The sequence below is a fragment of the Pelecanus crispus genome, chromosome 7 (assembly GCF_030463565.1).
Source record: "Pelecanus crispus isolate bPelCri1 chromosome 7, bPelCri1.pri, whole genome shotgun sequence".
In the NCBI taxonomy this organism is placed as follows: domain Eukaryota; kingdom Metazoa; phylum Chordata; class Aves; order Pelecaniformes; family Pelecanidae; genus Pelecanus; species Pelecanus crispus.
The window spans coordinates 39,961,438-40,249,128 of record NC_134649.1 but is presented as its reverse complement, the minus strand read 5'-3'; the positions used below and the strand labels follow the sequence as shown (position 1 = coordinate 40,249,128).

The following is a 287,691-nucleotide window of genomic DNA, read 5'->3' as shown; positions in this document are numbered from 1 at the left end:
TTTTCATCCATTACATCAAGTGATAATCCTCTAGCAAATTAGGTGCTGCTAGCAGCATTTCTGTCAGCCTGGCTCTGGCTGCACATCTAGGCAACCTGCCTTTGAGGAATTTGAAAATTCACCCTAGTTAGTCATGCTGCTTCCTCAGCCTCTGGAGACCACATTTCAAATGTAACACAAAGCTGAACTGTCTGTCTTGCTTGTTTAATTGTATTTATTCTGCTTTCCCCCCGCCGCCACCTGCCAAGGATGTTTGGCCATGTATAGAGATGGCTCCTGGGTTGTTTTTTTGGAATAGCCATTGTAATTGGCTTTTTGGCGTATCCTGTCCTACTTTAATATAATTCCTTCACTGTCACTGTGCTTACACAGGGGCTTGTTAGTAAGTGGGCTGGGGATCAGAAAGCACAAAATTTGCAAACCAGGCTGTGATGCTCAGTTTCTCTAGGGCTTGCTATAAGGTGAGGCTCACTGGCTGTAACATGTTCTCGCCAAGGGACAGGCTGTGCAGCAGCCGTGAACCTCCAGCTCAGAGCCAGGCTTGTTCTGTGGTGAACCCTGCACTGCTCTGGCAGCCAGCACTACCCCTGCACTTTGGGGCTGCCCCTTGCCAAGGGTCACGTACTGCCCGGGAGTAATTCAGTGACAGGCAACAATGCTGTGAATGCCATCCAGTTTCTGCCTCTGAATAATTAAGAGGGAGTGTGGCTTTTGGCCAGGGAGCACCGTCCTCTGCCACCCATCTGCTTCCCCAACTGTTGCTTGAAGCAGCTGCTCCTCTCCGGGGGCTTCCCGGCAGGGCATGGGGACACTGATTCCTGACCACCCCTCATTGCCTTGCCACTGACTTATCTAGTGAGCTTAAAGTCCTCGGGGTGCCATGTTTTTTATGCTGCTTTTCTCTCCCACAAAATCATGCCATGACGCTTAATTGCAAGCTGCAACTTTGGTGCTTGGTTTCAATGCAGCGGTGGAGAGTGTGGAGGTGGGAGTGAGGGACAGGACCTGGAGGAGTGTGGAGTGAGGGGGCTTGTTTCCCTGTTATCTCCCTCCACAGCTGTGAGTTTGTTATAGAAATCCAGCTCTTAAGCAGCTGGCTATAGGCTGGAGGTGCTGTTCGGCAGCATACGGGAGCAGTGCTGAATTACACTGCAGGGAGATAGATCCCTTGTGCTTGAGTCTTGGCAAGATGGGCGTGCTGTCAAAGCCCCTGCGTAGAAGTGGGGGATCCTTCTAGCAGGGTGCAAGGGAAAAGCACTGACAAAGCAGCCCTTGCATTACAGGGGCAGGTGGTGGTGGTCACCTCTGCAGTGTTTTAAAACAGCTGAGGAATTTCCTCTGTACCTGAACCCGCGTGTGGTGGGTTTTTTTTTTTATGTGAATCTAACTCCAGGGTGAATTGACTCCAGAGGCTTTTCATAGCCCCTAAGTAGGTGCAATACCCTTTAGCTGTGCCCCTGTGCAGTGGGGTTGTCCAGCATGTGACCTGTTGAACCTCAACACCAAGTAAGTAAAAGCCAGGAAAACACCCTAGAAATGTGACAGTGGCCCCTAGCTTTGCAAGCTCATCTCTGGACACTGTGCCCCACTGCAAACCCTGCTTCTTCCCCACACACAGCTTTCCTCATTCAGAGTTTGCTGCTGGAGCCCAGCAGGTTTCCTTGATGAACAGCTGCTCTGAGTTAGTGTGACAGTCGGTGTGCAAGTCCTGTTTCCCATTTACCTGTCGCCTCCTCAGCCTGCTGCTAACCAGCTGGGTTGGTTAGCCACTGGCAAGCTATTAAACCCTTAAACAGTTTTGACATGGTGAGTTAGTCAGGCTCACGAGTTGGAGGTGAAATAGGCCCTATCATACAACATAAATACTTTGATCTGTGCTGTGAGAGGAGAGTGTGTTGATGGTGTTTTGGGGAATGTTATGTGAGTAAAGGGGGCAGAGCTCTTTGAGGAGACAATTTTTTTGAGATATTTCCCTTTTTTTTTCTTTTTTGTCTCCATGCATAGGAACTTGAAATAGAGTGGAAAAGAGCAATTTGGGGATGGGTAGAGGGACTAGGAAAACTCATTTATGCAGCCCAGTAAGCAAGAGAATGGAGGTGGTTTGTTGGACTGTGCCATGGCTGGATGGGTTTATTAGACAGAGAGCTCTCTTCTAGTGTATGCTATTCCCATTTCACTGCAAGAAGATGACAGACAAAGATCTACCCAACATCCACAAAAACTCCTTTGGAAAAGTGTCCCCTTCCCAGGAGGTGATTGCTTCCCACCACGAGAATAAGTCCATCTTCATGGCAGACTGTGGTGACCCAGCATTGGAAGGGACCTCTGGGGTCTAATTCCCCTGTAAATGAGACGTTAAAACACCAATCATCCAGGATAATACTGTTGCAGGAGCTCATTGATTTTTTTTTTTTTTTTTAGCGGAGGGAAGTGAGTTAAAATGATGAGTCACTGACCTATTCGAAAATGAACAACCTCCTCAGTGTCATTAGGAGCTGGTAATAGATCATCCTGGACAAGAGCTGGTGAAAGGGGATTAAGGAGTCCCCTCGTGCCTGCTGTTGCTCTACATTGTGTGTGACTGCTGTTGCACTCACAATTTTTTTTTATGGGTGAAGAAGCAGCACACCTTACATATAGAAAGCCAACAATTTCTCGTGAGTGTAATTGAAATTCTAAGAGTCTAGTCCTTACTAGTCCAGCTATAATTGTTAAAGAAAAAGAAAGAATAATAATGCAGTTAAAATTGTTATACATTGATGGTACTCACCAAGGGGGATACGATGTTTGCATTGATGGTTTCTTCTTCCCCAGTTAGGATCTGCTTGGGGTAACTTTTGTTTGCTGAGACACTTTTACACCTTTACTCATTAGGCTGCAGCTCTAGGTTATGTTACAGCTTATGTATGCTGGATGCTATTTGTTCTCTTCATTATCCCTACAAGCAGTTTAGTCCACCTCCAGGTATGCATTTCTTTAACGGATCATGGGTAAGTTATTTAGAGCTGTGAGGTCTCCAGTGTCAAGTCTGTGCCCCATCTCTTGCCATCCTGAGCTGGTGTTCCCCTCTGCCACAGCCTGTATCTCTGCTCCTCAAGTGCACTATTTCTCTGCACTGTGTCTTCGTGTTGGTCATAAATATCTCATTCTTCATAGAATAACTGCTTGTTACAAATGCCCATATAAAGCTATGGTTATACCATATAGAGATGTCCAACAAGGCCATAGATACCTGGTCAATTAGAGAAATTGCTGCCGCAGCTGAACCAAATAAAACAAAGCTGTGGGCAGGTCAGGAAAAGCTCAGCCTTGTGAGCCTTGGTGCTGAGGCCTTGCAAGCTCAGTACAGAGCTCAGGCCAGTTACTGGCCATGGCAATGCCATATTACAGGGCTGCATGGTTACACTGCTGTAAGCAGAGAAGATGCACTGAAGAGTCATCGGCAATAAGGAAAGAGGGGCTGTCACTGTTTTGTGCTGGTAGGCAAAATCAGGGATGTGCGCCCTGTGTTTAGGGGTGGCTGTGGTCTCTCTGTTGACCTGCTGGTCTTGGATATTGTGCCCTTGCTGAGGAGACCTGGCAGTGATGGATAGTGGGGCTGGAGCTGGTGTAAAGCACCTCTCCCATTAGAGAGTTGTGTGGGGACGTCTGAGTTATCTTGCAGGTGAATTCCCTTCAGCTTTTCTTCTCTGCCCTCCTCATTCCTCCCTGTCTGGGCTGAGGAGCTGCTTGCTTGTTCCAGGCTTTAGGTAGCTGCAGGAGCTGTGGAGAGGATGTGGAGAAATGAGTGACTGCAGGTCTGGCCACCTTATTAATTTGTATAATATCTTGGGGATCCTTCTTTGAGAGGTGATGAACAAATGTAAAATTTTGATTTTTAAAATTGAATAGTACTGCAATGATTTTTTTTGCTTCTTGTAATGTAGATTAACATTGAGTCCATGCTTATTTTCTCTCTTGCTATTAAAATTTCAGTCCTTGCCTCTTGATCACTTCTTTCCTATCTCTGGTACCTGCACAGGGCTTTGGGATAATAAAGTCAAGTCTGCTACTGAAGTGTCTTTTATAGGTTTTATGCCAAGCCATGACTTTGGGAGTTCAGTTGGTGTTGTGTTGCAGATATGATCAATAATGCTCCTAGTTATGTACTTTGCTATTAAGTCTTAGTTCATTGATTTAAGGAGTTACCAGGAACTAGGCAAATAACATGGTTAATTAAGTTAATTGGATTGTAAGGTCTACAGGGATTGTGCCTTTCTGTCTGCTCTCTGAAGCACCTCAGACACCTCTGATCACTATAAAATAATTACTTTTTCTTTCCACACACTGGCAGTTTAAACTATTTAGTTGCTTTAAAACTATTTACATTTCAAGGCAACTAATTTCTACATGAGCCATGGAGTTACAGCTTTGTAGCCCTTGGCTTTAGAGGTCCAGGTAGAGGTGGAGAAGGGGATTCTTAATATGGCTTAGCTAAATGATCCCAAGGAATCTGGATCCTTGTATTTGTTTGCCAAGATGCCTTGCTAAGTGGTTACCTGTGCTCTTAGCAAAAAGCCTGTGGGGCAACGTTTAGTGTGTTGATGTGTTATATCTTGGCCTTGGAGTTAATTTTAACTACATTTCTCTTGCCACCTAGCAAGGCACGTGAAGAAATAATATATCAGGCTCTAGACAGATTTATCTGTGGCATCCTTTTTTTAGGGAAATAAGTAAACAGATCTCCCCGTGTCTAAAATGGAAATTTATTCTGGGCATATAAAGTGAAATCTAGCACAGAGGTATTCTTCTGAAGCTTGTATTTATTCTAATTTATAGCTCCTCTTCTTTTCCAAGTGAATTGGAGACTTAAACCTCCCGTTATGGGTCTGTAATTTATGTTTTCAAAATTTTACGATTGTTATCTTTCAGTGTTTTTATGAAGCTTTGCTGTGGAGGTGCTCGGATAAGGTTGTATATTAAGTATTGGCCAATTCACTAGGAGCAAAACTCGGATTATAAATTACCAGCAACATTCTTACTCAGTGTGAGCTCATTCTCATGTTAATTTCTTTAACCTCTTTTGAAGAACTGGGGAAGATGAGCTATGAAAAGATGGACTGGATGAAGCTATTATGCAGGGGCTGGAAAAGTGTACTTGGGCTTACCTGCACAGTGATTTGTTGTCACTGTGGACAAATGGGTTGAGTGAGATTCCCCTGGCATCTGTTGAGGTCTGGTAAAACTCAACCCTTTCATTAATGACCTATTGAAGGAAAAGAGAATATGCTCATTGCATTTTTAAGACAGCACCAAGTTGTAAGCTGTCACAAAAATATTGGTGAGGGAAGCATGGACTTGGTCTCTTGAGACACCTTCAGGAATATTTTCTAATTCCTGTGACTTTACGGGAAAAGCAAGGAGTGAATGATACTGAGGATGCTTGAGGGCTGCATTTGGTCCTTGTATGAATTAGGGCTTCTTGTTTGTTTGTGGGGTTCCCTCCCCCGCCCCCCCCAAGTGAATACTTGGGAGAAAAGGAGGTAAAGGGAGAAAGCAATTCTGTGCTGCTTGGCACCGCACCAATCAAGTGAAGAAAAATCTTGAAATTGTATCTATTTGTAATTTATCTTCAAACTATACTTTTAAAGTTTTAATTGTAGACCTGAGCTATCTGTACCTCCTGTGTCACCCTTTCTGGGTGTCCTGGGACTCTTCCCCATGTTTCCAGTCCCATAGGAACCAAGGAGTTATCCAAACCTGGAAGTTAAACAGGTGTGGTTGGGTTTTGTTTGGTTTGTTTTTTTATTTATTTATTTTTTCAGGCTAAAAGCTCAACACATTGTAATTTAGGAACCAATCTGCTGCCCCAAATCCAGATGTGGCAGCAACTTGGCGTTTTTCTTTTTAGTATGGTTGTTGTGTTTTTCCTACTGCTGTTTTTCAAAGTGAAACAAATTGTCATAGAAAGTTTTCCTATTTCCATAGTGCTATCTGTGATGGTATAAATGACCCATTCCCCCTCTTGCCCTACCAGTTGTCTTGTCAGGAAAACAATCCTAGATCTCCCTAGCCAAACTTGTGTGTACTATTCTGCTGCATGTTGATATGAAGTGGTGCTTTTGAAATTAATTTCTACATAAGGAACTTGGTTTTCAGTATTTTTTTAATTACCAAATAGAAAGCAAAGATTGTTTTTGTGTGTGGTTGGTTGGTGGTTTTTGTCTTTGTGGGTGTGTTTTGGTTGGTGTTGTGTGTCCCCTCCCCCCACCCACCCCACACTCCCCCCAAGAGGAAATACTTCTTCCTTGAAAACAGCCAACTTATTTCTTCCTGGGAGGATACAGTAACTGCTATATGTGGTTGATACAAAATCAGAGGTATTGAAGAAATGCCTACCCCAACAGTAACTGAACTCCATGAGGGCAGGTTTTCTGAGGCATCTAAGTATTGCATGGTTAGAAGCAGGAGTTGGTGTTGTGTGTGTGTGTGTGGGGGGGTTTTATTTGGTGTTGTGATTTTGGGTCCTGTCCCGCTCCTCTCCCCACCCCCTGCATGCAGATGTGTGTGTTAAAATGTTGCCTGCAGACACCTGCATTTGCAGAAGCTGGCTGTCACTTGAATGAAAGACTGTCTCCTTGTCTGCGGTGCCTGATGTATGGGTAATCTTACTGTCATCAGTGGCAAATTTATTGGCTGCACTGTGATTAGATGGAGGGCAGTGGAGCTGTGCAAGAAGTGCAGCGTACCTTGCTCTCTGTTGCGTTGCCATCCCTGTGGACAGGAGGAGCAGGAGAGGAGAGGGTACCGTGGCGGTCTGCCATCGGTTTATCATGGTTTTTGGCAGTGAGCATCTATTGCTCTTCACCAGTTCCCTGCAAAGCTGCTATGAGTGATGCGTGACCAGACATATAAAGCTTGCCCTCTCTGTTTAAAGCTTCCTAGGTGTTTCTGCAAACACCTCTCTGATTTCTTCCCCAAGTTACCCCTAAGTCCCATTATGCAAGTTTATTCCAGCTGCTGCAAGAAGCTCCTCTAGCTAGCTAGGACAGCCTGTCTGTTTTATCAGCTCTTCCCAGTGTTAGCAAACCCCTTTTTCTCTCTGATTTCCACTGCCTGAATGTTACAGGCTCTCAAATTAGTTTTGAGAGTTTGTGGTTATGTGTGAGCTGAAGCAGAGCAGGGGAAGTGATACTCCTGGAGGGCAGGGTGAGGGCTTGCCCAGGGCTCCTCTGTTTTGCCTCCTCTAGAAACCTGTGGACACCATGAGTTTCCACTTCTGTAAAGCCAGTGGAATACAAATTTCTATGGTATGGAACAAGGAGCTTTTAGCTTAGTCTTCTGGCTAAGAACCTAAATCTTTAGATCTAAAGAATTGTGTTATTCGGGCTGCAATCTTGCAAATTACATGCAGAGCTGAGCAGGTCTGTCCCTTCTTCCCAGGCTACTGAGTCATCTGGGATGCTGCTGCTTTTCTCTTTCTCAGTAACTGGTAGTGGGGTACAAACTATTTGGTCACATTAAAGCACTCATGTGAGCAGCATAGGTGTTCTGCCAGCTTTATTCTAATGGTGCAGTGCTGGTGTGGGCACTGCATTACCTGTGTGGGCACAGGCCATCCTGAAATCCTCTTTTCTGGCAACAGTTATGGCTGTCATCACAATCTTTATCCCAAAGGACACAGTAAGCATAAACCTATCTCAGTTTTAACCCCCTGTGCATATAGAAATGCCTTTGCTCTGAGATCTCTCTCTGCCTGCAACCGCTGCTCAAACTGCAGCTACATCTTGGGCTGTGAGATGTCCTGGATTTCCCCAGCCTGCAGGAGGAGGGGTCACTGGAAACCTCACAGTGGGATTCCTGACCTCACAGTGGGATTCCCGTAGGAATGACAGTGCTTGCATGGGTGTTGCAAATGTTTATGTTAGAGGGATAAACACCAGTGCTGGAGTAGGGGAAGAGGCCACAGGAAAGGAGATGAGCAGAAGAGCTGGTGCTGATCCTCTTGCCCAGGACCAGAAGCTGCACTGGGCAAAATGCTGTTGTCAGTGAGCTATGATGGAAATCTCATGACATCTGGAGGAGGAATGCCAAAGTGCTTCTGGAGGAGAAAGATTGCCGGTGAGAATTGAGAGCTCTTGCAAATGCATATGCTCTTGAGCAAAGAGGAACTCGGAAGTTACACCCAGTGAAGGGATGCGAGGTCAGGTAGGTGCATTTGTTCTGTGAGCCCCCAGCTCCCCTTCCAACCTGAACACCTACAGCAGAGAGCCTTTTGAAGTAGTCATTTTACTTTATCTATATGCGTAGGCTGTCTCAGGCAAAACACCAGAAATCCATCCAAAAAAATGAGAAGAAAGAGAATAGTAAAGCACCTCCAAACTGCTCCCAAGTGCTGCCTCTGCAGTGGATACAGCTTCCAGCAGCACAAATCACTGCATTGCAAACAAGCAAAATGAACAGAGGAGCTTGCACTTGAGTAATGAAATAAGCTGCAAAACTCAAATCCTTACAAGCAGCTCAGCAAGCTCAGCTTGTTTAGTTCTTGGGATTGTTTTTGGGGGGTGGTGGTGAAACAAGATTTAAGCAATAAAAAAACTTGAAATAGTCTTTCCCCACTGTGAGAGTTAGTTTGCAGCAAACTGCTTATGTCTGGCAGTAAGATTTGGGTGTAGAGAGAGGGAATAACAGTTTGAGGCTATTTTGAATTGGCTTGGGAGACTGAGCTGTGCAATGTGTCTCTTCCTACTTGGAGTTTCAAACAGACCTTGGGACACTTGTCCCTTTTATGTCCTGGCACCACCTTGGTCTAGCCTTCCAGTGGATGTTTCAGTACTCCCTGTCCAGAGTCTCCTTATCTAGCCCATTGCAGTAGCATTTGTCATCTCTCTGTGGTGAGCAGCAGAGATGCCATTGCTGCGCAGCAGCTCCCACTGCAGGGCTGAAGCCTCTGCCTGTTCAGGGCCACTGTGACTTGAGCAATTTGTCAGCTAGATTGTCTCACTGCTCTGCCTTGTGCACTTATGCAGAGTACTCGGCAGTCCACCATGGACTTAAAAGCTTACCTGTCTTCTCCTCTCGACACTGGCGATGCTGAAGTGTCTAATGTGACTCACCCTACATTATTCTCAAGGTTGTTACAGACCTCTTCTGGGGAATTTTCTCATTTTTATGGCTTCTTGTCTGCTGAGCCCTTATGTCATCTTTATCAGTGTCCCAAACCCCTGAAGGACACTGACCAGAAAGAAGAGGCCATCTAGCTTTCTCAAGAGCTTCCAGGCTGGGACTTGAAGAAATAAGGCAATAGAAAGCACAAAGGCTGGGAGGAATTCAAGAAGGTGCACAAGAGTTTGAATACAAGCTGCTGGCTTTATCTCATGAGGGAAAGATGGTGGGGTACCGTTTAGAAATCTTTGTTACAGCTTGATAAAGTTTAACTTTGTAAAAGTGATGATTTAGTTATTCTGGCCTCCAAAATGGACCACCCTTTCCTGCCTCCTTGCCCAAATAAGAATTGAAAAAATCTTAAGCTAGTGTTAAGAAACACAATTATAGCTCAGGTCAGAGACAAGGAGACATGGATGTGTGAGGATTGCTCACCCCCTCCCCGGTGTGCTACCCGACTGCGGCATTACCTTGCTGCTCAGGACTGCCTTGGCCTTGCTCTCGTGTACCCTTGTTGTTGTCCTTGTCTGGCTGTTGAGCATCATCAAACAGCCAGTGCGAGCTTGTCTGCTGGACACCAGTCCTCTCCCAGCCCTCTGATAACACTTTCCATCTTTCGTTTTTTTTGTGCAAGGTTTTGAGGCATCACACACACCAGTGTCCTTTCAGGTCCTCAGATGCATGTCAGCTACAGTGCTGGCAGTTTTCATTCACTGTCAGCAACATTTACCTCTCGGGTTTCCTTTTTTTATTTTTCCCCAACACTTCATTTTAAGTAGATGATTGGAGGTTCTCCCTGTTGGTAAGATCCAAATGAAGATGCTGTAGGATGGAATTTGTTTACCGAACTTAGCCTGTCTGCCTTCCCTCACTGCAGGAGGGAAATCAGTGGTTTGTCTCCTTTTACACCAATTTGGATATCCAGTGTAGCCATTTGGAGCACATCTGCAGGAGCTGCTTCCCCCTTTGGCTGTAAAGGGGAGCTGGGGTGACTGCCTGGAGTGGAGACACCTACGCCGCAGAGTCCAGCGCTCTGGCCAGGCATGGTTGGTAGTAAGCAATGGGTGCAATAAACAGGGCCCAAACCCCCTGTTAAGACTAGGGGAGTTTTAATGAGGCAGGTGAACGCATCTGGAGAGGGTGGGTGTCTCTGGCCAGGAAGCCCCTTTGCTGACTTTGAGGCAGGAGGGGATGGAACTGGAGATTCAATAAAAGTGAAATTTGAGTTGTTCTTCAGTGGAGGCTGTGATTAGTGATACAGACATGCCAGTCAGTCCATTAAATCCTAACCTCACTTACCAAGTCCGCAGAGACCTCACTTTCAAAGCAGAAGGCCTGTGAAAGTGGCTAAGAGCAGGAAGAAATTAATGAGGGAACGATTCGGTGTCCCACGTTGGAGTGGTGTCTTTGGTTGACTGGCAGATTGCCTCTTTCATCTCTGTTGGCCTACTCAAAAGACCAACTACTTGGTGTAAATCCCTGCCCTGCTGCCTCCTAAAGATCTTCATTTAGGGTAGTCCCTTCTGCCTGTGTTTCCTCCAGCATACTTGCAGGCATCCATTTAATTAGAAATAAAAATTGATTAGCATGGTCCCTAGTGGATCTTTCAGAGGTTTGGCAGCAACTGTGAATAATGTGTGTGCAGCTTTTTAGTGAGGGGGGTGAGATGGCTGTTATTCCTCTTAAAAATTGATCAGTGCTATTCCTGGGTATTGATCTGAGCCTCCTGGACAGAAGATGAGCCAGCCCTGTCCAAGGGCAGGTGGCTGGCAGCTTCTTGAGGAGACTGGGAGAACAGCCCACTATCTGGGAGAAGAAAGTTTACTCTTCTTGGTCCTGTCTTGTATTAAAACTTTTTTTTTTTCCCCCATCTAAGAACTTGCCTTACTGTCATGCTTAGAAGTTTTGGGTATGGAAGTCCCCAGTGTTTAGCACCTAGTGGAAGCTGTAAATGGTACTCTGGCTGTACAGATTTAGCATGTGTCAATGTTATATATTTGCTTGGGGAAAATATACATTGCCTCTCCCAAGCATAATTTGCTACAGTGGATGCAGGCAGGATGCCACTGCACTGAGGAGCTTTGCTCTAGCTCATTCCTGTATTGTATTTAGCTGGCTTGTGGCAGTAAATGAATTGATCTAAGTCTGTATTGGCACAGTGGGAAAAGCAGTCTGTCTGCTGGTGGCTCCAGTGCTTGTCATTCTTTCCTATTGCTCTTCATTCACAAAAGTCCATGTGTTTTGCTGGGCTCCCCCCACAGCTATGTCTGTATCTTGGCTCTGTTAAATGAGAAGGGCAGGCAAGGTGTGGCAAGGTGAGGACCTTGCCTGAGGAAGAAACATGCCCACAAACCAGAACCAGGATGTTCCTCTGCACTGCTATATGGGATTAAACGCTGCTGTACAGCTCATCTTGCCCAGCAGGAGGTCAGAAGTGATGCCTGGTAAACAACCACCTTTGTGTCATGTATTCCCCTTCCTTGTCACCTCTGTCCCATCCTGAAAGCTGAGCTTGGCTTTTCCTTTGTAATAAAAGCTGATTAGGGGAACAAGATATCAGGGAGGATTTTCAAGTCCAGATTGCTTGATATCTAGCCAGGTATCTACAGGCTACTCTTTCCTATATTGTACATCCCCTTTGCTGAGCCTGCTCTGGCTGTGGAGCCTCTTCTCTTTGCTTGGGCAGTGCTGATTTTGCAGGAGCTGTTAGCTGGATACTCATCCCAGGAAGTGCTTGGCTGAGCTGGAGCTGTGCCAGGGCCTGACCCTAAACCACTGTGTGCAGTGACAGCATGATCTCTTGATCTCTTTTTATCTTATGTTGGAAATCCATGTTCAAGCACTGGAAGCTAGCATGGTGGGGTTTGGGTTTTTTTTTTGGTGTGTGTCATTTTTTTTGTGGGGTTTTTTGTTTGTGTTGTGGGGTGTGTTTGTGTTTGGTGTGTGTGTGAGGTTTTTTTTTTAGCTTGCAACCCATAGCTTTAGTCCACCTTGAAATGAAGAATGGATACATTTGTGTTGTCTTTATGCCCCAGGAAAGCCTGTGTGTGAAAAGAGAAGGTTAGAGTTCAGGAGTTCGTTGCATGGAAGTAGCTGGGAGGCAGATGGGGACCTTTTTTATTCTATTGGCAGTGTACTGAGTCTGTAAGGGTAGTAGATTTGTCCCTGTTTGTATCTTTTCATGGAAATTTATCTGAAAATGGACCCATCCATCAGGAGAAACAAGTGCTGTCATGCACCTGGCTGCTCCTGTGTGGTCAGTAGGAACCGAGCAGGTCAGGCATGTCAGTAGCAGGAGGGCCATAATGTTTGCTTCTGCGCTGGCTCTAACAAAGCTCACAGTGTCTCTTCTGTATAGAGTTGTCACCATCAGAGTCCCAGGGTGCTGTGGGGCTAGACATGCTGCCTAATTTAGTGCTGCTCCTGAATTCCATGAAGTGGGATTGCAAATGGACTGGGCTGTAGTGTTTCTAAGCACACGGCTTGCTGGTGGAGGTATCCAGCTCTGCATATGTTCCCGTGAGTGGTGGGTGATGCTGTGGGGCAGTGCCCAGAGCATGGGTTTCAGCATGCAGAGTGCCAGCACCTGCACCCAGCCCTGGTGCTGGCTTGCCCTACTCTGTGCTTGGTGTGATGCGTTGATGCCTGGCTCTTACTATGTGCTCATCCTCCAGCCCTGTGCTCCTGAAGCCTTCCTGAAGGCATTGATGGACAATGGGGGGACATGGGGAAGGGATGCCTTTGGACTTGCTGTTGAGATTTACTGTTGCTCTGAGCCAACAGCAAAAACCTGATTGGACTTGGAGGAAGCAGGGCTGGAAGAGACTTTGTGTCCCTAGAGCATTCACTTTACAGCCAAGATTAGCAGCTGAGGAGAGGACGGTGCAAGCCAAATGTCCCAGGATAAATTTCCCAGTAACAGAGCTTGCTGGAGGGGCAGCAGCCTCACAGGGGGAGTCAGTGCTGGTGCCTCCCATCATCAGCATGGCATGAGCGCAGCGCAGGGAGCGGTTTTGCATCACTGCTTAGTACCTCCTGCAAGAGACTGCAGCAAATTTTCCTTGCCTCACTCTTGTAGGTTTCATGACTGTTAATCATTCATTTCCCTCTTCTCAGGGTTTTTTGGGTGTATGTTTTTTTGTGCAAATCTCAGTCACTCACCACCTTCACATCCTGTCTAAGATTATTTAATAACCTACAAATATCTGTGTACAGCAGGGCTTTTGGGTGATTGTATTAGCTGTGCTGCTGACAGCTCCTCACATTTTGTGCTAGAGGGTTGCTTAAACAATGAAATAAGCCCCTCTGGAAAGAGGTAGGAAGGCCACTGGTTGATATTTAACACCTGACTGCACAAGATGGGCATGGAGAAATCAAGCCCCTTGGGAAGGTGCCAGGCACGAGGCCCACGCAGAAAAGGATGTTGGAGCTGCCTGGGTCGTGGGCTGGCCACCCCCGTTGCTCCATCAGGCAGCTTTGCTGTGACAGTGAGCACAACCCCTGGGCGATGCTGTGGGAGTGAAATAGCTATTAATTGCAGCAGTCTGGTCCTCTGGTTCTGACTTGCCAGGATTTCCTGAGAGATTTGCTTTACCAGATCAGGCTTCTGGGGTGTGAAGCACAACATCCCACGGTGGGTGGTATCCAAAATGACTAATCTTGTTAAGTCATTGTGTGATCTGTTGGACATCTTATGTGGACCGTGGGTGATGGTCACTCCATACTAAAAAAAAAAAAAAAAAAAATAAATTGCGGAATTAGGGAGTATTCAGAGGATGGAAGAAGAATAATTAATGAAATGGGAAAACTTTCTTGGGAGTAGAGAAAATAAAGGCTGTGAGTCTACCCCAAAAAGGATGTGTATAAGGAAGGACATCATTAAAACGTATCCTGTAATGACCAGTATAGAGAAGGCCAAATGGGAGTGTTCAGTTTCTCTGTTTTGGCAATAGGGAACAATAAAAGGGGTGTAAAATGCTAACAGAAGGGTGATGTTTGAGGCTGGCAAAGGAAAATACATCATTAGCCACACAGTGGGGCTGTGGAGTTTACTACCCTCTAAAATTACATCAAGGGCAAGATTTTTTTTTTTAAAAGATTCAAGGAGGTCTTGACTGTTGCAGGAGTAGTCACAATTCATTCTGTTTTGACATGTTATTAGTGAGGTTTAGAAAAGAGGGGGGGAAAAACTCCAAAGAAACCCTCTGCAAGGTTTTAGTCTAGAAGATGCCTCAGTGTAGAAGCACTGAATCATCTCTCAGGGCAAGGACAAGACCTCCCAGACAGCAGGGTATCTCAAAAAGGAGTCTTTCCCCCATGGGCCTCTGAAACGCTGGATTTACCCTGGTTTTTGTGGTGATGGTATGCTAAGGAGACTGTGTCTTCTCTGATCTTCCCAAGTGATTGTCTCGCATTCTGAAGCATTAGGAGAAATGTGCCCTGAGCACCAACCACAAACACAGGATACCTACTCAGAGTACCTGAGCTGATGTGCTGCATGGCTGGCGAGCTGTGCAGAGAAATGCAGTCCCTTGGAGCCAACTGGCATGAATTTCCTAATTGCAGTGGGTCCAACGCAAGGATAATACGTATTTCTGTGCCGTGTGTTGGTATGCTTTCTGTTAATGACTGACCTGGAAGCAGAGCTGATGTGCCCTCCTGCAGCTTTATGGGTTGGCTACCAGGTACCTAAAAACCTGGATGGATGCTCCTGAATGCTGTTATCTAGGATGCCTGGTGGCCTCCTCTCCCATTTCTGCAGTTGGGTACATGGTCCCTCGTTTCAGTTCTTGGTGCCCATGAGCTGAGGTGCGACACCACGCAGAGCTGCTACGAGCCTGTTTGGTTTAGTGCATCATCCCCCACTATTTTGGGGATGGAGCTGTTTGCAGTAACAGGGATGCTGAGAAATTGTACTGCTGTATGTGGCAACAGAGCATTTCTGCGCACAGCATCTTGTTTGTTTGTTTTTCTCCTTTTAATGAAATCTGTAATAAGGAAGGAAGGATAGATCTTTTTGCTCCAAATACAGAAGAAGGCCTGGATGGATCCCTCCATCAGCAACATGAAGGCTTTCATCCTTCAGAGCCTGGTAAATCTCCCATGAAAAATCAATGAAATGGCTTCAGGTGACAGACATGCAACAGCAGGTCAAACCTGATGTGGCCGAGAGGTTCACAACAGCGTTCAATCCATTAGCTGATCCATGGCTGGGTCTATGCTTCGTAGATCCCTTATCACCCACTGGCAGAAAACAACCACTGTGCTTTTTGCTTTCCGTACTTAGCTAGTTCTGTTTCAGCATGGTGGCAAGTTGATATCTTTCTAGGAGAAGAAAAGAGCCTAGACATCAGGATAGCAAGGAGGGTGCTGTGAACCAAGCAATGCTACTGGAACTAACTTCCTAGGAGTGGCAGGTTTGTCATTACTGAGCATGTGGATTGACAAAGCAGCCAACTACTGAGCCATGCTGTGTGTGGTTAAAAAGTACAGCACTGCTGTTGACTTTCTGCATACCTGATCTTACCTAGTGTTGGGCAGAGTCAGAAATAACATTTTCAAGGTAAATGTAACTTCAAAATTTCCAGGTACTTGTTTTACTTTAATTATAAATTTAAAAACTCATAGGAAAGTAAATACGGAAGCATTTGGAACCATGACTTTTAATGTAAGTGTGTATATATATTTATACATAAAAAATAAATTTAAGCATTCATCATGTTTAAACTGAACTAAATCTAATCAGCATGCTGAGTCTAACTTCAAACATTGCTTGCTTCCCAGCATTTCTGCTGCGCCCTGTTATCAACAAATTTTACAAAGCAGTAGGATGCATCTCACGGGTAGGATGTAGAGAGCTGGAGAGATTTGTCAACATTGCAAAGCTATAACAGGACCTGGTTTCTGATGGTTTACATACTGCCTACCTTGCAGGGATGACAGAGACCCCCTCTGCAGCCAGAAGCTTTGCAGCCTCTGGGGTTTTAGTGCAAGGAGGTTTTACTACTTTTATGATCTGGGGACGGGTTTTGGCTGGAGCAGTTGGAGGTGGTGTAGAAACTCATTCTTTCCCAGGACTGCTGTTAGGCTGTGGGTTTTCTCTCCTTTCTTCCCTTCTACAGAGCTTGGACTTGGAAATGGCTCCTTACTGAAATAAAAGGTGATCTTGAAACTTTATGGCAGCCACATCATTGCTTAGAGTACTACTATAATGGTCATCGTAGCACTAAGGAAACCATGGCAGCTTTACTCTTGCTAGTCAGTGAACTGTAAACCTAGTTTATAGCAGTATAAAAAGTGGCATTAAACTGGTCATAAATCACTTGGTTTGCTGGGAAAGCTGTTAGAACCATTGTTGTCCACAGAAGCAGTGCTTGGTTTGTGAGGGCAAGTTTAAATGCAGCTATGAAAAAAAGAATAAGCCGGTTGTGTAGTGCAAGCAAGAGGTTGGTGTTGGCTGAAAGGGGTCAGTACTAGCAAACCTGGAGCCGAAATAAGCAATTTGGTCAGAGTGGATGAGTTTATAAATCCTTACTGGGCTTTGCCATTTCTGAGCATCTCTGGCTTGGAGGCTGGAATGGCTTCTGCCAGGAGCAGCGTAATCCACCTGGTGCTGCCTGCACAGAGCAGAGTGCTCCTGTGGCCATTGGATTTTCCACATACAAAACTGGAATTGTATTTCTACCTTCTTATCACTCTACTGTTGGTACGGAATAAGATGTTTCAGATGCATGCTGAAGATGTGTGCCGAGTTCACTGCATCTGCTGGAGCCGCTGCCGCATGAAGGAGCAGTGCAGTGCGACTTGCCTACAACAATTGCCTGCAAAGGGCCTGTCTTGTTATCTGCCACCTGTGTGTGTCCTCTTTTGTACTGAAAATTTCAGTGCTAAAAGCTTCCAATTAGACTAACGTGCATTCAGAGCTGGGAGTTAATTCGAGGTAGATTATTTAATGCTCACAAATCCACAGCCTTTTTTTAATTGTCCTAACAAACACCAGTGCTCTCCCCATTCACGCTGCAGCTGTATGGTGTGTGGCTTGTGACCTCCAGCTTGCATGCCTGGGCCAGGAAATGACAATTGCTTGCTGAGTGCTGTTGGGCAAACATTTCTGAAGATTAAGAATAAAATAAATTGTATGTGGATAAAAATAAAATGCCAACTCTAGGACATAGAGGAAAAGGAGGGGGCTTTTCTTGCAGCTCGAGTCTATTAGACAAGGCTGCTGCAATGCTAGACAATTTGCTTTCATCCCAAAAGTTCATCTTCCTCTGTGCCTGAGTTACCCTCCTTCATTTAAAATGGGTCTTCAAATCGGTTTTGTTAAATTGCTGCAAAATCCTGTGTGGATGCTCTTCAGTTGATTTAATCTTGGTTTATGTTGATTTAGTTACTTGCCAACTTTTGCTAAATCCATTTGAGACAGAGTTAAATCAACTTATGAGTGTCCTTGCAATTTAATTAAATCGACTGATGTAGCTAATGTAACTGATTGTAATTAAACGCAAGCAGCTTTTATATAAAGACAAGCCCTGAGGGTGTTAAGGAAATCCCATCTCATGTTCCCACTAGCCCCTAAAAGGAGTTTGCTCATGATTTACCATCTCTGCCTCTGATCCTTGTCCCAGAGCAAAGCTCTGCTGTATTGGGCCATGCTTTGCATTTACAATAAACCCCATGCCTGGTGGCTTAGCCCCACGGCTCTGCCCCACCGCCTGCCATCCCTTCCACCCCTGCGCTTGTGTGGCCACATACCAACAGTCCTGTGGGGAATGGCACTGCATTACTTGCTGCCCTAGATGAATGATAACCTGCTCAAATGGAAAATAAGCATGCCTACAGAAAAAAGGTGGTGTGGTGTTTTTGGTTTCCTCTCTGCCCCCCGGCATCCAGAGTCATCCTGTGAAAAGCCTAAGCAGTGATCTGCAGGGGTGGTGGGGGGGTGTGTAGGGGCTGGAACAAGGTACCTTATGAAGGATGCTCATATTCAGCATGAGCTTACACAGGTTCACTGAGGGAGGATTATGCTGTCATATTACTTGTTTCCAGGTGTTTAAAACCTTTTATTTCTTATGAGGTCAGTCATTTTTAATATTGGCTTTTGCTTAGAAGTGCATTGCTTTTTCTTGTTCTCGGTCTCAAACTGGAGGCAGTGGTCTGTAATGATGTAATCTTTTGTACAACAGCCAGATCCCACACCCCAAAGGCCGCTTTTTGATCTCTAGTGGGAGTCTTGCTATTCAAGGGAGCCTGTGTTAACAGGAACTTCTGTGGCTTTGAGTGATAGGAGAAGAGAGGACCAGATGGGAGAACAGCCAGAGCAGGCTGTAGCATCGTGCTCTCTTTTTTTCTGGTGTTGCATGGACTCTTTGCAGTGATAGCAGCAAAGGCAAAGTCAAGGCATATCCATCTTCTCCTGCTCCCTGCTACTAATGTCTCCAAAATTCTGGGTAGCAGGGGATGGGTAGGGGAGGAACCATCTATGTCATAGCAAGCTTTTAATTTTCTTTTCCCTGCTCTCTGTTTCCAGCTCAGTTCACACATTAAGAAAATATTAATAGCCTCTGATGATAGTTTCATGCTCTGTTTGCATCCCTCCTAATGAGACCCACTCACATCTGTGGGAGTGCTCCTTCTGTGAGTGGAGGTGCCATGCATGCATGTGCCACTAAGTGACAGCCCCATGAACAAAGAGAGAAACCCACAGGGATTTGTTGGGGCTGTTCACAGCCTGGTGCTCAGAGATGCTTCTTCTCAGCATCTCCAAAGATCGGTGTTGGGCCCTGGGGCTCCGGACTGGGCTCTTGTGCTGCCTCTGCTGCCACATGTTCAGATGGAGATTCTTTTCCAGGGGCATCAGTCCTCCATGGGGTCCACCTTTCCAAGGGCTTCTAGGGTCTCTTTTCCCTCTCATCCACCTCTTCTTCCACCCTGGGGTAACCCTGAATTTTTCTTGTGCCCTATTATCTCTCTTTGCAGCTGTGCCGTACCTGCAAGAGCAGTGGGAGAGTAGTGCTTGGGGCTTACTGAGCTGAGCAAAGTCATTAGCTCAAGAGAGAGTGCTTAAGAGGAAATGAAAAGGGCAAAGTGGCCAAGGAGAAAGCATGTGCAGGGGGTGCTAAGGTGCATCTATGGCTAAGGGATATGAGCTCCTCTAATCAGGAGGTAAGGTGGGAGCCAGCAGAGCTTGAAGAGCATCAACAGGAGGGGATTTGTGGACAGAAAGGGAAGTAAAAAAAAAAAAACTTAAAAGTTTTAAAACTTTAAAAAAAAAACCCCAAACCCACAAATGGTTTCTTTGCATGATTATTCATAGAGGGGAGTGGGGGACATGCCAGAAACAGCTTTTCTAGGATGGAGTTACTGGTGGAAACTAGGGTCCTCTTAGAACAGCTGATTGTGAGATCCAGCTGTCTGAAGGCTGGTAAGTCCTAGATCTCAGAGCAGTGTGTCAAAAGGGATAGGGCAGCCTTCAGCAGAAATATTTCAAGAAAGTGTTGGAAACAGGCCAGGCTGGATGGCTGAAGTGAAGCTGACATCTTGCAGAACAGCTGAGGGAGGCTGAGCAAGGAAGAGGTGAACCGCTGAACCAGCCGGCACAAGGAAGCTGAAAGCCTTTGCGAGGGAAGGAGGGAGGAAGGGTGCTCTGGAAGGCCCTGAACACAAAACCAAACATGATATAATTTTTCTCAATCTGTGGAAGTTGAGGGGAAAAAAAACCTTAAAGAAGGGACGGCACAGACATGGATGTTAGGCGCAGCAGATCAAACCATTTGCCCCTAAAAAGAGTTTCCAAAGAGAACATCTATCTCAAAGAATGAGTTCAAAACACTGTGTTTTGTTCACTTGTTCAAAATCCTTCTTGGCGTACTCTGCTCACCCATAAAAAATGCATTTAGATTTTTAATGAGTGAAAAAATTTGGAAAGTGATTTTGATTACTTTTTTTATGTTGTCAAAAGAGAAGTACTTGCAGAGAAGTTAATGAAGGAGAGCAAAAAGGAGGTTTATAACATTTCTCAGCCCTCTCTAGTACCAGGGAGTGGTTTTGTACAGCAGGATCACAACTGTCTTGCTAACCAACATTGAGGCAGAGATGGTGAAGCACGAGATGAGCTTGCACCCTGTGCGATCTATATTTGTGTGATGTGTACGTAGCACCTATATGACAAGTCAAGAGTGCAGTTTAATGATGAAAGCAGAACGTAAATGCTATAAACATGGGAAAAGCAGTGGGAATGCTGGTGTAGGGATGTGCCCTGAGGTATTCTGAGCATCTAGGATAAAAACCCCTATAGTAAGTTCGGCTTTGAGAAAATGTGGAGAGGGGAAGGGGACTAAAAACCTCCTGCAGTGAGTGCAGAGCCTGCTGAGTGGTAGCATGAAACATTTGGGTGTTATCTTAAACTCTTTTCATTGAAACTTCTTTTCCATTCTTCTGAAGAACTTTCTCCCTGAATGTTTTTATTTTTTTTTAGCCAAAAAAACCCTAGAAACCCAATAGCATCAGTTTACCACAAAAAAAAAAAACCCCAAACCCAAAAAACCCAAAACAAAACAAAAAAACCAAGCCAGTTTCCTTGAAGTGTTGGGCCAAGATGTTCCAATTTGGGGGGGGGAAAGAAATTTTATGCTAAGAACTATCATCTTGCATGAAAAGGAGATGGTTTGGTTTTTTGTGTGGTATGTGTTTTTTTCTTTTTTTTTTTTTTAGTTTAAAAAAAACCCACAACACCCTCTTGTCACTGTGACCGTATCTTTAATTATCTGGAAGACATGGCCCCATCCTGTGGAGCAAAAAATCGGGGAAATCAGTGATTGCATTTTAAGGAGTGTACTCAATAGACATTTTCTATTTTAGCTGTGGATATGCGGAGCCGAAGGGAGAAAAGGTTGGAGAGGAAGGACTATAGAAAAAGGGAAAAAATAAGGGAGAAAGTAACCACTGCTGGTGTGCCAGTAGATGGTATTTCATTTATTTATTTTTCTTATCCTATTGTATCTCCCAGCAGCAGTTCTCTGACGCTAGAATGGTTTTGAGGAGAGGGATAGGATGCGAGCTCTGAATACTGATATTAATGTAGCTAGCAACTCTGGATTTCATAAAGAAATGATTGAATGAAAGAAGTGGATAAAATCACTAACATTGACCTGGCTGTGTGTGAACCCCTCATCTGCTGCCTGGTAACAAATACTCAGTGCGAACCTGAACTTATTTGTAAAAATTGTCCCTTGTGATATTTTTTCAGAGATTCAATACAGTATTTGAGAACACTTTCAGCAGATGTGGTTGGTGATGATTGGTGATGGGTTTTTTTTTGTTGGTGGGTGGGGGTTTTTTGTTGCAAATGAATCTGGTTTGGGGAGGACAGAGGCGCTTGGCAGTCTGGAGGTGGGATCCTGAGCGCGATGAGGCCCCATCCTCCTGTCATCATGTGTGGGTTGCTAATGGCAGGAAGGAAGGGGAATGCCAATTGTTAATAAATATCTTATTCGGGGATCTGTAAGACAACATGAAGGAGTCCCAAAAAGGGCAGGAGATAGAACACAAATCATGTACATGTACAAAGCGAGTGTACCCCGTGCAAGAAGGGAGCATATGGTCATGCAAGAGCGACTGGGTGAGTTTTGAAATGTAGTTTTATTCCGTTAAACTTCAGTGTTTCCCAGGATACCTTCCTCAGCCACGCAGAGCCTGTGTGGCAAGTGTCTTCGTGTTTTGCTGCTTGGTAGACTATGAAATGTACTTAGTCACAGTGCTCTGTTCCTGATTGCAGAATCAGTCTGATCTCCCACTAATAATAGGTTTGGGTTTTTTTGGTGGTGTGTGTGTGGTGCTTTTTTTTTTTTTTTTTTTTTTAGCTCAACATCTTCATTCCCTGTGAAACAGGAGCAAATATATATTCCCAGCACAACTGTGATATTCCTGGGCAGTAATTCTTTTTTCTCTCTGTGCTCCCAAGACTCATAAGACTGGCTTTAAGACAAAAGGCAAGGCAGACTTGTGCAGAGTGTCTTTATGGGGAAGGTCCTGCTCCTCCCTGGAGAGCTGGCTGCAGGATGCTGTTGGACTTGGTGGGGACTAAGCACTGTAAAAACTGAGGCACAGGCACTGTGTGACTGCTGGTGGGCAGTGGCTTTGTGTGTTCTCCACTGCCAGGGCTGAACTGATGGGGTTTCTTCCCACAACATGCCTAGAATAAGGCTGTAAGCACAAGAAGGTTTGTTAGACTGTTTTTGCCCAGTCCTCCTAGAGCTGTGGAAGTCCAGTCTGTTCCACACACAGAGCCTGCCCTTTAAAGCTGTCTCTTTGCCTTCAGGTTAGACCATATTTTTATAATATTTAGCTAGTCTTTCTTCTAGATTTCCAAGCAAGGAGACCTTTCCTCACCCAGGGAACCCATATTTCCCTGATGTTACACTAGGGTATTCTGTAGAGCAGAATTAATGCAGCCCACTGATACAGCTTTATTAAGGACACGGTTTGTTTTATAAAGATGTCCAGAATTCCCTTCTCAGCTTGTGCGGTTCAAGAGGGACACAGCAACAGCACAACACAGCAATTGCAGCATGTCTGCAGCATCTCTCTGGAGAGATCTAGTTCTCTTGCAGCAGTACTGCCATAGCGATATGATTTGGCCAAATCCAGAGCCTCGTGCATGGTGTTCACCCTGGTACCCAGACCTGCATTGGGGAAATGATGGCACAGTATGAAAGCCCTACTGGGGAAAAAGGTATTCCCATGGTCTTGCAGTCATTTGATGGCATTACATTTGCAAAAACAAGAGGACTGAGAGGTTTGAACATCTTACAGACTCTGTTGGCACTGGAGCTGGGCTGCAGCCTGGCACTGGGGGTGTGTGTCTGTCATTAGGAGCTGGGGAGGGTCCCTCAGAAGGGAGCACGTGTCAGGATGCTGTGAGGATCCTGCTGCCTGCATTAACCAGGGTGTCCTGCCTCCTTGGCCCCAGGGTAGCAGGTGGGTGGCTGCAGCAGCCTTTCTCACCTCCCTGTTGAAATGAGACTCGCCAGCGGCCGCAGGAGCAGCCGTTTAACCTTCAGGCCTGAAGCTGAGCCATTCCCCCAATTAGTGCTGCTGCCAAGGAGAGTTTTTAATTTTGCATGCCGCAGGGGTTGTGGAACTGGTGAGATTGTATTGGTGGGGATGTAATTGTTTTGGGGAGAGGTGACCAGGTGGGAGAGGAGACACAGCAAAGCAGCAGGCAGAGGTGCAGAGTTGACTTTAAAGCAGAGGTGAGGGCTGCCGGGGTTGTATCCCTCCCCAGCGTATCAGTCTGTCTTGGTGATGGGCAGCCTTGCTCAGCCTTGCACCTGGGAACCAGGTAACATTGGGGAGAGGAGTTCATTAGGATCTTCCAATGGGTAGGTGCTTTATGTTGTCTGCCTTCTTATTTTGCAAAACTAATAGGTGTTTTCCATGTCAATCCCCAGCTGCTGGTGTAAAGTAAAAGCAAAGCACTGCATTTTTCTGTTTATAGTGTTACCTCTTGGAAAAGAAGAGAAAAAGTGATTCGGTAGCGCTGTAGGTTTTATACTTACATGCTGGTAACGGGAGGGAAGTGAACCCAGGGCACTGCTGTCCCCGAGCCTTTCCCTCTGTGATGGCAGGTGACTGCCCTGCTGACCCACAGAGAAAATAAAACCACTGAGTCGCTTCATGGGCTGTTGCATTTGGCTTGTGGTGTGTCGGGTGGTTTTTATGCACCTGATAGTACTTGGTTTTAGGAACTGTTTTGGGAACGTGCATCTGTCGTCTTCTCCACCCCCTCCAAACAGTGCTGTTGCTCAGGGTATTATATCAATCCACCAAGAGGTTGAAACAAAGTGAAGCTAAGCAGGAATAAGCATGGGAATTAGCTGTGAGGTAACCTGATAGCTGTTTGGTAAAGCAGGAGCTCACTTGCACCGCAAACTAGAAATGAAATTAAAACAACTTTTCAGATGTACTTTCTTTCCACTTTCCTCTGCTCCTCTGGGAGTTGAAATGAGAGAGGACATGACAAAATATTGAGCTCAAGCCTGCTTTCCTGCTGAGTCTGGCCCTGCTGTAATCCTAACTGCTTGTGACTGAGCAGTGTTTGAAGGATCACAGGCGAGGGGTTTCTGGTGTACTCTCCAAAGAGATTCACATGTGAATGAAGCCTCCCTGGCTGTATGACTCTCAGCTGGTATTTTGTGAAACTCCGATTTGGCTGTGTGGTTATCTCCTGCTGCATAAACTGTAGCTCAGCCTGCAGCTTTCAAATACGGATAACTTAATGATGCTGCCTGGATTTTCTACAACCTCTGTGTAAATTTCTTCTTGGAGCTGTTGTACACTCGTCTGTTATACCTTGCTGTGGCCAAGAATACCTAAGCCTCTAACTAGCACAGCTGTGTTTCTCTGTACAACTGCATTTGTCCTACTGCCACAAATGAGAAGGGAGCTGAGGTCAGGATATAACTGAACTAACAGCTAGGGGAGGATCTGAGTAAGCCTGTTTGATGTAAGGAGAAATGAGGAATGAGTGATGCAGACAGCTCATAGATGGATGTGCAGAGGTGAATGCTCCCTCCTGCGTCTTCACATCCTCAAGGAGCATTGATCTGTTGCCCTGGGCCCATGCAACCGTTCGGTTATCTATGCTGCTGATCCTGCTCTCCCCGTCTCTTGGCACCAGCTGTACAGTAGTGGGTTGTCTGCAGCAGGGCTGTGCAATTGCTTGGGTCTGTGTTAGGCCCTGCACTGCTAAAAGAAAGGGGAGCTGCCAGCTCTGGTAGTACACCTGTAATGTATGGGTGTATAGGATCTCATGGGTGTATGGCATCCTAAAGCTCTGCGGAGAAATAAGAGATAGCTGTAAAAGCCTCCACAGCTGCAGAGATCTTCTTGACACATTCCTGGTCAGCCAGGGAACAGTTCTGTGAGCAAGCAGACCTCTTAAGCGGCTCATCGTCTGCAGCCTTGCCCGTGCAAAGGCACAGGATCTCTCATCTCTGCTGTTCTGTATCTCAGAATGTGAGCTGCTCATCTCTCTGCTTTTCTGTCTAGTGTGTCTGGACCTGGCTGTGGCTGAGAGGTTATTGTGAGGTGTAGGAGGCACTGATACAGATGTACACCCTTCCTTTGCAAAAAGGGAGGCAAGTGGGAGCTAATGGCATTCAGTTCATGGCCCATTTCATACCTGCCAGCTTGTGCACAGACATCTGCTTGTTTGATTTAATAGCGGCCGCTCAGCTGGACATCCTCTCCTGCCATTTTTACTGGAGCTGTGTCTGTCTGGCCATGCCCATGCTATAAACCTTTGTTTCCTTAGGAAAACAGGCCAAACATTGCTTTTCGTTACCTGGTGGCCAACAACACTGAGAGCTTGCTTTGGAGCAGACCCACAGTACCTTTGCAAACACTGTGTTTTCCTGATTCCTTTCCATCATGCTCATGCAATATGGATACGCTCTCCAGAGTATGCTCCAGCAGCCTTTTTATAAAGAGTTAAAAATACTTTCAACTTTCCATCTCGCTGAAAGCATTTGAATGGTATCAATGAGCCAGGCTAGCAGTCTTGGGAGCCCATCTTTTCTGTACCGATTCATGAGCCATATCAGGGTTTGTTTTTTGTCTTTGGGCAGCACCTTCCAATAACTTTTTTTGCAGACTCAAAATGTTACTAAAGAAACTAGTATTGAGACCCAAATCATCATCAAATTTTTTCATCATCTCTGAGAACTCATTTTCAGCCAAATGCCTTAAAAAAACTTAGTACTGTGTCATACAAAGTATTATAGTTTACAAAGCTGTCTTTGCTTTAGGCAAAACATGTGTTTCCTATCTACTGTGAGGATGACTTGGGTGGCGAGGAGTTTTGTGCCTTCACAAATATTCAGTGCACCTTTTTTCCTTCTAACTCAGGAAAATATGTGTCTTGGGTCTGTACTGTAGAGGGGTTTAAAAGGCAAACAAAAAAACCCCTTAAGTAACCCCAAATATTCAGTGAAACAAGCTTTGTGAACTTTGTGAATGGATTTTTAGCAGGATTCTCAGACTCCTAGTCCATTTTTTCCTGAATTAACAGACGGACCTTTTCGGCATGGCTGGGTTCTACTGCATGAGCTGTATTTAAAGTCCTTGCCTGCAGAAGACATTTTTCCAGCATGGCTCTGACACAGGCTGGAGTCTTGGGTCTGGGTTGCATGTGGCCAGCAGAGGTGGTGACGCACCCTCCAAATACAGAGCTTGTCTGCTTATAGTTGGAAGACTTCTTCAAACCACCCTTTATTGAGGCTAATGAGCTTCAGCCCTTGTTGACCAACAAGTTGTTTCTAAGCCCCCTTGGGGATGTCTCATGCAAAGACTATCCCTCTTGAGATGTACAATGAAACAGAGGATGTTCCCAGGGAACACCATCCTCTGGAGATGGCTCACAAAGGCCAGCCTTGCTAGTTCACTGGACACTGCGTTTCTCCTAAGGTGGGCCTTGCAACATGCTCTGTCACACAGGCAGTGTCCTGAATTTAATTTTATTACTATTTTATTGCCCCCGAAGATGAGCAAACAGAACTTCTGCAGGTCATTAGGAAGAGCAGAGGTGGTTTGGCCACAAAAAGTTCTCAATGTGGTGTGGAGAAGTTACTGCACAGAACCACCTGTTTTTAATTAATCTTTTGAACCAATTTGGTTCTAGCAAACCAATTCCATTAATGGGCTAAGCAGAATAATGACAGGCACAGCTGCTATAATTCCTTGTTACACTTCTAGTTAAAACAAAATCCTCTTTGCATCAGGAAACACTAATCTAATGTTACGACTATGTTCATTATGAAATCTTTGGTAGTTGAGCACATCCAAATGCTCCACATGTGTTTTCATAATTTTTCCCCTCCCTGCTATATGACCAAAATATGTAAATTATGAGATGACTTCTCCCCAGAGAAACAGACCTAATTGGTGCATTAATGTTCCTGAGATAAATCAGACTGAAGTCCCCTGCTATGCTTAGCTATAGGGTAGACTTACATGCTAGCTCTAATGTTCTTTGGGATGATTTAAATTTGATTTCAGTCAGTCTTGTAGCTCGCTCGCCAGCCAGACATGGGTTGAAATATTCAGTTGCTGTCTTCACTTCAGAGAACTGGAGTGTGCTGCATTAAGCTTGAATTAGCAAATGGTCTCAGCTGATAAGAAAAAGATACTTGCCAGACTGGCTCAGACCATCTATCCCAGTTATCCCATCCCTGATAGTACAGGGACTGATGTCCAGAGAAGAGGGACAGCATCAGTGTCCCTGTCCGCTGCATTCCCTGTGTGCAGCCTTCCCTGTGCTCCTACCTCCCTGTGCTGGCTGGGTGTCCTACTCCTTGAGAACTGGCTGTGAGCTGGGTGATGTCCTTTTGAAACCCACCTGTGCTTTTGGCCTCCCTCCCATCTGTCAGCTGTGAGTTTCACAGTGCAGCTGTAAACCGTGCAAGAACAACATCCCCACTTTATTTGGCTTAAATGACATGTCCTTGTGTGTGCCCTAAATCACCCACGTCTCCAGCTAAAAGGTCAAACTCTTCAGGGAGGAGGGAAATATTGCAATGCTGGGGCATGAATGATGATGAGGTTGGGGAGCAGGCAAAATGTGGAACTCAAGGAGGCAAGAGGGGAACGTAGTTCAGATCTGACCCGTGATCCAACACCCAGCTTTTGAATGAATGCTTGCTGCTTGTTATACTTGCCATGTGCGATGGCAAGTATAACATCTATGCAATGCATGCGGCTGTCCTTTGGAGATTTACAGCTTACCCTCAAGATCTGACTTTGCTAATTTCTAAAGTGCTAGTTTTCCAAACTGGATTTATCACTAAGAAACAGCTGAGGTTCCATGGACTGGAGTCAAACCATCCACTCTGAGAGACAGTGCAAAAAGGGGGGTCCTGGCATGGGCTGCGTTTCCTCCCTTCCGGAGCAAGTCCTTCCTCCCTGGAGCCAGGAGGGAGCCCAGGTCCTCTCCAGTGCCAGAGGCTGGGCACTGCCTCTTATCTATGCTGCAGTGTTACCGCTCAACTCCTTGCCTTTATCACATCACTGAGGAAGCTGTACAGCTTTCTGGTCTTGTTAGCTGCTGCAGTATCTCTTGGTGCACTGACTTCAGGTCTAGCTGGTGAAACATCCTGGCCACTAGCTCTGAGGGTTTGCTGGCTGGAGTCATGCAATGGGGGTTTCATGTTCAAAAGCTGTAATTTAACTTCAGATGGGATGCTCTTAAACTGTTCCAGTTCCCTTGTGTATTTTTACAATGCATAGCCCATTAAAGCCCTGCTGTGCATTTGGCGTCGTCTACCCTACAAACATATAGTAAGAAGGGTACTGTTGAACTCCTTGGAGAGGCACTGGTTTGCTGTGCTGGGGCTACAGCTGCTCGTATGCCCTTAGGGATATGATGCAGCTCTGCATGTGTGGCTCCTATTCCTTGCTTCTGCATATGTGGGGTAGCTGTTGCAGCCAGCGACCAGGCTGATGTTCATGTTAGACCTGCACTGTGTACGAACGTGAAGAAATGGGCTCTTTATTTTTGTGCAAATAACGTTTTCAATGAAACAGCACAAGGGAAGGGAAAAGGGAAATCTAAGTCACTGAGATAATTTTGAAACTGTCTGCCCTACTGTGAGATTTTGCTGAGTGATTTGAGAAGTGACGTTCAGCACAGTTTATCAGCTTAGCTTAGTTAGGAGGAACAAGAAATTAGAAGACTGATGAAGGCCAACCTTCAGAGACCAGCTTTGCCAGAGAAGTGAGCTGCCAAGCAAAGCTTTACATGACTTGTGCATAGTGGAGCAAGACTACAGAAATCCTTATGGCTCCAACTTTAAGTAGCTTGCTGCAAATAAACAAATACACAACCCTCTGCTGACCATGTCCGTCCTATCGCATAGGTGCCTGCATGTGTCTGTAGGCACAAACACACACCCTCTCAGTAAGCACATCCATATCTCGGCTTTCCCGCCTGAAGTAGCTCTAAACCTGCTCCAGAAAGATAAAGAGGGAGGGTGGATAAACCACTGCTGTGATTGCTCCCCATCCGGGCTTCATCTCTGCTGTGTTAATTAGGGAGATGCAGGCGTCCAAGCTGAAAGCTGCTGGGCATTTGTGATGGCAGTGTCAGGAGGCGAGTGCAAGCAGCCGCAGCACCCCTACAAAGCGAATATCGTACCCAGCCTCATCAGTCCTTGAGTTACAGGGCTGCGTTGTTTCCATGGGATGTGCCTGTCACCCTTTCCCATTGCTCTTGCTCTGTCAGTGTAGCTTGTGAAATATGTGGGTGTTCAGTGGGTGTCACAGATGATAATGAATCTGTTCTTTTTATGGTTAAAAATCCAGGGCCACTCTCCTCTAGGAAAAAATCCAGGGTAGCCAATGGAGTTATGCCAGCAATATATTTGGCATGGCAGGCTGATTGTAAAATCTGTTTGCTTCTCTGTGAATAAACCCTTGACACCTCATTTCACCGAAACCTCTGGAGGGTGATGTGCAGCTTCTTCCAATAAATACTAGCTGATCAACAAAGATGCTAAAAACAGTGAGGCCATCCAGTGCTAATTATAAAGCTGTTTCAGCTAGGCCAGTAAAATGTGATGGTTTATCTACTATTTGCTATCAAAACTCACCCTATTTGCATGATTTGAAAACAGTTTATATCTTTTAGGCACTTATCGAATGTGATGGCATTTGAACTGCAGCTCCCAGAGTATCCAGCATAAGCAGTGTTCCCAAAATTAAAAAAGGAAAAAAGAAAACATACCCTGCCCCCAAAACAAAAAAACCCCACAAACCAAAAACCCCCACAGTAGCAAAGTAATAATCACTGTTAACATTTCGAGGCTTAATGCTTCTGCCATAGCACTTAATCGATAATTGAAATAGCAAGAGAAGTGTAATGCTTGAAATTCATGCAGTTAATTTTATTGCTAGCACTTGTAATTTGAAAGTAATTCTGAAATCAATATCAATGTGACTTTGCGTGGAATGGGAAAGCCTGGAGTAGGTTCAACCACAAACAGTTCAGTATTTAAGTGGGAGCCACTGTTCCATAAGATATCAGGATTAATTCTACCCAGGTTTTTTTCCTGGCTATAAACAAGATCTTCCCCACATGGTTTGGGTGCATTTAGCATTTCTAAATTGCATGAGGTTGTATTTTTCAAAGGCTTTGGATGCTTCTCTCAAGACGTCTCCGAGTCCCCACAGGCTGCTGTGAGTGCCAGTGGGGCTGTGGGAGAGGAGAGAGGCCAGGAGAAGGTTACAAAACTTTTCCCAGCCTAAAACCCGCTCTTTCACAGTGAAACATGCTCCTGCGCAACTTTCTGAGCTCTAGCTCCCCACTGCTCCAGGCTCCAAAGGAGGTGATAATCAAGACAGGAGTGTCCTGGTGTGATTTGTACCCCTGTGTCTTCCTGAGGAGCTCATTGCAATGGGCTCCTGGGCTTGCTGGGGGCTTGACAGCAGCTGCAGAGAAAGTAAAGTACAAGGGCTTACGCTGGAAAAGCATTGCAATGCCCTGGCTTTGTCTCAGGTCATTAAAGCTTCTGTAACTACTATGCAGACAAGCAGAGAGGCTGGCTGGGATGGTTCAATCCTTCAGAGATATCTGTTTGTGCTGCAGGTGTCACTGTGCCCCACAAAACTTTGCCTGAATTAATGGCTTGGGCCTCAGTGGGGTTGTGGAGGCTCTGTGGGCAGTCTTGGTGGGTGGGCTTCCTGGAGGAGATGCAGGAGACCTGGAAAGACAGCCAAGGTGTAGAGGGGGAAGGGGCTGTTGCATGTGTCTCGTAAATACATTTATCAGTGGCAAAGTGGCCTAACTCTAGCCTTAGAACTTGCCCTTTGGCAGAGTCCAGCCAATTTCATAACATCCCATCCTCTTCCCAAACTGCTGTAGCTTGGCAAAAAAACCCAACCAACCAATGAACAGCCCCCCCCCCCCCCCCCCAAAAAAAAAACCCCAACACAAAACCAACAACCAAACCAAAAAAACCCCAAAACAAACTCAAACCAAAACATTGGATCCAATGATGAGTTTTAGTGTTGCTACTGTAAATCTTGGTTTTGGTCTTGTTTGTTGCTGGAGGACCCGCATCCCTTCCTGAAGCAGGTTAGATGCGCTGTGGCTTTTGAGTCAGCCCTCCTTGGATGTCACAGTGTGAGAGATGGCAGCTTGAATACTCCCCGTGGTTTGCTTGTGCTTCTCCTGTTCCAATACAACTGCATCTATGGGCACAGCAATAAATGTCACTTAGTTTGCAAACTGTCTTTGTGGTGCTGAAGTTCAAAGGTTCTTTTTGACAGAAAAAAAAAAAATCTCAAGTGACGTGTGCCCTGATCAAGAGCTTGAACCCAATTTGTGCACCTGCAGTGTAAGCAGAGAGCAGCACGGGCCCTTTGTTTCCCATGAGCAGGGATCGGGATCGAATGCTGCCATCCAGGCTGCCTAGCTGCTTATTCAAACCAGCATCCTCTTGATCTCTGTGGGAGTGCTGACAAATTTAAGAGCGATGATTTCTTTATGTGTAAAACAACCAAGTAGGCTAACTTTAGAAATACCAATGCTCTGATTGTTTTCTAAAATAGCTTTGGTGTGTAACTTCCAATGGCTGGCAGAACTTGTAGGGGGGTTATTTAAATAAGAAAACTCTTTTTTTAGCCTCGGTCTCATCCTTTAATTTATCAAGCCAATTAACTGAACTTACCCAGGGACGCTTTGTTCCTATGCAATGCCCTCCCCCATCTGAGTCAAGAGAAGACATCTGCATGCACAGGGTGTGTTATTCCCATCCTGTAAATTGTATGCAAGTACACTGGTGCTTTCTCATTCATTTGGCTTTATTTTAATCTTTCTCTCTTCACTCTGAGCTCAGCTGAAGTACATCACAGGTTCTGCAGCTAATTAGCACGATTACAGCTGTCCGCATCAGGTTGGGAGATTGAGTTAGAAGCAGTCAGGATCCCAATATACTGGAGTCTCATTACTGAGTCTTCAGTGCAGCCACATCTAATGAAATTCAAACAGATCAGGTTAAATTAGATTAGCTAATGGAATTCTCATCTTCTCAGTTTAATATAATTCTGAACAGTGAATCTTTAGTTTACCTAGAAAATAAATGTTTCTTTGAGTTGGACTTGACCTAACCCTGTAGGCCTGAGCTCCTTGGACCTTGGAGAAGTTAATGTCCAGGATCTGAACTCTGTGGGCCTTGCTTGTTGGTGGCTTTTGGGGACCTTGTGCTAGGGGACCTGGGAGTAACTTCGTGCTGGGAGAGAAGAGGAGGCTCTGCAGTGCTCTTTCTTGGTGGCCATGGTGTGGCCCCTAGGGACTTGCATGGTGGGTCCCTCCTGCCCTAGGTGACTGCAGCTGGGACAGAAGTGCAGAGCGACTGCCTATGCCACAGCTACTGTACCCCAGTGCAGAAACAGAGTGGCCAGAAGACATAGCCTCTGTTGCAGCATGCTTTGAAATATTTGTCTTGTTGTGCTGTTAGTAACTCAGTCCTTTGTCCTGGTACTGCAGAAAGATAAAGGATAGAGCAGGCACCCAACAGGTAACTCCAGTGATTGCCCTGCTGAGTTGATGCTCTTGTTCCACAGTAGACAAATTTGTGGAAATATAATAGGATGTGTTTCTTTGTCAAGACTGGGGGCGGGGGGAAGGATATTGTAAAATCTTCCTTTTTTTTTTTATAGAGGCAGTGTCTTCTATGCTCCCTTAGCAATCCCTGGCACAGTGAGTACCAAAGTGAGTTAGAGCAGTCTTCAAAGCTTGACGGGGGCCTGCAAAGTTCTGCAGGACTCGGCAAAGCTGTTGAAGTGTCTTTTTGCTGTGGCCCCTTTTGTAATCAGCAAGGAAAAGGCAAGATGTAATGAAATGTTCCTGCCTGCCTGTCGCTGGCTTGGTGATAGCCTGTGCTGGTGGGAGATGCAGAGACCTGAGATTCCCCAGGGATGGCAGGGTACCAATGCCTGCCAGGGGCTGGCTGTGCTGAGTAAGGGTCCTGGTGCGTGGCTGCTGTTAATCCTGGAGCGACATGTGTGCTGATGGGGTGGTTACTGTATCTTCTACCTGGTAGAAACTGCAGAAGCTGCCTCTCCATTGACTTACAGAGCCAATGGTGTGAGTAGGAAAGGATTTGTGTCCTAGTATCCTCTAGCCAGTGGAGGACCAGCGAGGCATGCAACTGGCAGGGGGGTTGGATGCAGAAAAAACCCCAACCCCGATATTTGCTGTATTTCTCTGTCCTTAAGCAAGCTGCTTTGCTTTTTGAACTCTGTCAGCGTGGCACCTTTTGCAAGTGCTAAATTCACTTAATTTGTGATGGAGTTGCAAGTGTGGTTACTTGGTGTCACTGGCTGACAGCATGAGGGCTTTTGAAAGGCCATTAGGGCTGTGTGCTGTGTTTGTCTCGGATCCCCTTCATTTGCCTTTTTGAACACCAGGCACTTTTCCTGACTGCATGGTGCCTGCAGCCAGCGCACCATGCAGGCATCTGTACCACGCACTGTCGTGATCAGAGTCCTCCTGGGATCAGATGAAGCATTTGATTCTCTTTCCCATCTTCCAGCAAACTGAACAAGTTTTGGTTAGAAGACAAGTAACTTCAGGACATATAGGGACACTCTAAAGGCTTTGAACTTCTCTGGATGTTTTTTTTGTTATAGTGTTGCTTTTGGTAGCATTTGCTGGTAAAAAGGAAGGTTTCAGAGCAAAGGCAGGTGTTGTGCCAATTTTATTTTGTAAGGCTCTCCTTGCTACAACTGCTGTGCTCTGTCCTCTGAGGGGTTTGTTGTTTGGCAGATGTATTGTCCCTGTGTGTGTCCGCATACCCACCCAGGCTGAAGTGCCATGTTGCAGGTACGATATATTATTGCTGGTTTAAGGGTGCTGCTGGGACTGGAAGCAGTTATTCATAGCAGTACTCCTCGCTCCTTTCTTAATACACATTTCTTCTCAACTGCAAATCCCATTGCCAGCACGATAATTGTTTTCATTGCTTCATTGGGAGTAGCGAGGTTAACATCTTGAACAGCAGCTAAAATAGACAAGAGCAAATAGCACAATAGCTTAATCCCCTGGAAATTACTCTTTTCAGTATAGAGTTATATTTCCTTTTTATCTCTCCCCCTTTTCTTTTAAAGGGCAGAATTACTTTTCATTTGCAGCTGAGCCCAGGACCTGTAGTCTGCTGCTTCTGTAAGCAGAGTCACTGAATATTCCTCTGGACATCCTTTTCCCAAAGGGAATTCCCTGGCTAGAGGGTTGCAAGACCTCAGCAATGCAGGGAGGAGCAGTTCAACCACATGGTTTCACCTTCCCTGAACATGGCCCATTGCAAATGGCAAATGAGGTCCCTCAGTGGAGCAGCAGCTCTCTGGTCCTGCCTGCAGCGGAGCTGGGAGTGAGTTCAAGTTGTCACTGCAAAGATGAGCAGCTTCCAATGTACATAAATATCCAACCCTTCTCTGTTGACTCTATCGCTTTCCTTATAAACAGACGTGCAGTCATTTTCCAAGTGAGCCATCTGGGTTTGACAGATGTCTCTGGCTTTTTCTGGGCCCGTTGTTAAAGGGGAAAAAGGGAGGAAATATTCTGAATTGAAGGAAATAGCTTCTGATGGCAGTCGGCAATTTCATGGGCTGGGAGATGAACTGTCCCTCTTTCCCTCAATTGCCATCAGCTCCATTGATTGTAATCTGCATTTGCAGCCTGGGAAGTATCACTTCTTGTGGGAAGTGCTGGAATTGTCACTTTTGGTGAAAGAAGTACAGGTGTACTTCTACTCTAGATACAGAGCTAGGGGGCTTTTCGTCCTGATAAGAGAAATGTAACATTGGTTTCTGATGCCGTATGAGTGAGGTCTTTACAGTCCTTATCTGGGACTTAATTACTGCACTTTGCATGCCTTTTATCCATTTTCACCCTAAAGCTTTGCAGATACTGGTATGAGGTAAGGTCCCCCTCCTCGTAGTCTTAAGGAGCCATGTGTATTTGTACACTCTTAATGTCTCTTTGAATCATGTTATTTACTTCTTCCTAATGTAGAAAGATCCCTGTTTCTGATCATTGCTGAAGTTAGCAAATTGTGAAGTTGACATTATGGCTAAATACCCACATCAAATGTTGACATTATGCTATCTATATTTTTTCATTTTTTCCTTTGGGATTTTTTTTTGTTGTTGTTCTTGATGACAGCACATGGAATACATCAGCTTCCTGAAAGTGATGATATTAAAAATAGAAGGGGGGGGGGGGTGTAAAGTGCTTTCTATGCTAAAGGTCACACATCAGAAATGAATTTCAAAGAACGTATTCGGATGAGAGGTTGCTTCTCCTTTCTAATGTGTGTGGGAGCGAAGTCTCAAGCTCTCACTTTGTTGACACACACATACAGGTTTTGCTCTGCTTGAAATTTTCTGCCATCCTCGTGGTGCTGCTGTTGGTGGTTGCAAGGCAAGTAGCACAGAAGTCTGAATGTTAGGAATTGCAAGGCTGCAGGTGTGCTGTCATGTACTGAATGTGAACATGCAAATTATCATAATGCTTCAGTGAGATCAAAGTCCGAAGGGCACATTTAGGACAACTTTGCTAAAACCACAGATTTTATGTTTGCTTTTAGAATTTATGTGACTAGCTGAAGAGGGGAGGAGAGAAGCAGGGGGAGCACTGTGATTATTCAACACTGCATTTGTGGCAGCATACCAAGTGGGAAATTGTCAAAGATAGAAGTTTGGTAAAGAAATCTGTCAATACTGGAAGCCTCATTTCCTCCTCTGTGTTACCTTCCCCCGGGGAGGCAATAAAGAGTGATATTATGTAACACCTTGTGTTTATTTGTTGTAACAACTTCCCACAGACCAGTGATTACCAAATTATGATCTACAGACCATCGGTGGTCCAGAAGGTCATGGAAAATAATCCATGCTACAATACTGCTGTTGTTAAATTTTCATTTATGAGATGGACGTTGAGGTGCCTGCTCCTTGAGAAATGTGTGGTCAGACATGAGAAATGTTGAGTTACCAGCGGTTTGATGGTGCAGAAATTTTGGAAGCACCCCATTGCCATAGAGGGGGGATGTCTGCTGAGATATTCCATAGCCCTTTGCAACGGTGCAGCAGCCCATGTTTGGAGCCCCCTCTGAAAACCTTGGTTTTGGGTTGCTCTTTGAGAGCAACAAAAATGATATAGCTCATGGGGTCCAGCTGTGGGTACTCTGGATGCTTGAATGCATGTTGGAGGATGTGCTTGATGAGTCTGACATATAGATTTATCTAAGGACTACTGCTCTGTTCTTAGATCTAAGCCACCAAACCACACATTTCTGTTCTGTGCTTATGCTACATAAGTGTGTTTCCACTTTGTCAGCTTTATATGTGTTTTTAACTCAAAGGTGCCTGCCCTGGATTGTAAACATTTCTGAAAATATTTTGTCCTTACTGTGTATAGCATAGTTCAATGTGTTCTTGTAAATTGTTCTGTAATAGAACTTAGGTTCATGCTTTTATGTGACTCTAGGGAAAAATGGTAATTTCTACAGAAGGGTCTGACTGTACAATAATTGTAAGGATACATGGGCAAGAAGGAAAACAAACAGAAACTAAGTGGCCAGCATTTTGTACCAACAGAAGTTTTCTCACATTAAAAAACTGTTCAAACATCATTTGTACTTAAGTAAGGTGGGATTCAGGGCATGTGCAGAGCTTCATGTGCCTTTTCCCCATCCATCTGCCACTTCTGTGGTGTGTGGCACCAATGGGCCTTTCCATGGGAGCAGCAGGAATGTCAGCTTGCTGTGTGCCACCACCCTGATGAGCTACCACAGCTCCGTTACGTGTGGGAAAGCTATGGCTTTTTTCCCTCCTCTCCCTGCTGGACTCTGTCCTGGGGCAGTGTTGTCAGCAATGGGCTCTTCCTGTGGTTTTCTTGCTCCTCTCCTACAGCTCCTTCTCTACCCAGCCCCACTGCTGTGCTCCTTTCTTACAGCTCGCTGTGGTGCATGTTCTCCAATGGTTGATGGCATGGGAATAATCCCAAAGTCTTTTGTCCTACCAAGTGTTGGAGGAGGCACCTCATCAGCCTGGGATATTTGCAGAACTGGCAGTGTATCTCCAAGAGCTGATCCTGCAGGGGGTTTCAGGGGCATATTGACCTGCATGTGGTCTTGGATCAGGGTGAAATGGGAAAAACCACTGGGAAATACAGAATGTTGTGGAGTCAAAAGGCGCAGGTACTCTGCAGTACCCAAACTGGAAGGCATAGAGTCTGTAATGCTGAATAGTGCGAATGGTATCTTCTGCTTGATGTATTTATTTTGCTAGTCAAGATCAGCTTGCTAGTGGTGCCTGAAAGCAGGACCTTCACTGGCTGTGCTGAAGAAGTCAATGATAACACGAAGTTTGGGATTTCCAGTGGGCTCCATAGAAATTACATGCCTAAATCAGTAGTAAATGGTGGCATTTAGCCCCCTTGGGATACTTGGAAAACCCTAGCCTGTAAACGCAAATTGATTACAGCTTTGTGAAGAGAAGTGTGATAAAGGGGTTTGAAAAGCGCAGCGAGAGATGGGAGGTAGCGTGAGGCCTCTGCAGAAAGGGATCTGTGTATTTAGGAGCTGAAATGCTGTCTGAATCAGCAACTGGATGAATTAGATTTCTTTCAGGGGTCAGTGCCCAAATAAATATTTGCAGTAAGACATTCCCCAGCCTTTATTAAACCTAGACTGAGGCTAGCCTATGCTCTCTGAGGCAGTGAAAGAAAGAGACATGAGAAAAAAGGTTTCCATTAGTATTGATAGTTATGTTTCAGCAAGGATTTTTTTGTCTTTCTTAAAGGGAAGACGAGTCCAGGAGGTGTTTGTGAGATGACAAAAGAGGCACTTTGGGACATAATTTTTCCTTTTGCATGAATTTTTAAAACACTTGAAGCTAGAAAAGCTTTGCCCTCAGTAATGTCCCATGAAACTCAGAATTTGCTTTCAAGTGAAAAAACAGCTGCAAACACACACGGGAAGGCAGAGGGCAAAACGCTGCTTTGAAGGAGTTAACAAGTGTGCGGAGCAGAGTGCTCTGTTGATAAAGTCTGCTAGGATTTTTCAAAGACGTCTATCAAGGTTCCTCACAGCAGACATTTAAGGAAATGAAGCAGCTGTGGAAAAGCAGGGGAGGGGGGGAATGTGTTTTACTTAAAAAAAAAAAAAAAAAAGTTGGTTAAAAGAAGATGAACAGAGAGTAGAAGTAGAAGTAAATAATGGGGTTTTCCTGGTGGAGGGAAGTCACCAGCAGAGTACTGCAAGATCTCATTCTGAGACCTTGGACCCTTCAAATATGTGTCACGGACTTGAAAAAGGAACAAAAAAGAAAAGAAATGAGTTTTGGCAGCACAGCAAACTATTTGGTGTAGTAAAGACAGACAAAGTGTGAAGACGTGCAGAAGGATGTTCTGAAACAGAGTGACGGGATGCTAAAATGACAGATGAATTTCAGGGTAGGAAAAAGTGAAGTGATGCATGTAAAAGTAATTCCGCATGTACACAGGCGGTGAGCTGTGAGATGCCAACAGGCTCTGGGGGCTTGAAGTCCTGGGTTGTAACGTAGAGCTCTGTGGTAGTATTGGCTCAGTGCTCAGCAGTGATCAAAAAACAAATTGAACATTAGGAGTTATTAGGAAAGGCAGTGGGAAGAAAACATGATGCAGCTGTGTAAGCCTGCAGTTGCACTGCCTGCTGCTCGCTCTCTTCTGGCTCTGGAGCAAACCAGGAGAATTGGAAAGAGGCTCAGAGCAGGACTAAAATCAGTGATACGGGGTAGTTTTTGTACCAGGAGTTTTCAAGACGACCAGGATTCCGTAGACTGAGAAAGAGATGGCTAAGGTGAAATACTGCAGTGGTCTGTAAAAACAATGGGGGGCAATGAAGGTAAATAGGGAGTGATTTCTGATGATCTATCTCCATCCTGGTCCTAAGGGACATCAGATGAAGGCTGAGGCTGCAAGTTGTGCTTCCAAGGGGGAGTGTAGACCAGGATGTGTAGTTGTAGCAATGCATGTGAAATAAAGTGCTAATCATGGGTGCTGTGGCCTTTTTGTAAATGTCTAGGAAGCCTTTAATGAAAGGTTAATTGGGTGGTGGATCAGCAGAGAGGTGTCCAGGGAGAATGGGATGTTGCTGAAAGAAAAGGGCGAGTGCATGAGTGGAGACAAATTGATTTTATTTCTGTGTACCACGGTAGGATGGTAATTCATAAGCCCTAGCTGATGTTTACTGAAATTGCAATGCCACCGTTCAGCTCATGGCTGTCCTACCGTCGTGGCATAGGTGCAAATTGGTCTTTTGGCAACATGTGCCATTCCCTTGGTTTGGTTCAAGGCTGATGGGACTTCAGCCCAATAGAGCATGTCTCTCAGACCTGTCTTATTGTAGGAGTTGAGTTCTGTCCCTGTTAACCTTGTTGAGAGCTGTTCAGAGCAGGGCTGGGAAGCAGTGGACTCCACTGGCTTTGCTTCTCATCATGGCATGCTGGCACTGAAGAAGCAAAGCTGATGAGATCCTGTTCTTGGAAGTGTATCTGGGTTTTATCTCTGTTAATGAAAAGATAAAGGTTAAAGGAAGCTCTGGAAGGGGGAACAATCTTCAAATTAATTTCATTTTCTCACTGGACAGATATCTTCAAGATCTTAGCAGTCGAATCAAGCTGGGATCTTTCCCCTTGCTCAGGGCAAGTGTGGCTTTATCAGAATGAAATCTTTCTGGGATCTGAGTGCATGCCAGCAATAGGGCTGCAGACCATGTCAGTCTTTTTCTGAAGTCTCTTTTATTTCTAATATAATTGGCTGCATTTCATAAATTAACCCTGAGGTTGCTACTGTAGTTTTGTGTTACTAGGCTACACCCCGTGCACACTGCTATTTTGTCTTCTGCTCAGTCTCTGACCTCCTAACTCCACGTGATTACTATAGAAATCTTCCTTTCACGTCGCTGTGTAATGATTAATGTAAGCCTATGCTGTTCTGTCTCTTGGTGCCACCTAATATCTGTGTGGGTAGGTTGAGGGCCCTCTTACTGGAGGGGTTGGCTTTGGCAGGAGGGGCACACAATGTGGGGCCATGGCCAACATGATGCTCTTCATTAGGTGCCCCAGGAGCAGATCTGTTGTCTCTACCATGGATTGGGGTCTCGACAGTGAGGATAAGTAGAGTTGTGTTGGGTCAAAACTGGCCAGGTAGATGCCAGGTCTTACATAAGAAAATCCTGCCTGGTGTTTTGTTGGCATTTGGGCATGGTAGAGACATCTGATTCTTGTATACCCTAAGAACATAGGGCTGCCCTGAGAATAAATTAGTATTTCGATGAGCAGAGTTTATTGTCTGCTGACCTAAACGTTAGACCGAACGGGTGTTCGGTGCATCTGGCTTTGTACAAGGCTGAGACGGCTCTCCTATGAGCCTTAAGCTCTTTGGATTTACCCCTTTTCTTGTTGCTGTTAACTTTCTTTCCCCCCAGAATTACTTTGGTGATGTGGAAGTGTGGAAGTGGAGGGCAAGAGGACTTGAACTGTGCTTTTGTGACAGGCTTTTTTTTTTTTTTTTTTTAGAACATCAGCCCTTTGTTTAGATCCTAAATAGCTTTTAAATGTATGACCCTTATTCAGACTTGGATCTACCACTTTTGTTTGGCTGATTGTTTGCCTCCATTTTTCTGGCCTTGAAATTTTGGATAATCTCAAATATTGGTGCCCATTAGAAACACAAATCGCTCTCCCTGTTCTTTTTTTTTCCTCATTTATTAACTCCCGTGAGGTCCTGCTGTTTGCTGCAAGCCTAAAACTGCCCTTTTAGGCTTGGCCAGTTAGAAGAGCTTTCCCAAGGAGTAGCTGGGGTAGCAGGTGGGAGCATTGTGGTTGCAATACTCCCAAGGAAAGTTGACTTCTGCTGAGAAAACCACAGTGTAAGTTTCTTTATCAGACCAAATTTGTAAACCAGAAAAATTTTCCTTTTAATCGTTCAAAGGCTTGTCTTCTATTGGCTTTTTCTGAATTGTTCTAATAAAAAAAATTGTAATGGAAAAAAAAAAAAAGCTGATAGTTACTGGTCAATCAAATTCTCTCTAAATCTGAGAATGAATGAATCCAGGATAAAAGAGTTCAGGCACATAAGGTTTGCAATATTGTATAACTACCCACTGGCCTGGTGATGTGTATGGAATACTGCAGAAGAAGGTATTTAACAATATGCTCTTGCATGCTTGATAGGGCATCTGTGCACAAGCAAAGTCATGTTCTCTCTTCTGTGCTGCTTGTGGACCAGCAGTATTTCCTAAATCGAAACCTACACGCCTTAGGAAAAGTCCTGGAAAATTGCATGACATCTGAAATTGTGCCCTTTTTTCAGGATGCTCCACTAATGCCCTGATGAGCAACTAAGCTCAAGTCCCTCCTGGTGCAGGCAAGTGGAAGTGACTGTGATGAACCCTGATGAATGTTAATGAGGAGGTTTGAGCCACCTTGTTCCTGCGGAGGTCCCTATGTTCTGTGTCCTCCCATGGCTCCTGGAATGCAGACTGGAGGGGCTCCTGTGCCTCTCCTGCAGTTCCAGGCACGTGGGTGGGACTGAGTGCTGTCATACAGACTGCACTGGGCCCCTCTGTGTTCTTAAAAGCATGTTTTTTCTTGCTGTCAACACCAGCACAGTCTCATGAGCTGGCACTATTAGCATGTGTGTTTTCCCCTCATGCTGCGCAAGAATAATTACCCTCTCTCAGCAGCGCGAGTGTTTCTGTTCCCTCAGATTTATGGAGGCAAAGAACTCGTTTGGGAGGATGAGTCAGAAGTAATTGAGCTCCAGGGGGGCTGTATTTCATGGCTTTTCCTCTCTTTATTTTTGCCCTGTACTGTACCTCACAGTTACCAGTGCTTTGGCCTTCCAGGGAACATCCATTAAAGCTTAAAAGTGAGCTCAGGCTGTATACTGTCTTGATTCACATTTAAAACCCAACCTGATTCTGTAACTCAAGAATGTGACACAGAGATAATCTTTTGAGCTTTGTAATATTATCATAAATATAATATGATTCATTGTTGGCTATTCCCAAACACTTGGCACCTTGTACAGAATGCAGGATGGGTGTGAGAGCTGCTCTGCAGGAGCATTCACATGCAGCTGCTGCTGGAGGGGTGATTTGGCAGCTGTTGAGTTGCAGGGAGTGATGCTGGCTTTAGGTGCAGAGCATGAAATAACGAGGATTGCTAGGTATAACTGAAGCTCCCGGAAAGACACAGAGTCATTTAGAGGCCAGGGAAGGCTTTAAGGAAGGGCTGGTACTTCTGCAGAGAGGAAGCCAAAGGCGTGCGTGTCTGAGGAGGGGGAGATATCCAGCAGTTTGTGTGTGAGTATGATGCTCTTTCACGCTTCTGTTGCTCGAGTGAGTCATGAAGACAGACCCCAAGCGAGCAAAGAATCGATGGCGTGGGCTAGGGCAAAGGTGGGATACAGAGCCAGCAGTTGCTGAACTGACATAAGCGATAGATGGGCAGCAGATATATTTTGCAGCTTGCTGGCTAAACTCTGTGGGGTTGATCTCCCCATGATGTTTTGGGAAGACATTTGAGTCCCACAGTGGCTGGGTGTGAGCATCAGGGCAATGTGGAAGACCTGCGGTGGGGTGAGCTGCTGGCTGTCTGGCTGACAGCAAGGAAAGGAATTTTTATTACCCTCTTGAAATAATTCCCGTCCTGGTGTGGTGGTGAGCCAGGCACTGGTGCTCACATGGACCTCAATCTCACAGGCAGGATTTGAGCCAAGGAGCTGAGTAATTTCCCCAACCTTTCTAGAAGGGCATGGCAGAAAGTCAGTGGCAACTAGCTAATCTTGGGAGCCTTAGGCAGTGCAATTGAAGTTGGGATGTGTGCCTTTTTGCTGGTTTGATTTCTCCTTCTTGTGCAAGTATCCCTTGTTTTAGTTCAAAACTTTTCCTCCTGAAGCTCTCTGGTGATAGGAGACAGCAAGACAGCTCATGCAGTGCCCCATTCCCCTGCTCTTTTGCACGACTCCTTTTCTTTTAGCTGAAACTGTTGCCTGATTTGGCTGCTGGCTTCTCCCAACTTGGGGCTGACTGATCAACCTCTGTATGAGCTGCAGTGACTGATGACTCTGCTCTCACATTTCCATTTCTATTTACAGTTTAATTTATCCCTCCGTCTGTCGAGTGCTTCTTGAGAACACTTCAGTGGCTTTTTCCTTTGAGTGTAGCAAAACTAAACAAAAGAGTCTGATGTTTCTTTGCTGGGCTGAATAACTCACTGTTATGATTGATAATGGTGAAACGGGTTTATAATCTGTCTGAACAGTGATGCACATCATTAAAAACCAAGCAGACAAACTCCAAGTCCTCTACAAATCTGGTTGCTTTGAACAGCAGATGATCTCTGGGGAACTTGAAGTGGGAGCTCTAGCTCCAAGGGTGCTTTGAAGCAAGAAGCTGAATGCATTGTAAGAAGTAATTGTGAAAACTAAGGTGATGGATCAACAGTTCATTGATTCATATGTGCCTTTGGGTAGAATTGTCTGTTGCAAATGGTTTTTGCTAGCTTTTAGCCAGTAATCTCTTGGGTTTTCCCCCTGCTTATTTCTGCTAAAGAGACTGCACTGTCTCAGAATTAATCCTATTAGTTAATTACAGTCTTATTTTCTCTGTGGCTTCTCTAGTCTGTGGCTCCAAGGTGGCATGGATGGCATAGTATTTTTTTTCCTGTGCTGTGGCCAGCTCATATTTGGGGTGTGGATGCTTGTGGGGATTAAACTGAAAACACCAGTGTTGTGGACTCTTAAGCTATATTTTCCCCGGGTACATCCACTTATGCTGTTTGTCCGCAAGAAGAGTTTTAGGAAACAAATAAAAACATGATGCAAATCTGGTTAGAGCAAAAACCCAAGAAACACACAAGCCAGCCCTTGTGGAAAGTGCCAGCCATCCTCAGATACATTTTGCAAACTGAATTTTCCTGGAAAGGTACCCAAGGTTTGCCATGTACCCAGGTTTCTGGCTCTGATCTGCCATTCAGGCAATGTAATGCATCCAGGTGCTTGTTGCTTAAGCCATTCTTATGGGTGAAGGTGATGCCTGGTGCTTTTTCCCCCAGAGCAATCAAATGATTGATCTATCTGTCCATCTCCCTGATGGCCTCCATCACTGTCTGGTCTGACCTTTAAAACTGTGCAATGTCCTGCCACATACAGCTTTCATGGATGGAAGGAGTTGTTTTTTGCAGATAAAGGCTGGTGGTGATTCACCTCCAATCATGTTAAATGTTGGGGTGAGATTTAAACCCAAATTCTCTGACCATTGGGCTATCCTTCATCTCTGAACTCAATTCCTTTGTGGACAGTTTTGTAAATGCATGGGTTGTTCACTCTGAAGCGCTACCTCCCCCACAGATGGAAATACATTCCCATTTCTCTCTGTCACTTTGGGAGCAGCTGGTGTGCTCGAGACACCAGGATCATCCAACAATTACTGTATTAATCAGAGCTTATTTTGTACTTTGCTACTTTGAACACAAATATCCTAAAATGGCCCAAAGATGCGTGGTTGAGTAACCATGTGAAACAACTCCAGCCTTCCAACCAATCCAAAATATGGGTGGCTGCTAAAAATGATGTTGCCTGGAAAAGTCTTGAGACCATTTGATTGATTTACCAAGGGCAGTTACTGCTATCAGACATCTCTGTAGCTTATGTCAAGAGACTTTGATGGTTACTAGTAGATTGCAAGTAAGAGATTAGTTTCTTATTACAGGGCAGTAAAGTTGTTCCCAAGCTACTACTAAATCATGCTGGTTACCAAAAGGAGTAGAGGAGCTGCAGCAGAAGGTGTGGAAGAGGTGTTTGCTGAGTCTCAGCCTGGAAGGCAGTGTTGAAATTCAGATGGCAGAGCGTAAGGTACCAGATTGCTTTAAATGTGTTGCAACCCTGTGGTGTCAAGAGTTTGATGCATCCCCAGGGGCTTAGTAATGGAACAACCCAATCTCCATGCTAGACTTTGGAAACACAAGGTATGCAGAAGCCTCTTCTCCACAAATTCCCAGAGGTGGGCTGGGTTCTTCAAGAAAATGGACTGCTTGCTGCTTTCAGGGAAAGCCTTGTCCTGGTTTTGATGGCACTGCTGGATAGAAGTGTTCTCACTGCTGTGGGCACTGCCTTGTTAATATTGTATTGCTCCCTTGCAACAGGGATTTGAGGATGATTTAAGTGTTTTTGTATTGCTTGTTGTTTGGAGGAGGTGTGAGAATTGCAAGGGAAGCAGTGTCAGACATACGGGACTGGTGCAGGAGCGGCTGGGCACCTGCTGTCCAGGGAAGGCAGGGTGCTGTGGTAGGGGGCTAACAGAGGCGGAGATGAGTAATGAGGGACAGGTAGCGTGGCCAGGGTCAATCAACTGAAAGGACTGCAGGCAGGACAGGTAGCTCCCTTGCCTCTGAGGTATGTTGCTGTGGGAGATGCTGCTGGACCTGGAGACACCCCAGTGCAAGTCATCAGCTGTTGTTGACACTGAGTGGAATTTGGCTTGTCCAAATTCAGATGTCTGCACTGGGAGCGAAGAGGTGGGGTCCTTCCACAGTACCTGGAGCGACAAGCAGCTGTAGAGCTCAGACCTCCTTGTCCCAACATAAGGATGAAAGATAAGGTAAAGAGGCCTCCCTCTAGCCCATGGAGGGGAAAGTCCATGGAAACATCCCACCTCCTGTGAGTGAGGACCACTGAGCCGTGTTGCTTTCTTAGTGATAGAGGTGTACACTTGTGCTTTCCCAAGAGCTGATGTTGGGAAAGGGCCTCCAAAAAACACAGTGCAAAAATCTCTTGTGCCTGTTGTATCGCAGTGGCTGTGAGGAAACTGAAATTTGTTAAGGAGGGGTGGGACGAGTCAGAGGTGAGCTTGATTCCTCATCCTGCTGCCAGTCTATTGCATTATGCCTGTGCCCCTGGCTTTCCATAAAATGGGGCTAATGCTGCTTGCTGCTGAAGCAGGAGAAGCAGTGAGATGCTGTCAAGGCTTATGTGCTACCAGAGCCTGTCCCTAAGTGAGACAGGTCCTAAAGAAAACAAACCCTGCTCTTAGCAACCTCATGTGAGAGTCATTTTCTCTCTGGAAAAGCTTCTGTCGCTAATGAGTGCATCAAAGAACATCAGGGGCACATGAAACAGCACAGCATTTCTTTTAATTCCCTGCACTGCTATGGTAGGGCAAGAGGTCTTTTTAATTTGATTTAAAGTCCTTTTGCTGATAAAGATATAGAATATGGATGCAAATACTTTTTCAGCTGATGACATTTGGAGATGAGAGTGTTTCTTCTAGACTTTTACCTGGAGGGTATGTTGTTGTGTGTTTTGATTTGTTATGCTAAGTAATTGCAAAATATCTCTGTGCTGGGCAAAGGTTTGGTGCGGTGCCACCACATGCATGATTACACTTATTTCTTCCTCCTTCCCTGCCATCCTACATCCCCCTTTCTCTCTTCTCACTGTTCTCCATACAAAATAAATTTAAACAGGCACGTAGGTAGCTGCTAAACTCAGGAGGCTCTGAATGCTCTCCTTCCTGGGAAGGGCCTGAAAACAACAGTTGGGGTTTTGTTTGTCCCAGAATTTTAGGTGGAAAAACAAGGTTGGAAGATATAACAAGCTTGTTATAGCTGTGACATGGAGTTATACATCCTTTGGATAAAGAATTTTCCTCTTTGTGATTTATATCTTTATATAAAATATCAGGAATGGTGGATTTTTTTTTTTTCTTCTGTGGCTTGAAAACAGAATTTCCATGGGGGAGAGGAAGAGGTTTAAGACTGTTCATTCCAGTGCAAAGTGAAATTGGGAGCCTTCAGAGCATATTAGGACTTGAACTGCTAAGACAGGAGACATACGCTCCCCTCTGGGAGGAGGGCACTCGTGGGGGGCATGGGAGCCAGGTTGGAATGTCCCTTCTGCTGGTTCCCTCCTGCCAGCTCCAGGCCAGGCGCGGAGAGGACCTGACCCTGCTTATGCCCCATCTCCAGCAAACGTCCGACCCGTTGAGTCGTAGAGGCGCTCAATTATTTCGATGAGCGATTGCCTTTTGACCTGGGAAAATGTTCTGCAAATGTATCAAACCCATCAGCTTGATGTGAATCAGCAGCTCCGCTGGAGATTGCTGGGCGGTGTTTTGCAGCCGTGCTTTGCTTTGCGAGGACGTTGATAGCAATTTTAATGAGTCTAGCCCTGAATGAGAGGAGCATTTCTTGGAGTTGACAGGGGCCCCTGGGACCGACCTTACTGGCCACCCTGCCCCAAACCCTGGCTCAGCCTGTCCCCCCACCAGCCTTGGAGTTGCCAGATCCCCCTGAGGCTGCTCATGTCCTCCAGGAGCCACTCACCCATCCTTCCCGCTCGCTTTCCTGCCGATTGTACCTGTTCGGAGTGGCTTGCAGGGGGGACTCTGTGTCTGTCCCCCGACACTCTGCCTCAAGCAGGATTGCTTTTGGTTTAGTTATTTAGCAGAGCTGGTGTTTCCTGAGAAGGGTTACCCGTGGCCTGCTTCCAGCCTGGTATCTGTGCCCTTTTTATTATTCAAACTGAAATAAATACATGAAAAATACGTTTCTTTAATTGCTATTAGAATACATTTGGTTTTCCCTTAGGAATGGAAATAAGCAGACAAAATGTCATCTGTATTTTTTTTCCATGCTAGAATAGTGCTGCAGACTAACCCCCCTTCAAGCTCAGTCCAGCTTTTTCCAACTGCATCTAATGAGATTCCTCCCCCTGTTCCTTTTTTCTCCCCTGAGGACAGTGGCTAGCCTTGTCTTTATACTCCAAACCAGCAGCTATTTTGGGGTAGAGCGTGGGGTAGATATTGCAGACCAGCACTGTACATGGACTATGGAGTGTCATTTCATAGATACGGTGGTGGGGAAACCCACGTTTCCTCTGTTTAGTTCTCTATCCCCTTCACTAATTATTTATCAGCCCTATCACAGCAGTGTCCAGAGGCCTCTGATCAGGTTTCCACTGTGTTGAGCACGGTTCAGAGAATCCCTTTGGGATGTTAAATCAGGAGTGTGAGGAAGAAGAGGGTGGCTGTGGCTCCAGGTGCACGGTACCAGAGCTGCTAAACACAGAATGTTCCTGGTGGCATCAGCTTCTTTTTTGGCATGTTTATGATAAAGATCCCTTGCTAAAAGGGCACTAAAGAGAGAGTCCCAGAGTTTAATGTGAGGCTGGCATCTCGATTACCTAGACTTGCACTTGCAGGGCTTTATTTGCAGACTAGCACGTTCACGGCAGCGCGCACCACCTCCGTGGCTGTGTGGATACCTTATCTCTGCAAGCCTGTACTGCGGACTACAGGTGGTGGGTCAGGATGGCTGTCCTGCTGTTATCTACAGGCTTGGAAGGATTGGCGCGGAGGACAAGGGAAGATGCTTTGCTTGAATACTTATCTTAGTATCTACAGCACTTAATTGACAATGCAAAAATAAAATTAAGTGGCTTTTTTGTTGTATTGCCATAACTCCCTCTGGTGGCTAACTTGACAGTTTAACCGTCTGTTTTGATTGATTTTATATCTAGAAGCAGTATAGTTGTGTCTTGGAGACTGCCTTGGATGGAAAAGGTGAGGAGTGTGTGCCCTGTTGGGGTGATGTATTTGCTGCCTGTTCTTGCTGTGCAGGTTTGCCTCTCTCTGTGGCTGAGTAAACCCATTCCCCTGATTAATTGTCCTCTGTCTTACAGCTACTAAGTGCATCTGTAGCAATTGAAATCCACATCAGAAGGGTTTGCTCAGTCCCTGCTGTGCTGTCAGACTGCAGCCAGTAGAGCAGTGGCCAGAGATGCCAGCTGAGGTCGTGCCTGCAAGTGAGTTGTTCCCTCCTCCGCAAGCACCATTGCAGAAGGAAATCCCAGGTACGATGAGAGCACCGTGCTGTGGAGATTCCCAGGAGTTATTTGACATAGCTAGCAGTTATTAATGCCATGCTGAAGCTGAGACTTGCAGCTGTGCTTTGCAGAAATCTCTCTCCCAGCTGGAAAACTTGGAGGTGGCTTGGAGTTTTGGTCTCTGCACTGCTGGGTTGCAGCTGTGCATCCTGTGCCAGGAGCATCACCTGCCTTCGTGGGCATTGCTGCTCCCTCCTCAGATGGCCACCTCTGCCTGCTGGCTCCCTGCCCCCCTTCCCCATGGGGGAAACAGTTTGTCTCTCTTCCACAACTGCTCGTGTCCCCAGCCACAGGGCATTTCACACACTGGCCCTTCTGTGTCTCTTTGACATAAAAATACATGCAAGTTGCCTTTGCCTATGCCATACAGAAACCACAGAAGAATTACTTAATGAATATCATCGGCTCAGCTACAGAATAAGTACTACATTCCTGCAAAGGCATCTGTTGTTCTTATATTTTTATAAAAATATATATATATGCATGCATGCATGCCTTTGCAGGAATTTTGGTGCAAAAAAAATAAATAACATGTCCCCCTTTCCCCAGCATAACAGAAACAAAAGACAGACAGATACTATCTCTTTGTTCTCTGGGTATTATTCTTTGCTGCTTGGTATTGAGTTTAATTAAATTCTGGATGTTTAACCCTTAAACAAAGCTGATGGATTATGTTTAAAACTACATGCTAGCTAGAAGTATTGTGGGGATAGTGCTGAAATGCTCAGGAGCCGTCAGGGCAGAGCAGTCTTCTCCCTCTCTGGTTCCTAGGGGCTCACCTTGACTTAGCACCAAGTGTTCAAGTGCCAGCTCCCTAATGTGTCTGGGAAGCTGAGAGACGTGGGTAGTTTGGATCAGATTTAAAGTCTGACCCATGTCCTGATGTATTTTGCCTGTTTATAAATAGAATTTGGGGTTTGCTCCTCTTTCCTTCTGCTTTTCTTTGTGCTGATGTAACTGCTGAACTTGGTGAACTTGTGTGTATGCCAAGCCAATCTAAGAAACTGGAAAAAAAAATCAGCCTTTTTGGTACTGGCTGAGTTACCCCAGGTTTGTTTTGGTGTGAGAAGAGGATGGAATTGGCTGTTTTCTTGTGTAAGTGGTAGGTGTACCGGCCTGGACTCTGTATTTCCTTACATGCTTTCAACATACCAGTGCAAGAAGTCTAACGTGGGATGTGTCTGTCCTCTGGGTTGGAGAGGGGTGTGGGGATCCCCTGCCATTCCCAGACCAGGAAGCAGCGTGGTCCTGTCCAGGGATGCTGAGAGCATCCTCTCTGTGGACAGCTGGGACTTGTTACCTTTTTCCTGTCTAACTTTGGGCTGTTGAGGAGGCCTTTGTAGGCAGCTTGGGGAGATGGAGATGGTGGCTGCTGCGGGAAGGAGAGGTAGCACGAGAAGGGGAGCTGAGGAGCAAAGTCAGAGCTGCGAAAAGGCAGACGGTAACTGTCTTGTCTGGTCAGGACTGAGCTGAAATCCTCCTTGAAAGATCACCTTTCCCTGGTGGGTCACGTAAGGGGTAAGTTACAGGCAAGAGGTTAGGCAGTGCAATTCCCTTTTCAGATTTGTAAGAACATTAAATCTGCTAACCAAAGATGGATCCGTAAAATTACAAGAAACACCTGAATGGCTCAGTGTGATCCATTACTTCTTGCAGGCCTGAGATGGCATAGGGGTACCACAGGGGAGAGCAGTGGTGAATCCTGCTGGGAGGGTTAATCCTCCCTGGAGGTGCTGCAGGCAGACCCAGGTTGTCAGTTCTCGGAGACCTGGGAAACCAGCACGAAGCTGGGCTAGAGGAGATAAAATGCCACAGTAGCAGCAAAACTGTGCTGCCTGTCAGCACCCTTCCTCGGAGGGTTACAACCGCAGATGTGCTGCATTGAACTCCAGCACTCGGCTCCGCTGCCCGAGCCCTTGAAGTGCTGCAGACTCAGCCAGAGTGCTCGTGTCCCTTTGTGCTCAAGTGCTTGTCAGTGTGGGTGCCAAAAGGGGGAAAATTCATCATGACCTGAGTGTCACCAGTGGTAGGAAATTGGTGGGCTCCTTACCTAGCCCTTGCCAGACATGCATTCCCATGTTCCCAGCTGTGCCTGCCTCTTGCTTGTGCTTTATCTACCAGGGAATTTGTGACTCTGGGGAAACTAGTGATGGAGGAGCTGCAGCTTCTTTGGAGAGAGCAGGAGTTTTCTTGGGTAAATGCCCCAGCACAGTGCTTGGAAACCTTTCCAAAGGGTTTTGACACATCTCAAAAGCTGGTGGTTGAGAGCTGGACCTGGGGGAGCTGCCTGCATTGCACTTGCTGACATTTGTTGTGGCTGGAAAAAAAATAAATCAAGCCTGCAGAACTGGGGAATGTATTGCAGTAATTAACTGTGGGGTGAAGAAAGTGAGGGACATCCTGGACATGGAGGAAATTAAATGGAAAGTGGTATTGAGCTTATGTGGCATGGAATTGCAAAGAGCTTTGTTTTCAGGGTGGAAATTAATTATTGGATTTTGTCTAAAGCTGAGTTTATGTAAGAGGCATGTCTCAGTCTTCCAAACTTTCCGACCTCAACTCTTTGCTTCTCTGTTCGTTAGAGGCACAGGTAATGATCTACCTGGTGACAGCTCAAGCCAGCTCAGTGGGGCTGGCTTGCTAAGACTGCTGATGTTTTCATTCAGGGATGTTTTAGTTTCAGATTAAAACTTTAGTTGACTGAGGGCAAATCAAATCTGTCTGCCTGTTGCCCAAAATACAGACCCCCACAAGCCCTCCATGTGCTGCTCGGTAGCACATTGCCTTGAACAGGGACACGGTGCATCCTGGCAGAAGCTGGGTGAGGAGGACATTGAGCTGACTCTGAGATCTCCCAGTTTCTCCAGGGATGTGGGATTGCCTGTGCCCTTCTCTGGCAGCCAAGAAAAACGGTTGTTTTGGTGAATGCTGCCCACGCTTTGGCTTCTCTGACGCTGCTGGACTGGGGCATGTTCAGGATGGGACATCCCAGTGGCAAGCACAAGGCGTTTTTTGGCAGCAGTTGACTCTTTGCACCAATGACTATTCATCCGCAAGAGAGATTCAGAAGTAAAGGATTTGGACTGTTACGGTAGGGATATTATTACTTGCTGTATACTTTTGTGGGTATCCCACAGGAGCCCACATCGTAGACCAGGACTGGTAGGCACTTGTCACACACAGAACAGTGTTTAATTCATTGATTTTTCTGCCAGAAACTTGACAGTTGTTGCACTTTTTTCCTTTTTCATTTTCCCACGTGCAGAGAGCAGCTCCAATATTTTTCTCTATATGTTGACCTTTGTTTGAAATGAAAGCAACAGAAAATTGTAGAAAGCCCCAGTGAGAAAGCCAGGAGTTGGTCTCCTTTAATGTACCACATGGCTTGTATCTCACAGAAAGGCCATTTGTCTGGTTAAAATGTTTTAATCAAAATTCTTTTTCTAGGAGAAATAGTTTTTCAAAGGAAGCAAAACATTACTGAGAATTCTTGCTATTTCAGTTTTTCATATTTTACCAAAAGATGTATTTGTTACTCATTCATTTTTTCAGCAAATCTGTGGAAAATGTCAAACATTCAAGACTGATTTTGTCATAGAATATGTCCTTCCTAGTTTTCTAATTGTTGCTTATCAGTGCACAGTGCTCTCTGTATATGACCTAGCAGAAATAATAAAAAAAGATGGTTTTTTTCATAGGCAATTCTGATGAAAAGCAAAACAAAACAAGAAGGATGTGATGCTCCGCCTTAGTGCAGTATACAACAGTGCAGGTCCTACCTGCGAGGTCGCTCTATCCACAGAAGATGATGATAGGGAGAAGAAAACTAGAGCGGCCCTGAAGCTCTGCAAGAACAAATTTCAGTGGAAATAATAATGATGCAATTATTTTTTTCCATAAAAAAAGCATTTATTTGAAAACTTAATCCTTCCAAAAAGAAAACAACGACTAAAAAAAACCCATTAAAAAAATCTTTATTACAAAATTACCTTGGGGATAATGCAGTTAGTGGTGGGAGATTCCTTTATTGCTGCTGTTCTTATGGAAGATTATTGTGTTTTATTTTTAATGATAAGAATATTCAAAATATATCAGCAACAAAGACCATATTCTCCTAAAATTATGTCTTCCATTGGATGTGCACACGTTTGCTGCTGGGGTGGATGATGGCTGGGGTAGCTGTACAGTGCCGTGTGGTGCTGAGTCTGCGATCTCCTTTTACCAGTGTTTTGAGTTTTGGGTTTGGGTATCTATAATACTTAGGGAAATATAATTTTATATCTATCTATAGTCAAAGAGAGCACTGGGATATCCTGCCAGTGTGTTTCAATATGGGGTTTTGCAGTTTTGGTGGTCTTCCCTCCCCCCACCCCCCTTCTTCTCTCCTCTTTTTCCCTTTACTGGAAGAGCCCTGCTGTAATCTTCCTTATAGAGTCATAGAATCGTTTAGGTTGGAAAAGACCTTTAAGATCATCCAGTCCAACCATTAACCTAACACTACCAAGTCCACCACTAAACCAGTTACGGGTAGAGAAATAATTTCATGTTTCCTGGCTTGGTGGCTGGATTATTTTTTAATGAAAGTAAAAGCTAGGAATTATTAAGGTTGGAAAGGGCCTCTAAGAGGTCCTTTCCTTCTCTGTGGCTGGAGGAGTGGATCAGGGCTATGTTACGCCTGTTTGGGGGATGTTACACTCCAAGTCCCTCAGATTTATTTCCACATATAATTCAATGGGGAGCTGAAACATGACCTGCTATAACACACTTGCTCAGTGTCTCTGTCTCTGCCCCCCTGTGTTGGTTATCCCTGTACAACCTGTTGTGGCCTTTTCATGGGAAGAAGTTAAGCAAGATCTTAAGTATAGGATGTTGGTACCTAGAAAAAGGGTTGTCTTTCTGTAAGATTCCCAAGTAGTCAGATGATAAGAGGCAGGTGACTTATTTAACCTTGCACTAGGTATGGCAGAGATTCAGCAGAGCTCAGATAAACTGTTGGAACTAGTGGCCAAATCATGAACTAAAATCCAACCCTGTCATTTATGAATAAATGTGCTCTGAATACAGCCTGCTTTTAAGATGTACGTGATGGGTATTAAGATGAGCTCCTGTGGAAGTGCAGTCACAGTTTCCAGCTCAGCTTACTGCTTTCTGATCCAAGGGCTCTGTGCTCAGGCCGCTCCAAGTGTAGCATGTGAAGGAGGCAAAGCCTTGCAAGCATCACTTCAGGCTCAGCATAATGAATGGTAAAGTACGACCCTTTTTAACATATTTGGAGGGAGTGGAGGAGAGGCTTGTGACAGAATTTGACAATACCTTAATGAAACTTGTAACCTTTCTTAATGCGCAGCATGTGCTTGCTGAGCCAGTGAGCCCTGCCCTGCTCTGCACTGGACCGTTGCTGCCCTGCCGTGCAGCAGGGCGAGACCTGCAGAGGTGAGAGGTAGCCCAGACAGGCAGCTGGTGCCTGGCATCTCCGACGGTGCCATCCCCAAAATGCCAGGCTCTGGCATCTGGGAAACAGCTGACGGGACTCCCCTGCACTGCTTCATTTCAGATGTTTTGGTTGTTTAAAGTGAATGATGGATGAGCTTCCCGTGTGGATTTTGAAGGGTCTGAAAAATGTGACAGGATTGCTTTCATTTCTCACTTTATATCTCTGACGTGGGAAGGGAAGATGAAGAACGTGAGGCGCTATCCTTTAAATTTGCAAGACTTCTGCCTGATGTGGTTAATAATTACTATTTCTGATAGAAATGGGGTAAAGACCTGGAAGCATGGACCCAGGGAAGGTGTGCTGGATAGAGCACATGTGGGAGGGGAATTTGCAACTGGTACAGTTGTTATCCCATGATGGGAAGGTAGGAAGATTTTCATGGAATGGCAGGGTGAGGAGACCCCTTGGAGCAGAGACCCTGGTGCAGCTGAGACAAGTTATGAGCTTCCCTAAAGGTGGAACATGTGTGCAGGTGCTCTTCTTTTTTCCATTTGTTAAATCAAGAGAGAGATCTGCTAATTATTTTAAACCTTTCATTTTTCTGTATGTCTTGGTTGACCTGAGAAGTATCAAGTGGCACGTCTGACCTTCCTTGAATTTACCTGAGCACTTATTAGCTATTTCAGTCCGATCTGATGTCACCCCTTGCAACACTTGATTGAAGGTCTGGGGAGGTACAGAGTCTTTAAACAAAATTATTTTTTTTTCATCTGACTGCATGTACTGCCACTGAGATAGAGGCTAATGAATTAAAGTAAAAATAGAGGAGAGCAGAAACTCGGTTCTGCTCTCTGCTGTGTAGAAATCCTTTTGTTTTCTCAGAAACTTCTTTCCACCAGCATATCAGAGACTGCAGTCAGAACATGTGTGTTTTCTGCTTCTCTTCTATTAACAGGGATGTATTTCCTTACAGTACGATATCGTGAGCCTGGCAAGTCCTAACAATTCCCAGTAAGTCCATAGATTTTGAAATGGTGAGGCTTTATATGAGCCGTAATACAGAAATGTGGCACGTGGCCATGCTTCTTAGTTTGCCTGTTGATGATCTGCACTGAATGCTCAAGTCAGTGTCTTTTGTGTGTGTAGTTGAATATTTGATTGAAATTTGGAGCGGGGAAAGAGCAGCAGCAGCTCAAAAAGAGAAAATAAGGTTCAAAGCCAGCCTGAGTCTCCTTTTTATTTCTTTCATTGCCTTCTGCAGTCCATGGGGACTCTTTACTTCAGTTTGCATGAAGTTGCCTTTTCTGTTTGTTGTTTGCATTTCTCAGTTTCTATGTGTTTTACATTGGTTATTTTCTGACTGATGGATTTTTTTTTCTGATGTGATGTATGCTCACAGTTGGTATCTTTTATGGCTGCTTTTGTCTGTTAGTGCGGCTCCTGAAATCAAGACACCAAGACTCAATGAACTTCATTAATCACCTTAGCACCGTGTAGGTACTGTACTGCGTGCAGCAGAGGTGTGTGTGCCTCTAGCGAAGGAGGGTACTGCGTGTTCGAGAGGGAGGAGTGGGAGCTGGAAAACACTGCCAGAAGCACAGGACAGTGAGGCTGGAGGAGATGGCTGGGTGCCATGTGGCCATTGATGCAGCAACAGGAGGGCAAATGTGCCCACCTCTTCTGCACTCTGTGGCAGACATGGAGGTAAGCTTTATCTGGCCCAAAATGGAAGAGGGTTGAACATTATCTGCTTGCATTTGCCCTTGGTTACATCCCTGTGGCTGGTCCAGCTCCTGGCTGTCCCATGTGAGCAACTGCTTCTGCACTGAGGGTGTTTCAAAGCCCAAGATTTTGATTTCCAGTCTAATCATGTCAAAAGCTATTGCTTGGTTTTTCTAATTCTTTATGCAATTTATCTTATCTCTTTTCAATATCTGCATCTGAAGTCTGGTCCATTCTGTGTGCATTTTATGCATGGGACAGAGTGGGTCCTGATGGCAGCAGGGAGAAGTGAGGTGGGAGCAAATGCTTTTTTATTAGGGCTGCAGTTTAATGTAATGGAAGTAACAGACAGAGTTGGAGGAGCTGCCACATGTCCCAGAGACTGCATGAAAGGAAAATGAGAACAGGAGTTGTGAGGCCATGGAAAAGATTTTAAAATCCTTGTTTAAACTTTACAAAGTCGATTGAATTAACATCAGCAGCACTTGGATTCTCGTCTTCTTGGTTTGTGTCCCTCAGTGAAAGATGCAAAGTTTCTGGCATGAGAACATAATTAGCAGAACACCTCCACCCTTTCAGGCATAATTGCATGTCAAATTGGACCCTTTCCCGAAGAATTGTGAACATGATCAGACTCCCAGTGGGGATTCTCCTGTGACGTGTGTGAGATGGCTATGGAAGTAATTGCTTTCCTCTTCCCAGCCTGCAGATTGTTAGATGAATGTGCACCTTGGGTCAATGATTGATACCGGGGAAGGGAGAGTTGCTTTGATTCCATCAGTTATAATAATGATTTTTTTTTCTTTTGGAAGCAATTATATATAATGTTTTTTAAGATTCCTCACTATTGAAAAGTTTTCACATTTTTTCATTATATCTGCCTCTCCACACACCCCCTTCTCACCCCCACCAGCCATGTATTTTTAAATGACAGTGATTTCCTGTTATTGAGCAGCAATTTACAGTGCTCCTGTAGTGGTGGAGAGGTGCTGGTGGTGCTGTCAATGGAGGCATGTGGCTGGTCGTGCTGGAAGGAAGCAGAATTTGGCTCCATTATTCGCTCCTTCATAGGAGAGGGTGAGACTACAGGTTATTTCATGGCCTTTGAGATCTCCTTGCGTGCCCCAGACTACCCTAACCCGTGGAAGCCCAAATGATGTTTTAGCAAAGGATTTTACACCTCTGGCTGTCCCTTCTTCCCATCCTTTACAAGGATCTGCGGTCTGTCACCATTATCATGCCCCAGACGTAATGTGTCCAAAATGCTGCGCTACAGTATGTGACAGTTGGAGAGCAAAGTGACCTGAAGTAAGTTGGTGCAAAGTTGAAGTTGGGGATGTGTCAAGAGAACAGGAGACTGGAGCTGTTTGGAGTGGGAAGGACATGTGTAGGACATGGTTGGACTCAGCCCTCCCATTGCTAGCCTCAGAAACAGCTGAACTGCTTCATATGAAATCTCAAACTTCCTCCCAAATTATATCTATACACAGATATATATATGTGTGAGTGTATGTATAGCCTGAGGCAAACACCTGACATGAAAAATGTCATCCCAATCCATTCAAATTTGGTGGAGATTTAAGCAACAAAAGACAGTCTTATAATGGAAAATAGAGTGCTCCCAGCACAGCTTACAGAGTTCAGTGAATTGAGAAAAATGCCTCTTGAGCTGTATTGAACGGATCGCGTATTGAACAGATCACACATTGAGCCGTGCCGAACAGATCACTGAGGGCATCATTTCCAGGTGATAAGCATTACCAGTTGGTCCTTTCAGAGAGGCTGAGCAGAGGGATGTGTAATTGTGTGGACAGGTATGTAAGCACCCATGGCTGGATTTTACCTGGTGTAAATCATCTTAGTTCTGGAGGCTTCAGAGTGGCGTTTGTGATTACCTTGGCTTAGGCTGAAGCCTGTGCTAATGTAGTTAATGGGGAGTGCCAGGCTCCTGCCCTTCTCAGTCTCTCTGTCCATCATCATCCCCTGGGCTGCCAGCTCAAAACTCATGGCTGGAGCATTAAAAACTCAAGAGACGGGATTAAAAATGAAGGGATTTAAAGGGGAAAAAAAAAAGTTTCTCTTTTTTTTTATTTTAAAAGTAGTTTTGAAACTTTTCTATACACTTGGGTCACATTTTCAAGATTTTCTGTCATTTATTTTGCAAAGCTAGAGGCTATCTTGTATTCGCACAAATTTAGGACCACAGAAAAATATAGATATGGTGAGACTTGGGATAAAATTAGACTGACAACGTCGAGCTGCTAACTGCATACTGGGCTAAGTCGTCATTTGGATTTGCTGGAGTCCAGAAAAGGCTTAGCTCGTGTTTTGAGCAAAGCCAGCAGCCACATCCTGCTTTCTTAATTGCTGTTTGATATGAACCATGATAATTTCCATTATGAAGCCAGTTTTAATTAAGCAAACAAAATCTCTCTGCTCTTCTTTCTGGCCAGCTTTTGATGGCTCCTTCTGAGTTGTAACAGTCAGGTTTCAATGTGCTCTTCAAATGCAGCAAGATTTAGAAGCTGTAATAAAGCAGAGAACCATGTGCATGGCCTTAAGCAGTAGCTTTGTGTGGTAGAGGCCGTCAGTGCTTGCCACCTGGCTACTGAGTAGGATTTTAGCCATCAGTAGGCAGTAAGTGCTGCATTGCTTGGGGGTCTGTAAGGGGGTGTGTAGCTGAACGCAATAATTTAGGGGATCGAGGGGGCTTAAACTAGCAGGGAGATGCTTTGTCCTGGGTGTTGCAGCTTCTGCCCAAGACTGTAACTCCAACTGCATTGGAAGGAGAGCTGTATATCCCTAATTATTGTTATATTCTCCCTGATGGAGGGAGGGTCGGTCCTGGCCCTTGTTGCAGAGGAACAGTTATAAAACACCAGGCTGTGGCCAGAGTCAAGGCCAAGACTGGCAGATATTTGAGCCATTTTCTGCAGGGTGTGTACATGGGTTTCTATGTTCGGACTAGGACTCCTTGGCGTCTTCCTTGGGCTTTGAACAAAAGATGTGGGAAATGAAGGACACCATGCCTCGAGGTATCTGAGTGGGCTCGTGGTGCTGCTTGTGCCATGTATGACCTGCACCCTCCTGAGAAAGCCCCAAAAGATGACTCTAGGAAAAGCAGGAGCCCCATTTAGGTATCACTCATCAGGGCATGTAGGGAATGTGGGCTGAGAAAGTCACTGGGGGGGCTGATGAATCACAGTAGCAACATGGGAAAATCACTTGCTGTCAAAGGGCAAGGGGATGGTTTAACATAGGCAGGTAGATGTAGACAGCAGGTAATTTATTTCTCCCCAACACTACTAAATATTAATGGTACATAAATAATATATAACAGATAACCTGACACTTGAATAAATAATGGCCAAGGTAGAGTTCGAGCAGGCATGTGACTTGTTTCACTTTTTGGTTCCCTTTGGACTAGTGAGGGAGTTAATGAGGCGCTTACTTGGGACTTACTTATGCAGGTTCCTGAGCATGGCCACAGGAATCTTAAGATTTAAAAATCTTTTAGGCTTTCAGGTTGTGTAAATGTTTTGCAGGAGAGTGGAGAAGGACAGTGGTTTCATGAGTACAGCCCGGGGGACAAGGCTGGATGGATACAGATGGGGGAAAATCGGATCTGCTCGTATTCCCTCATATGGTCTCACTACCTCTGTGTGAGAAGGAGGAAGATAAACAAACATTTGCCAAATGCTAGTTCTCCTTGCACTGACAACTAAAGCAGTACTTTTATTGTTTGTTCATTTTAAGATTGTGGGACTTCTTTTCTCTCACAGTTCCCTGTGAAAAATTTGAGCTAAAGACAAACTTTTAGAGATAATCCCAATTTAACCAGTTAGGATAATTTACAACTAATTATAATACTCTGCTGCTTGAGTCCTCCTTCATCCTTTGTCTGATGATATTTAGCCACGAGTGGTCTCCTCCCAAACCACTTTTTATAATCCTTATAATATTAACTGGATCCCTTCCCACGCTGGTGGTGCTAACGGCCACTTTAAATATTAATATCCTTTTACTAATCATATTGGTAATATAGCTGGGGCTGCGTAGTTGTGATCCAACTATCCTAGTGGGATAAAATACATTAAGTACCATTCCCCAGTGAGACTGTAATTCATAAAAGCACAGTGGACAGTATGTTGTGCTTGTCTGATGTGCTTTAGAGAACATCTCTGCTGATGACTATACTTCGGAAAATTGGAAGAACATTTCCCCGGGACATATAAAGTGGCTGTCTATTACGGACATGTAGAGGATGTGTCAGGCTTTTGAGAAATGTACTAGAAAGCAAAATTAGGTTTGAAAAAGCCAATGTACTGAGGAAGGCAGGCAACCTGTTTTTTCCAAGGTGGACGAATCTGAATTCTGTTTAGGCATGCATGCAATTTTAGAGCTGCATGTACAGGCTCAGGAGGGATCAAAATAACATTTTCAAGAGGCTGGCAGGACTTGTCTGAAACAACGATACCTCATTAGCAGAAACTGATCCTATCGGGGGGGGGGGGGGGGGGGGGGAGGAGAAGTAAATGGTGTCTTTTGCTTCACTGAAGAAAATGCCACTTTAAACCCTCTCTCTCCCAGAAGGAGTCTCTAGGCAGCAGTGATTGAGGGTTCGAGCAGAGCAATCCCAAGGCAGGACCAAGGGTTCAGGCAAGCCTGGGAGACACTGCAGAACTGTTTAATCCTGTTTGATTTATTAATGGGCCACACTGCAGGAAGGGGATGTATTTGGAGTCCATGTACCCTCAGCACTCTGCTTGGGGAGTGAGCTGGAAGACATGTCTGGTACCACATGTGAAGTCTTGCTTTTAAATAGTAGTTGGGTGGCTGTGAGGGGGTTCCCGTGGAAGAGGGGTGGTGGAGTCACTGATGCAGATGGGGGGTATGAAGTGCGTTGGACACAGTATGTAAAATCACAGAGAGAAGCAGGAGGCTGCAGTTTTAAACCCTAAACCTTGCAGTGTAGAAACGAATGCTGTGACTGCAAAGTTACTTTGAATTTTAATTTTCCTTTTTGCTATACACTTAGTGCAGCTATCAGCATGGTGAGGGAGGGACAGGCAGAGGGAGGAATAAAAGGAGGACAAGTAAGGTGGAAGTCAGGGTCCCAGAGCTGGTCTTTCATTCCTCAGGTGTACTGATGAATTCAGGCCCAGGTGGCACAAGTTGGCTTTGCTAATAATTCTTCTAGTCAGTGTTGTGTGTAGGGGGGTGGGGAAGTGAATGCATCCTTAGCTGTAAGGCTTGTGACTCTGATTTGCAATGCTAAAGGGCTCAAGGGTGAAGATTCAGGATAATGAAAAATTCTCTGAGCTCCAGCTGGGCTATAGAGGAATCTTTTAGTCAATCTTCCCACCACCAGCAGCCAGCAAGTGGGGAGGGAGGAGTAATGGAAAGAGCCATTATATCTAAGTAGGTTGTATTCATGATTGCCTGTTCTGTGGTATGTACCTGTGAGGGGGTTCTGCTTGCATCTTCATTCCCTCTCATCTTAAAGTGTTCCATTAACATTTAATTGCTGGTTGTTTTCCTCATTCAGAGCATCCAGGTGCTGTACAATACTCTTAATCAAGTGTGAAAAGACCATTTGTCAAAAAAGCTCCTGCTTCTTCAGCAAGGTGCTTCTGAAAAGGTTTGGCCTTTGTCTGTGGTTATCTAGGGGAAAAGTAACTGCCAAGAGTCTTGAACTTGACGGAGATCTTGGCTTGATCCTACCAACCTTGTCTCTGCTCACACCTCATGATAGCATAGCAATGAAGGCCTCATCTGAAGGAACTGGAACTAATTTAATGGGATGATACTGATGTTGGTTTCTATCAGTGGCTTGCTGAGCAGCTCTTGGGGCAAGCAGGTCACTCAAACAGGAGGGTGAGAGGCGAGCAATGCAAGGTGTTACTCAAAGCCTAAACCCTTTGTACAGTAGGACTGGGAGACTGGCTGGGGAAATGCATAATTTTGAGCCCAGGCAGGGGGTGGTAATGAGAACAGAAGTTACATGGGTTCCCCTTGGCCTCATGCATTTTGTTTCAGTCAAAAAGGGTAAAGTGTGAGAGGTGTTTTTGAACTGTCATAGCAAGGGAATAGTTCTCGCTGACTTTGGGAGTCTTAGGTTCAGACCTTCCCTTTATCTTGCACCCTGTTGGTCCTGTTCAGCAGTACATGAGATGATCAGAGTGGTGGTGGTGGTGGACTGTTCTCCCACTGGCAACGGGCAAGGCTTGAGGACTCGGATGTGTTTGCCCACACAATAACCAGTGACGTTGGGGAGCTCAAAGGGTTAGTAAGGCTATGGGAATACTATCCTTCGTGAGAATGGACATGTGTTCTCCCCTGCCTGATTGAAACTGACTGTAGAAAACACTAGAAGCATTTTTTTTTCCCCTCCACCTTACAGAATTAACCCAGTGGAAACAATCTGGATTTAAGCTAGCACAGCTGGAATCAGAATAAATACCTTATTTTTCTGGGCTATTAGGATATTTGTTAGCTATTGGTCAAAATCTCTGCTGGTATGACTTCACTAAATTCAGTGAAGCTTGGATCAAGGTCTCCATTGGCATATTTTTCATCCAGTTCATTAAGCAGCAAGCAGTTGGATCAGATAGGAAACAGAAAGCACAAAACACTTGCTGTGAATGTAATATCCTTCATTAGTCAACTGGGCTTGCAAAAGAGCAGGGAGAGAGTTGTACCCACATTTTCGAAGTCATGTCAGCCCTCAGTGGGTGTCTCGGCATGCATCTGCAACACCTGTGTGAGAGGTACTGTGGAGGAGCTGTGCAGATGCAGCTGTATTGATCAGTGGTCTGAGGTGGTACGCAGCTTGCTGAACTGAAATAGTGTACCAAGGAAAGACTTCTGATGGAACCAAACAGCAAGGAGCAAAAAGAAAAAAAAAAAAGGAGAAAACACATCCATCCCCACAGAAACCCTGTTGATGCTATGTTGCTCCCAGGCATTGCTGATGGCAAAGGGAAGCAGCTTGGATGGCTTCTGCAGAGCAGCAGCACCAACAGTCAATTTGGGGCCATAAGGAAATAAGGAAATGGTTATGGTGCTTTTTAAAACTAAGACTTTTTTTTCTTTTTTTTTTTTTTTCTTCCCAATGCAGTTCACAAGAAGCCTCAGTTTTCTTTGGGAGAGGTTGACAATGAATTTAGCATGAGCTAAACATATCCATGGGCTGGCAAGTGGGCTAGAAAGGGTCAACATTGCATGGGCCCATCTGAGAGTGGTGTGCCAGTCTCTCCACGCCCTTCAGCACAAGCATCCATGACTGCGTGTGACTGTGGGAAGAGGGGGAAAGGCAATGGTGTGGGAGGGAGATTGCAGTTCCTTAGAAATGTGGAAAGGAGGATTACACCCACAGCATTTGGTATGGGAGAGCAAGGATTACTGCCTCTGTGTGACATTGCGTGGGAGAGATTAAAGTCACCCCAGGCAGGCAAGAATTGGGTATGAAGCAGGAAAAGAAAGAGAGATTAGTCTGGGAGGGTGTGATACAGGTGGAAGGAGGAGTGTTCCTCTGGGTGAAATGCAAATGGTGTAAGATGACAAGACTTGGATAGCGTGGGTATCCAAGCAGCTGAGGTTGCAGCAGAGGTACAGGGACTGAGGGATCTGCAGGATGGAGCTGGCGTCACTTCCAGACCTTGAACTCCTCCTGATGATTCTGGTCCTTCCAGCTTTCTGAAGCAGGCAGTATGAGGCTTACCAGAAGGCGGCTTTGATGTTCAGCTCTTAAGATTGGGGTGACGCAGGATGCTTCGGAGTTAGGGTGAATTGTAGAACATCAGGGGTCTCTTATTGTCCAGGAACTGGTTGTTGCCTTTATCTGAGACATTAGAGGCTTTCTGCTTTTGGGGTGGGTCCCTGGGTTCCCCAGGTGTCGCTTCTTATCAGCTCTACAGAGTGCGTGCTGCCACTGTGAATGAATCTCTAGCCCATTCTCTTCATAGTTGAGATACTCAGAAATTTCAAACAAATGAAGTCTCCATTGTGTCATGTGCTACACTAAAACGTAATAAGGGATAGTTTTTTCCCCAAGGAGACTTTTTCTGCTGTGCTTGGAAAAGAAAAACAAAGTATGGTATAAACCGGCCCCAAAATAGAGGGATTGTTGGGCTTGTCAGTGCATCATCTCATGGATATGAACATCAGCATGTTTGGTACAAGGGAAGACTCTGGAGGTGAGCCTGGTGGGATTTGGACCTGGCTGGAGTGGTTTACAGCTGGTGTTAAGTGTGAAAGTACAGAGCAGACCATCTGCTGAGGGTCTAAGGCTGATGCTCCCGTTGTGTTGCATGTAGGGTCTCTACATTGTTTACTTATGTTAAAAATCCAACCATAAAATTGTATTTGGAGTGGCTGTTACACATTTCCTGCTCCAGGAGCAGACTTTCAAAGCCCACAAGAAACATTCACTTACAATTATGTCTGATTTAAAGGGAAAGGATTTGTAGCTTGGTAGCCTTAATAATTTGCTCAAACAGCTGTAGATTAATGAAAGTGTTGCTCAAGGCATGTTTCCAGAAATAGCATGTAGCTCAGCCCTCTGAAGTCACATTGGGTTAGGAAATGTGTTTGTGTGTTTAGTGCTGGGAGTGCACGCAGGGGGTGATATACCAGAGCGCTGTGGACTCGGGGTCCAGCTGGTTGGGTGATGTCTGGAAGAACTTGAAAACTGTTTCTTTATGGAGTTGTAGAGGTGTTAAACACCACGTCATATTTGGTTTTATATATTGCAGAGGGAACGTCAGCCTCACCCCAGGTAGTGACCACCAAGCACTCTGCAGCAAGAGCACTGAGAGCCTGATGAGATCTTTCTATCCCAGGAAGCCAGAAAGCAGATAGAAATCTGCTATTTGAAACGCTGAGATGTTGAAAGAATCTACTAAGCTTTTCATTCTGTAGTGTTGGACAGTATTGAGTTCCACAGATTGAGTCTTTATTGTGTTCAGTGGAAAAATGCTCTTTTTGCTGTATGTTTTTTTTTTTTTCTCCAGTCCATTGTCTTTTAATTTGATTGAGAACAGAATGACTACAGACAAGAGGCTATTTGATAAGAAAACTGCAGTCATGAAGCAGAACCGGTTCTCATTCCCCTCATCATCCCTCTCATATGCAGAGCCACAGGGACCTTGCTCCATAATGAGCAGCATGCTTTCTGTAGAGCAGGCTGAAGCTGCACCTCTCTATCCCAGCCTGTGATGGAGTAACTGCAGGGATTGCTCAGGTGTGGCAGTGGCCAATGTGCTGCACTTGTTGCTCATGTCACAGTAGTCCCTGGTGGCCCTTGGTAGGTTGGAGTCATGTTATATGTATTGGATGTACATATAGGTCCCTGATCAGATGGTCTTGTGGTGTTAGGGAAGTGCTGTAGGACCACAGCCCTCCTGTGCAACGTGTTGTGCTTTTATCCCCACTTTACTGAAGGAGAGCTGGAGCAAATGTCCTCCTTGCCCTTGCTGAGATCTCTAGCCCACAACCTTGAAGGCAGGACTGTTCCTCCCCTGTGATCTCTGGAGATACCTAGGGGCTCTGGCCATACCAGGTTCAGCTGTGGATATGCTTTAGGGTGGGAAGGTAAACCTGGATTTTGTGTTGCTCATCTGCATAACTGCAGTAGATGATCTCTAGTGCCTTTTGGAGAACTTCCATTGGGACTGACCAGCTTCTCCTAGTCCAGTCAAGGGTTAATGTGAAAGCAGAGTTAGTGTCTTCCGATGCTATGTTGTTTAAGATCATGTAATGCCCTGTATCTCCACCTATACTGGAGATACCCAAAGTCAAGTATCTCTTTTGGTGTGCTGCCACCGTTATCCCTTGGAATTCTTCTGGCTCTGAAGAGAAGCATACAGTGACTGGTACAAATGCTGGGCTCTGCCAGGAGGGCAGGGGCCACACTGGTCCTTGCTCTGATCATGAGTTATGGACTCCAAGGTGTGCTGTAAGGTACAGGATTGTCCTAAGCGGTGTGAGAGCAGGGCTAAATAGGATTTGCTCCCTTGTAAAGATGTGATGATTCACTGAGATGTGCACAGTAGTGGGGCTGGCAAACTCTTCCCACAGTTGCTGCTGCTCATCATTGCCATGGTGGAGAGCTGAAGATATCTCCCCCCTGAGGCTGATAGGATGCCCCACTGCTCCCATTTCAATAAAGAAACATCCACTGCTCTGCATAAGAAGCAAGAAACCTGCTAATCTGTTCAAACGCTGCTGCCCTGCAATAACACACACTTTTCTGCTTAGACACTCACTTGATTGGGATTTTTCCATTGATGTCTGGCCTGATTTATCTGTTTCAAACATGACCGCAAATAAAAGCGGTGCTCATTGAACTGATCCAATTTGACCTGACAGGGACAAAATGACTCGAGTTGGATGGAAATTCTCTTCCAACAGAAAATGACAGTGGAAGATGGGGGGAGATATGGCTTGGTTGGTATTTTCCACAGTGGTCCACTTTTTTTTTCTTTTTTTTCCATGAGCCTTTGATTTTTTTTTTTTTTCTTTCCGATGAAAACAAGTTTTTGCTCATGGGTGGCAGATGCCTTTTGGGGGGGGGGGGGGGGGGAGGGGAAATTGCTGGAAAATTTTTGACCAGCCTTAAAAATGCTGAACTTTGTGATAGATATCTGTGCTGAGTGCATTGGCTCTTGGTTGTGTATGCCTCAGAGCAGCAGGCTTCATTCGTCCAATGTGGAGGTTTGAAAATATCAGCTGACTCTGCTGCCATAAACCACTGGGCCCAAATGCAAGTGGATCTGTATGGGGTGGGGCAGTGGAGCTCATGCATGTTGCATTATTGTTTTTGCTTTAGCAAAGTGAAGGTGGCACTTGATCCCAGAGCTGTTGAGTTGCCTCCAGATGGGGTGATGTGAGAAAACCCTTGGTGATGGGGAAAAGGGGTGGTGGGGTCAGAGAAGCAAAATGCATTCAGATTTCAGGGAGGAATTTGCTCCTGAGAAGTGGGAAGATTGTTTCATTTCTCTGCCTGCCCCTCTATTTCACTGGGATTTATTGCTGTGAAGATTGCAACCATTCTCATTAACAATCCTCTCTTCTGTGCTGCCATGGGTCACTATTAACCCCTTTGGTGGTGTGTGCACAGGGAGATGTGGCAGCAGTTCACATCATCTCAGCTATATTCAGTCTTCAGAAACACCAAAAGGAAAGTCTCCCAAACTGCACTGAATCCATTACATTTCTTGGAAAATTCCCTCTTTCCCCAAGGAGGCTGAAGATCATGGTGTGGGGCTACTGGTGCCGGAGGGAGTGTGTCTGGGCGGTGTGTGGCTGAGCAATGGGAACACAAAAGGCTGATGGCTTTGAGTCTGATTGAAATTGCTGTCCTGTACTCTGCGTTGGGCTAATGAAGTGATGAGACTTTTATGGGGTTGACCATTGTTTGGGGGGGGAAGCCAATGGACTTAATGTTGTGGGTGGTTTTTTTTTCTTTTTTAAAAAAAAATTGGAAAATCCCAACGAAATGCTAATTTTAGTCTTTCTTTGAGAAATTGTTAACAAATTCTGGAACTTTTTCAAGAAAAGAAGGTGTTTTCCTTAAAACAAGCAGTGTTTCTGTGTTATTTTCTGAATGAGGACTTGTCTTCTGGGGAAGCGGAAAGGCTTTTGCTACCCACAGTCACAGCTGCCTTTGAGGGCATCACCTTTTGTGGCAGTTACGTTTTGGTGCCAACCCTCATCTTGCAGGCCTCAGGCTCACTCTTTGCAGAGGTTGTGGTCCATGTGTTTGTCTGTCTGTCTCTCTCTTTTGCAGTTAAGGCATGTTGAGAAGAAGTGAAGTTGTTTCTTCTGGCTGAAGTCCCCTGTGCTCAGTTTCTCTGTCTAAAGTGAAGCTGATGGAAATCTGTGTCTCAGCAGGCTCGGTGCACTTGGCAGGAACAAACATTGTAAATCAGCAAGTCTTTGGGATTGTATTCATTGCATGGCAGGATCACACCTCATACACTAATGTAACTTAGGGCCTGATTCTTGGAGGTGCTGAGCCTACCTCATGTCTTGTGGATGTTCAGGTGCTTGGAGTCTTCTCCAGCAATGTTTTGTCAGTGTTGCTGTAGTCCAGGCAGTCCTGCTATAACTATGGCTCTGAATGAAACTGAAAAAGCAGGGAGAGGTTATTAAGAACCATTCACAAATCAGATAGCCTCTTTCTTTCAGACAGGTTCGTAGTTTCTTGTTTGTGTCTGCAGAAAGCTCATCAGCTCTAAGGTAGCTTGGCTGGGTTATGTGGCCATTGGGTGCCCTCGTTCCCAAATCCATCACCATCCCATGCAGGAGATCTCTGAGCACCCAGTGTTTCTTTGGTGATGACCAATTATAGAAACTAACGCTTCTCTTGAAGACTCTCCCATCCCCTCCTTCCCCTGTGCTGGCAGCAGATTTTGTAAGCCCTGTCCTGCGTGTCTGGCAAGGTGGATGAGTTGCTTCTGTGATCTCTGAGATGAAACCTCTCTACTAGGAAGGCATTGAAAGGAGCCTTTGGCAGTGTAGTGCCTTCGCACTTCTCTTTGTGGGGTCAGCTGGCATCATGCTTCAGCGGAGCTGCCTGCTCTGGCACTTGTGCTGACTTTGACCCTGGGGGGTCTGATGGTATCATTTGTCTTTGGAGTTTTTCCTGCTGCATTCTCAGGCCAGGTATCCCCCTTCTTGTCAAGGGCCAGAGTTAGGAGATCTCTGGGCTATTGGACCTGCTCCTGAGTCTCACAGATGCTCTCTGGAGCTTGTAAGTTTCCTGAAATGTGCTTCCCTCCATTCCTAGCACCTGCTGACTCCTGATGTTGTAATATAACCACTGTATGACCTGGAAGGGTAGGGGGATGATTTTGGGAGTGCTTCTAGGCATATCTGAATATATAATATAGGAGAAGACACTGAACTGTACCTTCTTATACTTGAGGCAGAGGTAATTTGCCTGTGCTAGGGACTGAAAATACTGACAAAGAGTTTCTGCTAATAAAACATCCTCTCAAAGAAGTCTTGTGGAGCGACAAGGCTGGGAGCCACTAAAGCAGCTGGTGTGGATTTGGAAGCACTGGAGCTTGCTAAGCGAGCACTGGCTGTCACACCACCAGCGAAGGTAAGTGAGGAGTTGTTACTGTGCTAAGGTGCAGCACCAGACACTGATTTAATGACTTGAGTAATGCCTGTAGGGTGAGCAGGAGTTGGAATGAGGAAAAATGTCCTATGTTTCTCCATTGAGGCTGCTTTGCAAATAATTGAGCTAGAATGCTCATGGCTGGAAGTAGCAGTTTGCCCCTCCACAGAGGGGACTGTTCAGAACAACTTAAAGCTGTGTGTGGCAACTGGTCTTTTCCTAGGAGAGACCTGCAGGACAGCATCTCTGTTTGTTCTCAGCCTAAGGAGAAATGCCTCTTGGTTTCAAGGACATTGACAACCTTGGAGATGAGTCTACATTTTCAATACCAGACAGTACTAAAAGATTAATTTTCTTTGCAGAAGTAATGCCAAAAGGAATTGCTGCCTTTCCCATGCCCAGGTCACAAGGGAGAGGAGAGGGGTGGGGATGGCAAAGAGCTTGCTGATTTTCACAGTATTGCACGTGTTTGGTTTTGCTTAATGAGATTTAATTGCAGGCTTCCTGCTTGCCACTAGATGACAGCCTTACTCTGTGCACCAGGGACTTGGTTATCACTATTAGGCAGCAGGGAAATGACACTCTTAAAGGACATGTCCTACCTGTCTTGCTTCCAAATGCTTTCTTGCGAGGCAGGGAGCTGGGCACAGAGGAGCTGATGGTGCAGATAAACCCACTGAATGGAGAACATGGTACTTGAATTTTGGCCACACTTCACATGTGGACAGATCAAAAGGTAAAAACAAGAAACTGCATTTCTTTCAAGAATGAAGGATTTATTTTTAGAAGCAGGGCCATGCTCTTTGGATTGCTTCTGCCAGCCTTGACCCAGTGTGGTCTTCAGGCTGGCAAGCTCTGAGCTCCAAATCTGGGCTCCAGGCTGGCTCCTGTTGATGTTTCATGGTGAGTTTCCCTGAGCAGGGACCTGACAGAGCCCCTTCTTTCCACTGAGCAGAGGGAATGAGACACAAGCGCTCTTCCCTTTGAGCGTGTTGCCAAGGAAAAGTCACATAATCTCCTGCTGCACTCTTTCGCTGTTTCTCCTCTGCATTTTTCCTGTCTTTGGTTTAAGCCATAAAGCTTGCCGACCCCTTTGCTCTTCTCTGTCTTGTACACATGCAGATGCAGGAATCCAGTTGCATGGTGTTATTTTTGGGCAGGGCGTCTCCTCCCTTTCCTTCTGCAGGCTTTTAGGATCTGGATGCTGCACAAATGCTGGGGAGGGGAAATGCGAATTACCCAGATAGCATGATTTTACCATCCTTTTGTTAGTGTGGTTGTAGTATATAAAGTGGTAAAGAGATCAGCAGGACGGGTTTAATGGCATGAAAACTTTCACACTGCCACTGCAATAGTATCAAATCTGAACATATGTGTGTTATGTCTGGGCTGGATTTGGGATGCTGGAGCTATGTCTGAAAGGAATGCAAAGTGGAGGAGGTAAATGTGAGAGTAATCAGGGAGATTTTAATGTTGGCGATATGCGATTCATTTCAGCCCTTGTCAAGGGGGACACTTGGAGAGAGACCTTCACAGAGATTTTGAGTCTTTGGTCAACCATTAAACCATATTTGTACCATGCTATGCCCTGCCTCAATGCATTTGTTCTCATTGTAGTCCTGAGAGCCTTGAGCCCACCTTGCTTGGTGGCAGGTGGCACTTGCACCTGACCATGGCTTTCCACCTTTGCAGGACTGAAGATGTCCTGTTGGCCTGCTCCTTCTGGCCCTGCTCAAGTAGAGTCGGATTGTGCTTTGGCCTATATTTTGTCTAATACGTTATCTGTCCCACGGGCCTTGACTTCGGCCAGGGAAGCTAAAGGGAATGTAGGTACTAGCTGGGAGGGGTGTCTCAGTGACCAGAAGCGTGTTGCTGTCAGGCTGATGTTAAAGAAGCTGAGGTGCAAGATCATTATTGATCAAGATCTTCATAAAACTTGAACGACCGAACTTATCTTATATTGAATTCTCTTTCTCTCCCTCTCCTTTAATTTAGTTTTTCCCCATTGTGCAATTTGAATATGAATTTATTGCTTGTGAAAGGTGCCAGATTACGGATATCGGAATAGCAGCTGTGATTAGAAATTTCCTTCAGGAGTGGACAGTATGCTTTGATCTCTGGGCAGGTCACAGTGTGTTTTTACCTGCTGCATGTATGTGGGAGAGAATTAAATGTGTCCAAATTTTAATCCATTCCTTAATAGCTGGAACTTTGCTGTTCATTTTTCATTATCAGGGTGTGAATATTCATGTATCTCAGTTCTTGTTAAACTACCTTGCAAACATGTCCAATACCTTTTCTAATTCTTGTGTATTTGCATTTTGCAAACATTCAGCACAACTTTTTGACCTCAGTAGTATGAGATTGGTGGCACCAAAGCCAGGGGATAATCTCATCTTCTGATGGAGATGTTTCCACATAAGTTTCATGGTTTGTGCTATTGGGAAACTGAGGGAGCAAGCATGCAAGCAGTGTGTTTGCAGAGCCAAGAACAGATCTCAGGCTTCTTGCCTTCCCATGCTGGTGACAATTTCTTGTGTGGATGCAGGATGGTTTTGTGGTTAAGGCACTGAGATGGACCTCAGGAAGCATGGGACGGTGCTATGCAGAGGTCGGGTTTGCTGCTTACTTTTGGGTAGCACTGTTCCTCATCTCTGGGAACACCTGCCTGTGAGCTGGAGCCAGTGCAGACTGCAGCATTGAATTCCTATCTGTCTCTTAGGCACCGTCTCTTTATCCAACACTCTGCTGGTTGGAAAGTATCTGTTTCTGCCTGGCGGCCCTGGATGGCTTGTGCCCGACAGCATCGCTGGCGTTACTAAATTAATACCTCTAGGCTGATCCTGAGCACTGGGACATGAGCAAGTGCTGATAAGGAGCAGAATTATGGGTGCTCAGGTTTGCTCTTGAAAACCTGGTAACAGCTCGGTGCCGTTTCGGTGCGCGTTGGCTTTGCCTGGAAGGAGGGCAGGGGTGGATGCACCAGAGCACAGGGAGGGAGGGCGGGCGGCCACTGAGCCAGCTCATTGGGGCAGGAGCATGGAGGTAACGCTGACAAGCACCAACTCACTGCTGTGCCTCGCTGCAGACTCAGATGCAGCCTCTTGCCTGCAGCACTGAGCCTGCCCCAGGCAGGATGTGCAAGGAAGAGGTGCAGAGTAATGTATAGTTCCTTTGTACAATATGTTATACATGCATAAAACAGCAGTGATCTTGTGGTTTGTAGGGCTGCTGGATAAACCCCTCTGAAATGGCCTTTTTCTGGATGTGAGCATTGCTATCATCTCTGTTTTGATTGGGCTGCTAATACATATTTATATTTTATTGCTTTCTACCTATCAGCTGAAGAAGGGATGTGCTTTGCAAGTGCTTAGTTAGCTGGTTTTAATGGGCATAACATATAAATAATAATAATGAGAGGGGAACGAGGTAATACATGGAGTGGAACTCATTAATTACTATTTATTAGTCATTAAGGAGTAAAAAAAGTGCTAATTGAAGTGTATGAGCTTGACTAGCCATGAGTGTTTTCATATGGCTGTAAGAAAGTCACAGCTTTTCAAAACACTGTTAGAGCATTTTGAATTCTATTAAATATTTTTTCCATCCTTGATCTTTGCTGAAGGTTTTCAAACTATGATGTTGCATGAACGTATCTGCTAGTAATTTTCAGCAGAGCTTCTAGCCTCTAGAAATTTGTTGGAGGCTCATCCGTGTGTTTGAAGTAGTGTTTTTTATTTTTTTCACTAGCTGGAACATGCCTGTCTCCACAAAAAGTCCTCTTTTTGTCATGGCCTTTCTGGGCCAGATGCTGGTTTTATTCCCACCTTTCTATGTTTGCAAACATACTTTATATTTACTGACACAGCTGAGGTTGCGTTCTGTCCCCAGGTGTTTGTGTGCTGCCGCCTTCATGTGTGTGCATGTGCTTGTGTGCAGACATCTGTCTCTTCATTACGAACCATCGTTGTAGATGGCATGTTTTGCTATTTATTTACGGTTTGTTACCCATCCTCATTCTGTTTGAGGGAATTGCACAGTAACGCTGGTCACTGCTCTGTGTTGTTCTTTGCAGCTGCTTTTTCCTCCCCTGTGTCTTCCCACCCCCCGCCACTTTTTCCTCTTTTCCACTATTTGGATGCTGAATTGGGATTTCTCCTTGCTTGTGAGAGTGACTTTTCAGGCAGTACATCTCCGAGCGTAGTGGACCCGCAGGCTCCCCTGCCAGGGCTGCGCTCCCTGCGCAAAGGGGCACACTGCGAGATGCCCCCGGCCTCAACGCCCTCCTGCTCTGATGCTTCTTGACAGCTGCGATCGTGTCCAGGAGGAGCTCTGAGCAGGAGCGTGTCTCAGCCCCTTGCTCTCGTTTCTGGCTCTGTTGTGAAGAATGAAGCTTTCCAGCATGTCAAGTATCCTTTTGGGAAACACGAACAGAAAGCGCCGTCTCCCAGCCGCATGTCCGGTTGCAATGACTGAGCCTAGGGCGAGCCTTTGCCTTACGCTGCTGTGGGGCAGTTGCACGTGGGTGCCCTCGAGGAAAGCATGGGTGCTGTGGGAAATGTTTTTGCTAATCACAGCAGTGGCTTTTCAGCTTTCTGTGCTGGTGATGCAGTGTCTCCACAGGCCGTTTCTCTGCTCCTGCTGAGCCAAAGGACAGTGACTGTTTGTCCTGGTTTTGGAGAGCGGTCCTGGCTTTTCAAGACCTGGTATTGTAACTTGGTATGGAGACACCCAGAGCTGTCTCTGGGGAACACAAAGGTGATGCTGGCTGCAGAGCAAGAGAAATTGATACTGGGGACTCACTCCCATTTTCCCAATGGAGAGAAATAAGGAATTGGATGAAACCCCCGACTGCACCAAAGGAGACAGCCCCAAATCCATGAGCTCTTCTCTGCACCATCCTGTTTTGGTCCGTTCCAGATACTCAGGGGAGGAGGATGAGCCCATCTGTCAGTGAAGGGCAGGGGTGCTGTATAGACTGTAACCTTACTTCCATCTTTTTTAGTCCATTTTGGATTATTTGTAGCATGCATGATCTCATCTAGGACTAGGGCTATCAAAGTTTTATGTGATTGTGTTGCACGTATGCTCCTCCCCTTTAACATAGAAGCAGGAGAGTGCAGCTAGCGTGGGCGGTGCAGGTTTCACCATGTCCAGCAGTGGTCCGAGCCCAGCTGGCTGCAGGCAATGAGCACGGTCATTCCCCTATGGCATGGATACGGCAGCTCCTGTCTTTCCTTCCAGATGAGCAGTGTCACCAGGATTTTGAGCATGGACAGCCTCTCTTGGAGGAATATCTCCATTTGTATTGAAGTTTGCAGCTGGACTTTGGTTGTTCTGTTTGTTTGTTTGTTTTAATATTAGCTTGTTAATCATCCTAAAAAGGGAATCTGTGTTTGTTCTTCTAAAAATAACAAATCCTTAAATGCTTTTGTGCCTGAATAATCTCAATTTGGCGACCCACAAACCATAGGCAGAAGCATAAAAGAAATAATTTTCTCTTAGGAACCAGATGGCTCAGTTCAATCTCTGTGACATTCTCCAAATGAAATTGTGTTGTAGAGGTTCAGTGAGAAACTTATCTCAGGAGTTTGGGAGAACTCTGGAAGGGTGGAGGGACCAAAACTACAAATTATGTATCTCAGCAGGGGACAGGAGAGAAGATGTGGGAGGGAGAAAGGAGAAAATAATTATAACACAGAATTTATTCTAAGCTTTTCCTTCCTTTTTTCTCCACAAAGAAATTGCAAAATTCACGTATTTATTCACTACCCACATTTAATAGGAAACTTCTGCCAGTCTGTAATTCTTGGCCTTAAGTTGTTAACTGAACAACTCCTTAAAGCGCTTTGCAATTCATGTTGTGGCAACTTGCTACATACATCAGCTGGTGATGCCGCGCTTTCCCCATATGTGACCATGGCAGCGTGAATTTGGAACAGCATATTTGAACTTGTTTGCAGATGAATAGCTGTATGGCTGGAAACTTGTAGCCTGCAAATATTTGAGTGGCTGAGTGTAAAATTTGCTTTTGCCTGAGTGTTCGCACCTGTAAAGCTCAAGCATTAGAGCTGGTACTGTGAGAAAGACTTAAGATTGAAGAAAGCACAGGGCGGAAGATGGTCAGATCAGTTATTCAGAATATCCAGTGCTGAGAGCATTGCTGTGGTTGAAGGCAAGAGGGGAAGAGTGAGGATTTTGTGGAGGAAATGAGGGTGTGTAGGAAGGGAGGAATGGACTTTAGCCTGGTCAGCAGTCGCTGAGGGCTGATCTAGCAGAAGGAAATGACTGAGCCCACAAGGTAGGCAGAGGATCTGGACATGATAGAGAGTTGTGGGGTTCCTGCAGCCCTCTAGCTGCCTGGGTTATCGCTCGCTACCCAAGCTAGGAGGTGGTTTTGGTGGGTGAGAAAGGTGTGCGAGATCAGCAGAACCATGGGAAATTGTGGTAACTTTAAATTGTGGTGACTCTATTGCTTTTAGTCACGCACATCGTATTTTAGCAGAGAACAAAATTGCTATCTGGAGTAGATGAGTGCGGTGGGAACAGCTTGGTTTTAGCCGCTCCAGTAGTGCAGGGCTGGAAAGCAGAAAATGGAAGGAAAAGGCTGGAAAGGCCTCAAGGACTGATACATTTTAAAATGTACAAAGCCACTGAGTTGGATCTGTGCACTTATATCCAGTCATCGGTGATGATTTCCACTCTACTTGTAAGGGTGATTTCAAGCTAACTGGGATGTCTGTGCTACTGTCTCATGAAAGTAGGGGCTGTCTCTGGTCTCTTGAGCATCCTTGGACAGGTCTGTTAGCCATCCTGTGCCTCAGTTTACCCATGATGGATATGAATGTTGATTCTCCTTTTAGGATGTGTTTTGGTATCATCTAACATAATATTACAAGGCACTTGTGAAGATGATAACTATTGCCCTGCTGCTATGGGGTCTCTGGAGGGAAGAGGGTATATGGAGTACAAGATGTCACTGCAGGAGCATGTTTGGTCAGAATAAAACACAAGCAGTAGAACAGAAAGATGGAGAAAGAGGGAAAAGAAGGTGTAGTCTTGTTTATTGTCTAAACAAGTCATGCTATTTTTTTTTTCCCTCCTGGGGCAGAATAAGGTACAATTAACGTAACAAAGTCTGACACATTAACAGAGAGGTGCAAGGGTTTGCGAAACTGTGGAAGTAATTGCTTTGACTCTTGCACTGGAGCTTTAGGATAGCTGAAGAGCTGGATGGTATTTTTTCTGCCTCTATCATTGTCTCCTTGTTCCTGTGCATCACCTAACACAAAACATTATCCCTGCAGGCTTTGGAAACTGTACCAAATTGCCATCTTGCCATTACCGACTTTTCCTTTAACAGCCAGTTTGTATTTCCATAGCCTGCAGCTGCCATCACCAACTTCCCAAAGAAAGGAAGGAGTGTTTTGTCCATTTGCTCCTCAATTTCTAGATTATTTTATCCCCTTTTCTCCTGGGGGTGTGGGGTATGTGCTGTATTTGCTTCCATGCTAGGAGAGAGAGCTTGCTAAGAGCTTTGTTGCTGTCATTTTTTTTCTGCAGGCTGGAGTCAGTGCTCTGCTTTACGAATTTCCCCCTTTCCCTCTTCCACAAAGGGCTGTCCTTCCAGCCCACTTAGTTGAGCAGCCTCTGGGGTAACCCTCAGTCCTTGACAGCACAGGGTTGAAGTCTTCCCAAGTCCATCTTCCTAAAAGTAACAAAAGCAAATTATTATTATCCCTTTTTTGCAGTGGAGGATGCTGAGGCAAGGAGGGGTTCAGTGGCATAGTGGAGGTCGAGGCAAAGAACGTATTTCAGGCTGAGGAAGGAAAATTCTGATATTGCATGTCCTTTGTCATCTGGCCTTTCTTCCCTTCTGTAATGAAAGATCATAAAACTTGACCTTCTTCAATTAAAAGTTTACCATCTTTTGAATTTTTGGATGGTAAAATGATCAAGGTCCTGGAATCCCCCTGCTCTTCAGCTCTGAAAGAGACACCGATGAAGGTGGTTTATGATTAGGTATGAAAACAGCTCTATAGTTAGGCCTGTTAAGTCTTGGCTGAAATGTGCCTAAGAACATCTGGGCTGAGGGTATAATGTTCAGACTTAGGTAGTTTTGTTAGGTGTTGTGATGAGTGACATCAAAATATTGCGCACCCCTTTTGCAAGCTCTCTGCCCAAAGCAAGAGTTTCCTAGGTTTAGCTGTCCCTGTGCAACATCCAGCACACTGAGTTGAGAAGCCCTATGAGGTGAATCTTAACCTCAAGAGAAAGGTCTCTTTGGATGGTAAATAAAGCTTGAAACCTGGGTGCTAGAGCTGACCTGGAGGTTTAAATCCAGCCCTCATCCCTTGAGTCTTGAAGTGGTTCAGATCCAAAGTTATTTTTTGTGTGGCCACTAGTCATATGTGCCAGCAGCTTCCATGACTCAGATGTGGCCTTGACAAACTGAGATATAATGTGTCCTGTTGGCCTGTGACATGCCATATCACAACCTGCTGTGACTTATGAGGAGTTATTGCTGTTTGCTCCTAGACAGTATTGGATTTTAAGAGTGGAGTAACCTGTTCCAGCAGTGAGGGACCTTGCATCTCCTTGTCCCTTTTCTAAGTGTCCTATTCTCAGAGAGGAGCAAAAGATGGCTTTGCTCTAATAGCCACTGTGTTCTTTGAAGATGGGTGAAGTATGTGAGCTATAATCTGTTGTTATTTTTAGCTCTGCCAGGAGGACTTGCTCATTTCAGTTCAATATTACTGGTGGGGTTTTGTGTGTGTGACATTCAACCTGTAGCCACGGAACATCTCTCTTTGACCTCTCCGAACAGCCCTGCAGTGCCGTGTGGCAGAGCTGTCTTTGTATGGATGATTGGTTTTGGGTCTCGGTGGCCAGGGAGGAAAAGTGGAGTGGAAAACCAATCCTGATGAGCAGTGAAGGATTAGCTAGAGAGATTGTACACAGTAAATTTGCATTTCCTTTCCTAGAAAATCCCAGGAAATGCAGAGAAAGGGGAAGCACAAACATCAACAAGAAAATCAATAGTCTTAAGCTAGTTTTAAACTTCAAAGAAATATCCAGCTAGTGTTTAAGGCAAAAATTACAGGCCTTGTTATCCAAGTTCATCAGTGCCATGGGGCTGGTGTCTTGGAGCTGTGGAAGAGTAGGTTTGCTTCTCTTTGCTGTATATATCATTAACGCTAAAGCCAGCATGGTTCTGATTTTTTTTTTTAAATGTAATGTTTGGCAACGATGCATGAAGCAGAAAAGAAGTTGTTTGATTTTTCCCTTCCCCTCTCCACCCCAGTAACCAGCCTTAGCTTTTTTTTTTTGCATACTATCAGCTTAGGAAAAAATCATGTTGAGACTTTAAATGGAACAAATAAGATGAGAGAATCATTAGGAAGGAAAGAAATAAGGAATGCTGTAGTTGTTTAAGTTTTGTTTTTAGAGTCATACAGTGGTGATGTCTTACTGGATGTGGTCAGTACTGGATGGGAGACACTGTAGGTGCTGGAGGTGGCAACTATAGTGATGCTGGTGTGGGTACCAGTCTCTTCAAGGTAGGACTGAACTGTTGGCTTCAGGAGCAAGGAGACTTTTCTCCTTGGCCTGAAAACCTGAGGAAGCCAACTGCAGGCTAAAGATCACTTGCTGGCACTGTTCTGTCTCCCAGTCCCTCCTAAACTGGTTAAAAGGGGGTAGTCATATCTCAAACTGGTCTTGAGAGCTCTGTTATTATCCAAGAGAAAAGTAGCTCCTGCGTAGCAAACACCCAAGCTCTTAAGGGTTTGAGGCTCAAGCCCACATCCTCTGACTGGGGAAACAGCTGGCGAAGCTCACTCAGAGTTGAAGCATCTAGAAACAGGGGGCCTGGAATTAGTCCTGGGGGAGCAGTTAAATGCTTGATGTAGGAGACACCATGGCTAGCAATGTTTTGCAGTCTTTTCCATAGCTTTCTTGCTGCTGCCAGCATGAGTACACAGAAACCAGCTGGTCCTCATCCAAACTGGTGGCTCTCAGGAGCACAGTGTGGTCAGCAGCATGCTAGGAGCCACCATTCCAAATAAGTCAAATTTTCATCTGTTAATAGCTCATCAATCACTGAAATAAATGTCGCTTCCATCCCAGCCCCACTTTACGCTGTGTGGCCATTAAAAACTTGTAAGAGATGTTCAGAGTTTCTTTACTTAGTTTTTCATGGGGGTCATACCTGTAACTGAATAGAACCTTCATCATTCAGTGCTCCATTGAAAGTCTATGGAAGTTGGTGGAGAAACTCCCACTGACTTTGAATTGTGGTTCATGCTCCAGTCTATTGTCTTTATTGCGTCTTCATTTGGGATGTTTCTGCCCCAGATGCTGTACTCAGTGCCACGTTCTCTGGACAGCCTCACTTGCAGGATGCAGGGTACTTGGGCTATTCATGTTGTACCAGAGAGATTATAAATTTTGATGAATTTGGTCAATTTTCTGACTCGGGAGACTTTTTTTTTTTTTTAAACTCAGAAGGTTGTAGGCAGCAGCGATATCAGTTCATTCTTTCACCAGTTCATTAACTTGGTTTAATTCACTATCACTTTACTTGGCGAAGCACGTTTTGGCAGCTGAAAGGCCTAACCTATTGGAACAGTGCTTCCTACTCCTCGCCTGCATCAATTGCCCTTTCGACATTGTCGCTGGGAATGGGGAGTAGGGTGGTAATGCCACGTGAAATGTCAAGCACACAAATGCTCTATTAGTTTGTACAAGCAAAGGGCAGATTGCACAGAGCACCTTTGCTTAAAGGCTACACTGAAAACAAAATCCACAATGAAACAACGGTGAGGCTGTGGCAGAAACCTACACCAGGCAAGAAGTTCAAAGCTGCTGCTGCGGCAGCTATCTCCTTTGCAGAGCACGTTTCATTCAGTGGCTGGATATTCAGGCTCTTGTGGTAATGCCTTTATTTCCTCCTGAGGCATCTTACTCATTATGCAATGTCCAAGAGAGGTGACATGGAGACGTGGGCAGCCAACACAGCACAGTCCATTGGGGAAATAGTCCCATTTCCCTAGGGGCCTTTGGGGAGGATGGCAGCTGGTAATGGCCCATATTTTAGTGGGAATGGAAACCATTATCCTCTTGTTTTGTAGGGATGCCTGACCCAAGGAGACCCCTGCATTTTCTGATCTTCATCTAAAAGTCAGTGATGGTCACTCTCTTGAGCTTTTGTAAGCTCTTTTGAGCTTTCATGTTCAACCCTATTTTTGTTTGTGTAACGCTAGTCTGGTTTTGTGTTTAACCAAATCTGGTCACCACAAAGGGAAAACACAAAACTTGGTAAACTTTAAAATGTGCTTAATGATGATTTAAAATAAACTGAAAAGGCTCAATATTTTGTTGAGGAGCAGCGGACCTTGCTAACTCAAGGCAGTAGTAATGAAATACAGAGTCTTTCCTTTAGAGTTTGCCATGCTGAATTTAGTCAGACTGTATGAAAAGCATGTCCCAAGTAACAGTTCATCTTCTCTCATGCCCACCTGAAGCCAAAATAAATCCTCTGTTGTTGTCCCAATTGTTCTGACAATAATCAAGATGCTACTGACAGCCAGGAAGGCTATCAAGAAGAATAAGCAGTAAGGGAAGAGCCCTTAACTGCTTCTGCAATGGAGACTGTGTTCACATAGGAACCCCTAAGGAATAATTGATAGGTGAAGCACTCAGGCTGACAGCGTGATGCACCAGGGGAATGGGCATAGCAATGTGTAGGGGCCCCTGGTGACCTTTGGAGTTCAAAACAGTGGTGTGGGAATACCGTTTCTCTGCCTGCAGACTTCTCTGGAAGTGGTAGATGAACACCTGTGTGTAGGTTTAGATCCACATTTCCTAGACCATGCTTAAGATGCATTTATTCATGGTGGTGGAACCCTGGAGGAGCTTATGCATTTAACATTAGCCAGAATCTAATCTCCACAGCCTCCACTGAAGGTCTGACCCATTTTTAACATCAGTCAGGTGGCGGTGATGCCTTCCACAAAAGTTCTTACAATTTTGCTAGAAGCTAGCAATAGTTTTTGGGAAAAAGTCACTGTAAGACGAACTCTCACCTAATTTCTTCCCTGTTTTAACATTCCAGCTATTTGGAGCTTGAGTGTGAGGACTGAGCACTTCTAAGTGTTAGGACTGGGTTCTTTTGGTTTCTGAACTTGCTGTTTTCTTGGGCATGAATGTGAAAAGAGACTCCTTAAGGAGGGTGCACTTTCTCATAACTGGAGTGCTGCACTGGATGGCTATAAGCTCTTCAGAAGGGATAGGCAGGGAAGGAGAGGCGGTGGGGTGGCTCTGTATGTTAGGGAGTATTTTGACTGTATAGAGCTCAACAGTGGTGATGATAAGGTCGAGTGCTTATGGGTAAGGATGAGGGGGAAGGCCAGCAAGGCGGATGTCCTGTTGGGAGTCTGCTATAGACCACCCAACCAGGATGTAGAGATAGATGAAGTGTTCTACAAGCAGCTGGCAGAAGTCTTGCAATCGCTAGCCCTTGTTCTCATGGGGGACTTCAGCTTGCTGGACATCTGCTGGAAATACAACACAGCAGAGAGGCAACAGTCTCGGAAGTTCCTAGAGTGTGTGGAGGATAACTTTCAGACGCAGCTGGTAAGTGAGCCTACCAGGGGAGGTGCCTTGCTTGACCTGCTGTTTACTAACAGAGAAGGGCTTGTGGGAGATGTTGTGGTCGGAGACCGTCTTGGGCTTAGCGACCACGATATGATAGAGTTCTCGATTCTGGGTGATGTAAAGAGGTGGGGCAGCAAAACTGTTACCATGGACTTCCAGAGGGCAGACTTTGGCCTGTTCAGGATGGTGGTTGGGAAAGTCCCTTGGGAGGTAGTCGTGAAAGGCAAAGGGGTCCAGGAAGGCTGGGTCTTCTTCAAAAAGGAAGTCTTAAGGGCGCAGGAGTGGGCTGTCCCCATGTGCCGTAAGATGAACCGGTGGGGAAAATGACAGGCCTGGCTGAATAGGGAGCTTTTGCGGGGACTCAGGGGAAAAAAGGAGTCTACTGTCTTTGGAAGAAGGGGCGGGCAGCTCAGAAGGAGTATAGGGATCTTGTTAGGTCATGCAGGGAGGAAATTAGAAAAGCAAAAGCCCAGCTAGAACTCAATCTGGCCATTGTTGTAAAAGATAATAAAAAATGCTTTTATAAGTACATCAGCAATAAAAGGAAAGCCAAGGAGGATCTCCATCCTTTGCTGGATGTGGAGGGGAACGTTGTCACCGAGGACAAGGAAAAGGCTGAGGTACTTAACGCCTTCTTTGCCTCTGTGTTTAACAGCCAGACCAGTCATCCCCAGGGTACTCAGGCCCCTGAGCTAGAAGACAGGGACAAGGAGCAGAATGGAGCCCTCATAGTCCCAGGAGGAAGCAGTTAACGACCTGCTATGCCACCTGGATGCTCACAAGTCTATGGGGCCAGATGGGATCCACCCGAGAGTATTGAGGGAGCTGGCAGAGGAGCTTGCCAAGCCACTTTCCATCATCTATCAGCAGCCCTGGTTAACAGGGGAGGTCCCTGATGACTGGAGGCTTGCCAATGTGATGCCCATCTACAAGAAGGGCCAGAAGGAGGACCCGGGGAACTACAGGCCTGTCAGCCTGACCTCGGTGCTGGGAAAGATTATGGAGCGGTTCATATTGAGTGAACTCAACAGGCAAGTGCAGGACAACCAGGGGATCAGGCCCAGCCAGCATGGCTTCATGAAAGGCAGGTCCTGCTTGACCAACCTGATCTCCTTTTATGACCTGGTGACCCACCTGGTGGATGATGGAAAGGCTGTGGATGTCATTTACCTGGACTTTAGCAAAGCCTTTGACACAGTCTCCCATAATATTCTCCTTGGGAAGCTGGCAGCTCATGGCTTGGATGGGTGTAGTCTTTGCTGGGTAAAAAAATGGTTGGGTGGCCGAGCCCAGAGAGTAGTGGTGAATGGAGTTAAGTCCAGTTGGCGGCTGGTCATGAGCGGTGTTCCCCAGGGCTCTGTTTTGGGGCCAGCCTTGTTTAATATCTTTATCAATGATCTGGATGAGGGGATTGAGTGCACCCTCAGTAAGTTTGCAGATGACATCAAGTTGGGCGGGAGTGTCGATCTGCTGGAGGGTAGGAGGCCCTGCAGAGGGACCTGGACAGGCTGGATCGATGGGCTGAGGCCAACTGCATGAGGTTTAACAAGGCCAAGTGCCGGGTCCTGCACTTCAGTCACAACAACCCCATGCAACGCTACAGGCTTGGGGAAGAGTGGCTGGAAAGCTGCCTGGCTGAAAAAGACCTGGGGGTGTTGGTAGACAGCTGGCTGAACATGAGCCAGCAGTGTGCCCAGGTGGCCAAGAAGGCCAACAGCATCCTGGCTTGTATCAGGAATAGTGTGGCCAGCAGGAGCAGGGAGGTGATTGTTCCCCTGTACTCGGCGCTGGTGAGGCTGCACCTGGAATACTGTGTCCAGTTTTGGGCCCCTCACTACAAGAGAGACATTGAGGTGCTGGAGCATGTTCAGAGAAGGGCAATGAAGCTGGTGAAAGGTCTGGAGCACAGGCCTTATGAGGAGTGGCTGAGGGAACTGGGATTGTTTAACCTGGAGAAGAGGAGGCTGAGGGGAGACCTTATCGCTCTCTACAACTACCTGAAAGGAGGTTGTAGTGAGGTGGGTGTTGGTCTCTTCTCCCATGTAGCTAGTGATAGGACAAGAGGAAATGGGCTCAAGCTGCACCAGGGGAGGTTTAGATTGGATATTAGGAGAAATTTCTTCACGGAAAGGGTAGCCAAGCATTGGAACAGGCTGCCCAGAGCAGTGGTGGAGTCACCATCCCTGGAAGTGTTCAAAAAATGGGTAGACATGGCACTTTGGGACATGGTTCAGTCTAGTCTACCCTTGATTGGTTTAGTGTGGACTTGGTAGTGTAGGTTAATGGTTGGACTGGATGATCTTAAAGGTCTTTTCCAACCTAAACGATTCTATGAATGATTCTATGATTCTTTGCATTGGGTAAAGATGCTGCAGGAAAATTGTCTCTGCTGGTATATTCTGGCATCTGCACCTCAGTGCCTGAAGTGAAACACTTAGGGGGGAGAAAAGCAAAACTGAAAAATGAATAAACATTTCGGAACCTTTTGGCCAGACATGCTCTGTCTTCAGCCTGAAAATGGGCAAATGTCTTATTCTCCAGCACAGATTGTAGGGCACTGGTTGAAGTTGTTATATTTGCTACAGTGAAGATGTAACAAAGTTCTTGGATTGGTTAGCTGGCTTTTTATTTTAGCTTATTAATTTGTGAAATAAACCCATGACCACTTTGCCCTTTCAATAATTAGACACTCCAGTCACTTTGTAGCCCCTTCTTACAGCACAGGTGAGATCCATCTTCAGGAAAAACAAGCATGTGTTGTTTGAGCTAAAATAGCTGGAGAGGGTATATGACAAACAAAGGAGCAATCCTGAATCACCCCACTGGAGGGGAGTGTTTGACATACGGTGTTGAAAGTATCAGTGTAATTTTTTTCCTTAAATCTAGATTTATTTTTTTCTTCAAATGCATATGATGGGAAACTGTGCAGCAAAAAAAGCAAGCACTACCCTTGTTTGCAGACTATTTCAGCAAATCCTGTGCCCCTGCTTTCAGCTCAAAATAGATGCTGTAGTTTTCCAAGACCATCTCCGAGATGCTTAAACTTCTGGGGAAGGGAAAAAAAAGTCAAAATAACAGGTTTTGGGGATCTCTTGCTGCTTTTCAGAGCTGATTGAATTACTGTCATTATCTCTTTTGACCTAGACCTTTGACATTTGACTTGAGTCTATGACATTTTCGTTCAAGAGATAGTGAAAGTGTTAGTTATGTCTTCCTAATGACAGACTAATCACTTTTAGAGACTGAAGGGACATGTTTCAGCTTTTATTGTTCTCTGCCTACCAATGAAGTACTGCTCCCAAATGTTTTCTTAAGCTGTGTTAGTTGGTACTAACATTTCTATTACTAAATAAATCAATTTCAAAGGCTTAATTTAAAGAGAAAAAAAAAAAGAAAAAAAGTAGCCCTGGAAAGTGCGCATGTGCTGGATGACAAATGGCAGAGTGTGGCTCAATGGTCATGGTGCTGCTGACTGATTTTTGGCTGAACCCTCTCAGCAATGAAACCTGTGATTTGCCAATTCAACACAGGTTTTCCTGGGTAAGTGAGGCTTGAGGTGCTCTGCTCCACATATCCTTTGCAGGACTGAGCCCTGAGCAAAATTAACATCACCTGAGATTATAAAAATGTTTCCAGGAGGTCCCAGACGCAGCACAGCTGTGTGCAGTGGTGAAACATGATGTTTCTACCAGAAGGTGTTTGATTTTTGAGTGGTAATGGAGGATCAAGCTGGGTCCAGGCTGTGTTAGTGCATCCTGTGCTGTCAAGAGACATGAGTACACTGGTGGTCACTGTTACATTAAAGAAGCACCAGCTGTATGAAATTTAATAATAAGATGAGTCTATTAGAGAGGTTGCTTCGCTAGTGATTGAGAGATGTCAGTTTAATTCTCTCCTTTTTTTCACAAGTTCCCTCTGACCTTGAATAAATCACCAAGGGAAGCCTCAGCCCCATCTGAGATTTTGCACCCAGAGGTGGTTTCTGGCTGGGTCTTTATCTTTGAGGACATACAACCCACAGGAAAGCAAGACATGGGAACTCGTAGGGCTGAATCCAGGTCTTAGCCTCTGTGTTTCAATCACCTGCTTGCAACATAAGGATGGCTAATGGCTCTCCCTTGGGAATGCTGTGAGGATAAATTAATTAAAGATTGTGAGTGGAGAGGGGTGATGCTGCAGAGAATACGGAGTTAATAGGGGTGAGCTAGAGGAGTGCCAGAAAACCAGTTTTAGAATTAAGACACAGGTTAAAATTTGGGGCACATATTAATGCAGACATTTCTTGTAGATTATCTCTTCTCTCCTCTGTGAGCAGACAGACCAGCTCCCTCTTGCTCACAGCTGCAGCACTATCTCTGCCGGTCAGTGCACACAGAGTGACTCAGTGGTAATGTCTGATTCTGAGGCAGGAAAGGTGATTATAGGAAAGTGCTGGAGATACTTCTAGCACTGGGTGAGCAATCGGCACTGTGCAGGCTGGTGTGGTGTGCAGGCCTGGGAGTGCTGGCTGCAGAAACGCTGGTCTGAAGCATCTCATCTCTTGTGTTCAAGCTCCAGCAACCTTTTCTCCCTTATGCCCTCCCTTTTGTCATTTTAAAATCCTATCAAGAGCAGGAGGACATAAATGCAACCAATCTGTTTGAATAGACCTCCCTTGCCACCTAGGCCATATCTAAATGTTTTACTTTAATAGATGTGCTTTGCATGGCTTTGTAGGGTGCTTTAAAATCACACAATCAGAGGGCACTGTGTTGGAGCATGATAGTTTTCTGCTCTCAGCAGTGTCTACTAAAGGGCTGCCAGTCCATTCTGTGCCATGGCATGAATTTATGCCTTAGTCTTCTGTCTAAAATGAGACTGACATTGCTTGTCTTTGGTGGGTGGCTGGAGGTTTAAGTAATTAAGGTGCCATAAAGTTCTTTCCTATTGTGAAAAGTACTGGGTCTGGGCAAATTCTGTTGTAATCCTTACAATATGTAAGTGCTCTTTTATTTTGTTTTGTCTTTTTTTTTTTAAGAAAGAGCAATAGTTTAGATAAATCTGGACTCTTTGCAGAGGGGAAACAGTCAAAAAGATTGGCTGAGATTGTGCTTGTCAGGGTAGGAGGTTTTTCCCTGCAAGAAGTCTGTGTTTGTCTGCAAGGCTCTGTGCTCCCCTGGGCATTGGTGAGCGTTTAAGATGGTGAAAGAAGGAAAGGTTGTAGCCTGGGCTGACTTTTTCTGGCCATCGTGGCTATATGCCACATGGGGTAGAGAGTCTGGAGGTTGTTCCGTGTGCCTTGCTATTGGTGCTGGTATTGCCTGGTGTAGGTTGTTCTGAGGTTTGGCTTTTGGTAACTGGGGAGCTCTGAGTAGTGAAAAGCCCTGGGAAAGCTTCTCTAAGGGAAACCTGATTGCCTTTGTGATGGCTACCAAGGAGTATTACCACCATATAGGAAACATGCTTGTTCAGCCAGTGAACAGTGAAACAGTGAAGGTTTCAAGGTAGAGCTGATACAAAAAAAAACCCAGGAGAAAAAACTTGCTTTGGTTTTCACCCTCCAGGTGCAGCAAGGATAAAATTTTGCTGTATGCTGACTGCTGCAAGCCGGAGTGAACCTCCCATGTGACTTTAACACCCTGATTGTCCCAGATTTTCAGGATGCTGGTAGTAACCTCAGGAGTGATGCAAGTGTGCCTGAGCAGCTCTTCAGCTCCCAGCTGGTTCACAGATGTTGCCTGTGCCCTGGGAACCAGCAGAGACATTTTGTGTGCTCTGCTCTTCACAAGGGGATGATTTTTCTTATTTTTGTCTCTCAAAGTGGAAAGGCTTTCATCTTTCCATCAGTGACTCAAACAAAGCTTGAGTCACTGGGAGAGAAGTCTTTCCCGTCTGATAGCTCCTCTATAATCTAGGAAGAATAATTTGGTGAGTGTTGGTTTAGTCCCTACTGGGACAGATGTCTGCATCACAAAAAAAAAATCAATTTGCCATTTTGAATAGAGAGGTTAAATGGACTGTGAAGACTGCTCTCTTGTCAGCTCTAGAGGCAATGATGTCTTGTGATTTCATGATATCAAATGTAAGGCACCTTGATAGGACAGAGAGGGAAAAGATTGCATTGCCAGGGCACAATCTGCAGCTGCTTTGGGGGCAAAATGCTCTTTTTTTTTTTTCTTGGCTTGGAATAAACTGTGAAGTATACCAAGAATACATGGATACATTTGTGTAAGTGTGTCCTTGGGCACACACACCCGTGCACATGCATATACACATGAAAATGTGCATAGTGCATGTAGGAAGAAGAGAAAGAGTGTGAGAGAGATCGATCCAAATGTGGACAGATGACAAGAAAATTCCCATTTAGTTGAAACATCTGAGGAACCTCCTGGAAACCGACAGCTTGACTCTCAGCCTTGAAATGTTCATTGGTGACCTGAATAAAATCATAATGCAGACCTGTCTCCCTCTTTATCCCCTTTTTACAGGCTTTTGTTTGCCTGCCTCACTTTCATGCCCACATCACAGTTCAAGTCATTTTAGCAAGATGGCTATGCTTAATCTGACTGCCTGTGCCATGTGTATCTCATTGACTACAGACCCTCTTAAGATGCTATTAAGAGTGACTCTTTGCATGCCCTCCTGTCAGCAGCTTTTCCCTTCCTTAAGCCTCTTGAATGTCTTTGCTCATGGGATTATAAGCCTTTCAATAAATACAGTGTGATTACTGAATTAATGTAAACTTTGCTCTGGGATTGCCAGTCACTTAATATTTGGAAAGCACCAGCAATCAGAGGCACCTGTAGATGGTCTGTGCCAATGTCTGATGAAAACCAGAAAAGTAGCGCAAAGATGTGTCTTTATTTCCATGCAAATCGTGTCAGGAGTTGGTGTTTAAGGAGATTTTGGTCTTGGCTGATGTCTACTTTCATGCTCCAGATAATTTGGGAATAGGTGGAGCAACGTGGCCCCTCCGGGTGCACAGGGGTCCTTCCTCCTCTCCAGTGCAAATGGGGCTGGGGTGTGATGGGAAGGGCTGGGGAAGGGGAGAGGGGGCTGGTGGACAGGAGAGGCAAATAATTCATTAAGGTCTGCTCATTTTTCAAATCTTGCAAAGCACTGTGCTTGCAGCAGCAGGTGTCAGGATATGCAGTGATGAACAAAGTTTTTTGGGGAAAAAAAAAAGCTGGTGGGAAAAATACACTTTGAACATATTAAGGTAAGTGGTGTGACTCTGCTGTCTTTCGGCAGCAACCACAGATAAGTAGATGAGATGCATCTGAGTGGGCAGTTATCCTATTCATTTTAGACCACGCTGAACAAACCTCTAATTACTCTCTGCCTCAGTTTCTTGGTTTTGGTACAGTGGTGTGAGAGGACATATTCCAAAGAGTTCGCTGTCTGATTTGCACTCTAAGATGACAGGGTTGCTTTGAAAGACTGTACCCACATTTTAAGATAAATCTTATGCTGGGATGCTTGAGCAGCTCAGAGAAGTGCAGTGGTTTTTAACTCCAAAACCCGATCTTGGTCGATCTCTCACTTTATCATGCAGGCTATTATTAGAGGACATTGCGTTAATTGCTTGTCTAACATATTAGATCTGAACATTTTGGATGACATTTGTTGCCTAACCCACTTCAGTATTTTTAAAGTCCCATTGATTCTTTATGCACCCTGTATTACTTGACTAGTTGGCTGCTTTTGAGAAATCTCCTAGGAATTCTAGGAGGAAAAGAAGAAAGAAGCAGGAAATTGCAAAGCAAACACGCAGTGTATCCAAATGAGTAGCCGCTCTCAGTTTGTGTTTGGCAGAGTACCCACAGGTAACAGCTAATGGCATGGGCTGGGGAATGCACTTGTCTCCCTGCTGGAAATCAAAAGCTGATTGCCTCCCTCTGTCACAAACTGTCTCGAAAGTGAGTTAGACTTGATTGGAGTCAACCTTCTGAAACCAATCTTGGTTTCAGGTTGCAGAGGGGGAGGTGTTCAAGGACTTGGACTAGCTCTGTGCACCCAGAAAATGGTTGTCAAGGGTCAGGCTGCCGCAGGTGTGACCCAGCTCGCCTCTGTGTGTGCATGGACTGGGGGTTGTCTGTGAGCTACAGGAGCATGTCCTGGAGGGTTATTAGGGGGCCTGAAAGACTTTGCATCTCTGTAGACCCAAATTCCTGTGGTGTCTCAAAGGACTCATGATCGCATCTGTTCTGGTCAAAGCATTTTGTGTATAAGGCAGGCTGCAGCAGATCAGGTTAAACCCTAGAGGAGAGGCCAAAGATGAATAATCCAGGAACAGTGTGGATGCAAGTGAACTTACATACAGCTATCTGAGGCGCTAAAACTGCAGATGGAAATATCGGTATGTGCTTTTCCTTTCATGTCAGTGATCCCGGTATGGACAAGTCTTCAGGCATGTTGACTTTTTGACTATTACCGTGAAGTTAGTAGTATTCTGCTTGGAGCTTGTATGCAGAAAAATGTTTGCTTGGGGATGACAGTTATTTTCATGCCTCAGGCACTGATTTGATAAAAGCAACTAGTGCAAGAAGTGCTTTATTCTGATATATATTAGTTTTTTGGGAAAGATAGTATCAGGATTTTTTAGAGTGGGAATCCTTAGTTTTTAGGAGGTCATTCTGTTTAATAACGTTCTTTTGAAAATGAGAACGGGAATTGTTTTGAAGAAATACCACCACCACCCCCATTAACTTGGCAGAAAATTGTGAAAATTTTGGGGATTATTACTGCTTTAATTCTGCAACAAAGCAAGCACAAACTCCTGAAGCTTTCATTGTAAGTGGGTAATGAGGAAAAGTGGTCATGGGTGAAGCTATCTCTTAAGTGCTCCCAGTTTGAGCAAATTTCTTACTGCTCCTTAGCCAAGTGTTGGCATCATGCCATTCCACTCTGGTAGCTTTTGGTGGTGTTAAATCATGTCTCCACCAATTATGAATTTGCCGCCCCCCCCCCCCCCCCCCCCCCCCCCATTGCTTTGCTGGTTGGCTTTTGGGATAATCTTGGGAGGTCAGGTCAGACAGTAGGACAGCTGAGCAGATGGAGGGTGTCAGGGTGGTGTTTCTTGCAGTGAGGACAAGGGAGGTCTTCCAGATCCCACAGGAGACACTAGCTTGTTTTTGGGAATGGCAATTATCAGACATTTGACTAAGATTAAATCCTTCAGCTGTGTTATGTGCCTATGTAAGTGTAATGCGAGTGCAGTTGTGTAGGCATGCTCTCTGAGTATTGTAATGATTTTGTTAATGTAGCAAATACTTTCTGTTATTTAATACTTTTAAGTGGTGTTTTTTGCTTCCTGTTCTATATCTTAAGGCATTTTGCTGTTCTGTTAAATTGCCCTTGTACCTCTCCTGGTGCATGTTAAGTGGCAGATGAATGGGTCTGACGCATAGGTTTCCAAAGCTGCAGAGAGCAACCGAGAGGAACAGAACCCTATTTGCCTGCACGTCTGCAGTGGCTACAGCTGCGTCCATATTGTGTACTTGTACAAATGTACTCTCGTTTCTAGATCAAGATATGGGGGAGGTAAAACTCCAGCCTTATGCAAACTGATTTAGTGCAATGTGTCCCTTGAAGTCCCTGCCTGCTGCAGAAACAAGAGGGGTTGAATCTCCCATGTGCTGTTGCAGGAGGTGGCTGGTGCATATTTCTGCAGAATCCCTTAGAGGGATTTTTCGCTGGTGCCACAGGTTGGGTCCTGTATCTACAGGAGGCTGGTTCAGGGTCAAACACTAGCAATCAGGTCTGTTCTTGGTTGTTTCATCCTCTCCTTCCAGTCAGAGGAGACTCCTTACAAGCTGTATGCAACCTGCATGGTCCTCCTTCCTGCATATCCCCCAGCCCCTTTGTTCTTGGTTTTCTTACAACATCTCAAGGCTTCCACCAAGCCTGGGCTGATTCTATTGATTGATGTTTCTCCTGTAGTTGAAGGGAACAGCAGCACGCCTTTGCTGAGCAAAAAGCAACCCTGCTGTGGCAGAAAGACAGGAGGTGTGAGAGAACTCCTCTCGCTAGTTCTTTTTCAAGATCATCTAATGAAACAGTGCAGTTCGAGTGTTCCCATGAAGTAGAGCTCAGTGGCATCCAACTTGGTCTGAGTACAGAGCAGGAGCAAGATTGAATGCGTGGCTGAGCCGTACTGATTTATTTTTTCAATTATTGTTTAAGGTCAATATAGCAACAAAATAAGCTGCAGCATAACTAAGCTGGATGTGGAGGAACCTGGGAGGTAGAATTTATGGTCTGGCTCTGCACTCCTACACTTTGAGCAGACTTTAATGGGAACTGTGTGTGCACAGCACCTGGGAAAAATCGAAAGCCATCTGCTAAGTGTTTGTGGGAGAGGATTTTTTTTTTTTTTTTTTTCCTTTCATCCAGGCAACCCAGAGCTGGACTTGGACCCTGGAAAATGGTGCCTGTTCAGAAGCTAACCACAAATCAACTCAAGGACAACTCTATTTCACCAACACACTTTTTTTGTTGTTGTTGTTGTTGTCTTTGGTTAAAAGAGGCCTGGTCACTCAATGGATTTGGGGAGCTGATGGGGCACCTGGCACTGCCTTTTCATTGTGTCGTTTGTTTGTTAGTTCAGTGGTAAAAGAAATAAGTTGAAAGATCTGGTGCTCCCTGCTTGGCCTGTGAGTTTCTAAAAGCTTCAGTTCAACTAACGGGCTGATGTTTTGGTAATTGTTGCTTGTGGGGAACGAGGCAGAGATTGTAGAACATGGCCTGGGAGAATTGCAAATAATACATTTCAGTACGGAAGGGAATAGGACAACATTGATTTTTGTTTTCTTATTGCCAACAAACTGATTGCAGCATTTTTGCTTTTATCCTCCCATGGCATCTGTCTCCCGGGTGTAACAGGGACACCACTTACTATCTGTGGGTATTGTACATGGCACTTGGTGGGGGAAAAGCAACTCCTGCCTTGCAAATTACAAAGAGGCACAGCCCAGCACTGGGATGCTCAAGGGGCATCGTGCAGCTTTAAATTATGGGCTGCAGCATCCTGGCATAACAGACCTGTTCGTTCACACACTCCTAAGTTGTTCCTTGAGTTCTTTGCCTACCTGTTCGTTTTCAGTGTAATTTATTCCAAAGTGTTCCCATTTCTGTGTGTGGTTTGCAAAGTCAGCGCACAGTTAATGTGATTCAATCTTTGTGGGGAATTAAAGAGGTGGAAGTAGGCTGAGTTCATGGAAGGACATGAGTAGCAGTGGATGGCCTGACTTGAAAGGCTGCTTATTTTTTCAGTGCTGCTGATTTCTGGATAATGACAGATGCTTTCTACTTCAAGGTGAGAAGGAACTAGAGAAAAGATATTATTAGCTGTGTAGGGGGCCAGTGTGCTTCTGCAAGGAGTTTGAAGCCAAGGCATTCAGGTTCAGCTGTCTGAAATGAAAGATCTGGAATAGAAAGAAGAAAATCTGAGCTGAACTGGCACCACAATTTATGCATAGTCTAGTGAGTGCTTTTGCACCGTGGTAGTTGAATCCTTTCTTTTCTTTAAAACTTGAACGTAATTGCTTTCCTAATTCTTTGCACCGTCCAACAAGCTGAAATGCTTTAAAGACAGTGTTGAAGAAACTAAGCATCACCAGCTAGAAATTGGGAGAGACTTAAGAGGAAACAGTATGTGAAGCTCAGCAGAGCAATGAGCAGTTAAGGCTGTCTCTTTTTCAGGGCTGCTAGACCTCCGCTGCCTGCTTGGGAAATGCCTTTGGGAATGAAGGATCAGAGTACTTCAAGATCCAGATTTCACGTCCATAATAAATAAGGATTAAATGAAAGGCTCCTAATGTTCTATTCTGACCTGTGTTAATAAGCAAGATCTTATTTATAAAGGTGCAGTTTTATGAGTGTTCCCCTGGTGATGTTTGTGTTTGCTGGTGTGGTCGTGGCAGGCACTCTCTCCAGCTGGGAAAGTGTGCTCATTACAGTTTGAAGGGAGCAGATAGATTATGTTTGCTTTTCTCCATGTGCTTTTTGATGCTTTTACTTAGTAATGGATAAGATGTCTGTATTCACTAGATGATGATGTCTGCCTTTGTATGCATTTTTAGAGTGGAACAGTGCTGTTATAAGCACATATAAAATGAAATTTTCCACTTCAATTTTGAAGTTGCCTCCAGTTTGTGGCTGCATAATCTTTTGGACGCATCAGGTCTGGTTTGCAGATGGCAAATGAGAGGCTCTGGCACCCCCATGTCCATAGTGAATAGGTCAAGAAAGAACAGGCTTAAAATAGAGGGGGAAGTGAAAGTTAGGAGGGAGCTTTAGGGTTATGAAAAAAGCCTAAGCTTTATCAATAGAGATAGTTGGTTTTCTTTACCCCTGTGACAGCCAGGGCAGGTTCACAAATGCCTGGGCATCCAACCTACAGCAAGACAGGCAAGGGACAGATCCTTATTTCTGGTGTTCTTGATTAAGGTGGTGTCCCCACATTGTCAGCAGACTTGCTCCTAAAACTGCACCACATGGCCTGAGGTTAGAGAGGGAGGAGAATAAACCTGTGCCAGTTTCCAATATCAATTATTCTGTGATTCAGCCTGCACAGGGCCAAGCAACTGTCCCTGCCAACTTCTGAGAGGTCCCTTTTCACCTAGAGACAGCTAAGGGCTAATTAAAATTGTGCCCTCAAAGACTTGGATTTAATGAGCTGTTTAGTGACAGGGAGGAATAAATAAATTTTAAAAAACCCCAAAACCTTCAGTAGGAGGACAATTAAAACAATTTTCCAATGGTTTTTAAAAAAGAAGCATGCAAGTAAAAGTAGCAAGAGTTAGGATCCCATCCTTCTGGGCTTGGGTGTGGAGGTATCTCTGAGGATTTTCCCCAGCTGTTCCCTTCCTGGATGGAGGAAGAGTGCTGCGATGAGGATGGGCTTTGGCCAGGTGTTATAGTTTCTGTGATAGCAATTCTAGTAAAGATGCCTTCAAAATGCTGGCAGCAGCACTGGGACCCTAAGTGCTCTCATTTCCATCCCATTTTCATAGTTACCCATGCACAGTTTAGATAGTCCAACCCCAGGTCTGTGGGTCTGGTTTACTGAGGTTTTGCTTTGCCTTCCCCAGGTTTCAGCAGTGATAACAGAAGAAAATACTGTGTGTAGCCCAAAAGCACCTGTGTTCTGCGCCTGTTCCCCTTAAAGTCAAAAATGAAGGTGTCCTCATGATACAAAAATTCGCAGATACTATTCTTCAAAGTCCGAACCTCTCCGTAAGAGGAAACGGAGTCTTCAGAAAGTTCCCGAAATAAAACTCAATAGCAACAAAGTTACTATTAAGCAGGCATTCTTTATTGCAGCGCTGGGCAGCACTGGGGATCGTTCCACCATGAGTGCTCCAACGATTTGGCAAACTTCCAGAGATTTTATACTATCAAGTTATACATATTCATACGATTTCTGAGAATTCATCTACATAAACATGAGATTTCTTGGAACTCATTAACATATGCAAATGTCTAATCCGCAGGCATAGTCATCCTCTTTGGTGGTCTTCAGGGGTCCTCTGGTGGTCTCCAATAGTCTTCTTCACTTGTCCGCTAGTTGAACTTTTGGGCTTCCTTTGTTCATTTATGGTCATTTGAATTAGCTCATCAGTCCTTTGGCCTTGGAATGCTACGAGACCAGTTCCTTCAGTGCTTATCTCAGCACGGGGGTCCTGAGTCTATGTTATCAGTGTTTTACACAGGAAGCCTAACAAGCTTGCTCAGGGTCTGTTTTAATCGTGCCAGACAAGGAGTCACATTCTTCGAAATATCTGTCTCAGCAGATAACTAAAACTATCTGAGTCAGGTATTGTCAGAGGTTTAGCCCTTTCACTCAGGCATTTCTAAGGTCAGAAGAAAGTAGAATGACACTTCTGGGGATTGTTGTTTTTGATTGAGATGCCCAAACTTTACCTTGGCAGGCAAAACTTCCTGTGACTGCTCTCCTTTCCATGCCCTTGCATCCTTTCCCTGTGTAATAACTAAAAATTCCTCTTCTGCCTCCATTCTCTGACATGTTAATGTCTCGCTGAGCCTGGGGCAAACTTGCATTGCATCTGGTTTTACATATAAACTAGAGCAGTTTCAGGGATGCGTTTTGCTGCCGAGCAAGTGAGCAATGCAGTGTATCAGTGTTGCAGTTTTGTCCATGTTCCCCTTTTCTCCTCGCACCCTGACTGCAGCCAGGCATCCTGCTTTTATCAGCAAAGGCTTTATTCTGTGAAGTGTGGAGGGCTGTCTACTCAGCAATATAAAATGACCAAGGGCAAGGTCAAAATAGTGTTTTATGCGAGACGAGGGTCTGGCCTCTCGGCTTGTGTAAAGAGGGAGGTGTGGAGCAGCACTGCATGTACGGAAGAGCTGCATGAGAACCGTGGGCACCGTGCCACCCCCTTTGGAGTAAGTCCAGGCTATTTTCCCCCAAAGAACTTCCTTTGCACTGTATGTTGCATTATGTTTATGTGCTATGATTGCTTGGAAGGATGTGAGTTAAACCTTAATGAGTTTCTGTCCAAGAGGCATTGTGAAAATAAATGTAATTCCGCCTCCTTGCTCTCCTCCCCATGCTCCAGCTCCCTCCCCCTACCTTGCATCAGAGCAATCACATAATCATATGTTGCTGAATAAACAAAATGGCCTAATGTTCCGAATGTGGTGTAAATGGAGCAGTAATGGCAAATGACACAGATTTTAACTTCTTGGATAAACAAATGTTCTCCGAGAGTTGGTTTTGCTCACCAAAGGGACACAGTAGCACTCTTGTCCCTGTTCTGCGCTGGTAGTGTTGCGGATGCTGAAGGACCAAAGCAATGGGATTGGAGGGGCTCAGCTGGCTGCACAGCTCTTGCACCAGCTGGGATTTTGTGTTGGCGTTGCTGTCCAGGTGCCTTGGGATTGTGTTTGTCATGGGCTCCTTCCCAGCTGTGCAAAGTTGCTCTCAGTTGCCTTTAATTTCCAGGATGCTTCTTTAATGTTTGTTGCCAGAAGGACGAAGAGAAGCCTGGAAAGCAGCAGCTGTCGTGTGAGAGCTGTGGTAGATCAGATAGAAGGGTATTTATTTCATCATTCTCTTTGCAATTTTTTTCACAATTTCATGGTCCTGGATAGGGCAGCTGGAAAGCTGAAGTGTATCTGTCAGTCACAGCGTTTGCTGAAGGTCAATCGGGAGTAACAGAGGAAGTGAAAAAGAAGATAAAGCAACATAATCAGCTGGGTTTCAGTGGGATTTTTCATGCCTCCCATGCTCTCTTGCCTTGTTCCTGCTGTTATTCCAGGCAGCATGGTCAGTGGCTGGCCAAGGACCATGTGAGGCTTGACCAAATTCCCACACAGGGACAACACATCTCTGGGTGAGTTTTTGCAGCTCAGGAGACAGTGGCTGTGCTCCCCACCACTGCTCTTACCCTGTTGCAGACAACCTTTTACTAATTTGTTATTCTTTATTTACTGTTGGCAACCAACTCTGTAGTATTCAGATCAGTGAGTATTGTTCCAAACTCCTGCCTGGGAAAGCTGGCCCTGGAGGTTATGGAAACTCTTGGGATTTTGAGTCCTAGGGAAATTGAAGTGCACTTTGTGTTGTAGATGTTCACGTTAGCACCTCTGGCTCCCTGTAAGCTTGCAGTGTGAAATGGGGGCTTGCAGCTAGCATTGTGCAAATTTATTATAGCTGGATCAAGTGTGGAGGGGCCTCAGGTCTGAATGAGACTTGATTCCTTGATTTTGCCCTTAACTTCTCACCTTGAAAAGTAACTAATGAAGCAGCTTTCCTTCTACTTCTCTGTTCGCTTGTGTGCATTTCAAATTCTTCAGGGGAGAAAGGAGCCTGGGAGGCCAAGCCTAACTTTTTTTGTGACCAGCAAGTGGGCCTGGGTAATGGCTAAATGTTTGTGTTGAATGAACAACAGAGAAATAGAGAATTTGCTTAACTACATAAAGATATAAACCCCTTAGCACCCCACTGTAAAATGGCTATGAATTGCACGGGTGTCTCCATGCATTGCATAGCTGTGGGGAACCCATATATTATGCTGTCAGGATGAGTGATACCCTGTTTTGGTAGGAACAACAGGAGTCATTCATTACTTCGAGAGCTCTTTTCAAGCTGACAAGGTGGCAGCCTGCGCTCGCACTAACATCTTTTAAAGCTGAAAATACCCTCCTTGTGCTATCAGGAGAGGTTGGACATTTGAAGAACTTCTTCCTGCTGATTTGGCATTGGCAGTGTTCGTGGGGCAAGTGCCTTGCTGGCTCTCCCGCAAGCTGCTGCATGAGGTGGAGAAGCAATGGATGGTTTTAAGGGTTATTGCCGTGTTTACAACCTCACCACAAATCCTGATTTAAAGGTAGTATTTGCAGAAATGCAGAAGTGATTTATGAACTTAGGTGGCATGGAGTAGCAAAGGGCTGCAGGCACCAAGCTGTTTTAGAGTTTTTGACATGTTTTATCCTCTGGCTATAAGTGAAAATGTACATGGGACACCATGACCAATAATTTTAGACGGGATAAAGACTTTTGGTTGTTTAGCTTGGCAGATGCTTTTTGAAAAGTGCTGCACTGCAGGAATCGGGTCTTTGGCCTGTTGAACTGGGATCCAGAAAATAGCAATGTCCAAAGTCAGTGGTGGCTGTTGAAACACTCCAGACCTGCAAACAAGATGGAGCCATCTGTGCAAGAAGGGGGGTGGCATGCAACAGCAATGCCAACCAAGATGTGGAACAGTGGAACTGTTTGAGAGGCACTGATTGAAGCTGCGTGCTCAAAAGTGAGAAAGCACCTCATCTTCAGTCAGTGCTAATTAGTCCCTTGCAAGAATAACAAAGTAATAAATAATGAGTTAGCTCCTATCAATATTCTGGACATGTAGTTGCTGAAACTCCCAAGTAGCTTTTTCTGGCTCTGGTAGCTCTAGCGTCAATGCACAAATGCTTTACAAACATCTTTGCATGTTCACCTTTGCCTGGAACAATAACCCCTTATGGGTTGCAGAGCCCTGAACTAGAGCAAGGCATGTGGTGTGTCTTGACATCTCCCTTCTGCCCTCACTGATGTTCTGCACTGCCTTGTGTCTCCCTAATATTTTCCTGTGTTTATTATTATCTTTAGAGCTGGGGAAATACTTTAAGTTTTTTGAGGCTGTTCACTCATATGCAACATTGAGTTGTCTTTGACTCTTCTTCCACCTTTCATTTTCTAATACTGAAATATTCTCCTGAATTAATTCTTTTCAGCCAGATTTGCTGCCCCTAACACCTCAAAATGTGAGTTTAGATGTTGAATTATTATTTTTCTTTATAAATAATACATTTGGAGTCCTTGTTGCGGATTATGATTCCTTAGCCTTTAAACCACAGTCAGTTTGTTTTCAGAGCTTTTATCATTGGTAATTGTGAAGTTTAAAAGTGTGGCTTTTTCAAAAGTGGAAACTGAGATTCTCTCATAATTACTTGCCTTCAGGAATTTCAAATTCAAAAGAAACACTGAATGTTGAGACTCCCAGTAAAATCATAAGGCTTGGCCGCTCTGGGAATACCCTCAGATTTTTAATTTGACAGGTTAGGTGCTGGCAGTCTTCTGAGTGGTGCATTTTAGCCAACAGGAATGAATTTTAAGAGGCTTGTAGGGAATTTTTTTCCAAAAGTGAGTGCTGAAGCTTGCAAATATAAACTCTCATGTGGGAAAAGCATGTCCAGTCAGCAACAGAGAGAGAAACAAAGCCAAACTGGGAAGCAACCTGTGAATTCACTCAGAGCTGGCCCGTACCATCTGAATATTGATAAGTTCCTTGCAATAATTTTTACTTCGGGGGGCAGCTGTCATTCCATCTTAGTCAATGTCAGAATCCCTTTAGGCATCACTGGAGCACAGATGTCAGCCTTGTTTGCCGCTTCTGCATTTCTTATGGAAGTGTGTTCAAGTTCCGCAGTCAGGAGCTGTTTTCCTTGGCGTTGAACAAAAATGAAAAAGACCCCTTCTTGGTGGCTTTGTAAAGTTACTTCCCCCTACCCCAATAACTAGATTCAATCACAAGGTTTCAATAGGGAGGACCTAAATACAGAGGCTGTGTTGATAGTTTCCCCTCTGCTTACTTATTTTCAGTTGCCTGATATTAGGTCATTTGTCAGCATCTGCTGCCTTCGTCGCAAGTGACATCGTGTTTCTCACACTGTCATGTACTATCAGAGGTGGCAGTGCCTGTGCTAAAAGCAGGCCAGCAGCCCTGGTGTGTTTGAACTGAACACTTAGCGTGCAACTGAACTGCTGAGGTTTAAGTGAGGATCTCTTCAACACCTCTGGGAGATCTGTGTGCTTTGGGATTTGTCCAGGACTTCTGTCCCATCCACAAAATGTCCTTTGTGCTGCAGACCATGGCCTGTGGTGGCATTGATCTCATGTCTGGGCCTTTGGACCTCCATAATGGGAGCTTCATTTTGTATGAGCCGTATGTTCATTCATTCTAGGCTTAAGAAGCTTTTACAAAACTCCTATTCTTAAAGTAGTCCTTTCTCTTCTATGAAAGATGGTATATAGAAAATAAATCTCATTGTGTTATGTTCCTGATCATTAACCCTACTGCCCGAAGTGTTGAACCATGCTGTGCACCAGCCCATTGGGTCATTTCTAAAGACACAGAAGCATAAAACTTCCCCTGAGGCTTCTTTTTTTTCTTTTTCCTCATTTCTACGAGAAATCCCTTTGCAGGTGTGCAGAGCTGGAGGTCTTTTCTAGGTTTTGGATGCAGTGAAAGAAAAGCTCATTTACTGCAGAAAAAAACACCTAGGAAGAGTTAGTTGAGGTGATAATGAACACACAAACAATATGCCATTGTGAACTGTGCTGCAAATATTATTCTATATATCTATATCTGTCTATATACACATACGCGTGTGTATCTGCACTGAGGAAGTCAGAGCTACTGCTCTTGAGATTTTTTTTATCCCATCGCTCGTATTTACAAGAGAGAAAAAGTATCAGTGTTTAATTATTTCTTCTTAGCATCAGAGTACAAGAGAGATTGCATAGGAGTAGAAAAATAGCCGATAGCTCATGGACGATAGAATAAAATTGCCATAAGTTGGGGTATGATTTTTTTTTTCTTGTCAGCTTCATGGTGTGACTTAAATTGAGCTGAATTGAAGGAGAAATACTGAAGAGCAGAGGAAGAAATAAGAAAACTGGTATTGAAATGTGAAGATGATGAGAGGATACAAAAAAAATCACTCTTACACAGTGCCTAGTGTGCATGCTACAACTAATGTTTCTTGCATGCGCAGTCTTAATGAGAGGGAGGCCTGGATTTGGGCTGGAGCTGACAGAAGATGCATACAAACCTGAGACACATGTGCAGGCCAACCCATTTTAGAGCTGCACACCTGGCTAGGCTTGGGTATCAGCAGAAGTGCCCAGAATAATTACAGAGGGGAAAAATGACCTGTAGCAAGCCAATTTTTTCTCTTTCTAATGGGGCATGTGTAACATTTATAGCAGGTTATTACAATCAGAATCAGGTTGCATTATCATCTACTTCTTCAAATTGCATCCAAATCTCCTCAAAGCCTACTGCTTCCCAGTTAGATGGAAAGAGATTTCCCCCTCACCCAATTTTGCTAAATCTGCTGTCCCAGTGTCTCACTCCATGATATTTAATATCTTTGTCAAATTCAATTTGTGCAAAATCAGCCACTTAGCAGGACTGCACTCAGCACAAGTGATTTTAGCAGCATGTGGACACCATGGTGATTGACACTGCAAGCAGCAACCCTGGGCCTCCTGGGAGAGACTTGCCGATCCCGCATTGCGCTCTGCCATGTTGGGCTTATGGAGCAGACCTTGCTGTGTGGCCAGAAAGGTTAAATTCTCAGTTGGCAGATAAGTGTATTTAACTGGCCAACTGAGGAGGCTGCAGCTATTTTTCCTATGGCCTGGGAGGCTATAGCATTTTGGTATGTATAGGTGGGAAGGGTGCATGACATCTTGGCTGAGTAATTTTTTTTGTCATATTTGGTGTTGAAGAGTGCAAGTAGCAAAGAGCAGATGTGAGCTGGAGAGGTAGGAACCTGTGGCTGGCCTGAAGTTTCATTCTCAGTTTGCAATACCGACTCTTTTGTGGATGATGCAAAGTCATCTACTCACCCAAACTGACCAAAAAGCTGACAGTCGAAATGCTCACTGGTCTGTTGTCCTCTACCAGCCATGCTCAACCTTCGTGCATGGCAGGGACACTTTGTCATGTCCCTTCCCAGATGGGATGTGGAGGTGGGTACGAACTACTTCATGTTCTTTGTCTGTGCACCTCACCATCAGCCCATCTGTAGAGAGGAACGAGCTTCTGATGCTGCAGATCCATTGCACTCTTAGCCCTTGCTGGTTAGCTGGCTGAATGTGGTGACACATGGCTGTTACTCATGGTTGGATGAATTGGGTGTGGAGATACTGTAAGGAGAGGACAGACCTGAAGTGCAACTCATTTTCAGATCTTAATATTTGCATCTGTATGTGTGCTGCTAGCTCAGATTGCTCAGAGGGCAGTTAGCTGGAGGAACTTTTACTGCTAACCTGGCTCATAGCTGAACCTGAGACGCAGGAGTTGGGCTGCTGAGGAACACAGATTTTGGCTACACCTGTTAGGAGAATGTATTCTATCTCTTAGTTACCATCATTATTTTCTACTTTGATTCCTCCAAAAAATTGCATTTTTTCCTGAATAAACTTAGAAAGTGGTAAAAGTTAGGTTTTTATCTTGTGGCATTTAAGCATGTTCTTGCAGTATCATTTGAAGTCATCTAGAGGTTTGGATAACAACTTTTTTAATAACTAAAGATATATAAGGGTTCTTGGTTGTGTGTGTGGTGGGGTTTTTTTGTTGGTGTTTTTTTTTTTTTTTTTTTAAATTTGGTCCTGCAAACACAGAAACACGTGAAAACTATTACAGGGCATAAAATGGTGCACCCATTTACAGATGTTTTGGGAATGGGGGCTTAATTTTTGGAAGTATGGCTTGAAGCCAAGTATATAAACTAGGAAAGAAACCTATACCACGTGTTTTACAAAGGTCATCGAACAAGTTTTGGCTGTGAAAAGCCCATTGACACATTCTATGCATCAAAGATCAGACTAACATTTAATACTGAAGTTCTGGTCAGTCCCTGTATTCATTATGCCTCAAATATACAGTGAATATTTTCTGTTCTGAAGGTCATGGGTCTAGTGATTCATCAAATTGTCTGAGTGCCTCTATGAGCTGCGTTGCCTTGTAAGGACAGAGACCTGGGAGAACAGTGTGTCTTGATTGCTACCGTAGCTTTTAGGCATAAGGTTGTTTTCTAAAAAAATGCATTTTTTCCGTAATGAAGTCTTTGATTTTTGTGAGATATACAGAGAGATTGATCCAGCTGTTTACCTAAATATCACAAGGCATAAAAAGCATTTATCTGATTTGTAAGATGGATGGGATCTAACACATTGAGGCAACATTCAGTTTGCATTCAAGGGTACTAGTCCTCTTGATAGGACAAGAGAATGTCACGTATGCCTCTGTGAAAGAAGAGAAGGTCACTTTGTATGGAGGATTCAGGACTATCTAACTCTTCCTTCGTATAGAGATAAATCTCTCATCTGACAATTTGTCATGAACATGTAAGAAAGAGGGATAGATTTAGAGAGTGAATTTCTGATTTAGATTTTTAGATGGGTTATATTAGCCAGTAGCTTAGCCTGCAGCAGATGTACAAGAAAAGTCCTGTCATCCCCGCCCCTGCCAATGATGGCCAAGCTTCCAACTTTTTTTTACCAAAGGCAGAAAAACATCTAGATGCTTGGGTACACCTTCAACTATTTATCTGAGTCCTTCTGGTTCGCTCATCAAAACGATTTTGCAGTGGCTTAGCGGTGTGGTTTAGCCCCAGCCAGCAACTAAGCACCACGCAGCCGCTCGCTCACTCCCCCTACCCTGATGGGATGGGGGAGAGAATCGGAGGAGTAAGAGTGAGAAACACTCCTGGGTTGAGATAAGAACAGTTTAATAATTGAAATAAAGTAAAATAGTAATGATAATAATAACAATATAATAATGATAATAACAATAATAATATACAAAGCAAGTGATGCACAATGCAATTGCTCACCACCCGCAGACCAATACCCAGACAGTTCCCAAGCAGCGATCGCTGCTCCCTGGCCAACCCCCCCCAGTTTCTATACTGAGCATGACATCATATGGTATGGAATAGCCCTTTGGTCAGCTTGGATCAACTGTTCTGGCTGTGCCCCCTCCCAGTTTCTTGTGCACCTGGCAGAGCATGGGAAGCTGAAAAGTCCTTGACTAGTGTAAGCACTACTTAGCAACAACTAAAAACATCAGCGTGTTATCAACATTCTTCTCATACTAACACAGTGCTGTGCCAGCTGCTAGGAAGAAAATTAACTCTATCCTAGCCAAAACCAGGACACTTAGTTACACGTTATAAATGAGTACTCCTACTGTGGGAAAATACTGGATATTAAAAAGCTCTTGAATCTAGCAGAGAAATACATAACAGGAACTAATAGCTGAGAGATGGAGCCAGACGAATCTACAGCAGAAGGGCGATGAATGTTTTAAAGAGTAATTTTAAATAATCATTGAGACTAAGGAGGTAAAGGATAGAGTGGAGTTACCATCTCTCGATACCTTCAGATCATGATTGAACGCCTTTCTGAAAGGTATTTTTCAGGAAATTATGTGCTGCTAAGCTTAGTATAAAGATGGGCAAAAAGTAATGGTCTGTTAGAAGGCAGTTGTCACCAGTTATCGAATGGTGCCTCCTGGCCTTAGCTGTTATGAATTGAAGCGGTTGAGGACTTGGTACATGGTGGTATGTGAGGCATTTTGTTGTAATGTTTCCAGGACTTCTGTATGGGCTGAAAGCACAGGTATAAGTTGGCTCTGAAGAGCGGATAACTCTTTCACATTTTAAAAAAAAAAAAAAAAAAAAAAAAAAGGGCGGGGTGGGAGTGGTGGATGGAATTTCCGTTCAGCTTTTTCTTCTTTTTAGCTCTAATTCCTTAGTCAGATTTTGGGGGTACAGTGTGACAGGTGAAGAGGAATACTTCAACTGTTCCTTAAGAGGTAGACATATCTTTTCTGCCAATAACACAGTAAACACCGTTGTTTAGTGTTTAAAATGAAATACTGGAGCTAGAGCTAATCTGGGTTGTGAATGAAACCTGATGAGCCTGGACTAATCACTTCTCCTGATGTCTCACTTCAAATATAAAGTATATCATAATTTATGACTACTTTGTAATTTGATGACTTTTTCTTGAGATCCTCTATTTTATAAAGATTTAATTTTACAATTTTATTTAATATTATAAAGGTTTGTTGCTTTGCTTTGAGATCCTCTGACAGAAAATCTCATATAGGCAGAAGGAGTCACAAAAGGGAAATCCTGCATGGTGAGGAAAAAAGAAAAATCTCGTCTGCCACAGCATGTAGGATCTGTTCCTGGGGATGTTTCAATGGAAAGATGCAGTGAAACTGGAAGAGTATTAGATGTACCTGAATTTTACACTTGCACATAAGTGATAGGTGGGGTTTTTTTGTTTGTTTGTTTTCTCCCATCACTATTTGAAGAAAGACTCTTATTTCACCATTGCATGGCAGACTTGCAGATACTACTCCCTGGTGCCAAGTACCCCACTGGTGGCATCACTAGGGTGGAGGTGATAGAGGGTCTCTTGCCACTTCTGCTCCAAGGATGCCACCTCCAAACTGTTTCACATGTAATTTTTAAGTGGAACGTTGAAGTCTCTCTCTCCCCTGAGAGCCATCACATTGAACGCCTGTATTCTTTTCACTGAGATGATCCCTTGAGGAGCTTCCCTGTCAAACTATCAAATCTCTGCAGAGATACTGGCTTTGCTTGTTGTAGCAATCCCTTCTGCCAATTCTTGGGACACGCGTGGATCTGAACATTGTCAAAAAGGACAGTGGTACGTATTAGTCGAAAATGCTTCTGACAGACCAGCAGGTGTTGCTCAATATAATCTTCCCCATGGAAGTGAAGAAGAGCTTGGTGCCTGCAGGCAATGATGAGATAGCAGTTGCTGGTGGAGTCCAGCTCTGTCCTTCTATCCCAGACATTTATGCAAGTACAGCTTCCTCTTACAGCCTTGCAGAGCAGATGTTAATTGAGGTGGATATATCACTATATGCTGGGGAGGAGTGACTGGGACTGAAGGCAGAGATGGAGAGGGTGAGTTTCCATATAGGTCTGTCCAGTTTTCATCTTTTTTCTCATGCAATGATGCGTGGTTGCCGTATAAGAAGGGATGATGAGCTCGGTTGACCTTTGATCTGATCTGTTGTGTATTAATCTGCTACATCAACATAATTTCTGTTGATGAATTGTTAACACAGTAGCAGTGAAACTCTTCATCCTTCAGGAGCAAGTAATCTGTCTTCTGTTCCCCATGGGTGGTGTTGGCTGGCTGTCACACCAAACCTTGTTGCTCCTAGTTAGGCCTGTGTTTTAGTGGATTTTATTTTATGAGACTTGGCATCGAGATATTGCAGTGATGGAAATAGTACAGGTCCTTTAGGCAGATATAGCAGTTCACCTGGAAAATTGATACCAAAACAAAGTGAGAAATTTTGTGTCTGGAAAATGAAATTTTGAGAAACTTGGAACTCTAAAGCCAACATGCCTGTTGTGGAGGTGCATGCACAGGGTCTGGTTTTCTGCTCTCTCTGCACTGCACATGGCTCTGCTGTAGGAGTCGTGCAATGGAGAGCCACCTTCCCACCTATTTATTTATACACACAGCAATGTATCTCAGCCTCTGAGTGAGGTATTTATACCAGTGGGATCCTAGTGCTGTATAAATAATTGCAGTATTGCAAGCATTGCTTGCTGACTGTATGGCATAACCACACTATTTATGTGAATCTGACAATATAACTATAGCCGTGGAAGACTATTTAAATACATCTGGTGAAGTAAGTATACCCTTAGGAAGGTATAACTAACTACACAGATAATAGTATCAGGTAACTATGCCCACAGGAGAACCTAATCATACAAATAATAGCTACAATGTAAGTATAATATAGAAGTCAGAGGGTCTCAATATTGATATAATAGCAGTAGGGTAACTTTACTCAGAGGAGAGGGATATAACTGTCTGAATAACAGCTGCAGCCTAACTGCAGTGATGGGAGAGGGTAGCTCGGAGAGTTATAGTTGTGATATAACTCTCCCAGTAACAGAACGTCATCTGTGTGTGGCCAGAGTAGCATTTGAATTTGAAACTTTAAGGAACTGAGACTTGAAGGATGGGTAACTTACTGCAGAGGGGGTCTGTTCCCAGGAAGCAGAGCGCTGGGGAGGGGGGAATTGTGTTTTAGCATGGGAGGGTGGTGGATGGAGGAGCACAGCGGATTGGGCATGCGAGTTGCTGCTTTCCTGGTCACTTCCCTAGGAATTCAATTGGAGAACATAGTTTTAAGGTGAAATGCAGATGTCCTCAAAGAGAAAAGGTTTCCCTACATGTGAAGTGGTGATGGACCCATACGGCTGCAGAGCAGCAGCATCATGCTGTGTGTGCTGAGTATGGGGTTAGTAACTTCTGCCAGAAAGGAGGGGATGGGAGAGCAGAGACACTCGAAAGCAGCACTTTGTGCAGCGTCAAACAGCAAACATAAAGGGAAATTGTCAAAAATAATGTCTCAATTTGATCTTTTTTCTTTCTTTTTTCCCCAAGTTGGTCTAATTGACACTCTAAATATAGATGGCTTTTTTTTTTACTCCTGTGCCTCCTAAAACTAAAAGGAGAAATAAAAATCATTGCCAATTACCCTTTATTTGTATACAGCTCTACAGTAACAAACCCATCTGAAGAGACAGCAGAAGCAATTGTCTTTCCTGCTGCTTGCCATGTTAGATTGAGAGTGGTGCTGTGTTCTTCGAGCTGTTTTCAGATAGAAATTGGATTGAGTAAAATAATATGACTGCTGTCTCCTCTAGACCTTCACATGGGCTTTATATCTTTCATAAGATGCGTGTTTGACAGTGGAAGGGGAATGACTTAGCTTTAAAACAGAATCAGTTTAAAGCTTCCATGCAGTGCTGCTCAGTGTATTGTTTGAGATAAGAAACGGAGTTTTGGAGTGGGGTTAATTTTGAGTTCATTTTTTCATTAATTGTTTGGGAGATGCTGATTATCAAACCCTGGAATTGAATACCTGAGGAGCTGTGTTGAGGATGAGCACTGAGACACCACCAAGTCCAGGGCACTGTTTCTGAGGTTGGCAAATCATCTGGCTTGTTTCTGAGAAGTTGCTCTGATCAGTTCTGATTTTTAGAAACAGGGAGCAAAATAAACTCCTTGCTATCTCTTTGGAAATGTAGTATAAATATGTAATGATTAGATTGTTTTTCCTTTGTCCTTGGTTCAATGACAGCTGTCTGAATGCTGAGACAGCTCCATAGGAATTGCTGCCTGGAACAGACCGGTGGTCATCCAAGGAAGCATTATATCTTGTGAATGGCTCATTGGAAGTCTAAGAATAACCTCCATTACAGAGGTGAGCTGAAATGTCTGGCCACTTTACCTTAATGTGCCAAGAATATCCTTTGCTCTGCAAGCAAGATGATTAGGAAACCCTTGAGGCTCAGCATTAAATTCCTACAGGGTGCGGGGATACAGGCACAAAGTGCAAAGACCAGATGAGATAAGAGGTAGATTTTCTGCTTGAAGCTTCCCACTTACAGGAGGAAGGACGTGTACTATTCCCTGAAGAAAGCTTCTTTGGGAGGGTGTCTCATTAGCAATGCATATTCCTCTTTTTAAAGTTCAACCTGGGAGCCTTTCCTGATTTGAAGTGACTGGAAAGCAATGGGGCAGTATGCTGGTGGGTTGGGCATGGGTAGCAAGAAGCCCTACAGGTAGAAGGAAAGGCCACCAAGAAGTGTGGGGGGGAGGGAAGTGATGCTGAGCGCGGAGAGATGTCAGCTACATTATTCACCGATTTCCTTCAGGCCAGCTGCAAGACTCACGTTCTGCTCTGCTGCATTCAAAAATCACCGTAGCAAGTGCTCTGCGCAATCTCCCAGCCGATTTAACAATGCCAATGGATAGATTTACCAGGTGGTGTCAGACATGAGTAGCAATGTCTGACAGGTCCTCATAATCACAGTTTATATTGGTTGAAACTAAGGTTTCTGGAATGACACAAAGTGCTTATATGTGGGTTGCATGATCTGGTTGGGTCTAGTCCTAATCAGAGTCCTGAACAGGTCAGTAGCTGCAGAAATGAGACAGACATGAGGTCACATATGTTGCAAGAGCTAACAGAGGACTTCTAGGGGTCCTCTTCCTCAACTGGTGATGTGGGCATCTTAATCTCCTTCTCAGTTTTGACCCTTCCTCCAGAAGGTAGCTATCTAGCTCTTGCATTGTTAAAAATAGTTATCGATGATGGACAAAGACTTTTTGAGAAAAAACTAATTGTTCCAAATCTCTGCGACAATAGCAAGCAAACAAACCAAAGCAAAACCAAACTACTCCTGATACATAGAGCCATAATTGCCAACCTGTTGGAAGGTCTCCCAGCACAGGCAGTGTTCACCCTACACGGTTTCTGTTGTTCATTTAAGCAACTTGGGTGCCTTGTCCCTCTGGAATTGCTGTCAGGTAATGGAGGGGAGTATGGTCCTTTGGAGGGTGATTTAAGGCATGTCAGCAAATGCTAGATTATGGTGTTTTGAACCCTCTGCCACTTCTTCTGTTGCTTCTCCCTTAGTGATTGGTGAAAGCATGGGAGGATTGGCCCATAATGAACACAGAAGAACTGAAGCTGAAGAAAGTGTGTACACAAAGGCAAACAAGTGATGGGCAGATGCTTCTTTTACCAAGTTAACTTATATAATCAAACCTTTGTAGGCCCAGGAACCTCTTTTTTGCTACAGACCAAACACATCCTATTTGCCAATGAACCCTGTGGTATCCCTGGATCACTGATGATGCACAACTGATGGCATTGGCAAGGCTATCATCACGGCTTCTGTGGGGACGTGTGTTTTCACCTGTAGCTCACAAGTTCCTGTCAAATGGTGGTGTCTTAGCAGCTTATCTGACAATCTGAACTCAGTTATAAGTAGATTAAGATGGTCACTAGTGTTCTTATCCACAGTCCTGGCAGGCTGAGCATGAGAGGGACTCTACATGGAGTTTAAACGCCCTTCTTGCACCTAGATAAGGCTCTTCCAGGGCAGGTAGAGGTACAAAGGCAAGCTGGTGCCATACTGCTGGGAAAATTATGCTGGCACTGCTGTGACCAAAAGACAGACTTGTCAGGTTTTCCTTGAGCACAGGTAGCAAATTAATAAAACAGCTGCTTGTCTTTCACAGGTTCTGGTACTAATGAGGTGAGTGCTCCTCTGTGTTTTTGCAGCATGAAAATAGTGAAGTGCATTGATACACTCTGATGGTACTTTCCATCTGGAGAGGCTGACATGCTCAACTGCCTAGCAGTCTGCTGCTGCTAAAGATGTCCATTAACCTTGTTCACTGTGGTAGGCTGTGCATGTGCTTCATATTCCTCTTCAGTGGCTGATACAGTCCAGCAAAAGGAAGGGAACAACGTAATTTCTTTTTACTGATTTGAAAAGTTACAGTTCTGAGAAACTGAGATTTCGGGGGGTGTTTCAGCCTTGGGCATGCAGCAGTGAAGTGCTTTACTGATCCTGCTAAGTTCTGTTTTCCCTTTGAATCTCAAGGTAACACAAGGGAAAGTTAAAACTTGGCTTGAATGTTCATTGGCGCAAACAGTGTACCAAGACAATCTAGGTACCTGTAAACAGGAGTAAACAGAGTGTGGTTGCTCTATCTGGAGTACTGGTTAAGATTAGGGTAGAGGTGATGTAAGGAAGTTCTGAGAATGTGCTTTTTTTTTTTTTTTTTAATAGGCTTATATATTGCCTATTAAAGTGAATGGAAATTCTTAGTGTGACCTGTGGCTCCAAGCCTTTTGCTGTTCTAATATTATTTGTTTAGCTCCCCATAGCTGCTGCCACTGCAGACTTACTGGGTTTGGTTTATTGTATTTTGTTTGGATCCAACTGACAAGATCTGTCACAATTTGTTGTCTTTATTGCACTTGTTCTTAGTGATTAAGGAGTTCAATATGCTTCCATTTAGCTAATGACCAGAAATTGTGCATTATAAGGTTTCAGTCCCAAAATTCCATCATACGATACTTTTTTCCGCAGCAGTCAGCTGCTTTGTGTCAGTCTAACTTTCAAAGAAATGTAATAACAATTTAATGGTAATGGTAAAACAATTGTACTTCATTAAATGCAGTCATCTTTTCCTTTAGAATTTCAGCATTGCAAATTTTACTTGACTCTTGACTACTGTTTCATAACCACTCTTGCTAAAGGCCATTTCAGAATATCCCACCTCAACCCATACATGCTTTATGATGGCAATAGGCCATATTCTAAAATAAAAAGAGGTGTTTCAAAGTAAACTTGGCAGAATTCTTTTCCAAAGGATGTTGTAAATGCAGGAGGTTTGTATAGACCTCCACAGACTCCTCCTCTCCATTCACCTAAGAGAAGTGCCTGGTAGAGAGATGTGTTGATCAAAATCAGGCTCAGAAGAACTGTCCTGGTTTTGGCTGGGATAGAGTTAATTTTCTTCCTAGTAGCTGGCATAGTGCTGTGTTTTGGATTTAGTATGAGAAGAATGTTGATAACACACTGATGTTTTAGTTGTTGCTAAGTAGCGCTGACACTAGTCAAGGACTTTTCAGCTTCCCATGCTCTGCCAGGTGCACAAGAAGCTGGGAGGGGGCACAGCCAGGACAGCTGACCCCAACTGGCCCAAGGGCTATTCCATACCATATGACATCATGCTTGGTATATAAGCTGCTGGGAGTTGGCCGGGGGGCAGCAATCGCCGCTTGGGTACTGTCTGGGTATCGGTCAGCGGGTGGTGAGCAATTGCATTGTGCATTGCTTGCTTTATATATTATTATTATTATATTGTTATTATTACTGCTACTATTTTACTTTATTTCAATTATTAAACTGTTCTTATCTCAACCCAGGAGTGTTTCTTACTCTTACTCTTCTGATTCTCTCCTCCATCCCACTGGGGCAGGGGGAGTGAGCAAGCGGCTGCGTGGTGCTTAGCTACTGGCTGGGTTAAACCATGACAAGAACCCAGACAGGAAGATATTTGAAGACTGGGAGACTGCTTGAGGGTGTCATATATGCCTGTCCTGATCGTGGTCTTCACTGGATGTCCTCTTGTGTCCACTGCTGAAGACAGCATGTCAAGCTAGATCGAGCCTTAGTCTGGGTCAGCGTGGCTGACTCTACATCACTTTTGTTGGCTACTGTGAAGCATGAGATTTTTTTTTTTTTAATTGGTGACTGATTTTAGGATTTCTTGAATTATTATTATTTTTTAATTTTTTTTTAAATTTTTGCCACTGAACAGCCATGACCCTCTCCACCTCAGCCAGCCTCCTAGCAGTGGTCACAGCCATGCTTCCCTCTCACTGGTGGTAAGAGGCAATAGCAAAGTTCAGTTAGTGTTGGAGATTCGCTGAATTACTCAGTAGAGGATTAAGGTTAGTGTAAAGCTGTTGTTTGGATGCTAAGTCCTTCTTAGTTGGTGGCTGTTCTTAGGAGGAACTGGGAAAAAGGAGAATTTGTGTTGGTCACTAGCAGTTTTCATCAGCACCTTAGAGAGAAAAACCTACACTAAGCCTGTCTGAAAAAAAGCAGATGCATTTTTCCCCATATGAATTCTGTTCATCTAGTATTGTCTTTTTGTTATGATGCTTTCTTTCTGTTATGTTTTCCAGCTGGCCCAAATATTGCTTAGGGTAACAGCCTCTTTTTAACTGAGGTCTTTCTAGCACTAATACCGCTGTATTCTTTTCATTGGAAATGCTGCTGTTGCTATACAATGTTGCTCTAAAGATTAACCTGTGACCCAGAGGTTGTCCTTTGTGAAGGCAAGCTGAAATGCTAAGGATATATCTACACAAGGACAGGAAATCTGCATCATAAATTGGCAATGTTCTAACACATGAATATAATTGAATACCATAATCACTGTTTCAAGCGATTTGTTGCTGAATTGATGCCTTTTCAGCCTAGGTCACTAGCTTATTTGCAGGAAAAGGTCCTTGCCAAAACATTGCTGTTGGGTTGTTTGTGTGAAATGACATGGCGGTCTCCGTTTGTTCCCTGATGGACAAATCCATATGTGATAACTGGACATACTGATAGGAGAGGCAAAGGACTGAGTGAGAGCAGGAATTTGGTCTTGCTGCTGCCTCTGCCACACATGCTGTAGTGTAAAGTTTATCTCTCCATGTTGCCAGCCCAGTAGAGTTCTTGCATGCTGAAGTTTAGTTCAGTGTTAAAAGGGGGGAAAAAAGAAAAAAAAAAAAAAAAAAAAAAAAAAGAGCAGTCAAGGGAGGGTGGTTCTTGTGTAACTTAGCATGCTATGGATGAAGGGAAAATACCACCCTCTGCACTCCGGCTTTGAGAAGAGCCAGGGGAGATTAGCACTACTTAGGAAGATGAAAACTTAGTGAAAGAAAGAGGTGGGATTTAACTCACTGGTTGGTCTCCTTTTTCAGTACTTCTGTGGCCTTTCAGATCCTTTGTCTTGAAGCTCTCTGCCATGTGAGAGACAAAGTTACCTTGAAAAGCCAGGAGAGGCGTCTTGCCTGGGCCGCTCTGGAGAAGGAGCTCACTAGCAATGAAGATGGCCCTTACTGCTTGTCACCTCAGTGGATCTCCATTAAGTCAAAGCCCTTGTCCTTCTCTCACTGGTGCTCAGTGATTTGTGTGCTGAGCTGTGTCCCTTCCTGAAGCCAAAGTGGGTTTTGCTGCATGCAATTTATATAGTATTTCTGAGCTGCTGAGAGACAGTTCTCCAACCCAGTTTTCCTTCCAATGTTCATTTCTGCATGAAGATAAAAAGTGTTTTTGAGGATTCCCTTGAGGACCAATTCAGAGTTCAGTTTTGATTGAATTAGTTGGATGTATGTAAATAGAATCACGAATTTAACAGAAACCCAGATGAAAGACACTTTCAGGAGGGCTCGGGGCAGACGTTGTCAGTTAGCCTGCAGCAAGCACCTCAGAGCAAATCCTGCACTTCTCCTTTTCATCGTGGTTTATTCCTTTCTCCTTCACATCTCAGTCACTGGTGAATACTGTTGTTGTGAGATGCATCTTTGTTTTGGGCACTTGTGCCTTAGATCTGCTTTGGGTCTGTGGCTGGTTCCTTTTATGTAGTAATGGGCCGCAGGAAAAAATGCTTTTGTGCCATTCCCGAGGCCCTGGTGTTTATGAAAAACTGGAGTCATTAATATGGATGGCACAATTTGGCGTGAGCAGGGAGGGAGGTGAAGATTAAGGAAAACTGCTTTAATTAGCTGTCTCTGTGTTTGGGGATGTGCACCCCATGTGTCAGCAGCCCGGAAAGGGGGATGTGGGATGCCTCATTACCTCCCTGCTGCAAGCATGTGGCTGATGAGGAACAGCTGCCTGCAAAGCTGGTGGCCCAGGCACTATGCAGGCAGCAGATGCAGTGAATGGAGCAGGGGCTGCGAGTACGGCTGAGGTTGTAAAGGGCTGCTTGGTCCCGCATCTCCATCACACAGATCAGGAGTGCAGAGACTGGCAGCCAATTTACCCTTAGCTCAGTAAGCCTGGAGCACCAGGCTCCACTCTGGACACATCTCCTGTGAATCGCTGAGAAAGGTGACTTCCAAGGGCTCAGCTCTTTTCCTCATGCCAAGAGCCTTAATTGCAATCTTCTTGACGCGTAGTTATTCTTCATCTGGGTACTTCATGAGGTCATGACATGACTGTATCACTGCTTTTGCACCTAAAACCACCCATTCATCTTCCTGTGGGAAGCCATGACCTCTGCAAGAAGTACCTGCTGGGCTGTAGCTGGGAGAGGTTTGGGACCACTCCAGCAAACAGGCAGTGCTTGCTGCTGATGCAGCAGGGTCAGGTCCACCTGCTGAACTGAGAACTCAGGGATGTCATGAGTTGGAGGGGGACACAACACTCATGCTTTCCTAGGTGAGTTGGAACTGATCAGCTTTCTTCCTTTCCGCCACAGGTTTGGAAGGGTCCTTAATTTGTGTTTTCTTGGGCTTGCAAAGCTCAGTGCTAAAAGCTGGAAAAGGTTGGGCTTTCCACAGTAAAGAGGACTGTTCAGTTAAATATAGATGTGTATAATCAGCTGTGGGACCAATTCTTTCATTTCAACCATCTCGTAGAAGCACAAATATCCCCAGTAACAGCAAGGCTTTTTGAGCCTTGTGTGCAGAATAATCTTGTCAGTGCTGCACTCACTTGTAGCCATGCTATTTAGGCAGGGCCTAATCCAGTTCAGATGCAGCTATACTGCTGCTCTGCTATGTCTGTATGGCACATAGTGCTATGCAACCGGACACCCTAAATCACTTTTAAAAGCAAAGTAAATAAGATGCTGCCCATCTCTTCCCTCCCACCCCTAAACCTGCCTGCCTCCCTCCCCAAATTTGAGCTCTTGTGAGTTATTTAGCTAAAGGCTAAATCACATTGTCATACATATTAATTGGAAACAAAGCAAGTCTCAGCAGATACCTGAGCAGATGCCAAATGTCAAGTTTGATGGAAAATGCTTAATTACTTCTCCCAAACTGACTTCCCCCCTGCCCCCCCATTTTTTGATAATTCCTCTCTTACAGTGTGAAAAGTCCTCTCTGTTTCAACTCTCAATTCAGCTCTCTAGGCTAGGGCTTCTTGTTCCCTGCAAGAACAATGTAGTTAGCGATAGGACGAGAGGAAATGGGCTCAAGCTGCGCCAGGGGGGGTTTAGGTTGGAAATTAGGAAAAATTTCTTTATGGAAAGGGTGGTCAAGCATTGGAACAGGCTGCCCAGAGAGGTGGTGGAGTCACCATCCCTGGAAGTGTTCAAAAAACGGGTAGATGTGGCACTTCGGGACATGGTTTAGTCTAGTCTACCCTTGATTGGCTTAGTGTGGACTTGGTAGTGTAGGTTAATGGTTGGACTGGATGATCTTAAAGGTTTTTTCCAACCTAAACGATTCTATGATTCTAAGTTGGGAAACTCAGTGAGGGAGCTTGGAAGAACGGGATCATTTCGACATAGTCTTTGCAGCTTATTTTTGTTCTCAGTTTTCTTCTATAGCATCATTTGGGGATGTTGAGGTTTTCTTTCTGCTTTCTGTCCCTCAGCTCTTCTTTCCAGTGAATATTTGCACCGTATCTCTTTGGCTGTATTTTTACCACTCACTGTATTCCATGAGATTGAATTGCGGAGTGCATGGTGGGGGTGTGGTAAAACCTGGGAGTAGAGCTGCTTGGGAGTGTGTGTCTGATCCTAGGTGGGAGTCTGAAATGCTCAAAAACTTGTCATAGGAACTGTGTATTATGTGCGTGAAATCCAGGTTCAATTCACTGTACTAAAGCTGGTTAGGGCACAGGCTTAAAACTCACTTTCCACAGCCAAAGTGAGTGCACTGTCTATGGGGCTATTCTGGGAGGAGCTCTGTGTTCTCCTTGCTATTTTTTGCTGTTGGTCTAATGATGAATTCAGATGGGTTTTGTCCCTAGGTGGGACAAATGTACGTTTATGAAATCATGGTTACTGTTGCAGGATAGAAAATCCCTCCCTACAAAGGCACAGTAGTTGGGTGTATAACCATTCAGAAGGACAGCAGTGAGGATTTGAATACACAGCCTTGATGTGAATACATGGTCTTAGGCTGGTGCTTTTTCCAGGAGCTGTATTTTAGCTATTGGAGAGCTTTATGTGCAAAGAGGTTGAGCACTGTATCACCAGCAGAAGCTTTGCATATCCCGAATGGTGGAAAGCAGGAGAAGGAGAGCTACAGAAACCAAGAGGGCTTTTAGGAACACAAGCAGTCCTGGGGATGTGGAAAATAGCTCATGCAGTCCTGTTCCCTACAAGTGGGGCAACTGCTGTGACTGCAACCACAGCTTCAGCTTTGCACCAGCAGTAGCAGAGACCCCGCAACACAGGCAACGTGGCTGTGGTTTCTCCCTCGTGCAGACAAGAAGAAAATGATGAATTCGGGCGTTTCCTGGAGGAAATGAGGTTTTCTTTCTTCCTAAGCAGCTGCCCTGTTTCCAGGTCTTTTTAACCCTTTCCTGTTTCTTGTCCCATCTGAGCACAGCAATGCAGTTGCTGGAGAGCACAGACAAGGATGTATAGTGTGGACAAGGAGCCTGTTGATGGTACAGAAGTGAGATGAATGAGTTGCATTTTTTTTTGTATTTAAAATCCTTTCTGTGATAAACGAGTTTCCTGTGCTTGGATTTCACTGCTTTCCAGGTCTGCCTGTGTGTCTTCCCCCAGTATTTTCATTTGTTGACTCTCCCCTGTCCCACTGGGCCAGCCCAGCAGCAGTAGAGCTTTTCCTTTCCTTGCACAGTATCTCCCAGCACACAAGGAGCCGTGATTTGGGAGGAAGGGAAGGGATAGTGGTGTGTGCACTTATTGTTGTTGTGTTTCCACAGAGGTGGGAAACGAGACAGTATGGTGGACATCTACAGGACCTGAGAGATATTTCACTGTATGGCAGGGCACAAGCAGCCTGTAGCGTGACATTATCATAAAGAAGTGAACCATAAAAAGAAGAGAATGAAAAGAACTTGCATTTGCTCTCTTTTTAAAGGGTAGGTCCCTTAATGTCCCCCTGCTCAGGATCCCCAAGGTGCTCATCTGCACCTGAGCAGCGTTTGACATCTTCAAGCAGTCCTTGCCCACACGGGTGTTCAGACTCGCACCAGGGCTCCGACGTCCTCTCCCACTGGGCTCTGGTGTTTGGAGCATCTTTAGTCCCATCCAGAAACAAACCCAGAGCAAATCACTTTGATGTGTAAAGTCTGAATTAATGAAATGTCTGAATTAATGTTTTGTGCCTCTTGGGGAAGAGAGCAAGGGGAACGTGTTGGCCTATATTTTATCAGAGGAAAAAACTTGTTTAGTTGCACGCACAGCGCCAAGATTTCTTAGACTGTATGGACTCTGTGTTGCTCAAGCACAGGATATCCAACCCTGCTCCATCCCCCATACGGCAGCTTTTTGCTGACTTGTAAGCTGCTGGACAGAATAAGGGCAAAATTAAACTTTCTTTTATTTCTTTCCTCGAATGTCAAAATGGGATTTTGAAAAAGAAGCATCTCCTCTGGCCGTTTGTGGTTGTGTGCAGAAACTCCCTCCTCAATTCTGAGGAGGATCGTGAAGTTCAATTCCTTAGTAGTTGCGAAGCACTTGGATGCTGCAGTGATTAATGCTATAGGGAAGGTATGGCCATGGGGAACACGGGACCCTGGATTTAGAGCAGGCTTTGATTAGGGTGAGGTGAGTTGGGTGCTGAGAGGCCCCTGGCTCTGTGGTTTCATCAGCATGTGGAAGGATAACCTGTTTGGGTTATCACCATTAAACCACTGAAGAGAAAGAAGAAGAGACTCTCAGTTAAAAATAGTACATATCCTATAATTAAAAACGTGCACCTTCATATTTATGCACTCAGAGGCTGAATTAAGGTAATAAAAACACTTAAATGTGCACTTCATAAGGCTTTCATCATGCAGTTTATAGTTTTAATATTCTGGCACTGGGTTCTGTTTTTCTATGTAGTTTTTATGTGCAATCTGTCTGGAGTGGTCAGGGGCGGGGTGCAGGCAGTGACAGTATTTGCACATGGTTTTCTGAGCACAGAGAAGTGGTAGCTGGCAGTCCCAGAGCTGCTTAGGGCCAGCCTGGCTGCCAGCAGATCAGGTTCCCTGTGTCCTGGCACAGTGGTGCCTTGCTAAATTACGATCTGAGCCCGTTCCACACAAGGCATGTTTTTCCAGCAAGTTGAGCATATCAGTTGTTCAGCTGAATCTCAGCTGGACTCTCTTTACTTCATTGGAGAGGGCAGAGCACTTTACTGTTCTAATTAATCATGAATTAGGGGTGTGAGGTCTTAACGTGTAATGCTTGGTGTGTCGCAGGAGCTGCTCAGCATCTTGCAGGATTAGCCCCCAACTTTTTGCTCAACTCTAGCACCAAGCAAACTGCAAATGGGGAGGGAATAGGAAGGTTTTTAATTTTTTTTTTTTTTTTTTTTTGAGAAGTGGGTTATCTTATGCCTTCTCCAGGCAAAATAGCTTTAAGAGAGAGAACATTTTTCTGCAATAACATAGATTATTTTTCTGTGGTCTTTTCTCACAGAAAAAAATGCGTTGCTGCGGTTCCTGCTCACTGCTTTGGCAGGGTATTTTTTTAATTATTCTTCTCTGTGCAAAATGCTCTTGGGAATTGACCCTGAATCAAAGGTAAAGGAACAGGGCAGAACTGAGAAGGACAAGCATTAAGTTGTTTTGTCCATCTGCAAAATTTCCTGGGTTCTGCCTGGTCCTTTGTATTAGCTTTATTTATTTGGGTAGAAATCCATTGAGATTACAGTCTCGTCTTCTAGGATGACTTCTCCCAGCCTCTTGGTTTTGAAAAAAAAATACTGTGGTCTCCCAACCGTCTCAGGGGTGACACTCTGGCTGTTCTCTTTTGCTACGTGCAATCTGTTACGCTGCTATAGGAACCTGTAAATGGTAATGTAAATGGTTTGTTTGTTTGCTCTTTTTCTACACGGCTCCCGTAAATCTTTCCTCCCCTGCTCAGGGTGTGACTTATGACTCGTCAGAGGGTTGGTGAAAATCACTGTGAAAGGGATGGGAAGTACCAATTTGCTGGTCAAACAGCCAGTTTATTTATTATTTATTTATAAGGGCAGGAAGGAACACTCCTGGAAATCACAGCTCGGTTCCTCTTATGAGTCGTCCCCACTGCTTGTGGCATGGCGATAGTGTTGATTGTATTGCTCTCCTCTGGCGTGGGATGGCTGATTGTGTGCCTGCAAAGACCTAGGCTAGCAAAAGGAGGAGAGGAGGGTACTTTGCCACCCCATGTGCAGGCAGACCCTTTCCCTCTAGATCCACCCTGAAAACAGACTTGGCAAAGCTTTGACATCACTACTGGCATTGGTGCCTTCCCCTTGAGTAAAACTAAGCCTCCCCTGTGGCTCAGCGTGGTGGCAGTCCTAAAAAGTGGAATATTTTCCAGTAGTCCACAGCATAGGCAAATCTGTGCATGGGTGATGTCTTCTGATGTTTTCCCATGTGCAGCCCTGGTCAGACTTTAGACCTGCAGGGTAGGACTTTGCCACACCAGGAGTTTCAAGGGAGATGTTTGCCCTAGCAACAAATTCTATTTGGGTTTTGCAGTGAGAAAGCCTTTAAAAGAGCGGGAGGCTGGGTCTGACTGTGCTGATGTCAGTCTGGATTTAGCTGTGTTGAAGGGAATGTGGTTAGTCTAGATTGACACCGGCATAAAAGGAAGGCAGAATTAGGCTTAGGGTATCCAAAAAATGTCTTAGGTCTTGATTCATCAAAGTACTTAAGCGTGGCTGAATTCCTCCGAAAGCCCATATGTTAGCATTTTGCTGACAGGGGATGTTTATTTTTATTCAAAAATATCAGAAAGGACTAAAAGGAACACTTTTGAAATGGCTTCCTTCTGACTAGAAGTTTAATTGGCTCTAAATTCAGGGGCAAACATGAGAAAATATGTTTTAGGCTGACAATTTCTTGTATGTTAAACTACAGAAAGCAGCTTCTAATGAAAATATTGTGTCAGTTGCGATGGCAACATTGCTAGTGCAGTGGTGTAATTATTATTTTTACTAATGAAGGAACATACTATTATTTTGAGCCAAGAAAGCTATGGAGTGGCCATCACATAGGGATTTTTTTTTTCTACTGGCAATAACCTATTTCTATATGATATAATCATGACATAATCACAATCTTGAAATAATACAAGCACTTGTCTGCCCTTTATGCATCAAAATACCCCAGAGATGTAATTATCTCATGGCTATGACATTTTCTGACAAGTCTTATTGCTTAAATGTTGCAAGTCCTGAACACTGATATGTACAGAAAACATTAAATATTCATTTTCTAATACACGTATTTATAAAAAAATCTCATTTCTCTATTGAGTGAGCGGTGGTTTTCAGGTCACCCAATTCAATAGCTGTGAAGATATTTGAGGACTCAGGGATTCTCACTCATTTGAATTTCTGTAGTTTTCTTTTTCTTAGGCAAAATAAATGCAGTAACTACTTTGCTAGGAAACAGGAATACATTTCTTCCACGGTTTGTTTTGCTAATAGTCCTGGTGCACTGCATGTGCAGTCACCCCAGCCTAATTCATATACATCCATATAAATGTATAGCACTTGGTGCAAGCTGTAGCTCCTCCCGTCTTTTGCAAGGCGCAGACTGACCTTCCACCCCACCTTGTGCCATATAGTACATAGCGGGGAGACAGCCAGCCTTGGTCGGGCTGCAGGAGGGGACTGAGGTTTCCGTTTCATCTTTTCTGTCTCTGTGAGCTTGGTGAACAAAACTTTGTTGTTGAATCATTACAAAATGCTTGTCTTTTCTGCAGGATGAACAAATCCACCAGTCCCGCCCCCCCTGCCAAAGTGTCCTTTTTTTGTGTTGAAGCAGCGTGTACCTCCCCAGTCATTTTTGGCCAAAGCAGCCCCTTGTGTTGAACCTGATTTTGGCCAGCTGGTGTCTGGGTGGCCTCAGATGCAGAAAGAAAAATGACCTATGCTAGTAGCAAATGTTAGAAGATGCCTCAGCTTTAAAAAAGCAAAGCAGTTTGTTCCTGGTCTGTATCAGCACAGAATCGTCTGATTCATATTTTGGAGAGTGAATGTTAGTTATGGCTATGTATAGACCCTGTTTGTGTGAACTTGTGGTGGCCATATTGTATATGTATGAATGCTATGCATGCCCCGGGGTCTCTTTGGAGTCTGTATCTGTGTTGCTCTGGCTGTGGGAATTGCCAGGTTTGCTCCTTTCAAGCTGCTCAGGATGAGGAAGAACCTGGGGATCTCTCTTGATAAGTTTTGCTCTCAAGTTTCACCAGCAAGAGCAGTGCAACTATTGTTGCCTCTGATATCAGTAAATGACCTAGGAAAATTAAACTCAGAAAGCCAGGAGCTCTTCCCAGCACTTATGCGGCAGCACAGAAATGGGCAGCGAAGCTGCAAGAGGTACGTGTACTCCTGGGTGCTCCCCTTCTGGTGTGCCCCACTGAACTGATGGGTAAACCCAGAGACTGCACATTCCTCAGTGGCAAATTAAATCTTCCCCTAGCAATTGCCTGAAACGTAACTTCTGGTGTTTTGGACAAGCTGAGCAGTTGTGCTGCTGCTTGTGCTTCTCTAAATGGCACAGGCAGTGAGGGGTGGCTTCGCTTGAGTGTACCAAATCCTGGTGAGGCAAAAGAGCCAGAGCCAACATGCCCTTTTTTTTTTAATTTTAAATTTAAATGAATTTGAAATAAGGGGTCAAAATGCCTTTTGTTGTATGCTTTTTTATGCTTTTTGCCTGTTCAGCCCTGAGGAAACCTTTCTGTTATTGCCCTCACTCAGCTACATAGCTATTTACCTGTTGTTTGGAGGAGAGTATCACTTTAAAATCAGCCATCTTCTGCTTCATATACTGGAAAGGAAGTTAAATAGCTCCTTTACTCCATTTAGTTTGTCTTGGACTCTTCACCCCTAAGAAAATGTGAAGCCAAGTGGAATCGGGGAAGGGCTATATAGCAAGCAGTTTGTCCATGAAATGTATTTGTTTTTAATTGCCTCATTAAGTCAAGTTATGATGGATTATATGACCTTACCCAATGCAATCTGACATAATGGGATGCTGTCAGAAGTTCTGGAATAACAGAGCGATACTCGCTTGACTGGGGTTTTCTTGCTTGTGTTTATAGCCGTGTCGATCACTCGCAGTGGTTATATGCATTAAGAATGCCTTGGCATGAGAAAAGGCAAGGCCACTAATGCTTTTTGTCATGATTACTTGATGGGCTTGTTGTTCCACCAGGAATTAATGCCTTGCTGGTGGCACAGGAAGGAGGCGTGGGGCCGTTGTGCCATGGTGCAATGGAATGCGTGTTGGGCTCACAGGTTTCTGATGGTGCCTTCCAGGGCCCTGTCCATCAGCTGTTAACAGGGATTGCAGCCGATAACAGCGCAGCCATTCTCTGCAACACACAGGTTTAATTTCCAAGTGAGGATAACTGAGATATTTTTAATTCTTTGGTCAGTGTTTAATAAACATGGCTTGAATAGGCACCTCCACACCACACAGGTGTTTCAGAGAGGGGTATAGCAAATAGAGATGTCGTGTCCAAGGCAAAGCAAGCTTGCTTGGCAGCTGGGGATGGTTTTGCTACTCCAGTCATGAGGGAACAGGAGCCCTCTCTTATTTCCTGGCTTCTCCTGTAATGGAGAGATACGAGAATATCCTCTTCTTTCTGTGATAGATGAGTTTTGTAGGTCTCAAACTGTTTAAATAAGACTTTTGACCACCCAGGAGCTCAAAATATCTCCTCCAAAAAAAGAGGAAGAAAAAAACCCACCTTGAGGTAAATTATTATGCTGCATTTGTTTTCCAAACCCTGTAAAAAAGAAAATAGCAATTTTGAATACAGTTCCTCTTACCTTTTCCATTTCTCCCTTAGAATCTCCCAGTTATTAAATTAATTTTTGGATTCAACCCAAACTTATGAATATTTTTTTGTCTCTCTTCACTTATGCCTCTCTCCTCCCCATCCTTTTTCAGAATAATTTCCAGTGGATAAAGTTTTTTGGAAACAGTATTTCCATGTCTGACTCACCCCACGCATCTTTCTTTAAATAAGATGATACTGGTGTTTTTTACATCATGAGTGGTTCTATTTAATTACCAAGAGCTGGACCATTGACTTGGATGAAGCCCCACTATGTGTAAATGCTCTTACAAGCATTGATTAGGGCAGCAGGTTTTGACAGCTGAGCCAGCCAGAAACCTTGAAATATGCCGTTTGGTGATAATAAGCCTCAACTGCCACAGGCTTTATTCTTTTTTTCAAAAGTTTAGAGCTTTCTCCTTCATCAGGACAAGGGCATTCTTCAGATTCTCTTGAGATGGGTGCAGCACTGTCTGTTCTGCAGCGGTCTCTGCTGTGGATATTTGTGAAGGAAGTGAGTGAGATTTAGGAAGTGTTTGGAGATAAGGTTATTTGCACTAAAGCTCACCAAGAAGTTGATTTTCATAATAATTTTTGAGGTTTGTGGGACAAAAATGAATTCTGAATTGAACACATCTAAACTTTGAAAAATTTTCTAAAGAAATGAAATTTCACAGTATTCCTCATGAAAACACATAAACATGTTTTCAGGAGAGTAGACTGCTCTCTGGTATTTCTGTGGCACTTTGGCTGAACTTGGTGTTATTCTTGTCGGCTTCATTTGAGCTCCTTAGCGGGAGGCGGTAGGAGGCTCAGAAAATTCACGTCAAGTCCAATTTGCAGCTCCATGGACCCTTGTGCTTCCAGACCAAGAATGAACTTGCAAGCGTCGGACAGGGCTGAGCAGCCTGTTTAGCCCCACAGTTAGTTTGCCCACTGTGGCATGTGCTTGTAGCGTATGAAGTGAAAACACAACTGCATGCCCTTCTCGTTCAGCCTCCAGCATCCATCTGACTCCCTGCACAGACTAATCCATGAGACAGCTGACTCCATCCCTCCTCTTCTCTCTCCTCCCTGTTGAGATTGCCCTGACAGACCCCCAAACCAGTTTGTTTCTGAGCATTGTCTATGTTGTGTGGACTTGGAAACCTTGGAGAAACATAGCAGAGCCAGGCAGTGGCAAGGCTCCTGTGGATGCCCATGAAAATGGAGCTACTTCTATCAAAAGTTTTCTTAGAACCTGCCAGTCCTTTGAAAAAGAATGTATTTCATCAGAAACCTCCTTTATTTCTGTTCCTTCTTTCTCTACTTGCCCATCTGCTCATTCCCATGCCACTCCTCTCTTTGCCTCTTCCTTTACTTCCATCCTGAAGTTCTGGTACCAAGTGCTGGTATTGGGTTGCCAGCCTCCTGCAAGCAGCCAGAGCTGGCACGTTTTGGGGAAAATGCAAGCCCGTGAAACAGCATGGAAGTGTGAATGCTTCTCTGGGGGCACAGAGGAAGCCGTGAAGCTAAAACATAGTCCTGATAAAATCCATGGAGCTTTTACTGTAATGAAGTTCTTTAGCAAGAACTGTTGTTTGGAGCTGCCATGCAGTGATTATTTTTTTAATAGGAGTTTCAACTTCACCTGGGTGTATCTGTAGTGATTACAGGACTGAACCTAAATGTCTGGGGAGAATATGCTAAACTTCACTGCTGCTGGTGACAGGCTTCAGTAATACCTACCTCTGCAAGCCTAGGGATTTAGACATCTGCTTTATTTGGGCTTCCTGCAAATTACACCCCCAAGGAGTTTAAAGGAATGAAATAATCTATACTGACAGTGCATGGTGTGGAAATGTCCTTCCTTAACCATGCGTGGCTTCAACGTGGAAGTGAAGGCAGATTGATGGCATAGAGCAAGTTGGAATCACACTGAGGTTTGGGTTTGACCTGGGGTAGACACTGGAGAAAGAAGTAGATGGAAGAGGGAAATTTGGTCCAGAAATGTCATTCCTTCCGTTTCTTAACTGTCTGAGAAGCTAGTGAGGTAATTCAGCTCCTTGTACCAGAAGTTCTGCTGTGTTTTCCTTTGCTTTGCAGTGCCATCTTTTCAGAGTATTTAGTTTCAATTCCTTTAGTACCTGACTGGGAAAGCTGAGCCTCTGAACAGCTGCAGTAAGACCATGACTTCATTTCCAGATGGTGTCTCTTGAGAACGTTAAGAAGGTGGCGGGGTTTAGGAGCCGTGAGCTGGCTGCTTCTCACTGGGGATGGCAGCTTCAGGGGTCAGGAGACCCTGTAAGTAATAGGGGGTGATGAGCTGCTGGGAAGCTCTAGCACACAAGCTCAGATCCCAGGTGGAAGCTAAGGGGAGAGGGGGAATGCAGCGAGAAACTTGGGAACAGCCTTCGTCTTGTAGTCCCCATCAGAGCTGAGCCCTGGCTGCAGGAATCCTTAATTTGAAGGAGTGAATGAAGTTGTTTTTCCTCCTAAATAAGTTTAGATCCCTGTATTGCACCCCTGATCACTGTGCCATCTGAGTACTTTGAGGTCTTGAATGTATTTGTGCTCTCAGAAGTATCTTGATGGGGGAATGTGCTCTTAACCTTTAGCTTTTAACTCTTTTTAACTCTTAACCTTTAGTTTTTAGCTGGGTGGTTGATGCAGAAGTCCTGCTGATTGCAAGGGGTTGGCTTGGCACTTTGTGGCATGGCCCATCACCTCACACAGGTCAGAAGTGGTGCCATTCACCTCTCCTTCAGTAAGCCATGGACTTCCCTGATGGCCTTCCCTGACAGGAAAAGGAAAGGTGTTTTGGGGCCAGTTGGCAGCTCTGAGGTCTCTCCATGATCTGGCCAGAGGTCCTCACAGCCTGAGCCATCTGCTGCTTGCAGGAGTCTGTCTCTGGCCTCTGTTTCTTGCTGTAAGCAAGGCAGAGAGAGCTATTTCAACTTGAAATGCTTGGGAGTAGGCTTTGAGAGGCTGATTATTCACAGTCATGCCTGACACTACTGGAGAATAGGGTAGGGTTTGCTCCTCTTCAGCTTTCTGATCTGCAAAATAATAACAACATTTGTTGGTATGAATCCCCTGCGAGGCAGTGAGCTCAGAGCTTGTGTGTGAGGTATGGTGGTGGTCTGTTTGCCTGCAGAACAGAGATGGTTTGGGAGGTGGGAGAGCAAGCCATGCCGACCTCATGCCACTGAAATATGCCACTTTGTCAATGTGTCTTTGGCCTGCTGCAGAGTAAATCTCTTCATAGTTCTCACAAAGAGCTGAACCCCCTGCCTCCATCTGAACTACTGACTAAAATGTGCACTGTTTGTGAGAAGGGCCTTGTTTTACCAGGGTTTGGGCTGAGCCAAACACCTTGTAGTAAAACTTCCCCTGCAGGTAATGCCTCTTCTGCATGGCACCCCCAGTCTGAATTCGGACTGGCAGGGCAGCTTCCAGTTTCATTCCACTGATGGTTCTCTACCCACCCTGTCTTAAAAGCCAGGCATATAACTTAACTCTCTTTGCTGTTTCGTATTTCAGTGATCTCTTGCAGTATTGTTTCTTCTTTCTAGTCCTTCACTTACAAGCTTCAGGGACTCAAGTGAAAGCAGAATTTTGGACACGTGTGTTTGTATACCTTTTGCCTCTGTGAAGGGTTAGAGATCATCCTCCACTAAGAAACCATTGATAAAGGATCAGTCCCTTTAGACTTGGGTACTACTGTGCCACTTGTGATACTTTATACTACTGAAAAACTCCAGTTTCTCTGAACTTGCTTCCTTCTGCAGCTGTCTGCCCGCCTGCATTTGACACAGGATCAGTCTTGTCACCTTTCCAGATTTTTTTTATTGAACCAGGAAAAAAAATTTCAGAGAGGCTGTAGCATGGGAGTGCTGTGAAATGGTACCTGAAAGCGTGAAGTTGTGGCATTGTGGAGCTGAAATTAAACGAGTGGTATCTTGGCATGCAATGTTCCAACTTTCACAAAAGGAGACCCAGAGTTTTGCTTTAAAAATTTTATGTTGGTCTCTCCATTTCCCCTTCCAGTAAAAAAGTGTCTACCTACATGTTCCTGGGCTTGGCTGCAGCATACATTTGGGTCTCTGCTATTCCCGGGGACGCCTAAGACATGTGCCAGTCACCACACGTCATTTTACCCTGCTTTTCCAGGGCTGCCGCTCTCTCCCTACCTAGTGAGGCTTGACAAAGACTATTTAATAGTGCTGTTATGATCGCACAGCAATCTTCAGAGGCCAGAAGGGCACTGCAGGTGCTGGAAGATCTTGTGAACTACTATCAAACAAGTGAAAGAAACGAAGGTAATTGCAGGAAGGGACCTGGGAAAGAAAATGTGCATGTCAAATAAGTTCATATTTTACCCAGACCTGTTTAATCATTTCCTATGATAAATGTTCCCTGGTCTCAGCGTTGTTATTGTTACAGTGAAAATACTGTGGCCACTGTCAGGCACTGAAATTTATTTATGTGGCTGGTACATTTTTTTTGTTGTCTCTACAGCAATTACAGCCCTTCATTAATCCACAGATATTTTTGAACAGATATGTGTTTTCTTGCCCCACAAAATGAAACAAAAAGCTGAATCTGCACCTGGTGCTTTCAAAATTGGGAAGACTTTTAAAGCTATTTGACTTTTTTTTTTTCTTTTTCCTTTGGGCAATTTTAATTCTGAGACAACATTCCCTTGAAATAAGCATGAGCTTAGCATTCTATGAGTGGTTGGAAGTAGCTGTGTGAATCCTTCATTGCTCTGCCAGGCCTGTGCTCTTCTATTGGTTGAAGATTTTGAAATCCCCAACTTTCATTTCTGTAGCTGCAGTCAAGCTGGTAAGATGCTGCGCACAGGTGGCAAACCTCCAACGTTATCCTCTTTCTCTGTTGCCTTGATTTATTGTCATGTTTATTATTTTGTAATAAAGCCAAAACACCAAACCAATTAACTTGAAATGCAGCAGTTGCAAGACACCCAGTGGTTGTCTTCACAAAAGCTTCTCATGATCTTTGAAACAGCTAGAAAATATCTAAGGGAAGGGAGTAAAATGGCAGGGAGTCAGCAGAAAGTTGCAGAGGGGGTCAGTGACATGAAGCCTTACAACAGTGCTGCATGGTGTGATTAATAACTGCAGCAAGCGAGATGGTGTTTTGTGCTGTCTGTAGCCTCACTATGCCTAGCAGAAACTTGGACTTATGCAACAAGCAAAATACATTGTGGTAGCAAAGGATCAGGCAAGGGCTTAGCAGTGAAATAGTGCCTGGAGTAGGATGCATCCCCTTGCTTTTGAGGCATTTGCTCAGTGTTGAATGAGGACATGGTGTGCCCATGGTGTGTCTCTACACTGCAGCAGGCCCACATGTTGCATGTTGATTACCGAGAACTGCGCTGCAGCAGTTGATGCATGGGTTGACCTGTTGACTTGGGGAACTTACTTCCAAGCACTACCTCTGGAGAACAATGCCTTCACTTTTCCCTGAAGGCTGCCTGCTAAAAATCAGGCTAGAGGCTTGGGTATTCTCAGATCTCTCAGCTGTGACTGGGGGCCCCCGGCATAGGCAGATAAAGATGTGTTTCTGCATCCCTTGTTCCGTAGGGTCTTCCTGCTGAAGACCTACCACCCTTTTGTGTTTGTGGCAGATGTGCTGTGCCTATGTTTTATAAAAATTCAGGCAATAGTACTGGCTGCTTGCCTGTTTGAAGTCACCTGGGATGCTCCAACACTAAGAAATACCTAATAATACTGCTGGTTAGGGAGCAGCCTCTTCCATGGGGCGTAGGATGGCTCTGCCATCAGGGGTAGGATTAAACAGGAGCATGAAGCAGAGGAGGATTCTCCAGGCTGAAGTAAAGTGGGAGGCTGTTCTCAGTCTCGTCAGGCAAGAGACAGCCGCTGCGTGCTGCTGACTCACGTAATGACCCTTGTGCTAATGCTGTTCCCTATCATTTAACACAAAAATAATACTGCTAAATTGAGACCAATTTGAAACATGCGTGGTTTGCTTTGGAAAACACTTAATAGCTGCTATACTTTAACTCTAGGACTATGAATGGAAAACGAGGCAGAAGTAAATAGTTTGGATTAACTTAGCAATATTAAAGTGTTATTACTGAACTTTCCTAAATTCTACCCAAATCTTGCCTCAAATCAAACAGCTTCAGATAATTTGTGAGAAGCGGAAGGAGAAGCTAAGTGGGAAGAAAGAGCATGTGATTACCTGAATAGAAACCAAAGTGTTTCCAGTACTCACCGTAGTTAATGAGTTGCTTTGAAGGATTTTCAACCCTTAAATCCTTAGTGCTTAGAGGCATGGATTTTGGCCTTCAAATGCATAGAGAGCAACTTGCTGCTCTGACTGCAGAATAAATTTTGAAAGCAGTGTGAGTGCAATCTACAGGATTAGCAACCAGGCTGGCCATAAAACAGAAATCTTTCCAAAACAGGTTATTAAGAGATCTCCTGATTACTTAATCATGAAAATGTAGCCTACAGGGCCTGGGTGGTTCATGGTGGCTTATTGCCTTTTGTAGTGCCCAGCCAGGCCCTGTTTCAAGAGTGGGGTCAGCAACCTCTCTGCTGCAGACAGCAGCAGCTCTACAGGTGTTCGCACACTAGGGCAGGCAGGAAAATGCAGAATGAGCTGAGTGCAAGTAGCATCTGCAGTCACGGAAGACATGCAAGTTGTAGCTTTGGTCCCTGAGAGCTCATCTTGGCAAAATGCTGAGTTGCTCCACGCTGTCTTGCTTTCCTGCTGCTCACTGTATTGCTGCAGCTCTCTAAAATATTAATTAGATGAGAAGGGGATTGCCTTCAGATGACTCTCTATAGCATTGCTTGCTGGATTGAGAGTCTGGGCTGCATTACAGCCCCAAATTCATGTGTTCTTATAGAAGTGGTAATGGTGACTCAGTATGGACAACAACTTGAATTGGTTATGTCAGCTCTAACTAATGACACTGAAGACCAATAAAGTGACTTTTAGATTGGTTTGGCATTATTAGTCTCATTATTAATTATGTAGACATGACAGCAGCATTAGTGCTAGTATTAACCATCAAAATAAAATGGAATTGTACTCATAAATCTCACTGATGAGGAATACGTGAAGGATTACAGCTGTTCTCCAAAGGAGAGGAGAAGAAATAGAGTGAGTCTGGGGTCAGAGTAAGATGGAGATGGGGGAAAAGTTTGGGGTAGGATACCAGTATGCTGAAGATTGTGCAAAGAAAGAGCCTGAGCAAAGGGGAGCAGGACTAGGGGTGAAGTCTGGCCCTGCCCTGGGTGGATAAGGTTGGGTTCTCCTGCTTGTCACCAGGAATTATGGACCTGATCACCCTTGAACCCTGCTGCCTTCATAGTGCTTCCCCCTTCCCTTTGGGACTGTGCTGCCAGTTCGATATCTAACCTGGAAACCACTGCAAAGTTTCCTCTGTTGTGTGAGGCTGGGACAAGCACCCTGCCTATCTCCCAGGGTGCTTGTGAAAGCCTTAATGCTGGTGAAGAGCACAGGGATACCACAAATGGCAGAGATCAATGCAAGCTGGGATGAGCACTTGTCAGGAGCAGGCTTTGATTTGGGTGCTGCCAGTGGACAGGAGCCTTGGGAAGCAGGCACATCTGTCCTGCTCTGGACAGGAGGCAGGGAGATCCTTGCTCAGCAGAAGAGCTGCCTTTGCTTCTGGGTAGCTGAGCCAGCTCTGACCATGGTAAACTGCTGAGATGAGGCAGTGCAAATTATCTCCCACCCTGGAGAAAGGTGGAAGAAGAATAATCCCAGAGGGATGTGTGGAAACAGCAGTTTCCTGGGGTGGTGCAATTTGCACAGTGCAGCTTGTCTGTGGCCCTAGCTCATTAAAATCTGGGCTTTAATGAGCTGAGAAGACTGCATCCGCCAAAGCTTGCTGTTGGGGTCTGCTCTGCGGCAGTGCTGATGTGGCCACGTATGGGTGTGAGAGTTCAGGCCTGAAAGGGTTAACTGAGGCTGGCGGTGGCTGTCACTGGTGGGCCATGCTCTGCTCTGTGTTGGCCTTCACATGGCAGTGGTGGGCATGGGTTGCATCTTGCTCAGCGGTGAGAGTAATGGCTCTATTTATAATGCCTTAAATGAAGTGCATGATAATTTAATTTGTACATCCATTAATACTATCTACTGCAGGGTTTGTTCTTAATTATATCACTCTAAATTGAGTTTTAGCTGTATTAATGGGCTCTCAGTCCTGCTGCCAGGCACAGCCATGTCCATCCCACACATGGTTGCTTGGAAAAGGACCTTTCCATTCCACTAACCCCACTGCCCTGGTTGGAGAGAGCTCCTCCCAAGCTGACAGTCATTGCCCCAAAATCACCTTTTCTCCCTGAAATGGCCAGGAGACAATCACAATGGATCTTTCCTTGGCATCAGTATGGGAGATAGGACAGTGTTGATGACTCCCTCTGCAGGGTCCAAGGGCAATAGGGTCCTGTGGGACCTGTAGCCCGAGGGCCAGGAGCTACCTCAGCTCCCAAAGTTTTCCAAGGGAAGATCATCCTGCAGATAGGATCCAGGCATCCAAATACCTTTGTAGGTTGGCCCAGGTTGACCTGGCTATTAGTGAACTGATAATCTGCCTCTGCCATTTGTTCCCATGGGTATGAGTGAGTTAATAAGCATCTCTTAACCAGACCATGAGACATGACTTTACAGCCTGAGAAGCCAGCAGTAAAGGTGTGTGTTTCTGTCGTGGTTTAGTCCCAGCCAGCAACTCAGTACCACGCAGCCGCTCGCTCACTCCCCCTACCCCGATGGGATGGGGGAGAGAATCGGAGGAGTAAGAGTGAGAAACACTCCTGGGTTGAGATAAGAATAGTTTAATAATTAAAATAAAATAAAGTAAAATAATAATAACAACAATATAATAATAATAACAGTAATAATAATATACAAAGCAAGTGATGCACAATGCAATTGCTCACCACCCGACAACCGATACCCAGACAGTTCCCGAGCAGCGGTCGCTGCTCCCCGGCCAACCCCCCCCAGTTTATATACTGAGCATGACGTCATATGGTATGGAATAGCCCTTTGGTCAGTTTGGATCAACTATTCTGGCTGTGCCCCCTCCCAGTTTCTTGTGCGCCTGGCAGAGCATGGGAAGCTGAAGAAGTCCTTGACTAGCATAAGCAGTACTCAGCAACAACTAAAAACATCAGCATGTTATCAACATTCTTCTCCTACTAAATCCAAAACACAGCACTATGCCTGCTGCTAGGAAGAAAATTAACTCTATCCCAGCCGAAACCAGGACAGTTTCTCAGCTGCCTGAGTCCCAGGCAGCCTTTCTCAAGCACACAGGGTTATTTTTCACTTACCCTCCTGACTCTGAAAACTGTCATTTACCAAACAAAATTATTCTTTCAAGGAGAGCACTCTTCTTAACCCCCACCCGCGCCTTGGTTTGCAATGCCAGGATGGCAATAGCAGAAAGGACTCTGAGCTCCATCTTTGGAGATTGCCGTGGATGGGAGATCATGTCAGAGCTTCCTGCATGGGGTTCTTGCATCCTTCTCAGTGGTTTGGCTGGTGTCTGACAGCAGCTGTGGCCATGGGTGGACGCTGAAGGCTGCATGTTGTTGTCCATTAAAGTCTGTTTAAAAACATTAGGGGGTCATTTAAAAACATTTAGAGGCTCTAAATTATTTGAAAAGTTTAGAGCGCCTAAACTTTTGACATAGGGAAAGAAGCTATTTGCAGTGATGTATTCAGTGTGCTAAAAATGTCTTGACTAACCACTTCACCTCACAGTGCCTCAGTGTCTGCAGGAAACTGGGGAAATTACTTGCCTCCTTCCAAAGATGTTGGTGAGAAAGCGATTGCTGAAAGGTGCTGGATAAATGTGAGTGAGTATGCAAGTCCAGGAAAGTAAAGGTTCATTCCTACATTCCTAACCGCACAGTTATTTAGCATTTCTTATAGATGCAGATATTATTTGCTGTCTGCATTAGCTATTTCTAATCTTTGAATTGAAGCCAGAATTCTTTGAGTCACTGCTTTTTCTGAGCTGATGCTGGCTCTTTTGCCTGAGGAGCATTTGAAATCTGCCAGAATGCATGTATTGTCGAAAACAGAAATTGAAAACCCTAAACAGAATCTGCTGCCCCTGTGAGTTACGAGCTTTCCCAAGTCATCAGGGAGAAGAAATGCCTGCTCTCGTTGTCTGTAAGAGCTGTGGATGGACAGAGGCAAAATAAATCCTTCTCTCTCCTTCCCCCCTCCCGCCGCCACCCAAAACTCTCTCTTTGGGTGGAAAGAAGCTTTTGACACAGGCACACGCATGCATACACACACGAGCGCTTTCGTGCCTCCCAGTGACCTGCCTGCTTCTAGCTGTCCCTCCTTCCCGGGGAGCTGGCGCTGCTGAGAGACAGGAGTCGGGGAGATCCCATCCCCTCTCTGTGACTCTGAGACCAAATGAGTAAAGTGAACAAGGTTCTGAAGATCCTTAAGAAGTCATCGAAGAGGAGGAAGAGATGGAAAGAGGAGCTGAAGGTGGAGGAGGAAGGGGAGAGCCAGGAACTCCGTGACCCAGGTGGTTTGTGCCGCCTGCATCTCTGTTGTACCAGTGGTAAGGAAACAGGAGTGCTCCTGCTCGCCTGGAGATAACGTGCCTGTTTGATATCCATTGCTTACGTGACAGGAGAGCTTCCTACAGCCAGCCACTGCTGTCGTGCTTTTCAAGGGCTGAAAAATATTGGTGGGAGAAGTGGTAAGGGCAGGGAACTGGGACTCCTGCGTCTCCTTTATAAACCTTCCCTTGATTGCGAGGGTGGCATTTTGCACGTCTGTGGATTGGGGACAGCGGGGAGTCTTCTATCCAGTGGGTTGGTGTTCCTAAAAGTGGAGGGAGAACGTGTCACTCTCAGTGGAGTTTCTTGTTTGATGTGTGTTTTTGCGTTTTGAGATATTTAAGCCTGCATGTTTATGATGTATATTTGTACAAGAGAAAAGCAATGGGAAATGGACAAATTTAGGTTGCCAGTGTTCTGAGGGATGCTTTTGTCTGCAGGAAGGTGCTATGGCCAAAGTTGGTCTGGACCCAGGTCTGTTATATCCACCCTTATCTTCCAAGCAAACTATGCTCTGTCTGTAATATCATTGAAAATGAATCTGGCTTTAGTCTGTCTGTAAAAAAGCCAGACAAGAAAAGGTGAGAACATGAAAAAAGGGCATTTACAGTATTCAGACATGTCCTGAGCATGCTTGAACTCTCTGCCAGTGGCCATGACCCAGGAGAGGAAAATGTGAAGGGCTGTGCACTTGGCCACCAGGCTCAGCTTCCTGTATTCTGCACTGCCAGTGTGCAAGGGATAGGAAGCGCTTATGAAACTACACTTAAGATGAAGCTGCGCTCATATCTAATGTAGGTCACTGTTCTTTTCACTGTCACATTTGGTCGTTTGTTTGTAATAGCATTGTTGCAGCTTTTGAACATTTTATGGGCTTGCTCTTTTTCACGCACCTAATTCTGTTGAGCTGCTTTTCTGACCCTGTCCTGGAGCGTCTGATGGCCCTGTTCTTACAGGGCCCCAGGCAGCTGGATGGCTTCATTTACAGCTGGAGACCTGGGGTACAGAGGTTTTATTGGGCTTGCACAAGGTTACACAGATTGGGGCAGGGCTGGGTGCTGGCTTCTGAGCTTGAGGCCTGACCCAGTGCCATGATAAGCAATACTGGTGACTGTCCTGCTCTCAGCTTCAACTTCTACGTGAAAAATGCTTTCTGCGAAAAATCTGTGTTGCAAAGGTGGTTCAGGTCAAATGGGTGAGTGATAGAAAGCCAGCAAATACTGAGATGGAGGTGGTATGCACAGCTCAGACTGTCCCTTTGTGCTTTCATGTGTAATGACTTCTTTAATTACATTGTGGTGACCAGGAGATCATACTCTAGCACATCTTGACGTCTTTCTCTGTGACCTGGGTCAGGCCTAAAGCCAGCCAGCCTAGAGGATGTTTAACTGGGCTGCCCATAACCCCACTGGAGGATTCTTTAGCAACCTCTTTCTTGGGTCCCTTGAGGTCTCCGTGTTTCTTTCAGTGATAAGCTACTGTGAGAACAGGACATCCTTCCTAACTGGGTGGTCTTTGCTTGTAGGGTTTAATTGGATTTCATTTACTCATCTATTCATTCATTTTGCTTCCAGTTGCCCACAGTTTCTCCTGTCTTACCTCTTCAGGTTGTTCAAGAGTCTGAGATCTGTTTTTGCCACCTTTTTTTTTTTCTAGTGAAACATACTCAAATATTTTTGCTTAAACTTTTCATTATATTCCTTACATCATCTTTAGTTAAAATTGATCAACAGATAAGAAAGGAAATTAAAAACTGAAGATGTTTAGGTATCAAAAAAACAAGGAGGCAGTGGAAAATGTTAGCTAGCCCTGAATTGACAGTTACTACTATTGTTAACCTTTTGTGTATTTTACTTTATCTTTTTAATAAGCAGTTGTTAGCTGAGAAGATTCACACCCAGCCCTGAGCTTTCCTGCTGCCTGGGAACATGGTCCCATCAGAATTGAGATTTACATTCAGTTCACATCCTTCTAACCATCTGCTAAGCTTTTGGGTGCTGACCTGAGAGACTGAGTGCTTTGATTATTTTTTATTTATTTGGTTATTCTTTTTTTATCAAAAGAATGAAACATCTTTTGAACCTGCAGTTAATGCCTACCTGTATAGACAACACACTAGGTAGGTGGCCTGGGTCTGTCTCAGCTGGACATGCAGGGTAGACCTCTTCCTCTGAGCTATGTGTCCAGGCTGCTTAGCAGGGAAAGGAGAGGAATCGATGCTTCTCAACCCAAAATAGACATCTCGAACCTGAGGGATGAATGATTTTTTGGATATCCTGTTCCTCTCCATTGACTGTACAGGAAGCATAGGTGACTAGCTAAGATGAAGATGTCTCACGTGGGCTGACTCTATGCGGCTTGTAGGGTTTTTGGGATGTGAATGTGTAACGGTCTAAGAAAGTTCTGGCTTTACTACCTGGATATGCTTCAGGTGGAGCGACCTTCTTTCACAGTCTCTGCTACTCTGGAACAGTTTGTGAGCCTGAGGCTTTGTAAAGAGCTGAACCAATGGCTTTTTTTCCTAAATGCAAGATAGACAGTGGGTTAATGCCCCTTCTGCCATCTAGACAACAGTGATAGAGATGGATTGCCAGGAAAAAAAGCATCTGTAAAGGCAAATGGGGAGAAAAATAGTGCATTCCTGCAGTTGGGTTCTCTGCTGGCAGTTATTCCAGCCAGTTATATCTCCACAATAAAATGTAAATGAATGCAATCATTTATTTTGCAGCCTGGAGGCCTAGTGGTATGAAAAGATAAGAGAGCATTTTCCATTGTTTATATGGTGGAGGTGGCTCTTCTGCATCTGCTACTGTCTCTCTGATACCTTGGCAGCATCTAAATGTTGCTTGTATTATTAAAACCACATATATGGAATTCTAATATCTTAAACAGATTAGTATGGTGTTTACAGAAGTGTCAGCCAGCCCCCACTCCCTGCAGGCTCTTGGCATTTGTGTGCCTTCTTCAGGAGCAGTGCACAGAAAGCAGCAATGCCATCAGCTGGTCCAGGACTGGTAAAAAAGCAGTTTGTGCAAAGACACGAGGCAAGGAGTAATGGGCCTGTAATCTGTGCGGTTGTTACTGGTTGGATGGATGAGCAGGAGGGATTGAGGGATGCCAGTGAGCTGCTCCTCCGGAGCCTGGGGAGGGGGAACAAAGGGAGGATGGAGAACAATAGGACACGGCAGTGGCATTGGGGTAATCTCTGATTGTATTTAGGCATGTTTAATTGGCTTGTCAGTTTTTCACATCTCATGCATTTTCATAAGAATTCCTCTTTGCCTCTCATTTTATCTTCTTGTAGCTCCTTGGATTTCCCCATGGACAGTCTCTCCAGATTTCTTTGTTTTGTTCCCCCTCCTATTTCAGAGCAGTGCTGAGTTGCCTGGCTTTTTGGTGTCTAAACAGCAGAAAGACAGATTCAGCAAAGGGGCTGTTTGGGAAAATCTCATGTTATCCTCAACAGAGGGAGAAATTTGGTATGGGAGGGGGGGATTGTCGTTGACCTAGACACATGTGCGATCTATCATAGCTCTCTTTGCAGTGGACTAGGGCTCTGAATATAAACCCACATCCCAGTCATGTGTAATGCTTTGGGGAATTAAAATTTATGCTGGAGATCTTTTAATTTTTTTTTTTTCCTCTGGTCTCTCTGAAAGCTAAGATACATTTATTCTTCTGACTTTCCACCCAGTATTGGCTACCTTAGAAATACAGAGCTACTCAACTTCTAGGTTAAATAAATATATTCAAAGGGACGTTGCTCAGCCTTTCAGATCATCTGTGTTAAACTCCTACCCTTCCATTGCTAAGTGGTGCCAGACCTAGTTGCTTCATCCTCCCACAAGAAATCCCCCAGGCACATAATTAAAACCAAGCCATCCTTGTAAAGCCACTGGCTGAGCTCCCCAGAATTGTTCCTGCATTTCTTGTGGCTTTGAAGTTCATGAGCGCTGGGGCTTGGAGGGACTTGAGGACCCACAGAGATGCAGCCCTGGCAGGCAAGGGAGATCAGGCGCTGCAGTGATCACTGACGGACTCCTCTCACAGCCAGTCTTGTCCCACCTGATCCCTGGGGTGAAGACAAACATCTGCAGATAGGTGCCTGGCCCAGAATTGGACCACATCAACAAAAGAGTCCAAAACTACATGGCCAGGCTGTCCAGAGGGTTTGGGTGCTTTAGGTACCTTTGGACCTGATGAAACTTGGTAGCCTTTCAGAAATGTCTCATCATCAGGATTTGGGTGCTGGTGCTCTGGGCATCATGGGGCAAAGCTCATGAGAAGGCAGTGGGGTGTCCCAGACCCTGGGAAGGGAAAGAGATGGGAAGAGCTGCAGGTGGTGGTGGAGGCCGGGGATGGGCATCTCCCCCTTGTCTGCTTTGGAAGAGGCACCTATGCCTTATGCCAGCAGAAGAGCAGCTGCCAAAAGGCCCTCTGTGTCCCATCAGCGGGGTTGTTTTCACATGGCTTTTATGCATTTCATGATGACAGTTTGGTTTGTGGCAATTTATTGTCCTGTAGGGTTGTCTCCTCTGTTTATATCCCATGGGTCTCGTTGTACAGCAGTAAATTGTTGTAAAGCTGATAGTTTAGTTTCCAGCTATAAATTCAGATGCTGGAAAAAGAGATTTGTGTATTCCTATGCCTCTCTTCTTCGAATGTGGCTGTTCATAGAGCTCCGTGTTCCCCCAGATGTGAATATGTCGTTTGGTAAAAGCAGTGATAACTAAAATAGTGTCTTGAGGAACCTCTAAATAAATGCTTGATGTTTTTATATGGGAATGCAGGAGGTGAATTGATTTGGACAAGGCTGTACATCAGGGAAGGGGGACAGACAGGAAAAGGAAAAAAGATCCTTTTGGCAGAGCATCGGCACAAGGCTGGGTGTACATGTGCTGCGCTATTTGGTCCTGGTCATGGTCTAGAGACTGTGCTGGAGTACTGCAAGCAGCAGTCGAGCAACTGAGGTTTAAACTGCTGCAGGTCCTGGGACAACTCTGAGACCTGGCACCAAGTGTTCTGCTAGTGGGACCAGTATTGTTGCTGGTGGAAAGGGAAAAACCTAAGAGCAGGAATTAATGTGTGGCTCTGAAGAAGTCAGGGTTAATAGCATCGAGGCAGGGATATTTGTAGATAAAGGCAAAGGATCCTGAAAAGGGCAGCAGGCTGGAGACCCTAATAATCCTCTCTACACCTGTGCCCAACGGTAGTGAGTGTACTGTAGATGAAGCAGTTATTAGCAGTTATGCTTGTATCACAAGATATAAACCAGTCTATTGAGCTAGAAAGAGTTGCCCTTTTTCAGCCTTTTGAAGTGATTTCCCTTGTGGTGACCAGCAGAAGGAGAAAGCTGTATTTCCGAAGTGGAGCCTGGTGCCCTTTCAAAGCCCCAGCATCTCCAATCTCCCTCTTTGCTAATGGGGTCATGGAGCTGCATTATTTATAGCTCCTCCTGGGCACCCCACTTGCACATCCTGCAGTGGCTGTGGAAAGGGGATTGCTGGCGTACACTGGAGATTCAAAGGTGATGAAGAGCTCACAAATGGTTATAGGATCTCTAGCTTCCAGCAAAGACAATTGTACAAAGAAAGCTTTCAATCAAACAGAATCAACCCATTGTAACAAAACATAAATTTTGTGGTGAAAATATTCTGTTTCAACATTTTCAGCAATTAAACCCTTCTTCATCCGGACTGTTTGGTACTAGAAAATGATCAGCTGATAACATCCTCTTTAGAATAAAGACAAATGTTTTTGTGTCTTTGCTGAAGGCTAATATTTACAGAAAGAAAAAGGAAAGTAGATGAGTTCCTTAAATATCTGTAATCTTGCCTCCATAAATATACTTCCTTACTGTTAAGCTTTCCATGAATTTCTGCGTGCCTCTTTCTCATCTTTCATATAACGCTAAGTACTAGAGAGTGGCTAAATCAAAGCTGTGGGTTTCAGCTTTGAGGACTGGAGTGGTCAGATTCAGGCCAGTCCTTCCGTCTTGGGGTCACCTGTAGTAAATGCCAAGGAAGTGGGTAAGAGTGAAAATGTGTAATGGGACAGAAAGTCTTTCTCTTCAAAAGCAAATATGTAAATGCTCATATGGTTAGAGATGGCATCCACACCTCACTTGCTTATCAAGCAGTTGTAGAAGCTGGGTAGTTTAGTCCTTTTAGTAGCTGGATCTTGAATTAGTCTGTGGATGAGACAAGCACAGGTGAGCCTGGAGGCCAGCTGCTTGATTTCCTAGGGAAGCAGAGACATGTGCTGAACTAACTTCTCTGTAGCATTTGCTTTGGCAGCTTTTTGCAGATGAATAATAAAAATAAGTAAGTAAAGCCAGGTAGCACAGGAGTTTTAGAAAACTCCAGGCAGCACCTTTCCTCTGATCAATCTGAAGCCCCGCCTATAGGGTGCATCAATACTGAGTTTGGAGCAAAGTATTTTCCTGCTCATTCAGCTGATGATGGGACCAATCCATTAGTAATGACATGCAAACAGAGAGTGAGAGTTTCAGTCTCCCTGACTATAAAATGCAGCTTTGATATTGTTTTTAGATGTCAACATAAAATAAGGCATTAGCTGAATTGTAGCCTTTGCAAAAGGCTGGGATGAGTTTGGCATTGCTAGTTAGGGAAATGAATGTGGCAATTCCTGGATGAGGGAAATGTACGGTATTTGGGGTAGGAAAGTAGTTCAGAAATAGGAATAATAAATGAGGTCTGAAGAGAGTAGACATGGGAGCTGGAGTTCTCAAAGCCTCCTTTCCCCTGGATGGCAAAAGTAAATATCTCCCCTAGAGGGAAGTATTAAAGTCATGGTAAGTGCTTTTCAAAATACCACCCGTCAGTGAGATTTCATCCATTTTTAATTATGCCATCATGATGATAATTACTATGATTTAGGCATTTCCAAACAACTCTCTAGTTAATTATGGGTGCAGTCAATTCTTGGAAGAGTGAGTGTTGGGTCACCTCTGTGATGACGCAGCTTTGGGTCTGATAACCATAGGGGCTGGCAAATCTGCACCTACTGTCGAACGAGGTAAGAAAATCAGGCCTCGTGTGAATGGAAAAAAATTTACTAATGAGTTTTCAGATGGAGATATGTATTTAATTAGGACTGGGCTCAGTTCCCTACTCTGCTGTTGGCTCCCAGTTCTATACTGGGCAAACCACTGATGGGCAAGTTTTCTGCCAGGGTAAACTGGTGTGGCCATTTTGCAGACAAGAAAGCATTGCCAGTTATATGCGGCAGTGGATGCGGTCATTAGGTTTGATGGTGGACGAGGATAATTTATCTTGATGTCCTGTAAAAACACAGGCCAAAACCTTCATCTGTGTATCCCTAGTAACTTGGACAAAGCCAAGGCAAACCTTCTGGTTGGTTTTCTGGAAGGCAGACATGTGGTTTTGATTTAAGGAGACCAGAACACAGACAACGTGCTCTTTCCCCGAGTAATTTGTTCTTGTGAGTTAAACACCTTTCCTGCTATTATTTTGGAAAAGGGATCTTGTCTATAACAGTTTAAAATAGAGACAATTGTACTTCTCTTGGGCCATTTGTTCTCTGTCTTCTCTACTCAAACCACACTTGGTGTGATACAGGAATATTTGTACAATGCAGGCAAAATGAGCCCCCAGATGAGGTCTCTATAAGCAACCAGAATATTGGTGCAGTGTTTAATGATAATAAATTTCAATTTCATGGGTCCTCCTTGAACACTCTGCTATCGATTAATAGTAGTTTAACTTGGAACTTTCAACCTTTTGCTTAGAAAACAAAGTAGTTTTTTACTGGGTGCTAAATATCAGTAACAGCAAGCCTGCCAGCACAAACATGCTACTTAAAATTGTATGTGTATTTCCTAGCAGAAACAGTACTGATTCTGCACGATTATTTAAAATTTCCTAATGTAACATGTCTAAAGCGAGGCTGTTTCATTTCAAAGCTAAGCTGTATGTTGCAGTGACTGCAGCTTTCCTATCATCTTTTTGGGGGCTGGGAGGACTGATGGTGCTCTGTAAGTAACTGTTAGATGTGTGTAGTATCTTTTAACTGTGCTCACAGTAAAAGACTGCAGCTGGCACTTAAACTGGGTAAGGAGAACCTGCTTAAAAGGGAAATGACTTTTGGCCTTTGGCATACTAACTTGTCTCGGGCTATTAGTAGCTAATTGCTTCATTAGCACAACAGCAACGTAAAATACAGTGAGAAGACTGTTGGGAGTAGGTACATGAAGGCGTAGCGTGACCCCCGTCTAGGCTAGCATCTGCAGTCAGCATTTGCAAGAGGCTTTCGTTCTTCTAAGTAAATTGGCAGTCAGAGCGAGTGGCAATACAGCACATGGAGATAAGACTATTTTAATTTCTTGCTTCAGGAGACTCAGCTGTCTTCTTGGAAAGACTGATGCCTTGTCCATGGATTCGCAGATTGAACAAACATACTCTACCATTTAATTATTAAAGAACGGCTTCAGCATTTCTTGGCAAAATAAACTGTGGTCTTAGGTTGAATCCTGGCAACAGTGTTCCACCTGCAAGACCACACTTCTTACCATGGGGAATAAGCAGTACCACTTTGGTCACTACTCTTTGGGATAACACAGCTCTCATAACCCTATTTCCAAATGTATACAATATTTTCTTGCAATTAAATAGCTGCTGCTATTTACTACTACTGCAGCAGCATTTCTAAGTAGGGACCTGGCTTCTCTTATGATCTGTTGTGCAGAAGCAGGAAAAAAAGATGGGGCTGAGCATCAAGCACCTGAGCTTTTGGTTTGCTGTGAATGCTGATAAGACTGCAGCATCACCAGTGAAATACTACCAGGGAAAAATATAAGAATGCTTTTACACAGGAATTGTCGAGATGTTCTTGTCAGCTGGTAAAATAATGATAGTGGGAGGAGACGTCTAAGTAATACTGATAGGGCTCAAGTTAGAAGCTCAAAAAAGGAACATAGATGTGAATGTTTAAATTAGCTGCCTTCTTAGCTTTGAGACATCATCCAAATGCCATTCACCCACTTCAATTGCAGAAAAGTGCCCATAAAATCCTACACATTCATCCTTCCTGCCAATCTGGGGTGTGAATTATGGAGAGGACAACTAGGAAGATATCATCAGCACGTAGCTTTCACCCTTAGGCTTCACTTGTCTTTAAATCATCTTCCTTGAATTCTAGTCTCAGTCTAATCTAGATACCAACCATTAGCATCTCAGTGGTTTGGATTGGAGGTGCAGTCCCCATGAGTGTTACTTTTGAAATTGTGGGAGCGTAGTGCTTACACATGGCTGCATTCGTGGTCTCAGCAAATGTGATGGTGAGATCTGGGCATTTCTCCAAAGAGCCTCTTGCTGGTTTCTTGCAGCTGATGCTACAGAGGGTTGAGGGTCTGGAGAAGTCCTAATTCAGGGAAATAATTGCATATAGCTGAAAATTAAAGATGGCCATATTGTCATAACATGGCCTTCTGTGAAGCTGGTGAGTTTGAGAAAGTTGCACAGGCTGTTCAGAGCATGTGTCAGAGAAGTCACCCGTGGATACAGAAAATAAGAAGGGCTTTCAAAACACCAAGGGTGAAGGTTAATGACTGAAGCCTGTTTGTCTACTTAACTGAACACAGTTTCATGACAGACTGTCACCTTCATGAGTTATTGTCAGGGTAATTAAAACTAATAGTGCCACATCAAACTTGCCCCCTGATGTTACTCCACTGGAGGCTGTGGCATCACACAGGGGAAGGCTGTAGCCATGCTAATTAGGACCAGGCAAGGTACTTGTAAAGCATAATTTAAATCATTCCCTTTTGGGAATTGTCTACTAATCGAGCATGGTTTCAATGAAACTGTTCATTGTTCATGCTGTCACCAGGATCATTTATTAAGGGTAATCAGTTAAAGCTGTGTCAATGGGGCAGAGCATCTTCTCCCCAACCTTTGTTACTGACAGTGTCAGTAACAAGGAGAAACGAGTTCAGCTTGACTTTAACAAAAACTAACAGCATTTGTTAGCAGCATATTTGATTTAACAGGCATTGAGAGGCAATAAACTTGGAGCCTGGGGTCTCTTCAGTTGCTTTAGGGGAGGGGTGAGCACCTTCTGGCTGCTGGCTACCCTAGTGTTGCTCTGCTTTACACAGAGTATATGGGTATTTCTGCAGGAATTCATGCATCAGGAAGGAGAACTTTGTTGCTAACGCACAGCATCCCATGAGTCTATGGGAGATCAGCTCACCCTGAGTTTGGTTCAAGGCATTACTGTATTGGATTTGTTGTTTCAGCATTGATCTGACTGGCTTATCTAAGGCAGGCTTTTTGTCTCCAGATGCTTTAATGCCACATTTGACCAATGTTATTTGCTTCTGCAGCTCTCAGAGAGCTCCCCAGCTCTTAGGGGGAGATCTGTTGTCTGCTAATTGCAATGGCTTATCTTAACATGCATTATGGGATGAATATTTTTGAGAGATACCTTCAGTCTGTCATTGGCCAGTCTATTTGACGTATTTTTACTGGACTGAGTTATCCAACAAAATCTGTTTACCAAGGGCAAGATTTTAAAAAAGTGCTGTAGTAAAAGAAGGCAGGTTGCTTGATACCTTTTGTTACTGATTCCTGAAATTATTCCGATTAGAAGTTACTCATATGCTATTTATAAAGCACAACCATCTGTAATGAACTTTGTTTATTTTGCTTTCTTTTTAAATCGAAGACGTAGACTTGTGTCGTGGTTTAGCCCCAGCCAGCAACTAAGCACCACGCAGCCGCTCGCTCACTCCCCCTACCCTGATGGGATGGGGGAGAGAATTGGAGGAGTAAGAGTGAGAAACACTCCTGGGCTGAGATAAGAACAGTTTAATAATTGAAATAAAGTAAAATAGTAATGCTAATAGTAACAGTATAATAATGATAATAATAATAATGATACACGAAGCAAGTGATGCACAATGCAATTGCTCACCACCCGACGACCGATACCCAGACAGTTCCCGAGCAGCGATCGCTGCTCCCCGGCCAACCCCCCCCAGTTTATATACTGAGCATGACGTCATATGGTATGGAATAGCCCTTTGGTCAGTTTGGATCAACTATTCTGGCTGTGCCCCCTCCCAGTTTCTTGTGCGCCTGGCAGAGCATGGGAAGCTGAAAAAGTCCTTGACTAGCATAAGCAGTACTCAGCAACAACTAAAAACATCAGCATGTTATCAACATTCTTCTCCTACTAAATCCAAAACACAGCACTATGCCTGCTACTAGGAAGAAAATTAACTCTATCCCAGCCAAAACCAGGACAGTATCCACCCCTTATTCTATACCATCTACGTCATGCACAGGCCCTCCCCTTTCCAATGTGTTCCAATTAATCACCACCGCTTTCCCTATCTTGATATACACACAGATATCATTCCCTTCGTCTATGGCCCATCCCTCTAAAATGTCCATTGAGTTCATTTAGCCCATGACTTTGGGTTCCATCTGTCATCACAGTCTTTCAGAGCAGGAGAGGTGGTGTGCAGTGTTGGACTGTTGCATGCTGAAGTCAGTTCTCATTCCAACATGGTTTCATCAAAGTTCATTTTCATTAAGCTGGGCAATTCTTACTGCAATACCATTGATGCGGCATATAGCAATCATAATATATAGTATTATATACTTAATATTAACCTACTATATTATTATATTAACATGCAGTTAAGAGATAACATATAGTTAAGAGATAACATACAGTATTATAAAGCAATTAATATTATACAATTCAGTTCATTGGCTATTTTCACCCAAAATCAAATTCCCTTGAGGTACACATTGGGCTTCCCCATCCTTTCGCATCACCCACCAAGTACACCCAGGTCCTTGAGCAAAAGCAATCCCACGAATGGGTTTGCCTTTGCCAGAGGGGGAAGTAACCCAGACTATCTTCCCCAGCATATTTTTCATGTGCACTACAGGAACTTTATCTCCTTCTACAGTACGTAAAAGTTTTGATTGGGCAGGGCCAGCTCGATTGGCAGATCCCCTGGTGTTGACTAACCAGGTGGCTTTTGCTAAATGCGTATCCCAATGTTTAAACGTCCCACCACCCATTGCTCTCAGGGTAGTCTTTAACAAACCATTGTATCGCTCAGTTTTCCCGGAGTTGTCTAGCCACTTCATCCACCGTTGGTGCCTCGTCGTCTTTCCAGGCTAGTATTGCCAACGAGTTGGAATACAATGCTGGTGCGCTCCGTACCACCTTCCGCCACATGGATTGTGTGCACCTGACTTCATCTGGGTCTTTGGTTAACTGCTCATCATTCAGGTCACTGTAAATCACCTCCAGCACGCCTAATTCCCTCAGGTACTGGATACCTTTCTCTACGGTGGTCCATTTGCTTGGGCGGTATAAAACATCCTCCTTGAAGGGATACCTTTCCTTCACGCTTGACAGAAGTCGCCTCCAGAGGCTGAGCGGTTTTGCCCCTTTTCCAATTGCTTTGTCAATGCCCCCTTCCCTGGAAAGGGATCCCAGCTGCTTGGCTTCCCTACCCTCTAAATCCAGGCTACTGGCCCCATTATCCCAGCATCGGAGCAGCCAGGTGATGATGTGCTCGCCTGGATGACGACCGAAATCTTTTCGCATATCTCGCAGCTCACTCAGGGATAGGGATCGGGTGGTCACCATCTCATTTATGGGTTCTTCCTCCTCTGGTTCTCGTGATGGCCCTGGTTCATCTTCATCCCTTACTAAACGAACTGATTTCCTCGTGTATTTCTTCTTCTGTATAGGGGCAACTGATACTGGTGCAGGTTGGTTCTCTGGTTTAGCCGCAGTGCCTGCCACTGGGGTTGGAGTGGCTGCAGTACCTGTGGTGGGTGTTGGAGTAGCCACAGTGTCTGTGGTGGGTGTTGGAGTAGCTGCAGTGCTTGTGGCTGTGGTTGGAGTAGCCACAGTGCTCATGGCTGTGGTTGGAGTAGCCACAGTGCCTGTTGTTTTGTCATCAGATCCAGAGACCCTCTCTTTCCCTTGAGGGTACTGAATAGTGTTGAACAGGGCTCTATAAGCATGGGCCAGTCCCCAGCATGTTGCAATGAGTTGTGTCTCTTTGGAGTTGCCAGGGTGAGAACATACTTCTTCCAAATATTTTACTAGTTCTTCAGGATTCTGCACTTGTTCAGGGGTGAAGTTCCAAAACACTGGAGGTCCCCACTGCCCTAGGTACTTGCGCATACGATCCCACACACCCTGCCACTCATAACTATCCAGCCTTGGGGTAGATCTCTGGATGGTATTTTTAAACTGCTTACTGACCTTTATCAAAACGGAAACAACATTCCCAAGAATTATCAATAGAAGTATCTTAACTGCCCAGGGGTGTTCAAGATACAGGAAAGTTGTTGTAATGAAGGAGGAAACATCATAGAAGAAAGCAGCAAAGGTGCCATTCTGTATTTCCTCCACAACAAGCCTCTCAGAGTAAGAAGTATAATTGCTAACTCTCTCTATGAGGTAGTACCCGAAGTACAGTAGTGACTTCTGTATGAAACCCAAATACCAAAGAATGCTCAAGGTCAGGGCTTTGATAAGGAGCCTCCCAAGCAAAAGATCATGAATCACTGCAGAGCATAGCACACTACACAAACTGACAGCAAGCTTTAACGCGTGCTGCAAAAAAAAGAACATGGTGCAGATCAGAAGAACTAATATCGTGACCGGCAACTGTTAACAGACTCCTTAATACACTCTGATTAATCTGTTGTTATCTCAAGCCCCACGTTGGGCGCCAAAATTGACTGTCGTGGTTTAGCCCCAGCCAGCAACTAAGCACCACGCAGCCGCTCGCTCACTCCCCCTACCCTGATGGGATGGGGGAGAGAATTGGAGGAGTAAGAGTGAGAAACACTCCTGGGCTGAGATAAGAACAGTTTAATAATTGAAATAAAGTAAAATAGTAATGCTAATAGTAACAGTATAATAATGATAATAATAATAATGATACACGAAGCAAGTGATGCACAATGCAATTGCTCACCACCCGACGACCGATACCCAGACAGTTCCCGAGCAGCGATCGCTGCTCCCCGGCCAACCCCCCCCAGTTTATATACTGAGCATGACGTCATATGGTATGGAATAGCCCTTTGGTCAGTTTGGATCAACTATTCTGGCTGTGCCCCCTCCCAGTTTCTTGTGCGCCTGGCAGAGCATGGGAAGCTGAAAAAGTCCTTGACTAGCATAAGCAGTACTCAGCAACAACTAAAAACATCAGCATGTTATCAACATTCTTCTCCTACTAAATCCAAAACACAGCACTATGCCTGCTGCTAGGAAGAAAATTAACTCTATCCCAGCCGAAACCAGGACAACTTGGTTAGCCAGGTTACTGTATTCTGACCTATAGTAATGATAAAAAGCCTCTTAGCCCAGTATCTGGTAATATCTATTTTTACTTTTTGCAGACAATTTGCAAATACAAAATGAAAAGACAAAAAAAAAGTTGCCTTTCCATAGAAATCTGCAGTTTTGTTCCCAGAACCCATTTTATGGGTCTACCCGCTGACTGTACCCATAGTCATACAGAATTGAAGTATATATAAAGTAAGGTTGGAACATCCTTTAAACTAGTGAGAAGAAGATGAAAATAATCTGAACAAATTCACAAAGGCAGCATTATCAGTATTTGTAACATTAATGCATTCATCCATAACTATGCTGTTTGTAAGAGAAATACTGCCTTTTAAAATACATTTTAGTACAGTGTGTAATTTTCAGGATATGTGTTAGACATGTGGGATTTTGCATTATTATTCCTGAGGAAGGAAACAAACTGTATGACAACTTCAAGTAAAAAATGAACTAATTTAATGTGAGCTCTACTTTGAATAGTTTCTGCTCCTTTAATTTTGTTCTGATACATATTTTTAAATGTTTACATGAATAAAAGACTGTTTTCCTCCTTAGCCTTGCTCCACAGTTTGCTGTTATAGAAAAACTGTAATCATTGCCAGACAGATAAAACACAGCAATGCATACGTATATTCTAAATACTGTATATTCATTAATCACACGGTGTTTTGCTTTATTTTTCTGAAACTTGGTGTAGATCTATTTTCATTATCCTCTTGCATTATTTGCAACGGATTCTGTGGCTTGGCAGAGCCATTTCAAATACCAGACATGATAAATGGTAATAGATTTCCCATTATATAAATGCTGTTTTATCCTCTTAGTTTAATTGCTGCATTTCTCACTCCTTCTATTGTGCACTCTTGATGACCAGTGTCCCCACAGTCATTTCCTTAGCTGAAATGAGGATTAGATTTATATGCAGGAGAGCTGAAAACGCAATTGTTTCAGTATCAAAGAGAAACAGTTGTGTTTTGTTTGTGACTGGAATTTCCTCTGAGGTAAACCCAATTCTCTTGGGACATCCAGGCAATTCCCCCAGCCAAAGAAGTTCTCTGAGCCTCTCGGAAGAGGGTAAACGGGATCTTAATATTCAGGTTTATGTTTGAATGTGCTTAAATCCCAGTGATGAGCCTAGAGAGAAGATGAAATGGCATGGTTCCTCTAGTCTTATGTGTAGAGTGGTACTTCAGCATTACGAAAGCAGGCAAAATCTGGTGTAAAATGATATTTTGATTGGCAAAACTGTATAAATTCCTCTGCTATAGCTCCAGCAAAATTAATTGGAGATACATGTGCTAAGTAGTGGTGAGAGAAGAAAAAGCAACCTGGACAGAGCAAGCAACTGTGCGTGAGGAGCTCAAGATCAGCTCTCGGGCTGCCTCAGAAATGGAACATGTGGGGCTCTGCGTGATTTCATCAGACCCCCTGGGCTCTTACAGCCATGGCAGAAGCAGGAGGAGAAGCCCTGTTGCCTGGCCCCATCCCTCAACCCATCGTCAGTCCCCATGTGCATGTTTCTTACGCAATGCAAACATGCTCAGGCTTTTCGTTTTCTGTATGAGGCTTTAAATACATACATTATATCTAAATTTATCTATACTTAATATACATGTATACACCTGTCAATGCTTTCAACTCTATATTTTAAAGAAGACAAGATGGAGTCAAGAAGAAAACCTCTCATGCTGTTATGTCAAGATTGATCTCTAAAGCACTGAGGATTTATTGAGTTTCGAGGGTCTGTAATTGGAATTCTTGAATTTGAAATTCAGTGTTAGCTCATCTGGGATTGCCGTTTGCTGTGCTGCTAATGCTGCCACATGTTCAAAGCAGCTTTCTTTTAGCCCTTTCCTTGCTGGAAAGCTTTCTGGGTCAGTCTGTGTTTATGTTTTCCTTTGGTTCCAAACTTGCACCTTTGAGTTTGAATTTATCAAACTGTGCATGTCTCCTTCCAGCCTGAACAGTGGGAGGGTGACCCTGGCAATTAAGTGCAGAGTCAGTGGCAGAGCACCGCTGAGGTGAGGTGTCGGAGGTGAATTATTCTGAGCCATGTCTCTTAGGGGCCTCCTAAAAAGATGCAGTGTGTTGCTGTCTGCAGCAGTTAGTCTGTGGAAACAATTTGCGACCCTCTAAGTCATCTGTGGGATCAGCAGAAATGTTGGCTAGAGAAGGTGCTCAGAGATATTGTGTTGGTAAACTCCCAAATGTCCATCTATTGTGAGCAGCCTTTAGTGCTCAGGTATTGTCTTCGTAATGGGGTTTTCTTCTACAAATCTGGAGTTTTCCCACGGGTTCCCGGAAGGCACCTTTGGGTTCCCCTGGGACCATGGTAAGAAGCAGTTGAGAACTGCTTCTGCCATCGTCTCAATTCCCTATGAGAAATAGAGAGGGAAGAATATTTTGCTGCTTCAGCTGCTAAAAAGCGCTGGGAGAGGCTCAGCTCAGTAGAAAAGGCCAACCAAAGTGCTACTCCTGGTGTGATTTGGATCTAAAAGTCAGATGAAAGGGAGTAGTAACATATTGGTCAGGCAGAGTCCTCGGCAAGTGTCCTTCCCCCAGAAGAGTGTGAGGATGAGCAGGGCTGGGCCAGGAAGGTAGCGAGACCCCATGTGCCACCATGAACCCTTTCTGAGGTCCTTCCACCCAAAGAGAGTGGGAAGAGTCCACGTTTCTCTGTGTCATCCTCCCTGACTTGGGAAGTGTGCTGTGAGGAGATGGAGAAGAGCAAGAGGGGTGTTGGGGGCAGAGTGTATGAGTGTATGATCACTAACACGTGTGGCTCAGACCTAAAAAGTGCTGTCATGGAGGGGCAAAGTACAGCCTGTTACCACTGATGCCTCTCTGGCTCAGGGATGCAAGTAGGGGGCTGTGCAGTCAGAGGATGGTTCATGGAACCGAGGGCACACAAACCACAGTCCTAATTTTTGTGGAATGGTGAGAAAATTGTACCTATGGAAGCTCTGCAGATTATTGTTCTGAGACACTATTGGGCTATTCAAGTCTGTGTTTACCCTGCCTTGAAATGACAAATGGACATGACCAAGCTTTGTAAACACTTAGTGGTAAATGTCTGCTGCTGTTCTCTCCCAGGCATTCAAAAGTCCAGAAAATTATTCCTTTGGAAATCTGATTTTCAGTGACAGCATGTGAGAAAAGTGAGATTGATATCAGAATAGCAAGCTGAATAAAAGAACAGGTAGCACTGTATCTTCTCAGCTAGTATCTCAAACAGCTGGTCTTTGGGTAGATTTATTACACTGTGTCTAATGTATTGTATATGTATTTCACCCCACTGCACAGCCCATATTTGACAGGGGGTAACTGGGGGGGACTGTGAACTGTGTCTTCTCACCGTGTAACCCACAGGCTTTTGTTTTTTCATGTCCCCTTAGTCACCAGACCTGGCTGGACAAAGGAACCTCTTTTCATTTAGGTGCACCAAATCCACCCTGTCATGCTGGCATCGAGTCCTTGTACAGGTCCCTCAAACTCCTTTTTATCCCACAAAGTAGGCCCTCTTGAACATTGCTGGTCCCTCCAGGTGGGTGCATTGGGTCTCACCAACACCCCAACCCACACAGAGCCTCTGGTAGTACAGCTGACAAGAAACCTCCACTGCCTCCTGCAGCACAGGTTCCTGGTGAGGGCTTGTATGGGGCTGGCTTCTCATGAGGACGCAGAGTAGTCTTGGCAAGAGTGAGGCATCTGTTTTGCCTTCCCCTAAATTCCCTGGTAATTCTGACCAAAATAAGCCTGGTGTTTTCTATTACGCAGTAATATTTGCTGAGAACCAACTATGTCCTGGGATGCTGCCTGGGGCTGCCTGCTGTCCTCTGCTATATGCAACAGCTTACAAAAACAAAAGCTTCCTAGCAGTTTTGAAGGTGCAGCTCTGAACCGCCCAAGGCTGCTCCATCCCCAGTACACATCTCCAGGATGATCCATCGTCCTGCTTCTGCAAGTAGGAGGTGGGACTCAGGACACATCAGGTGTGTTTTCTGGGGAGCTGATGTTCAACGGGTGACCTGTGCGTCCCTGGGGCGGGGCCTTTGCTCCTAGGTCTGCGGGACATTGTTGATGGTTTCTGCAGACACAAAAAGTTTTCTTGCAGAAAAATTTCTTTAGCAGGACTTAACGCCACCAGGGCTGTTGCCAGTATGTAGCCCCGTGGCATGTGCACTGGTGCTGGGTTTCTGGTGAGCTGGTCCCATAAAATCAAGGGCTTTTATCTCCTTTGCTTTGGTTAAGCTCTGGATTAGTTTTCTGGTGAAGTGCAACCGTGCACCTATATGTGCTAAGGAATGATGTTACTTTGCAAATTAATACGTTAACGTAGTACCAGATTCCCAGCGCTTAACAGCAGGAAACTGATGATAGGTTTATAAACATCAATGAGTGATTTTATTCATCTGGACAAGATAAGAAGACAAAACAGCCCCGCACTGAAAGTATTTTGGAAAGGGTCTGTGCCCCCTCTAGCTCTGTTTCTGCAATCCTCCACCCCAAGACCCTTCCCTCTTACTCCCTCTGCCACAACATAAAGCACGACTCTGTTTCACAGTAATCATAAATTAGTTTTGAGCCGGCAGCCCCTTGCAGAGCCAGGCGGAGGTGCGGAGGGAGAAGCGGCACAGAGCCATGTGAGCGGAGCGCTGGAGGCTGCGCTCGGGGAAGATGTTTGCTGTTTCACTCAAGTGCCGGCTTGGGGTGGTGAGACGGCGGAATAAAGGTACGGTGAGAGCGGAGCGGCTTGCTCCTGCCTGCGAGAGGGACTTGGAGGGGACTCGCTTGAACGGTTACTTTTCTTTAGCTGGGCAGGAGGAAAAAAGCTACATGGTCTGTGATTGATTTTTTTTTTTTTTTTTTTTTCACCCTCGGTGTGCATTGGCGGGGGGAAGCAGGATTATTTTACTTTCTTGCATGTAGTATATTTTTCAAAAGTTGATTTTTTTTCTTTTTTTCCTATTGACTCTTTGGATTTTTATTCTATCTATCTGCCATGGTTATTTTTGCAGTCAAGCAGATTTAGGTGTGCCTCAGAGTTTCACAAGGTTTCCCTCCTCCCATACGGGAGCTGTTACTTTGCAGGGAGAGGCACTTGGGTGTTTGCTTGACTCCACTAGACTGGGAGTCCTGTTGTCTGTCCCACCCCTGTGCTCCTTCCAGGAGGGGCGTGGGTTGAAAGGATGAGAAACCTAGGAGGATAATAGGGAGAAAATAAACTTTGAGAAGGTTTGTGAAGCAGTAACATTCTAAGTATATCTCAGAGTAAGTTAATCTGAGACAGGATAGAGTTTCTTTTCGCACAATCCTGCAGCATTGCATGTGATGAGAAGTAAAGAAGTTTTTTGTGCCAGGCTGTGATCCCTGGGTCCTTCACCCTGGTTTAGTTATGTGAGTGTTAGATGGGTCTCTGAACCTGCATGGTGGAGGTTGCTGTGGCTGCAGAGCTCCTGGCTTACAGGGAGCTCTGCAGCTGGTGCTCAGTTCCGTCACCGTTGCCTTTGATTTCTGAAAGGTTTGCATTTTAATGGGGCCTGGAGCTATAGCTAACTGCTGGGAGTTCTGCTCCTGTGTGCAAGCCCCTACTGCTGGCGGCACTCTTGCAGCAGATCAAAGTCCTTTGGCGTAAAGGAAGATGACCTGCATTTTTATAGGGACCTCTAAAGACCAACAGCTTTTATGGCCTTGGTGTAACTTGGATATAATTGATTTCAGGCTTCACTGAATGCATAAACTTAGCTGTTAGCCTCACTTAAGGGGAGAGACACTTACTTGCTGGTGCAGGGATCTGTGTGTTGATGCATGGGAACTATGTCAGGACACCGGCAGGTACGAAACTTTCGTAGCGAAGGGAAGGGCCTGAAAGCAATGCATGTTTCTGAGGCCGACTTGACCTTAACTCTGGAGTGAAATTCCTGTGTGTGACTTGCCTAGTAAGTAAAAAAAAAAAAAAAAAAGTATTTGCCTAGATCAAGGTTGCAATTCTATGGGACAGACCCGAGTATAGAGCAGGAGCCTGAGGACTGCTACACTTTACATCGGTCACTGGAGTGCTAAGAGGGCAAGGGAGTACACAGGTTATGATTGCTTCGCTGTGCTGCTTCCTCCAGTGCGCGCGCAGGCAGTGCTGGGCACGCAGAGGCACCAGCAAGACAGTCTCTGTGCTCTTGTGCTGCACACAAGGGCAGGTTCACTCGGGGGTTACTGTCCTGCTGTGGCAGCCTCGGAGCTGAGCTTGTTTCTGATGTGTGAATTTGCATTTGGCATCATTTGCCTTTGACAGTTTATGCTGATGCTTCTTTGTTCCTTCTCCTCCCTGGTTTGGAGGCTTCATGGGCTTCTCTCTGCACTCGAAGGAGTTTCACGTTCTCAATCAAACAGGGTGGCACAAGCAGGATTTCCACCTTCTAGAGTGACACCTGGAAGTGCTTGGATAAAACAAAGCCCTGGGGTCCTTTCTAGTGGGGAGATACCAGGAGAAAATTTGGTGCCTTGTTAGTTTTTCCAGTTCTTTTCCTCTGGTATGCTTTTTTGCTCAAGCATCCTAAAGGAGTAGGCAAAACGGTTGTATCATGAGGGTTTTTTTTTTCCTATGCAGCTTTCCAGGGGAGTTAAAAAGACTGTTCTAACACAAGTAGACTAAGTGCATTTGTGCCTGCAAAACACTGTGAAAATGCAGCCTGAGACTGTAATGAAGGTTAAAAAAGTGTTATACCTGTACTACCCGATAAAGTTTCAGTGGCTTTGGTTGATATATTTAGAACTGACTTAGATCACCTCCATTTCTTAGTGACAGATTTAAATGAGAGAATTACTAATCCAATGCTAAATTGTACTGCTTTGATCAAGGATTAAACTGACCTGGAATTGGCTTTTGGGACTAGGGCTTTGAAATGAACATCCAGAGAGAGATGTTGTTACTTGTCTTCTATATTTTGGGACAGCTGATGTTTAAAGTACATCCCTAAAAGATTCAGTAAAAATAAATGGTGCCTAGGCACTGTTGCTACCAGAATGAGCCCATCACGACTGGGCAGCAACCGAGGATGGGAGCTGGTATGAATTATGTTAGTAAGTAATGAACTCTGCTGCATTTCGCATCTGTGAATGCTGGAAAATGAACTAGCTATCTGTTGCATCCTAGGAGATGGTCAGGCCTGGGAAAAACATTTGTTATTTGGCACTAAAAATCCAAACCACCTTTGTTTCAAAGAGAGAAAGGAAGACATAGAGAAGGGGTCTGCAGAGGGATGTGTAAAATAGAGTGGCGGATACCCCAGCCCAGGTATCTGTCTGTCCTCTGGTCCAGGCACTTACGTGACCCTGTGTCCCAAAAACATGTTGTGCTCTGCAGCTGGATGCTTGCTAGAGGAGATACCCCTTCTACTCAAAGTTGATTGTAATTTAATTGTAAGGTAATATGTTCAGATCTCAGCTCTGGTGGCTGCTGTTAGTTTTATGTAGTTTTAAGTTTAAACATGCTCACAGAAATGAGGCTTGATCTCCCTGTACTAATTGCTATTCTCTGCTTCATAACAGACCCCTTCCCACAGGCTGGCCCTTCTTAGGCAAGCTTTCCCCCAGCTCTCTGCTTTCTGCTGTATTTCCTTTTTCTTCCCTCAAACTCTGGCTGCTCCCCCCAAGCTAATCCCCTCACTTCAGAGAGAAATTCTTGCTGTCAGTCCTCTTGGATTCCTGCTTTCCTTCTCTTGCTGAGCCCTTGAGCTTTTCCTGGCATGGGGAACATTCACATGTAATCCGGCAGGCATTCATTCAGCTGGCCGGGGGCAGGCAGTGCTTCCCTGCCTGCAGCTCAGCAGTTGCCTTTGGCCAGCACTGGCTCGTACAGCTATAGGGCTCCTCTTCAAGGTGGCTTGATCCTCGGCAGAAGGTGCTATTCAAAACCCCAAGGAACAGTCACTTGTGCAATACATTAATTAAACTTTCCTCAGCATTAGTGGGTTTTTCCATTGGAAAAACTAAATGACATCAGGAAATGCTGTGGATGCCACGTACCAAATGTCTGTTTAGGGGGTTGTTGCCTCCCACGACTATGTTACTGCCATGCATCCTGCTGCCACAATTTCTATATGGCCATAGCTGATGTTTGGCTGAGCTCAAATTGGACTATTTGGAGAGTGGTGGTTGGCTTCCCTGCTAGCCCCCAAATACTGCAGCAAATCAACTGTATTTTGTAAATAAGTAAACAGAAGTGGTGGAGATCCTAAATCATTAACCATATACATATGTTGGCCTGAAAAGCAGCAAATGAGGCAATTTAAAGGTGCCCTCACTGTTTCTGCCGCTTCCCAAAGCGTGCAGCTCAAGGGAGGGAATGCTCTGCAAGAGCTGGTTGAGACCAGGAGATGCCTGAGCCACCAGCAGTGCACACTGAGGGGCCTGAACCCCACCACTGTAGCAGAAGGAAAAACTTGGTTTGCGAAGCTCAACCTTTAAATGTGTTTTGTTTTTTGCCCACTCTAATTCCTCCTGGTGTGTGGTGTGAATGATGTTAGAGTAATAAAAGTCATTTTGCTGTTGCTTTGTCAAAAGCTGTCATTTGGAACATGCCAGACATCAAAATTTGTAAAAGAAAATATATATTCTGCTTTCCTTTTACTTACCTCTGTGTTTTTCTGCCTTTTAAGCTTCACTGAGTCATGTTTACTGCCTTTTTTTTTTCTTTTCTGTTTAGACTCAATGCTTCCTTTTACTTTTTGTTCTTCCTCTCTTGTGTTTGAATGGGAACTGAGAAAATAAGTAAGCAAAGAAAAACCACCCTGAAAACCCCAGGAACAAACTAGAAGGATGTGTTCAGAAAAACTGTCAAATAGCATGAAACTTGCAATAAAATTATCAGTTTTAGCATGGCAGCTTTTATACTGAGAGCCAGATTTTCAAAGATACCACATTTGTGCTTTTAGGCGTCCCAACTTGTCCTTTAGAGAGAAATTCCTGTGTCCTGTTTGGTATAGAAAGATGTTTGGTTTTATTTACACATTTTTGTTGTGAACAGCATCATGGAAATCAGTCCCAGGAATCCCGGGAATCGGGAACAAGCCCTCATGCTACATAGCCTTGCTTGCTGTACAGCATTATCGCACCGTAAAGCATCCTGGCTCTGTTTCATAGCAAGGGACGTTTCTGTGACAGGGCTTCTGTCACCAAAAGATTTCTGTCACCAAAACATGCACACCCCCCCCCCCCAAACAACAAAACTGTCCCCCCCAAACAGAAAACCCAAACAAACCAACAAAACCAAGGGTAAGCAGGTAATTGTTTCTATCCTGTGGTGTGGTGCCAAGACCAGGGCACTGCACAGTGAAGTCTTAGAGTGAAAAGTCCCATGGAACATCTGTTCCTAGAGGAGGCAGCAGACGTTATTACTGCATTTATCCTCCAGGCCTGGAGCAGCCAGTAAAACAAAGCAGTTTTTATTTAGCAGATGGGCAACCAGCATATAGAGAAGCCAGACTTCTCCCCGAAATGCAGCCGTGGCGTGGAGGTTGAGCCCAGGGTCTCAGAAATCTAAGGCTGAGCGCAATGCTATAGCCCTTACTTGGCCACCTTTTCTTTAGGATGATCATTGCCTCCTAGGATTTATCCTCACCCACATTTCATAGAAGACGACACCTTGGAGGCTGCTGCGATGAATATTTATGGGGGGTTGTTCCTTCTGCAGCAATGAAAGCCGGGCAGTGGTGAACACAGGAAAGCTCCCTAAGCCCAAATCACTGAGCTGGTGATGGCTGTGATTCCTCTTCTGCCAGCGTGGCTATGCTTCAGCCCTTTCCATATCTCATTAATAACTCATGATCAGGCATGTTTTATTTATGTCTCCTAATGGAGCCCATTTTTCAGCCTGATGCTGTAGCATCCCAGGTGACTGTCACCAGATCTGAGCGCTGCGCAGCTCCTTCCGCCCCAGCTCATCCCTCATCTTCCTCTGGGCTCCAGTGGCAGAGAGGATATTGGTCTCTTGGGGGGGTAATTGAATGAAAAAGGGCCCTTGCAGCCCAGAGGCAGGTGATAAATCCTTGCGAGGAAGCCAGTGTGCAGGACAGTGTGTCCAAGGTGGTATTAACCCTTCCTGCTGGAAAGGTACAGTATGTGCTGGTATCCTGAGGGTAAATCCTGCCCAGATCCCACATGTGCTTTAGTTGCAATAGGAATGAGAGCCCACTCTGCCTTGCTGTGAATGTATTAGACAAGTGCAGTCGCGCTGGCCCGTGCAACAGGCACGCCGTCCCTTTACTGCAATGCACAATGAGTCCTGGGCTGCTTCTGGAGTGGTTTGGAAAATTTGAGCTTTGTTGTCCCTAGCTGTAAACTACTGCAAAAAAGGGGTGAATCCCTTGTGCTTCTTGTGCATGCCCATGCATCCTTTCTGTTTTGTGTATAAAACCATGTGTGGGTTTTTTTTTGTGACTGTTATTAAAGCTAGAAATGGGTTGGTGACTCTTTGTCCAATACCTTCTATTTATGCTATCGCGATGAACAATTTGTGTGTGCTGGGGGTTTTAATGGGCTTTTATTTTCTTTGGAACAACTACCCTAGCTGCCCCAGTTGAGAGTCTCGGGAAAAGCCTGGGATGGCGAGAGCAGGCATGGGGGCACATCGGGGCTAATGCACACTGGCAGCGCTCGAGAGGGCCCTGGGACGGGAACAGCAAGGGGAGACTGCAGGTCAGCATTGGAGTGGTGCTGGCAGAGCCATAGCAGACTGCAAAATCAGCTTTTTAGACTGACCCGATTCCTCTTTGCATGGGGGGGATGGGGTTTTCCAGGAGGTGGCAGGTATTTAGGTGGCTAAAGGTGTAGATAGGTGCTTATTGGAAAAAACCAAAAGAAAAAAACAAAAAAAAAACCATAAGGAAAAGCCCCAAGCTTCCTAAGTATTTTCATTGCATGATCCTTTTTGATTTTACAGCCTCTTGGCAAGACAAACGGACTTGCAGCCTGAAGAGGCAGGAGGTGTCATTTCCAGCAAGGCTGTGTGAAGCTGACGGGAGGGGCTTTTGTGCCTCAGACAAGGACATTTCCCACCGTGTCCTGATGACCAGCAGTTTCAAGAATTGGGAGGGAGATTTCTAGGTAGCTAGGAATTAATGGCTCCTTAATTCTAGTAGAAGCTAGGAGCCTAGACAGACTTGGAAAGCTGTTCCTTGATGCCCAAGACACTTAAAAACATCCCACCCACATATGCCTGTTCCTTTAAACATCTCACTAAATGGGAAAACCCAATTCTTTAGCTTCTTTCCCCCCTTTATTCCAACCAAGTACTTTTTGGTTGAACTGCTTGTCTCAAAAACTTTTTTTTTTTCCAGTCAAGTATTTTCACTAGAAACAGCTTTTAAAATCAGAAGAAAGGCAGTTTTTGCTTTCCCCAGGGAATACATAGATAATGGATTTTTTTTTTTTTTTTTTTTTTGTAAATAAAACTAGTTGTTGGGTTTTTGACACTGTCTAGTGCTTGTGAGCTGGGAGAGTGATCTGCACATGTTCTTGCCATGGTGAGTAAATGGCATGAGACCACAGCTCTTGTTGGCAAGGGGTTACCTACAGTTCCTAAATGATGTGGAGAGCCCCTTGCAAAGATAACCTGGCCCTTTGCTGCTGCGCGATGAGACTGCCAGACCTGTTACGTGGCTGTAATTAGGAAGCAGAGAGCCTGCTCGGGAGTTGAGAGAAGCCTATGAACAAGGACGGGGTAAATGAAGAGCAATGAGCTAACGGCCAAGTGGAGTAGTAAGAGGTGCTGGTTGAAAGAGGATTGCTGCTATGCATGATGCACCATCTTATGGGGTAGCACTGGGAGGGCAGACGTACCTCCCAATTCCCACTCCATCACCAGCTTTTGCTGTTTAATTAAGAGCCCCATGATCTTCTCAGGGGTTTACCCACTGGGGTCGTTGGGTGAGGGGAAACAACATTTCCGTCTCTTGTGGTAGCAAGGAAGAAATTTGAAAACATGGTTTTTACAGCCCCAAAAGATAAATGGTTGCCTGTCTTATGTATGTGGGCAGACTGTGATTTAATGCTAAGCTAAAGATGGGAGGGAGAGCAGGAAGACCTGACTCCTTCTGAGCACTGATTTTGACTTTATACTTGTCTTCATCTCAGCACCTTCCAACCTTCAGGTTTCTCATAACTCACCTCCAGGCACATCCTCCCTCTGTCCTTGGGCAGTGGGTTTTTTATTGATCCTGGATTGTGCACGATTGGCAGCCTTGCAAATTAAAGGCAGAACTTTACAGGAGGACAAGGAAGGCGTAGAGCCATGCTGATACCATTGGGAGCATTTGCTGTGGCTCCAGTTGATGGGCTCCCTGCGAAGGGATGCAGTGCTGCAGCAGTGGGCAGCCTGGATGATGGAATCAAGACCTTCAAAAGCAGTCTTGAGGAGTAATTTTAATAGTACTGACTGTAGCCTGGTCATAAATTTGTTCTTATGCTTCTCTTCTGCTGACTTAGAAATATGAATGGGGCATGGCATGTGGGAAGTCATTTGCTGCTGTGTTGCCGGGATATCTTGAAAGATGTTGTAGATTCTGTTATCAAGGCTTTTATAAGCGGATGGGTTTGCCCATTGGATGCAGGGCCTTGAATGTCACCCTCTGCCCCATGTGTCCCCTGGTGCAAGGGCATGTCATGGTGACACACGGGCAGCCCCTGGGGCTAGGAAGTGCTGCTGATTTGTATCTCTGGCTTGCAAGCTCAGCCAGGTGTTTTTGGAGAATGAAGAAAAATTTCCTTGACTCAGATGACACTTAGTCTGCTGTACCATATAGATGAAAATCAAGCCTTGAATTTGGAAAGCTGTAGAAGGTCCATGAGGTCACCACTGGTTAATGTGCAGAGTGTGTGAGAGAAAGAAATGCAAATTCAGATGATAGTGGGGTTTGACAACTGCCGTTTAACTATTTCTTAAATAAACCATAGTTTGCCAAAGTTTGTAAGATGCGGTGAGCTCAGGATCAATATAAACAATATTTTTTTAATATTATTTCAGAATTAGCATTATTCTGCTTATCAACTGAGTGAAGTTTCTGTTTCCATTATGTACATGTCACCAGAGTGAGTTTGGATGTTAAAACCGTGGATCTAAAGCAAGTTGTTTTCTGTGTTTAGTAATTGAGATACTTACCTCCTGACTCCATTCCTTACATGTAGCTATGCGAAATTTTTGCCTAGTTCTTCTAAGTCAGTGATTAACACAAAGCAGCCTGGAAGCCAGCATTTAAAACAGGTGAGGAAATACCTTGATCTCCTATTCCCCTGCACCTGTGGAGCTTTTTATCTGTAGCATCTCTTCCCTCGTGTACAGGCATCTGACTTTGCATACTCTCAGGGATGCGCTAAATCACACTTCTTCATTTATTTTGGAACTGACAGGGGATCTGCAGTAAGTCAGTCTGGAGGCCAGTCTGCTTCTGTGCCCCAGGGCTATGTCAAGGAAATTGGTGGGGTTTTTAACTCTATTAGCTTCTCAGTTGCTCTGCTCTCTCAGTGTGGCAGGAAGTACTTTTGTTGCAAAAATCCACCCAAATTTGACAGAATTGAAGTCGAAAATCACCACCAGTAAATTTTATATAATGCTGTTCTCCCTTCTCGTGAAAGTGTTAAAATTCAGGGTTCCCAACAGTCTGCCCTGTGCCTCCAGTGTGACATCTGAAGCAACTAGACAAAACTATAACCCCACATCAGTAAAACCGATTTTTTTTTCCTTAACTTCTTTCTGCTATATTCACCTACAAAAATACTTTAAAAAAAAAAAATCCAAAAATCAGGTGATAGAAAGGTAGGAACTCAAGTTATCTGCAGACCGATGTTACTAGTACAGGATGGTTTATATGCTTGCTGGCAGATCTAGGCTTTCTATCCTGTGTCAGTGTAAATACCTAGTAAGGAACTAGGTTTTCATTTCATACTTTGATGGAATTACTTCGAATGGTAATGGATAAGATGAAATGGCTTTATTAACTAACAAAATATTTTAACAATGCATTGCATAGGAGTAAGACGATAAAAATAATGTGAAGTGAGGTTTCAGTGCCCTGGCTCTGGTGGAGTCCTGAGATGATAACAAGGCTACATACTAGCAAGGTATAAAGGTCTGTATTTTAATCTATATTTTTGTAATCTAGCTAAACAAATATGTGTTTATGAGTTAGACACAAACAGAAAACTAAACAATATTGGCTCTTGCTGTAGGCTAAAATTAGGGTCATTTTTCAATTAGTTCCAACAAATCTGGTGGTCACCAGCTGCTCTCCTAATGCAACAGTTAGCTAGTAACAAGAAGTGCTTCTCCAGCTTTCCGCTCCCTCCCTGTTATGTTATGCTGGCTCATTTAGCTTGGGTCAAAGGAGTGATCTGGCGCCTTGCAGAGTGTGTTGGGATGGGATCTGGACAGGATCCCTCCGTTCACTTTGGTCTCTGTTGTATGAGCTGGGTTGCATCCCACTGTACTCAGGGGAAGGAAAATAGCACCGTGTGCCTCATCCTTGGGTTGAAGTCCTGAAAAAAAACCTATTTCCATTGTTTTCTTTTAATAAGGTTTTATAAAAACTTTTCTCTAAACATGCTGTGTTGTGCATTTGAGACTCAGCGGGTCTGACGCACTGGAGTTGGGGTTGTGTCCTTGCCTGGGCTGGCAGCCTAGTGCTGAACTTTTCTTCTCTTCTTGGTTTCACTCTGATCCTGAGGGTTATTGTAACCTAGTTTTTTGTCAGCGATTTCTTTTTCTCTCTCTCCCTCTTGCTCTTTTTGCTTTACAGAGTATAGCCAGATTAATCACACAAAGCTGTGGAAGTCAACAGCAGTGTGTAATTCAGGGCTTGATAACTGATAGTGGGAGGGCGCAGGCGATGGGATGTGCTCCTTACAAAATCGCCACATGATTTATCAATCCTCAAGACATCTGTCTGCATTTCCTTTTTTACAATCTATTTCAGGAAACATAAAACCAAAAGAAAGCTAACTGCCTTTTCAAACAAATGGTCTTTCTTCACAACCAATACGCATCTGAGTGCATTGGACTGTAGAGGAGCAGTCATGAGATAATGTTTTCTCCTCATACACACTCTTTTTTCCACCGAAAAAACATGCCTGAGCAGCAAACGAGTGCTTTGGATGTTTTTCCAGAATCTTGCTGTGGTTTACTTCATACTATTGCTGTGACTGTGCTGCCTTGGCTAGATCAGCATCCATTGCACTGGGGCCAAACACAAAATAAAAGAATGAAAGTGATTAAAAACCAACACTTGCTGAGATATCTGTGTGTGAGCATACTTATCGCCAAGGTACTTCAGCCTAAACATGAAGTTACGAGAGACTCAGCTTTTCCATGAGAAGATGTAGCCTTTTCTCTGCTGACTGGCACATAACCAAGAGGAAATATCCTTTTTCAGTTGAAGGCTTTGCATATAACTCTTGACATTTTTTTTTCCCCTCTCCATTGGCTTATATATTGTTTTGCTCAAAATATGTTTGCATATCTTTAAAAGTTTTGGGAAATTAGGAATGTAACTGATACATCTGGCAGTGAGGAAGGCAGAGTCTGTCTCCCCATCTAATTTCCTTCCAGGTCTGTTGCTACCCACGTGAGTGGTCCAAGAAATGGAGGTAGTTGGGAGTTTTTTAGTTAAAAGGGAGAGTCAGAACCCAGAGATCCACTCCAAAGAGTCTTGGTATACCTGCCATTAGAATGAGAGCAATTAGTGAGTCCAGAATGAGCTTTCTAACCACAGACTAAAGAGAAAGAGACATTTCCCTGAGAAATAGGCAATGACTGGGTGGTCAGGACATTCACATGAGCAGAGAGATCCCAGCTCAGATCCCTGATGTGCCTGATTTAGATCTGGAGCTGGAATTGGCATCTCAGGTGGTTTTAGGTTATCAGCTATGATATGTACAGCCTCTGTATCATCACACACACACAAAAAAAATCAGTTTTTGCAAGACAAAAAAAAATACTTCCCCACTCAGACCTGCTGCCTGCACAAGAAGAAATGCACACAGAGATATGAATCCAATAACACAGGTCTCTCTTCCTGAAGTAATTCTTTCTCTGACTGTAAGTGAGGGCTCCAAGGCTGAGCACTGGTTTATCCAATATCTCTTCAGTGATCCCAGCTGGAAAATAAAATAGTGGCCAGTTAGTTTACTTACCGGCCGCTGTCCCCATGTATTAGCAAAACCTATGGTCTTCTATCCCAGAGATACTGGCGAGGTCTTTTTTTTTGATTGAAATCATCCCAGATTCATAAAGGAGGAAGAAATAACTCCTTTTTCTTTCTATGATACATAGCTGAACATTCATAAAAATGAGACATTTTCAGAAAGCAAGGAATTTAAATAGTAATAATACAGTCTCTGTGTTCCTCTCGTAAAGCAAGCACTGCTTCCCTGAGCAGTTCATTTCTTATGCAATTTCTTTTTTTGAATGTATTCTCATGTTTTCTGATTAACTCCCTTCCTGCCCTGGAAAGAGCTATTGCTTACAGTTTTGTCTTCAAGCAATGATCATAATAATAGATATTAAAATGACTCAAGAAATTCAGGTACCAGAGTACCCGTGTTTATACGTTCCTTTCTGGGAAGAAAACCCAAAGAAATATAGAGAGGGAATAAAACAGACTGATTTGAACAACAAAAAGCAATTCTAGCATGCCTCACAGGGTAAATTAAAATGATTGTAGTATTTATGATATTTTTTTTTTTCTTGGAAAACAGTTAAGAGCTGAGCTTTTGTTGAGTAAGTTCAGGCTTTGTCTGTGTGTCTGTCTAGCTAAGGTGGTATCATTTGGTGCAGTGGAGTAGGCTGGTTTCAGGTTGCAAGCAGCACAGGAGGTGTGCTGATGGTTAAAGTCTCCGTGGCCAGGTCCACCCTGACTTTGGGAACCTCAGGGGGTGAAGTAAACCCCGCACAGTCTGTGACCCTGCAGCATATCCATATTACTGCTGGTAAATGCAGATGGATTAGCTGCAGTCTTGGGCTTGTGCTCCCTGTACTGCATAAGGATATACCCAGTGAGAGAACAAGAGCTTGGTCCCTTTCCCACTTCTAGGCATCAGATGAAGTTCAGCCCAAGGACTGAATATCATCAGCCTTTGAAAGCTGTTGGGGTACACATGAAGAGAGCTGCAGGTGTTACTGGTGGAAAACAAAGCCCATTGCCGTGTTTGTTTTGCTGTCATGTTGCATAGTCCTGCTTCATGCAGGGTGGGTGTGTTGAGGAGCTGCTTTTTGGGCAGAGAGTACGTGGCTCACGTGTCTGTCTGTGGAGGCTGGGGCCAGGCCCCAGATGCCCTGGGGAGGAAAACTTGGATCCAAGAGGACTGAATGAACAAAACCCAGCGGGTGGATGGGGACACAAAGTCATCAGGTGGCTGGTGTGAACTTGCATCATGGTACTGAATTCAGGGACACTGTGACTGTGCTGGCCTGGGATTTGCTTCAAGACCTGTTTTGTTTAGGGGCTTCTTTGCAAACCCTGTATTGGACACCCATAATTTGGCTTAGGCCTTTTGAAGCCTTAAAGTATCAAGCTGGGTCTAAGTAGGGTTGTCTATCCAATGCTGCCTTTTTCCCAAAGGGAACTGTGAAATCCTGTCAAAGCTGAAGTTCTCCAGAGGTGGCCTTGGGTCATAGGAAGAAGTTTGTTCACGTATGTCCCACTCATGTATGGGTCGGAGCCTGGATCCTCTGTGGGCACTCCTTGGGGCCCCATTTCAGGTCCATGCTGAGTGTCTCCTGCCACCACTGCAAGGAACGTGACTTAGAGCCATGGTGCCTGGAGGGAGCCCAGCATGACCAGTCTGACCAGTAGGACAACGTCCATCACTTTAGTCATGTTCTTGGGAGATGTTGGAGTTACCAACACTGGGTTGCCAGAACCCTGCCACACCCAGAGTATTTGCCAAAAAGCCCCCTTTATCTGCCACTTCTGCTGTAGCTTGGGGTAACATGATATTTTCATTTTCCAGCGGTTGCACCACTTTTTTCCTCTGCGTGTAAGCATCAAATGCTGTTTGCTGAATATTTTACTTGTTCTTACTTGGACTGAAGGTTTCTGTTACCACTGGCCCTTAGGGGACCAATTTAGCTGCACTGAACCACTTTTGGTGTTCAATTTCTTCTTTTCAAAGAGCTGTGTTTCCACATCAGTTGAACCCTTTGTATGCTGGCATCTTCCACGCTTTCAGCTTAATGAATGTTTAAAAAAGATATTTCTCTCTCCTGTTTATCCTCACACATACATATGCCTCTGCTATCTAAATGGTGGGGGGACATGAAAGTCATGCTGAGAAGCGGGGGAGATTTTAATGTAAATGACGTACCGCAAGGGACACAACCTCATTCTGACTGAGTGAGGTTTTATGCACAGAAATGCAAAATATTCTGCCTATGTATCATTCAAATGTTGCAGCAAAGCTTCTCCTAACCAGCAAGTGCCTGAGTAAATTCTGAATTGCTGGCCATGTCTCCCGTCTTTCGTAATTGCAAACACGTCCTGCAGCATCCCATTGTTTGCAGGGTTCTTGTCCCAAGTAAATCTTCACCCTGTTGGTGTCTTGTGGCTTTCATACCTTGATGGGGAAGCCTGCAAAATTCACTTTGTTCTCTTCCAGTCTTAGTAAGAGATGCAGGCAGAGGAGGTAATTTCATATTCTGTTGTGTTTTTCTGATAAAATACACAGGATTAAAGATAAATATGGGTGTTTTGGTGCCCAAAGTATTATGAAATAATGCTTGAAGATTGGAAATGCAAGAAGTGTGAATATTGTTTTAGGTTATGACTTTCCTTAATTTAACCAAAGTTTGTGATGTTGATGTTATGGTGGAGGTGAGAGGGCTTTGTGCTTTATGACAGGGAATTTTCAGAAGCATCATTCTTATTTCAGCACATGAGTCTTTTCATGAGGCTGGTGCCCTGCAATCACACAGATGATTTAGAAAAACCCGTCTCAGTGTCTTATTTGAATCATCTTCCCACACTCAGCTGCGTAGGAATCAGCCTATTCAGACTTTACAGGATAAAGATCCTAAGCCAAAACAAACTCCTGGAGAGGATCCCTGAAGGTGGTGTGTGCATGTATCCTGCCCTGAGTGTGCAAATACCCCTAAATCCTATATATTTCTTCTAGACCATTAAACAGGATCCCTATTTCCCTTCAGACTGTAGTATCTGAGTGATGGATTGCAGAACTCTGCCTATTGCCTGCCTGTCAGTTTAACTTCTCAAAGCCCTTTTGGAAGCCATGGTGCTGTATAAGCAGAATATATAATTATTTAGAGGTTTTTTGTTTGTTTTGGTTTTTTTTTTTTCCCCTGTAGCTATTGGCACAATGGAGTCCAAATGGTCTTTTTCACGCTAGTTGGCACAACCCTTTCTCACTGTAGGATGGAAAAAGCCTGATGAAAATAGGTCAAGGGACTGTGATGTAAATGTCAGTACTTAAGATCTCAAACACAAGCTGGTGTAACACAACATCTGTGCTGGGTTGGCTGGGTCTGGTGTGTGGTGTGCTGGGGAGCTATGTGTTTTAATGCTGGTGCTGTGTAAATTGTATTATACTACTTGTGTGTTAGTAGTATATTGTAGCCCTGTAGCCTGTGTAGGGATATACCATGTGCAGGGTAATACAAAATTTGAATGATTGCAATCTCTGTCCTCGGCATGGCTGACTCGATAGAGCATCCAGGAGAGACATTAGGCATGTTCATGTACTTCCCTTCCCATCTCGTACACAGGCTGTTATCCCCGCTGGCTCCTGTTTACTGGACGCTGCTGCTCAATTCTGCATAGTCAGACTCTGCTATTTAGGGATGGCACTGAAGCAGCGTTATTTGTTTGCTTTTTCCATTCCATATGCATATCCCCCCTTCCCTTAAAGCCACAAAGCGAGTGGGGTGACACATGCAGAAGATCCTTGCCCCTGCATTTGGGCTTGCAGCGACACTCAAAGACTAGGATACCTTGGTCTCCCAGTTCTCCCCCATGCAAAACACATCTCTGAAACTGTTTCCATGCCTGGTGGCAAAGGGCACGTCAAGGTGATCCCCAGCACAAGTCATTGAGGGTTGGGATCCATTTATTTATTTGTGGTGTATTCTCTTGTATCTGGTAGTTGAATTAGTAAAATGAGGCTTGTCAGCATGCCGAAGAGGGTTGGGGGGGCCTTTGCATCTTTCATGCGGTTTGATCCTGCTCGGCTTGTTAACACTCAGTTGCTTTTGTGATCAATTATTTAATCCTCTCCCTCGGTACTGGGGTGTAATAGCGCAACCCCCGTTTTTCTGCAGAGATGCACAGTTCTTTGCTTTTCCCTGTGAGTGTTTCACGTCACCTCGAAGCGCAGAGCGAGGAGGTCTAGGCTGCAGTGCTTAAAGAGCCCGTCAGCCGCCTGCGCTGCTGCTCACCCCACGGCACCCAGGCAAGGACTGGGGCTCTGCTCATGGGTGGCCGTCAGTCCCAGTTAGTGCATGTGCCAAAGTCAGTGGGGAGCAGCGGGGAGAGCTGTCCCCGAGTGCCCTGTCCCTCCAAATACGGCCTCTCACTCCAATGGGTACTTGCGTGAAGGGGAGATATCAGACAGGGCCAGCATTGCCTCCAGATGCAGCCAGACACAAGAATTGCAAATCAGAGGTGAACTTGTCAGTAGAGAGACTTAATTTGGGGAGTCAGGCTTGGCAGCCATCTTCCCTTTCTCTTCTGGATGCCTTTTGAACAGCTTTCAGTTAAAGTCTTTGTAATCACCTGGGCGCAGCTTCTTCAGCTGTTTGGTTTTGGGGGTGTTGCTTGTTGTCTTGATTTGCTCTCTGAGGCCGTGTGTGCAAAGACTTTTGTCAGTTCTCTGCACTCAGTGCTCTGGCACCCAGCTGCACATAGCAGGGGCATGCTGCTGTGGTTAGGCGCTGGTGTGTGTTCACACACTGCGTGTGTGTGGATGGCTGTAGGGTGAATTTGTGCCCAGTGGGTGCTGTGGATGTTGTTACTGGGTTTGTGTTTCAAAAATGGGTGAGCTGAGTGCTTGCAACACCCTAACCATCACTTGCTCTCTGGGGCATCAGGGCCCATGGACCACATGCAACCAGCAGCCCAGGGAGGGCTGGCAGGTCCCCCCTGGCTCAGGAAGGCACCTTCCTTCCTCCTTGAGCATCCCCCACTGTGCTTTCTGCTTGAAGCCCCAACTGCTGGATAAGGCGAGGCCTGAAGTCTGAATAATTAGCAAGGAATTAGCTGTGTTTTCTTTATGAGACAGTCTCCCCCGTTCCTCTGATGTTTGCATCCTTCTCCTTTCATCTCGAGCCTCTGTGGCAGGCACCGTGCACAGCTGTGGGACACGTGGGAGGCTCTGCCGCGGAGCGGGCAGACGCATCCTGGTGCAGCAGGGTCGGGAGCTGGTGCTCGTGCCCCAGCCCTGCAGATGTGGCTTGGAGGGTTTGAGTCTGTCCTTCGCCCCCCTGCAAGCTCCCTGCCTGCTGCTGGACAAGCCACCCTTCCTTCCGGTCTGTAAAATAGTAAAGTGCCAACTCCCCTCCCCGCCAAAGGTGTTGGAAAAGCTGATTACTTTATGCTTAGGAAGCTGATGAAGCATTAGCCTGGATTTCTTTATGCTTTATTGGGGTCCATAAATTAAATGGAAACTCGCAATGATGAGGAAAGGAGCCAGGGAGAGCAATTATTTGCTGGGAAGACATCATGACTAATGGTTTTGCGACATGTTAATTGAAAGCGTTGGAAGTTTTAACAAAGTATCACCCGCAGGCAGCTGGTACTGAGTGTGTAGAGCAGACTACAACAGGCTGCCATCACTCACTCGCTGTTTAGGAAGCTCAGTAGTAACCAAAAGGTGTTAATCAAATAGCATCTTTAAGACTTTGAGCCAGATGACAGAAGCACAAAGCCCAAATCCTCTGAACGTCCCCATGTCTCTGTTTTTAAAGCTCAGGCCCCTGCCTGCAGACCAATTTACTGTCTCCAAATGTTGTCTGTGCCGCAGTTTCCCCATTGGTTATAATTTTTGAATGGCTCATCCCTGCTAGATCCATTCAGGATGTTTTGCTTGACCTCCCAGGTCTGTATTTTGGTGTAAATCTGTGCAAAATCTTTTTTGGGGCTCCCTGTGCAGATGTGGAGAGCAGAAGCATGCGTGCTTGTGGCCTATGCCCATGTGCCCTCAACCATAAAACTTGCAACGTGCAGATCCAAGACCTCAAATACCTCCCAGGTGAGTGGCAGTGGCCTGTGAGCCCTGGCTGCCCAGCACAGGGCGATGGGGACTGTCACCATTGTGGTGTGGAGTGCCACTGAGGCCCTCCCCGTCCCTTGGGCCAGATCCAGCTTGCGGGAATGACGTCTTATTTCTGATCAGAGAATCATAGTGTGTGCCTGCACCTCCAGTGTCCATTAATAGCACATAAATAACCTGCTTGGGTCAGAGATGCTGAGGGTAATATGTAAGCTGGAAAGAATCCAGAGCGGAGGCTGGACTTGCTGCCCTGGCAATTAGATCACAGTAAAAATAAAAGTCAAGCCCCAAATGCCCTTTTCTGTTTCAAACTCGACCAACTCTTGAAATTACATTGGGCCACACCATAAGTGTAAGTACCCCAGGTGTAGTTTTTTCCACAACAAAACGGCATTTTAAAACCCCAACATCATAACCGTTGAGCCATATTGGACATATTATTTGTTAATAGTTACCATTTCAAAGGCTGGGTCTTGATACATAAGCTTCTACTTTATACTGTTGCTTAGTCTACCTAATGCTCATAGAACTATTCATGTTAAGGGAAACTAACATACGTAATAACTTGTGGGATTCAGACTGTCTATGAGAATATGTTTACCTTCTCATTTTTCAAGAAATTAGCAAAAAAAGATAGTTCTGTAATAAAAGAGTATATGAAGTAAGGAAGCTTAAAATATACATTATATACAACATCTTGGTAAAGTCCCACTTACAAAATCTTTAAATTTCTCAAATTATTATTTAAATAAATATTTTATTGTATTTTAATGTGCTTTATTATATTCTTCAGCACCCTGAGCACCTTGACTTCATAAATAAAAGAATTATTATGTAGAGTCTTTGCAATATAAAAATTAATGCTTAAATGCTTGGAGACTTATAAAAATTTCAGCAGGTTTTCTAAGGCTAGTGATAAGGGTTCATAAGCACGCTAATTTTTCCACTCTTAAACATTTCAGGTCAATGGAGTACAAGAGGCGATGTTAACAAAACCTGTGCTCTTTTAATAAGAGACTGGAGTGTTTGCAGGGCAGCGTACCCAACTGTTATGCTGCGGCACTCTCTAATAACTCCTCCAGATACTGCAATAGCAATAAAGCATGACAAGATTGTATAATAACTCTATTAATCACTTTTTCTGGTAACATGAAGAGAGCATATGCTATAATATGCTCTAATCATCTAACCCCCCGCCCCCCTTCAGTGCCGCAGGAAATTTGGGTCAGTTATTGCAGAGGACCACCATCCATTGTTCTAGGCTCTAAACTCAATGTAAGTCATTTTTTGCGTGGTGCATGTAGTGTGTTTTGCTTCTTGGAAAGAACTGGGAGCAAGACATGCGCATGCGTCTGTACCACCACCAAGGCTGTCAGGGGATTGTAGAAGTTTTTGTTCAGTTAATGAAATATCATTCAGGAGAGGCTTGGGAAGGGAACAAAGCCAGTTTGATGCAAAGCCACATTTCTCAACTTTCCTCCTCACTTGCATTATTTATGTGTTTTTCCCCTAACTTTGCGACTGGGGGATTGGGCAGGAAGAAAGCTCTGGGGTGGAAGCACCTTTGTGCTGGGTTTATGGTAGGAGCCCATTGCAGGGTGGGCATTGGTGCCCTTTCCAGCCTGGGGTTGGGTCTCCTGAGCCCTGAGCAGGATTGGTGGCAGCATCCCTCCCGCTGATGTGGCTCTGCATTGTGCACAGGAGGATCTGCATATCACCACAGCTTGTTCCCTGGTAGGGGAACTGCTCCAGAGTCCTCAGTGGCCAAAGATTAAATGCTGCAGGCAGTCTCTGGATGGATGACCCATTGCCAATTAAGCACACAACGGGGAAAACTGTGGGTTCTTTTCCCCTTCATGTAAATTTGCACATCTAATGACTGCTTGGGTAGCAGACACATAAAATGGGTTTGGATGGAGAGGTTTCCAAAAGGAAGCTACTTGACCTCTGCCACCCACACTTTCCAAAGCTCCTCGGTAGCCAGGAGGCGTCCCAGAAGAAGATAATTAGGCTTCTGCTATTTCAACCTCCTCTGATCCCTAAGAAAGAGTTAATTACAGTCTTTTCCCTCTTGCTCAAAGGTGGCTGGGTATTATCATCAGAGCTGTAATTATTCATGCTAATTGCTTATTTGGAGAGGGAGAGAGAATGAGAGAGAGAAGCCCCAGACTCCACATCAGTGACTAGCAGAGCAGTCCAGGTGCACTTCGTTAAGGCTGGATGGAGGTAGCGCTAGTGGGTGGAAGGAGGTTGGGGATGCCGGAGTGTTTGTGAGCGAGTGGTGGAGCAGACCCTGTCCTGCTAATGCTGCCACCTCCTCTGGGACTGAGAAAAAAGGGCATGCACTTCTTGCAGACCTTCCTCCGGTGGAGGGCACTCCGAGGTAATTGTACCCCTGACTGGAGTCTTCATTTGTTTTGTGGCTTAATTAACCTTTCATCATTTTTGTTTTTCTTTTGTTTTAAATCTCCCTACGAGTGAGCAGGGTGGGTTGTGAGATGCTTGTCTGAGGTTTGTGTTTAAGCTCCTCTACAGATCTTGTGGCTGATATTTCATTAACTGAACAAAAACTTCTACGATCCCCTGACAGCCTTGGTGTTGGTGTCTTGTCTGAGTTGGGAAGGGGATAAGGAGGTGGTGTGTCTGTCATCTTCACTAGTTATATGCTTTTAATAATAGGGCCAATTTCCTTTGGAGGCTTATTCCTGTAACCAGATCTGGGGCTTGCCTGTTAAAAGCAATACATTTAAGCTTTACTTTTTGGTGGATGAGGGTACCTGAAGTGTAATAGTCCTGATTAGATGCTTTGAAGGCAGTAGCATGGTAAAATTTATCATGCTGCAGCAGTTGGGACTTGGTGGGAAAATGCTGTGGGAAGCTGTCTCCTTGGGCGTACCTGGAGTGGTCTGGGGACAGTGGTGTGCTGTGAGCACGCTGGTGCACGCTGGCTTCTTCTGAAGCGACTGAATTTTTGGTGAGGTGTGGGAGCTTGTTGTGAGCACTTGAGTCATCCCTAAGAAGTAATTATTTTATTTTACTTTATTTTTTCCTGGAATAGAAGGACTGTGTGTCCTGCTTGACTAGGGCTGCAAACTGCTTCTGGTAGCTAATCTTTGCGTGGTCAGTGTGGTGATGAGTGGTCCACCGTGGCATGGGTTGTTTTCTGTTATCTTTCTGTTTTCTCTTAAGCCTTTGATTCCTGCTGTTCTTAAGGCTGAGAAAAACAACCTTAAGAATCACACTTACAGGTGACATGAACTATGCAGGTTTTAACAAAATAACTGGAAGGAGCTGCCCCCTGCCAAATACCTTTGAATGTTCCTCTATCCTTTTTATAAAGGTCTCTCTGCTGTCATCCTTATGGACAGCATCCACATGCTGTGCTGAAAGCCAGACTAGACTGCTCTCTCTTCTGGAGATCTAAAATTATTATCCTTGTGCTTTAACTTCCTAACTGGCCATAATTATGTTTTAATGTACTGAATAATCTTTTCATCAGGATGTTTTACTACTTAGTTAAATCACACAGGCTTTCGATATTCATATCCTCTTCCTGACAGGGGAATTAGCTCAAGTACAGCAAGGCAGGGACCAAGAACTGCTGCTGCAGGGACCGCAGTTGTCCCCATCTTGTGGGGTGGGAGGCAGGGACAGGGATGGGGAGATGTCTCCTTGTAATTATCGGGGAAGTTTGGATTTACAAAGAGGTCAGGGGCTTGGATCACTATTCTAACAGGTATTGCGTTGCGAAACCTGAGCTGAAGGTTTATTTGTAGTTTTCTAAGCTTTTTGCTTGCTGATTATTTGGAACACTAGACATCTCCAAGAAGGCAAGGAATCCCAATTTACAGAGGTGGTACAATAGAAATAACCTTTAGTAAACCCACCACAGTGCATCCAAATCTGGGTCCTCTAAAGGTAGCAAATTTTTTACTTCTCTTGAACTCTGTGGGAATTAAGAGCCGATGTGCTTCCTAAGGCAACTGGCCAAAGTGTGTTGTGTTGTGGTTTTTTTTTTTTCTTTCCTTTTTTTTCCCTGTGTCTTCTGACAATTAACACCTCGTCCTTTGCTGTTCTGTTCCAGAACAGTGTAAGTGCATGTTGTCCAGCTATTACTACTTACTGCACTCTTATGGACCTTAGATTTCCCAAGCACTAATATATCTTTGCATGCTCCTATAGCAAGCTTCCTGTGTGCTGCCAGCAGCGCTTGCTTCCTCTCTGCCTCCAGTTTATTCTTTGTGGTGGGGCTGCAGGATTATAAATGAATGTTGACCTTCTTGTACCTGTGTCACTCGATAGTTCAATTCCATGTGCACATTGCCTGGGGAGGTCAGAAATCTTCGGGCTGTAGACCTGACTTTTGATTTGCAGGGGCTAAAGTAGTGGGTGCTGGTGCCATTGAGGAGAGCAATATCCAAGGGGAATGTGCTCTGGAGGCTACCAAAGCCCTGGGAAACTGTGGACTCTCTAACATAGATGCAAGGCATAAAGGAAATGCATTCCTCTGTGGAGGAACTGCATATGGCAAACAGCGTGTAGCTCTCATTGAGATCCCCTGATTGTGGGGCTCAGCAGGAGCAGAATTTACTTTGAAAGTCTCTATGTGCCATGTCCTTTTCAAGGACATAAAGGGATTCCTTGATGGATTTTTGTCTCCCGTATTTCTGCTTTGAGATCAGAGTTAGAGTATGTAGGTAGGGGATGACTCAACTATTACTGGATTTTCCCATTAAGCTATTGCTGGTGGGGAAACAATTAATACAGATGCTGTGCTCAGAATGTCTCGGTGGTATTGGGTTATCGCTGGCTCAGACTGGGGCTAAGCTATTGCACTGCCATGGTGTTCATTCCTGTCCCCCAGGAAGGGAAGTGACAAGGCTGCCAAGAGCAACTTATCCGCTCGGTACTTGATATTGGGAGCTGATGCTGTTGTGTGTGTTCAGTGACTGGAGGGTGACCAACATGCATCCTAGGGATGTTAACCACTGTTTTGGTAGTAATAATAATAAAATAAATTTAAAAAAGTAGCCTCTCTAAGTGACCTAGAGTGCCTTGTGCAACCAGCTGACCTTGTGCCCCATAAGAAAAAGGATGTATACAGCATGTCTAACATGGGGGAGTCCCAACCAGAGATGACACCATTGCCCCTGACCTGTTGACATCCAAATTTTTGGGATGTGAGTAAAGAGGCTTAGAGCAAGGCAGCTGCAAGTACAGGACTGGATAAGAAGCTGGGCAGTGAAGACTCGTAGCAGTTCGGTGTGTTTGCTAAATGCCTGTCTTTCATCTGCTGTTGACCTGCGTTGGACTCGGAGCTAATCGGGAGATATACAGACAAGACTTTTGGAAAGCCGGCGTGTCTAAGCAGACTTGGTGTGCTTTGATCTGAAAGGCTCTCCTGTAAGCATTAGCCAGCCTTTTAATTGATTGCTGTGGGAGAGAGCTTTTGATGGAGTGAGATGGCACAGTTGGGTTTACTGGATTTTTTTTAACTCCGGTAGTTGAAATCAGAAAATGTAGAGGAAAGGCTTTGTAAGAGTCTGGGAGTGGGGGGACCAGGGAAGCTCACTCTGCAGTCTACATCAGCTATTGTAGTAGTTTGGGCAGTGTTATAATTTTCCTTCCTTTTCCTGACAAAATCCATTAATTAAAAGGCTACATCAATAGGCACTCATTGAGTTTGACAGACCTGAGATTCAATGCTAATTCATGGAGCTGCTCTGTATGGTGTGTGTCTTTAGGGGCACCCAGCAAGTAATCATCTCCCAGTCTGAGTTCTTGCTCTGTCACCCCTCAGTATATCTGGGTGGGGGGAAATGGGGGAGGGGAGGAAGATTTTACCAAAGAGTCGTGAATATCCCAGAGAAAAAAAAATCTATGTTAGCTATCAGAATAACAGAGCTGAGAAAAGGTGTTTGGCCACCGACCAAACTACACTTCCCCAGAAGTATCCTTCTCCATGGCAAGCCCTAGCAGGACTCTGGGTCGGGCCTGAACAGCGTAGACTGTGCAGCTGTGAGCAGTTTTTCTAGAAATTAGCCCTGGGAAATATCCCAGCTAGAAACCCATTGTCTGCCCTAAAGTGTAACCCCTGCAGCAGGTGATGTCCCTTGCGGTTGGGTTTTTCAGACAGTTTCTGTAGCCACGTTGCGAGGGGCAAGTGCTCATTGATTCCGTGCCCTCCCACCCCCTGCCTTGTGATACCGCTATTTCCTTTCTTTGCCCTCACAACATTGATGAGGGCATCCCCCGTTATCCTCGTCCCCAGCAGAACTTTTAAACCCTTGCTCAAGTCTTTCTTTGTCATTTGGTCTAAACAGTGACATGCAGCGTCAACATAATGTGATGGAGATGTACATTACAAGCTTCTGTGGAGAGACATATGTAGATATATATGTGTGTATATGTATTTTACTAGTACTTAAATGTATTACTGGTTTCTCCCACATTACTTTGCTGGTGCAGCAACCTATGGTGGGGATTTCATGGGCTACTCCCAAGCTCAGAGACAGGCACATTGCAGCTTTCTTGATAGTCCCCTTTCTGTACTGAGCCAGAGTTACAAGGTCCTTTACAAGGTAGCGGTCATTTTTTGTTTTCCAACATATAACAACTAAATATTCTTGATAGTATTATCTTAACAACAAATAACCTGTGCTGGTTTTGCTTTGTGCTGTATTATTCTCTTACCCCATATTGCACTACACACGTGCACACATCCATACGCACAAGCCCTCTACGATATTTTCTGCTGAGGCCCCACCAGCGATAAAGCTTTGCTGCTGCCACTGCATGAGGGCCTTGGGTATATCCATCATCAGAAAATGACTGGGCAGTGATCTAGTAGGGATTTGGTTGAGCAGTCCTGGGTACAAGGCTCAGCTGGATGTAATGCTGTGTAATCTTAATCCTACCATAATGAATACCATGGTGCAGGAAGCTCTTGTGTGAACTGTCTGAACCCCCTCCCCATCTCCTTCTAGTTGGCTGCTCTGTGCCTTCAAAAATGCCTGACTTAAGGGGATGATGCATATTAATTTTTTTCTATTTTTACTCTTTGTGAGACCTAATTCAAGTTAGCACGTGAATTTTGTGTCTTGCTGAGTTTACGCGAGGGGAGCAGCAATGGCAAATGTCAGAACAGGATCTCAGTTCCTGTCAAAAGGCTGGGAAAGAAGACGACAAGGGGTGTCCAGTGCTTCAGCTGGACTCATTTGGAATATCAACAAATTATTATGATAACCAAGTCAGGCCCTCCTGGCTTCAGTACCTGACCTGTGACTCCTGAAGAGCCTGGTGCAACCTGGTGCCGGTTGAAATCAGCTCTGAGGCCTGATTCTCCCTGACACCTGGGTTTCTTGGTTTTTTGGGTTTTTGTTTGTTTGTTTTGTTTTTTACTGTCCAGAAGCTATTTGCTGTGGTAGGTCAGCTTATGTGGACACCACAGCAAGAAATAATCAGCTGTGCATTGCAGCAGCACCTTCTTTCTTGCAGGGTGATGCTGTGACATGTGTATGTGTGTGTGAGAATAAAAACATTAAACTGCATCGCTTTCTGTCTCTATTCTCCTCCCGCAGCCCTTCGTTAGCCATTTTAAAAGGAGTTTTGAAGTCCAACACTCTCAACTGAAAGTACATGCTGCTCCCTCGTGGAGCACCACGCATTGCAGGCGAGGCCAGGAGCGTAGCGCTGCTTTGCCTTGCAGCCTTAGACAGATCGCTGTGTATAAAGGAGCTGGTCTAGCAGCCTCTGAAACAAGTGATGCTCCTTTTAGGAAGGCAAAATGGGATTTTGCAGGTGACAAAATGAGGGTTTTTCCTGTCATTGTGTTCCAGCCAGCCCCTGCCTTGGGATGGAACATGTCAGAATAGCTTATGGAGCTGATTTGGCTTTGGAGGGTGGATGAGAAGGAAGGATGAGGATGTTGTGGTGGGGAGAGTTTTCTCCAGCCTTTTTCAGAGATGACTTGACCTGAAGAGCCCGAATGCCCAGGATATTAGAGGCTTGCATGCATGTCCAGCATGCTCCCTGCAGGCAGCCCTGTGTCTGTGGTGCCGCATCCTAAGGCAAGGTGCTGGGCACTGCCAAACACAGGGCTCTCTCTCACAAGAGATGGAGCAAACCTGAGGTCTGGACTGTTCCCTAAGAGGAGCAGGAATTGCCCCAAGTACCTCCTGCTCTGCCGAGGAATCTGCTAAATCCTGCCGTCATCCAGCAGCTTCCGCCTCTTAGAGAGCTCAATAAATAAATGGTCCTTATCATGTCTGCTGGAAGTAAGTACCTTTTTTGAGAAAAGCCCTCTTCCCTTCTGATGCACAGGGAGGGGGGAGAGGTTTGAAATCTGGCTGTAATCGCAAGAGGGCAGAGTTGGCTCATGGCTCCTGAGCTCCTCCGGCTCACGGACCCACCAAGGGGCAATGGGAGCTGGCCTTGCCCTTGGCGCTAGTGGCAGCTGGAGCTGCAGTGGTTGCTGGGCTGTCGGCACAAATGTGACTCCATCCCTCTGACTGTGCCCTTCAGCACCAAGATTACTGGGAGGAATATATAAATAAGACAAGAATATCTCTTGTGACCCTTTTCTAGTTGCTTTGAAAGGTCGGTTGTACCCATGCTATGCTTGTGGGTGTCTCGCTATGGCATTAATAAAAGCTTCATATTAATATTGATGTTAGAATTGAAAACATAAATTGATTGTTAATTAGCAGCTGAACAGTGGCTCAAGCGGTGCTGGTAATGATACATGAGGGTTGGCTTCCCAAGTAGTGTCTGCTCTAAACTACACAAATGGCATAAATGCAGATCACAGGTCCTGTTTGCATTTAAAATAGCAGAGGTGTCATTGCTAATGAACGCATCTTCTCAGCAGATACTCAGCAGGCTACTAGTACGGGCACACTTTGAACGTATCTTTTGTGACATTGCCTGGAAGGAGCTGGGAATGATCATGGTGGGAGACTGCCTCCCAGTCACCTGTTGGTGGTTGCTCTTAGCACTTTAAGGTAATGCATAAATGAGGAGGTTGAGGCTTTTAAACAAATTTTAGATTTAGGTGATGGGAGGAGACAGCCTTGCATCATCTCTTTCAATTCTAGGGGGAAACAATTACCTGGATTGGTTCAGCCACTGCCTCTGGGAACCTGCCTGGAGACTGAAGTGTGACGCAGTGCAGGTACTTTTTGGGAGTCCTCCTTGCTGAGAAATGAGCTTCTTGTCTGCCTCTGAGGTGTTCTGGGTCACTGCAGAGTATCCTGGGATGGGGGACACTTGTGCTCTACCTTCAGCAGATCAAGAGCAGATCTGCCAATACATGTGAGTGCCCGCATGTGAAACATGGAGGTCCCTGAGTCATGGCTACTTGGATCCTAGACTGGAGACAAAGCCAGCACTGGGTATCTGCAAACACAGCCTAGATACTGAAGCCAGTTCTTCAGAGAGATGAAATAATTTGAAATTGAAAATTTGAAATAGCCCAAGGCTATGTCACATCTCTGAGTGTGGACAGTGTTTGGCTGAAGAAAACCCACAGGTCATCTCCTCCTGCCTCTCTCGGCCCATGCATGAGGACATCTGTCCTGTGGAGTGGCATCCCAGGCTGCCAGACTCCCAAGCGCTTCCCAGGAGGAATCTGTGAAGGTAAAAGATACTGTACAAGTTGTCTGCTGGTATCAACCTCAAGATGAGGGAATCTGTAGACTGTCCCCAGGACAAACGAGGTAGTGCTGCTCGCTTCTGCTGGTTTTCACTTTGCTCATGGAAACCTGTCACAGGGAGAGGTATGGCCGGCCAGTGGTCCTGGGGCTGTGCAGGGCCGTGGTGGAAGATCGTCCCCGCCTCCCACACCGTGATCCAATGATCCAATTAGATCAAAGTTTTAAAAGACAGCTGATGCACAGCAGAAACATCTTGTACCTGGGGGCTTAGTGACTGAGTTATGCTGCCTGTGCCCCTCTCTAGCTTGGGAGCTGCTTTTCCTCAGAAGTTTGGGTTTTTTTTTTTTTTTTCTTCTTTAAACTTGGATGATTTTTGCAGCTACATGGCAGAGAAACAACTGGCAGGGCTGGATTGCTGTACTTCAGCTCTTCTCCCAGCTGCAAGTTACAATCCAAAGATCATTTGCTTGTTATCAATAGCTTTTCCTGTTGGTTGTTTTAGTCTCCGTGCTAAAGAAACACAGGTTTCTTAGTCACAGATTTAGGAAGCGGACTAGCTTACTGAGAAACAACCAGTGACAACTAGTCAGGCTTAGTCAGGGTTGGAGGCTTTCCCTCACTTTTTTTTTTTTTTTTCCCCGCCCTTCTTTTTTTCCTTCCTAACTGGAGAATGTTGAACGTAGTGAACTGTCTGGAAGTAGTGTTATCCTTCTGAAATGTAACTAAACTGTAGTGTACTCACTGAAGAGGTGTTTACTGGGTTATGGGAGGGTGTTGTGCTTGATATTCTGGATAAGGAGTTACTAGGAGGTTGTTGAGTCTGGTTTGCGTCAAAATAGAAATCCATTGCACAACTCTACTGAACAGTCTGAAATGTGGAAATCAGTGTAAGTGTGGCCTCTGTGATTTTTTGGTAAGACCGTGTGTAATCTTCACTACAGCTTCCTGGGTCTTACTGATGCTATCAAGTCCAGCAGTGAAGTTGCCTTGGATGGACAACTCCACATTCTGTGGGATTCCTCCTGGGGTGGGGGAATAGGGTGGCATTTTTGGCTCCCTCCTCCAAATTAACTTCCTGTAAAGAAAAACTGGAGTTGCAAAACTGAAGACAGAGCAATGCCACCATCCAAAGCATGCTGGCATCTCCCATCGCCCTCCCCATGCTGTGAATGGGATTGAAGAGTAGCTCTCCTGTGCAGCTTCATTAGGGTTCATAGTTAGCTCTGCCATCTGTCAATCTATCGAGCATCTCCTGTGTGAGTCTGTGCTAATCAGGTGCAATACTGGTGTCCATATTGCAGATCCTTCTCTAATGAGGTGATAGTAGATGATGCATACCATTAACCTTCCAAGCTGCTCTAATTACTCAGTTTCTGATCAGACACAGCTTGTGTATTAGTATGTGATGGCTAAACTCAGTAGAGTGTTGTCGGAGGTGCATAGGGTCTGCTGTCCAGCGGACTCCTCTCTTTCCTTCCTTTGTTCCCCCACTCCATACATGAGCAAAGTAAGACTGAAGCACAACCTCATCTTGGAAGACGAGTTGGGGGAAGGAATCTGGGCTGAAAATAACTAATAAAGTAAAAGCAAACTGTAGGAACATCCCAGGTTTTGTGTGTGTTTGCACTCAGTCATTTTCTACATCGTTTTTCTCAGCCTTCATATTTTTCCCCAAATCTTTACCTCATCAGTCTTAGGAGTTGCTTTGAAATGGGACTTCCCTAATTTATGCTCCCCCCACCCTCCCTCACTTATTTAATTCAAACACTGCTTTAATCCTCTTACAGCCCTACCTGAGTTCAGTGTTTTCACAGGAAAAAAAAAAGCTTATTTCACTGGTTGGTTGTGTTTGCTCTCTGGTTTGCTGACTGGGTGACTAACTCCTTGGTTTTGTAATCCATGAAGAGGTGGCCTCTGTTTGCACGCAAAAGTGGTGCTTAGGGTAGGGTGTGCTAGCACAGGCATGTGAACGTGTCTCAATAGCTCCTGGAGCAGAGCCAGCTCCCAGCAGCAGCCTCCGGGGCCAAAGGTGACAGGGTTTGCTTGTCTAAACAAGCAAACGCTCTCCTCCGGAGCTGATGGGTGCTTATAGCGATGCAGGAGGGACCAGTGGTGGGGCTGCCAGCCATGGACTCCAAGCTGGAGCAGCACAAGAGGGATCCCAAACCCTGGACACTGGGGTATCTCTTCAGGACACTGCAAAAGCAACAAGAAGTGATGCTAACTTCTCCTGTTGATCCAACTTTCATCGTAAAGCCCGAAGACAGATTTCCCAAGGTGCCACAGATGAGGTGACTGAGGAGTCCTTTTCCTTCTGTGTCTTCCCAATTGAAGTAGGCATAGTGGGAGGTATTGAGTTAGCAAGGGAGCTAACATTGCCCTTGTCTTGATGGGAATGTATAGGGAACATGTGTTGGCACACTTGGCTTGGCTTAACATGACTCAAGAGCCTTGTCTAAGATGTAGAGTAATGCATCTGAAGTTGCTTAGATCTGAACTTGTCCCTAGGCAATGACATTTGCCTCAGTGAAGACTCATCTTGTACTGTATGTTCATTATAGCTGAATTCTGTTTAAGGATGCTCATGGTAGAGCATCCCATAAAATAAAATCAATTATGCTTCAGCCATCTTATCTCTAGTAAGTGTAAAATGGGGATTGATTGTGCCTCTGAGAAGAAAATGCTGTGTAACACATCTCATCTATGTCTAAATGTGTTTCTGGTAGACCAAAGCAACTTAGAAACAGCTGTAGCAACAGTAAGGTGCTGGGCTGGATGGGAGCTGGTGCTGTCTTGTCCAATCCTCAAAGATGATATGGGAAGAGCCCTATATTGCCTTGATGCAGCATCCTTTTTGGAAATGTACTTGAACAACAGTCTTGGGAACAGCTCCGAATGTAATACCTGATCAAATCGTGCTCTTGGTGTGTCAGATTAGCTGCAGATGCAATGCTTAAAGCAGTCTTGTTTAATAGATTTTTATCTTCTGTACCAGTGGATTCAAAGGGATGAAAAAGATCCAGAGTGCTGGGCCACAGTGTGTGGGAGGAAAGCAGCCTCTGAGTCACTGGTGGTTATTAAATGACAGCAGAATTGAAATGCTTCGAAAGCCCCAGCCGTGCACTCATGTAGGCTACTAATTGTTGATGATCTGCAAAGGCAAAGCCCTGACTGAACTTCGAAGAGAGCCCTGTTTCCCTGAAGAAAAAGAGGATTAAAATGGCCTTTTTGCTATCTTCTCAGCTGAGCTATGAGAGCTTATATGATGCAGAAGGTATGACCTCCCCTTGGGCTGCTGGCTGAAGTAGGATGGTGTTGCTGCCCTGGACCACCAAAAAGCATCTCCTCCCGCCTCTCCTGCAGCACCAAGCGGAGCCCAGTATGCTGCCACGTGGGTGATCTGCAGCTCTTGTGGTGCATCAGTGGTGGTTCATGGTGCCTCCGTAGATGCAAGAACTAGGGTGCAAAGGCTAGTTGTCCCCCTTTTATTCTGGAGGGAGATGAGTCCCAGAGAGTGATGCTGGAGGGGTGAAGGACTGCTGGATGCAGGACTGCTCCTGTTAGTGCTGAGAGCCCTTTTTCTTTCTCAAAAGGGTGAGAGTGCTCTTCTGGGATATAAAGCTCCAGGCTCAGCTGCCTGATTGAGAGCAGTGTCCTCTGTTCCCTCATTCACCAGGTCTCTTGCTTGCACCTGGGTTGGTTTTAATTCCCTCTAGGCTGCGCTGGAAAGCTTTCTGGTCAAGGCTGAGGAACATCAAGTTTAACTGGAATGAGGTATTTCCACTAGATAACAGCTCTCTCTGGAGGATTTTGTCAGAAAAAATTCTCAACCTGTTCAATTCTCCTACAGCCCTGGTGCCATGAGTCCAGGAGGACCCAAGCACTCACAGCTCTGTGAATCGCTCCTGGGCTGGTACTGGTGGCTTCAGAGGCCCAATGGAGAGGAGCTGTGTCATGGAGGTGGCATGCAAGGGCGCTCCTTCACTGCGGTGTGGTGTCAGCAGGCTCCCCGGACAAAAACAGCTGTGCATGCCTCAGGTTGAGGCGCTGCATAGTGCAAGCTTTGTGTGATGAGAACATATGAATTAGGAGCTTACAGCTCTCTTTAAAGCCAGTAGAAGAAGGACCAACTTGATCCTCCCTGTTGACAGCCCCTGAGAGATCGTGACTCTCATATCCGTGGTTTAACATGACTTTTTGCCCCTTAAACTGGTGCTGACTAATTCTGCACAAAGACACATCGGAGCTATAGCTCGGTGCCTGGGGAGATGTTGGAGGTATTAGTAGGTCACCGACGAAAGCTATGTAAAACTCACCAGGGCTTAGTTTGAGGTCAGAGCCTTATCCCCAGACGTAAGACCCAGCTCGCTGTGTGTGGAGGGCCTAGACACAAATATGTACCTGCCCCCCAGCTCCTTTGGAGTCGCAGTAACGCTGGCTCCTTGCTTGCTGTCCTCATTGACATGTTCATCTGTAAGAAAACACAATGTTTTCCTAAATTTAGCTGTGTAAGTGCTGTGGGCGTTGTCTCTTCTCCCCCCTTCCCCTGTTTCGAAAGCCATCTTAAAAACTACATAGCGATTTAAATGGCAGCTTGATGGGAATCCATAGCAAATGACTCTGCAATTAGTAAATCTCTCCTATTGTGACAGCTCTATTATTAAACTGCCATAAATGCCAGGCTATTAATCTGCTGTCTCCTCAGTCCCCATGCTTCCCCTTCCTTGGCCATCTTTTTCACCATGTGAATTTTTTTTTTTCTCTTTTAAGTTTCAACTGCCTTCCAGCAAGTGTTTCTAGGCAGAGTGTGTGAGGTGGCACTTGCAGGGGGAGGAAGGCTTTGTGGCACTGTCCCTTAGGAGCTTTTCATCTGTCAGGCAGGTGAGAGAAAGCCCTGAACGGTTGCCTCTCACTTGCTTTGAAACTTTTGCTACTTCAAAACCAAAGAACCTGAAACACATAATTTGCAAAAGTCAAAGCCTAGCTCTTAAAGAAGCCTCTTTTTGCAGGAAGTCAAAGAAGTAGGGAGGGAAGGTGTGACAGCAAATGGGGGGCGATATCATCTTAGCAGAGAGGAGGACCTGGAAAAGTCATAGCTGTCCTGATGGCAGGGTGAACTTTGCAGCTGCCGTTTCCTCCACCCCATGATGGATGTGCGTGTATCTCATTTCATAGCCCATAAATCTGCTCTGTCACCCTAGGGCTCGGGGACAGGTGGTGCTGTAGGCAACATGGTGGGGCAGGAGCATGCAGGGCTGCAAATGGCAATGAAAGCAGAGCCTCAAATTTGACCCCAGACGGTGCCTCCATAGTGCAGGTGTGTTGTGTGTTGGCAGTGCACACTTGCACACACTCATCCCTCCTGAAACGGCAGAGGCTGCCTATCTGGGGGCAGAGGGAGCGATAGTGTGTGGAGGATCAGCTGCTGTAGCATAGGACTGGGGGTGACAGGAAGGTTTCGCCTTTAATCTGAGCATTGAGCTTGGCCTATTGAGGAGGCAGAGCTGGCACCTCTGTCCTGGGGTTTCCGCTAGGGAAGGAAATTCTATCCTCCTTGCAGTGATGCGAGGACAAGCTTATCACAGGGAGGTGTCTGCTGGCTGGCAAGAAAACACTCAGGAAGGTCCCCACCAGCCTTAAATCTGTGAAGTCTTGGCTTACAGCTGCTGCTTGGGGTGGCGCTGGTCTCGGCGGAGAGGTCTGCCATCCCTGCATGTCCCCTGGCACCACGGTGCCCTGTGGAGGAAGAGCTGGCGATGGTGCTGCCCGCTGCTGCTTGGCAGCCTTGCGGAAAATCTGGATGTGTATTTAGAGAACGTGCATGTAAAGCTGTCCTGTTCTCCGCTTCAATAAAAAGTGATACTGCCCTGTAACCACTGTATTTTCACCTGCTGCTTGGAGAAGAGTGTATCTTGCAGGTACTGTCTGGACTAGATCTTCCTAAAAACTTGGAAATTTGGGATTGTATGGCCTTTTAACAGCTGGAGTATAAAGACAGACTTCACCCTACTCCTTGGTAGAACTAACAGGGAAATGACTGAAAACCCCAAAATCCGAGACTTAAAAACTGTTGTGGGGATGAAGTAAAGAGCAGTAAAACTCCTCCGATATGGAATTGCACCTTATTTTTCAGCCTTTTTTCCTCGGCCTCAATGACTTAAACATAGCCATGATGTTGTAAATCAGCTGTGCCATGTAAACACCTGAATTCTCTTTGCATCCTGTTGCTATGGAAACTTCCCTGAAGCCTGGGTACCTGCACAGCCGCTTTGCTGCCCTGGGAACATTGGATGCCTCCGAGCCAGGGCATCTGGTCGAGGAGATCTGCTGTGGACTTGGCCTGTTCTGGGAAGGACTTTTGTCTGCCGCTGCTTTTGGGCTGCTGCGGTATTAGAGAAAATGAAGATCTGCATCCACTTAGTGCCAGCTTTAGTCCCTTGTGATGAGAGATGGTCTTCCACCGAGCACACTGCCCTCTGTTAACTGTGGGTATTTAGGAAGCTCTTAAAATACAGTATTATATTCCTAACTATGCAGAAATCCTTCAATCTGGCCTGTTTCATCTGGAATTATGCTCAACCATCAAATCCTGCCAAAAACCTTCTTCTTAGAGTGAGGAAGGCTGGTGCACTTGGATTGCCCTCTGCAGAGAGGCGAATCCCGGCCAGGAGGCCAAGCCGTCTGGCCCCAGGCGGGATGAGCAGACGCAGGGGCTGCTGGTTTGGATGTGCCCACCTCCTCCCTTCTCCTCGCAGCGGCGAGCAGCCGTGGTCGTGGGCACCCACCTTCCCAGGCCTTCGCCCTGTGGCATCCCAGTAAACACTTATGTAGTTGGATGCCTCCTGAGTAAGGGGAGTATTTTTGTGTTTGTCTGTGGGATTCCTTCATGGCAGCGCTTCCGGAGGAGGCCAGACAGAGGCTTTCACCAGAGACGATGTGAGAGGAGAGAGCGGCTTTGGAAGAGGACTGATGTGGCAGCTACAGGAATGACTTGTGAAGAGCCATTTGCATCCTCCTCCTCCAGCACGTTTTTCCCCTGGCTAAATCGCTTTACACCAGGAATGAGTCATCCTAGGGATAACTCAGGCTACATGACGCTTTGTGTATTTAGTAGCGTAATTCAGATCACAAACATCCTTTGTGATGGTGCAACTGCTGCCTAAAAAAACCCACCCTTGTGGGCTTGAGACAAATACTATTTCTAAAGGAATCCAGTCCTTAATTACCTCAGAAAATCACAGAAAATGCTAGTAATTGTTAGCCAGTTACACCTGGGTCACCATCTGCCCAGCATGTGATGCTCTCCAGGAGTGTGCAGTTACCGCAGGGGTGCACCTGAAATCTTGCAAGGAAGCTTTAATGCCCCCTATGTGATCTGTCCCTCAGGTGCTGCTTGTGGGTTCAGAGCACTTGTAAGCTTTATGTCTCTGTCTGATCATTCTGATCAAGACTTATTTTCTTGTTGTCTCCTCCCCACCCAACATACATGCATCAATTCTCAGTTATATAGAGAGCAACCCTATAATTTTCACTCAAATCTCCACGTCCTATTAAGCCTTGTGCTGCTTCATAGCAACAAATTAATAGTTGAGTGAAAGGGTTTTATAGTACAATATATTTTAGAGAATAAATATTCTTAAGTTACCATTCTGTAAGTAATTGGAGAGAATATTTCTGTTATGAAAAACTTTTTCTAGGGAGCTCTTTTAAACCTTGTAATGCTAGTTCCTGTTCTGCAGTAGGTCTGGTTATTACTGTGTGTCAGGGATGTCAGCTAATATGAAGGCAGAAGAGAGCAAAACTAGGTTTTCATAGCGCTGCTTCTAGCTTTCAGAAAACAATTTCCTCTCTGTGCTTTTTTTTTTTCTTTGAAAAAAAGGGAGCAGTCAAACCATCTTTTTTCCAAGTGTACAGCTTCTAAACTTGGTTTTCTTGGCAATAATTCATCTGGTGTTGATTCTGGCCTGGATTCTGGGTGTTCATCTTCATGGAGTAATAAGGTTTGCAACCGTGAGCCTTTCAACATTGTTCCCAGCGGTCCTTGCACAGAAATACACTCTTGGAGTAGGAGGTGTAGCTCTGGAGAGTGAACTTCTGCTGCAGTTCCTGTGCCTTTGAGTAGCACAAACAATGTCCAGGAAAGCACAGGGAAATAAGATATTGAGGGAACAGCTCTGCTCTAAACTTTATGGCAAAAATGAATACATTTCTAACTTTTAATGCCTTATTACATGTGTAACTACTGTGTTTCAGCATGCAAATGGCTGCTGAGGTAGCAGAGAGTATTATACTTCTCATGTGTAATCAAAAGGTACAAATGAGAAGGTGTCTTTCTCGTAAACTGGGTCACTGGGTTAATAGAGTTTTGAAAATATCCCCTCCTAACCCGTGCCATTAATATCTCAGCATCTATCTAGATTTTAATACTGTCATATGGCTGTGATATGTGTGTCTGTCATCTGCTTGCTCTGAAGGTTTTCCCCTTAGTTGAGGAAATACTCCGCATGATAGAGATCACTGCTGAATACAATGTGATGCTTTGACTAGCAACAATTCGTCTTCATTTGAACACTAAATATTCCATTTCTCTAGCTCTAGTGAAAGGCTTGATTTAGGATAGCAGCTCAGTGACTGTTCCAGGCAAGGGTTTGAAAAGGCAAATATTTAGCTGAGCTATACACAAATTCACTTTTTGAAAACTAGTTGAGCTTTTGATGTTTCTGTGTCTGGTACCTGTTCCCTGGACTCTTGTGTCTCCTGCTGCCGTGGGTTTGACTGGGACACTCTTGTATGGGTGGTGTTTGCACTGCTTTCTTGCTGGGTTTTAGTATGTTCCCTTTGATAGTGATTCAGCAGGAAGTTCTAGGTTTTGGGGGAGGAGGAATAAGGGAAGAAGTTAATAAGCTGTATTTGCTGTTCTGTCAAAAGAGATGAATCTTCTCTCTAGTCTACAGATTGCTAAAGTTAGGAACTTAATCCAAGGGACTTGAGATGAACTATTCTCTAGGAAAAGATGTCTTTCTCCTTGGCCATCCTAGAGGAAGCCCAAGGTAATGCTCTCCTGTTTGTTAGCTCATGTAGGCGGGGATGAATCCCTTCCCTCGCGCCTTCCTGAAAGGTGCTGCTCGTGTTCTGAACAGCACTGCTGAGCTTTTGTGATCTAAAACATTAGCTGTACTTTCCTTCTGATTCAAATGCCAAATGCTTCAGCCTTTGCTCCATCTCTTTCGGCCCCAGGTGTTCTGTTGCTTTTCTGAGCTACAGTCTGGGTGGAGTGGGTTGGTACACTGTTATTCCTAATGGTGTGGCCTTCCCTGATCTGATAAAAGGAATATGAAAAAACGCTTTGCTAACACATGTGCTACCCTTTTTGGACTGGTAGTCAGGATCTTGCAAGGAGGTGCCAGATGCCTGGTTTTCTGAGTAGCGTGGGTGCAGATTTCATGTGAAGGAGAACTTGGTACTCCTTGCTACGTAGCAGCAAGAGCTGAATGGCCATGACATGATTTTATTCATTTTCAGATGTCTTTGAACACACTTTTTCTCCCCCTCCCCTCTTTCTGAGAATTAGAGGTCACTCTGCCTTTGCTGTTAAGGACAGAGAGGAGGATTCCTATGTGCATCTCTCCCAGAGAGATCACACAATCAAGCCAATCCCTTTCTCTCATGTAATGCAAATCCCATCTACCCCAGGTCGTTAAGATTACCAAGTAACTTTGCTTGCAGCCTGTGAGAGCGATAGGTTGTAGTTGCTGTTGTGGTTAGCAAAATGAAAGCAATTTCTCTCAGCTTAAATGGAAGGCAGTTGTTCTCCCCACTAGCTCCTTTAAATCTTCTACCAGCCTAGAGCTTAGCAGCCAGGTCCTGGCCACCCTGAAGTTTGTGGGATCATGCTCTTACTTCTGCAGGATAATGACTTTTCTGCCTACACATCCAAATGACACCGGCTACCAGTTACAAAAGGAGAATGGTAATTTCATCTGTTAGCTGCTCTCTCTCCTGCAAGATTTACTTCCATCAGGGATTTTTATAGGCTAATGCTGTGTCTTTCATGATGTGGATGTGTGGTGGAGGAAATTTATTGTTCCCTTCCTAATAGATGGCTGTAATTTCATTTCAGAACAGCCACTTTATGTGCAAGAAAGTGATTCCATTATGCCACTGCACAGCATTGGGAGCATCTGTGGCAGTGGGGGCATTTGGATTAAAGAGAGTAAAGGCTGCACATCTGCTGCCCTCCACCCTATTCACAGAACACAGTGTTAATCCTAAAGAAAAGAGAGCAATTAGCTTGTAAACCCTTCCTGAACCCACTGGAAGATTAGCCATTTTCAATTAAAGCTTTTCAGCTGGAAAGATAATGGGCTAAAATTTCCAGCTTTTAAAAAATACTATTATTGACCATGTGGTTTTATTTCTGTCAATTTACATCCTTTATAATTAGCTACCCTGGGATAATTAGGACTGCCTTGCGCCATAGCCTGTTCCCCAATCTTTCCCCTTATAATGCAAATGGCAAACTGACTTTGTGGTCTGTCTTCTGGCCTGTTGCAACTAGCACAAATCCACTTGTTGTTTGGACCCATGTTGGTGATGAGCCGTAAGCAGTACTTTTGTAGGTTCCTGTAACTCATAGGTAAAAAGATAAACCTTTACATACCGCTACGAGCATGCTGTAACTCTTCCTGGGGAGTCCGGGTGGGAGGAGGGAGGCTGATCCCATCTTGCAAGCCTGCAATAACAAGCAATTTGCAGTCCCTCGGGGAGCTCCACATGCTCTAAAGCCAAAATACTTCCTTACATATCACTGGTCCCAGCATTTGGGGATTACCTGGAGCTGTGTGTGGCTCTGCTTTGTCCCAGCTTGGGAGGTGAAACTTCACAAGCCGGAGCTGGAGCCAAACTGGCAGATGGAAATGCCTCGCCCCAAAACACGCAGCTGATTGACTCTGTCTGAAGGCGTCTGCGTGTTTGAGCACTTCTGAAAGCTGCATCGCTCCTCGGGGCATCTGGGTAGAGCTGGGAGCCTTCCTGCTGCAGCAAGGCAGTCTGACCTGGTTTCACCCTGTGTTGGAAAGCTGCCCGCTGCATCGTTGCAGTGCCTTTTGGGTCATCTCTGTTTGCTGAGTGCGATCTGCTCCCCTCATGTTCCCTATGGCTAATGCATGAGTGCAGCGCTGGCATCTCTCAGTGCGGTCTGGTGCTGCAGACCCAGTGTGTGTGAAAGGCTCAGGCTGGAGCCAACAGCAGCTTGTGGCCTCATCCAGCGCTGATGACTGTGGTGTCTCCTGTCAGCTGGGTATCCCTGTTGGCACAGCACATGCAGCCTTGTGTTCCATACTACCACAAGTTAAGGTGATCAGCTGTGTTTCAGGGGACTTGTGGCTTTGGTCACTACATGTGACTCTGAAACACAGCCATGCCTGTGCTGCTGTTAGCAGCTGTGCTACACCTAAGTCAAAAAAGAGAAGAAAGGCTGATATTTCAGGGAACTCCTCAGCTATGTAGGCTGAGGTACCTGACATGGAAATTAGCCCTCTGCCCACAGCCAAGGACTTCTGAATGAGGTAAGCTCTATGAGCTATCTGAATGCAAAACCACCCAGAGCTCTGACTTCTGGGTGCAACACGGGCTGTGCTTTTTCTGAGTCACCAAAATTATTGGTATTGCTCCTAGTTCTTGGCTGTCCTCCATGCAGACCTTGGCCAGGTCCCACCTAGCTTTGCCTTGTCCCTTCCAGAAGAGTTGCACATTGTAGACACTGCATGGTCGTATGTAAGAGCAGATATAAAAGCCATTAAAGCTTTTTTGTGTAAGGAATATGGCTTGGTGCTCTTGGGATCTCACTAGCTTTATCATGCTACTGATACTAACAATGTCTTTTTGCAGTCAGCGCTTTTGCTGCTATTTCTTTGTTGAAATGCATATGAAAATATGCCTTGGAAAATATTTTACATCTGAACTAGTTAATACAGCACCTTGGAGAGAAGGTATCTGATGCAACAGAGTACAAATGAAGCCTCATTAAGCAGGAATTCCGTGATTCTGCTGAATGCCCCAGCAATTAAATTTCATCTCAATTCATATGCAGGTCAGGAGAGTTTGGAAGGAGAATAGAGGAAGCAAGCACTGTGGCTCCGTACTATGCAAATTAGTGTTAACACGGTATTTCATTTATTGTTAATGCATTGTTACACTGCTACTCATTGAAAAGAAACTGTGTGACAACCGCTAAGACTGATGACCCACTTGCTTATTTTTCCATCTGTGTTGGCAGCATTGCCTCTGAAAAGACCAGTGCCAAAGATAAATCTTTTAAGGAGAAGATGCGAAGCTTTTTCTTCCCACAGAGAGAAGTTGGATGCTGACTAAATGTTAAGGCCTCACCTTCAGGCTGCAGTAAGCTGTAGCATTGCCTCTCTCTTTCTCTCTCTCTCCTTTGGGGTGAGATGTGGCATGGCCCTACTGTTGCAAAGACCTGAACTCTTGTGGCACATAACATAGTAAGGGGTTCAGGGATGCTGGCGTGCTTTGCAGCCCCATCAACGTGTTCACACCTCTGCTCCCACGGGGCAGCTCCCTGCTGTTGCTTGGGCTGACTGAGCTGTGAGATGCTGGGGCTGCTGTCCTGTTTTTGGAGGGGTAAAGTGCCAGTTCCCCATTTTCTTTCTATATCCAAAGGTCCACAGCAGGGTGTGTTTCCTCTCTTGTTTTTGATTAACATGGTCTATGTGATGGAGTTTTTTTCATCTAAACTGCCTTCCCATAGTGGGGAAGGAGGGTGGATACTGGGTGGCTGCTAATACAGACCCATCACTATTTGCATTCTCAGCTATATTAATAAAATATGAAGAAGAAACAGCATTTCTGCTGAAGAGAAGAGATCATGAACAGGCCTTGCCAGGGCAGCACTGGTGCTGATATTGAGGTGCCAAGGGCAGCTGCCATGTAGTTACTGTAAATTGGAGTGGTTTAATGACCTTAAAACTGGGAATCAGTCCCATCACTGAAGAACTTGGACACTTATTTTCCCTCCAGTTTTTTAGCTGTGAACAACTTGCTATCATTCCGGTGTATTGATCACTAAAAGCTCAGAAGATGGGAGCTATTAGGCATTTTGGTTTCCCCCAGTTGCATGGCACTGCTCTTGCTAGCTACATTGCTATGAAAGGTTTGGGGGGAGGGGCGGGAGGAGGGGGAAGTAAAGCCAGTTAGGAGCATCCCCAAATGGCGGTGTGTGTTTTGACCAGAAAAAGTGCTTGTTCTGTACAATACAGCCACAGATGTAGAGATAAACGGGAGAAATATGCTCTCTCTAGCTCAAAGTGATGGAGACCTGCTTTCAGATGCTGTGCATACAGATTCCAGAGCTCTGCTCCTTTTGGAGCAAGTCATAAACTTCCACCTTGCCCTGGCATGGGTGGTGGTTGCTGATAGATCATTAACCTCCTGCTGTATTGCTCATTGCTGTGTCTTGTCAAGCTCATCTCCATTTGGCTTAAAAAAACATCGGAAAGCTGAGATTCAGTTTTGTTGGGATGACCTCTGCTAACAAGGTCCCTGAATGAGCTCTTTTGTATTATTAGAGCTGGCCGGGGAATAAAGGATCTTGTACTTTGCTGCAGCCTATTTGTCTTCCACTGTTTCTTTTATCAGCACTGGAGTCCCCAGCCCTGTAGTGTCCTACTCTGATTACCCATATCCAGAAATCCAGAGCTTGGGGTAAATAGTGGGATTTCTCCTAATGTTCAGCAACTAAGAAAAAAAAGGCATAGCATATATACAGTATTAAGGGAGAACGACGTGTTCCATGCTGCCCTGAGGACCAACTCTTTATAGCCTCAGCTAGGGCAGTGGGGGTGGGGTTGCTCTTTGCACAACTTGAAGTATAACTGAAGGATCTGTAAACACGATTGCTCTCCAGAGTTCAGAGCACTTTCTTCCTCCCATGCAGACTGAGCATTACAAGTCCTTTTACCAGGGTTTTGGACCCATTTTCACAACTTCACTGGCTGAGGTATTAGCTAAAAGGGTGCAGTAAGGAGGAGCTGCCTGGAGGAGGCATGTTAACCATTGAGGTTAAACCCAAGAGTGCTGGAAAAGGCTTTGAAGTGGTGTGAGACCATGCCTTGGTGGGGGCATGGCTTGCAGGCATGATTCTGGTGATGGTGCCTGTTATTTATGGCTCTTGACTCCTGCTTGAAATGCCTGTTTTACCCAGCAGTATGATGTCCTCTGGCAGCTGGTTGCAGAAAGCACAGACCTGACCCTATGGTTCACTCGGAAAAGTCCCAGTAGCAAGACAGACCATGGGGGAAGGGAGGCCAGGAGAAGGATGAGACATGTGCATAAAGTCACCATTGGGACCATGGTGATGAATGTTTTTGTGGATCTAAAAGGATGTTTTACCTGAAATTGTTAAAAGAAACCCCTGTGACTACTGACAATGGCAGCATACTCTTATTTGGGTTTTGGGTTAGAATTTTTTAATTCCCAAACCTGTGTAGTTATTTTTCTTCTGCGCTAGTCCCTCTTGTGTAGTCCAGACCCTTAAATTTGCTGCTGTTGGTAATGATGCTTGTACATCCTGTCTCATTTGTTAGCCCAGTGACTTGACCCTTGAGTTTTACTCATGGGCATGTTCTCATGCATTTATTCCTCTTGTTCCACCAAAGGGTTTTTGCCAGGAATGCACATGGAGAAACCAAATGTAAAGCATCAGTGAACATGTATTTGCAAGGTGAACATACAGACCCTTAAAGTTCAGAGGACTGCTTTGCTCTGTCATGTGGCTGAGACCAGCCAGTGAGGTTTTTCCAAGGGGGTTAAATGTAGTTCGGTGGGGTATGGTGACCGCTTTCCATATGAAGTTGAGGCAATATGTTTTCTCTCCTCCATTTAGTTAAAAATCTTCTAGGTAACTTATTTGGCTTTTAGTCGCTTGCAAAAGGAAAAGGCTGAGCCATTGCAGGTTATAATTTCTTGCCAGGGGTCCAATTGAGAAGGCTAGAGTGATTTGGAGAGAAAGGACCAGTGTTGTCCCAGAGAGAGGCTCACTGACTGGTTTGTAAATTTAGCGAGTAAAAATGCAAGTGCCTGGGCTTGCATCTGCATGGTATAGGGAAGAAAATGTCCCCTGCTGTTAGGAGGGAGGGAGATCTGAGGAGGTTGGCCAGGGGATGTTGATAATTTGGAACAGGCCAAAAGTTTCAGTTTTTAAAAGCTGGAACTTGCAGTTACTGCAGTTTTGAGCTTTGTTTCTTTCCTGAACTAAAAGTCTATTACTTTGGTGTGCATTTCAGCTCAGGTAGGGATGCTGGTGTACTGGCGAAATGCCTAAGTAGGGAACACCAAAGCACCGGTGTCACATGGAGAAAGGGTTACTGCAGCGCTTCCTTCTTCCCATTAGTCACAGCTCCGGGAGGCACCCTGCATTCCCCACTGGCGTCTTCCCTCACCGCTCCCCCGCAGTGCTGTCAGGCGATGACAGATGCGGATGTCTCTTTCTCAAATGGTTAAGCAGAAAAACGTACAGCAACCGTTTTATTGTGCTCTGGTGGTGGAGGGAATGGATGGGGGTCTTGGAAGTACCTCTAGCAGCGCTCTCCTTCTCAGTGCTCTGCATGTGTGCATGCAGCAAGGGCTCTAACTGCCTACTGGATAGGTCAATTTATCTTTCAGTGTTCATTACCTGTAATAAACTAATGATTAGGACTAGCTGGTGGAATGTGCACTTAAAGGAAAGAATAGTCAAGGACTTCTTCCTCTGGCTCCATTATTAAACTGTTTAAATATGCTTTTCTTTAAAGATTTTTTTTTTTTAAAGTCCATTCTCCCTTTCCCATAAAAATATATCAATCAAATAGTATGTTGTGTTTTGGGTGTGTTTGTGGAAAAACAGGGCATCTGCTTAGACTAAAGATGAGCCCTGCTGCAGGCCTCAGGCTGGCATGCAGTTGTCTGGGCTTTCTAAATAAGCGCAACTATGTAAAACTGGAGCAGATGAAATGGAGCAAATGTGCAGCCAGTGGGTAGCTGGGTAATCAGCTGTGAAGTCTCTTCCACCAAAAGAGTAATGGTTCTTCCTCTTGTTCCTCCTCTGCCTCCTCCCTATCTGCTGCAACCAAAAATCAGAGGGGTGTAGGCTCTCCAAACCTCTTGATTTTGTGCAGAGATGGGTTGGGGTTCCCGGTAAAAACTGGTTTTCCCAGTAAGACATCTGGAAGCACTGGGTCTTCTGTGCCAGAAACAAGTCTTGACAGGGTGGATGAGCAGGAAGAGGGGTCCCCAGCCCCAGGCAGACCCCTGATGTGCAGGCATGTATTTTTAAATGGAAGAAGTAGAATGGGGAGAAGGAGATGGCAATGTTTAAGATCAGAATTTAAAAGAAGTAGAAAGCATCTGCATCAGTCTCTTCTGAACCTTCCCTAACCCAAAGCAATTTCTGTTGCTATTAATATGATTTTCATATGCGGTTAGAACTTCAGTGTTTCTCTGTGCACTGTAAGTTCGTGTGGTTGGGTGTTTTTCCTCATCGTTTTCCTGTGGCTGCCTGTTCATTACGCTCATTCAGCTGTCTTCAGAGAGTCTCCTGAGACTTCCTAATGCGGAGTGATGCAAGATCCTCTCCGTGTTCTCCTGGGCTCAGAGCATGTTCAACGCTAAATGGTCCATTTCAGGATCTTGCTGGAGCGTTCCACAGTCCTGTGACTTCTGACGTGGATGCTTTTGGATGTGATTAAATAAGTAATGGTTTAAATCACAGGAACAAATACCCGTCAAGCAGTGGACTAAATCATCAATATTCGGAGTAGCCTGTGATCTTCCCTCTGCTGTCCTCCCTGTCTTGTTTGCATAAAAGTGTATTCTGTAAATGTCATCCTAACCAATTTAGGCCATGTAAGGTTTGCAGCTTCACTCCCACTGAGGTTCTGGGAGGAGTTGTAAGTTAGCTCTGGGGTAAGATATATGAAGTTCAAGAGCAGGACAGTATGTGTCGGATACAAGAAATTATAAACTAAGTGCTAGTATATGTGCCTGCATGCAAGGGTAGCTACTCCTTACTTACAATACATGAATTTTACTCAAGGTCAGCCTGTTCCTGAGAAGAGTAAATATCCTTTTCTCCAGACTGGTGGCCTATTGACTGCTATCACATCTTTAGTTGTATGGATGAGAGTCAAGAGTCTGTGTGGATGGATGTTTCCAGTAGGGATCACCCAGAAGCTGTTCTAGCCATGGACTATCCTCAGCCCATGTTGTGTTTCGGCTCAGCATTCTATACTGAAGGGGGCCCCAAGAAAGCATTCCCCACACCCTCTTTACTCCTAGGATGGTAACAGGAGATCAGTATATGCCAAGAAAACAGAACTGAGAGAATTTTTTTTTTCTTTTTTCCTGTGGAAAGGCTTTTTAACATCCTCCCCAGCCCCCCCCCCCCCAATTAACTTCTTTTTCCAGTAGGTTACAGTGTGTGGATAAACCCCAGACATTCTTAGGTGAGGCTTGTATGTAATTGATATTGCCAGAGCATTTTTGGATAGCTGCTAATTCTGAGCACACAAGCACAAAGTTGATGTCACGAGGTACAGGAGGGTGTACAGACTGTTCATGAAAAATCAAAGCTCTACATACTGTTTCTTGAGTTTGTCAAACCATAGTTTAGGTTGATGCCTCACGCTCTTTTATGACATCTACATACTTTGATGTCATAAACGTATCTTTTTGGGCTGCCTAATTTTGTTGGTGTGTGCGGTGTACCATTTTCCTTCCCCATTAGAAACTCAAGCTGTTCACTTCAACTAGTTTTAATATAGTGCCACCTGAAACATGAAGGAAGTGTTGTGTTTATGGGTTTTGGCCAGAAACCATAGAGCAAACATCTTTATCCTCTCCAGGCTCCTGGTGCACTGGGCTCTTGCCAAGCAGCTCAATGAATGCAACAAGCAATTTTAGGTTTGAAATGCCAAAATGCCTCTTCTTTTTCCACCAGTAACAGAGGAACGGGGCAGTTCCATCTAGTTCTTGCCCACAAAAACAAGCAGCTTCAACTATGTAGTAGACCTGCGCTCTCATATCCTTTCTCAATGCAGCAAATACTCAGGGAAGAATTTTATGGTGATGTAAACATAAACGATTGCTTTTAGCTTTTCTTTAAAACATCCTGTTGGAGATGTCCATTTCATGACATCCAAAGCAATAGGCTGTTCTCACATTAGCAGCTTCTTGTATTTGTGGTGCAACTGGAGATGTTTTTTTCCTTTAAGATGAGATTTCTCTGCAGCAAAAGCATTAATAGCTGTGTGAAAAGATTTCTAATTACAAATTTCAGCTCAATTACTAATTAAATCTATTGTCAGACTGAACAACTTCTTAAAAACAATTTATGGACCAAAATATCTCTTTTGTAAGTAGGTTTTTCTTACTTAGTAATTTTATTGCTTTTGTATAAGTTGTCTGTGCATGAAACAGCTGAGTTCGAACCAAAATGGAGATGTTGCTGCATTTCAGTCCAAGCAAGAACTCTGATGTTAGGCTGAAACCCAGTTCTTCTCCACATGGGCCACACAGAGTTAGGGTCTCTAGGTCTGCAAAATTTCCTGCTGGCATATCCAGATATGTTCAGGCCCTTTTGATATACCCTGATTTGTTTCCTATGAAACAAGACTTAACCTTGCTGCCTCTCCACGAGCATCCTTCTAAATTTGTAACCTCTTGACCACTTTCAGCCAAATCTAGTAGGAGTCTCAAACACGACTGGACCCTCCTACAAAAGTGTAAATGGCTTTTGTGCCTTTGTGCCTCAGACCACGCTTGTCTTGCTCTCTCTTCACCATTTGTGTGTATAATCTTGCTGTTATAGATGATACCAGCTCCCAAGGGAATACAGCGACTATAGAGAAAACTGCCTTTTGGATGTAAGCCATGGGCTGGTTGGTACAAACAGGATTTGTGTCTCACAGCTTGACAGGAATGGGGACCTTCATGGTGCTGCAGGCGGGATGCAGGCCCTGCGCACACCCTTGCTGCCTCCCCTGCCACGTATCCTAGCGCTGGGATGGCAGCATCACCCTTGTGCCCTGTATCTCCAACACGAGTCAGCCTACTTTGTTTTTCATTTTAATAGCAAAGGAAGCAGAGACTGGTTTATTACAACAATTTCCTTCTAGTCCAGTACCCTATCTCCACCCACAGTGGGGGACCGTCTATTTCAGGGAAGCTATGAAGCATCCTGTCCTGGAGGGCAGGACTCCCTGTGACCCAGCTGGTGACCAGCATTGCTCCTGAAGCCTCCCCTCACTGCAGTCTGTTGCTTGCCCAAATCCTAGCAATGCATTTTGCCGGTGACAGTTCCTCTGCCCTTTCTAAGAAAGGGTTAAACAGAGTTTTCAGAAAACGCTGTAGGCAGGACATAATACTGCAGCTTCATACCCCTTTACCAGCACTGTGTGTGTGCATTTGGGAGGCAGTGTAATGCTTTGACAGCAGCTTGACATTGCCTTGAAAGGTGCTGGAGGCTCTGCAAGCACTTGCCAAGAGGGGGTGGGGGAGAGGAAAGTGTGTCAGGCAATACTGCAGTCGCAGCCTCTTCTTGCGCTCAGCCCCGCTGCTGCTGCAACTTGGAGGTTAGCGCGAGGCTCCGCTGCCAGCCAACTTCTGCGGCTGGCTCTGAGCGCGGTGCGGAGGGCAGCGGTACCTCTGCCGCAGCACCAGCTGCCCACCTTTCCTTTTATTTATTCCTTTTTTCCCTCCCCGCCCCCCCTGCCTGAAATCCCCGTGAAAGCCACAGAAGGGTTCAGGCAGGAAAGGGCCAGCACATCTCAATGGGATGATGTCCGCTCTCGACCGGCGGGGCGTGAGGTGGAATACCGCTGGGAATGAAGTGCACGCTCGACATTTGCTGCATCTGCTGGAGAGTCAGGGTTCACTGGCTGCCTCCCCTTCAACCAGCTGTTCCATTTAATCACTGCGCTTCTAACTTTTGCTTTGCAATGCCTGATGGCCAGTCGAGCTGAGAGAACTATCACGGGATTTTTAGGACCAGCTAAAAAAACTATACCCTTCATTTTCCTATTTCTACATGGGACTGGCGAGTCACACATTAAACAGCCATGTAAAGGCATTTCTTTCTAAAGGATTGCTACGTTTTTGAGTCCTCGCAAACTGGAGTGCCCAGGACGATTTCTTTTTTTTTATTTTCCTGCCACGAAGTGAGGAGCAGTGTGTGCGTTGCAGCCCCCGCTCGGCTGTGGGAGGCAGCCTGAAAGTGAGCCTGAGCTGGCTGGAAAGTGATTCCAGTGCAGGCAGGGAGAGAGAAAGGAGCGGCTGTTGCAATTAGTTGAATGATTTAATAGATAACAGCAGACATGCTTTGTGGACTGAAAAAGGATTTGCAGTCAGACTTTGGTGAGTGAGCCTGTCTGTATTCCCCCCCCCCCGTAGTTTACTTTTGTTTACTCTGATTTCCTTTATTAAATATCATTGACAATTTCATGTGCTACTTTGAAGGGGGTTTTAGAAATCCAAACCATTGCATACAAACTGTGACTTAATTGCTTTGGTTTCCAAAATATATCTCTGCTTCTCTGGAAAGAATTTCTCTCTGTGACCACTGGAGACTACCCTTCAGGCTGCCTCCCTCCTTCCCCTTCTCCAGCCGGAAGATTGGCAGACACAGGAGCTGTTCTTAAGGCACCCCAGATATTGCGGAGTCTTTACAGCTGTTTTGTTTTTTTTTAAAAAAAAAAATCTAAATGTAGCGGTCTTAGTTTTCAAGATCAGTGTGTGAATGGGCTGGGCATTCAGCAATAGTGAATAGAGGGCCAGGGGGAAGATGGGGGTAAGGGACTCTGAACATGGTGGGATCACTGCCATCACCCCCACCTCCAGTGTAATTTACTACTACCTTGTCCAATAAATATTTCGGGTCCTGCTAGAAATCTGCCATTTCAATGAGCTGCTAACCCCTATTTCAGAAACCTGGGGTAAGAAATTCACTATTACCACGGAGTATTTAAAAAAAAAAAAAAAATTTGTTAAATTTCTGAAGAAGTGGGTAGATGAGTGTAGAAGGGCACCTTTACAAAGGGCACAGTCACCAAATCCTGGCCCCAGTCTTTCCAGGATGGACTGGATATTTCTAACTAACTGGGTGCAATATTCAGGTACTTTGTTGCATGCTGTAGCTCTGCTTGTTGCAGCTAAATATACTGCATGGAGCTCGCTCTACTGCTGTGATGCAAGCGTTTCACTTCTGAAAGCAAAGACATTAGAATTGGAAGTACAAAGGTAATTTATAGTTTCTGAATCATTTTACGTTGCCTGAAGTGATGTACTGGGGCTGACTTTGTCCTCTCCTTGGCTCCAAGATGCCCTAAAGCATGAACCTAACTTTAGAAAATTGTTTTCCTCCCTAAAACTGAGAGGCAAAATAAACCAGGTGTAAAGCAGCTTAGGCTGGCTATGTTGCCTAATCCCATGGATGGTGACTAGATGCAATGTCCCCTTACTGTAGCAGCACATAAAGGAGCAGTTTGGGGGCTGGGGCTTATTTTGAAGCTGCCTGAGACATGGCAATGAGTCCTGGTAGGCAGAGGGAGTCTGGGCGCGTGATTTAACAGGGCAGGAATGCAGCTGTTCCATGAAAAGATCAAAAGACAACTTGGCAAGAGCTCCCATTGCTCTCCGGGTGGAGCCATAAGCTGGGTCCCTAGCTCAGAGGTGGCTGGCATTGGCTGTGCTGGATGCCACCAGCCACAGGGGGGTTCGTTTGTTCAGTTCCTTAAACATGTCACCAGACGCATCTGGTGCTTCAGTCATGCAAGTCCCAATGATCACTATGTTGCTGCAAATGATGATGTTGTCTGGCTGTTGGGTGACCAAATGGGAAATATTCCTGGTATCAGCCCCAAACCTTTCTTGAAGAACCTTGGGTCAATGTGGTGTGTAGCTCTGTCATGTACAAGGGAATGGTGCAGTCACTGAGCTGGTAAAGAAGCCTACTTCACCCTGGTATCAGACCCTTACAGCTTGTGCTGCTGGTGCTCCTGAAAGCAAGCCCATGCTTTCATCATGCAGTAGGTACTGGTTTCCTCAGCATCCCACAGATGAGGCCATCCTTTGCACCAACCACAGAGCAAAGACAGAGAGGGGTTGGTGACCTTTTACAAGGGCAGGTAGTGATAGGACAAGGGGTAATGGCTTTAAACTGAAAGAGGATAGATTTAGATTAGATATAAGGAAGAAATTCTTCACTATGAGGGTGGTGAGGCACTGGAACAGGTTGCCCAGAGAACTTGTGGATGCCCCATCCCTGGAAGCGTTCAAGGCCAGGTTGGATGGGGCTTTGAGCAACCCGGTCTAGTGGAAGGTGTCCCTGCTTGTGGCAGGGGGCTTGGAACTAGGTGATCTTTAAGGTCCCTTCCAACCCAAACCATTCTATGATCTCATTTCATGTCTGCCATCCCTTTTCTTCTTAGTTATTTTAGTACATTGAGAAAAGCTTTGAGGGGGACTGATTGCAATGCATTGGGTTTGCTTTTGCTGGGGCTCAGCGAAGCTCTCTCTTGGTCACTCAGCTGGGTTCTTAATGGAGTTTTTCTCCTGTCCACCTGACTTTCTCCTGAGACTCATCTCCTCATCTGGAAATCATCTGAGATGGAAGCAATAAAATGAATTGCTATCATATCACTCATTTTAGCATTTAAGTGTGATGGGCAAAACCAGAAACGAGGTGGATTGTTTCAGAGGCATCCAAATGTTTCAGAAGTGCTTCCTGGACCCACTACCATTAGGGTCTTGGTGATTTCTTTCCTCTCCACCAGCCACTCTTGAAAGTTTTCTGATGGGACATTTTAATAATACAGAGCTTTTGTCTGTCCTTCAGAATGGAATGGTCAGAAAATGCAAATTAGCAGTGATGTTTTGTGGAAGTGTTTATCCTCTGGTTAGAGCAAGCTTGTGTGTGGCTTTGCTGGTACCAGTGTGATAGTGTGTTTCCACAAAAGACCTTGCAATCTTGCAACTGCAGGACTTCCCTGAAATGCTTTATGGCCTTTCTGAAGTCCAGGAAGACCTTATATGTTTTGCTCTAGCAAACTTCGTGTTCAGTTAGTCCTTACTGCAGGATCACTGCAGGAGTGGACAGAATGACAGAGCTCATTGAATCTCCTTCATGCTGCACCAAGTGACCAGTTGAGGATCCTGTTGCAAACCAGCCCAGGTTAAATGATTAATTGACTACAGCACAGGCAACTTCAGAAGGCCCTTTGTATTTCAGATGTATGTATTTGGGTGACTTCATTATTTTTTATTTTTTAAAATATGGTTTGTATAGAAGGCAAAGGAAAAATAAAGGTAGTAGATGAGGACATTCAGTGCTTTTCTGTTTGTGTGTGGGTGGTTTTTTTGGTGGTTTTTTTTTTTTTTCCATTAGAAGCTATGCTTTTAGTGTGAGATGGACCCTCTGCAGACCAAGGAGAGCAGTGTGAATTTCTTGTGCCTTCTTCCTAACCAGCAAGCTGCACCCTTTATTTGCAGGGGGGGAATGGCCAGGAAAAGAGATTTGTTAATAGATCTTTGCCCCTTCTTGCTTGTTGGTTTTCAGGGGATCAGCTCCTCTGTGCTGTGCTCTCTCTGTGATGGCCCCGGATCCTCCCCACTTGCCAAATAGGCAGGGGGAGAAATAGAGAAAAAAATATCTGGAAGGGATAGAAAACTGATGTGAGGAGCTAGAATAAGACAGGAGGAAATCTTCATAGATAAATCTCCTAGGAAGAAAGATTTTATCTTTCTTATTGAAGAATTTAACACAATAGTGCTATTTAATATAGCTCCTGTTCATCAAGCTGCTTACGTCACTTGTCAGCTTTGCCTCAGTGGCAGCAAAATGAAAGATTAAGAGAAAAAGTAACTGGGTTGTGCATACCAAGACAGACATCTCTGGGTCTTGAGCTGAACCACAGCAATCTTAATTTTCTTGAGCCAAAACTGGGCAGAGAGAGTTTAGCTGGGCCATTCCTCTTCCCTAAGCTAATATTGGCCATACCTGTGTTATTGTCCATGCACCTTGTATTTGAATACATCCATGCTGGAAATGCTATGTCAGGTCAAATTCATTCACTAGACTTAAATATTAAGGAAAAGCTTTCTGCATCTGCAATTTTGGTGCCATTGCTTCCTGTCCTAACACAGATGGCAGATTACTCCTTCCCTCTGTACATCACTCTTCCGGATGTCTGAAGATGGCAATAACCCTTTCTCTCTCCTCCCTCTCTTCTTTTTAGCATAGACAACTCATTCCTCCTCCCAGTCTCAGAAGTCATGGTCTTCTAGATGTCTGAGCAGACTGCACTGATTCAATCTGAACGAACTCTAGCTGGACCGCGTTTCTTGAACTGTGCTACCCAAACCTGGGCACTGCACTCAAGCTGACACATTTATTGGTGCTGAGTGAAACAAAAGGAGATGATTTCGCAGATCTTGCAGGCTATACCCATTTTTATATGTACTGGGTTGTTAGCTTTTCTTGCATATGATATGGCACTGTGGAATTACATTTGGTTAGGAGTCCATGGTATCTGAAGAGTCTGTCCGCAACTGTCACTTAGTGTTTCTCCATCCTTTACTCATTTGCTTATTCCTGCCCAGGTCTGGTAGCTTGTGTGCACCTCTACTGAACTGTATATATATATTTTTTTCAAACATGTATGAATCATTCTAGATTCAAAATTTACTTTCCAGCCTGGTTCCAGTCCCTCATAGCTGGTGGCTGTCAGTAAACTTAATAAGAGCAATCTGTCTGCAATCATCCAGGTCGTTTAATGAAAACCTGGAGTCTTACCAGACTGGGGATGGGCCCCCACAGAACTTTGTTTAATATATCCGTCCCTTCTGATTGTGAACAACTGATGAATTTTCTCAGTGTGTGGTTTTCCAATCAGTTTTGCATACACTTCATAATCATCTGTATCCTGCTTCCCAAACATACTTATAAAAATAGCATGTGAAACAGTGTCAGAAGCGTTTCTAAAATTGCGATAGAACGACCTGCATTTTCGGTCTATCCGGAAATGTTGTTCTGTCATAGAAAGAAATTGAGTGGGCATGACTTATTTGTGGTAGATCTAGGTTTGCGGTTAGTCTTCCTTGTTTTCTTTTAGCAGCTCACACACAGATGGTCAGTTCCAGGAACTGAAAGAGAAGGTGATGGATTTGTCATTCTCTCGCCCCCGCTCTGATATCACTTCTATTTGTTTTGTTTTGTTTTTCTCAAGTTGAACATTGCATTTTGCTATTCTGCAGTCTTGTGATGTCTTACTGTCGTGGTTTAACCCCAGCCAGCAACTAAGCACCATGCAGCTGCTCACTCACTCCCCCTGCCCCGGTGGGATGGAGAAGAGAATCAGAAGAGCGAGAAACACTGCTGGGTTGAGATAAGAACAGTTTAATAATTGAAATAAAATAAAGTAAAATAATAATAATAACAATATAATAATAACAGTAATAATAATATACAAGGCAAGTGATGCACAATGCAATTGCTCACCACCCACCAACTGATACCCAGCCAGTTCCCGAGCAGCAATCGCTGCCCCTGGCCAACTCCCCCCAGTTATATACTGAGCATGATGTCATATGGTATGGAATAGCCCTTTGGTCAGTTTGGGTCAGCTGTCCTGGCTGTGCCCCCTCCCAGTTTCTTGTGCACCTGGCAGAGCATGGGAAGCTGAAAAGGCCTTGACTAGTGTCAGCACTACTTAGCAACAACTAAAACATCAGTGTGTTATCAACATTATTCTGATGCTAAATCCAAAACACAGTACTATGCCAGCTACTAGGAAGAAAATTAACTCTATCCCAGCCAAAACCAGGACACCCATCCTCCCTATGGTCTTAAGGATACCTGCTGATGGCTTTAGGACTTTGGTGGCCAGGTCTCTAAAATTTTGTTGACTATGTTAAGTATAACTGAGCTGATCTACACAGAGGTAATGAGTTCTTGCTCTTTTCTAGTGATGACCCATTCCACTAAAATTGCTTTTCATAGAAGAAAAAAGACTAAGGTAATTTCCTACAACTTTTCATGGCCTATAGAAATGAATTAGCTTTTTATTCAGATTTTCCCCTGCTGTATGGAGGTTACAGAGCTTTTTCCTCCTAAAAGATTGTGGTCATACACATCTCATTAGTGCATTTTTGTTAGTAGAAGGATGTTTTTCAATGCAAAGGCCAGGCAGATTTAATAAAAATGTCAATCCAAACTGCCAGTTGAACAACTACTGGTTAGATTTTCTCTCCAGTACTAACTGCTGGAGTCCAGTTTCCAGCCCAGACGTTTACCTCCCTGCCAACCTGCTTAAGAAAATCTCATTACTGCTGGAAGAGATGCACTCTGGCTTTGAGTGACCCATAGTAGGGGACTAAATTTCATGTGGTGTGTAAAGTCTTGGTTTTGGCTTTATGTCCAGTTCCGTTATTCTTTATAAGGTTTGTTCTGTTTTGTTAATCCATATAAGCCAAAGATAACTGCACTGCCAAAGTGTTTGTATATGTTAGGGCATGTAGGATTTAATTTATTTTGAAAATGCACTGTTAAAATTTATACTTGTGTGTGGATGCCAGTGTTTATGGCTCATGATATTATCTACTTAACTCAAGGATCATATGCTATATTACCCAGAAGGTCAGAAAAAGGTGTTGGGCAACTTGGAGGGAAGGGTGCCTATGCTTTTTTGTTTAGGCAGTGTAGGTGTTGTAAACAAAAGAAACAATTAAAGCTAACAAGTACTAATAATCAGAATGTGGTGTTGGCGCAGAACTGGAGGAGAGAAAGTAGAGCAAAAATAAATATTTAGCAACGTTCATCAATTGACAATTGAATGCTACCAGGCATAAGAACATTTAAGGCTCTTTTCAGCTGTCAGTTCAGCTACTGCATAATTTTTAGCATGTGAGTAATCCCATCAGGGTAGGCATGGTCTTAAGCCTTGATGGGATAGGACCCCCAGGTCATTGTACGGCTGTCTATTCAAGGTGGCAGAATACTGTTTCAGGACAAGCGAGCTTACGTGGGAGTTAGGAAATTCTGATTCTGTGACAGTCTGACTGCCAGTCTGCTTCTGATTTTTTTTTTTTAATATTATTATTATTCTGTTCATGAGAAAAAAAAAAAAATTACTAACCAAGCTTGATGTTCTCAGATGCAAATGTATTAATCTGTGGATTTACAAATCAGTCTGGTAGCTTAAGAGACATGCAAAATCACACAGGATGAAAAATTTGTCTCCTTCCATTCCCAACAATTGCCATCCCTGATTTTTTTATTTCAGTGAAAGTTTTTTTTTTTTTTTTTTTTTCCTCTGACCGTGTGTTTTTATTCAAGGATGTGATAATTACATGCTTGGAGATGATGGCTTTTCAAAAGCATCTTTCCCAGCAATTTTCAACTGGAGATGTGGATAAAAATATCTCCCCAGTTTTTTATCAGAAATGTTTTCAGTAATGTGCAATTATGAGCTCTGTCTTCATTCAATTCATCCTGGAAGAATTTGCTTCACAGGGAAATTTGTTTCCTAGCTGCTGTAGATGCCAGCATAGTTGGCAGCTGCAGGTTTTTGTGGGGAGGAGGGGAAAAAAAGGCCCAGAAATGAAAATTGCTGTGAAGTAAATTGGTCCCAACACCTGGAAACCATGAAAGGATGGAATATCATACTTTCTTGTTAAATCATGGTTAAACTGCTTTGCATGTCAGTCCCAAAATGGCTTTGTAAATTATTTAGTATAGCTGAGAGATGAAGAGATGAGCCCACTTAATCATGCCTCACAACTGATCTGTTTCTTATTGTGCAGGTTCATGAAATCATATTAGAAAGGTGGAAGGAGTTGTGATTTTCTTCCCAGCAGTACTGTAGCTTCCAATCTCAATGTATAATTAACACTCGCATGGTATATCCTAATGAAGCTGTAAGTTAGGAGAACAAATTTGGGGGAGAACATTGTTGGTGTTATGGTGAGAAGGGCTGTGGAACAGTTACAAAGAATAAATATGTTTTTATCCTGGGAGGCAGGATCTTGTGCTGGTAAGAGTCAGATCTGGCTCCCTGCTGTGCTGGCGTATGGATGAAAATGGGATTTGCTGCATCCTTCTGCTTCATTGCGACCTCCTCTTACCCAAAGGAGGGAGGTAGGTCCCTGATCTGGAGTCTGCTGCTGTTTTGGAAGTTGTGTACCAAGTTGTTTGCAGCTATTGAGCAAACTGACTTGCTTGATATCCCAAGTAGCTCTTCCCTCCCAGCTTCTGCTCCCTCCTCCGAGCCTTCTTGGTGCCCCCAGAGGCTGCACATCCAGCACACCCATCCCCTGCCCTGTGAGAGCTCTCACCGTAGCAAGAGTGGGATGGCACAGCTCCAGTCAGCTGCTTTTCCCAGCCAAATAGCTGAGCTAAGTCACGGATATGCTGTTCTCTCTTTGAGCAACCATGCGCATGACTGTACAAATGATGAAGGTCTCAGTCAGACCTCTAACAGGTCCCTGCTGTTGCGCCGACAGCCTTGGTGGAGTTGTCCCAGCAATAAATCTGCTTCTCCACAAGGTCTCAGTGGAGATCCCCTCCTTTGCCGCTGTCAGCACGATGGCCAATCCCTATGGGGTCGTTACTGCAGTGGACGGTTCAGCCTGAAATATGAGGGATGTGGCCTGCTCCTGCCCTGGTGATTTACAGAGGATAATTTCTTTGTGGAATGCGGTGTTGTTTGGGTAGGATTAAACTCCTGGCATAAGATGAATGTATGTGTTTTGCGAAAGGGTTTTCTTTCAATCATGTAATGCATTTCCTATATAACCTACTGTGTAAACAGATTGTGTTCCTTCCTGCCATGAAATGCTGCGCTCTGTCGCTCATGCTGCAAGAGTGCTTCGAACCTGCAGTCCAGCAGCCCCCCGGGTGCCGAGGGGGGAATCTCCAGGCAGATTCTCTGCAGGTCCATCCTCAGCCGACTCCTCTGCAGCATGCAATGAAGCCATGTGTGGGGATCAAGTATTTGTGTGTGAGGTAGGAATGGACTAGACAGGGTTGGGGGGTAGAGCCAGAGAGATATGCCTGAAATCTGTGGGAAGATGCTTAGGTATATATAGATGCCCAGGTGACTTGTCAACCCTTGTACCCGTGGAGTTAAAGTCAGGGTGAAGTTAGAAGAGCTCTGAGGGCACATCCCTCATTGCTTCCTATTTTGCTCCAAAACCAGGTTTCACCCTGTGGTCCATTGCTCCCTTGCTGTTTAGCATGCGGCTCTTTTCCCTGACGTTCCCCTCTCCTTGCTGCTGTAGCCGGCCCATGCAAGGTGACCGCTGCCATCAAGGTGGTGGCAAACGTCACCCAGCTCCAGGCTTGCTCCAGAGACAGTCCAGATAGATGCCATGATTTGTGAGGCTGGGCAAGAAGCATGAGACAACAGAGAGAAGTTTGCTATTAATAATAATAACTTAAAAAAAGAATCAAAGCAACTCCCCTTCCTCCTTGTGTTTCAATTTACCCCCTACCTTCCCACTCAAGCATCACTTAGAGCGGGGGATAAGCATTCACCTTGCAGGAACTGAAAGACAAAATGTTTTGGAGGCTGCAGCAGAGGTGAGCAAGCAAAGCTCCACTGGCTTTCTCTCCCTTCTAAAAGTCCCTTTATCATTCAGCAGCTGACTTGAGCACTACCATGAGCTATAATAGGCAATTAGCTCCTAGCAGATTTATGTGACACTGCATTTTATAAGCAAACAATCATGTGTGTTTAATCATTGAATGGATCTGCTGTATCTAATGTTCACAGAGCCAATCTTTTCTCTCTCATCTCCCTGTGCACACACTCAGCTCTCTTGCACCCATTTTACACCAGTATAGACCCTCAGACATTCACGCTTGTGCAAAACTGGTGGGAATGTATTACTTGGCAGCTGCCTTTGGTTCTGGCAGGCAGCGGCAAAAGGTAAGTACTTGGCAATATCTGCTCTCGGAGACATCCAGACTCCATCTAGAGGTTAGCACGGTGGGAATGGGAGATGCCTGGTGCAGGGATGTTCCCTCCTCTAACCGCAGACCCTCGGTGCAGTGAGGGGCTGGGCAGGCACCCGCACAGCACCCCACCGAGTGCATGCATACAGTGATTGCAGCATTCCCCCGACTTCTTGAGGTTTGGAAAGTAGTCGGTTTTAGTATTCGTAGTTAATTTTAGAAATACCTGCAGACGCTGCTCTTCCACACATCTATTACACACTCGACAGAACCTGCTGGTTTTAATTTTTATTAGCACAAGTGCCTTGTTGAATCAAAATTAAGTGGGTATTTGGGAAGCATAATGTGAAGCATTACACTTAATGGTCTGTGTTCCTGAGTGGAGAAAGGCTATCACATGAGTCTCCTCTCTCCCCGAGACTCTGCGGTCTTTAGCTACACCTGAATTTTCCCTGAGTTCATTGCCACTTCCTATCCTCTGTAAGCTGTAAAACTTCCAGTTGCATCTTTTCAGGTGTGCGTTGCCTCTTTTCAGACGTACACCCTTATTCAGATATAAACATGCTGGGCCTCAGGTTGCAGTGTGCGGGGAGAAGGCAGGGCTGTGGGGTGGGGATGGAGCTATGCTGCTGGGGGCTGCTCAACCCAGCCCCGAGAAGGCTTCCTGTGCTTCTGCCCTGTTCGCATCCAGGTTCAACTTGACACCCTCCTTTGTTCAAAGGGGGAGCAAGTATCTGCCTAGGGCAATGCAAAAATGACATTTTCCCAGTCCTGGGCAGAGTATGCCATAAGCCAGTCCCTCTAGCTTCTTGTGATGCTCAGCAGAGCTTGGGCTCTCACCGAATGGTGAGCGCTGTTTTAACCAGTGTTCCTGTTCCTCAGCCTGTGTCTCCTGTGGCTGGCACCCCAATCCTGGCTCATCCTTTGGCTGGGATGACTTTGGATTTTAAACATATAAAAAAACCCAAAGGGAAAATTAAGCCACAGAACTGTGAGGCTCAAATTCTGCACAGAGCAGGATTTCAGTGTGAAAATCCCAAGGCTGTGTCCCTGTTTGCTCACAGAGTGAGCATCTCTTGTGCACCTTTCAGAGGGTGGCAGAGCCCAGCTTGCAGCAATTTGTTCTGATTTTCACCAGGATTTTCCATGTTTTTTGGGAATTCTTGTACTGGCTGTAGTTGAGATTGAGTTCTCCACCTGCTTTGCATCACCCATGCAATGTGAAGCAACTGGAAACCAGCACAACTGTTTGCATGAAGGCAGCTACATAAAACAGCTGGAGTGCATTAATAACTCTGCTGGAGAGGGGTCTTATCCATCTTTCATACTAAACAGATGTTTGCTTTCATCGCCGTGGTGCTGTGCTGATCTTTGGACACCAGCCTGTTTGGAGGATGGGATGTTGGCAGAGCCTGCAGCCGAGGCAAGGCTTGATGGGAAGCAAGAAGAGGGGCAAAACCGGGAGCAGAGCTTGTTGGAAGCAAGATTTAATGAGCAGTTCAGGCAAATTTTTAACAGCTGGTTTGATGGGGTCGGACCACACCAGATCCAACATCAAATAACTTTGAGCTTTGAAACTTTCTTATTTCATCTTGTTGTCCTGCTAAATCTGATACTCCCCAGCTCTTTGGTTTCTCTCCTCCTTCCTCCCTCCTTTCATTTTAAGCAAGGCTCTAGCTTAAACTTTCTTTAGTCTTTTAACTATAAGCTTATTCCATCTCTCACACAGCTCCTGTGAATCCTCCTGACACAGTTGAGGATAAAAGCAGCCCAGCCGTGTACACGGGCCATTGCATAATGGATGGTTTGTGTGTCAGAGTCTAAAATCTACATATGTTTAGATCAGTCATGAAGTGGGAACATCTGTATATATTCATATATAATGGCTTTTACCACATGAATGAATAATCCAACTCCCACGATTTGGTATTTACTTTTTTTGAAACATTGCTACTTAGCTAAATGCTGAGGGGAGAATCACATTTATGGGAATTAAGTCTTAGTAAGGTTTAGCAGAGCTTCGTGGATAAGCTGGAAACAAGCCTAAATGGGGTGCCAGAAATCTTTCTTTTAAACTAGGTAACGCTGTCAGAACTTTTTCCTTATTTCTTGACTCCTACTGTTTTTTTAAGCACTTTGCATCAGAATGCAGTGCAAACGCAGGATAAAACATGTGATTTGCAACCTACTGCATTGAACGTCTTCTTATATGATGCCATCTTCCAGCAGTACCAGCTGTCTTTGCAGTCCTAAAAGGGGGCTGCATTGTGAGCTGGGGGCTCCAGCTGGGGGATTGCCCTATTGCAATGTCACTGGCAAACCTGACTGTGAGGTACTTTGGTGCACTGCCCCATGGGATGATGGAAAAACCTGCTGGAGATATAGGCCCCCCGCTTGCTTCAAAGAAAGCTGGGGACTTGCTACATCTCCTCTCTGCTGGGTCAGGCTGGTTTATCCTCTCCTTGCAGTCAGCAAAGCCTCTGAGCCTTGTGCCAGCCCTGCCCTCGCCACAGCTGGGGCTGAGCACGCACCCGGCTGTAGGCTACAGTTAGTCAGGGTTGTCCTTGTTAACCAGACTGCTCTGATTTTTCATAGCTCCTTTTGAAGCCATAGCCTAGTTGAGATGATAAGATCAGTGTACTAGCAAATGAGGTCGTGGACAGCTTTGAAATCTTTTTCTTATAGTTTATTTGACTTTTTTATGCTAGTGCTGATGGCATCCTTTAGGTTTTATATAAATCTGTTTTCTTGCTTCACCCCTTGATCCCTGGCTCATGCTTTTATTAAATGTTACTGCACTGAAGTGCATCTCTTCTGTTGCCTGATTTGCCTGGGGTTTTTTTTTGTTGTTTTGTTGGTTTTGTTTTCTTGTGCTTTGCATGGATTTTCCTATTCCTGTTGACACTGAGATTGATTCACACCACGCATGGACTTGTATCAATCTCAGCCACCTCTTGAACTGGCCCAGGAAATCTCCCAGATTTGATTCCTTGTTTCATTTTCTGGGCCTTTTCCCTGAGCAAGAGCAGGCTTGTATTAGGGCAGAGAGAGGGTGCTAACCTGGACAAGTGGTGGGGTGACCTTCCTTGCAGCAGCCCTGCTGGGCTCCTCTTACCCACCCCTTGTTAAATTTTGCTGGTGCAGGGGTTGCCCATGTCAAACTGATGTTGCTCCTGGAGATCAGCAGGGAAGAGAGGTGTGATTCACTGTAAGAAGGGGTTTTCCCCAACTCCTCATCTAAGGAGTTTTCTAGCAGGTTTCCTTAAGATTGGTTTACCACTCTTAGTTGCTCTCCATGTTGCATGCTGTAACTTTAGCACAGGTGCTAAAATTTTATTTATGTTCTTGGGAGCACTTAATTTAGTTGTGTAACATGGGCTCTCTTGGAAGTGCTATAGGAGTAAAACAAACAAACAAAAAAAGGTGTTACAACTGTAGTGAGTCCTTCTTCAAAAAGGATTACCAGAATGTTGGCACAGTGTCTTGTTGCCACCTTGTCTTCCCTCTCTGCTGAATCCAGTGGGTTTTCCTCTGCTCTATCTACTGCCTGCTACAAGAGATTTGCTCTTGGCTGTGTCCCTGCTGAACTGGGAGAATTTATTCAGCTGTAGCAAAGCCCGGAAGAAAAAAACTGTTGTCTCAACCCACTAATTTACAAACTTAAGGATATTCAATGATAGTTTTTGCTACTCCCACTTTTATTTCAAAACTCATGCTCTATTTCTTTACTTCCCATCTGTGTATAAGTTGGGGAGCAGGTATTCCAATTTTCCTCTGTTTCAAATTGAGCATCTTTCAGCAGAAAAAGGTAGTGCAGAGAACCTGGGCACTCATTGCTTTTTGGCTCTGTTGGAGAAATACTGATGTATCCTCCTGCTTCATGTGAGGGTGGGATCTCAAGCTTTGAGCTAGCCAGAATGACAGAAAAGACTTCTTATGAACAAAAATGACCTTTTCACTCAACTGTGATTTTTCTTTCCAGCCAGCTTCTGCCCAAATGACATATTCACCTATTTTATTTTTTTTTTTTTTGAGACTGGGCTGTTTTCAGCCCGAATGAGCCATAATCCAGTCTCACCCCCTGCATAATACAGGTTGAAGAGCTTAGCCCAATTACTGTGAACCATGTCCTGAATCCCCTGTCTGAGGGGTGCTGAATGATTTTTAGAAAGATGCCCATCCGTCATGACAAGACATCTGGTAACACAATGTCCAGGAGGTTAATTCTTCTCATGGGGTGGAAGGGGAGGTTACATACGTGTTCCCACATATAGGATGGCTCTCTACAGCTTTCCTTCCCACACTATGGCCTCTACCTCCCCACTGAAGAATTATGTGCTCTGCTGCCACGCTCATGCACCAGGTTGGATTACCCTCTCCCCTTCTCTTCCGTGCAGCACTACCTTGTGCTTCTGAAGCTCTTTCCCTACCTGGGAAGTTAATAATGTCTTGATTTGATAGTTCTTTTGTAAGATCTTGGAGGATGGAAGACAGCAGGTACCAATTTTAAAGCAAAGATCATAGGGACCAAAAGGGAGTTTGTAAAACGCAAAATAGGTCACAGAATTTACTATATCACTATTACTGCAGCAAATTGATCTCCATTTCAAAAGGTGGAAGTCCTGATGTCTACCTGTTTTGTTGTCCCCAAGCTGTTGACTTGTGCTGCATATTCACACCCAGCCTGTGCATGAGGGTGCTCAGTTCTTGGCACTGCCAATAGCACCTGAATCCTGTCTCCCGATCTCCTCCCTGGACCTTTGTGAGTCCAAGCCCAGTGTTAGGTAAGACAGAAAAAACCCAACACAAAATATTTTGTAATACAGACATTGATAATTTTTTTTTTTTGCTTTAACTATTGACATGTCAAAAATAAAAGCTTTTGCCTGCTTGGGTGTACCTTTTGACAAACCTTCCCAGTTGGGAGGCAGCTCAGTGCCAAAACCGGTGCAGTGAAAGTGGTCATGGTGGTTTTCATTAAAACAAAACTTGTTTTTGCTTTTTGATTAACTGCAGTGTTTTTAAACAAGCAGGTAATAGTGGCCACTAGGTTTAGGTGGCACCACTGACTTGAATGCTAAAATCTAATAAACTGACAGTATTTAATTTCATTTGATTGAAAAGTCACAATAGAGCTGTCTTTTTTTATTTTATTTCACTCCGCAGTCACTTAGCATGGCATTTGTTCCTTGAAAGAAGGAAAGTCCCTACAGTTTGGATTCAGCAGGCTGTGTTTCTTATCCATCTCCATATTCAAGAGAAAGTTTGGAAGCTTGCGTGGAGTTAATGGGGGAAATTGCATTCCCTTGCCAGCTAGGATTTACTGCTGCCTGCTGCATAGATTAATAAACCCAGTTGTATCTAGAGAGGCATTCTTCCCTGGGAGTGGTGTTAGACTTTATCAGTCATTTCTCACCATATTAGAATTGCTCACTTGGATAACTTTCACAAAAGATCAGTCTGAAAATGTGTCTTATTTCTCTTTAATTTTTACTCTTGAAAGGTAGTTTCTTCAGATAACACAATCAGTATATCAGCAATATTTCATCCTCCTAGCTTACTGTTGGACTCTCCCCAGTACAGTCTATGCTGCTTAATAAGAGAAATTGCCAGATTGACTGGAAAATGTAACTTTAATAACATCATTTCAGGCACTAGAACCATTGAGAAATAATAATCTCATTGAGTTGGTTTCTGCACTATTCTTGTCCCTCATGCACAAAACTACTGAATATAATGTGTGTGTGTGTGTGTGTGTGTGTTTGCAAATGTGACCTGCAAGGGGGTGAGAAACTGCGTAGTTTCCCCTGCTGCCCGGTCATTCATAAATATAAACTGATGAAGCTGTCTGAAAATGCCTGGGAGGATGAGAGGGATTGCGAGAAGGGAAGTCTTTCTCCCTTTCTATCTTTATTTTTGTTCTTTAACACTAGAAATTCAAATCTTGCTGGGGAGTGCTTAAGAAAAGCAAATTGGAGAGGGCTCACTGAGTGAAAAGGGACCTTTATGGTATGGATGTTTTTAGAGGATGCTTTGGAAGAGGTGGATAAAAGTGAAGATGTTTGGGTTTTGTTTGGGAAAAGCTATTTGTGCTGAAGACCCAGCCTATGCTGTCCTTCAAGAAGCTCTTAATAAGCCTAACTTAATGCACAAAAGCAAATCCTCACCAGAATGGGGAAAGAGTTGTCCCTGATGTTTTTAAATTAAAGAAAGAAAAGAAACCACAGGTTACTTCAGAAGAACAACATAAGCTCCTCTGTGAGCAGAAAACCAAAATAACCCTTATTTTCAATGGGTTTGCATCCAGTATCCTTTGTTCTCCTCCCATGCAAAGGAAAATGAGTGGTGAAGCTGGTCTAGAGCTGGTTTGCACAGCAGCTCTTTGCTTGCCAAGAGCAATAATTTTGGTCTTTCCTACTCAAAACACAATTTTAATGAAAGTTACAGGACTATAATACTCTTTCAGGCTGCTTCCCCTCCACCCCCCCCAGTTAATGGATATTGGCCACTGGTTTCCAGAGGTGCAAAAGGACAGTAGATGGATGGATGTACAGTCAGCATGTGAAGTTAATTTTCGCAGAAGACCAAGCAAAAAAATGGAGCTGGATTTAATAAAAAATTCTAGTCACTTTTTCAAGTATTTTTTCCTCCATCTTTCAGTACAGCTTGAGTGGAAATTAAGAACTGCTTCCATGTCCTCTATCGCACACTCCCTCAGATGTGCTGATTAGATAAATAAAGTTACTCTGCACTGGATTCCAAAGCAATAACAGGTGACAGACAATACAATGTAGCAATGTCTCTCTCTGGTATATATAAGACATGGGTCTAATGGCAGGTTGACTGCAGATTCTTAAATCATGTCTTTTTCATTTCTTCCCCTTTTATGCTTTTTTTATGGAATGTCACATATTTAAAGAAAGCATGAGGAGTACCAGATCTTGGCATTGCAAGCCAGGTCCAGCATTCATTCTTATCAGATGGGACTTGGATCAGTCCTTAGGAGGTGTTTAATATCCTGTGAAAGTTGATGTGAGTTAAATCTTTCCAAAGCCTGGCTTCTCTGCAGAGCCACCTTAAATGGGCTTTGTGTGCATGCCTGGGCACACACACACACAAAAATTAGATCTTCTACTCATTTACTAAATGCTGAAACTCTCTTCACTTCTCTGTGAGAAGCAGGAGCCTTCTTCCATCAGTGTTATGTATCTGCTGAAGGCTTGCAGGGGGGAAGAAATACACTCTGGTATCCCTTGGAAGCCAACCTGCTAGATAAGAGGCATGTTCTGGCTCATATCTTGGTCTCATAAAGGCTACTGCTATGCAAATAACTATGTTATTTTGGTTGAAAATGGTTGCTTGAAACAAATTGTTCCTTTAAAAGTAATTTTGGTTTCTTATTAAAAAGAAAAAAAATAGAAGAACAAAGCACAGAGTTTTCTGTTGAACAATAGCCTATTGTATCTTTTATAGATCTGTTTCCTATGAATAAAGCAGCAGGTGGTTATGAAATTATACATGCCTTAGAAGGGTTGGTAGATAAATGAATACAGGCTTTAGAAGAAAAGAAGGGGAGACATGGAGGGTATGAGGAGATTAATTTCATGCTGTGTGTATCGGGGAGAGGAAATTAAGAAGTACAACTTCCTCTTGGAATAACCTCAAAGTTTGGACAAGTTCTCCCTGGCTCAGATGCCAGGAGTGGCGACTGAACAAATGGATGGAGGAGATGCCACAAAAACGTCTGACAGCACAAGAAACTGCAGCTGGTGGAGCATGTTCCCAGCCCAGGGAAGGAATTGCAGCATTGTTGCAGCGGGGCCGGCACAGGTACTGGCAGCAGGTTGATAATGTTCTTGGGATGTTTTTTTTTTTTCCACTAGAAGTAGCTGGGAAAATGGGAGAAAGTTCAGTTGTCGCCTTTGGGGCAAAGACTTTGTTCCAGCAAGCATGGTTATTGTATGGCATGGTCGTCCTCTCTGGCTGTGCTCTCAGAAAATTTGTGCTAAGAGAAGTTGAAGAGAAAATATTTCCCTAAGCCCTCATTTGTCTTCTGTGTAACTCATGAATATGTGCTGTGAGGGGATTTGATGCCAGTGAAGGAAAAAATACGAGGCTCTTCTTCGCAACAGGCAGCCTCTGCTGTTTGTACTACAAATTTGTTGGTACGTGTATTTATGAAATTAGGGAGGAGCTGCTCCCAAAATAACTTGGTCCATTCCAGTCTGAGCTCGCTGGTTAAGGGGAAAATTTTTTTTTAAATCTTGCTGGTGCAAAGGAGGGGAGAAGCATTTCAAAGCCCTGCTTTGGGTCTGAGTGGCTGCCATGGGAGAGTTGTGTTGAGGGTGCCCTGTGCTGATGGAGGTGGAGATAAGATCTGTGATGGGTGCTGGGTTTTTTGCTGGCATACTTTCAAATGCCCCACCCCACCTTCTGGAGAATAAAAAGCCAGGAAACACCAGGCCTTTTAAAGGTTGGGGTTTTTTTTTGATTGCAGTGAGCAAAACAGTCAGTGTCATGACAATGAAATTGTGCTGCAGAATCCTAAAGCAAGAGTGACTTTTTTTTTCTTGTTTTTAAGCACTTTGCAGGTGCATGGGCTGCCTTGCCTAAGGATTTAGTGTATTTGTTGCTGTATGCTTGGGCTAGTTTTATGTAGGGCAGGGTCATGAACTCTAGCTCAGCTTTTGCAGTATTCTAGGAAAAGCACTCTGGAGATCACTGGCAGATGTTTTCTATGTGCTTGCTTGGGTTCTATTTTATTTATTTTCTTTAACTTTTCTGATACTGAGCTGGAGAAATGCATTTCTGGAGATGGGAAAAGAACTGAACATCTGTATTTGGCTTAATGAACTCATGTACAAATTTTCCAAGGGCCTAAGGAGCTTTGGATTTAGTTGAGCAGAAGAAAATTCAAGCCACCTGCTGAGGAAGGCTTGAGGAAGGTGGGATCCTTCATGGAAACAGAGTCTCTTGCCTGAAGTGGAGACATGGGAGGAGCTCTTGGGCTGTGGCAGACTCTGTAATTAAGTAGTTTCAGGAAATCATGCAATCTGTTTGTAACAGTATTCAAAATGGGCTTTTTGTTTTCCTGTCGTAGACTCTCTAGTTCTACTTGTCTCTTGTGTTAAAGGCTAAGTGCTTTGAAGATGGGAGTCCACCGCTGTGCTGCACTTGCAGAGCTGGCGCAGCCATCTCCGATCTGCTGCGGCAGCGCGAAAATAACCCAGACTGCCCTTAGGGGGATATGCTGGAAGTTTGGTTGTGCACAGCCTTGCGATCAAACCCAAACCCATTACTGGTGCATAAAGTGCCACTGGGTGTGATGCCATGTGGATTGCCAGCCTGGGGAGAGGTAGGAAGGATTACATTACTGTCCTCCTCTAATGATGGTACAGCCCCTGGCCAGGCTGTAGTGGAGGCTGTGTAATTTGGAAGCTAAACACCAATTTGAGATTCAGAATGGGTGTGCATGGATAATCTCTTTCCATCCCCTTCTTCTAGTAATATGACAACTTTTTAAAGGTGATTAGGTGCCTAAAGATACAGATAGATGGTTATAGTCTGTTTTTGAAGTACGTGCCTGCATCTTCAGGCACTCAGATATCCTTAAAATCCTGGGCCTTGGAGACTAGCTCTCAGGAGGCTGCACTCTGAATCATTGCTAGCTGCCTGACCCACTCTCACATACCCCTTGGCTGCTCTTTACCTGACTACAGATAAATGCCTCCTCTGACTTACAGAAATAACTCTTCCCAAAATGGATCAAATCACACTTAGTTTTAGTAATTTGGGTTCCTGCTTCCAACCTCGTGCTTTTATTCTAGCAAAAAATGCTGGCTTCCGTTAGCGTGAACAGCTTTTGGTTCTTAACACTGTTTTAGTATTCATTTCTCTAAACAAGGAGTGCAATTACCCTATGGCAAAATAACTGTCTCCAACTGTCTTTTTTCCATTAAACAAATGGGAGGTTTTACCTCTTGGTCTTCGCACAAGATTAATGCACTTTCTCTGCGGGAACTGTCTTAAAGCGATCCAGGAACCTGAACAACTTGCAGACAGCAAGCCTAATTGTCACACAATCTTATTTAGCCAATGCTGATTTTCATTAAGAGGTGATCTCTGTTAATAACATAGACTAATAACTCTTCTAAATGAAAAAACCCTTCCCTTTTCCCCCCACAGGCAGGGATAATGAAGTCCTAAATCAGTGCTCTTTCTGAGGAAGCTTGGGGGTTTTTTTCCCCTTTTTAATAGAGGTTGGCTTGAGACCTGACTGATGTCAGGAGATCCTGGTGCCTGTGCTCACATCCCATTGGGAATTTAACTAAGAAAAGTCGTGTTGTTACCGAGATTGGTTTTGCTGCTGGTTGCCACAGAGAGCGAATTTGGCCCAGGATGTCTCCACTGGCTTCGTGAAAGCTGAGGGTTGATGACGTGTCTCAGAAAGGCATCAAGTCAATGTTGGTGAGCATTCACTGACCTGGGCAACAAATTGGTCAAACCATTCTGGAATCCCAGGGATTCCTGATGTAGGGAAGTTGTGGATTTCCTAGGAGTTAGGATTGATTTAAGGGTATGCAGCTGACCCCTGCAAATCAACCAGCTGGCTGCTAGATGATTAATGGGCAAGCAAGCACCTTGGTTAGAGGAGAGACTCCTGTTTGTACCCTCAGCCAGAAAGCAAGGGTGGGGAGGTAAATTCAATCTTACTATTAGACCTAAGAGAATCCATATCAGAGACAGCCATGGGAAATTGGGAGACCAAGTTCTGCTGCTCATGGAGCAACTTGTCTTTTCTATCAGTGCCCTAGTTCTTAATCCAAAAAACCAACAAGATCCAACCCAAAACCACAGACTGGGTCGGTGGCTATCAGGACAGACCATGAAGCCTGGCAGACAGGGAGGACATTGCACAGATCCACTTCTCCCCATGCTCCTGGTTAACTGGGTTTATTTCCTTTCTGTTTGGATTGCAATTATTAACAACTATTATTCCCCTCTCCTTTCTTGTCTTCTCCCCTAAAGTGGGGGCTAGAAGTAGATACTCCCCAAAACATTAAGTGGTGAAAAAGCAGGGAGAAGCGGTAGTGCTGGTGGCAGAGCTGGTGACAGGACATTTCTGTGGCCCTGTGGCCACTGCTGGAGCTGAGGTGGGGAGGATGGCTGCACCTCGCAGCTGGCAGCCTGGTTTCCCAGGCAATACATTCAGTGGTGAGATGCTAAGCTAGGGAAAGGAGGAGGAAAAAAAACCAAACCCCAAACCCAAACAACTGCGTAAAGCAAGAGCAGGCAATGAAACAGTTCAAATGTCCCCTCACCTTTCTTCTTCCCCCCTCCCCCCTTTTTTTTTTCTTTTTTTTTTTGCACCCACACACCCCCAACTCCCTGCTTTGTCTTGTGCCCAACAGGGCTCTTGTGGAAACAGATGGTTTCCTACTGAGGCTGGACCACCTGCTCTGCTCGGGAGGCAGACTTGATCTGATCTGGGCCACCTCTTTTGCAGTTGTGGTGTTCCCATGCTGGGTTCTTGCTGCATGGCTGAGCGGTTTTGCAGGGCAGTAGCTGCTCCTTGATGCACGGCCCTGAATCTTGGCTGGGGTTTCACCTGTGGGGGAGGCAGAGGAAGACTCAGTTCTGCCAATTTTCTTTTATTTGGGTGAAAGTTACTGGAAAATACCTGTGTTTTACTGACCTCTCCCCCCACCTCATCCTCCCTGGGAAAACCTGTGCTGCTTTCCATGCTGCATGTCAAGGGGATGGTGCCACTGATGGGGGTCTTTAGCTCCTGGGTTGTCTTGCCTGGAAACCTGGATGCTACTGGCACAATCTCAATTAAACACGGACAGCAAAAAATATTACAGTGGCCTGTCTGGAGATGACACATTGCACTAGAGCCCCTGAAGTGCCACTGGCTACGGGCCCTTGCTGAGAGCTGCCATTAACTGTCCAGCAGCAGGGTGGGATATTGGAGTTTGCCCTGACCTTCCCTTCTTCCTGCCTCTGGTACTTCAGCTAAGCAAGGAGATGTTTTTCCTACTCCTTCATCTGTCAAGTTTGTTTTTGAGGGAATGAGATGGGATTGTCTCTTCTTTTTTGTCACTGTATGAGATTTATACTACTGTAAGACACTGTTGCTGCAGGGGAAGAGAGTTCAGGGCCACGTGTGTAGGGGTAGGGACTTGGGAGCTCTTCTCTTCCTGGTGTTAGTAAGACGTTGAAATCACAAAAACTATTGTCAAAGAACTTACAGGAACTTTTCCATGTTGTCACAGATTCCCATGGGATCAATATATGTAATGTGTTACGCGCTCAGTTTTATTGAGGGTCTTGTGTACTTGGTGAGCTTTTCTGAAAGATCTAGAGCCAACATTAACACTGCTGCTTGAAAATCACCAGTTACACAATTTCTTTCTTTGGAAAATTTTTGGCCCACATAGTGTGAGAGAAAAAGCTTGAAAAATACACCTCTAATGGCTCCAGCACTGATTGCTTGCAAAAAAACCCTGCACAGGCTTAAAAAAAAAAAAGTTATTTTCCCAATTTTAGGGAGTAGAGAGATTCATGAATTTTCAGTGCTTGGGTTGGTGCTGCGATTTGGGCTGACTGAGCAATCAGGCTAGTTACCAGCCTCGCCTCTGAATAGATGCTGTGCTAGGCAGGAGAAATGACTAAGAGCACAAAGAGATGGAATTTCTTTTTTTAAAAAACAAAGTACCCTTCCCCCCCGCCCCCCCCCCCCCCCCCCCAAAAAAAAAAAAAAAGCTCAGAAAAAAGTGACTCCATTAATACCAGCTTGAGTGGCAGAGCAGGAAATCGGCTGAAAATGAACAAAGAGCCACGCGGCAGGGATGCTAATGCAAGCAAATGCCAATTCACACTTCGGCAGGCGGCATGTGGCAGCTTCCTTTCCTGTTCAAACATTTTAGCCAGATAATGAGTGAAAAAACCAAACATTTTTCGCATAATCAACTGAGTTTGGAAGGGAGAAGCAATAGAGGAAGGGGAGCCACAGTGCTAATTATTTGCTGGCTGATACTGCTGTCAATGAAGCAGCACGGGACTGTGCGGGGGGGTGCGTTGCTAATTGCCGGCAGCGGCTGTAGCTCGTGTTGCTGCTCTTGGCCACTTGGCTGGTGGTGGAAGCTGTTGTTAATGCACAGGCAACCTGGTTGCTTGCTGAAACGGAAGCCAAGGCACATTTACCAACAGCTATTGGGGTAGGGAACCCCGTTAGCGAAATGGGGTTTCATATCAATATTGATTGGGGTTGCAATGGGGAAATGAAGCGCAGAAGGGCACTGGTGGCTGTCTGGTCCAGAGCAGTGTGTTTATGTGAAGCAGATGGTTGACTGCTGTACTTTGCCAGCAGATTATCGAGTTGGCTTCAAACTGTCTTGCGTGGTTTCCTGGGAATGCAGGGATCCCGTCTGCAGCAGAACGTTGCTGCCTTGAGCACATTACCTGAGGTCAGAGCTGGCAGCGATGCTCACGAACGCAGCTGCATGCTGAGGTGGTCCTCAAAGCCGCAATGTCCTGTGTGACCGAAGGCACACTGATGGTCCAGTGGCATCAAGAGGCTCCAGCCCTGTATGTCCCAGGGTATTTTGCAGGTGCCTTTTGCACACTTACCTCCAGTGCTGGAAAAGCAACCTCATGCTGGGTATCCTGAGCTGCTGTTTTGGGGTTCCTCTTCCGATGTGCTGCTGTATTTGGGAAAGAAATAAAGGGAGGTTGTACCTGCTGGGCTGAGTGGTGTGGGCAGGGAGTAGTTGGATCGGCATTGTCCTGCTGCTCCCTCGGGAAATGCTACCTTGCTTTCTACTCCCAAACCATTCCTGTTTTCTGACTCTGCAGTTCTGCAAGGCATGGGGCGACAGAGAGAGGGTAAGGCAGGATATTAGGAAAAATCTTCCGGAGAGAGAAATTAAGATGAACATGGCCAACAGTGGTAGAGGTTGAAAGCTCTGAATCTTTATCACTATCAACAGCTACTGAAGAAGAGATAGCATGGGGCTTTGCTTTTTTTGAAAAAAAAAAAAAAAAAATTGGATGCTGGAGCTAAACTGTCCCAAGTAAATGAAACTTCTTTCCAGAGTCATTAGCTCAGATTAACCTTGACCCTGGCGTCCCCACCACCTGTAGAACCTTTGCTATTAAAAATGCAAATTTCATTTTCAAGCCTTCTACTCTTAGAGTTGACGCCAGGCTGTATCAGCACCTATCTGAAATCAATGGCTTGCCTTGTTGCTTGCTGTAATTCTCTAGCCAAGTGCTGCTGCTTTCACTGTCAGCAGAGTAACGCTGCAAGATCTCCATGGTCAGGACAGTGCTGTTTTATCCTATCTGTTCTTCCCCTTATTTTTTGAAAGGCAGAGCTTCGTTACCCTGTTTCACAGAGATCCTGGATGCTTGGGTATCAAGGTTCAATGTGTTTTGGCAGCAATGGCTTGGCATAGGTTGGTGTTGTTCTAGTGCCAAGTGCTAGTTCTTGCTTCATTAGAAATCTTCAGTTTAGTGGTGATGGAAAAACATTCAAAGTAATGCAGGAGAAGAGTCCAGGGTCTGGATATCTACATTGTCCCTCTATGGGCTGCAAAATTTGGGCTGAAAAAATAAATGGTGGGGGTTTTTTTTACATTTTTCAGCTGAAACTTTTTATTCTTGAAAGTGCAGATTTGAGTCAGCCAAAACTTTTCACTGAGTTTTGTCAACTTGTGAAGTTACTTCAGCTGGGGCAACAAGAATTAAAACTAGGGTTTTTTTTTTCTTTTTTTTGCAAATGACTTTAGTTGGAACGTCATTTTGTTTGACTTTGAACAAAACTCCCCTCCTAGTGGTTAAGTGTAACCCACGTGTTTCAATTTACACCACCATTTTTCTGTTTGTGGGGAAAGTGGGCTGCCAGCAAACTGAACATTAGTTTTGATTTTGCTATATGCAGAACACTGTCTGGAACGGGGCTGAACAGAAGTCGTTGTTCCCTTTGTGCGCAGTGAGACAAAAACTTCTCTATAGGTTACTTAAGTTACTTATTATAGTTATAAGTTACTTATTTCCTGTGGACAGGAATAGATGGATAAGGTTTTCAGTAACCCATATTTATACTGTCATTCTATGTACAACTTCTAAACCTTCACAGCTATTGAAAAATTGGGAAGGGCAATCCAGGAATGTGGTCACTGAGAATGGGAGTTATTTGATACTACATGGTTACTGGAAACTATTGATTGAAAAAGTGCCAGCTTTTTAGGAAATACCATAAAAATAGACATTTTAGATGGACAGCAATGAAATCTGTAGAAGCACACTCCCTTCTGTGCAAATAACCTCTATGCCATATAGCAGTCTTCCAATAGGAGAATACAAAGATATTTAAATACTTTAAATTTCAACTTATGCTGGACTGGTGCATTTACAGTGCATAATAGCATTTTCTCTTTCCTGTGACTTTTTTTTTAAAAAAAAATCACTTAAGAGAAGGTGCTCTCTATATTGTACAGAAGCTGGAACAGCAGCAGGAAAATGTGACTTTGAAATAATGGGATCTATAAGAATAGGCAATTTCATTCAAGTATAGTGATTTAGTGCCCTGTTAGTGTCCTGATGTATAACTCCATTTCCAAAGACCGTAAGTTTCTTCACAAGCATAATGACGGGCTTAAAACTTGTGAGACTAATGCCACAGCTTTCTCTGTCCTCAGCTGTTCCACATAATTACAGGAGTAAGGGAATTTTGTTCTCTCCTACCAGATTAGCTCCAAGAGGAATAAATCAGATAATGTTATTGCCTTCTTGTTTCTTTCCCTCCCTCTCTAAAAAGCAAGATAACCCACATGGTGCAGTGCAAAGCCAGGGCTGGTAATGTTTTTTCTTGCCTGCAGTCTGTGATATGGATGTGATCCCAATTCCAGTGTCACCAGGACAAACTTTTTGAAGTGCTCTGGTTCTGTTGTTTGCTGCTTTTGGTACTGATTTCAGCTTCTGTGTTTGCTCTGCTTGCAGATGATGGCCCTTACTCGAAGGGGAGCAAGGACTCCGGTGGGATGGATGCAGCCCTGGTCTCCAGGAGGCAAAGCATCCCAGGTAAAGGAGGGGATCAGCTCCTGCTCCAAAACATCAGGGCATCCATTACACTTTACCTGGCTACCCCTAAAATAGGTAAAACCCCCCAAAACACCCATTTTGGTGCATCTATCAGCAAGGCTTTTGCTGGAGGGCAGAAATGGATGGTAGTAACTGGTCTCAGTGAGTGGTATGTTACTGGTGCAATCAGTCTGGTGTGGAGCTGTTGATGGTGGTTACAGGGAGCTGGGAAAGGACTGGTGCCTGCGCTGGGCTGATGCCCATGAAGAAGAAAACAGCAGCAAAGGAGAGAGGGAAGAAGCGCTGCCACATCTGAGCTCGCCAGGTGGGGAGGGAGACTGGCAGTGTCTGGCAAGCACTGTAATTTTCCACTTGTGACCAAGTTTGTTTTGATATTTAGTCAGTCAGAGGAGACTTGTGTGTGAGATAAACCTTCCCATGCAGAAACACCCCTGGGGGCTGAAGAGGGAGTGGAGAAATGGTAGTACATTTGCCGCTGTTGGTGCTGGGCTTTGTCTGCCAGTGTCGTGCCAGCGGGTTTGGATGGGCTGCTCTGGACAACTCATCCCCTTCCTGATAAAGCCCAGGGCTTGATTTTGACTTCTGAGCATTAATTACCCAGTCACAGGTTTGGTTTAGTGTGTTGTAGGGGATGGGGAGGAAACGGGGCCATTGCTTCATTATTTAGCAATTTTTCTAGGGGATATTCTGCATCCTCTGGGGCTGCTGCAACACGTTGCCACTGTACCACAGCCCTGATGGAGAGAGGCTGACTCCCTGCTCACAAAAGCCAGTCTGTCCAATGACCCCAGCTCAAGGCATCTCAATAGGGAGGGCAAAATTCAGGTGTGCTCTTCCTGCCCTGGGATGCTTTGAGCAGCAAAATCCAAGCGTATATGCCAATAGAAGAAATCCAAGATTATTCTCATATGACACTTAAAGACTATGTCCTGAAGGACCAGATCCTGCTTAAACAGCTCACTTTTACTGTGTGTGTCTGTGATAGCGGCAGTAGATTTACAGAGGCATTGGTCAAAATCCCTTATTGCTTACCTTGATAGATTGATCTCAGGGACTTGCCTTTTTTCGGAGCAGTGATTTCTCCTTGAACCCATAACAATGGGTAATTGCACTCTGGGAGTTCTCATTTTAAACACTTATCAAGGATCAAAATTAAACCCCATTGAAGAGCTAATAATCTCCTCTTGCGGCACCATCTGTGTTGATCAGTCATGTCTGTAGTTGAGAGGAAATTTGCAGGATAGTGCCGGATGGTGTTCCTTCCAGCACAGCAGGGAGCCCCCACAAAGTTTCTGGCAGCCCCTGGGATCCCGGCTTGGTGAATTGAAAACTAAGTTACTGTAGTTGGCAAGGCATCAAAACTGAGTTTAAAAAGCAGAAGCATTATGGACCTGACGTTTTAGAACGAGCTGCCAGTGCCACGTTAAATGGGTGCCCAGCAGTGCCTGAATGCCTTCCAGGCTGGCACTAGATTGCAAAGAGGTTCCCCACTTGCGTTAATCAAGTGCATGGATTATTCTTGGAAGTGCTTTACAAAACAGGTAGTGCATGGCAGGACTCAAAGTGAGGTGCAATTTCTGGTGTCATAGTGGTATTACAAAGAGCAAAGTGCTAGTGATGAGTCACCACAGTGCCAAATGACACCATGTTTTCTCCTAGTGAACGAGGATGGAGGGGGGAAGCTCTGCACCAGCATGGATCTTCTGTGTCAATATGTTATTTAAGACACCTTGCCTTGCTCTGGAAATCCTAGTGTGCAAGAGGTTTCAAATGTTCCTTCTCCAAATAGAGCATCTCATTTAAGCCCGATGGGGTTCGCTGTGCAAACAACCTCCTGGGCCATCTGCAGTGTGGGTTTTAGTCCACAGCTGTGGGACTGCTGTTTGCTGTGTGCTGCCAATGCCCATCACGACCTTCCCCTGCGCAGTCTTGGAGAAAGGTGTCCTGTGTGAGGGAGACCATTTTCCTCCTGTAAAACTGTGGGAGATTCAGTGCACCAGAGGTAGTGGAGGTGGATGGATCATGTTGCAGACAAATTCTGCAAAAGCTTCTTAGAGGAGGCTCTGGCAAGGCATGAAAGTCATCTGATTTGTCCTAGGGCTAATCCTCCTTTGAGCAAAGAGTGCGAGTGCCGTCACGTGGAGTAACATGGAGCTGTCTCTTGCCAAGTCTGCAGCAGAACTCTTGGTCTTTCCTCGGGCTGGTGCTGGCTCCCCTGCTAACTTACTCCCCTCCTCCATGTCAAATCCAGAAGTTGGAATAGTTGAGGGATCCTGTTTTTGTAAAACCCAGAGATGAGCTGTAATGAGATCAAAACTGGCATCAGATTGGGCTTATGTGTAGGTGCTGGACAAACAAGAGTGTCGTCTTGGCCTAAAGGAAGGTAAACTGTATGCTGCCTGCAGCAAACGGAGAAGCGGTACTGGTGCAGCTGGCATGGAATGTGCATCCCCTAAGACTGACCCTGCCATATATATTATGGCTTGTAGTGCATGTGGAACCAGTTATGTTTTTAAAAGTGACTTGTGTCTTCAATTCCAGCTGTAGATGAGGTGGGCAATGTGGAGGAAGTTTAACTCAGACCAGGTGCAGATGGATGGGAAAACTGCTGTGAATGAATGCTCATGCCCCCTGCCCCTTCCCCTGCTGGTGGCAGGATCCTACCCCCTCTCCATGTTATGTTCTTTACCTCCCAACTGTATTGATGTCTTGTGGTATTTTTTTAAGTCACAATATTTTAAGAGCCACCCTGTTCTGTCCATCCAGGCAGCTACTGCAGGTCCACAGCATCGTCCTACCTGGTAACTGTGACTGCCTGTCATGCAGCCCTCCTAACAACCACCCCGCTCCATATCAAACATAATTCCTGAGGTAGTGTCCCTAGACCACTGCCCAGATCTCATCACCCTGGTTTTGAGTTCTTCTGCTGCCCCCAGCACCAGCACCTTGAAACACAAAGTTTTTATCCTCTCAGAAGCCCTCCCTCTTCTGCCTTGTCCTGCTTGGTCTTGCCTGCAAGACATGAATGCAACGCTTTCCCTCCATTGCTGCAGGTCCACCAGGATACACTTCTGTTTCACAACTTCATTTTAAATAAACTAATTGTATAAATCATCCCAGGTCTGCTCTCCCACCACCTGTAGGAAAAGGGTGTCCTTGAGACTGGGAGGAATGCACCTTCCACTGAGATGTTTGCCTTTATTCCTGATCTTTCAGAGGAGTTCAGAGGGGTCACCATCGTGGAGCTGATTAAGAAGGAAGGAAGCACCCTTGGGTTAACCATTTCAGGTGGCACGGACAAAGATGGAAAGCCAAGAGTCTCCAATCTGAGGCCAGGAGGACTGGCTGCAAGGTGAGAAACCGAAGTGGGGTGCAGAGAGCACAGTAAAACTCGAGAGGAATAGTTGCATATTCTAGCTACTGAATGAATATGGTTATAATTAAAATAGTTGGCACCAGACTCCCTCTTTTCAAGTGCCCCAGAATGCAAAGTTGTTGCTTCAGTAGAATGTCTTCTATTTTGAGTTATTTCCCATGCTCTGTGCAATTATGCTCTGAAATTTTGTGTAGGGATATTTGGGATTCTGTGAAATTAGGCAGCCTTGTCAGGAGAGCTGCATGGTACAATACATCTTGATCAAGCTAAGTGGTTTAATATTGTATCTGTTCTGCATACTGAGTGTGTAAGTAACTTCATTGGCTCAGAAAAGGAATGGGAGGAAAAAAAAGGCTCCAAGAAACAGAGAAAGGGAAGGAGTAATTGAATAATTTTGCAAAAAACAGGCAAAAGGAAAGATGTTTTCTTTTTCCGTGCTGGATGTTTTTTTCAGACAGCTTCTCTTTGCTAGGCTTCTCTTTGACTGATTGCTTTACATGAATGGGAATTGAGCAACAAAAAGAGAGGTTGTGAACATGTATACTGCAATTGTTGCTGTGCGTACAGATCTGAACGCTTGCCACTGGGAAAGATAGATGGCTTTAGCGCTTCTCTCTGATAGCAGGCACATGCAATCAGACACCTACGATCAGCCCAACGTTGGTGGCTTGTTCAGGAAGTCCCCCAGTTACCGAAGGTTCACCAGGCACATCCAGGCTGAGCGTAGCAGAGACTTTGTGCTACCACTGCTTTTTTCTTTTCTTTATTCACAGAAGTGACCAGCTGAACGTTGGAGATTACATCAAATCAGTGAATGGCATTAACCTGACGAAACTGCGGCACGATGAGATCATAAGCCTGCTGAAAAATGTGGGCGAAAGGGTAGTGCTGGAAGTAGAGTATGAGCTTCCGCCAGCCGGTGGGTGCCTCTCTGATAACGCTACTCTCTTTTCTTGGCTGCTTTTTGTCCTGGGGTACACATGGGCTTGCTTGTGCATTAGCTGTCATGGCCAAGGCAGTATCCAGGGGCATTTTGATGTTCTGCCTTCATCTGCTCGCAGCGCCACGGTGGATGCTGCAGAGCTGTGTGCAGTCAGAGCAGAGTGCTTTTTCCAGCACAGTGGGTGCCTGTTCATGCACACCAGTGGGAGATGGCTGATTAGGTCTGTCTTGCCTCAGAGTGACTTGGTAGCAGAGGCCAATCTGCCTCCTGATGCTGTTTCAGCTTGTTTTTCTTTTTCCCTTTTGGAGTGTGGCTACAGGAGATTTTATTCAGTCTTAAGCATGTATTGCCAGATCCTCTTTTCTGAACTGCAGCAAGTGCTGTTTTTCCTCAAGATGCATTGAAATGTTACGTGTTTTCAGAAGGGAAGCTGAAGCAATCTGCTTTCCAGCTAAAGGGCCTCGACAGAAGCTGGCAAGCCCAACGCACATTAACAGGGCTTGTGTCCTGATGTGGGATACTATGTGGTCTTGCACTCATTTGTTCTGATTAAAACAAATTCCTTGATACAGTTTCTCATCACAGTCTTTCTGTTATGAAAATTATCTCCCCACTTATTACTCATTTAGTTACCCAGATCAATCAGAGGATGATTGGGCAGAAGAAATAGAACAACTGAAAATAAGACAACAGGACAAACAAAACCAATGAAATCTAAACATTTTGCCCCAGATAGGAAGCTATCTTACACTTTATAGCTTTCCTATAGCTACTGCATTTACATGAAAAGTATTGAAAATATAAATGACCATATAAAGCCCTAAGAAGAAAAAATATAATCTGAATTAGCTGAATCTCTATCTATCATCCCCCTCTCCTCTGCTGTAAATGTTTGTTAGCTTTTGCGTACAACCCTTGCCTACAAACTGTAGCTCAAGTTTTCCATGTTCTCATGCTCACTAGAGAGGACAACTCTTAACCTTTCTCCTTAGCTGTGAGCTTGGCTATCAGGAATCTGATAAGCTGTACTTACCAACTAAGGAGCAGTGCCAGTACCGCATGGCTCAATCAATAGCAGCAATGCAAAATGTCCCCACCTCTGAATGAGCAGGAAGAGCACACTGAAATAGTGACTTCTCTCCAGTAAGATTATCTATGCTGTTTATGACTAATCCAAACAGAGGCATGCAAAATACAGGGAATTGTCAATCATTGCCTTGCTCCAGTTCATTGTGGGCTTTTATCTGCGGTGAGAGTTTGTTATTGCTGTGTGCACACACCCCCCCACCCTTCCCCTGGGCAAAGAACAGAAATATAGTGCAATTCAATAGCTTGTGCTTGTGGGTTTGAATTTTTCTCCCCACTTTGTAAATTCCTGCTTTAGAACAGACCTTGCAAGTCCAAGTCTAGTTTTCAGGCCACTGTGTCATATCATCTCTTTCATAAATAAACCAAACCCTGCGTTAACACTAGCTTAGGTTTCCCTGCTCCCCACTGACCTTATGAAAGGCTGTTGCAGAACTTCATGCTTGGGTGCTTCGGACAGAAATTGGATGGTTTCTGAACTCATTTGTGGATGTTTTATACCCTCTTCTTGGTATGTGAGTATCACCCCTTAGCTGGGAGCCTTCCTGTGCCCTGAGCTTTTCCCTTCTAGCATATTTCTAGGCTGTGTCCCTGTTAGCAGTCAGTGCGCAGCAGCAGCAGGAGCAAAGTGGCTGTGTGGGGGACGGTGTTTTGGGGGTTTATTTGGCCTTGCTGTAGCCTTGTCCCCAGGGCTGTCTGCCTGCAAGGCAGTACCATGCCTCCACAGTACGTCTTTAGGGTTAGTTTAACCCTAATTTGTGTGCAGGTTGCAAGCCCTCTGGGTACTTGGCCGTGAGGACAGTGGGGAGATTTGCTTCAAAAACCCCCTCCTGAGCCAACACTGGCGCAGACATGCCTAGGGGACCCCTCAGCTCCAATTTGCCAGGTTGAAGTCAAGCTCTTAGTCTTTTTTCTGATTATCCTTGTGGCCATTCATTGCACTTGGTTTGAAGATTAGGAATTGATCTTTTCGGAGTGGACCAGGCTGAAATGCCATGTGCAGTTCTGGGTGGAGAAGACTGGGAAATTGTCCCGTATTCACTGCAGTAGTTCAATAAATCATTAAATAGCAGGGGATGGCAAAGGACGGAAACAGTTTCTTTCTTTTTCTCTTTACTTTTGTACATTAAATAGTACTGTGTATTTAACATAAAATTACTGAATTGCCCCTAGGATCAGTTTAAAGGATTCACTTAATCTTTTTTTTAAAGTCAAAATATGAGAGGTAAGGGAAAAAACCCCAACCTTTTGCACTGAGGATTTCGGATTTTCATTTTCTTTAAGGTCAGCCAGTGACTTGATTCCTTACGCTGCTGCTGGGTTTTTTTTAATAAGTTTCCATCTGTGGCAGAAGCTTCTGGCTTTTGAGTAATGCTGAATGCATTAAAGCCAGTTGATAAATGAGATGGTTTTACTTGAATGTCAGAGTATTAACCAAGACAAATTTGAGGGGAGATGCACAATACTGAGCTGGTGAAATCATCCTAAAACATGATGGTTGGCTCTGGTGAAGGTTCACGCATCCAGGTTGGGGTCTTTTTGCCTCCAAACAGGGAAGATACAAGATGTGTATTGGGCTGGACTTTCATTTCAATGCTGTTTGGATGAATTTTGGTATTATTTTGCAGGGTGGTGTGAAAAAGATTTATCTGGGGGTAACTGGGTCTTCCTCTCTTCCTTTAGTGCCAGAGAGCAGTGCTGGCATTATTCCCAAGACCATCGAGGTGTCCCTCTACAAGGAAGGCAACAGCTTTGGCTTCGTGCTGAGAGGTTAGTGCCTTCTCCAGTGAAAAACAAAGGGGGACAAGCACTGGCAGAGGTGATTTGGAAAGCAGGAAGAGACAAGTAAGAAGATGAATGTCATAAACCTCAGCTGAGAAGCGAAAACCTGTCCTGGAGAGCATCCCATGCAGCCTTCAAGGACTGCCAGCTGCCTAATCCAGGGCGGTCTTTCTCCTTTCAGGCTGCGTCAGCTGTTATGTGATAAATGTCTCTTCTTTTCTGAGCATTCTCATTCAGACTTTCAAACCTCCAGTGACTGACGGCTTTCCCGGTTTGATTACAGGGGGAGCCCATGAAGACTGGCACAAGTCCAGACCGCTGGTGCTCACCTACGTGAGGCCAGGTGGCCCAGCAGACAGGTAATGCTCATGTTGCACCTCCAACATTTGCTTTCACAAGACAGACTAGCAGGTCTCACCATGCTCTTGGACGTGTGTCCTTCTTGTCCTCCTTGCTGGTGCCTCCCCAAGGCTTCTCAGGCTGGTGGTGTGGAACAACACAGGTGGTGTGGGACCTGTGGGCTGCAGGGAGGATGGGTCCAGTGCTCATAGCCTGACCCACACGCGGATGTTGTAGTTACAAGCAGAAACTCCTTTTCCAGAGGCAGCCGCTTAATCAACCCTGTGCAGATGAAGAGCTGACGCTGTGTTAGAAAGCAGGAGGCAGTCTACCTATTCTCATGCTGCTAATTTAATATGATGGGCCTGGTACTATAAATAACCCAAACTATTGTCCCAAGCAGCATTCAATTCCTACAGGATCAAAGTAATTGACTTTTTAATATATGTATACACACACACACACACACGTGTATATATGTATACACACACAAAAAATAGATAAGTATATTAAATATATATACAAAATACAGATAGATACATAAATATATGGAGAAAATAGATCTAAATATAAATAAATACATATACACAAAAAACCTTTTTGCCTGTGGCTTCCTACAGGGAAGGGTCCTTGAAAATTGGGGACAGGCTGCTGAGCGTTGATGGGATCCCTCTGCACAGCATGACCCATGCTGACGCCCTCAACATCCTGCGGCAGTGCAGCCAGGAGGCACTCTTCCAGATCGAGTATGATGTGACCATCATGGGTAAGGCCAAGATAGTTGTGGTGGCATTTTCTCTGACTGCCTGGAAAGTATGTGAGACTTGACACAGTAACTGGGATACTCGGTTTCAGTGGAAAAATTGCTGAGCAATGTGCTGCCAACATGGGTGTAAGGGGTAGAGTTCAAAGCTGGCTTAGTTGAATGCATTTGAAATGCCCTTATCCAGTGATGTGTCTTGATGGGAACGATGACTGGTTTTAGAGGAGGTGGAAAAGGGGGATTTTCTAATGTAGGCAAAGAGGGCATAGGAGAAATTAGAGTTAAAGGGCGCTGGAGCACTCTGCCAGCACTGCAAATACCACTATTAAATGTGTGCAGGGGGGTGAGCTGCAGGCAGAGACTTGATGTGGCTGTGGCTTCGGTTCTGAATTTTGATCCTGCTTAATTCTGGAGCTATTCCCTTTCTTAGAAATGTTAGTTCAGATCTGGTTCTGAAATAAATGAGGGGTGATCAACTGATTGACCCCAAATAAGACAGCATTTACTGGAGGGCAGACGACGGGTATTTCTAAAAAGTGTTCTATGCAGTAGATATTGTTTGAGTGTTTGGAGGATTGGTGGTTTTTTTTTTTTTTATTTGATTTTCAGTTTCAAGCCCTGGGAAAGGGTTTATTATTAGCAACTGTAGAGTCATTTTGAGCTGGCTTCGTGACACACAGCTGTTACTCTAGGGAGCGTCGTTAATGAGTTTAAGGTTACCACAGAGTCCGAAGCTGTGTTGGTTCTGGAAGCTTGTTGAGCTGTGCATTAGATTTTGATGTTGCATATATGTCTGCAGAGGGGTTTTTGCCTCCACTGGAGCCACAAGCTGGACTAGGTTGGAGTCTTTTCTGCAAATCTCACAAACCAGTCCAGCATGTCTGAGCCTAGGGTCCAGCAAAGAATAGGAGTCCGTGATATCAGGTTGTTTTCTGATTTGTCACTGAGAAGGGAAATAAAAAGGATCTGCAGCCGAGAGTTTAATACCATGCCACCTCCAAGGAAAGAGAGCTGAGAACGCCAGAACTCACCCCATGTAATGTGCAAGAGGGTTGTACCAGTTTAAGGGAGCTCCTTGTGCCAGCCCTGAGGGCTTTCTGCTTCCTTTTGAGTCTCCTTCTCCCAGGCTTTCCCCTTCCTTTCAGCAGAAACTCCACAAGAGTGGACATACTGGGTCTCTCCTGGGGGAGGAGGCTGCCAGGACCTGGGCAGCTGTATGCCACACAGACACGTACTCCTCTGGGGGAGCTGGAAGGAAAACCTGATGCCTCGGCACTTGCCTGCACGCTGCCTGGCTTCTGCCATGTACCGGAGCAGCTTTTCTTTAGAAATTGGCTGGTATTCATGAAAAAGAGGAGATGCTTAAATGTTGGAAAACAGAAACTACCCAAATCCTGTTTTCTACCTTTCTATGTGATTGTAATTGTGATAACTCTGCAGCGGTCAGTAAAGGATGTCTGTTCCTCTCCTCGCAGGCTGGCTGGGCTGGCAGCCCTGCCCTGGGGGAGGGCAGGTGGAGTTAAGGAGGGATTTGCACAGAGCTGTCAAGTCTGAACAATTAATGGTGCCTGGGAAATAGGCTTTTTGGGGGTTTTGTTGTTTGTACAGTCCCTTGGTGCCTATGTTGCAGAATGTTGGTTGTTTTAAAACCTGACTTGGAGCAAAAATAGCCATGAAGGTGTCTTGGTATTTCTTCTTAAGTAACTCTCCCACCTAAAACTGTTAGGGTTGAGTGAACACAGAGCGATGGCAGGGTTTTATGAAATGATTCTCCATCTCATGTTACTGTACAGTGGACCATGGCCAGATACTTCCCAAGATGTAAAAACAACCCCTTTCGTAGGTAATTTCTGCACAGAGAGTGCTTCTCGCCAACCCTGTAAAGGGATATACTTGCCCTGCTTTCTTTTAAGGCAAGATGGTGCAGAACATGTACTTTAAAACAATCTCTGCAGACAGTTTTGCCAGGCAACAGCTAATAACTGCAACAGATGAGTGCATCATCCCCAAATCACAACTATTACAGACATTCTCTTTACCATCTACAGGAAGATGGTGAAGGAAGGGAAGAGCAGGTGCTGGAAGCAGTGTGAGGACATTATTAACCTGAAGGCAGCACTCCTAATTTCCATTTGAAAACTTGGTGAAGGGGCTGGAGGGACACGTGGCCACACAGTTCACTTGATTCATTCTAAGAGCTGGGGATGCCACCATGAAGAGGTGCTTGGCCTGTTCATCCCCAGGGAAAACAGAGTTTTTTGCATTGCGCTCACTCTCCACTGCAGCCGTACACACTGGGGTGGTGTGGGCAGACCCTCGAGGAGGGGAAGTTGCTGCTGCGGGGGAGTGTTGAATCACGGCATTCCCCAGCTGGCTGCGTGGTTTCCAAGCCAAAATTGTGCGCTGAGGATGAGCTGCATGGGGCCAGCCCTGCTCTTGATGTGAGGGACGCGGCAGCTGCTTGCCACCACCACCGAGCATCCCCTGGCTGTCGGGCTTTCACCGGGGAGGCCAGCGTAGGATGGGGCCGCAGCAGGCTTTTAATCAAATTGGCTGAGATTTCTCAAGGTCACCAAAGGAATTGAATTAATCTGCCATTTCCATTTAAAAGGAGTGTGAACTGGGCATGCACCTCCCTTGGGCATCAGGAAAGTCTCTGCCCTTTGCTGATGCCAGATAAACGTTGCAATGAACAGATGCTTCCCTGTAGCGATACTCTATCTTACGGGTCTTTTATAAAAGGGGGAAAAGAAATTAAAAAACCCTAACAAATAAACTGATCAGCCAGAAAACAGTGGGATTTGAATAGTTACTCTGTAAATAAGCTGTGTGTGCCATGACATGAGGCACTGGGCTGCGAGCCTTTAGGATTGACTCATGGAGGGGGGAAGCTCTCTGCCAGAGATGATGAATGAGCAAAGCAATTTGCTGTGTCCTTCTCCTCCTCTCCCTTCCCCTGGCTGCCCCTCCGCCCATTTGTTTTTAGGCTGGAGATTTTTAGGCCTGCGAGGCTCTCCTGCTGATGGAGTGGAGGCCTGGTAGTGTCCCACAAATGGGTGACCTCTTGGCCTCTGCTGAACGGTGGCAGGGGATAGGGCCTCAAATGGAGCCCGTGAAGTCAGAGTGATCGCGAGCCACTGGGCTGTGTCGGGAAGGAGGCAGCTCCCTGGTTTCGTTCTTCTAGGAGTTTTTGTTTTCTTTTGTTTGCATTTGCAAGGGGGTTGCCTCCTCCCTCCCCTCCCTCTCCTCCTCTTCCCTAAAGTGCATTACAGCAGGGAAAAAAATCTCTACTGGCACACCTCACTTATCCCCCAGGCAAGTGCTCAGAACACTTTCCAGCCTGGTTACAAGAGCATCCCTCCGTAGGGAGGTGAGCAAAGCCAGGTGGGGCTCAAGGAAAACTAGTGCAAGAAGGAAAAAACCCCACAGTATTTCCTCCAAAATAAGCTGTTGAGAGGAAGATCTTTAAGAAAACACCTGCCAGCCCCCAGCTTTGAGTGGTGGTGTAACCAGCTTTCCTGTACCTTTGACACTGGGGGGTCTGGCTGCCTGGAGCAGTCTCTGCTTTCCTTATATCCAATACAATATTGGTGAGTACCCCTCAAGTGTATGGGTATGAGCGGGTTTTGCATAGCCCTTTGTGTCCTCCTGGGGTCAGCCAGGTGGACAGGGCGATGGAATTTGCTGTAGTTGAGCAAGTTTTGGTAGGCTTTCCTCTTTCTGTTTTGGTGGCGAAGATTAGAGGGTTGATTAGATCTGTAGTCAGTCACCTGGTGGCTGCTGAATTTTCACTTGAACATTTTGAAATGGCTGGAATTTGGGTTTGGAATGAAAAATGCAGGCAGGATTTGGGGCCACATGTTATGTGGGCTTCCGGGACTGATTCAGGCCAGAACTGCTGATACTGAATGTTACAGGTTCCTATTTAGTCAATGCCACCTAAAAAGAGCAAATGTCTTCAAAAAGGTGGAGGGCATAAAGGTTTATTTGGTTACGAAAAATATTGGTTCTGAAGATGGGTGAAGATAGCATATGTGCTTTCCCCCAGCAATGTCAGGAGATGTAACATCATTCATACAGCAACAGGGAACCGGAGAGGGATCCTCTTCTGGACCCTTTCTGACTATCCACTGAACAAATATGTATTTTGGACAAGTTGCATGACAGCTGTGCCTCAGTTTCCCAGTCTGTAAAATTGTACCATCCTCCTCTGGGAAGCACAATTCATTGCTTGCAAAACACTTTCAAACCCTTACGTGACAATCTGGATGCCAAGGCAGCATACACATATATAGTTTTTCTGTTCCTTGGTAACAAAACCCTAGAGAAACGATGCAAGCTGCTGTATCTGTATTAAACTGGGTGTCACTGGCCTCGATGATGCTTGTTCTGCAACAGTGTGATTTTTGGCCTTCAGTACATGCTGAGCAGCATCTGAGTTGATTATCTCGTGAATGCTGAGCCTCCAGAACAACTGCTTAGAGCCTCTTGGCTTGTGAGAAAGGATCTTTCTTTAAGTAAGGTGAGATTTGCTGTGAAACACAGTAGAGCTGTGGATACCTTTTCCACCGATGCTGGGTGAGGTTGCACCTGTGCGTGATGGTGCAAAAACACCTCATGGTGCCAAAGCAGCAATGCGAATTGACTCCCTACAGTAAGGTTATTGCATGGCCTGCCCTGGCCTCTCCGTGTTTCTTTTTAGATTAGCTTGGGTGTAATAGCCCCATGTTAATCACGCCTCACAAATATTGCTAAATTGCAGACTCCTGACCTTTGATTTGAGCCAAATCTTTCCCTAGAATAATTAATAGAGGCTTGGCTGTTATTTCCCCAACAAATGCCTCTATAAAATGGATTTGGAGCAATTCTTTTCTGTGCCATTGGAGATGAGAATTAAAAAGGATGGCAGGGTGGCCCGTGCTGTGTGTGGTGGGAAGAGGGACCGTAAGCTGGAGGCAGGACTGTGATTTCCTACAGTCTTATTGATACCTAGGTCCTGGCATGGGAGAAGGTATCCAAAGCCCTTTCCTCTTCTCATTGTGCTGAGACCCGCCCTGAGAAACACTTGGCAAAGCCAAGAAGCTTGGATGCTGGGTAAAACCGAGAGGAGAAGGTATTTTCCTTGCAAAGAAAGGTCTACCACTCCAGCATGCTTTTTTCCATGATTTCTTTTTTTTCCTATCTCCTTCCCTTCAGCTGGAGAAATGTAAGTTTCTGTCCCTCTTCAGAGGATATGTGCTGGACACACATGGGTGGCAAAAACAACATATAGCTGATGTTTGCTGTTGGAAGAGGTACTCAGTCTCTTGGTGCTTCCTTTGCTAATGAAGGCTTAAGTGCACCTTCCACAGGCTTTAGCTGGGTGCTTTGTGTATCTTTGGACTGAATGGGGCTGTGTTTTTTGTCAGGGCCTGCAGGACTCCCCAGTGGTCCTTTTCAACAGAGAATAAGCAGTGTTTTATTTGAAGCCTGCATAACCTTTAACATGGCTCATTCCTCCTCCTTCCTCCCCTGGGAAAAAGGGCGCTGAGAGTAGACCAGAGCCTGAACATCTCCTGGCTGATCCCTGGGGGAAATTTCCAAGGGACATTTCTGTCTCCAGAGTCTCAGCATCTTCAGGAAAGACCTTGCTGCAGCTTAGCTTCTGAGATTTGCATCAATGCTCCTGTTTATCAGAGAGCAAGAATGAGCCATGCCTCAAGTTTTGGAGCCAAGTAGCATCAGCATTTTTAGTGGAGCATAGGTTTGGAAAAGAAAAGCTTTACTATGAATAATTAAGGGCTGAGGAGGCATCAGGCTCTCAGAGGGCTCTGCTGGCCTTTCCTTTGAAGCAGATGGCTGGGTTTCCATGAGGTGCTCTTTTGGGGGGGGGGGGGGTCAAACTACACATGGGGTGCTGGTTGTAGGTTGTGTGGTGGTGATAAGACGTTTGTGAATCCAGCCTTTTTACCATGGCTTTAGGTAATCTGGAAGCAAACGTGTGTAATAGAGGTGGAGGGAATTTCTGTCTAATCAGCCAGAGACACAGGCTTTCTTTTTCCTCCTCCTTCCTCAGAAGAGATGAATAGGTATGGTGCAGGCTTATGCTAACAGGTGCAATTTCGTAGGAGTTTCATAGTCTCACTTACAGCATCTGTTAAACTTATTGCAGAAATGCATCATTTAAATATGAGTTACCCCTGTATTGTCTGATGAGAGAGAGGAGGCTTTTGTAAGCTTGTGGGTAGGTAGCGCTATGTCCCTGTCACACTGGAGGAGCTGAAATGAGCAGCTGAGGCAATATTTTGAAGCTGGTGCTGAAGCACACAGGAGTTGACTGACTTCTGTGGAGGTCATCAGCACACAAGACTTCTGAGTACTTTAGAAAGTGGGATTGTGTTTCTTTGTGCCTTTGTTTGGGAAGAAGCCTATAACGGTGATGTCCTCCTGATCTTCATTTTTGTGCTTTTAATACTGGTGATGTGACTGCTGCAGAGCATTTGAGCAATCTCTTCCTCGATCTTGCTATTTAACCCCAAGAAAAGAGGCAGGGGGGGTTGTTTCCATGAGTGAATTATGTTGTAATATCTCTTCACTTCATTATCATATATATTTTGTGCAGAAGCAATTTTACTTCTTGAATTTACTTCTTTGTTAAGTTACTGTGTGATACAGACTGTAGGATGTCCAAACTACAGGTTTGCTGACACACATGGCAAGTCAGCACTATTGACCTACCCCCTGCATTTAGAAATGGAAAAGGCTGTATGAGAAGTGTCTTCAGATGCTCTCTTGTTTTGCAGATACTGTAGCAAATGCTTCAGGTCCTTTACTAGTTGAAATAGCAAAGACTCCAGGGTCTACACTAGGAATCACACTGACGACAACCACGCACCGGAACAAGCAGGTCATTGTCATCGACAAGATCAAGCCGGCCAGCGTGGTGGACAGGTACAGATCTGAACAGTCTGCTCCTAGCTCTGCTTTTCCTTTCTCCACTGCTTTTTTGTCCCCTTGTTAGTTATATACCATTCTTCCCTGCCTCACCTTGAAATGGCCGTGTCCACATGTTCTTAGCACTGAGTGTGCTAAAAATATCTGACCCAACACCAGTGGACCCTCCTCACCAGGAATGAATGTAACTCAGTGCATGTGAAAGCTGAGCTCTGTTTTAAAAACCTCAGATCTGACTGCCCTGGAGCTGTGGAATGGCAAACACCTATTCTGGAGACTTCTGGCTAGAGCCTTTTCGTGATGGGCAAGTCAGCTAGTCACCCTTTACATGGGGATACAGAAAGACAGACCGTGATGCAGCCCTACCTGTGGTTAGTTGTGTTGCTGAGCTGAACTGCTGGCTTGTAGGACTTAACTGCAGTGCTGGGTGAGCCCTCAGTTGTCCAGACTAGCTATGAGTGGGCACTAGTAAAAACTTAGAAGACCTTTCCTAAGCCACCAGCAGCACTGACTCAAGCATGAACCGTCTTAGTTGGTATTTGGGGCAACACTTGAACCTAAGGTTCAAATTGGAAGTAAAAAAAAAATGAAATAGGAAAAAAAATTCACATGAATTCACACAATAATTCACAGTTGGATTTTGTATGTTTCTACTCCCAACTGTAAAGACATGGATTTTGGCCATGTATATAATTACCTCTCTTGCTGTTTCCTTTGCAGATGTGGCGCATTGCATGTTGGCGACCATATTCTCTCCATTGATGGCACAAGCACAGAGCACTGCTCCTTATTAGAGGCAACTCAGCTCTTAGCTGCCACTTCGGAAAATGTCAAGCTGGAGATATTACCTGTTCACCAAAGCAGGCTGCCTTTGAAGCCTCCAGAAACAGGTGTGTCCTCTGTGCAAACACTGTTGGTTGCCCTCAAAACTCACTTAAGGTTCCGGCTTGGCTTCTTGCTGCTTTTGAATGCCAGCAACAGACTCCAAAGAGAGACATCTGTGGAGGAAAAAAAAGGATGTTTTGATGAAATGCATGTGATTAGATGACGTTCTTCAAGGATGTGAATAGGAAAAAAAGGTAACATCTGTGCTTGAATGGGGAAATTGGAGCTGGGAATCCCAGGGTTTTGCAGTGCCGAGTGCTGTGCAAGCCGCTTCCTTAGTACCTCAGATAAGAGACTTTAATTGAGAGGGAGGAAAACAACCTTGGTGCTGGCAAATCTATTTCCAAGCTCCGTTTTTATTTGCTGATGCCTGGTAAGGCTTTATAAAGGACATGTCAGTAGCTAGGCAGGATCCTGCTGGACTTCCTCAGGAAACAAAGCTGTAACACAAGTGTTCACCTTCTGGACCAGCCTGTTTGAATGGCCACTGTGTCTGAGCAGCCAGGGGTAGACTGAATGCATCTGTAGCTGCTGCTTTCCATCACCTCCCACTAAAGGGATACTGGGAAAAAAATTCTATCTCCAGTGAAATCAAGCCCAAAATGCCTGTAAACATCATTAGGAATTCACCCTGATGAGCATCTTTGTCGCCCACCTTTAGTTTTTCCTTCCACATGAGAGGCTGACTCAGGCTCTCATATAAACTTCATCGTGAACATAGCCTCAGTACAGTAAAAGTAGATTTGTTGCAACTCTTGCCTGAAGTTTTGTTACAGTTCATACTGGTGGTCTTGTAATTCAGGTGTTTCAGGCATGACTATTCAGTACCAGCCCCTTTTGTAACCATTTTCAATCGCTTGTCCCTCAGGAACATGCATTTTAATAATATTGGTGCACAGTAGCCCCAGGCACAGCTCTTCTTTCCATTCTCTTCTAGGATGGTTTGGGGAAAGGGAGAAAATATCTGTGCTGTCTTCTTTAACATGATGTGGTGAAACATAAAATCTAATAACATCTCCATGTCTAGAAATAAATCTCTTACCTGTCCAGTCCAATTTGTGCAGAATTAAAGCATTTTAACAAAGGGGATGGATGACTTGACCTTTGTGCCCAAGAAAGAATGGAAAGCTATAATCCTTTTTCAATGGCTGTTAAAGTGAACTATTCTCTTCCTTCCATTAGTGCCCTCGTTCTAATCTCATTTCAGAATATATACATTCAGTAGCAGCTCAGGAGGAGGAGGATCTGTGGAAGGACAGCTTGATGTGTTCAGAGCCTTTTTACCCAAAGCTCCATACATCAGATCAGTTTGCTGTGGCAGAAATACAGAACGCAAACTTGGGAGAATAATTGCAACACATGAATATGAAAAAAAAGGAATATAACAATTGTTCCCACTTTTGATTAAACTCTTTAACACGTGAAGGATCATAAGGAAGGATGCTGCTCATGCACATGGCTGTTAGGAGGCAGAGGTGTGTGGTTGGAGACCAGTACTTGGGCTTGAATCTTCACCATTGCTGATGGGGATGGGAAAGGTAGGTGGTGGGGACAGGAAGAAAAGTGCTTTGGGCAAGAGGAGCAGCTCACAAAGCAGTGATCCTTAGTGGCGCAACCAGCCACGGCACCATGCAGCCCATGGTGAGCAGCTGAGGAACCACACCAAAGTTGACAAACTGCATTTGGATCTAGGAGAGATGCTGCTTTCTGCTCCAGATGCTGAGTGCCAACTCTATAGGCTGCTTTTTCTGAGTTTAGGGAAACAAACAGGGCAGTAAGGAAAAATGGGCCATGCAAAACCAGTTATGGTTGGCAAGAGAATGAAGCCCGGAGAAAGCAGCTGAGGAGAGGAGACCATGCAGACGCATCCCTGTTCAGCACTTGCATTACTGAGTCCTTCCAGTGTGTGCCTGCATGGGGCCTGTTATATTTTTTAAATGTGGCTCCTCGTGCAATCAAAATTCAGTTATTGAGGAGGTGGAGAGGGATCTGAAGCTGCAGCTGCCATGCAAAAATACAGTCTAATGCTGAAGCACAGGATTTGTCAAACTGAGTTTGCATTTTCTGTGGCTCTGGGGTCATTTGGAGAATTTGTGTGAGGATTATGCCCTGCTCACAAGATCAACGGGAGCGGATGGTGCCCAGGAGGAGTGCTGGGATGGATGGGTTTCCTCAGGCAGGGATGATGTTCGAAAGCTTGGGGAAGACTGTTGTAGGCTTTTATCATAGACTTGTCCAAAATCTCTTCTCTTCCCCAATGCACTGATAGCTGAGTTTCAAAGGCAATTTTTTTTGTTGTCAGATATGAGCTAAGAATTTATAGACAAATGGGAGAGTGTTAATTACTATAAATGGATTAAATGATTTTGTATATATGCCCATAAGCTCTGTCCTGCAGGTTCAAAGTGTTTAATTTTATTAAAAACTTTCCTTTTTGTCTAGATATAGCTACACTTATTAATTTGATTTTTGTTTTTAAAAGCTGTCTGGCTCTGAATTTACTTTTGAATCCACAAAATAGAAAGCTCAGAGCTGGAAGTGTATTTTTTAAGAGCTTGATGGACTAAGTGCTAAACTCACTAAATGTTTAGCAAAGACTGAATATAATCACAATATTGGTTGGAAAACCTGACCTAAATCATTTGATGCCTGTGATGCATGCACACAAAATGGTTGTCCACTGTTAAAGGCACTAACAAGATGACCTTCAGATGAGATCTCTGGATGGACTCACTAAATAGAGTCCCTGTCCCAGGTTTGTACCCTCAGAAAGTGCTGGTAGCACCAGCGCTGGTGGTTTTTCTGCCTACTTGGAGGACACAAAGCCTGGAGGAGATCTCATCCTGGAAAGGTGGTTGCCAGTCAGTGCAAGTGGTTGCAAGGTTAAGAGCTCTGTGATAACTCATGGTTCCAGCAACGCTCTGCTGTGGGATGCTGTTCATGCTTAGCTGAATGAAAGAGACACTTGCAATCTTGCTCGCTAGCCAGCAATTCCTCTCGGAAGAAAATAGATCCAGACAGCATGGTGCAGAGATTTGAGAGAGAAAACCCAGTGGTGCTGGGCAAGCAAAACCAAACTGACCCTGTGTTGCCCAGGGGCAAAAGGAGCGTCCATGAGAACGGACAAGGGACCTGTGCCTGACGGAATGTTTGAGGCACTCCAGAGGAGACCTGTGGCATCGTGACCTGATGTTGCAAAGCCAGAGTTCCTGGACAAGGGAATTCCAGATGATGGATGTCATGCTGCAACAGATTTCTGCCAACATGTGCTGGGCGGGGTTGAAGCTAAATCAGCTGTGTGGCCTTGAATAGAGTCTGCCATGTTGGTGCCATGTTTTACTTTACTGTTTGCCACAGTATTGGCATCTCTTCCTGTGTCAGTTGCCCTCTGTAATTGCCTTTAACCAGTGATGTATAAAATCCCTTCTGTTCCGGTGAGCTGGAGGTGGCCCTCCGCTACTCCTCTCTTTCATCCATATGTGAACCCTGCAATGGATTCCTGGCCAAGAGCAGCCACTAAACAACCAAACGCTGAAGCCAAGCAAAGTGCTCAAAGCAGTCCTTGGCACGTGCGGAAGGCGTTGTGCCTTGTCCCTGGGAGGGCAGCTGTGGCAGCAAGGTGGGAAACAGCACAAGGAGGTTTCCCCAGTGCTGTCGGATAATACCGATGGCCTCTGCGGGAAACTTGTGGCTGGAGGGAGCTTCTGCATGTCGCACAACAGACTGCAAATGGTAATGACATCTGTGGGCTGCCAGCACAGCTTTGTCAGGCCGTTGGCTCTGGATGTGGAGTTTTTTATGGGGAAGGGGTGGATTTCTGCCACTTTGCATCAAGTGTCATGAGGTTACGTGGGGATGCGTTTTTGCTGCTGGGGCTTGACACACTGTGGCTGGGTTCTGACTTGTTCAGAGCTAGTACGAGGCTCTTTTCGACAATCTCCTGGCTTATGCTTCTTACCTTTTCTTTCTCTCTCTTCTCCTCCCTGCCTGCGGTGATTTCTGCTCCCCTGGGTGCCATCAGTCAAGGTGCAGAAGAGCGACCACCACCACTGCTGGGACCCCTGTGTCAACTACTGTCATACCCACCACCCCGGGCACTGCAAGACACCCACATGGAACCAGACGTCCGGACAGGATTACTGCAAATGTAACCCCAGCGCACGGTGTTGCCCCCATCCCTGCATGTGTTCATTCATGTTGTGCCCCTCCATTTCTGTAATATCCAATTCCATAGCCACAGGTGTCAGTTGTTTCCTCCTTGGTCATCTGCACTGTTTTCACAGGTCCAGTGCTGAGGTGCAAAATCAGTATCTGCAGCCCAGCACGTGCAGATCTGGTAACTACAGTGACAGCGGTGTGCTGGGCAGACCTGTGCTCCCATCCTCTAACCCCCCACCCCAGTGCCTGGTTTCATATGGGCAAGGGCAAAAATGAGTTGCTATGGGACAAGGAGAGCAGGCTCTGGTGGTGTGTAGGAGCGTGGTACATCAACACATCCTGCTCAGCCCTGGTGCCACACATGTTAGCAGTGGGATTACAGCTGGTTCAAAATCTGTCTGTAAGCCCACCTCTTGCAGGAAGCAGGCTCTGTTCAGTCCCAGGTTTCTTGTCTTATGACAGTAAGATAGGGAGGAAATGTTGCTCTGTGTGTTGGGAAGCAAACAGGACAGCCCAGTTGCTCAGCAGCTCAAGTTCAAGCTGTGGTTTCTCTTTCTACGTATTTAAGGTTTGTTAGTGCCATTGTGCCAACCTGCTGTTGGCTGCCCTGCATCCATGATGCACTTCTCACTTGGTGGCCTGGGTGCTGCAGTGACAGACAGCCCAGTCACTGGAGCCACTGCACACCAGACAGCAATGTCCATCTTGAGCCCAAGCCCACTCTCACAGCTCTTCTGGAGCTGCAAGCCCAGGACAAGGTTCTCACCTCAATCTTGAGCCCTGGAACTGGGAAGAAGGAGCTAGTCCAAACACATTGGGTGTTTGATGAACACCCATTAGATTAACCCACTGCTGCACTTCTCTGCACACATCCTTAATACACTCTGTATTTCCCCAGCTCTGGTGGCTGCCACCTTCTCGTCTCCCACCATGAATGCGCAGGGCTTCCCCTGCCAGAACTCAAACACACTACCTCGCAGCTCCCACCCCATGAGCCCCCGCACCACCATGCTGAGGAGGAGGCAGAAGAAGAAGGAGCACAAGAGCTCACGTAAGAGTGGTGGTAGGCTGGGTTGGACGGGGTGTGCATGCTTGCCTTGCTGTCCTTATTGTCCTTATTGTTGTTGACTGTTAGCCGGGGTAGGACCGCTCATCTCAGCACTGTCAGTGCCTCCCTCATCCTTGGTCACTGTCCCCACCACTGCTAGACTGAGGTCTGTGACCGGACCTGCCACGTCAGCGGTGGCTACCCTGACCTTCTGCCTCTCTCCTCCTCTCAGTGTCACTGGCCTCCAGCACGGTGGGTCCTGGCGGGCAGATAGTCCACACGGAGACAACAGAGGTGGTGCTCAGGGGAGACCCTTTGAATGGCTTCGGACTTCAGCTCCAGGGAGGCATCTTTGCTACTGAAACCCTGTCTTCCCCACCTCTCGTCCGTTTTATTGAGCCTGACAGCCCGGCAGAGAGGTTAGAGACCTTGCCCTTGGATGCTGATGGTGCTGCTGCTGAACATTTCATGGTTTGGTTTGTTTTCTCTCCTCAGAGGCTCATTTAGATATTTACTATCATCCTTGTAATATCTCCCATTCTTCACTGGGCATGGTTTACTGTCACTGCCATTTCTGCACTCGTCGGCTGACCGCGGCCTCCCTCGCATCCCAGGTGAACGTCTTGGCACCAGGCTGCGGCTGTTCTGGGAGGAGGAGGAAGGGAGCGTGTGTCTGTGTGAGAGAGCCATTCCCATTCCTTTTTTTTTTTTTTCCTTCCTCTTTGAAAGATAAAGCTTTTGTCTGCGTGCAGAAAGGGCAAAGATCTAAACAAGTGGGCCCAGCAAAGTGTTTTCTGCCTGGTTTCATTGTAGCAGAGCCCAGCTATATAAATTGGCCTAAAAGTGAGGTTTTGAACTGCAGAGGAGGGCTCTGGTTGAGGAGCAGGTAGGCGCTGCATTTAACCACTCTTGCTTTTGGCTCTATAATGCTGGGAAAAGAGCAGAATGCTGTGTGTCACCCCCCGGGAATACCAGGAGCAATGACTCCTCCAGCGGCCGAGCCTCAGCTCAGGAGCTCTGGCTGCTCTGGCTAAACTTTTTCCAATACCCTTGCTGGCTGGATTTAAAGTTTGCTCGAGTGTCTGTGCACTACGATGTAGATACCCTCTAGCAAGGTTGTTTGTACTAAATGGACCGGGTCCCAGCATGGCTTGAGCTCTTGTGGGGCAGAAAGGAGAGCTGGTTTCGTAGGCAGATGGAATCATGAGGGGTGAGCAAGCTGGCACTTATGCCCCCATACTCATTTCTCTTCCTGCCTGTGATTTCCCTCCTGCCTAGGGGTGCCTGAGGTGCAATGATGTGGCAGTGCTCAGCGCCTGCTGCAGAGACTTCCTTGGGAGGAGAAGTCTCCAATGGCCTCATCAGCATGTGCTGATGGTTTGGTGTCCCCAGCCCAGCCTGGGAAAAGAGCACACGGGGGAGTCATATGTCAGGGAAAGCACCTGCAAAAGGATAATACAAGTCCTTGCTGTGCAGAGCGGTCTCTGTGTGGTACCTTCTCCAGGCAGCTGATGCAGAGGCAGGGAGGAGCACAAGTGCCTGGCACTTCTGTCTGTGGGAGGACGGCGATAAGGGGCTGGCACAGGAAAAAGAGTTGTCCTGAGTGATATGGGTTAAGAGACATTTCAAAAGCCTTTTATGCCATTTGTTTGTTTGTTTCCAAACAGGGTTTAAAAAGGAAAGTGATGGTATTTTGGTTTTTTAATCCTCTATTACCAGGGTGAATTTGGCTCACATTGCAAAGCACCAAACTCCTTTTATAAAAGGCAGGCAGCAACAAAGCCTGCTGTCCCAGGGGAGGAGCGAGGTATGCTGCAATCCGCTTGGCTTTGGTTTAGGCTTTTGCCAAGCCTGGAGTGAAAGCAAAGACTAGCAGTGCAGTCTTGCTTGGCTTTAATGTGTCACACACGCTGCTCTCCCTCTCGGCTGCCCACCCAGCAGGATTCACGCTCTCCTGGCTGCCACTTTCTGGCGACAGGGAGCAATCCTCTCTGTGTTTGCAGCCTAGATTGGATTTGGGGATTAAGCCTCTGCTGTGTATTTCTTCCTTTCCTAGACTGCGCTGCTCTTCCTAGCTGGCAGGAAAACACTGTCTTTTCCTGCGCATCTTGAAGAGATAAGTGCACTGGGTTTGCAGTGAGGTGAAAAAGACAGCTTTATGTTTTCACTTCACTTTTTGTTTCTTGCTATCCCACAGAACTTGTTTGCTCCATCCTTCCTAGATACCTTATTCCCTGCCCTTGAGAGGTTCTGCTATAACTGCAACCCAAGACATTAGAGCCATTTTTCTCCCCTTTACCAAGCCAGGCTCTTGGCTGAGGCTGGGCTATGCTCTTTCTTGTGCTACAGTTGTTGCCCTTTGCAAAAAAGTTTGAGTGGTGGGGATACAGGGATCAGGCTCAGCAGCCTGGGTCTGTCCTGCATATTCACACACTCCTGCGCAAGACCTGTGAATCTGAATGTGCTGTTGTGCAAGGGCATGACCCACAATCACTTCACCCATCTGCCTTGCTATGGAGGAGCTGCCTCTTGGATGTCTAGCAAATTTGAGTGCTACCAGGGAGGAGGATGGCATCACCCTCTTTTCAGGGAGGTTGGGCTGCCTCACATTTATTATCTGGTTTGTACTAGCTTGTGGCAGGCAGTTTGAAGCAAAAGTTCTCACCTCCCTGACTTGTGATTTGGTTTACAGCCAATAGCCTCTAATAGACCTCCCTCCCCACCTGTTGTTTTGTTTCCTGGGTGCAAGATGAAGCCTTTGGGCTCCAAATGAGACAGTGATTCAGCCCCTGTTATCAGCAGGGAGGGTAGAATAGGAAGATGCCTGATGTCCCCTCTTGGCTGCCTTGAAACACGCAGCTTTTGTGTCCTTCCTCCCCCAGTTGTCATTGACAGCAGTGGGAGAGTATCTGGCTTCTCCATCGCGGTATCCAAAATCAATGCTTCCTGCTGAGTTATGTGTTTCCTAGCTCTGCTCAGATACAGTTTTTTGATCATTGTGTTTCTGGCTTTTGAGTATGAGTAGTTTGCAAAAGGAAAGTTTAGCAGCTGTGTGAAGCTGTCAGTAAAGCTTTGATCTTTTGGGGGCTGGGACCCACCCACTGAGGTGCAGACACAGATGTACAGACATACACAGATGTGCACGTCTCACCTGTGCAGGCCAACTTGGGGGCGTGCAAGGGCATGACGGATTGGTTTCTGCAGTCAGTGGTATGGCTATGGTCACAGCTGCTGCCACTCACCCCACAGCTGGAGTGACCATGCAGATGCTGTTGATACTGGGTGAGATCTTTAGTGCATATCCTGCCTGAGGCTTGAATTTGCAATGCTCTGCATCTAGCAAGACGTCTCCGCTGCTCTGTTGCTGTCTTTGAGCCCAAGAAATGAGTCATGACAAAGTACAAATCTCTGCAACCCCAGGGAGACATTCCCATCAATCTCTGCAACCCCAGGGAGACATTCCCATCATGGACTCCAACACATCCAAAAGGCTGTCTTTCACTCTGGGAGATGCCTGTACTCTTGTTCTTTCTGATTTTAAAGCACTTCTCCTCCCATGATCTCAAAGCACTTTGTGAGCTCTGATGTTAGACCCTGCATCTCTGAGACAAATGACCTCTCTTTGGGAAAGCCATCCAAAAAGTCCATGTAGGATCCCACAGCAGAGCCAAGGAGAGGTCTGCAGGAGCCTTGGCTCCCAGGGCCCTGCTCCCAGTGCAAGAGCACATGACAGTTGGAAGCTGGCGTCTCTGGAATTGTTCTGAAGAGTTATCGAAGCACATTGGGTCTCCTTGCCCTCATGGAGGGAGCCAGAAGGTTGTGGCTTCACTCCACAAACTTTTATAAACCTGCAAGACTGGGGCTTAAACAACCATGATTGACTGAAGCTAATAGTAAAAGAAATAAAATACTTCCGACCTGACAGAGGTATTGGCTGTAAAACAGTCAGGGAAATCTACTTTGAGTGAAGAAACACAAGAAACAGTTGTTTTGTGAGAAGGCATCTCTGGTGGAAAAGGTGGCAAACGTTTGCTTTGGTGCTGAGTAAAAGTATCCTGGGATCTCGCAGCTGTTGCAGCTGAAACAGCGGTGCCAAAATGGATTGTGTCCTTGTGCGACCTTGAAATGACAAAGTGATGGCTGTGTGATGCCGATGTTGATCCCTCCTTACTGAAAGGTGTATTCTGGCTATAGCGAGAGAGCTCTCAGTGCTAGAGAAGGCGTCTCTCTTGTACTCCTTGCCATCTTCATATTTGTAGGCTGATACTTCTAAGCACATCTATGTGGCTGCATATCCACAAGTCCAGTAAAGGACTGTAATTAAACCTGATGTAATTTATTCGCAAGGGTGGATTCATTTATACAGCATAGAGTTGTCTGTCCTAATCCAAGTGTCTTTGAACAAACAATTCTGAACTTACATCTCATAAAATAACCAGCGTTTTTCCATGGGTGGCAGGAACTCAGGCAGCAGTGTAAATATACTGCAAGTTTAATACCTTCCTACCAGTAAAATAACCTCCCTAGGCTCTCTCCAAACTTGCTCGTATCTCAACTTTTGATGGACACCGGCAAAAACTGTTGTGCTTGTGCATTTTCCTTGAATTTGGATGTGTGCATTTTTTCTTGATAAACCTGGCCTTTCATATATGTCCTGTTGTTTGGAGGTGAATAATAAATACAGCCAGTGTCTGTTGCCTTTGATGTTATCTTTGTGTGCCCAGAAGCTGCATACCATGTTTTCTTACAATTGAATTGGGTGTGAGTGATGAAGAGTGGCTGGAAGGATTAGCAAAAACCAAGCTGTCTTCCGTGAAATATCACTGGAAGTTGACATCTAGAAAGGAGAGGGCAAAGGATGTGCTTGATTGTTAAAGAGCAGGGGAATAAAGATTCTCTGGAGAAGGCTCAAAACAGGATAGCTGATGCCTTCTGTGAAATCTTAGTGGTAAAATAACTCCAAATGTAGAGGTGAACCCTCAACCTATTTTGGAGACTACTCTGTAGTTTATATTAATGATGAAAGAGGAAAGGTTTCCCAAGCTCTGCTCAAGTAGGCAGCCTTATAGACAGGTCATGAGTGGATAATCTGAAAAGATGTGGTTAATAGCAAACAACTGATGAAGGGTGTGGAAGAGAAGGAAGATGAGTAGTTGCCCATGGCCAGTTACAGGGAACACTACACTTTTTATTTTGTAGAGCCATGGGCCAGCTCAGTAAGGTGGAGGATTGTCTTGCTGGTGTTACAGTATATTTTAAAAAAAAAAAAAAAAAAACAAAAAAGAAAGAAAGAAGGGAGGGTGAATATTGAATGTCGTGGTTCATGTGTGAAAAAAAACTTGCTTATAAATACAGAGGGGTCCCAAGGGACAAACCATGCAGTAGCAGTATATCTCTGACATAGCCTTGCCATCGTTTTTCTTCCAAAGTAAAATAACCTGCTGATGAAAGTGGGTCTAAACCAAAAACCCCAAAGTGCCAGTTGTGGTTATATGGGTGGGATATCACATCGGAATAATATTGGCCTTTCAAGGTAGTTAAACAGTATCAATGTACATTTGGCTTCCAGAAATGCAATTACAAGAGATAAATGATTATCCAGTTTGCTGAGACATTTCAGTGAGTTCATTGGCTTGTAGCTTCAATAGTAGCCATGTATTAAGCAGAGGACTCGTACAATTTTCAGTGCCATTAGTTTGAGTTTCAGAGGGCGCAGGCCCACGGAAAGAGCTATATACTGTTAGATAAGGTAGGAGGGCATGTGCTCTTGCATTTATCACTCTCATCTTTTCCCAATGTGGACTGCAGGTGTGGGCTGCTGCAAGTAGGAGACAGAGTCCTTTCTATCAATGGCATTGCGACTGAGGATGGGACTATGGAGGAAGCTAATCAGCTTTTACGTGATGCCGCGCTCACGAACAAAGTGGTGCTCGAGATTGAATTTGATGTCGCAGGTATGTGCCAAAGGATTGCTGCTCCTCACTACCAGCAGGACTCTGCCAGTACCTTTCCTAACCTGTAGGAGGGAGTGTATTCCCAAAAATACATGAGTTTTTTGCTAGAGCTCAGAGGGAAGAACAAGAAGACCCTGTGAGGACCTTTTCCATTTCTCATTGTTCTCTAATGTGCAGTGAGATGGAGGGTCCTTCTTCTGATCTTTTCATAAATGCCTTGTGCTCACCACTTGGCACCGAGATAAGCCTAAGGAGTAGATGAAGGGCCACCTGCACTTTAAATATTTGCCATTAATATGTATAATATTTATATTAATTTATGGCCTTGAAGCAAGGAAGGAGACAAAGCTATTGGCTGGGGCTAAAGTGCAGCTTTGTATTAAAAAAAAAAAAAAGTTTTCTTCCTTTTATCTTGACAGAACTGCCTCAGTCTTGAAATACAGCATGATGTGAGCATTTCTCTTGATGTTCAGAGCATGTATTTTTAATGAGAATCCAAATTTTAACCTGAAGTCCACAGGGCCTTGAATAACAGCCTTATTTGAACCAGTAAAGCTGAGTTTTACAGGCTTGTTTTTCTTGGTTCCAAAGAAACCGTCCATGCAACTGAAAACTCTCTCTTTTCTCCTATTTTCTTTTTCGTCTGTTTTTGGTTTTATAGAGTCTGTCATACCCAGCAGCGGTACTTTCCACGTTAAATTGCCCAAGAAAAGGGGTGTAGAGCTTGGAATTACAATCAGCTGTAAGTATTGCTCAGACTTGTGCTAGCAGTTGTAAGAGCTGCTGCTTTCCACCCTGGCACATTGGAGGGGCCCAGGGGAGAGATATAAGATTACGTGGGGTTTCCTGGTAGCGCTCACAGTGCTTGTGATTTATCCCATGCTGAATTAGATGTGTGGTTCCTGCCTCCATGAGCTGGCGGCTGCAGAGAAAAGCAGCTGCATGAAGGGTTTGGGCAAAGAATGCATCTCAACTGATCAGTTGGTCTGTGCTGCAGACTAATATTATATTATATTATATTATTAGTAATATTATTTTAATTTCCTTTTAAAAAAGAATTGCCTGGATCTGGTCGGACCCTTGCAGGGAGAGGTGGAGGGGGGAGAGCAAGTGTGAGGTGAGCCCACAGCTTGAAAGGTAGACAGGGGAAACTGCCAAGAGGAGGAGGAGGGTGAAGAGGGCGGCTGGCCTCAGAAGTGGGGGGAAGGCACTTTAGGGTCAGGAGGGTGCTGGGCAGTTTGCCGGGGGTCCTTGTGTTGACTAACCCCAGCCATGGAGGAGGAGATCCATGTGCCAGTACTTGGTGGGCACTGAGAGAATGAGACATGAACATTTTTCTTTCTTTTCTCTCTTCTCTGCTGGCTCTTGATTAATTATCTTTGTTTCTCTTCAGAAGTGCATTTGTCATTTAAAGACGTTTTGGCTTCTTTGGAGGGGATGCTGTAAGGGGATGATATAGGCAGATCCATCCCAAATTTCTGGCCAACTAGGGGTCTTGTTATGCCTTGCATCAGTTAACTTTTCCTTTATGGCAAATGTGAGCAGGTCTCACGTCACTCGTCTCTCTTCCGCTGCTGGGTAAACTGAGTTGAATCATCTCAGATTTGCCCTGCCCAGAGGCTGCCACCACCTCACAGCTGAAACAAAGAAACTTGTGAGACTGCAGTGATGGGATCTTGCGTCTAAGCCCTCAGGAGCATGGACCCAGCTGTGTCTGGGGAATTGCTAGGTACACTTTAAAACTAGGTTTCATTAAAATAGATAAGTTATTTGTAATTACCTCTTGGCATTTACAGCATTAGTCAGTGAGTTAATTGGAGGTGTTCTGGTCTAAGTGGGGTGATTCTGAGGAGTGACTTGAACATCAACAGGGTGATGGCTTTGCACCCTGTGTTATTTCTTCTCCCTCTTCCCAGCTTCCCCTATTTGTGCCCTGAGGGTAATCCTGAGAAATAACAGTACAGCATTTAACATTTGGCTTGGTAGCAATTACTGTCTGAAGACATCAAAGTGCTTTCTGAAAGCAGCAGGATACCCGTAACGACATTTCACTGATGGGGGAGTGGGGTGCAGTGCAGCAGCCCAGCGAGCGCGGGGTTCCCAGCCTGCAGCCCTGCCCACTGTGCTGGTGTTGCAGTCTCAGGTAGCAACCTAGGACGATGGATCTGGTAGCAAAAAAATTCTGGCTTGAGCATGGCCAGGGTTTCACCCCATTTAAGCTTCAAAGCTTAGTCTGTATCTGGGGCTGGAGAGCAAAAGAAACTTGGGAGTTGCAGGCAAGAATATTAGTTTTTATTTGTGGAGTCTCACTTAAATGGAATCTGCTTCAGATATACATTTACACTTCAAATGTGTTTTTATGTTGAAAATGTTTTCATTTGAGATTTGTTTAAAAAATTGATTTCGCACACTTTTTTGAAATCACCACTAAATAGAAAGAAACTGACCCCTGGATTTTAAATAGGTACCCATTTTCCAACTACAAAGCAGTTTTTTAACAATATAATAGATTTGATCTTTTTGATTGTTAAACATGTTTGCAGGACACTGTTTAAGTAATGCATATGCATAAACTTAAGATATATTTCAGTCCTTTGCTGAGCCAAAGCCAAAATTATATTTACAAATGGAGCAAAAGACAGTCATCCAGAAAATGTGGTGGCAAGGATGAAATGCTAGTTGAATCCTAATTCTGTTTTCATATATTAGTCCATATAAGCCTATGTCCACATGACCCTTAGCAAATTAGATCATAATTTTGTCACTCTGCCTCTGACTGGGCAGATAAATATACCAGATTCAAACATTAAAATCAAAGCAAGCAACCTTATGGTAAGTACCTCCTGCAGAGACATGATGTGCATGCAGGAGTGTGATGCAAGCAGCAAGAGAAAAGAGGTAAAAATAACTCTGTTTTGCTCAGTTCCTCCCAGTTCTGCTGATTTGAATGCTTGTATAGATCTAGAAACAGCTTTTATAGCTTTTCTTCTGACAAGGAAAAGTGTGTAACTACTGTTTCAATGTAGGGGACTTGGTTTACTAGCCTCCTACATTGGATTCCTGTTCCCTACTCTCGAAAACTGGGGCAGGTTTAATAGATGACCCCCTGCACTGTTGTAGCCACAGAACTGGGTTTGTTCATAAACTTTGTGGTCCAGCTACACTGTAGATGAAAAATGAGTTGCTTTCGTTGAGTTTTACCTCTTGGCTTCAGCAGGCTCATCTGTAGTTAATTCTTCTGTCTAGGAAGGTTTGCCGCTGCCTTCTTACATGGACAGAAAGTGTTACGACCTCATCAGAGGAGCACTACGGAAATAAAAGCGATCAAGTTCTTGCTGCGCTGTGGCTCTCAGAGCTAATCGGGAGATGGGCTAAGTAAAGGGGGGGAGAGCAGGATTCTTGATGGATGCGTTGGAAGAATTCGTGTAATGGAGCTGGCTGCGGGAGGAACCATAAATCTGCTGGAAAGCCTCATAAAAGGGCTGAAAACCCAGGAGGTTTTTGTGTGAGCAGGGCAGGTGCTGCTGGTTCTGGGATAAACATACAGAGAGGATCTGTGCTTGCTCCTGGTGAGGGGTAGATGTTTGCTGAGGGCACTCATCTTCTCCAAGGTCTCTGGGTTTGCTAGAAAGAGAAGGCTTGGGCTGGGCGAGCCCCCAGTTGTGGTCTGTGTACATGGCTGTGTGCACGCAAATGGGTTTCTTCCCCCTGCTCAAACACAATGTGGCAAAGGGATGCAGCAAATTAAGATGTATGATGCAAATATTTGCATATAGCATTATTTCCTCTTCTGTTCCCCAAAGGATGAATAGGAAATCCAAGGGGTGAGTCCTTTGCTGGCTCTGCTTTGTACTTCTGTGGCATCTTCGTGCCCTCAAGCCTCATTTCAGTCTCCTATGTTTGTTAAATGAAAATTAGTGAAGTAAAACACCAAAGCTGCCTCGTGTGCACTGCTTCCTTGAACTTCGTCCAGGGGTGAAGGGACAAGAAGCCAGCAAAATTGGTCTCGTTTTCTCCATACTCCAGTGCCCCGGTTTCTGTCCCAGGGAGAAGGCTGCATTTGTTTGTCAAACAACTGCTCTGCTTGAAGAGCAAAGTGTGTACTCCTTTCTGCTCCGCAAGCTTCAAAGAGCTGTGTGGGCTGTGAAGCTCAACTGTTTGCAGAGACCTCAGAGGTGCTCTGAATGGTGGGGATGCAAAGACATGCAAACTGAGATTTTTGTCACAGGGGTGTGAATATTTGGCTCTTGTTAGCCTGAACTACTCGTTTCCATTAGCAGAACACATGCTATAAGTGCTCTGATCTTGCTGGCTGCATTCAGTTCTAATGATACAGTTATGCCTTTGTAGGTTTTCTGTAAATCTTTTACAAATTAAAATCTCCAACAGTGAGAAGCTAATAGTTATGTATTCTCGTATGTTCAATGCTTGACCTCTTAAAATAAGATATGGATTTGTTATTAGCCTCTGGAAAATGGCAGTTGATTACATGAAAGATTGCTTTTTGTGGGGGTGGGGGTTGTTTTTTGGTCTATCTCAAATATCCTCTCCAAAGGCTAGTTGTGATATTTGCTGCAGGGTACAGGTGTCTTGTTGTTGCTGTTGAACAGTAATTTCAATGTCTGTTTCATTTTAGCTATTAATGCTTTATATAGCATGTTTATCAAATTACCTTTATATATCTTAACAAATCAATTCCTGTGCCCTTGGTGTGAAGTACTGCAGATAAGGAGTAGGTAGTATATCTGCTTGCGGGTGATAAAACCGGAATTTGGATAGATAGAGAACTTCGATTAAGTTGCTTAAGCAGTGTAATCACTGTCCTAGCGAGGAGATGGATCTGTGAGCCAAGAAAATCTAGTTTTGCTGGTGCAGGATTAACCTGGGACCTGCCGCCAGCCCGGCAGAGCGTGTCTGCAAGCAGCAGTGTGCCTGGCAGTCTCCTGTCCTACCCCCTCACTAACATTGCAGCTTCAACTGAGATTTGCAGCTGATTCACTCTGGTGCTTTTACTGAAGTGAGATATTCTGTCCTGGTTTTGCTACTTGGAGATTTTGAAAGGAAATAGATCTGCGGCAGGGTAAATACCCTGCTGGAGGCACTGATAATTTATGCACCTGCTGCTAAAACTAATGAACGATAGAAGAAAAAGTTGGGTACTGGGGATCTGATTTTCACTTCTGCTTTTTGTAATCGATTCTGATTTGCTTTTATTCCTCTTCTCATTCCTTAGCTATCCTGAGATGATTTGGTTTCTGATTTTGTTTGGTTTCTCCCCTTTATAAATGTTTGCTTTCTTAAATGTATTCTTATGGCATTATTACAATTTCTTTAATTACACGTTGGCAGAGTGCTGCTTTGGCTCGGTCATTAATGAAGGGCATTTATAATGGGTTGAACCGTTGATGCGTGAGAGATATGTGCTCGTGCCCCTTGGAGGGGAATAATTTACCAATACGAGTCATTATGCATTCTATTAAAAACACAAACCGGACATGTGTTTCTGGCCTCATCATCCATCACAGAGTAAACACTGAGTGAGCCAGAGTCCCAGCAGAGGTGGCGAGAGACTGAAAGCAATTTATAAAAAGTAAATAACAGTATTGATCAATTCACCTTTTTATCACTGCCCTGTCACCACTGCCAAGCAGTGTTTTAATTTTGAGTTTCTCCCCCACTCCATGCTTCTACCTTCACCAGCTGGTGATTTATGGAGCTTTCTCTGGGCCACTGGAGCAGATTTAAACTCTCTTTTGTACTGGTAAACACACCAAAAATACAAATGTATCTGAAAAAGAGCCTACTTCCACCTGAAGTGGTTTGCACTGGTAGATGGAGACCACAACCAGAGTGCCTGCCAAGAGAGAGCATGCGTTTCTGCGCACCAGCTTCTGTTTCTGTCTCTCCAGCCATCTTTTCCCTCGACTCCCTTTGCTGCTGTCTCCGTTTTACAGACAGGAAGCCAAGACCCAGAGAGGCAAGGCTGGGCATCTGAACTGTGTCTTCCTGAAGCAAACAATTACCAAGACAATGTCCTTTGAAGAGAAATAACCACACTGAGAGCAGAAATGAATGGATAAAAAGGCTTTACTCATCTGTTCAAGTGTCTTAACTCCAAAGACCACAGCTCTAATAAATTAATAACGTAGTTTAAGGTTTTTTTTTTTTTAATTGCAGACAAATTGGAAATGGTTTATCAAAAATCTCACCAGTGATCTACATATCTAATGCCTCTGACCTTGACTGAGGCACCACTTCAGTGGCATTGCAGCTCTCCTGTCTGTAAACAGGGCAGCCCTTACGCAGAGGCACATTGTTACCCCAGCCCAGGGCTGTTAAGAACAGTTGTTACAGCCTGTTACAGACTGTTAAAAACTGTTGTTACAGCCCAGGACTGTTAAAAACGTGGGTCCCAGGGTGGCTGTGGCAGTCAGGGGCAGCCTGGTCCCAGGTGATGGGTGGAAAGCCCAGCTGGGTGCTCTGCTGGGGTGCCGGGAAGGGCTTTGGGATGCCAAAGGTGAATTAACAGAGTTAACTGCTGGTTTTTAAAATGGACAGCAAGTGACTGTTCTGTGCTTTGAGATTTCATTATCTTAACTTTGTATCTTATGCCTCTTGAGAGAGAATGATTATTCATTAAGTCTCGCCAACTTACCCTTCAGATTTGTAGGTGCTGACTAATAATGATGATTTTATAAAGCCTTTCCATTTTATAATACGTGACTTTTTTAGAAGAGGGCTGCCATTTGTTAAACTTTGGGTACTCTGAAGATAGGGACGATTGTATGTGGTTGTACATGGCTTTTTCATTTAACTGAATCATAGAATCATAGAATGTTTTGGGTTGGAAGGGACCCTTAGAGGTCATCTAGCCCAACCCCCCTGCAGTGTCAGGGACATCTTTAACTGGATCAGGTTGCTCAGAGCCCCATCCAACCTGACCTTGAATGGTTCTAGGGATGGGGCCTCTACTACCTCTCCGGGCAACCCGTTCCAGTGCTTCACCACCCTCATTGTAAAAAATTTCTTCCTTATATCCAGTCTAAATCTATCCTCCTTTAGTTTAAAACCATTACTCCTTGTTCTGTCACAACAGGCCTTGCTGAAAAGATTGTCCCTATCTTTCCTATAGGCCTCCTTTAAGTACTGAAAGGCCACAATAAGGTCTCCCCGCAGCCTTCTCTTCTCCAGGCTGAACAATCTCAACTCTCTCAGCCTGTCCTTGTAGGAGAGGTGCTCCAGCCCTCGGATCGTGTTTGTGGCCCCCCTCTGGACCCGCTCCAACAGGTCCATGTCCTTCTTGTGCTGAGGGCTCCAGAGCTGGACGCAGTACTCCAGGTACTCCAGGTGAAGTCTCAAGAAAATCTGTTTGGGAAGCATAACTTCCAAAAAAACCTGCAAACAAAACCTAGAATGATTTCTCCTTAAAACTTGCTTTGTTTCCTAATGGACAAAGCACTTGGTTTGTCACCCTTGCTTCTGATATGGGAAGGTTGTGCTGCGTTCAGCGCTGACACCAGCTGTGGAGCTGCAGAGGGATGAGGTCTCGCACTCTGCTCAGAGACTGGCTGTGGGCAGGATCCCCGCAGTGTGTTGCAGGGCTTGCAAGGCAGACGCTGAGATAAACACCATTTCTTAGAGCTTGAGGCATGCTGTTGTCTATACTTGCTGCTTTTTTTTTCCTCCTCCGCCCCGCCCTGTCTTTGCTCTTTTGAGTGTTCGCAGTCGCTGCACATGTTGTTCCAGCTGTGCCTGGGTCACGTTTAGAGGTGGCCATCCCCAACCCACCACCAGGACTGTGGCTATCCTCCCTAACCCCTTTCTGTCACGCTGTCTCTGCTTTGAAACTAATAAACAAACCTTGCAGTGAAAAGTATTTTTGCTAACCTGGATTATTGTGACAGAACTGGGCTAGGGAGCGATTAAACATGCAGCAATGCCAGCCCAACCTAGGGCTCAGGGAGTGCTAACAGGATCTCCCATCACTGCTGGCTCAGACCACCTCATTGTGCACCTCTCAGCAGCAAATACATGTCCTATATTGAAAAAGAGAAGAGCAATAGTAATAACAGGGCAATATGTCTCCGTCCACTGTGCTGTTAGCCCATGGTGTATGGCCTTCTCAAGGCGGCAGGGATTTCTGCATTGATTTTAGCTACTGCACCGTGTCCTTCCTTCCCAGACTTCAGCTCTGCCCAGCATGTGTCGGTCTATCTGCTGGCTGGTCCGTGCTGTGGACAGGTTGAATATAGGCACGAGCCCTCAGCGAATCTGCTCAACCCATCCGCTTCTCTTTGACCTGTGGCCGCAAGCTGAACGTGAGTGTCCAGACCAAAATTGCCTGGCATCACACTCCAGTAAGAGATGGGGGAAATAATTCTTCCAGGGTCTGTATCATTCAGCAGTCACGTTGCTGTGACTATTACAAAATCAGTCACGGTCTGCTCTTCGCTGTCTGACCTAACTTTTATACTCAGCCCTGCTACAACTGAGATTGGCTGTCTTTGCTCTGTTCAGTACAGAAGGTTTAGTTATATCTGGGAGAGGGTGTCCTTAAAGGTGACAGGTTAGCACATATGTTTTTAAATCTTATAAATGAATGTAAACAACAGAAAAAGCCAGAGCAGAGAGATTGGTAAAGAGGAAGCACCTACTCCTTTATGTCTGACTGGGATGCTCTCTAACAGCAGTTCAGGCAGGTGGATCTCTGTGTGGTTGATGCCACCTGCCTCACAGATATTTTAATCTCTGACCTGCATCTCATGCGTTCAGGTGCTGTGAGTTTCTGCCTTCGCATGCAGTTTTTGCTGAGAAGCTCTGTCAGCTTTAAATGAGACAATGCAATTTCCGTAGCAAGGCAGGAGGGAGTGATGTGGGGTGAAAAGGATGCGCTTGGCGTATATTTGGTGTGTGGATGGCAGGGAGGTCAGGAGGGGTTCGAGTCATAAATCTCACTTGGGTTTCTCAAGAGAGCAGCAGGTCTTGCAGGCAAATTTGAAAATGCAAATTCTCCCAGAGATGCATACTCGCATCTCTTGTGGGCTGAAAAAGTTATCGGCGGGGGGGAGGGGGGAGAAGGTTTGGAAACCACCCCTTCCAACTCCAGCACTGAGACCAGCCCTCATTTATCTGCTGTATGATGAAGTGGCCCGGAGAGCTGAACCATCTGGAAAACAATGTTTTATCTGTTTTTTCCTGGGTTATTTTCCACCAGGAAAATTTCCCAGCCCGCTTTACTTCAAGAACACAGAAATGCTTATATTAGGCACAGCGCTGAGCTTAGGTACTCCCTAGGCAGCAGTGCTGATGTCTGACTACTGCCATAGCCGTTGACTCAGTTGCTGTCTTGCGTCAGAGATGTGGTGGGTGGGTGGGTGTTTAACAGTGCTGGGATTGGGCAGTCCCACCTCTTGCTGTTGGACACCTTGTGTCCTCCCCTTCTTCAGGAGGAGACCGAAGGTAGCAGCTAGCTGCTATTCCAGGCAAAGGGCAACCAACAAATGTTTGCAGAGATTCACTGCTTCTTTTTCTTGCTGTGGCTTCCAGAGTTCAAGTGTGAAGCATCATTTTATCAAAGGAATAGAAATTGCCTTTCTCTATAGCTCTTTCTCCCCATTAACCATCCCCTCCTAGATGGCAGACTCAATACCAACCTTTGTACCCATGTGTCTCTTCTGCAGCTGCAAGCAGAAAGCCTGGGGAGCCTTTGATCATCTCTGACATCAAGAAGGGGAGCGTAGCGCATAGGTGAGTGCAGAATTTCCTATCTGCCAAACTATTGCAAAATGTCCGGCCCGGTAATGAGAGGTAATATGAAGTCCAAGCAGTAGCACTTGGGTCTGGATTTTGCCAGCATCCAAGGAGATGTCAACCCTAGAGGTTTGTCTTAGACCACAGTAGGGTTTGCAATAAAAACTGTCTGTATTGAAGCAAGTAGAGTTGAGCTAATGGAGAAGGTGGCCAGGGCACTGATTCAGAGGTCTGCTGACCCTATAGGAGATGGATGTTTAGCATTTAAGAGCATGTGGTAAAGGGCTTCATATATCCCATAAGGTGCTATGGCTCATCAGGTAGTTTGCTCTGTCTCAGCTCCTGCTCAGGTGAATGGAGTGAGTGAATTGTGGGCACTGATGGAGAACTGTGCAAATAACTCAACATTTATTGACTTCACCTCTGATCCCAACACCTCATAGCAAGGCTTTCAGAGGAATTTAGTGCTGCAGGAGGGCTCGTTTCTAAGAGTGCTCATACAGGAGTTTCCATAAAAGGTAGAATATCTGCCAGCTAAACATCAGGCATTTTTCAGTGCTGCAGGATACTCAGGCTGTATTTCTAATATTTCTGCCTTGTTCTGTGTTGACACATGCTCTACACAAACTTCCTCTCTTAATTTGTAATTGTCCTAGACTCTGTTCATGATTGCATCCCAGAAAAGATCAAGGACAGTAAAAAGTTAATATTGTCATCGCCACTGCAGGACTTAATGCGTCACAGGATCTGAAAGGCAAATACAAATGTACCTTTAGTTTTCTTTTCCTTTCTACATAGAACTGGCACCTTGGAGCCGGGAGACAAGCTGTTAGCCATTGATAACATCCGACTCGACAATTGCTCAATGGAGGATGCTGTCCAGATTTTAAGACAGTGTGAGGACCTGGTCAAATTGAAGATTAGGAAGGATGAAGATAACTCTGGTACAGAAATCCTGATGCAAACTGGTGCCTGTCCACTGTAATGACATTTCCCAATAGGTAGTGCAAACCAACAAAGATAAGGGCTGTCGCCTGTCCGCTCACCACTTTCCAATTGATTATAGTCTATTTTTGTTATTCTGCCCTTAAATGGAGCCTGGAAGGTTAAAATCCTATTTGGTATGAGCACGGATGAAGACCTCAGGCTTTTGCTTCCAAATGCTGCAAGTCTTTCCTATGACTTCTTTCATATGGCTAATTAAAAAATTCAGCATTCCTGTTTTCTCTTTCAGATGAGCAGGAGACAACTGGTGCTATTATCTACACAGTGGAACTGAAGCGATATGGCGGCCCCTTGGGAATAACCATCTCTGGGACGGAGGAACCTTTCGATCCAATCGTCATTTCGGGTTTGACTAAACGAGGGCTGGCAGAAAGGTGAGGTTTGGGGGCAGAGAGGTTGAACTGATGTGGGAAGGGATCTTGAAGTTTGCAAAGATTCCTCTGCTGTCATAAACTCTTCCTAGGTGTTTTAGTCTGCTAAAAAGGAAAGGTGCTGTGAAGGTGCCAAGCGCTGTGAAGCCCTGCCGATCTGGCTCTGCAGACCCACGTGCAGGAGATGTGGGGTGGTTGGGACTATGCTGTCAGGGCAATGAGAGAAGCTCAAAGCAGGGCAGTTGTGGAAGAGTCAGATCTATTGTGTCGGTTGAATGCAGCACCCAGGAAAATGTGTTTATCTGCCTCTCTTCCACAGAGGTGCTTCCTGGTTTGTGATTTCCCATGCCACATCTTGCATGGGGAGAGTGCCCAGCCTGCCCATAAACCCACCACAGATTCCTGTCCAGGACTGACCTGTTGCTAAACTATGGCTTATGGCCATGGCAGTGGTGCGTCCTGCTGAATCCATGGATCTCAGGGGTCTTCTGGCCTGTCCTTGCTGGTTGCTTAGTCTGCTAGGTATGGAGGTATCTCAGTGCAGGACTGGTGTGCCTCAAGCAGTAGACATTTATGCTGCATATATATAGGTGCAGGTGTACCTTCGGCAACCAGGGAGGTTGACTGTGTATGTGCCTGTGTCTGAATACATGTGCATGCGGGGGATTTAAAGGATCAGAACATTGCTGAGGATATAAGGTGGAACTGAGTCATACACTGTATCTTAATTAATCTGTCTATACGGTAGCTGTGACTTGTAAATAGATCATTTCAGCAACCCTGACTCATGCTTCTCATAGGGTTGCTTTACCCTGTGCTGCCTGACAGGCAGAACAGCAGCAAAAAACCTCTGAATGAATAGGTGTAAAGTGCTAGACCTTGGGGACGTTTGACTGCAGCGTGGCCTTTTGGTTCTTTCTGTTTCAAGGCCACGCTCCCTCTTAGCTGGACTGTAAAACAGCTCAGTGCCTCTTTCTGCATTGGGTTCCTCGAGCTCTTCAGCATGCATGCTGCTGCACATTTCCATTGCTTTCCTCTGGTACAGAAAGCAGAACATCAGCGTCTCCCGAGAAGTAAGGAAGAGGGATGGGCTTAGTCATTAGTGGTTCTCTTTGGGGATTTTATATTACTGCCTGCCACTGTAGGATTCAGTCTTTTTCCCTAGAAAATAATAGCCACAGAGTATCTAAGGCTTTTCTGCATAGCAGTTCTGCACTGTACCTGCAGCCCAGCATGAGAGAGGTTAAGGACAGAAAGCCCAAATGCTGTCAGGTGTCAGAAGACGGTCTCGTACCCTTGTTGCTCTCAGTTCCCTTTGCAATGCCGTGGCTGTTCCTCCTTTGAACTCGGATACACATCAGTGACTGCTCCACGGAGAAACACAGCACAGGCAAGTGCTGCAGTACTATTGAATTTTGATCAGAAGGTGGCATGAAAAGCCTTTTGAGAAGAGCGATGGGGCTGTTCAGCATGTTCACTGTAGCAGACTAACAAATAACGGTGCCTGCATAGAGGGAGCGGCATGGGGACGGAGTGGAACCGGGATTTCTCTGGGTAACATTGGCTCCCTGTGGGGAGAGTGAGGAGCGCTGGGATGAAGGCTGCCTGCCGGAAAGGTGCATATTTTTCTGCTGAGATGGTGCATATTATTCTCCTGGGAGTAACAGAAGGGATTGGCTCGACCTTGTCAAGGGAAGAGGGGTGGTCCTAGTGTTATCCTAAATTGTCCCTTTCCTGCTGTCACTACCCTTCCCTGTGCCACAGGTGCCCTTAGCCGGGCTCTGAAGCGTGGGACGGGTTTCTGAAGGACAGGGATTTAAACCCAAAGCTGTGCCTGGCTTTTGCTGGAGCACAGGACATGTTTCAGCAGCGCTGGCGCAGGGCAGACAAGATCCCCGTGTCCGATAACAGGTATGCGCTGGCTGCTCTCGTAGAGGCACGAGTGAAGGTCTGCGCTGCAGCTCGGGCTGCTCACTTAGTGATGGGGAAGGCAGGGTGTCCTCTAGGATCTATCACATGTCTGTCACAGCAGGTGACGGGCTGTCTAAGCTAAAAAGGCTCCAGATTCAGATGACTTGGGTTTTATCTTGACCTTGAACGTTTTTCTCCTTGTACGTCTCTGATCCTATAGAAACCTACAGAGGCAGCTCAGGCTGTCGGGTTGGTGTCGAGCGGTGGCTCTCTCCCACGTCAGTCTCTGTTTACCCTCCTGCAGCACCTGCGGGTGGCTAGGTTAGCCTGGGCCATGGGACTCATTTTTCTCCTTCTTGGGGAAGGGAGTGTGCCTGAACATACTGTTCAATTCTGATCCAGGTGTCATGGTTCTCCAAGAGCAATTTTGGGCCGTCAGTGGCATTTTAAAGGGACTGGCCAGCCTCCTCTAGTGCCACCAGGTCAAGTAGATGGGGGTGGCTGCAAGAAGGTTTTGTCCAGGACTGCTCAGCACCAACCCGTGTTGGCAGGGGGAGAAGGGATGGTGGCCCTACCCACGTGCCAGGTAAATCCCTACCACATGCATGCAGCCACTTCTCCTCCAGCTGGAGTGCCTGCAGTCCCTTTTACACCTTGCAACTGGCCTGTTGCTCGATTCTGCTCTTGCATGTGTCCTCTGAGCAAGGAGGGACATGGAGCACGCAGCTCCTTGGGATGGTTTGCGTTTGAGGAATTAAGGACTGTCAGTGATGATGGAGAGGCACAAGGGTCATTAGCTAGAAACAGCTTTCTCTGTCGCTCCCACTCAGCTTCTGCCTGCTTGTCCTCACAGGGGTGCCTGGAGGTGGACAGATGAGAGGACTGGACTTTGATTTACTTTCCCCCCTTGAAGAAAAACACCTGGCTGAACATGACCTTCGTCTTTAATTGTTTCTGTATTTTTCCCTACTGAGAGACTTTCACAGTTTCTGCAGACCAGTTGTGTTGTTCAGAGGTGGGCAGTTGGGCTGGTGTCTTGGATAGGAGATGCGTCCCCATGCTGGGTTCAGTGCTACGGCAGGGGGCCCTCAAATGCTGAACCACTGCAGTGAGCAAAGGATCGCCTTTAAACTGCTAGCAGTTAAGCTTGATTTTTTTTTTGACTACGTAGATGAAACTTTTAAGACAAATTCTCCTGTTCTAGTTTGATCTGTAATTTATTTGAATGCACAAGTTTTCACTGAGGGCTTTTTCAGGCTGATTTGGATGGGACAAGACGGACATCTAGTGGCTGGCTGGGACAGTTGTGGCACTGTCCAAGTATCTCAACAACTCCAGCAGCAGTTCAAACAGTCCAGCCTGCTGTTTGGCTACATTTCCCAATTTGATTTACTTACAGTAGATGTTTCACAGCAGCATGTCTACAAAAGTTTCGTATTTTGGGGAAAGACAAGTAGCTGTTTTGCCTGTGACAGTACATCAAATCCCAATTCTGCAGGAGCAGCAGTCCAATTTGGAGATGTAACCTAAGAGAGGCACGTTGCCATGGACAAAAAGATATTGTGGTCCAGATTTGCATCTGCTCCTGGCTCGATTGCACAGGTTCCTGATAGCTAAACCTCATGGCACAGCTGGAGGAGGAGAGGATTGCTGCTCTTGCTTGCTGGCATTAGGGAGCTGGAGCATGAGCGTGGTGAGCTCGGTCCAGCCAGCAGCGAGTGCGAGCTCCTGCCTCGGCTGCCAGCTCTGGCGGTGGACGCATCCTGTCCTGCCTACTCTTCCCAGAGCTGCAGCAAATGCCGGGTGAGCCCCTGTCTGTAGGCAGGCACAGAGGGAAGGATGCAGAAGGGGAAGAAATGTCGTGACTTGTTAGTTTGTTCCCAGCTGTTGCTGAAACCTGAGAGTAGAGGCCAGTGCTGGAACGTGGCTGTGCAATAAAACACAGTAACCTCTTCTAGCGCAGTGGTCTTGATGGAGAAAGTCACAGTGGTGTGTAGCTGTGTGGGAGTGAGCTTTAAACATATCATCAACTGATCTGCAACTGGTTCAGCTTGTGCTTGCACACATAATCTGTGTGTGTTGGGCCATTTGGTTTTTTGTTTTTTTAATGGGTTTCTAGGTTTGTCTAGTCTTGTTTCTTTCCATCAGTGTGAACATGCCCTCCAGTTCCATGTGTGGCGACCAGTGGACATCACATACTGGAAATGCTTGTGCTTTTAGCACATAGACCCCTTTACTTTGAAGAGTTTTGACTGGGAGCTGGTCTACAGTCCCAGTTCCTGAGGGGCCTGGGATCTGAGGAGTTCTTATGTTCCTGTGTGTATATGTATGTATATACCCAGATGGAAGATATGGGGGAACCCAGATTCCTGGTATTGGTGATGAAGAGGAAATCACAGGTATACAGCATACCAAAGGCAAACCAGGGCATATTTGAAAGTGCTGAGAGTTAATATGTTATTGCTTCAAGCGACAACTTAATGGCCTGTCTTGCATAAGCAAATTGCTTCTCTGAAGTTTCTAACAGCGCCTTTCCTCTCCAGAACTGGAGCCATCCATGTCGGTGACCGGATATTAGCGATTAATAATGTGAGCCTCAAGGGCAAACCACTGAGCGAAGCCATTCACCTGCTGCAGATGGCGGGAGAGACGGTCACTCTGAAGATCAAGAAGCAGACGGAGAGTGAGTTGGGGAGCCTGGTTTGGGGTGGGAGGGTGAAGGTGCACCCCAGCAGGAACCCCGGGCGATGGAGTAGGTAGTGCTGTGGGTTTTCCTTCACGTGTTGTGGAAGGTGAGACAAGGCATCATGGTCAGGGGCATGGCTGGGGACAGAGGGAAAAGATGGGTGTTTTTTTGACTTCTGACTCATGGATTTTAAAAAAGGCAACCAGGGGCTCTCTGCAGTACTGGGAAGAGATTAGACAGCAGGTTTATTGGCGACAATATTTTTTTTTTTCAGATTGACACCTTGTGCCGCTGTTGCCATTCCCTGTCTGTATGGGTGCTTCACACAATGCTGAAGCAGCAGATGCTTTTAATAGTAGAAGAGTGAAGGTTTTTTTGAAATATAACCCCCTGAAAATGAACAAGGGTACTCTGAGCTGGTAGAATCCATGGGGGAAAAACACCCAAACACTTTAATTCAACTTTTTGAAAGCAATTGACAAGAAATCTTTTACACCCCTTTTTCTGACTAAGGGTCCTAAGATCATCCTTCACTCTACAAATCCCCTTCTTGTTTCCTTGACGAGCTCCCTGCGGCTTTGAAGCTGCTCTTCTTGACATGGTATCAAAGAGCAGGAGCATGCTTCGTACAGGCAGACCACTTTTTTGGGGGACAGAGAGGAGGGATCAGGGAAACCAGGGAACAGGCAAACTTTTCTCCCTGACTGCTTCTGTGAAGTCACAGTGAAACAGAGGCTTTTTCATCAAGCTCAGAAAGTACCTGGTGCATTCTGGCTGCATTTCTGTCTCTCCCCACACCCAGTATTTTCTATCTTTTTTGTGCCATGCTTCTTGCAGTCTCTAGTTTTAGCTGGACCTACCCAGCCAGTGGCCCACCATGCTGCAGAAATTGAAAGACATCAAGTGATAAAGCTCTTCCAAGCAGCCAGGCCTGTGGGATGTCTGTCCTGCATCTGAAAAAGTAGCACTGCTCTTAAACATAGCACTTCTGTGGACGTCAAAGCAGTTTGCAAATGTGTGGCAATGCTGCACCTATTTTACAAATGGAGGAAGCCTGGGCAGGGGGTGGGGACTTAGCAAATAGAGATGGAACTGGCGAATTGTTTTCTCTTGAAGAAATCCCAGTCTTGTTCCCTGCAGCCAAGTGTCTTGATCCTTGGTCTGAAATACTCCTTCCCCCCGCCCCGCTGACACTTAGCACTGTCACAGCGACTTGCTGAAATAATTGACGTGCAAGTGCCAGTTGGAGACTCGTTAATCATTCTGAGATTGAAGCAGGTATAATTGAAATTTCAAGGTAATCCTGAGTTAATCATGGTGAGCAATCTTCTGAATGCTTGGAAAATAGGGACTTTTAGGACACTTGCCTTTGTTTGGTAAAATAATTTGTCCTCATTGACAAATGCAGACTTTCAGAGGGCTTTTCTTCCCAGCCTCTGTGAGTTGGAGATCCAGGGTGCAGATGGCTAACAGGATATCTAATCAACGAGGACTTTAAAATATTCAGTACAAAGAAATGCTTGTGCTGAGAAATGATTCCTTGCATAGCTTTTGCCTGAAAGGGAATTTGATATAATGAAAGTAAGGGCCTATTATTACTAAAATAATGAAAGGAAAGGTCTGAGCTTCATCATCCACATCCAGCTTTCCATTTTCCAGTCACTAATCAGGGGAAATTCAGCCTCAAAATACCAGGCCCAGGAATTCTACCGTTGTCATGAGACTGCATGGGAGACTCTTGGAGAGGTGGTGATTAGCCCTGAATTGATACGAGGTTGTACAATCTTGGAAAGGGGCTATAACTTCATCTGTGGTAGTTTGGGACCAGCTTACGTTGTTATTGGAATCTCATTGAAACATCTGCTTTTAACACAAGGTTTGCAGCCAGCACCCTGACTAGGTGCTGCTCTGGCACTGTTTGGGTCCTGTCCCCAAAGGCAGATCATGCCAAAAGCAATTTGGCTGGAAGCACTGCTGATCTGAGTAAAAAGGAGGCTCTCTGAGACCAGAGAAGCTATGGGCTATTGCTTGCAAAGGCCAACACTTCTCTGGGCAGGGCTGTTCAGAGGAAGCTTCCAAAGGCTCAAGAAGATGCATTTGTGAATTGAGATTAGGTCCCAGCTCTCTCGTAATTGGGAATCCTCAAATCTCCATGGTTGCTCTTTATATTCCATGTGCTAAAAACTCAGGCGCTTTTTCTTGATTCAGCTTAAGATAAGAGTACTGCATGAAATCCTTTCAGCTGTAGTGCACAGGCCTTTCCCAGCTACTTTTGAAGAGCTAAAGAGGTTCTTCAAAAGACTTACAGTACCTGGGCTTGCTCATATGTCAGCATAAGCCTTTCCCTGAGGCTTGCACTTCGTGCCTGCTGAAGAGGCATGTTCTGGTTTCAGAATCCTATCCCAAGAAGTCGGGGAGTATAAATGAAGTGAGCGACCCAGAAGATGAACTAACGGACTCCCAGAAAACTAGCAAGCTGTCTGAGATATACTCCACCACAATTCCAAGCGTGGACAGTGCTATGGAGTCCTGGGATGGCTCTGGCATTGATGCCGGGTATGGAAGCCAAGGTAAGCCAGGGTTGTCTTTTCTTAGGGGTCTCTGGCCAAGGTGAAGATAGGCAGAGCCTCTAAACCTGTTTGGAAGCTGAATGTGAGTCAAAGCCTGTGGTCTGACTGCATTTGCATGGCTTCTCACTTCCAGCAAGGAGCAAAATGTATTTTAAAATGCACTCATGTGGTGCTCTGAGTTGATGTATCTGTTTTAAGTCTTTATTGGCACATTTCTTCTGGCTTATATGGCATCATACTGTTCACAGCATTTTCAAAGCTGTTACAGCACTTTATAATTCACATAATCAGAGGAAGTATTCACTGGCCATATGTCTTACAGAGTATTTGGTCCATAGCTCACTTTTAATTCTCCAGAGAGGCCATGCAGGACATATTAATCCTCTTCAGGATGTTTTAAAATCCACAAGAATGTTTTGTGACTAGAAGCACTCACTAAACAAAATAATTAAGGTAATACTACAAGAGAGTATCTCTAACTCTCCAGTGAGTGATCAGATGAACACATGTCTTCGAGGCCAGGCTTATTCAGCTGTGGCTTCTGGCAGACATATGGAACTGGGATGGAGTATGCTCTAGTCATGGGAATAGATTTTTACTTGGAGGAAGGCAATGAAAAAATAGTTATTCCAGTTCAGATTTAGTGACATAAGCTAGTATTAGCCCATGTTGAAAGAAAACAAACCCCTGAATCACCTCTGCAGAAGGAAATTGGTGAAAAGACTGCTGTCCGGAACAGAATGTGAAAAGAGAGAGGGATGCTGCAGGAGTACTGTTGCAAAGCACTTTCAATGTGCTGAGCAGGATGCGTGCCTGTGCTCACTACGCTCTGACTTAGAAAAGTTCAAAGGACAGCACCGCATGGGTGTCTCTTCCACCATGCCTGTGTCTTCCTTCAGCCTCCATTGGTCTGAAGCCTTCATCTGGGAGTGCAGTTGGGACTGGAGGCTTCATTAAGGAGGAATCCCCTGGCCTTCATAATGCTGCAATCCTTCTCCATCTAATTGAATGTTAACACAAGTTGGACACTGGATTTAGCAAAGCGATTGCTTTTACCAGTAAATTGAGAACGAGTAATTGAGCACAGAGCTCCAGGGAGCGGGGCTGATGCCAAGTTGCCCAACATCCATAGACTGCACCTTTGCTTCAGGGGCTCTCTTGCCTTCCCTGGTAATTGCATTTGGCTGCATAGTGATGTGCTCGTGCTGGCTGGGAAGAGGGATGCTGGAGGGCAGGGAGAAGGACACGCGGGGTCACCCACGGGGTGGGCAAGGAAGGCAGGATGCAGGGACACCTGGGACACCCAGAGCCTGGAGATTAGGGTTTACACCCCAAATGGAGAACCATGGATTGGGCTCTGCAGCCTTGCGGGTTTTAGGTTCATCCACAGCTTTAGGAAACTGCTGAGGGAAGGGTTTGGGCGAGGGAGCTGTGCTGGGCCTGGTGGGAACATGCCACCAGGTGGCTCTGAATCCTAGGGATCCAGCCTGTCTCCCTGGAAGGAGGAGGTGAAACCAGTGGCACCCAAGTGACAGCTCTGCATATATACCCCTGCAGTCCCCGGCCCCCTGCGCCCAGCCCAAACCTGCTGCCCACCCGCAGCATCCAGGCGGAACCTGCATCCAGGGACCTTCTGCTCTGGCAGGCAGTGAGCGCTCCTGACTGCTGTAAGATGTTGGCAAGCACTTTTCTGGGGCTCTCTCCAGAGCAGTCTAACCTTTAAAAACATACAGAGGAAACGCTCAGCTAAGTGAAATAACAGGCCTTGGCATTTTCAAAGAAAGTGCTGGCGTTGTCTTTGGGTATTTCCAGTGCTCTTAGCTGTTTGGGAGGTCAAGTCTCCCTTAATTATGTGTTTCTCCGTTACCTCTTCCTGTTCGCTTGGCACAGCATGTGATGGAAGTGTACAATGTTTCTTGGAAAGGCTGTGAGGATTTCTCTGAAATGTTGAATGGGCAGCAGGGGGTGGGCAGGGGACTCGGGAGATTTATTTCCACTGCAGATGGCACTGACACTGCTGAGGAATGCTCGGTTTTGGAAGGTTTCTGTCCAGACAGCTCCTCGTGAGACCTGGGGATCTTGTGACTTGGTAATGTTGGATTTGCATCTCTGGAGCAAGACACCACAGTACAGGAGAGTCCTTGGGGGCAGACATAGCACAACTTGTCTGGTTTCATCCTAACAGTCCGTATTGATCTCCTATCAAATGTGATACAGATGAGCCTCCCCTTGTCTCAAGCCAGCAGAGTTTTTCCTCCTGTTCCTTGCCTTTCACACACATGTCCCCAATGTACCTGCACCAGCTAATCCCAAAGGCATGGAAGGGCTCTGCCACCTGTGGGAACTGGCTGGCAGCTCTCGAGATCAGGGCTGGCTCTTCCTCATTTACCACTGCTGAGCACACTGGAGCTGGTGACCACCACCAGGTACCCTCAGCACCATCACACTTGTTGAAGGGAGGCTGCTGCATCAGGCTGCTCTGGATGCAGTTTCTTTTCTGCTGTCCTTCTATAGTCTATTAATTTTTTTCATGCTATCTGTTAAGTCCCAAAGACAGTTAAGAATCTAAACAAAGATTTCTCCCCCCCGACCCCCAATAGAAATCAGGCTTCCAAATAATTCAAAATGAATGGGGTTGGGCATGCTGAGGGAGGCTTGGCAGCATCTTCTCTTTACCCTTTGAAGGACTCGCTGTATTTAAACAGCACAATTTTCTATTTTCAGCAGCACAATTTCTGTTCCGTTTGGTGTGGAAACAGAAGCCATTAACTAAGGTTGGAGCTGGCTGGGCATAGGATCTGCATCTGTAGGTATGTGTAGTCCCAGGTTTGTGGATCCTGGACCCACACCACAAAGCTACTTAGAAGAGGGGAGCAAGGGAGAAATGGGGCACCTTATGACAAGATCCTGAGAAGATGCTGTGGTTAAAGCCAGAAGAGATGGGAAGAACAACTCCTTTTGGGTGATCGAAATGGAAGCAGTATGTAATCCAGATGGCCTCAGGTTTGGGACCTGGGGAAGGAGGCTCTCCTGGCTCAGCATGACTTAACTCCATTCGAGTTTGCTGACCAGGTATTACTCTCTCTCTCCACACCCTCTTGCCTTCCCTAGGTACATACATACCTCAGGCTGCAGGCATAGCCCTCCACCCGCACGAATGGAGACACAGCAGGCAAAAGAGCAGCACCCCTCCGGGGGACCCCAGGAAAAACTACCCCTACATGGATGGAAGTTTCAGTGAAGATGACTGGGACAAGCCCAGCAGGTACGGAGGGGTGGGAGGAGGTAGGGAGGCACATCTGCAAACGTGTTTGTCACTGCATAGGGACAAGGGAGCATGGAAATGTGATGAAGTGGCCAGTGATGTCCCCATCTCAGCATCGTGCAGCCATGGGGAGGGGTGCTGGGGTGGTGATCTGCTCTGTCAAACCACCTCCACATTGCCAGGTTACCCTGGCTGTAGCTCTATGGCACTTTTGCCATGGCCAGCTGACATTTGTGTCTGGAGTTAGGGCGGTCTCAGCTGCATGGACCACAGGTTCTTACCATGTCTCATACTCTTGCCACGTAAAGGCTGCAGTATTTTCATAGTTTAGGTGTAATAAATAGGCATGGCCAGGGCTGTCCCCTCTTGTGTTGGCCAGACACTTTCAAGTGAGGATGCGGCTTCACAAGAGCTTGGTGCCACAAAGCCAAAAAGGCCAGCCAAAGCTCTTTGAGGACCAGTATGAGGTTGCATGTCTAAGTTAAAATCTCCCAAAGCTGTGGCTGGACATCTCTCTCCATAACACTTTGGCCCTTCCAGCACCATGGTCAAAGCCTCGCCGAGTGATCATGGTTGAGTTAATGCCCTGGCTCTGCCAGCGTGGGAGAAATCCTGCAACACCTCCCAAGCCCATGGAGGAGGCTGCCGCTGCCCCTTGTTTTGGGTGAAAATCCTGCTGGATCTGCACTGGCCAGAGGCTGAGCCATACATGGTGGAAAAGCCTCGTTGCTTCGTAACTAACCCGCCCCTCAACATCCTCCAGAGTCCCCATAGTTGTGTGTGTTGTGTTGTTACTGTCGGTTATTTTTTTTTTTCTTACTCTTTTCCCTAACTTTTGTTTGTCCAAACAAAACCCTTAGAACATCTCATGGCCATTTCCACCTATTTAAAGATGATCAGACTGGCAGGAAGGCTGGCAGCAGCAGAGACTTTGTTCTTGTTTTGCCTCTCAGTGAGAGCCGGCTCACAGAGGTCATTGATCCCTCATGGCCCTCCCAGTGAGGCTGCTGACAGCTGGTCCCTTCCAACCCAAAGCATTCTATGATTCTATGAAGTTAGCAAATCTGAGCGCTCAAAGCCCCGTGTGTCCCTAATGAAGGCTCCGAGACCTGATGTCAAAGTGCAAGTGAAACGGTTCATGCCGCTGAGCCCTTTTTATTAAGGAGAAAATTTAAAATGTGTCTAACCCCAGCTGCCTTTAGCCTGGAAAAACCTGCTGACCCAGTGGTGTGAGAGCCCATACTGATTCATCTGTGTCCTGGATGTGTTTGTTATATTGCTGATCTGGGAGGCAAGAAACAAGTAACTGGAAGGGACTTTTGCCTCTTTGGGAACCTGGGAGCAGAGGAAGGAAATGAGTAAGGGGAAAGAATCAAGAATTCCTTTTGGGGGGAAATTTTGGTTTGTTTTTATAAAGTCTTGCTGGGTGTTTTTTTTGACCTTTCTGCCTGGTGTAAAGGCTAGTGTGCTTTAAAAGCTGATGAAAGGTAAGGGGTAAATTTAAAACACAATAAGCCATGTCAGATACTGCTGTCTCCAGGCAGGTCACGAACCCACAAGGAGCAAAAACGTGTGTGTATGTGAGTTTATGCCTGCTACAGACTCCCATTTAAACCAAGGGATGAAAAGCAAAGCCTGTGCTAAAGACTTCGCAGTTAATAGAGATCTGGAAAAAGCTCTATTAATAGCCCTAGGGGTCATTATCTATTTAATGGAGGCCAACCTCTCTCAGAGATACTTTGTACTCAAGTAAAACATTTTGACTTTGCTAAGTGGCTCTGGTGGATGAGTGTCCCTTCCCATCTGTGACACTGATGACCATTAAGCCATGCGAGATGCTTCCAGATGTTGCAGAGGTGGAGCCTTGTCCAGGTAGCTCCTAATAAGATGCATAGAAGATGCATTAGGGCTGCTTTAATGTCACTGTCCCCTTGGGGTCTCTCCCCATGACACATTAGTGGGTTTATCATAACTTTGATTTAACACCGTGGAGAGTTTCCTTCAAGAGGCTCCTGTTAAACTGAGTGCTGACAGTCTGAGTTTTGGACAGAGCCTGGTGTTCAGTAAGCAGTGTCCGGTGTCACCTACTTCGCTGGCTTGTTCAGAGGACTTCAGCAGGTTTAATTGCTATTTGCTGTAGAAGTCCAAGAATTGAACCTGTAGTCAGAGCTTGTAGTCAGAGATAAGAGAAGCTGAAACTGCCAAGGTGGGAAATTGCAGAATTCCCAGCAAGATGCACACGGTGTTCACATTAATGTGTGTTTGTACCAACTTGAGAGAGGTTCTCTCTATCCTTATTCTCTGTTGTAGATAGAGCTGGTGGCCATATTTACATGGCTGTAAGTGCCATCGCTGTTCTATAGCAAACAAAAGAGACCTCCTGAAAGTAACAGATCAGTTCCCTGGCCATCCCAAAGCAAATGAAACTTGGTTTGTATGGGTTATACATGACACTGTCGATATTGCTGGCTGTAGTGTGCATTTGCTTGTCTGGCCCAGGGCAATCATTTTTATATACATCTTTGCATTATTTGCTCTCATAGAGACCTAATGTATTTACCATTTTCTCACCATGTCTGTTACCCTCTGTGTTTTTCTCTCTCTTCTCAGGTGTTCTGTGTCTCAGATCTGAGCTCTATCCCATCAGCCTTTGTACTAACAGTCTCTGAGGCTCCTGGTTTACCCATAATGCATCCTTTTTTCTTTCACTTCTCTATTTCACCAAAACGTCTTCCTAAACCTACAATCTTCCTACAGGCACTTTTTAATTTACCCTTTGAACTTTGACATTACTACACCAACTTAATTCTTCCTTTGAAGGACACTTGCCCCGTTAGTAAATGCATGGAGGTCTCGTATTCGGACTCTTGTCTGAAAAGTTCATATTGTTTGCTTTTGTATATGAAGACTCTTCAAGTCTCTGCTTTTACTGGTGAGACACTTGCTGTAGCCTCGCGGCTTTCATCCCGCTGCAGAAGAGTGCTGACAATGTTTGGTTCCTACGTTACAACAGATACCCCAACCGCCAAAATGGCCTTGAGACCACTCACGAGGATAGTTTTTGGCGTGTTTTTGGAGAAGCTTTGGAGGATTTGGAAACCTGCGGCCAGTCTGAACTTTTGAGGGAGATTGAGGTAAATCCAAATTTGCTGCTGATCTGACTGTTTTGCTCTTGCTGTAAATGTTAGATCTATTAATTGCCTGTAGCATCCCTGTGCTTCCAGTGGTGTGAAGAAAGGTTCGAGTTTAATCCATGTCAGTGTTGATGCTAATGGATAACTATGTCTATTTAGACAGCTGCTTGCATGCTCTTTTTCCCTGAGCCAATGACTTACCCACCAGGAACTCCATGCTCTTTTTGCAAACTGTTGCTGGCCAACAATCTTCACAAGAGTGTTGGCAAGCCTCACCTATCAAATGGTAAACCCTCTGCTTGGAAAGATAATGTCTGTCCAAAGTACTTAAAGGTCAAGCAAAAGGAGCCCCCCAAAACCTCATTGGGACTGAAGCCTTGACTTACTTCAAATACAGACAGGCCCAACATATGTCTTGCATTTCAGCTGTCACTCTGTCGGAAACTGTTTCAGTGAAATGGGTAATTGAAAGCTTTTCAGCCAGCCTTCCCCATGGAAAAATCTGAGAAAGTAATTGCTTCCTGCAGAAATAAAGGTGTTTCCTCTCTTCACAAACCCCTTTCTCTTTTCTTTATCCAAAATGCTTTGAAGGTCATGTTATTGTGTCCGGTTATAGGATGGGGAGCCTGGATTTCTAAGTTGTGGGATCAAATAAAGGCCTCCCCTGAGACTGTCAAGCAGTACAAAGCAAACCTGCCTGGCAGGATGGGACTTGTGCTGCTTCACTCCCTGATTCAGCTCCTGCAGCCCAAAAGGAGGAGTGGGACCCCATGAACTCCTCTCTCCCCCTGACTTCAGGGTGCAGAGGACTGCGGAGAGCACACTGGGTCGTGCTCTCCATCACCCCCAGTGGGACTGGTTTTATGCACAGTTGCATATAGCTTAGGCTTCAGAGAGAAAAGGCAATTTCTGAATAACTGGAGGCGGAAAAGGAAAGTCCTGTTTTGGTCTATATATTAAAATATTGGTGACAAGGGACTTACAAATTGTTCTTTCATCCTTGATCCTTAGCAACTGTAAGTGGGAGAGGAAATCTCAGTTAAATTTATTGTGCTGAAGCACGAAATGGTGTATTTATTATTTTAACTACTTAAGAAAATGCTGACTTAAAAAAAAAAAAACAAAACACCCCCACAACTTGCCCCGCCCCCCCCGCCCCCCCCCCCCCCCCAGTGGTAACTTCTTCCCTTGATCACTTGCCTCCTGGACCTGAATGTATTTAGAAATTAGTTTAGGCAGCCACTATCAACCTTTCTGAACTGTTGTTGACTACTTAAGAAAAAGTACCCCTCTGAAATGGTGTATAGAAACGTTTCTCTTCTGAATAATGGCTGGCATCTAAATGTAAAAGAAGGGATTTGTTGGGCTACTGTGAAATGCTAGGGCAGAGAAAATATCTTTCTGCCCAATTCTTTTCCTTTTCCAGGGATCCATGGTGCAGGGATGCACAGGCTTTTGATCCATGCTCTTTTAAGGCTTTGGAGCTTTGACAGTTATAGCAATGCCTTAAAAAATGTAAAGAAATTTTACAAAAAGCAGAGCACCTCTGAGGGTTTGGCGTATTTAGCACATTTCTAGAATATTTTGGAAAGTTCTGGGGACAAAAGGAAAGCACTGCGTTTTTAGCAGAAGTCTGATGGATTTCAACTGCCCTTTTATCAAGTCCAAAGTACCACTCATCTGTTCCTCCCGCTCCGTGTGCCCATCCTTCCTGAGGTGTGGTGTGGGATGTGCAATGCTCATGGAGGCTTTTGCTGCATCACAGGTTTCTAAGCCCCAGCTCCTGGCCTCCTGTGATTTTATGACAGTCACAGATCTTTTTTTTTTTTTTATTATTTTTTTTTAAATTTGACCCTTCATGCTCCACATTTGAAAAAGAATAAGAGTCATGCAAGATGACCCAAGATAGCCTGGAAGAAGGTTCACACACAGTAGCAATCCACTCCCAGACTACACGGCATGGGTAGAAACAGGCTTTTTCCAATATATCTAGTGGAGCATGTGTCCCCACTTTGCTTTGAGGGCAACCAAGACATGGAGAAAAATAATGTGGGGCAGCCACAGGCTGCAGAAGTCCAGAATTGCCCTTTCTGCTGCTTGCACTTAACCCAAAGCACCTAGCAAATTGCTTATAATGCTGCAAGGCATATTTAAATACCTTGAAGATAGAGGATTCAAATGCTGTGGGAACGGTATGCTGTTGGGTACTGTCCAGTTTCGGTATTTGCAGCGCATGAGGGAGGACAGTAGCATGACGTGCACAGACCTTTCTGTTCTCCTCCCTGGCTCTGCAATGCTGGTGTTGGTACAGCGTTGCACAGCATCCTGGGGTGGGGGTATTGAGGTTGCCTGCGGTCAGTGAACAAACGTACCCTGGTTGGCTGTACTGCTGTTTGTTAATCTGCATTTCAAGTATGTGGTAACTCAACGTCCTCCCAGCATGTAGCAGGTATTTGAGTTTTGTCCAAACTCGAGCCGATTAAGCCATTTTTATGTGAAGACCTGAAAAGTCAAAGCTAAAAGGTTTTCTGTATTTTATCCATCCCTATTTGGGATAACGTGGGTAGTGCTGGCATTTTCATACTGCCACCAGAACTCACTTCATTTGCCTTTGTTCCAGCTTGGAACAAAGAGCTGGAGGACCTTGATTAGAGATTTAGTCAGATGGTATTTCCCTTGTGCACAGGAGCAATTGCTCTTTGACTTGCCACATTTAGTACTGCTGAATTTTTCTATCTGCTCCCAACCTTTCCTTTTCTTTCTTCTACCTTTTGACATTTAATGGGACTGCAGACCCTTGGAGCCTGAACTTTGAAATGACAGTTTTCATTATGCCATTTAAATGGACTCTGTGACCTGGAGCCAGTTGAGGTTCCACAGACTGGATTCTTGACTCCTTTGTTAGCTTTGATCAATGTAATCTCATTAGTGAAAAGCATTGCCAAATGGAGTAGAATCTACTTAGGGGCATCTTTTAATGGATGCTATCAAGGATGACCAGGCTTAAATACTACTTAATTTCATATTTTTAACTCAGTTTTGCTCAGTGACAGCTCCCATTTAATGACAGATAAAATCCTAATTTCTCTGCTGAATTGGCCTCAGTGGAGTCCCAGGTATTGACTTCCCTGGGCCATTGCCAGCACTGTGCAATGCTGGTGGTGAGCTGTAGCCTGCAGGGGCAGGCTGGAGAGCCAGGCAGCCACCAGTTCCTCTGGGAGCCCCCTGGGATTGGGATGTTCATCCTTCTTGACTACTAAGAAGGTTCCTGCACAAGATAAGGCCTGCCTGGCCCTATTTGTGTAGAAGAGGTCATCAAAAAATAAGGAGATGCTTCACAACTGCTTCTTTCTGAGATAAAGCTCCATGTTGCGGTGAGAGAGCACACAGCAGGTCAGCGATAGACCTGGCAGCAGGCTCCTGAGGTCTCGAAATGGCTTTTATAGCTAACTGGAAGAGCTTCTTGCTACTTACTTTCCTGATTAAGGAGAACAATGGTGCCCTCCTGTTGTTGTCCGTGCCACTTTTGTTCCTGTGTAGTCCATCTCTTCCTGCTGCCAGATCAGCAGAATGACTTTGTGCCCTTGCCTTACAGGCATCCATCATGACGGGGAGTGTGCACAACCTGGGTCTAGAGGGCAGCAAGCTGCTCCTGGACTCTGTCAACCCATCGGGACTGAGCCCATTGAGGAAAGCAAACTCCAGCTGTGATGATGGACAGACCGAGGGTAGCAGCTCCCCTGCCAAGAAGAACGAGAGGAACCTGGACATGAAGAAGATCGAGAAGGAGATGCAGGAAATCATGTCCCCTACCCCTCTCGAGTTTCACAAGGTCTGTGTTACCAAGGGTTGGTCTGGCTGTGTCACTGCGGTACCTCAATGGTTAAAAATGTAGAAGCTTTGCAACCTTGTAGAAAATCTTCGTTCAGAGGGACTCCCAAAAGACATTCCTTGTTAAAGATGGCCCCCACCAAGGTCTGCAGCAAAGGTTTCCAGAGGGTCAGATGAAGAGGAAGGGGCCCCTTCAGAAGAGTAACAGGATTTAGCTGCCATGCTTCAGTGAGGTTCAAACCTGTGCTTTGCTGTTTCCCTTTATTATATGAGATTTCCAGGTCCTTGTGTTCTGGAGTTCATTAATTGGTGCTACAGATACAGGCGAGAGAGCTCAAGGTATGGCCTCGTGGAGACCCATCAACCCTTTTCCAGTGACATGCTCCATTCAGTAGGCCACTTTTCTTATAAAAAATAACTTCTTTTCCTTCCCCTTCCACTCTACCCCCAGCCTTTCCTGAAGGGCTGCAAATGGTAGGACTTCAGTGATGGGTTACTTGTTTGAATTCAGTACCCAGCTGAATGTAGCCAGTTTAAGCATGGTGCAAGGCAATGGTAATTAGAAGAAGTAATTAACTGTAGAAGCTGCTGATGCAGATTGCAAGCAGGGAAGGGAGCTGGAGAGGTTTCAAAAAATTTGATTGCCTTTTTCTTTCCTAGTGTGACTTTAGAATGAAACCTGCAGTTATGGAAGCTGGAAAAAACAACTTTTTCCTGTTTGATCTGCTCTTGTCCTTCAGGACATGGCAAATGTGTCTTTAAATAAAACTTCTTTGTACCCGAAGGAGGAGAGCTGTGTAATTAGGCATGTTATAGGGTGACTCTTCATTCTGCTGGAGCATCTGGTGTTGGCTGTGTTTGGAGATGAGGCTGAGGTCAGGTGATGCACAGGAGCGTCATCCTGGGCACTGTTCTTCCCAAGGACCACACATCCATGAAGATCACCCAGCCAAGAATGTAGTGATGGAGTTAGAGCCTCATGGTAGAGAGGCACTCCTGGTTCATGGGAGGCAAAGGCAGATTTTGGTGGTGTTGGGGAATCAGTTGTCCCTGGCTCCCAGTGTTACCTCATGGCAAGACACACTTCCAGGAGTGCACCCCTCCTTTAGACAAGGCCAAAGCGTGATGCGCTCACGGGAAGGTCGATGAGATTACCCATTTCTTGTCCGCAGTACATCAGCACTTACTGATATGAATTTTCTGAAAAGAACTCATGAATAACATGGAGAAGTTTAGATGTTCCTGCTGAGAGATGTATTAAAAAAAGACCTGTCTTCACATTTGACACACTACATTGAAAATTCCCCGTGAACGTGTTGATTTTTCATGTGCTGGTCTGGCATACACAGAGGATGCACAGTGTAACCTGGGCCAGAGAAGGTGATGCCTCCATTAATAACACTTGCTTTGTTGCTCCTTGGGTGAAATACGGCAGCTGTCTGTATTACACTGCTTGCGTTTCCTTCCACATCCAAGGGAGAGGGACTGTTGTGTGGTTGGTTATATGCCGGTCACCAAAGCACTTGTCCATGCAATCTACCTAAGCTGATGGTGTCTGGTAAATAAGGCTCAATCTCTATTAGCTGCCCAGGCTAAGAAAATATCTGCCCGGGAGACCCAGAGCAGAATTGCTGCAAGTCCACATACATTACCTATGCTATTCCTGTCCTGCCAACCCTGTACATCTCCTCCTGCCTCTGCTGCATTAAAACATGTGTTCTGTCTCCGTCCCTCCAGATGACACTCCACAAAGACCCGGAGAGCGAAGACTTTGGATTCAGTGTGTCGGATGGCCTGTTAGAAAAAGGTGTCTATGTAAATATGGTCCGTCCGGATGGGCCAGCAGATCAGTGTGGCCTCAAGCCATATGACAGAGTGCTTCAGGTAATAAATGCAAAATGCAGTTCTGGAGGCTGGGACGGAGTGAATGAGTGGCTGAGAGGAAGAGAGAAGTGAGACCCACCCATGGCAGCACTAACTTTAATGAAAGGTAATAGTTAGCCAACTAGGTGAGCACTTAGCCACCAAGCTATCAATGGGACCTGTGTTTTATAATGACAAATCACTAGGTAGTACCCCCGGGTGGTACCCCTAGGTTGTACTTATTCCAGGACACAGCCTGCCTGCCACTGGTCTTTTTGAGCTTGGGCAGCTCAAAACAACTGAAAAGCTGTGTTGCTTCCCCCTCTCACCCTCAGTCCTTTTCCTATCACGTAAGAGGGTGATTTTTGGATGAACTAGATTGTATTGACCAATATGTGTTCCTGCAAAGCCACATGTGGAGTTAGTGGTGTTCATGGAGTTCTGTGCATGCCTTTGACAACTGAAAGAGTTTTCTAGGAAACACATCCCTCAAGCAAAGTGTTTTTCATGGATATTTTTCTTTGAAAGATACTTAATCTGAAATAGCTGATGCAGAAACAGAATAAAAACTCTGGTCAAAAGCAGTGTCTGTGATAAATGTGACCTGGGCTTCTCAGACTACCAGAGGGACAGGAAGAGCACGGTGAGTTTTGGAGATTGGAGAAGAACTTTATATGGATGAAAAAGAACTATTTTAGCTTTGGGGCAACTCAAACAGCAACTGAAGAAGTGCAACCCCAATGGAAAAATTGCCACCATTTGGAAATGCAGATATTGTGACCATATTTGGAAACACTCAGAAAGATGTTTAATTTTACTAATTTCTAGGCGGGGGTTGTTAGCAGTAGGATTAGAGCCAATATATTATGTACATCAGGTAACTGGAGAACTGGCAGCGCTGTGGGGAACCTTGTTTAAGCTTGTTACGGTCTCCAGCCAGTTGGCTGCTATACAATTATTCCTTCTCGGCTTCAAATAAAAGATGGTGCAAGAATGAACAAGAAGCTAATTAGGCTCTGGGCTGCCTTTCTGTTGAATGTTGGATGGGTCGCTTTTTGCGAGTGCCAAGTGCTCTGGGAGGTGTGCCTGAAATCCGAAACAGAGCGTTGTGGAGACTTTCAACACCCCCTTTCCACATGCTGTGCCGCATGGCTTACACCTACAAGAAGACGGGGCGATTGCCATCGTGTTGACATGTGGAGTTGTGAATGATGGATTGCAGACCTGGTACAGGCAACTCCCGGCAAGAAGTACAGAGATGCATTGCTGAGGATGCTTCACAGTGCTGCTGATTATGGACATGATGATGTGCCTGAAGACCAGCGAAACACCTCGTCCCTGCTGTAACAGACCCTCTGCCTCTCAGCTGGATGGATTAGCTGGAGCACAGCGTTGCACTAATGGCACTTCTGCACTGGAACTGCCTGGATGGCATACAGCAAAGGCAGAGCAAGCTCCTGGCTTATCTCTTCTTGTCCACGTGAGGTCTAGGGATTGCCCTTAGTTATGACACTGTAAGGAGCAGTATTGGGGTCAACTGTGTGGACACCAGCTAGGGCAGGGGGACACTGCTACTGTCACAGAGCCCAGCTCTGTGGGCATGCATTGATGCTGGGCAAGGGTTTTGGATGGAAGGGTTGCATGGACTCATCCAGCGCTTACCCAGAAAAGGAAGCAACACCTGGCCCCAGGGGTTATGTTCGCTCTAAAGGTGGGTGGGAAATTCCTTTCTCCCTTCCCTGCTTCCCCTCCCCATGCTGTTTGCCAGCCCCCTCCATCCCAGAGCTGTTGTGGCACCAAGCCCAGGTGCTCTGGTAGCTGTAGGCAAGAGAGCTGGGGTGGTTCTTGCAGGTGACCCAGCCTAGAAATGTGCTTGAAGGTCTGTAAGAGACAGCAGTAAAAGTCCTTTCACTGCTGAATCCTGCAGAGAGAATTTGCAGCCACCTTCTGAGCCCATGTGAAATGCAACCAGACTCCTCTGAAATGAAGGATGTAAATGGAGGAGAGAGGAGAAGCAAAAACTGTTCAGTATAGTTTCAATTTACTGCTGGCTGAGCTGGAAAATGGTTGGCAGAAGCCTCAGGGTCTGAGCTGTATTTGTTTTCTAGGTGCTGAATACCCCACATCACAGATTTAAGGCGAGTAAAAGCCATGATGGCAAAAAAATCAAGGAAAATGGCAACCTTTCTCCTACAGGCTTGAACCAGATAATTGGTTTTGAGCCCTGCAGTTGTAATACTGCCCCAGACACCAGGGGTCAGGGTTTATGCCTGATCCAGACTTTTTTTGCTCTTTCCTGTACCAGTTATTGTATCATTTCTCAGCTAAGCAAGGATGTGCTCAGCCTGAAGGGGTGCCCCTGCTCTGCTCTTCCACGAACCTGGAATCAGGGACCCCCAAGAGTCGTGTGTTTTCACAGGTGTGGGTTTAGCACCAGCCTTGCATTTTCTGACTAACAAACATGGTCTTTCTGTTGTTCCTCCCCATGGCATGTCCTAAATCCATCCCGGCAGGTAAACCGCATCCGAACGAGAGACTTTGACTGCTGTCTGGCTGTTCCCCTGATTTCGGAGGCTGGAGATAAGCTGGACCTGGTGATTAGCCGAAACCCCTTGGCACTGGCTGCCAACGCTCCCCCGGAGGGGAACAGAGAGCTGCCAGCACAGGTGGCCCGTGGTGCCGAGGTCAAGGCAAGCATCCAGACACTCTGAGCAGCGGGAGCAGAGCAGATGGTGCCCAGGGCCTCTGCTGAGCTGTTGTGGTATTTGGGGTGTTTTTTCCTGTTTTTTGCACTGGTATTTGTAAATGCTGTGTGTACCATAACCTGCAAGTGGGGAGGTGGATCTTCAGTTGAGCTGTTGCCTGTAGACCGCCAAATATTGCTGGGAAGGTCAGGGCTGGATGCGCATCTCAGGCCGTGGGCAGCACCGGTGATGGGACGAGCTGCCGACGGGAGGAAGGAGCATCCACAGCCATCCCCCATGGCAGGGCATCCCCCCGCACCCCAGCCGCTGGGGTGTGTGGGGTCTTGCCTCCGACACCCTCCTCACCCTGAAGGCCTTGACCATCCTATAAACACACATGGTGCTATTATGTTTCTTGTTTGCTCGGTTAATCTCATACAGCAAGACTGAAACGCCTTTCCTTTTCTGTTGTGCCCAGCTCCATCCTTTAAACACTCCTGATAAATAGATTTCCGCAGCCCCTTGTACTGCTGGTGCAGGGCTGTGGAGAGCCCTGTTTAAAAGACATTTCAAAATGTGCTTGAGAGTGGCTAGATGCAATTCTTGTTCAAAAATTGATATTTGCAACTGCCTCCTGCCAGCCCCGT

The 287,691-nt window shown here is 45.2% G+C and overlaps 1 protein-coding gene across 1 annotated transcript; it reads left to right on the top strand.

Annotated features, from left to right (window-relative positions):
• The first annotated feature begins 134,146 nt into the window (after window positions 1–134,146).
• On the top strand, window positions 134,147–287,071 carry GRIP2 (glutamate receptor interacting protein 2). The gene is made up of 24 exons (XM_075713804.1): window positions 134,147–134,300; window positions 226,606–226,686; window positions 229,924–230,059; window positions 230,857–231,002; window positions 233,796–233,882; window positions 234,178–234,253; window positions 234,854–234,999; window positions 241,779–241,926; window positions 242,650–242,819; window positions 246,836–246,961; window positions 247,871–248,023; window positions 248,253–248,439; window positions 253,829–253,974; window positions 254,636–254,716; window positions 263,655–263,721; window positions 264,523–264,668; window positions 264,959–265,103; window positions 269,555–269,694; window positions 272,091–272,267; window positions 275,379–275,532; window positions 278,546–278,666; window positions 282,262–282,498; window positions 284,235–284,381; window positions 286,874–287,071. The coding sequence occupies exons 1-24, from the start codon at window positions 134,147–134,149 to the stop codon at window positions 287,069–287,071; spliced, it is 3,369 nt and encodes a 1,122-aa protein (XP_075569919.1).
• The last annotated feature ends 620 nt before the right edge of the window (window positions 287,072–287,691 follow it).

Coding starts and splice junctions, on each gene's coding strand:
- GRIP2 (XM_075713804.1), top strand. CDS start 134,147: ATGAGTAAAGTGAACAAGGTTCTGAAGATCCTTAAGAAGTCATCGAAG. Junction 134,301..226,605: donor GCATCTCTGTTGTACCAGTG/GTAAGGAAACAG, acceptor CTCTGCTTGCAG/ATGATGGCCCTTACTCGAAG. Junction 248,024..248,252: donor GAAGGAGCACAAGAGCTCAC/GTAAGAGTGGTG, acceptor TCCTCCTCTCAG/TGTCACTGGCCTCCAGCACG.